We start from the raw sequence: 247,662 nt of genomic DNA, 5'->3' as shown, positions 1-247,662 counted from the left end.
CTGGTTTAACAAATTCGGGTTCCATTTCAGCGAATTCTGACTCAGTAAGTTTAGGGCAGAGGCCAGCAAACAATATTTTCAACAAATGTCCTGACGCAACCGGTGGGGGTACAAATTTCGGAACCACTCTCCGAACGCTACTAAATAAGGACTTTCGAAGGAGCACGGAGATGACATCACCACCCTTGAATTGTCTCTGCCCCACACTCTGTCAACATTGGCTTTGCCCTTTTTTGTTTAGCTGTGTCGCCTGAGGTCGCCAGATAACTTCTGTTCACCGTGTTGTGATAGGGGGAGAAAGGAACACCTTTTTTACAAACCAAAAAAAAAATTATTGGCAAAAATTAAGTAGAGTGATTTATAAGTCTTAAAAAGTAAAAACAAAGTAAATATACTGTAACTGTACAAAATGGCATGGAGACCACAAGACTTAGGGAAGCCCTCCGTTCTACACTGGCTTATGTATAGAGGTTCTCCAGCCCAGGGATGTTGGCTATACCTTTCATACTTAGTTTGTTTGTTTTGGAGGGGGTACCCAGCTATGAAACCGGGACCTCTTGCATACCTAATCTTACAATTCAGAAGTAAATGTCAAAATACTGAAACCTATGGTATTTATTCAAGAAACACATTAAGTCAGAAGGATGCCCATAGTATGTAGCGAGTTTATTAAATTTATATCGCAAAGAGAAATAATCAAAGTGACATCTTTAGCAACTCCCTGTGGCATTCCAAAGTGTATAAAAATATAATTGGATCAAGTGTGTAAACAGGTATTTCCTTTTATTTTTCTACAAAGGATTGCTTTAACATCTGACTGGCTTTCTGGACCACTTTTATTTTATTTTTTAATATATTTTTATTGATTTCAGAGAGGAAGGGAGAGGGAGAGAAAGATAGAAACATCAATGATGAGAGAGAATCATTGATAGGCTGCCTCCTGCAGGACCCAGGCACATGCCCTTGACCGGAATCAAACCCAGGACTCTTCAGTCCACAGGCCAACACTCTATCCACTGAGCCAAACCATCTAGGGCTGGACCACTTTTAATAAATGATGTAATGCTGCCCTTAAATAAAACTATATTTTGCAAATCTTCCATCTCATGACTTCTAAGTCCAACACTTATTGTTGTTGTTTTAAATCTCTTTACTTTCAGGTATTTCTTTTCCATTTCTTAATATCTGTGAATCACTTGTGTCCTATTTTTGTTTGAAATTTTAGGCTATTGGATTCAGTTTTCCTAAAGTGGCCTTTGGCTCTAACATTTTCGTCTTTTTTTTTTTTTTTATATATATATTTTATTGATTTTTTTACAGAGAGAAAGGGAGAGAGAGAGAGAGTTAGAAACATCGATGAGAGAGAAACATCAATCAGCTGCCTCCCGCACATGTCCCACTGGGGATGTGCCCGCAACCCAGGCACATGCCCTTGACTGGAATCGAACCCGGGACCCTTCAGTCCGCAGGCCGACGCTCTATCCACTGAGCCAAACCGGTTTCGGCAACATTTTCGTCTTTATGCTTTATGGCTTAGGAAATAATCTCACCATCCCTTTTGTCCAATCTCTAACATTTGGTAGATGGTCCCAAAGTAGTAATTTGATGACAACTTAGAAAATCAAAATGAGAGTTTCATCAGCTCAAATCCATTTTGAACCTTGGGAACAATGAAACTTCATTTCTCAGGTGACCCATATCTGCCAGGCTTATTTCAACCCTGATCATGCTTTGAATTATTTTGCATATCTACCAGAAGTGGGATTGCTGAATCATATGTAATTCTATTTTTAAATTTTTTAGGAGCATCCATACTGTTTTCCATAATGGCTGCACCGTTTTACATTCCCACCAGCAGTACACAAAAGTTCCAACTTCTCCACACCTTCTCCAACGTGTTATTTTCTGTCCTATTGATAGTAGCATCCTGATGGGTATGAGATAATATCCCATTGTGGTTTTGATTTGTATCTCCCTGGTGATTAGTGATGTGGAGCATCTTTTCCTCTGCTTATTGGCCACTTGTATATCTTCTTTAATAAATTGTCTATTAAAGCCCTTTGCCCATTTTTAAATTGTGTTTTTGTTGTTGAGTTGTAGGCGTTCCTTATATATTCTGAATATTAACCTCATAGCAGGTATATGATTTGCTATTATTTTTTCCCATTCTATAGGTTACCTTTTGACTCAGTTGATTATTTCTTTTGACATACAGGAGTTTTAAAAGTCTGCTGTAGTCCCATTTGTCTATTTTTTCTTTTGGTGTCATATTCATTATATCATTGCCAAATCCATTGTCCTGAAGCTTTCCCCCATATTTTTCTCTAGGAATTTAATAGTTTTAGGTTTTTAATTTATTTGAGTTAATTTTTGTATATGGCTCAAGGTAAGGGTGTAATTTCATTCTTTTGCATGTGGATACCCAGTTTTCCCAGCACCATGCGTTGAAGAGGACACCATGTGTCCTTCCCTATTGTGTGGTCTTGCACCCTTGTGAGAAATCATTTGCATGGTTCAGTGGTTGACTGTCTACCTATGAACCAGAAGGTCACAGTTAAATTCCTGGTCAGGGCACATGCACATGCCTGGGTTGCAGGCTACAGGCTTGATCCCCAGTAGGGAGTGTGCAGGAGGCAGCTGATCCATGAGTTTCTCTTATCATTGACTAGAGGCCTGGTGCACGAATTCGTGCATGGGTGGGGTACCTTGGGCGTGGCCTGTGGAGATCTGGCTCCAGCTCCTGCCCCCACCCTCACAGCTCCGCAGCCCCACTTGGCACCCTGCCTTGGCCTGGTGCCACCCCCTCACCTACTCCACCATCCCGCCTGCAGGATGATCAGTACGGGCTGGGCCCCCCTGCCAGGTTCCCTCAGTGCCTGGGAGCTGGGTGGCGGCCCTGCCCCCAACCGCTGCCACTGGTTGCCATCAGCAGGGTGATTAGTGGGGCGGTCAGACCCCCACTTGCACCAGCCTTGGCCTGGTGCCACTGCCTGCTCACCTGCTTCACCATCCTGCCGTGGTCCCAGTCTCACTGGGGCCCATTGGGGCTGTCAGTACCTCCACTGCCGCCCACTGCCAGCGCCAAGTCGCTGACACCCGCCATGTTCTGCACCGCTCCCTGGTGGTCAGCACATGCCATAGGGAGCAGTCGAACTCCTGGTGTCCTGGTCAAACTCCTGGCCAAACAACCGCCCAAGGGGACAATTTGCATATTAGGCTTTTATTATATAGAATGTTTCCTTTCTCTCCTTCACCCTTCCTCTCTGAAATCAATAAAAATATATTTTAAAAAAATCATTTAGCCATATATGCAAGGTTTATTTCAATTTACTCCTTTTTATTGCTGACAAGTATTCCATGATGGGTGTACCACAATTGCTTCATTCATTTACCTTTTGGAGGAATTTGAGTATTTCCAGTTTTTGGCAATTACAAATAAAGCCACTATACACTATAAACATTCACTTATACAGATTGTGTGAACATACATTTTCATTTCTCTTGGGTACATACCTAGGATTGAGATTTCTGAGTTGTACAGTGGGTCAATGTTTAATTTGACAAGAAACTGCCCAACTTTTTCTCCAAAGTGACTGTACATTTTGCACTTCCACCAACAATTTAGAAGAGTTCCAGTTATTCCTCATGCTTATAAAAACTTGGTATGGTCAGTTTTGTTTTCATTTTTAGCTGTTCTAGTAAATGTGTGGAAGTATCTCATTGTGGTTTTATTGGTTGACTTATCAGAAATTCAGTCATCTCATAATGGCACATTTACATTGCATTTTAATCTTGGGATTGCTAAATATTAAATGAAGAAACGAATCCTTCATTTTCCTGTAGACAAAGAGCCTCAACAAATGGAAGTGAGCTGACCTCCTTATACCACCAAGGGACACTGCTCTTCCCCCCCGCCCCTTGTAGTTCTGTTTCTGTGCTGTAAACATGTTTTCATCATTGTCCTCAGGACCCACAGGTAGTTCCTCTTTCACTCACCCCTTACTGGCATCCTGTTAGTGAATTCTTCTTGTGGCCTGAACCTGCTTCATTCTGCCATGTCATGGGCGCAGGCATTTCTGCTACAGCTTGCTTCAAAGCATGTACCTTTTGTTAAACCCAAATTGGTTGGAAAGAATGTGGAGACCAAAAGAAAAGCAATACAAAGCGGGGTAAGAGCATGTCAAAAGCATCAACCTCACATTGTTGAAGCAATGTTTTCCATACCCAAAAAGGAACCGTGATCTGACAAGAATGCATGTAGTTATGAAGACAATGCAAAAATCGAAATGTCCACCATAGCCGGTTTGGCTCAGTGGATAGAGCGTCAGCCTGCGGACTCAAGGGTCCCCCAGGTTTGATTCCAGTCAAGGGCATGTGCCTGGGTTGCGGGCACATCCCCAGTGGGGGGCGTGCACGGGGCGGCTGATCGATGTTTCTCTCTCATTGATGATTCTGGCTTTCTATCCCTCTCCCTTCCTCTCTGTAAAAAATCAATAAAATAGATATTTTTTAAAATCGAAATGTCCTAAAAACATTGTGTGTGCATGGTGCTGGGCACTTACTAAGCACACCAAAGGCTTAAAAATGTTATTCAGAAAGGTATGTAGAGTTCCTTAATTGGAAAGGACAAAATGATGTTGATTAATTCTGCCTAAAGCTAAAGGAACAATCGATTCTCAGGTCAAGATGACCTGAGATGACCTTGAAGTTGATTGTATTTTCCCCAGGGCTTGAGTTCTGAATCTTGCAGTTTCACTTTTTCCCCTGCAGGTGGCAGCCTTCATCACCAAAACTTCACACAGAGCTGACCCCGAGGAGAAAAACCCCTTATCTTTATTTATTTTTTCCATTGGCTCTATCGTTCACTCTACAAATATTTACTGAGCATCTCCTAGGTGCCCGAAACCAGGGAAACAGCAATGGGCAAGCACACACTGTCATTGCCTGCTTAGAATTTAAAAGTTTGCAACAGATCTGGAACTTAATTCAAAGGTGAGAGGACCTCCCCACACCCCCACAAAGACCTTTCATATGTATGTTCTAGTTAGGGTGGGCAAACTTTTTGACTCGAGGGCCACAATGGGTTCTTAAACTGGACCCGGAGGGCCGGAACAAAAGCATGGATGGAGTGTTTGTGTGAACTAATATAAATTCAAAGTAAACATCATTACATAAAAGGGTACGGTCTTTTCTTTTTTTAGTTTTATTCATGTCAAGCGGGCCGTAGTTTGCCCACGGCTGTGAGGCACAACCCCTAACTAGAGTCCTTACTCAAAAACAGAATGCCTTCTTGGGCAAAAATGACTCTGTAAAGGTCATTACTGAATATCAGTAACTTTTCAGGCTTACTTGCACTTAAAAGGAGGTTTCCAGCCTTGCCAGCATAGCATGGCTCAGTGGTTGAACTTTGACCTATGAGTCAGGAGGTCATGCTCAGGTTGTAGACTCCATCCTTGGTGTGGGGCATGCAGGAGGCAGCCAATCAACAACGATTCTCTCCCATCACTGATGTTTCTATCCCTCCCCCTCTCCCTTCCCTGAAATCAATAAGAATATTTTTTTTTAAATAAATAAGGAAGTGTTTTTTGTTTTTGTTTTTGTTTTTAAAGGAGGTTTTCATAAGCTCCACACTCAGAGAGTGTGGGAAGGCTAAGGCTATTGAAATCATCACCAATGTAGAAAGGGGGTGTTGAAGTGGGTGGACAGGAGGATTGAGGAATTATAGGCCAGAGTTAACTCTCAAAATGTCCCCCAAATTTGTAAGCCAAACATCTCCTTTTGAAAAAGTTACCCAAAATTTGAATATAAGACCAAGAGAAGACAGTACAATTCTTTCCAGGTCATCTAGGACATTGTTTAACAAGTCCACCCAAGAATTAATTTTCTAGCAGGGGTTGCCAAACTTTTTCTGTAACGGTCCAGATAGTAAATATTTTAGGTTTTAAGGCTGGCTTTATGCTCTCTGTCAGTTATTTAATTCTGTTGTCTTAGTACTCTGTCACTGTAGAGCTGTGTAGACAATATGTAAACAAGTGGGTGTGGCTGTGTTCCAAAATAACTTTATTAAAAATGCCAACAGCAGGGCCAGATTTGGCCCGTAGGCCAAAAATTACACTTTTGTTTGCCTACTCACTTATTGTTGACTAATGGCTCAGGTTTTTGACTGGTAGGTTCAAATTATTTCTCTCCAGTACAAAAAAGAACCCAGAAGCTTATAGTTTTTACTACGCTGTGGAGATTAACTAGTTTTATATATAAGTTTCCTACTTCTTCAAAGTGCTCTCTGAATCAGCTTTACCATCTTACTATTTTTCTCTTCAACAAGTTGAACAAATTTTTGACATGTGTTCATTCTCTATCTGAATGAGTCGTGTTTTGACTTTTGACACTGTTAATACTTTGGTTGTTTCCTGGTAATTAGCAATAAAGCCCATTAACTAAGAGCCCTACATTGTCATGGAAGGGAGTAAAGAGAGAAGGAACTTTCGAATTGCATGCCATTCGGTTGTCATACTCAGAGGACAGAAACCCCAGTGGTGGGGACAGCATACTTGTGCCTTTGACAAGAAATAAAAGGAAAAGCCCATATGATTTCCCCCAGAAGCCCCCTCCCCTCCGCCCGAATAGGCATAACACTTTGTATTTCAAAAAATGCACTATGGAATGAATCAGCCTATTCTGATTTCAGAGAGGGAGAGGGAGAGAGATGGGATCATCAATGATGAGAGAGAATCATTGATTGGCTGCCTCCTGCATGCCTCCTATTGGGGCTCAAGCTCACAACCTGGGCACATGCCCTTGACCGGAATTGAACCTGGGACCCTTCAGTCTGCAGGCCAACGCTCTATCCACTGAGCCAAACCGGCTAGGGCTAGAAGCACGTTTTTAAAACAATCTCATTCCTCCCTGATTTCCTGAGTAAACCCATTTCCCGAGACAAAGTTTTCCGGACATAGCTTCATTAGCTCCTTCTTCCCTTTTGGGTTTTCATTAGCTTTCTCTACTTCAACCCCCCTTCCTGCCCTCCACCCCCCCACCCCCCCGACACACACACACACACAAATGTATCTCCTTTATAATAACGGCACTGTTCTTTTTATTTCTTTTCATTAGTAAAATACACTCCCATTTTATGGGTAAAACCAGAGTCTGGGCTTCCCAAATCCTAAACCAGTGGTTCTCAACCTTCCTAATGCCGCGACCCTTTAATACAGTTCCTCATGTTGTGGTGACCCCCAATCATAAAATTATTTTCGTTGCTACTTCATAACTGTAATTTTGCTACTGTTATGAATCGTAATGTAAATATCTGATATGCAGGATGTATTTTCATTGTTCGCGATCAAGGCTTATGCAATTAACGAATCAGAGCCCACGTGGGATCTCAGCGGTGAAGTGAGCTTTACCGGCAGGTAGAAGCCAAAAGGAATAGAGATCGTCCTTCCACGGGCCTTGCTCGTGGCTCGGAAGGAAGCTCAGAACAACACACAAAAGAACGGGTTTAGGGCTGCTAACTTTGCGGCATTCACCCCCACTGTGCTCACATTTAAGAAGGCTACAACCTCTCAAACAAGATGCTGTCAAAGATGAATGATTTAGTTGCCTTTGATGTATAAAGTCCAGCCTAAAGCTTTGCTGAAAGATGTTCTACAAGAAGCAAAAACCTTCCGCCTAAATGGTTGTAAACTCAAGGTCTGCCCTCGTTAAAGTAAGCCTTTCCTGGGACAGAAACCTGCACCCCACCCCCCACCACCCCGCCCCGCCCCGCCCAATGACCTAATCCCTGCTCCAGCCACCTGCTGAGGTCAAAGCTGTGCTCACGGGGGTTAGGTCAAGGCCTGCCCCCAGAGGCCCTTGTACTCAGACCTCTGCCAGTTAAAATCCTGCTGAATAACTGAAGCTGTTACAAACTGCTCAGGTTAAGAACCCACTTGACGCACAATTACCCCAGCCTAGAGCCCTGACTGCGTCAGAAACTTGTTCTGCACGTGTTATGTTAGCCCCCAAATGTCAGTCTTCGTGCCTGCCTCTCAAAGTTTTCTGAAGAGCAAATTAACGTTGAGGGGTTATGGAGAGAAGAATTAATTACACCCTTCTCAGCCTTTCCAAATGTGAAGTCCACTGAGGAGTAGATGTATGGATCAGGCAGCTGGAGCTTTGAAGTCTCAGCTTTACTGATAAGGCTGATTGGAGAACAGAACAGAACAGGACTTCATGCTCAGTCACCCTCTGGATCATATTGATTCACCCAGTCACAGTCTGGGGGACTGCCGGCCTCCTCCACAGGGACAGACTCTCCGTAGCAGAGGAGGAAACGAGTATCCAAACGTCAGGCTGTGGTAAATGTTTCCCTCCACGTCCCGCGTGGTTCAGGGTTCAGGATCTGGAAGAGGAGCCGCACACAAAATGAAAGAGATAATTTGGGAATATTGGGGGCCAGGCGGGTAAGTTCAACTCCAGAGGAAAGACTTCCACTGGTGCTCAGGCCTCACCAAGCTTTTATTGGTATGGGATACACCCACAACCCTTAGGCAGGGAGGTTCCAGTGACACACAGACTATTTTATCAATAAGGATTTACATGACTAAAGGTGGGGAGGTTGCTTCAGCTGCCATTATCTGGATTAACAGAGGTGGTACACAGCTCTGACCTTTGCTAGGGCTTCAAAGGTCACCAGCCTTCCGGGTTCTCTGTCTACACCTCTCTGCTAGTGAAGACAATAGGCGGTTTCCCACATCAGGCCACAGCAAGAAATAAAAAAAGAGAAAGGGACTGGGTAACAGGCTCAGCATCTCTTCCCAAATCCACCAATCAAATGACTCCTCGTCCCATGAAAGGAAGAGGTCAGAAGTTTTCCTCCAGCAGTGTTTCTACTGAGGGGTGGAAGTTCCCTCTTCTCCATGGCACCTGGGTCACATGATGTGTTTGTCAGGATTCACTGCATTGTAAGCCAAACTCAAAGCAACTCAAGCAAAACAGGGAATGAACAGGAGTTCAGGGGCTGATCCTCTTCAGATAAAGCTGGATGCAGGGTTTTCATCAATGTCACCAAGCCTCTGCTTCTAAGCTCTGCGTCTGTCTGTGTTGCCTTTATTCTCGGGCTGACTCTTTCCAAGTAGTGGCAAAGATGCCCATAAGCTGCTGCAAGCTTCCATTCTACCAGTTTACAAACCCTAATGGGAATTTCTCCTTAATATTTTCAGCAAAATCCCATAATGGAGTTTCATTGGCCTATCTTGGGTCATGTGCCTTCTCTCTGGACAAATCACTGTGAATAAGAGAAGGCCATGCTCTGATTAGTCACGCCTGGGTCATGTGACCACCTCTGGTCCAGTTCCACCCAAACTGCATGAACCAAGGGGGCACTGGATTAGTCATTCCTCCAAGGAAAATTAAAATACTGTTATCACAGAATGTAGAAAATGGGTTCTAGCTTATGGCTAGTTCCTTCAAAAGGGCTTTGCAGGACAGTATCTAACCTCTCCAGTTCAGCCCAGCTCCACCCATTAACTTCCTATGAAGTGAGCATGCTATTCGCCCCCTTTCCTCAAATGTAAAATAAGGTATTTGTTTTATGGGATCTCTAAGGGTTTTTTATTCAACAGCATTCACTTATTAGGAATTTATTTAGCACCTATTATTTACCAGGCACTGTTCTGGGCACTTGAGATAAAGTAGTGGATAAAATAGACAAAATCTCCTTGCTCTCGTGGAACTTACATGTTAGTCAGGGAAGAGCCAAACAATAAACAAAATAAATAAGTCCTATGAAGAAAAACACAGATGAGACTGTTGGGTGGTCATGTGTTTAAACAGGTGGCCAGATTGGGCTTGTCTCTTTGGAGCTAGCTAGTCTCTGAGGGCTAGGCTCCGCCCTTTGGTAATGGGCTCAGCTGTTCGGGACTTGGTTAGGCTCTATGGGGTAGGCTCGGCTCTTCGGAGCTAGGTTCTGGCCTTCGGAAAAATAAAATAAATAAAAGTAAAATAAAATATATTTTGTGAAACAAAAATAAATAGGTGGTCAGAGCAGATGATGAGGTGAAGCACATGGTAAGAGCTCAATCTGTGGTATCTATTGTTCTCACTCTCATTACTATCCTCATTATCACTATTATTATTTTATTTTTAATTATTTTATTATACTTTGACATATTATTTAATGTTTTATTATTATTACTGGCATATTAAAAGCATTTGGTGACAGCCCCCCCTCCTTGGTGTCTCCAGCATTAAATATCCTCAGTTTAGCATATAAGGCCCTCTACAACAGATCCTAAACTGGTTTCCTGAGATGTAATTCATGTACCACAACATCCACCCTATCTATATATATATAATTGATTACAGAGAGGAAGGGAGAGGGAGAGAGAGATAGAAACATCAATGATGAGAAAGAATCATTGATTGTCTGCCTCCTGCATGATCCCTACTGGGGATCGAGCCCGAAACATGGGCATGTGCCCTTGACCAGAATCGAACCTGGGACCCTTCAGTCTGCAGGCTGACGCTCTATCCACTGAGCCAAACCGGCTAGGGCAACATTCACCTTTTTAAAGTGTACAGGTCAATGTTTTTTTTTTTGGAGTGTGTGTTTGTTTTTTTGTGTTTTTTTTTTAGTATATTTATAAGTTTGTGCAATCATCACCACTATCTAATTCCAGAACATTTTCATTACCCCAAGGAGAAATCCCATACCCATTAGCAGTCACATCCCATTCCCTTTCCTCCTGGTCCCTGGCAACCACTAATCTGCTTTCTGTCTCTATGGATTTGCCTATTCTGGGCATGTCATATAAATAGCATCATACAGTATGTGGTCTTTGGGGACTATTTTCTTTAATTTAGCATAATGTTTTCAAGGTTCATTGCTGTCCATGCATTTATCATAACTTCATCTCTTTTTATGGACTAGGACTTCCTAAACTATTTGCCTAATACTTCCTAAACTCTTTTTCCTAGCCCCATTTCTCATTATTCCTTATTCAGGCTCTAAGGTTGAGCTGCACTCGACTACTTGCTTTCTTGCAAACACTCTGCATTCATTGAGGTTCCACTTCTTCCTCTTGGAATGGTTATACCCCCTCTGCAGACCTCTGTCTGTTCATTCAGGCCTCTCACAAATGTCACCTCTTCATGAGATGCCTTGTGTTCTCTGGCCCCAATGGGTCCCATTCTCTTTCCCACACGCCTCTTTTATTTCACCCCTTAGTGCTTTTATTCTCTATGTATTTACTTAATTTGAACCCTCCTGCTATACTGTGATGGCCATGAAGGCACCAACTGCTTTTTTTGTCTCTGGCCCAAAGTGCTCCGCCAACTATTTGTTTATGTGCATGACATTAGTATAACCCAGTGGTTCTAGACGGGGGTGGTTTAATTCCCTAGGGGACTTTTGGCAATATCTGAGACATTATTGGTTGTCCCAAGTAGGAGGTGATGGCACGCACTGGCATCTAGTGGGTAGAGGCCAGGGACGCTGCTAAGCCCCTTTTGATGCACAGGACACCCCCCACAATGAAGAATAATCTGGCCCAAATGCCAGTAGTGCCAAGGTTGAGAAACCTTGCCATAAACTAATTTGTGCTCCTTTTGAATAGGTTAGCAAATAGAAATCAGAAGAGATCGGTGTACCAGTCTGGCAGAAAATCTCACTAGGGAATTCATGCCTCTTTTTTTTCCCTTTTCTTTTTTTAGGAGCTGGGGGTAACTCCAGTGCAAAAACTCTTTCCCAATGCCATCGAGGTGCCCTGGGAACACAGATGGTATTTTCACTACTTCTTCGCCACCGAGAGTGACAACTGACCTCCCAGGAATCCTTGAAGTGTTAAGAATGTAACTCTGTTAAGGGAGAAAACTCGTTAGGGCTTTTTAAGTCTAGCAAAATGTCCAAAGTGAATTGTGCTCCGGGGAGAGATCAGGGAAAAGTGGTTTGGTGTTTTTTTTCAAAGCACCCCCTCCTGGCTTCTCCACCATGGTGAAACTTTTCAACGCTGGCTCTGGAATAAATGATTCAAAGGGAACCTGAGGCCCTGTCTCCTCTCCTTTCCAAAAAGTGCAACGGAGCTTTGAGAAAGGATTCTGTGCACATTGTACTTTGGTGAGCAACTCATTTGCAGGAAGCTCATTTGCAAGAAACTCAAGTGACCCATATCACTTCACTGTGAAAACAGCAGCTCCATCAGAGCAGAGGTTACCAGCTTCAGAGTCACATTTTACGTTCCTGCTCATCTCATCCAACCGGTCCTTGTGAATGACACAGAAATTAGTAATACATGCCCTGGAAATGAAAGGCCGGAGCAATCTGAAGGAGCTGATGAGGCAAGGAAAGGGGTGGACATGCTATTTTAAAAAGTTTGTCCTTGGGGTAGAATTACCTGACAGCCTGGCTGGGATTTGACAGTGGTGTGTGTGCTCGAAAGAGCAACCTTTAACACAGCTGGCATAGACATAAATGCCAAGCAGAGGCTCCACAAGGCTCCGCCCCCTCTTCTGGGCGCTCTCCAATTGCTGTGGGCCATAAAAAAATAGCAAGGTGTGATTGCAAGCTCGGGATCACTCTATCTTCTACCCAGTAAAGGAACTTTTTTTGGTCTACATATTTGACAAAAGGCCACTCACTATGTGAAACGATTTATTCCATCCAATTTTGATGAAAACCCTTAAGGACAGAAACATATAGAGTACTTTGGCACATTGTAAACTGCAAAAGTGTTTAATGACAATAATTAGGATAACAGAATAAAACAGAATAAGGTGCTTTAAGTAGATGGTTGGCAGGACTTTAGGTACATTAATAAAAACAATAATTTAAAGAATTAGATGGGAACCCCAGGAATAACTACACTTCTGTTAAAAGTGAACTGGGCCAAAACCGGTTTGGCTCAGTGGATAGAGCGTCGGCCTGCGGACTGAAAGGTCCCAGGTTCGATTCCGGTCAAGGGCATGTACCTGGGTTGCGGGCACATCCCCAGTAGGAGATGTGCAGGAGGCAGCTGATCGATGTTTCTCTCTCATCGATGTTTCTAACTCTCTATCTCTCTCCCTTCCTCTCTGTAAAAAATCAATAAAATATATTTAAAAAAAAAAAAAAAAAAGTGAACTGGAAAAGGACCAATGCAGTATATATATAATGTTTTTTTAAATATATTTTTTATTGATTTTTTACAGAGAGGAAGGGAGAGAGACAGAGAGTCAGAAACATCGACAAGAGAGAAACATCAATCAGCTGCTTCCCTGCACATCTCCCACTGGGGATGTGCCCGCAACCCAGGCACATGCCCCTGACCAGAATCGAACTTGGGATTCCCTAGTCCGCAGGCCGACGCTCTATCCACTGAGCCGGTTTCGGCATATATATAATGTTTTTTATTGATTTCAGAGAGAGGAGGAGAGAGGGAGAGATAGAAATATCAATGATGAAAAAATCATCAATTGGCCCTAACCGGTTTGGCTCAGTGGATAGAGCATCAGACTGCAGACTGAAGGGTCCCAGGTTCGATTCTGGTCCAGGGCATGTACCTTGGTTGTAGGCACATCCCCAGTAGGGGGTGTGCAGGAGGCAGCTGATCGATGTTTCTCACTCATCGATGTTTCTAACTCTCTATTCTCTCCCTTCCTCTCTGTAGAAAATCAATAAAATATATTTTTTAAAAAAATCATCAATTGGTTGCCTCCTGCACACACCCTACTGGGGATGGAGCCCACAACTGGGGCATGTGCCCTAACAGGGAATCAAACCGTGAACCACACCAGCCAGACTATATTTATGTTTCAATAAAACTAAAAATCATTCCAAATTGGATCACTTGCATCTAATCTCAATTTTCTTTTATTTGTGAACCCCATTCATTCAATCATTCCTTTATTCAAAAAACATTACGTTTTATATTATTTAAGGTTCCTATTCAATTATTCTTTTATTCAACAAACATTTACGAAATACCCTACTGCATGCCAGGCAGGGATTGCATTAGATCTAATAATACAATGGCAAATGATCCTTGCCCTTGGAAAGCTTAGGATCTAGTGAAATATTCATTCATTCATTCATTCATTCATTCACTCACTCACTGTGTGCCCAAATGTCCAGATAATGGAGTTACATTCTAGTGGGTAGAAGGAAGACCAAGAGCTAAGGCCCAAGGTAGCTGTGAGCATGGCTGGAGCCTTCAGTGAAGGGGTCGTCCCATGACACCAAATGAAGTGTAAAAGCTAGATTATGGACAGCACCCCTAGGCATGGTATATAATCTGAATGTACATTCATACACACATACGAACCTGTTATTTGGTGAGCAAATCTCATTAAATTTAGTTATTATTCAACCTAAATAATTTCAGAAGAAGGTTGCTTAAATAATAGTAAAAAATCTGGAAAAGGATACTGTCATGTCAGTGGTGGGCTGAGAACTAACAAAAGAATAAGTAGGGGAGCTGCCTTTCTTGCCAAGGACTGTCCTCTGGACAAGAAGAGGTGGCGCTGTGAAGGAGAAAGGAAAAGGCGTCCATACCCTCTCAAGTCTTTGGTACTGCGCCACCTCTCCCGGCACCCAAGCCAGAGGTTGGGAGACCTGCAGGTGGATCCACAAGAAAATTAAGATTTGGGGCAACGAAATTTGGGGCCTGGAATTATTTATTCTCAATTTGGCAGAATCATCTACGAAGTCTGAAACACTTCTCTATAACATCTGCAGTGGCCGTGTCTGTATCTCTGTCACTACTTGCCCACACTCACGCCCCCTCTCCCATTCTAATAGGGACATACAACATTTTCTCGAATTTTCCTAAATACTATGCAAAACGGCTCTTCTTTCCAGATTGCCAGCCCTAGTGCTTCCAGTATATAAATTCTGAAGGTGTCACTAGGTTTGTGTACTTCAATTTCTTTAATGTATATACTATAGAATAATATTCATGACCTGATCCTAGCTTCTTTCAGGTTTTTCTTTAAAGGAATGGTGGCGTTATTTAAAACAATAGCCTTTAAAAGATATGCTTAAAACAGGGGAGAAAACTTTCAAACAGTCCACCTTAATTCTCAATAATTTAGGTCCCGCTTCTAGGGGAAATCCTCGAAGTCCTGGATACTAGGCAGTGAAGTAAAAAGCGACTACAACTCCCAGGAGACATTGCGTCCACACCCTCTGCGCACTCTCGACCTGGGTGATTGCGAAGGGCACCGAGCCCGAGGGGCGGGGCTTGGGCAAAGCCGCGAATAATGGGCGGGGATGTGGGCGGGCCCACAGAGGGGGGCGGTGCTCCCGGCGCGGCCCGGAACACGCTAGTGGAGCGGAAGATGGCGGCGGCAGCGGTGGCTGCAGCCGGGACCCCAGTTGGGCTGAGGCGGAGGTGCCGCCGGCTTTGACCTCGCTCTGGCTCCCGTGCGCGCGGCGGGGCGTGTGCGAGGCTCCGCGAGACGGGCACGGGCGGCGGCAGTGACCGCGCGCCGCCCTGAGGAGCGCCCGAGCGGCGGCGCGGCTGCGGCTGAAGAGAGAACCGGCTCCGGGCCTCCGCGTCCTCCTGCTTCTCGGGCCCCCCGCCTCCTTGGGGGGGCGGCGGCGGCGATGTTCTCGGTCCTCTCGTACGGGCGGCTGGTAGCCCGCGCCGTGCTCGGCGGCCTCTCGCAGACCGACCCCAGGGCCGGCGGCGGCGGCGGCGGCGGCAGCGGCGGCGACTACGGGCTGGTGACGGCCAGCTGCGGCTTTGGCAAGGACTTCCGTAAGGGCCTCCTCAAGAAGGGTGCGTGCTACGGGGACGACGCGTGCTTCGTGGCCCGGCACCGTTCAGCGGACGTACTTGGTGAGTCCCCCGGCCCGGCTCTCCCCCCCTCCCCCCCAGCCCGGAATCCGCCTTCTGGGGACTCCCCTGCTCGGGACTTCCCTCTTTTCTCTGGGCAGCGAGCGGAGCCCGAGAGCCAGTAGTAGCTCTCATGTCGGGAGCGCTTACGAGGTGCCAGGCGCCGTGCCAAGCGCTCCGAGGTGCGTTTTCCGCTTGGCCAACCCCCATTTTAGAGGCGAGGAAACTGAGGCGCAGAGCGGTCAAGCCACGAACTCAAGGTCATGCAGCCTGAGAATGGGACCGGTTTGTTCGAGTTCAGAGCCGCACGCTTAGTCACTTGGCTGTGCCAGCCCTGGACGACCTCGTCCCCTCCCCCCGCAGACACCTGCAGGCTCGTAACCTCGCTCCTGTGCCCTCCCTCCGCCCTCCCTCTGCGTGTCCCGGGAAACCTCTGCTGCTTCGAGTGATCCCGACGCCACGGCCCGGCCTGGGGCCGCTGGATCCCGAGCAGACAGACTGTCGTGAGCCCGGCAGCCCAGCCGCATTCTTTTGCCGCCTCGATTGCGACCAGATCTCCATCCTTTTTCCGAGCCTTCCCGAGTCTCTCAGTGGGGGCCCCCGGCCTGGCGAAAAAACACTCACAGTGCCTTACCCCAAACTGTCCTTGCCCACTTGAGGTCACCGAGGGTGGAGGAAGAGTCTCCTTGCCCCAAAATAGAATGGTCAGACCTTCTTCTAGACGGCAGCCAAGAAAGCCTGGAGAACTGGTTAAAGCCTTTGAGGCCACAGGTGCTTCCCAAGGCCTATTCCTGTTACACCTTTGGAGGTGGGAGACTAGGGCGAGAGCTTGCAGAAAGGGCTAAATAGAGATCACCAACTTTACCATAATGTACGTCTTTAAAGACCCTGTATATGCCATAGAATCCTATGCCATGACATGTCTTTTAATAAACCACTTTGAAATTGAAGGACATGCTGTCATTGAACTTGGGTTCAAATGTCACTTTGGTTTCACTTCTCAGGTGAGATTGAGTTTTTGATTACCTTAAACTTCATATGCTCAGGCAGAGTTTGGCATTGGAACAAATGGTCCTGTAACTTTTTATGACAATAATTACTTTTTAATTTGATCCCAGAATAACTGCCTATTATCTTTGCTTCTACTACATGTACTGTTTGTGAACATGGAACTGGAAAGGTTGCTCTCAATTTAATTTATAAATGGCCCCATTACCTGGGTTGAAAAAGTCATTTAATGTTTAAGCAACACTCTAGATGTTAACTTTTAAAAGAGGAAGACAGACTCCTTAGAAGGTTGAGGAGCTTGCAGATTGAAATGCTACAAATCTGACGTCAATTTGACCTTGATTCAGTATCTTTATTAAAAGGCTGTCAGTGGCTGTCTTTTTCCATTACATTTAGAAGTGCTTCACTCAATGAGCTTGTGACCTGTGCTGCTTTTTCAAATTGCAGTCATAGTGCAACAGGATAGGGGATAATGAGCCACAAAAGTTCCCCGTTATAGATTTGCTATGTGCTGGCTTTTGTGAAAGATTTGTGAAATTTTGCTCAAACCCATTCTGAAAAAAGTATCAACATAGCATCTTGGCAGAAACCTAGCCTAATTTGGTACTCAACTTTGCAACTTACTAGCCCTGTGATTCTGTGGTTTTGGGCAAAAGTCTCTCAGCTCATTTTCCTCATCTAGACTAAAGGATGAAGGGAGTGGACTCTCTGACCCTCAAGGAATTCTGACCATCAGATCGTATTTTGTTTTGCTTTGAAATGACGGCACCCTTTGTTATTTTGCACCTCAAATAGCAGATATTACTTCCTGTCTTATTCATATGGACACCTCCAGTAGATTTCTTCTGTGTTATATCTGGCTTTAAATCAGTGGTTCATAACTTCCGCTTGTGTATAGTCTCTCAGAATTTTTGAGTGCCCAAGGGCTCATTCAGGGAATTTACTGACTTCATGAAGTCCATCCATGTACTATCTAGAGGTCCAAGCATGGGTTCCAGATTTTAAACCACAGCTTTATATCCCTCCTGAAAGGAATGTGGCCAGGCTTCTTCAACTATATTTGACAAAGAGCTATTTTAAAAGTGTGTGTGTGTTCTGTGCAAATCAGGGGGAGACAGGTTCTCTAGGACTGTCCTGTTGTTTTGGAGCTCTTCTGGAAAGTCATCTTGGAAGCCACCTGAAACAACTTCTGTTGGCCTCATTTATCTGATCTTTGACTTACACAAACCAGTACTTATGATGGTGCCTTCTATCATCACAGGTCTGATGATCTCTTGCTGTGAAAGAGGTGATGAATCTCAGCAAGCCTTCAATACTGCTTTTTACTCTGGAAGTTGGAGTTTTAAACTGAATTGTATCAAAAGGTTATGTTGAATGATCATGCTATGTTGAACCTCAGTGTTTTGAACTTTCTAGTTCTATAGATAATTCATTTTGTTTGGATTGACACTGTTTATTGCTAAGTATCTGTGGAACTCACTGGTCATCTAGGGCTACTTGACTGTGGAATAAAAGCTGTTATTTTTTTTCTGTATAGAAGGGGAAAGCTGTTTTATTTCTTTAATTTAGAATTGATCTGTTCTATTAGTCATGCAGTGACTAAAGGTATTTGATGCTTTTCGGCATTTTTTAGAGTCCCACTGGATTTCTTTTAGGAAAAACCAACTATAATGGGTGTGGTGAGACATAGGAACCACTCCTATTCAATGGAAAGTTGGCCAAGGTGCTTTCTCTTTATTAGGTCCAACAGGAGTAAACCAGAACCAGCAGGAGCTGTTTGCACTTTTCTTTTTCCTTCTTCCCTGTAGTTAGTAGTTCTCTTACTCTATATAGTATGGATGCCTAAGTCCACAAAAATATCAGAACTGCCTAGTGTGTAATTGCGGGAGTTGCCTAGTGTGTAATTACTGGGCCTCCTACAGCCCTAAGCTATTTAAGAATAGAATTAAAGCCTGATGAGAGTTTAAGACTTAGTAACTGTGGAGTCCAGTTCTTTCATTTTACTGATGAAAAAACGGTGGCCTACAGAGGATCAAATGACTTTGCTGAGGTTACTCCGCTAGTTAATGGCAGAACTAGGGCTAGCACCAAGACTCCCCGTCCCAGCCCTTTCCGTAACAACACTGGTTAAGTTTTCTTGACAAGATATATGAATTCAAAACCAGTCTGACTTCAGCTATTGTTTATCCTTCTAATGCCTTTTCTACTTAAGGGTATGTGTGTGTGTTCGCAACTTCTTTATTCACTTTAGGACTCATAATTAAAATGCAACAAAAGCTCCTGCATACTAAACCACAGTTTACTGAAATCTCTTCTTTTAAAGAATGGCAGCATGGTCTGTGCCATGTAAATTCTGATCTTAGAATATTGAGTTGTAAAGTAGTTCTTTTTTAAAAATATGTTTTTATTGATTTCAGAGAGGAAGCGAGGGAGATAGAAACATCAATGAGTCACGGCTGCCTCTTGCATGCCCCCTACTGGGGATTGAGCCTGCAGCCGGGCATGTGCCCTTGACCAGAATCAAACCTGGGACCCTTCGATCCGCAGGCCGATGCTTTATCCATTGAGTCAAACTAGCTAAGGCTGTAAAGTAATTCTTATAAAAGTGTGGGATGTTGATTTAAGCTTGATTTAACTTGAAACCTTAAAAAAGAAAGAAAGACAGCAATTTCATATTTTAGCCTTTGGACTTGATTTGGATTGTGGCCAAGTGTTTTTGTGAGTAACGCCAGTCTTTATTTATTTATTTTTTTTATTGATTTTTTACAGAGAGGAAGGGAGAGGGATAGAGAGTTAGAAACATCGATGAGAGAGAAACATCGACCAGCTGCCTCCTGCACAGCCCCCACTGGGGATGTGCCCGCAACCCAAGGTACATGCCCTTGACTGGAATCGAACCCAGGACCCTTCAGTCTGCAGGCCGACGCTCTATCCACTGAGCCAAACAAGTCAGGGCTCACCAGTCTTAAAAGTAGTTGTTGGAGCCCTGACCGGTTTGGCTCAATGGATAGAGTGTCGGCCTGCGGACTCAAGGGTCCCGGGTTCGATTCCGGTCAAGGGCATATACCTTGGTTGCAGGCACATCCCCAGTGGGGGGTGTACAGGAGGCAGCTGATCGATGTTTCTCTCTCATTGATGTTTCTAGCTCTCTATCTCATTCCCTTCCTCTCTGTAAAAAAACAATAAAATATATATTTTTTAAAAAGTAGTTGTTGGAAGGTATAAGGATTACATGAACAATGTCAAGATCAAAATTTTATTTAGGAAATGAATAGATGTGGTAGAATTTGATGTTTTCCAACAGTCCATGATAATTTTAGTGTATTTGGTAGAACCTCCATATCTGAAAGTGAGTTGTCCTTTTAACAAAGTAGTCACCTTGGGAGAGTGTGTATGGCCACTAATTGTAGCCTTTTAAAAAGTCCTCTGTGGAATTTCCCTCAGCTAGATTTCAAACTGCATCAAGAAACCAGTCTTATTTTTTTTATATTTATAATTTTTTGAAAGTCAAATTTTAGCCTGATATACCTGTTGCCTGTAGACAGGATCCTGATTGAATTTTTAAAAATCAAGATAATAATTCACCTGCCATATCACTCAACTTTCAAAGTAAAAAATTCAGTGGCATTTCTTATATTCACAGGGTTGTACGACACCACCATTAACTTGTTTCAAAACATATTCATCACTCCAAAAGAAACTCCCTACCAATTAGGAGTCACTCCCTCAATTCCTGACAACAGAAAGTAGATTCTGATTCTAGGTTTGCCTATTTTGGACACTTCATATATATGGACTTATATAATATTTGATCTTGGTGTCTGGCATTTTCAGTTGGTATACTATTTTCAAGGTTCATCCACATTGTATGTATTAGTACTCCATTCCTTTTTATAGCTGAATAATATTCCATTGTATGGATATACCACATTTTGTTCACTCATCTATTAATGGATATGGGGTAATTTTCACTTTTTGGCTGTTGTGAATAGTGCTGCTACGACACATTCATGTATATGCTTTTGTGTGAATATATATTTTCCATTTTCTGGGGTATATACTTACAAATGGATCATTCTGGTCATATTGTAACTCTAACTTTATGAGGAATATAGTGTTTAATGCATTTTTATATAGTTCTAATATAATTATTTTCTACAAGGGAAATATATTTTAATGGCAACAATCAGATATGTAAGTTCCAAGACCAGCAGTGCTTTAAATATACCTGATTTTATAATAATCTATGTGATTATTCACATTCAGGAGAAAATTGTGGAATGTTAAGGAAATGTGAGAGTAATGAGCTTAGTAAAAGAACCTTTTAGGATTCATAGAGATAGCGGCGTTTTAAGAAGCCACTGATCAAAAAAAAGTTACTCACTAATTGTTGCCTGACTTTTCTGATCTGTCATTCTATAATAAATAAGGTTACAGACCTTATTTATTTATAAGGACAGAAGAACTTTGCTGTTTTTTATTGTATTTTATTTTATTTTAGTTAATCCTCACCTCGAGATCTTTTTTCATTGATTTTTTAAGAAAGAAGGGGGGGGGAGGAGAGAAATATCAATATGAGAGAGAGACATAGATTGGTTGTCTCCCACACACACCTGACCTGGGAGCCTGGGATCGAGCCTGCAACTGATGTAGGTGCCCTTGCCTGGGAATCGAACCCGAGACTCTTCAATCCGGGGGCTGACACTCTAACCACTGAGCAAAACCAGCCAATGCTGCTGTTATATTTTTTCTTTTATTTAAATATATATATTGATTTCAGAGAGGAAGGGAGGGGGGGAGATATAAACGTCAATGATGAGAGAGAATCGCTGATCGGCTGCCTCCTGCACACCCCACAATGGGGATCGAGCCGGCAAATTTGGGCATGTAACCTAACAGGGAATCATAGGTTGATGCTCAACCACTGAGCCATGCCGGCTGGGTTGCTGTTATTTTTTTTTTTAAATATATTTTATTGATTTTTTTTACAGAGGGGAAGGGAGAGGGATAGAGAGTTAGAAACATCAATGAGAGAGAAACATCAATGAGCTGCCTCTTGTATACCCCCTACTGGGGATGTGCCTGCAACCAAGGTACATGCCCTTGACCGGAATCAAACCTGGGACCCTTGAGTCCGCAGGCTGACGCTCTATCCACTGAGCCAAACCGGTTAGGGCTGTTATCTTTTTTAAAACTCCTGCTCCCTAATATTTTTTTCATTTTGCTGTGTAGATATATTGTACTTTTTTCATAGGTTTTTATAAGGCACATTATTTTTAAAGTCATTTCCTCATTTGTTATACTCTCAGAGCTACTTTTCCTTTGTTCACAATCTTTTTTCTTTTTTTATTAAATCTTCATACAAGGATATGTTGTTTTTTAATGTATATTTTATTGATTTTTTATAGAGAGGAAGGGAGAGGGATAGAGAGTTAGAAACATCAATCAGCTGCCTCCTGCACACCTCCTACTGGGGATGTGCCCGCAACCAAGGTACATGCCCTTGACTGGAATCGAACCTGGGACCTTTCAGTCTGCAGGCCGACTCTCTATCCATTGAGCCAAACCAGTTAGGGCACAAGGATATGTTTTTATTGGTTTTTAGAGAGAGGAGAGAAAGAGATATCAAGCCGACCAGGGATCAAACTGCAACCTTTTTGGTGGGTAGGATGACGTTCCAACCAAGTCAGCCACCTAGCTAGGACCACAGTGGTTTTTTTTTTTTAAGACACCATGCTGTGAATGAGATTTATCCCCATGGCAAGTTTTCTTTTCTTTAAAAAATTTTTTTTACAGTTTACATTCAATATTATTTTGTTTTTGTTTATAATCTTTAATCTAGAGATTCTCAAATTTAGTTTTAAATTTTCCTAAATTCCAGGTTCTCTCTCAATTTGTTAATATCCTTAAAGAATTCTAGATGAATCTTTTTTGTAGAGCAAGTTAATTTTTAAAGCATGACTTTTTATACTTTTCAGAAAATATATTTTTGTGAAAGGGTTAAAAATTGTAGCAGGCCCTAACGGTTTGGCTCAGTGGATAGAGTGTCAGCCTGCGGACTCAAGGGTCCCAGGTTCGATTCCAGTCAAGGACATGAACCTTGGTTGTAGGCACATCCCCAGTAGGGAGTGTGCTGCTGATCGATCGATGTTTCTCTCTCATCGATGTTTCTAACTCTCTATCCCTCTCCCTTCCTCTCTGTAAAAAATCAATAAAATATATATTTTTTTAAAAAGTTGTAGCAGAAGGTAGGAAGCAGATGTTATCAGTGGTGGTGGGACTACGGTTGGTTTTGGTGGCAGGGAGAGGACATGGATGGGAGGAGGTTGACCCCTGAACTTTAGCACTGCTTTTTTGAAACTGGGCAATACATAACCTGAATGGTTGCAACAGTATCCAAATGGAGTTTGTACTCCTGTTTGACTCAAGAGGCACTATATCAGGTTAGAGTATTTGACCTACAACTGTGTCCTTTGAATAAACGCTTATGTCAGATTCAAGCTAAATATCAAATTCATTTTACTTAGGTCCCTGTGCTTTTTAGAGGGGCCTCACCTGGGGCTTTAGATTCAGAATTTTCAGGAAAATGCTTTGGGAAAGTAAGTTAATATTTTCTTTTCAAATAAATTTGACATTTCAAACCAGAAATTCTAGCCAGTTGAAAAATGGAGTGCCTTGTGATTTTCCCTTTCAAAGTCTTATTTTAAGAATTGGGGGTGCTTGCTTCAGCAGCACATATATTAAAATTGGAACGATACAGAGAAGATTAGCATGGCCCCTGCGCAAGGATGATACACACACACAAGAATTGGGGCCCTGGATTATTTTTCATGTAGTTAGTAATAAAACTTAGTACTCTATCTTGTTTGGGAATTGTTCGATATTTTAAAAATCTGATAGTTTTCTATCTCCCCGAGATCCAGTTTTTTTCTATTACTAAACAATTCACAGAATTGCATCGTAAATCAAGACTTTTTGCAAAAGCTGACCCACTGCAGAGGGTGTGGGGCTGTTAACACACACTCATTTAAATGTAAGTTGGCAAGTGGCATAGCTCTTGCAATTTCATTTAAAAATTTAAAAAAGAAAAGATACTAAATGTTTTAGAATAAGATCCCAAACAGGATTTTGGATGGATTGAGGTGGGAGTTGGGGAGCAATAGTAGCTTTTTAAAATTTATTTTAATATATTTTTAAAAAATATATTTTATTGATTTTTTACAGAGAGGGAGGGAGAGAGATAGAGAGTTAGAAACATCGATGAGAGAGGAACATCGATCAGCTGCCTCCTGCACATCTCCTACTGGGGATGTGCCCGCAACCCAGGTACATTCCCTTGACCGGAATCGAACCTGGGACCTTTCAGTCCGCAGGCCGACGCTCTATCCACTGAGCCAAACCGGTTTTGGCTATTTTAATATATTTTTATTGATTTCAGAGAGGGAGAGGAGAGAAACATCAGTGATGAGAGAGAATCATTGATTGGCTGCCTCCTGCACGCCCCCTACTGGGAATTGAGCCAGCAACCCGGGCATATGCCCTTGACTGGGATCGAACCCAGGATTTTTCAGTCCACAGGCTGATGCTCTATCGACTGAGCCAAACCAGCTAGGGCAGTGGTTCTCAACCTTCTGGCCCTTTAAATACAGTTCCTCATGTTGTGACCCAACCATAAAATTATTTTCGTTGCTACTTCATAACTGTAATGTTGCTGCTGTTATGAATCGTAATGTAAATATCTGATATGCAGGATGGTCTTGGGCGACCCCTGTGAAAGGGTTGTTCGACCGCCAAAGGGGTCGCGACCCACAGGTTGAGAACCACTGAGCTAGGACTTACTTAATCTTTTAAGTATGAAATAACTGCTATTCTTCCCATTCAATCTGTTTGTTCCCTCATCTATAAAGTTGACTCATCCATAAGGTCAGTACAGCTAGTATCATATCTTGGACTTGAACCTAAATTCCCTGCCTGCATGTTTAGTGTTTTTAAATAAGTGGTTTTGCTTTCTGTGTATAAAAGTATAAAAAAGTAACACATGTTCAGGAAAGCACAATATAAAACATTTGTAACTCATAACTCAAGCTATAGGTGTGGTTTCCTCAGCCATTGTGTATATACAATTTTATGTATATACATTGTTAAATGAAGATTACACATTATGTGTTCTTCTCTATGATGTTATTTTATGTTGTGTAAATTTAGCATATTTCCATACTGATAAGCATAACTGCTTCATACTTCACTGCAGTATAATCCATTATTTATCTAACCAGTACTCTATTTTTAGATATTTAGATTATTTCCAATTTTCTGTCACAAGTAACACTAGAATAAACATGTCTGCATCTGAATATTTACTTAGGATAAGTTCCTCAAAGAGGCGTTCCTGAGTGTCAATGGCTATGAACATTTACAAGGCCTCTGATATAAATACTAGAATAGATCCCTCCAGAAAGATTATGCTAATTTATACTTTTCTAATTACTATGAAATTGCTCTCATCAATAAGCTTATTGTTGATCTTGAGTCTGTCATAGTTGACAATTTATAATTTGCTAGGTTCTTAATCAGTTGTTTTTGAGGTAAATAAGTTTGTTGCTGGTGAATAGTTCCAGAATTGATTGAGTTGTTGGTATGAATCCCAAGGACTACAAAATGACTGCAAAAACTTTGCCAGAGACTACAAGTGACTTACTACAAAGAATGCTTTCTGTTGAAGGATCCAGTACTATTTTGACTCAGACCAATTCCAACACATTTGTGCACTGATTCTTTTTTTACTCATTAACAGTCTATTTTGAAAAGAAAGGGAAATTTTTTCTTTTCATACTACTATGATTGTACATTTTGATCTTTCAAGGGTGCCATCATCCAGCAAGTTTTTTACTTAAGGATTAATTTGTGTTGTCATTTGAGATAGATGCAAATGGTTAGTGTGCTGAATGAAGCAAACAAGAAGTGCTGCTGTTTTCACATCAATGTTTGAATAAGAAAATAGATTTGAGCTATTTGCATAAGAGCTAGAAAACTGTTCGTGTCCTGAGGTTGACCACTAATTGTTAATATGGTCATTAGTGTTTCTATGAGATAAGAAAATCTAAACAGGGATGTCTTATGTGTGTGTTGTTTGAAAAAATCCACTTCTCTTGTTTCTTTAGCGGCAGCTTTGATCTTATCATTGATTTTCATGCTCATGTACTCTGAATTCACTGAAAAATCAATCAGCGGTCTTTGGATAACAAGGTTAGTTTGTTTTGTGAATACATTTTATACATACAAATTTATTTACAGGTAATTTGAATTTACTGAAGTCAATTAATACTGATCTATAACTTTTATCAAAATTTCAAATTGAAGAAAATGGTTAACCTGACTTTTTGTTACAGGCTTAAAGGAGAAAAGCTTTTCCATCTAAATCAGGAGGTTAAACAGGCTCCCTTTTCTTGGAGTGTGACTTAGAATCTCAGAATCTTAGATGTTAAAAAAAGGAACTCTTGAGAGAATTTGTCCTTCTGCCCCTTATTTCACAGATGAGAAAACTAAAGCTTAGAGAAGTGTTTTGGCCAGTCTTCAACAGCCAATAAGTGTCAAAGAAAGCAGGTAGTGCTGTCATCTCCAGACTGTTATTCAAGGTTCTTTCAATCAGGCCTTCTTTTGACTGTGAGAGGAGAGTCTTGTAGCCAGCTTTGACCCAGAGCACAATACTTTGTTGAACTCTAGGATTAGATAATGAGTTCATTCTCTTTTTGGAGTTCTTCATAATAGTTGGTATACCAGAGTATTGGTATTCTAACTTTTCAGTACAGTCAACTGAATTCATTGTTTACTGGTTGTTTCCTGCTAGTCTCTGACAGGTGCTGTGGAGAAGACCAAGAACAAAACAGATTTCAGCCCTGAAGTTTCATAGGCTGGTGGGAAAGGCACATATACACAGGAATAGTATAAAAGAATACACACACATTAGATTTTTGTGAAAGCATGGAGTCAGGCCTTAGGAGATGGGTAAATTGAGGCAATTGAGGAGGAGAATGGTAAGGCTGTCTGGTTTGAGGGGTCAGCAACAGCACAGAAGAAGATTCCCCAAACTGTAGATGTTTATAGCAAGAGAGTAGTTTGGACTGGGTGGGGTGGGGGTGGGAGGGCAGTTGAGAATTGATGTTAGAAAATATAGGTTGACCAAATTGTTGAAGGTCACAATCGTCATGTTAAGGAGTTGGGTGTCGTTTTGCTTTTTTGGTAGGAAGCTATAAACATTTATAGCTTTTATAAATGTTTTTTAAAAAACATTTATGCTTCTTTTGATTTGGGTTTGGTTTGGCTGTTTTGAAAAGAGCAGGTTCAGATGGTACAGAATTCAAAAGGTATTCAAAATTAAAAAGGGTGCACAGTAAAGTTTTCCTGTCACTGTGACCTCCTAGCTGCAAAGTTCTTATCCCAAAAGAACCAGTGTTATCAGTTTCTTGTGTACCTTCTAAAGAATGTTTTTATATATAAAAGTAAGTAAGTTTATATATATGGAAGTTATTTGACTAGAAGAGTAATATGGACATAGCAATCTTGTTTAAAAAAATGGTAGAGGATGTAATAGGAGAACAGGAGGCAAGAGACCAATCAGGAAGCTACTGAAATAGTCTTTGCTATAAAGGGCTTTAACTAGGGCAGTGAAAAGTAGTTGGCCTGCAGACATAGAATCAGCAGGACCAAGAGAGGGTGAAAGAGAAAGAGGAATTGAAGTTGATTTTGAGATTTTGAATTTGATAGCTTCCTTAAGGTTTCTAGCCTTGAGGTGTATGTGGGTTAGACTGCCATTAATTGGATTAGGAAATGCAAGAGAAGGATCAAGTTTGGGAATAGAAAACAGGGAATTTTTGGTTCAAGAGGCTTTCAGAGACAGAATCACCTGGCTTGAAGGACATTTGTGTCCAGTTGGCCTTTACTAAGTCCTGAATGTTCTAACAGTGAGTCATTAGAATCTCCTCTGCAGTTTGGTTTTCATATTTTGCTAAAAGGCCTGGGCCCACTCTGAGCATGCTGACTCAGAAAGTGGGGCTTGGGTTCCACAAGTAATCTCAATGTGCAGTAAGAATCGAAAACTGTTGTGCCAGTTACCAGGTTAACACCCAAGGATGAAAAGATGGTTAGCAGTGTGAAAGAAACTCAGTCCTGAAGGGGGTTACAATATGGAGAGGGAGAAAGAAAAAAGTCATGATAGAGGTGCTATGATTAATAGTGACCTAAGAAAATGGTTAGGCCTGTTTATATATTACTAGTTGTTATAAGATTTCCCATTTAAAATGAGAAATTTCTAAATCTGAACCATGGCACATAATAGGCAGTAGGCATTTAAGAGATATCTATCCTATATAATAAAAGAGAAACATGTAAATTAACCGTCCCTCCACTACACTCACCAGCCAATCAGCGAGTATGCAAATTAACCTCATCACTTCTGTGAAGACTGACAGCAGGTAGGAGGCAGCTCTCAGCACAGCCTGCTTGGCCGTCACTGTGGTGACCGGGGAACAGGCAAGTTTGGCCCGCAGGCAGCACCCAGCACGGCCTGCTTGGCAGTCACTGCGGTGTGGAGCAGGCAGGCCCTGCAGAGAGCAGAGAACCACAAGGAGCGGGCCTAAGCCGTCAGTAAGACATCCCCTGAGGGCTCCCAGATTGAAGAGGGTGCAGGTCAGGCTGAGGGACACACACGCCCCCATGCACGAATTTCGTGCACCGGGCCCCGTGTGTGTGTGTGTGTGTGTGTGTGTATGTATAAAAAAGCCTAAGCAACCGACTGTCCGACTGTCTGACCATCCAACCGTCTGACAGGTAGCTATGATGCACAGTGACCACCAGGTGGCAGATGTCCTGCTGCTGAGCTGTGGTGACTTGGCAGCTGTGGTTCTCGGGTGATGTACCCGGAACCAGAGAGGAGGGAGCCCAATTCCGGGGTGCGTCATCCGAGAACCACCCTCTCACAATCCAGGACCCCTCAGGGAATGTTGGAGAGTTGATTTTGGCTTGATCCCCGCAGGCCAGGCCAAGGGACTCCACCGGTGCACAAATCCCTGGGCCTCTAGTTTGTTAAATAAAATTACTTCAGAGTCGATTCTGGAGAAAGAAAACTAATTCATTTATTTAAAGTACAGGTGATTTTTTTTCTTGTGTATTTTGTGGATACAAATATATGTTCCCTAGTGCTTGAAAATGTTATTGTTGGCCCAGCCAGAGTGGCTTAGTGGTTAAGGGTCGATCTATGAACCAGGACATCAGGGTTTGATTCCCGGTCAGGCCATATGCCCGGGTTTGATCCCTAGTATGGAGTGTGTGGGAGACAGCCAGTCAGTGATTCTCTCACATCACTGATGTTTCTGTCTCTCTCTCTATCACCCTTCCTTTCTGAAATCAGTAAAAATATATTTAAAAAGCCCATCCAGCATGGCTCAGTAGTTGAGCATCGGCCTATGAACCAGGCAGACAATTACGGTTTGATTCCTGGTCAGGGCACATGTGTGGATTGCAAGGCTCGATCCCTAGTGTGGGGCATGCAGGAGGCAGCCAATCAATGATTCTCTCTTATCATTGATGTTTCTATCTTTCCCTCTCCCTTTCTCTCTGAAATGAAAATATATATATAAAAAAATTTTTAAAAATGTTATTGTTAAATGTTTAATGGAATATTGAATGGTGGTGGATGTGTGACTGGGAAAGATGAGTGGAGAACTCATCTTTTATACACTATCTGGTAGTGGGAATTATCTTTTGGTTGTGATCACAAACCAGTGCTTGTAAAGCTTGTAGCCTAAAAATACGGGTCAAATACTTTTTTCTGGTTGTTACAGGCTAGACTGCTCCAAATGCTGTTATTTGGACTTCTTAAAGACAGGCATAACTCATCCTATATAATAAAAGGCTAATATGCAAATCGACTGAACAGCAGAATGATCAGTTGCTATGACACGCACTGACCACCAGGGGGGCAGACACTCAATGCAGGAGCTTCCCCCCTGGTGGTCAGTGCACTCCCACAGGGGGAGCACTGCTCAGCCAGAAGCCGGTCTCATGGCTGGCGAGCACAGCGGTGGTGGCAGGAGCTCTCCTGCCTCCGCGGCAGCGCTAAGGATGTCTGACTCATGGCTTAGGCCTGCTCCCCGTGGGTTCCCCGAGGCCTCCTGGACTGCAAGAGGGCACAGGCTGGGCTGAGGGGACCCCCACGCCCAAGTGCATGAATTTTGTGCACTGGGCCTCTAGTTTATTACATATTAGCTGCCAGCTGAGCACTGTGGCAGGCTCTTTTAACACATTATTCAGTTCCTCACACCAACCTTGCGTTGCCCATGATATTATTCTCATTCATGGGTGAAAATACTGAGGGTTAGAGAGCTGCCCAAGGACACCTAGTCCTGGAGCTAGATTTTGAACCCAGATCTGACTCTTGCCAACAAGATGATGAGACCTGGGTTTTTAACTTCTTGAAGGAAAGATTTCAATCAAGAGACAAAGTGCAGCAAAGCAAGAGAGAATTTATTGGCCACAGCAAAAACACATTTAGAACAGTGAAACAAGGAAGGGCATAGAAGAAGCAACAGAAAAGCCTAGCCTGGGCTGCTTTGGCTCACTGGGAAGTCAGGGAAAAGGGGGCCGTGGAGGTTCAGGGGGTTAGCCTGGGATGAACTGCTACTGCCCACTGCTCCCCTGGTTGCAAGTCTGGTGGGGTTCCTTAGAGTGTAGGGGATACGTGCCTGTGGGGGAAGGAGAGAGGGAAGGGAATGGTATGGGCGTGCTCCCCTGGGACAGAGCTCAAGCTGGGTCCCTTATATTGAGGCTGTTTATTACAGGTGGGAATCTTAGGGGAGGTCTCAAGGGAGGGTCTCAGTGGAATATTCATCAGTTTCCAGGTGAGTTCTTTCAGGGTCACTGTCTCCACTGATTGGTCAGTGCTGGGGCAGGGGGTCCTGAGTCAGTGCAGCTAGTCCTAAGGTAGCCATTTGTCTGGCTTTGCTGTTTTTTGGGACCTGGAGCTGAAGTACAACTGAGGTCTAGATGTTATATTTAGGGAGGAAAATGTGTGTATGTGTGTGGGGGAGGGCTCGGAATCTCATGAGGTTACCTCTTGTTTTTCCAGTTTTGCCCTTTGCTAGGTACCCAGGGCTTTCCGCCCTGGTGACCTTCTGCATCTGATTCATTGTCCTTGCCCTGCTCAGGTTTAACTACCTATAACAACTCCAAAACTATCTGCTGTGCTTTTGCCCAATCTCTGTACACTACCTTTCAAGTCAAAAATGACCATTTTAAACTTTGTTTTACTGAGATGATTTTTGCTGAGTTTGAATACTACTTAGTTATTAGCTGTTCTTAGGCTAATAATTGAGCAAAGCCCCATAATTAAAGCAATGATGGCCTCATTGAGTCTTGTTGAACTAGTCTGTGGGCCACAAGGACTTTGGTGGCCTTAGGCCAGCCCTTTCCTTCTGGGGACCTCCTAAAAGCCTTAACTCCTGCAGTGCATTGTTTGAGCTGATTGCTAGTGAGAAGTTCCTGGCCATCTGTATATATAAAAGCCCAGCAACCATTACAGTGCAAAGACCAGAATGACTGGTCGCTATGACATGCACTGACCACCAGGGGGAGATGCTCAACGCAGGAGTTGCTCCCTGGTGGTCAGTAGACTCTCACAGCAGGAGCGCCGCTCAGCCAGAAGCCCGGCTCATGGCTGGCGAGCGCAGCGACAGTGGTGGGAGCTTCTCCTGCCTCTGTGGCAGCACTAAGGAGTGGCGAGCCAAGTGGTAAGGAGCGAGCAGGCAGGCAGTTAAGAGCGAGGGGTTCCAGATTGCTAGAGGGTGCCAGCCAGGCTGAGGGACACTCCCCCACCCCCATGCGCGAATTTCATGCATTGGGCCCCTAGTGGTGTAATAAGCATTTACCTGGAGGGCAGGTTTCTTTGCTCTTAAAGCTCTAACCTCACCTTTATTACTTGATTTGTACTGTATCCATATTAGTCACAATCATAGGTAACTGCCAGAAATGCCTGTCTCTTCAACCTCCTCCCCCAAACTCAAGTTTTTATAACTTGAATATTTTTCTGATTCTTTCAGCTAGTTGTAACCTGATCTTCCTTGCTTTTGTTTTTATTGATATATATGTACTTTGGTTTATTATAGCCATTTATCTTGAACCTCTCCAAACCCTCTTTCTGTACCACAATCACCAGCACTTGATTTTAAGTTCCTGTGGGCAGGAAATCTTTTATTATATGTAAATTTCTTAGCTGCCTTTTGCCACATGTCTTGCACATAGAAAGTGTTCAATAAAATATGTTGAGTAACTTTAATATTGAATTTAAGTGTATAATGTAGTTCCAACTGGATTTATAGTTTTTGTCATCCCTTCCATGAAGGTAACATGTACTCATTACTAAAAAAATGGGAAAGTGTGGAAAATAAAAAGATGGAGAAAAAATTACTTGTCCTTCTCTAGCTGGTGTTGCTAAGTGGTTGGAGCATCATCTGTACACTAAAAGGCCGTGGGTTCAGTTCCTGGTCAGGGTACATGCCCAGGTTGTGGGTTTGATTGGGGTGCATACAGGAGGCAACCAGTTAATGTTTCTCTCTCCCTTTCCCTCCTCTCTCTCTAAAATCAATTAAAAAATATCCATGGGTAAGGATTTAAAAAATTTACTTGTCCTACCACTCAAAGACCATTACTTAATTAAACAACATATGGGGGAACATAAGTAGTGTTTAGAAAGTAAGTGTTCACTAGGCTGGCTTATTCAAAGGAATTATGTTCTCATTAAAAAAAGAAAAAAGCCCTAACAGGTTTGGCTCAGTGGATAGAGCGTCGGCCTGCAGACTGAAAGGTCCCAGGTTCGACTCCGGTCAAGGGCATGTACCTTGGTTGCGGGCACATACCCAGTGGGGGGTGTGCAGGAGGCAGCTGATTGATGTTTCTCACTATCTCTCTCCCTTCTTCTCTATAAAAAAATCAATAAAATATATTAAAAGAAAAAGAAAAAAAAGCCCAGGCAGAATAGTGCATTGGCTGAGTATTGACCTATGAATCAGGAAGTCACAGTTTGATTCCCAGTCAGGGCACATCCCCGAGTTGCGGGCTCGATCCCCAGTTGGGGTTGTGTAGGAGGCAGCCAATCAATGACTCTTCATCATTGATGTTTTTATCTCTCTCTCCCTCTCCCTTCCTCTCTGAAATAAATAAAAATATATTTTAAAAAATAAAAAAAAGAGGGCCAGTGTAGGTCAGTTGGGTTGGTGGTGTCCTGTGCACCAAAAAGGTCACAGGTTCGATTCCCGGTTAGGGCACATGCCCACGTTGGTGGCTCCATCCCAAGTAGGGGGTATGCAGGAGACTGCCAATCAATGTTTTGCTCTCATATCAATGTATCCTTCTCTCCCTCTCCCTTCCTCTCTCTCTTAAAAAAAGTTCAATTAAAAAATAAATTTTTTTAAAAGGCATTTTGCCCTAGCCAGTTTGACTCAGTGGATAGAGTGTAGGTCTACGGACCAAAGAGTCCAGAGTTTGATTTCTGTCAAGGGCACATACCTTGGTTGCAGGCTCCTCCCTGGCCGGGGCTTGGTCAGGGCTCATGCAGGAGGCAACCAATCAGTGTGTTTCTCTCACATCGATGTTTCTGTCTTTCCCTCTCTCTTCCACTTTCTCTAAAAACCAATGGAAAAATATCCTGAAGTGAGGATTAAAAATAAAATTTTTTTAAAAAAAGGCATTTTTGAGCTGGGCTACATGTGACTCCTTTCTTGCTTGCTTTTTTTTTTTTTTTTTTTAATACTAGGTTAACCTTTAAGACCAGAATTCTAGATCTAATCTTATAAACAGGAAAATTTTCTCTTAGCTTAAAGGGCCAATACAAATAGGCACCCTTCAGATAGCTGGACTTAATTACTGTTACTTTCTTATTTCAATGTTAAGTTATCAGTGTTATATTACATTTCCTAATACCTAGAAACTAACCAACCTCAGCATTAATAGAAGCCCTTAATTCTGTATCACACTAAGGGCCCTTCCTCTACTGTTCATAGCTTACCATAAGTGTGGCTCCCAGATGATTTGTCTGTTGCTTCCTCCTGTCCTAAAAACATTGCTATTAGCATTTAGCATTTCAGGAAGGTACTGTTGCAGTTCAAAGGAGTGAAGTGACCTATTCTGTGACTTCACCTTCAACTCTGCAGTTTGTGTGGTAGGGAGGCAGTGATTCATACCCCAGTCTGTGAGATGCCCAAGGTCCCCAAGCCACAGTTGAGCCAAAACACATTATTCCACATTAAGTATTTGGTATTTAAACAGAAGAGCTAAAGTTAGAGGAAGAACATTTTTATTTTTAAAAGGTTGACTTTGAGTTTCTTTGCCTTCACTGTATCATTTCTTAATCCTCTTTACAGCATTTTCACTGCTTTTTAAGACAAAGCAACAGCCCAGAATATTCTGGAAATTACTATCTCTAGTTAATGAAGTATTGTAGACAGTAGGTATGACTGTGTGTATATATGCATATTCATTTTAACTTGATTAATTAAGTAATTTCATGTTTACTAAGCTAGAAAGGACTATTTTGTTTGGAATTCTAAAACATAAAATGAACTGTTCATATTTGAGTTTTGTTAACTCTCCTAGATAGTTCCCTTTCGTTTTTTGCAGAATTTTAGTTTTGCTTATAAGTTCCATTTATCATAGGGTCGAACCTTCCTTTCCATCCTTTCAGCTTTATTGCTTCAGCTTTTGACTTAACTGTTCTGCTTAGAGGTCTTGAGTTCTTGAGGTAGGGTTGGTTTCTGGAGAATGAGAAATGCAGATTTCATTGTTATTAATGCAGAGTATTGTTATTAATGCTTTGGGGAAACTTGTTGCAAAGGGAATATATCACTTGCTTGTTACAGCAGGAAGAACGTCATCTTCTAAAATAATAAAAGCATAATATGCTAATTAGACTAGACGTCCTTCTGGACTAAGCTGGGGCTGCAAGGGAAGCCCAGGTCCCAGGTGCCTGCTGGCGGCCAGAAAGAAGCTCGAGTCCTGGGTGCCAGAGGGAAGCTGGTGCCGGCAGCCAGGGAAAGAAGGCCTACTCTTGGATGAATTTCGTGCAGCGGGCCTCTAGTAATTTATATAATTTCACTTCTAGAGAACTGAAAAGACTGTTAGTCAAAGTAAATTGTACTTTTGTGAATAGCTCAATTGTTACATATATTTTTTCAATAATCCTGCTTTTTTGTTCCCTTTGGGATAATTATTTGCAGATACATTTCACAGTTCGAATCACAGGAGAGTGTTCTTAATGCCCAAATAGTTGAGGCTTCAGAAATGTTGATACAAATGTGATCTGTTACATTGGATAGAAATTGAATTTGTACTCTGATCTCATTTTTCTCTGGAGCAGTGGTTCTCAACCTTCCTAATGCCACGACCCTTTAATACAGTTCCTCATGTCATGTTGTGGTGACCCCAATTTCATTGTTACAAATTGAACGTAATTAAAGCATAGTGATTAATCACAAAAACAATATGTAACTATATATGTGTTTTCCGATGGTCTTAGGTGACCCCTGTGAAAGGGTTGTTCGACCCCCAAAGGGGTCGTGACCCACAGGTTGAGAACTGCTGCTCTAGAGGCTTCGAGTTTGTAATGCCTCTAGACCAGTGGTTCTCAACCTTCTGGCCCTTTAAATACAGTTCCTCATGTTGTGACCCAACCATAAAGTTATTTTCGTTGCTACTTCATAACTGTAATGTTGCTACTGTTATGAATCGTAATGTAAGTATCTGATATGCAGGATGGTCTTAGGCGACCCCTGTGAAAGGGTTGTTCGACCGCCAAAGCGGTCGTGACCCACAGGTTGAGAACCGCTGCTCTAGACAAATAAGGTTGACTTGGAGAACTCTAGATTATAGATTGAAGAAGAACCTCAGCATCTGAAAAGAAGCTGGCTGTAGCACTGCAATAAATACTGTCTAACCAGCTTCCTCATTAGATGAATAGTTGCTGCAGAAAGTGTAAAACCAGATCCTTAACCCTCTGAGTACAGAGGGTCTCATGCTACTTTTATAATTTAACTCTTGTGATCCAACCAGGTTCTTAGTTTCTCCTCTGGAGTTTCAATTCACTATCAAGTACCCATCCTAGTAGATAGATGTTTCACTGATGGAAAAATAATCCTGTAGAACCATCTTGCTTCATTAGGGGATGAAGATCCTGTAAAATGCCTTAAGACTATCAAAGATGCAAGGAATAAAGCTGTTACCTTAGGATAACACTTAATATTTGAAATTATGCCAGAGCCAAATTCTTCACTGATGCTTATACTAAAGTTGAAATTGAGTATTTATTCTTTGGGCATCACTTTTTTTCTGGAAAATGTTGGCTTTGTAACTAATTTCATGCCAATCTGAAGATCAGTGTAGTTGGAAAGGTTTTAAGAAGAATGGCAACATCATGGTGATAGCTGATAGAGTCCTGGAGAGACTCAGGCAGATGTTGGCTTCATTCAGTCTTTTAAGGAGAGCCTTTTGTAACTACACAGGTCACCATATATGCAATTGGAAAGATAGGATTAGTATTTTCATGCAATATTTTATTTATTTTTATTAAATCTTTATTGTTGAAAGTATTACATATGTCTGCTTTCTTCCCCCATTGATCCCCTCCAGTCCGCCCCCAGTAACTATAATCTTTAAAAATACATTTTTTTGCCGAAACCGGTTTGGCTCAGTGGATAGAGCGTGGGCCTGCGGACTGAAAGGTCCCGGGTTCGGTTCCAGTCAAGGGCATGTACCTGGGTTGCGGGCATATCCCCAGTAGGAGATGTACAGGAGGCGGCTGATCAATGTTTCTCTCTCATCGATGTTTCTAACTCTCTATCTCTCTCCCTTCCTCTCTGTAAAAAATCAATAAAATATATTTTAAAAAAAATAAAAAATAATACATTTTTACTAGAGGCCCAGTGCATGAATTTGTTCATGGTTGGGGTCTGGCTGGCCCGCCCTGATTGGGGTGAGGGGGGGCTGATCAGGGGCAGGCCAGCCGGGGGAGGGGCCAACTGGCCTGCCCCCGCCCCCTGGTCGAACTCCCCTTTGAGGGGACAATTTACATATTAGTCTTTTATTATATAGGATTGATTTCAGAGAGGAAGGGGGAGAGAGAGAGAGAAACATCAATGATGAGAGAGAATCATTGGTTGGCTGCCTCCTGCGCCACCCCAACTGGGAATTGAGCCCACAACCCAAGCATGTGCCCTGACTGGGAATTAAACCATGACCTCCTGGTTCATAGGTTGATGCTCAACTACTGAGCCACTAGGGTCGGGCTGTGACTATAATTTTTAAAATATACATATATCTTTATTGACTTCAAAGAGGAAAAGAGAGTGAGAAATATCAGCGATGAGATAGAATTGTTTGGCTGCCTCCTGCACGCTGCCCACTGGGGATTGAGCCTGTAACCCGGACATGGGAATTGAACTGTGACCTCCTGATTCGTAGGTTGATACTCAACCACTAAGCCACAATGGTCGGGCTGTAACTATAATTTTAAAATAATTTTTTTAAATGTTCTTCTTACAAAAAGATACATTCAAGTGATATATACATTTAAGTGAGATACACCAGAATTATTTGTTCTCCTCTCTTAACTCTTCACTTTAGAAAAACAGTCCATGGAAAACATAAAATATTATATAAAAATCATAAATATTTTCTAGTTGATTATTTCCCACTTCATAAAACTGCCATTTCTACATAAATGGTACAACTAAAGGAATCTTCTGTGCCCTTTAGTCTTCTCAGCCTTTTGCTCAGCCATTTCAGATATGTAACCATTATCTTAATCTAATAATGGTTTTAATTGGATTTTGGGTCAAAGGAAACACTTAAGCTAGACTGTGTGCTGACAGACTTATTAATGGAGACATAAGATGATTACAGCGAATTAAAGGAAATAGCTTCTATATTCAGTGCAAACTCTATCTTGGCATTCAAAGCCTTTCTAATTAACTCAGCCCACCTTTTCAGTTCTCTTCACCTCTAAACAAATTATATCATTCTGACAAACTGGATTACTTGGCCTTAATCAGTTATCATATCTGTGATTGTAATTTGATGTCTAGAGTAAGAATTCAGTTCACAAATGAGCTATTGGGCCAGGAATCCTCATTCCTAAAATAAGATCTTGAATTAACTCCTTGAATTTATTACCCTCTCTACTTTCCCAGAACAGCTCATCTGCCCCTCTGGTGTCAGTTCCGGATCTTTGTCAAAGATTGGCTTCAGATTGCCTTCCCAGCAGCAGGCACATAGTTCCTGATTTCATACAGAACATTTTCTCAAAAAAAATGCTCCACTGACACCTGAAACCAAGCACACCAGAGACAGAATTCAAAATCTGAAGACATTCCCACCCCCTTCCCAACTGGCAAATCAGTACTCAAATTCAGAAACCTACTGATAAAAAAAAAACCTATTGATAATAGAGCATAGGTATCTTTTGTATTTATTCCTTTGTATTTCCAGTGATTGTCTATTCTACTTTTCTCAATACCTGGAACCTAAAATTTTGCAGCTGACTCCTGACCTCTGATCTCTCCCAGCCCATTTTCTCCACTGCTGTCAGGATTATTTTCTAAAATATAGATTGGATTATATCACTGTATCCCAAACCTTGTCGGCTTATTATTTATAGCAGTGCTATACATATACTTTGGAAATAAACTGTAACTACATATATGATCCATGGGGGGGGGGGGGGAATCCTCACCCAAGGATATTTTTTCCATGGATTTCCAGTAGAAATATACTGTAACTACATATATGATCTTAAATATTCTAGTAGCCACATTTTTAAAAAGTAAAATTAGATATTCATTTCAATTTATTTAACCCAATATAAGTAAAATATTTCATCATGTTCAGTAAAAAATTATTACTAAGACATTTAACTTATTTATTTATTTACTTATTTTGGTATTATGTTTTTGGAATCCAGAGTGTATTTTACATTTAATAGCACGTCTCAATCCAAACTAACCACATTTCAAACTCAGTAGCCACGTGTGGCTAGTGGTTCCCGTGTTGGACAGCATAGGTCAATAGCATAAAGCTTAATGTTCTTCATCTGCAATATTGGGCCATCCACAATTTCACCTACTGCTCTCCATTTTTCAGCTTCTCCCCACTCACCCAGGCACCAGCTATACCTGATTGTCTGCCATACTTTTTCTTTTATTACCCTTCCCTGTCTGTGGAAGTCTCTCTCTCTTTTTTTAATCCTCACCCGAGGATATTTTTTCCATGGATTTTTTTTTTTTCTGAGAGAGTGGAAGGGAGGGAGAAGAGAGAAGGAGAGAGAGAGAAAGAGAGAGGGAGAGGGTGGGGGTGAGGGAGGGAGAGAGAGAGAGAGAAAGAGAAAGAGAAACATCAACACGAGAGACACATTGATTGGTTGCCTTCTGCACTCACCCTGACCAGGCCGGGAATTAAGCACAACCAAGGTTACTTGCCCTTGACTAGGGAATCAAACCTGAGACTCTTCTGTCCACGGGCTAACACTCTAACCATTGAGCAACCGGCCAAGGCAGCAATCTTCTCTTTTAACATTTGTTTTCTTTACCTCTAAATGAAATTTCCCTTTATATCTGGATTGATTACACTGTTTAAAAGGTGTCCTCTCTCCAGAGACATTGAAGCATGCAACAGACTGATGAATTTCAGAGGGAAGGGGGTGGGAGGCAGAAAGAGATTAACCAAAGAATGTATATGCACATATGCGTAACCCATGGACAGACAATAGTGCAGTAACAGTAAAGGCCTTGGGAGGGGGCAGAAGGGGAGGGGGTCAATGGGTGGGAGGAGGTAGTACATCTGTAATACTTTCAACAATAAAGATAAATTTAAAAATAAAACAAAATAAAATTAAAAAATAATAATAAAAATAAAAGGTGTCCTCTCTTTTTGTGGATTGAAGCTTTTGCTAATGTAAAAGAGGAAATATTCATTTCTTTGTAGAAATAATTGCCTAGTATGAATTAGGTTTCAGATGTACATGTGAAAGATTATTCTGGTTTTAGCCTGATTCTAATCCCAACTATGGTTCTTCATATTATATAAGTTGTTCTTTGTAAGTAAATTATATATGTATGCTAAGGCTTCCCTCCCTCCACCCCCACTCCCCCATAGCTTTATTGAAAAGTTTATATGGTTTTTTAATCTCTTTTTCCCCTAAAGAGATTTAGCCAATGGAATTTTGCCTGAGTTCTTTTTCCCATATAAAAGCAAACAGGTACCTGAAAGGTTGCACTCTATTCTGGGAGAAATCTGATTAATGTTGAAGGACTGTGTCAGGTCAGACTCTGTAACCTGCTCACAGATTATTTAGTGAGTGCCAGGATCAACTCTCAACATTATCTCAGATTTTAATGGTTTTCTTGTGAAGGGCACTTGTAGATGAAACCAGTTTGTATATAAAGTTAGTTGTGGCTCTTAGATCAGAAACTGGTAAGAAGAAATTCTTTCCTGGAGCAGGCAGTAGTTTGAAAGAATGAATGATTCATCAAATGGAGTTGCAAGAATTATAATTGCATTCTTGTTTTAACACAAATTGTTGCATTTGAACCCATGGTGAAATCTTACCCCTACTGATATAAGAATTCCTCAAAAGAAGTATCTTTTAAGTAAACTATCTTAAATTCTCTTGGGGAAGGAAATGGGGAAAATCTGCAATAGTGTCAACAATAAAAACTTTAAATAAAAAAGAAAAAAAATTATCTTATGAATTTCTAGGTATCCTTCCAACTGCTTGAAAAGCACAGGAAAAAAAGTGGTACTTCTTTATGGTAGGGTAGACCTGTCATCCTCCATGCTTCTCTTTCCCCTACCTCCGCTGCCCCCACGTCCCTCCCCATCCAGTTCACCTGTAAGTCCTTTTGTTTCACCAGATCCCAAATCCCTGCACTCTAACTGCACTGCCACCATTTCATAATGGAGTTGCTGAGACTCCTGACTCATCCCTTCTTTCCACTGTTGCTCTCCACAGCAGGCAGAAGGATATTTTTTTCTTACTATCCTTATTACTATTGAGACTTTTTTATTATACATTAATTAAAAATAAAACACAGATGCTATTGATTTTAATAATGTATTCTCTTTAACACATTATATGCCAAATATTATTTCAACATGTACTCAATATAGAAGTTAATGAGATAGTTGACCCTCTTATTTCATATCAAGTTTTCAAACTCCAGTGTGCATTTTATACTTAGAGAACATCTCAGTTTGGATCAGCCCCATTTCAAGGCTCACTGGCAACATGTGGTAGTGGCTGTTTTATTGGAAAGCTCAGCCCTGGACAGGATAGTGGTTTTCTCTTAGGGAGGAGGAAAGGGAATGGGATATATTCTTAAATTTGTTCTTTATTTTACAGTTATTGGCTAATTTTTGAAGTTAAAAGATTGCAGCTTTTGGTATTCTTAATGATTGCCAGCTGTGGATCGGTTGCATTGTTGTTAGCATCTGAACTCTTTTTTAAAAAAATCATTTTACGTTCTTATAAAATACAACAAAAATTAATAGCACAAATTTCTTCTATACAATAATAATCCTGCTGAAATTGTACTCTTGGCTGGTAGGCAAGGCTACTCTGTGGTAGCTCGCATGTTTATTCATAAATATATGAAAGATCAAATTCTAAGTTAGAGAATATGACTTAGAAGTATTAGAGTATATCAAACTTGAGCACTTTTTATTCTGAATTCCAGGGTAAATATGTTTACTGGTATGTAGTAAAATGAACTGTCAGGAGGAGATGGGTAGGAATTCCTGAAAAGTTGGTAAGAACATCCTTTAAATGTAATTTTTTTTTTTTTTTTTTTTTTAGGCGTTGCAGATGGTGTAGGAGGATGGAGAGACTATGGAGTTGATCCGTCTCAGTTCTCAGGGACTTTAATGCGGACATGTGAACGGTTAGTAAAAGAAGGACGGTTTGTCCCGAGTAATCCCATTGGAATCCTCACCACAAGCTACTGTGAGTTGCTGCAAAATAAAGTACCTTTACTTGGTAAGTCTATGTCCTATGTGTTTTCCTCTCTAAAGATGCCCAGGAAATGGTTAACAATAAAACCAAGAAATTAATCAGCCTACCTTTAAGCAGCGTTTGATAAAGAAGCTATTAAATACTTACTATTTACTTACAAAATACTACTGCTTGGAGAGAATGTAAATAGGTACAACCACTTTGGAAAACAATTTGGAATTGTAGAATACAGTTAAACATGAACAGATAGTATGCTCCAGCAGTTCCACTTCTAGGTCTATACCCTAGACTAGAGAAACTCTTACACATCCGTATATCAAAGAGTAGGCACAAGAATGTTTATAGTAGCATTATTTATAATAGCAGAAAATTGGGAACAACCTAGAAGTCCATTTATAGTAGAAAAACACACTTAGAAAAGGAATGATTTAAAGCTGCATGCAATACTCAGGAACAGCGCTGGCCAGTGTGGCTCAGTTGGTTGAGTGTTGTCCGATGCACCAAAAAGTTGGTGGTTCGATTCCTGGTCGGGGAGCATGCAGAAGGCAGCCATATTTCTCTCAATGTTTCTCTCTCCCTTCCCCTTCTCTAAAGTCAATAAAAACATATTTTTGAAAAGTAAAAATTGTTTAGGGATTCTAAAATATGATAAAAGAAGAAAGAAAAACAAGTGATTATATAATTCAGAATAGGGGTTCTTTCCAAGGGAGGAAGAAAGGAGTGAGGTCTGGCATGAAAAATTCAGTTGATTACCTGTAGGGAGTTCAGGTTGCAGATAGATACCCCAGACTAATAGCAGTTAGCTGAAATACCATGGCACAAAATAGATTCCTGTTAATCTTGTTATTAGAAACTGTCCAAATACCTAGTGCTCATTTAGTATACTAATGGAGCATCCTTTGGCCAAGCTTCTACATTTATTTGTTAAATGGTTTCCTGGAAACTTAACCAGTAACTTTCCCAGCCTTCTATGCAGAATTTCAGAAAGGGTGTTATTAATTTTATGCTAATTGCCAGCATCTTTCTGGTTACTAGAAGCCCCCCCCCTCCTCCCAGTCACCATCCGAATTTAAAATCAGCCTCTGTTCAGTGTTAATGGAGAGCTCTACATTGTAGAATTTTGCCTTCACTTTAAATCCTTAAGAACAGTTTCTTTTCATCATGCTGCCATCTTTTTTTTTTCTCTGTGCTGTGATTAACCAGCTTGTTTTATTTCTAACTGAAGAGAAATCTTGCCTTGAGGTTTCAATATACTGCTTTGTCTTAATTTGCTATTTTGGGCATGGAATTTGGAGCTTGCCTGGCATAGTGGAACATCCTAGATTCTCTTTCTAGTACCTCTCTATCAACATGCCATATGACTTTATGCAAACCTCTTAACCCCTGACCCTTGCTTCATATGTTGAATGGAGAGGGGTGTTGGGGGGGGGGGGGGGGGGCAACTTAAAGCTGCCTGCAGCACTCAGAAACATGTTGTTGAGGGAAAAGAGGACATTGCAGAATACCATCTAATAGTCTAACATCTAACAGAGATGAATCCTCTGCCCCCAACCCCATGCATTTATTGTGACTTGGAATAACCATTTACAGAATAGCAGCTATCCTATTTTTGCACTTTGAAAGCTTTCTTCTTGCTAACTTTTTTCCTTATCCTTACTTCCCTTTTTGTTTACCCTCATGTAATTGGGAGATCTTAATAAATTTAAGGACATATCAAAGGTTTTTTTCACATTGAATATTATAGTTTTTTCTCCTAAAAGACACATTGAAATAATCCTTGTTACCGTGTTTGACACATATGTACTTTTTTCTTACCTAATCTACAAATATCTAAGCTATTTGTAACTAAATTTAAGCATACTAGTATTTTGGCAGACAGACTGCTGAGTTTTACTAAACCTCATATAATTGCAAATAATGATAATTTACAAGATTAGGTAATCTTTTTTTTTTTTTAAATCAAGCAATTGCTACAAAGCCTATAACTATCAATATGGAGGGCAAGTTGATAGCAGTAACCACTTATTTCTTGAGACTATCTAATTGCTTTTAGATCTGGGTTGGCATCACAGGCTAATTGTTAGCATATATTTCCTCAGAAATCCTTAAAGTAGATTTAGGTCTTATGAAGCCAACATATCTTAAGAATTTGAGGTGTCATTCCTAATAAGCTTATTCTTTTCTCTGTTTATTACATTAAAGGCTTAGTTGTTTATAAAATAAGGGGCCAGGTGATAAAAACATTTCCATTTTAGCATGAGGGATTTACTTGGGTGCCTGTCTGGATTGGCCAGTCATCTGAGCACTCATTGCTGTTATTCTCAGCATCTTTTCCTCCTTGCCTACTTGTTCCTCTCCAAACACCTAAGCGTGATAAGCTCTTCTCTCAGTATTAGGTTGTTAGGGCCTGAGCCTTGTGCACACATCAGTAATTTGAAGAGGCAAAGGAGGAGTGTACACTCCATGCCCAGATGATTTTATAAGGCTAGGCTTGCCTTTGTTGGTACTGCTTTGCATATTAAAGCTCCTTGACTTCTGAGGACCATTTTGATCCTAACTCAGCGGGTTACAGCTACAACCATAGCAAAATGATAGTCTGGGTTTAATAAATCAACATGAGTCCTTACTGCAGCAAAAATTTTAAGGCTGTGCTACTCATCTGTCATCTTTTTCTCAGATTAATTCTATCAGCTTTCAGAAGATCTTTTTATCTTTTCTTTATTTTTCCCTTTGCTTCTCTCATTATAGAGTTTAGTGACCAAGAGACTGGAAGTGGGGGGTGGAGAACTGAGCAAGAACATGTGCCCCATGCTATTCATATTTTTGACAAGTGGCTATGGGGCAGAACATATTTTGTATGATGATTCTATTAATGATAAATGATTGGATTTTTCTGTGCATTGAGTTAAGAAAGAAGGGTAATTGGCTATCTTGGCTCTAATGTAAGCTGTGGAGTAGGTTATCTGACAGCACTTCCAGTTTGTTACAGTGCCTTTGTTTTTCTTTGACTTTAAATGGATAGAGACTAATAGATAGCTTAACATCGGAGTGTCAGGTTAGTACCCGTGCATATACTGTAGAAACAAAAAAATGGAATTTCTGAACATTATAATGAGGCTAATGCTTATATTTAAGTGTTTTTAAATTACTAAGTTATACATTTTCATTTAGAAAAAATTAATAGCAAAAATTAAATCAGTGATTATGCTTCCTGTTATTTTTCTGTGCATGTTTGTGCATAGTATAATGATAACAGGAATTGAATCTACTGTGTGCTCACAACAGTGCCATGAACTAGGTTCATAGGTACTTTTTTGTTGTTGTTAAATATTTTTATTGATTTTTAGAGAGAGTGAAGTAGAGAGGGAGAAAGAGAAACATCAATATTGGGAGCGGAACAACAAAGCGCAACATCCTGCATGCCCCCTACTGGGGATCTAACCCAAAACCCGGGCATGTACCCTGACCTGGAATCGAACTAGTAATTTTTTCGGCGCATGGGACGGCACCCAACCAAATGAACCACCCTAGCTAGGGCTCAGAGGTACATTTATTCACTGTTTTGTTAGGAAGAGACTGAGGCCTAGAGAGAATAAGTGGTTTGCCTGCCGGCAGTCACACAACCAAAAAGTGATGGCACACTGGGTTTTAACACAGCTAATTCCACACCCTGTTTGTTTTTGTTTTTTTATTTCATTTTGCTTAACAGTTTGGCCTTTGCCTACTATTGCTTTTTAAAAAAATAAATTTCAGCCCTAGCTGGTTTGGCTCAGTGGATAGAGCATTGGCCTGCGGACTCAGGGGTCCCGGGTTCGATTCTGGTCAAGGGCATGTACCTTGGTTGCAGGCACATGCCCAGTGGGGAGTGTGCAGGAGGCAGCTGATCGATGTTTCTGTCTCATCGATGTTTCTGACTCTCTGTCCCTCTCCCTTTCTGTAGAGAATAAATAAAATATATTAAAAAAAATAAAAAATAAATAAATTTCACTGTTTTTGATGTACAATTCTTTAAGTTTGGTATCACTTTTTTTTTTTTAAATATTTTATTGATTATTCACAGAGAGGAAGGGAGAGGGATAGAGAGTTAGAAACATTGATGAGAGGGAAACATCGATCAGCTGCCTCCTGCACATCCCCCCAATGGGGATGTGCCCGCAACCAAGGTACATGCCCCTGACCAGAATCGAACCTGGGACCCTTCAGTCCGCAGGCCGACGCTCTATCCACGGAGCCAAACCAGTCAGGGCCACTTTTTTTTTTATGAGACTGACGCGCTGCCTACTGCGCTAAGGAGGCAGCTACACTTTTTTTTTTTAAAGAAAGCTTCAATACTAGCTTGTAATCTGCTTGTTTGACTTAAGTCATCATCCTTCCTTTTCAAATATATTTCTCTAACACAATTTTAGTGGCTATTAAAAAGCTAACACTTGGGGGGTGGGGGGGGTAAGTGATCAACCAAAGGATTTGTGTGCATGCATATAAGCATAACCAATGGACATAGACAGTAGCGGGGAGATGGCATGTTCTGGGTGCAGGAGCAGCCGGGGAGAGGTCAACAGGGGGAAAAAGACATATGTAATACTTTCAACAATAAAGAATTTAAATTTTAAAAAAAGAAAGCTAACACTTACTGTGTATTATTATAAGTGTTTGACATGATTTAACTAATTTTATCCTCACAACGCTATGAGGTAATTACTGTTATCCCTATTTTCATGGATGTAGGCACTGAGGCACCAAGAGGTTAATTTGCCACAGGTCACACAGCTAGTAAGTAGCAGAGGTAGTATTCAGACACAGGCAGGCTGATTTACATAAGAGAATGCTCTTTAAGTATTATGTGACAGTGTATATAGCCTGCCATGGTACGGATGTACTATAATTTATTTAACCAGTCCCTTAATTTTAGATGTTGCAGTTGCTTCCAATTCTTCCTAATATTAAATGGTGTTTTGATACTTAAGTCTTATTTGCATCTCTAATTATTTTCTTAGAATAAATTCTTACCAGTGGATATGCACATTTTTAGGGCTATATTGCCCTTTAGAAAAGTTGTTTAGTTTTGCTCTCTCTCCACTATGGAATGAGAGTGACCATGTTTGATATACTCTTGATAACAGCATGGGTTACCTTCTTTTGATTCTTGTTAAACTAGTAGATGATCATTTTTTATATATTTCTTGGTGAACTGCTTATATTTCTATTTTGTCTTTTTTTCTTTAGATATAAGTTTAAATTTTAGTACTTGAAGTAATCTTACTAGTTGTAATTACAACCTTTCATTCTGGGGAAGGTCATGCGAGCTATGTGCTGCAAAGGTACATGGAAGCTTTTGCTCTCTACTTAGAATGTGGTCTCTTCCATCTGAACATTAGTAGTCTCTGTAAAGTGAACAGGTCAATTCCACAAGCCACCTGGGAAAATTAGTCTTGTTACTTCAGAGTGAATCAGTTCCAAATAAAAGTTCTTTGTGACCTCAACAGATGGGAATCTGGTTAAAAATTGTAGTTGCATGCCCTGTCTTAAATGCTAGTGAATTTTGTGGAGGCTTCCTCCCAGTGACTAATGAGAAATGTCAGGGAAATGTAGCATTCTCATTCTGGCATTTAAATATTAAAGCTTAATATCTCAACAACATGCTTTTGAGCATTTGGCATAGATAATAGCACTATTGAAATGAAATAATATGGCTAAATACCAGCCATTTTTATTGTTTTCTATCTCTGCAAATGGAAGAATTCAGATTATCAATGGCCCATGTACTATGTATCATAGAAATTCCTTTTTCTTTTCCACCATTTGGACCCTGATCAGGTTATTAATGACATTCGTTGGCGACATGGAGCATAACTAAGAAAGGTCCTTTTTAAGCAAAGGTTCAAATTATGGCATGTTGTTCTTTGAGGTAATATGATAAAAATATGTGTAAAAAGGCAACCTTGGAAGAGAAAATAAATGGAGACTATTTTTGTTTCTAGGTAGCAGTACTGCCTGCATCGTGGTGCTGGACAGAACTAGCCACCGGTTACACACAGCAAACCTGGGTGATTCAGGCTTTCTGGTTGTCAGGGGTGGCGAAGTTGTGCACCGATCAGATGAGCAGCAGCATTACTTCAACACTCCATTCCAGCTCTCAATTGCACCACCAGAAGCCGAAGGAGTCGTCTTGAGTGACAGGTAATCTCCCCTTTCACTCATTAAAGTGTTAACAGGGCGTGGCTTACTCACAGGTTCCCTCCCGTCCCCCTCAACCGCAGTGGCGATAGGCAATTTCCATTCCCAAATGAGAAAAAAAAGACATCGAGAATATTCTCATCAGGAGAACCTTTTAGTTTGACTTCGAAAGATACTTTGCATATATTTGATATTGCAGCCAAGTTAAATTCTAATAAACACCCAATAATTTGACCAGACTGAAAATGCTATTTCAAGCTTATAAAATATCAGTTTTTCATACCAAGATCTCATGGTATGTATAGTTGTGTTAAATTTTGCTGGAGAAATGAGTTATTGTTCATGCATGCCATTGTCTGTGCAAGATTTTGCATACGTTACTAGGGAAGAGTACAAACAGGCACCTGCTTTATTTATCAGAATAACTTCCTGATTCTCAGGGCCTCCTACTACATGTATCAAATAGAGCTTGCAGTCCAGGCAGTACCTGTCAGGACCAAGTTAGCTTACAGGAAATGGAATGAAAAGTGGTCTTGGATATGTTCTGTGATGACGCTGTTGAGGTGTTCTCTTTTTCTTCTGACACCTTCCCTCAGTTCTTTTTTTTTTAATCCTCACCCAAGGATATTTTTCCCATTGATTTTAGAGAGTAGAAGGGAGGGAGGGAGAGAGGGAAGGGGGAAGAGAGAAACATCAGTGTATGAGAAAGACACATCAGTGGGTTGCCTCCCGCACCACATGCGTCCTAACCAGGGCAGGGATCGAACTTGCAAACCAGGTACGTGCCCTTAATGGGGAATCGAACCTGGGATCCTTCCATGTGTAGGCCATTGCTGTTCTAACCACTGAGCGACACTGGCAGGACCCTCAGTTCATTTTTAAATTGGGAAGAGAAATTTTTGAGACAATCAGTACTTTTTTAAATCAACTTTTACAGTTTATCTTTTCTAAGATCAGAGTACAGACAAGGCTAAGACAATCTCCGATTTCACTGTCTATAACAACGTTGTAAGACCTAGGACAAACATTGTTGGTGATTCATAAATGTTGTTAACTGGGTGATAAAGCTTTTGTAAAAATTGAAGCATTCTAGCAGTATCTGTTGTCTCTACTTAATAGCTCTTATAAAACCAGATCTTAAGCCCTAACTAAGATAAAATGATTATTCTACCATCTTTTATTTCTTGTTAATCCTCACCTGACAATTTTTCCATTGATTTTTAGAGAGAGTAGAAGGAAGGGGGAGAGCCAGAGAGAGAGAAATATCAATGTGAGAGAGGCAACATCATTTGGTTGCCTCCCACATGTGCCCTTGACCAGAATCGAACCTGCAACCCTTCAGTCTGAGGGCTGACACTCTGTACACTGAGCCAAACTGGCTAGGGCATCACTACCATCTTTTAAACTGGAATGAGCATATTACATAATGAGGTGTTCAGCATTGCCCATCTAAAATCTATTATTGACTCCTAGAGAGAGGGAAGCATTTTTTACTTTCAGATTAAGACAGATTACCATAATTGGAAGAATATTTGATTATGGGCCCTTCTTCAGTGTAATACACATTAATATTAACCATATTGAAGTGAGCAGACCTTAGATCCCCCAAGGCCTTGGTAGATATTAAGTTCAGCTAACAGTTTTTGGAGAACAGTGTTTTAATTTTCCTTTATTTGATGCTTCTTGTTTTGGCTTCTGAGTGCTGCGCAGCCCTGCCGTATCTCACACACTATCTCTGGGACAGTCTGGTTAGGGCAGCACTTGGCCTGGCCTACCAGTAAGGTGAAGGTTTCTTCCCCTGGAGCCCAGAGACAGCTTATTAGCATGTGATTTCAGCTCGTGTTTCAGTGCAGTCAAAAGTTTCCAGCAGCACAGTATGTTCAATCAAAATGGGCAGAACTGCAGCTGGCAGAACACCAAGCTCATGGGTGGGAGTGTTGGGAGAAGAGGACAAATTGTCCAATGGTAGTGAGTCTCTCACAGGCAGAATAGCAAAGGACACTCCTGGGGAAAGAAAAACCTCAGCGTAAAATCGAGCTTCAGTGCCAACCTGGTCATTAATCTAAACTTGTAGAATCTGATTAGCTTCCAAAGACTGAGCAAATGTGAAGTGTCTTGTATTTTTTCTTTATTCCACAGAAGAAATCAACTTGATTTCCACCAGTTTTAGTCCCGTCTCCCTCACTTCCCCCTGTATCTTAGCTATTACTCCATCTTATCTATAAAATATTATTTTAACCTTGACTTAAGGGTCAAGGTTAAGTAGCTGTTGTTACAAAATATTTGTTGTATGAATGTATAAGTTAATTTGTTCCTTGAGAAAGCCCATCATAGAACTTTTAGATGTGCTGCTTCTTTCCTCTGAGGAGATGATGAACCAGAAATTTTCTCAGTTGCACTTTGTAGCATTTTCCAGCAGGCAGGGGTGGATTGTTAGTTTCTTGTGTTTTCTCTTCACAACTTTTATAACATGTTGCTTATACAGGTTTGGGTGTGTGTTTTTTTTCTGTCAAGCTTAGGGTGCCTCAGTCTGGCCCCACCCTTCTGGGTCAATGTATGCATTTTTTCCTGGCTCTTGTTCACTTACAAGTTAAAGCAGGTTATCGGGTATCTCTCACACCTTTTCCTCACCCTGGAGTCCTGGAAGCAGTGAGTCTGGACTTTGGAAGTGGCTGAGAATTGGCCTCTCAGGGGGCCATTAACTCTTTGAATATATGGTCTTTTCTGTTTTCTCCACACCTGGGTTTTTTTCCCCCCATTCTCTGCTTTCATTAGGTTTTGTCAGAGGAAAAAAATCTCCCATCTATATTTTTAAAAGTTTTATGCAAAAAGATGTAGTGCAAAGTCTACCTCCTACTCCTGCTGCCAGCCACACATTCTCTCCTCAGAGGCAGCCACTGTTATCTGTTTGTTTGTTTGTTTGTTTGTTTGTTAATATGTAATTATATATGTGTTTTTCTTTTTTTTTTAAAATATATTTTATTGATTTTTTACAGAGAGGAAGAGAGAGAGATAGAGAGTTAGAAACATCATGAGAGAGAAACATCGATCAGCTGCCTCCTGCACATCTCCCACTGGGGATATGCCCGCAACCCAGGTACATGCCCTTGACCGGAATCGAACCTGGGACCCTTCAGTCCGCAGGCCGACGCTCTATCCACTGAGCCAAACCGGTTTCGGCCACTGTTATCTGTTTCACTCTCTGTACCTTCCTCTCTTCATTAACAACATATCACAAAGGTTATTTTTGTGTGTTTTTTATTCCTCAATTTGGAGGGCCAGTTACTTTGTTTCTTCATTCATTTAGTCATTCAACAGATATTTATTGAAGATCTATGTACCAGGCACACTAATAAATACTTATGCATGTGGAGCACTTTGTAAGCCCTGGGAGATACACAGTCCTCACTCTACCAGAATAAGTGCCCTTTAGTAAAACTAACATAGAATTTCCAATAATGCACTAGTAATTACTAGTACTATATTATTGCATGTGTTTCCCATGAATGAATTCTTAGAGGATTTGCATGCTCTCATAGTTATTCCACTATAACACAACCCCCTGAGAGCCAGGTTCAAGTCTGCAGGGAACTGATGAGTGGACAATGAATAAGAGAGGATGGAATGTGGCTCTAAAGAATTAGGAAATAAAGACTCATTTGCACTAGGATTTTAGAGACATGCTAGCATCTGACTCAGAAAAGAACCCTTCCTCCTCTGAAATCACATATGACTAATCACCACACACTATTTTACTTGGTAGTTTCAGTTAAGCTTTTGAAATATTTATATAAGAGTGTTTAATTAATTGTTTTCAAGGTTAGGAATTTCAGAATGACTGGCTTTTATTATTGACTCCTAATATAAATTAGTTTTTCTTAAAGCATTATTACACTGTAACATAGTGCCTGTTGGAAACTTTGAATGGTATCTCTAAAGAGCTTTCTTAACTTTCCCTTACCCTTTCTGTGTCACAGCCCAGATGTTGCTGATAGCACATCTTTTGATGTCCAGTTAGGAGATATTATCCTGACAGCGACAGATGGACTCTTTGACAACATGCCTGATTATATGATCCTGCAGGAGCTAAAAAAGTTAAAGGTAATTAACTGAAAGGTTGGCCCTTGGAAACAGTGGCCCTCTCTGGGCAGTTAAATTTTCTCCATTCAATTGCATTATCTTTTTTTATAGTTTTGAAAAGGACTATTTTGTGAACATAGGAAATTAATAATAGTACCAGTTTTTCAATCAGTTGTAAGTGGAAATATTCACAAATGGAGAATTTAAAGGAAAAAGGCTTTTCACCAAGCTTTTAGTAGGGTGGTAAAGATAGAAAAAGTCCAGATAAGAAATTTCTTGTTTGCATTTTTCATTGTATTTTAATGGTATTTATTTAATAGTGTTACCTCCAGCGATCAGACTATCACTCCCCAGAGGGAAAATAAGGGGAAGAGATCAACCAAAGGACTTGTATGCATGCATATAAGCCAAACCAATGGACATGGCCAACAGGGGGATGAGAACATGTGAGAACATGAGTGCGGGGGGGGGGGGGGTTAATGGGGGGGATAAGGACACATTTGTAATACCTTAACTAATAAAAAATAAGAAATAAAATAAAACATTTCAACAGAAAAAAAAATAGTGTTACCTCCTGGTCCTTTTCTCATTTTAGTCTCATAACAAACCCAGCAGGTGTTGAGGCTGGGAAAGATAGGAAGTCATCATACCAGAGCCAGCCAAGATAGCAGTCAAGGGCATCAGGCAGTTAAGGGCCTTGATGTGATCTGAGCTGTCACCAGTAATAAAGCCATTCAGCTTTGACCCATACAGAGAATGGAAGAAAGTGAAAACCTGTGTTTCCATATTCTTCTGGCTTTGTAAACATTGTCACTCTGGGAAAAGTTAGCCTTTTCTCATGCTTTTATCGCTAACCACTGTAACTCTAAGTTTTTAAATCTTTTTTTTTTAATATATTTTATTGATTTTTCACAGAGAGGAAGGGAGAGGGATAGAGAGCTAGAAACATCGATGAGAGAGAAACATCGATTCAGCTGCCTCCCGCACACTCCCCACTGGGGACGTGCCCGCAACCAAGGTACATGCCCTTGACCGGAATCAAACCCAGGACCCTTCAGTCCACAGGCTGACGCTCTATCCATTGAGCCAAACCGGTTAGGGCAGTTTTTAAACCTTTTAAGCAATATTTTCCTCACCTGTAAATTGGGAGTACAAAAGGCCCTGTTTTATAGGGTTATGGTGAAAATTAACTGAGACCAGGAGTACAGAATCCTTAGTACCAGGCCTCATCTGTGGGGTTCAGTAAAGTCCTGGTGCTTACTGTAGTGGTACTATACCAGGGGTGGGCAAACTTTTTGACTCGAGGGCCACAATGGGTTCTTAAACTGGACCGGAGGGCCGGAACAAAAGCATGGATGGAGTGTTTGTGTGAACTAATATAAATTCAAAGTAAACATCATTACATAAAAGGGTACGGTCTTTTTTTTTTTTTTTTTAGTTTTATTCATTTCAAACGGGCCAGATCCAGCCCGCGGGCCGTAGTTTGCCCACGGCTGTACTATACTCTGTGGTGACAGGGTGGTGGGCAGAAATGACAGTCCCTATCCTCTGGAGCTTCTATTCTAGTGAAGGAAGGTAGATAATACAGAGAAAGAAAAAGATAATATACAGACAGGGTGGGGCAAAAGTAGATTTATAGTTATGAGTACGTGAAACAGTTTATTCTTGTATTATTTAATTGTATTATTACTATTATTATTTTATTATTATTTTGTTGTTGTTAATCCTCACCCAAGGATATTTTTCCATTGATTTTTAGGGAGAGTAGAGAGAGAGGGACAGAGAGAAACATCGATGTGAGAGAAACAAGTCGATTGGTTGCCTCCTGCACGAGTCCTGACCAGGGCCCAGGCTGGGAAGGACCCTGCAACCAAAGTATGTCCCCTTGACCCTTTAGTCCACAGGCCGACACTCTATCCACTGAGCCAAACCAGCTAGGGCTTGTATTATTTTGCATACGAACAACTGTAAATCTACTTTTGCCCCACCCTGTAATGTTTGTGGTAAATAAGAAGAAGCAGGGTAAAGAGATAGGGAATAGAGAGGGCTGCTGTTTTAGAAAGATTGATCAGGGAAGGCCTCTCACTGAGGTAACATTGTTTCCCATTCCATTTTACTGATGAAGTTGAAGTAGCAAGGGTAAGGGATTGGCTCAAGATTATACAGCTAAATAAGAATCTTCATCATGATATAAAATTCTAAAGGTATTTTCAGTAGGGAACCTGGCAGCTCTTAGAGAGCAAACTGGTGTTGGCCAGGAGCGCATTTATAAGCAAGGGAAAAAAATACTATTTTTTTTAATCCTCACCGAGGATATTTTTCCATTGATTTTTAGAGAGAGTGGGAGAGGGAAAGAGAGAGAGAAACATCGATCTGAGAGAAACACATCGATTGGTTGCCTCCTGCACATGCTCTGACCAGGGCCTGGGCCTGGGAGGAACCTGCAACCGAGGTACGAAGTACGTGCCCTTTACTGGAATTGAACCCGGAACCCTTCGGTTCGTAGGCCAATGCACTTATCCACTGAGCCAAACCGGCTAGGGCAGCAAGGAAAATTTTTTTTTTTTTAATATATTTTATTGATTTTTTACAGAGAGGAAGGGAGAGGGATAGAGAGTTAGAAACATCGATGAGAGAGAAACATCGACTAGCCGCCTCCTGCACACCCCCTACTGGAGATGTGCCCGCAACCGAGGTACATGCCCTTGACCGGAATCGAACCTGGGACCTTTCAGTCCGCAGGCCGATCGATGCTCTATCCACTGAGCCAAACCGGTTTGGCAGCAAGGAAATTTTTGAGGTCATCCCTAAAGTGCTATAAAAATTTGCCCGTTCAATCTCATCCTATTTTAGCAAAAATACCTTAAGAATTTCAAATGGGGGAAAAGGCAGAAGTAAAAACCCAAACCTCAGGGCCCAAGGCCACCTATCAAAAACTTTCTGATTCACATTGTATGCAGGCAGCACTGGTGGGCTCATTCATTTTAGTCAGGGTGCAATGTTGATTGTCTTCTCTAACTGGAATAAAATGTAAATGGTGGCCCTAACCGGTTTGGCTCAGTGGATAGAGTGTTGGCCTGTGGACTGAAAGGTCCCAGGTTCGATTCTGGTCAAGGGCATGTATCTTGTTTGCGGGCACATCCCCAGTAGGGGGTGTGCGGGAGGCAGCTGATCGATGTTTCTCTCTCATCAGTGTTTCTAACTCTCTATCCCTCTCCCTTCCTCTCTGTAAAAATCAATAAAATATATTTTTTTAAAAAAGTAAATGGTGGAAACTGATTGGATAAATGTTACTGTCTTAAACAGTGCTATTTGTAAGTATACTTGAATACAAAAATCATGTGAGACATTATGGTAAAAATAACTCCCTCATCCTTCATCTTAGAATTCAAATTATGAGAGTATACAACAGACGGCAAGAAGCATTGCTGAGCAAGCTCATGAGCTGGCCTATGACCCAAATTATATGTCACCTTTTGCACAGTTTGCATGTGACAACGGACTGAATGTGAGAGGTAAGCATTCTTTAGGAAGGTCATAGGGACAAGTAAGATGGGAACATTCTAAGCTGTGGGGTGAGGTAAACAAGAGCACTTGGGTGGGACTGTTGAGATGTCTTGTCTTAGCTGTGAGCGGTGGCTTTGAGCTAGGTCATTAGGCCTTAACACTGGAAGACAAGAGCAAGTGCATGTCATCATGTCTTCCTCACAGAGGACGCCCTTCAGAGCTGAACTTCATAGGCTACAGAGGCAACCGGAATCTGAAGCCCTTTATTGCCACCACTGCACTGCTTGGACCTCAGCCCAAGAGGCCTCCAAACTCTGCCTGGAAGGACTGGACATTCCCAGCAGTTTAACATTCTGCCCTTCATGGGTCTGACATTTCACTTCTCCCTTCCTCTGGCTTTGTGGGACTCGTTGACAGTATTTGCCTGCCAAATTGCCACAGCAGGTTTTGAAGAGGGAAGTAATGTTAACCTGTCCTTGCTTGAAGAGCCCTTCTATCTACTAAGTGATATGTAACTTTGGGAGCAGGCCAATAGCTCAGTCTTAGAGCTGGGATGATGTGTTGGTGGTAACATATCAGAACTAGTACAGTTGGTCAGTTTCTTGCTAGTATAATATTATGACATGTGAAGCATTTCTTAGCCTTCCAGGAAATATTAAAATAGGAAAAAGCACATGCCATAGCTGTTTGGCAAATTAGAATACAAGATTGTTCCTAATTTCAAAACAGTGGGTATGTTTGTCCAAATTAGGATTGTGGATAGAAACATGTAACTTTCTTGTCAGGCAGAATTTATCTTTTCTGTTTTTTTGTGTGTGTTTTTTTGTTTGTTTTTTTATTGTTTTTGTTGTTGTTGTTGTTGTTGTTGTTTTACCAAGCAACCTACATGGCTGCTGCTTCAGGCAGAATTTATCTTAACCAGATTTTCTTTATTGTGATTGCTATAAACAGGAGGTAGTGGCCATTTTATCAGAACTACTGTTTTAAAGAGCAGGGAAGGTTTTTTTAAGCGTCAGTTAAGTTACATGTAATTTCTTGGTTTTTTCATTCTTCTCTTTTATTAAAAAATATATTTTTATTGATTTCAGAGAGGAAGGGAGAGGGAGAGAGAGAGAGAGAAACATCAATAATGAAAGAGAATCACTGATTGGCTGCCTCCTGCACCCTCCACACCAAGGATCAAGCCCACAACCCGGGCATGTGCCCTGACCAGGAATCGAACTGTGACCTCCTGGTTCATAGGTTGACGCTCAACCACTAAGCCACACTGGCTGGGCTTTATTTCTCTTTATCAAATATTTTTTTCTTTCCTCTACTAAAATATATTGACAAATCAAACCTTCATGAATTGTAAGCATTTGTCTCCTAGAACTTTCTTAGGCTTACAGTTTTGATTGACTTTTCTTTTTAAGATACATGACCACATTTTCATTTTTGTTTTAGGTGGAAAGCCAGATGACATCACCGTCCTTCTTTCCATAGTGGCTGAGTATACAGACTGACACACCTAGGTGTCAATTTCTGCCTTTCCTTCCATCATCCCAAATTTTCCCCAGCCGTGTGTACTGATCCTGCTGGCAGGACCACGTTTCTTTGCCACTGATCTCAATGGCCAGTGATGTATGCCTTTTTGCCTGTCTTTTTGAGACCCCATTGAGATCTTTGTTAAGAACCACTACTGTCATTCACTAGCTCATATCTGCCAGCAACTTTGAAGAGAATCAAGATTTGAAGATTGGCCTTCACTTCTCATTGTCCTTTCCATGATGGGATGGGAGGTTTTCAAAGCTAAAATGGCTATTACTTTTCAAAAATGCTTGAAGTATTGAAGAAAATGAGTAATGTTGGTAAAGTGAATTCAAAATTACAGTGTGTAAAAGTCTAACACAAATTCTATGTTATGGTACATCTCCTAGAAACATATATTATTCATCAACAGAAATGTAGAAATGTTACACGTGTACTATACAGTCTTTGTTATGATGATTGGGTGTGGCTTTGTGTTTTCATTATAAACTCCTATTTTTCAGGGGCTTATAATTCTGCTCTAAAACATTGCTCTGAATTATGAAATCTTGATCCAGGAGCTTTTTTTCTTACAAATTGGAAGAAAATTTCAGTTTAATTCTATGGATGCAAACGTTTCATGTTTTTAAAAGATGCTTAATTGTGATCCTGTGATCAAAGTTTTGGCAGTTTATTGATTCATCCAAGTCACAGGCTGGTGGCCTGAACTGCAGGAGGAGTAGGGAGACTCTTTACCAAAATTTTAATGGGAATGTTACTCAAGATTGTAGAACTCCTCAAAGCCAAGGAATTTAATGTTATGGCTGAAATCCTCCCAGCTGTCTGACATGATGCCCCTGTGTGGGAGCTCTAGGCCCATCGGCCTAATGGGTTGAGAATGGACAGCTGTTATTTTGGATTTTGGGGGTCATGCTACTCATAGTCTCACTCAGACCCTTTAGTAGCCTTGCTTTCTTTAGAGCAGTGGTTCTCAACCTTCCTAACTCCGTGACTCTTTAATACAGTTCCTCATGTTGTGGTGACCCCCGACCATAAAATTATTTTTGTTGCTACTTCATAACTGTAATTTTGCTACTGTTATGAATCGTAATGTAAATATCTGATATGCTATATGTGTTTTCCGATGGTCGCGACCCACAGGTTGAGAACCGCTGCTATAGAGCATGCACCAAATTCAGGGGGTCCATGTGGAAGGAGCACTGTGGGCAGTAGCAGCAGTACAAGAGTCCATGAGGAAAACTAGAGATGATCTGACACTTGCATTTGCCCTACACAGAAATTTAGGGGTTTCTGAATCAAGCTTAATGTTTACAGTTTCCAAATAGCCATCTTGCAGTGTATAGTTTCCTTATAAAACTATCCCACATTCAGTTTTCCCATTATCTGCAAGTTCAAACTTATTTTTAAGGTTTGTGTATAAGTCAACTGCTGTAAAGATATATATTTTTGGGTCAGTCTTTTTTCTTCATTAACTTGGTGGTAGAAAAATATAGTTAGCAATCCTTAAATTAAAGCCATGTTTTATATATAAGTCAGGTAACATTGGTGTATAGATGAGAATGCAATTAAACCTGATGAGAATCTACTTGAGGAGAATATAGAAAGTCTCTTTCTCTAAAGGAGATACATACTTCCTGGTTTATTGCATTAAAATTTATGTTTGAGGTTACCTCAACTTGTTTTAAAAGATTTTGTTTTTGTGAATTTGTACTGTATATTTGAGTAACTGTCAAGCTTTTGTTTTATTTAAAATGGTTTAACATGTACCATGTACATGTCATTACTATATTTCAATGCATCATGCTTGTAACAGGCATTTCATTTATAATAAGAATGAGTTATTCATTTGTAAGCCGTTCAGTAATTTATCTACTATTCCTAAATTGGCATAATGTTAGATATCTATTTTGAATCACCTTTAATTACATGTCAGAATGCCTTAACTACCCTAACTTGACAAAACAGTTCTTTGGTAGATGAGATGGGGGGTGGAGGGAGACTGTTTAAGTAATGAGAACCCATTGTGCTGTGATAAAACACAGAAGCCAGAGTGGCAAGTGGCAGGGTATTTATTTTGCACAAACTATTTGCAGTCTCTGTGTATTTTAAAAAGTAAAGAAAGTTGCATCCAGAAGGGTTTTGTTGCAAGAAGTACATTTATACTTGGGCTGATGACATTAGTTCTTTTATTGGATTTCTAATTATTTCTGGTCAGAGGTACATAGCCTATGATCTGGATATATTTTGCATTAATTTTCCAATGCCTAGACTTGATTCCTGGTAGAGCAGTGCTGATTAAGTCACTGGCTTTGCTCTCATTTAACCCATCAAACACAATCTTTGTAAAGTTAGATTGGTGGTGTTTTAATACAACTTATTTTATCAACTTATCTTTCTTGAGAAATTATTGTTAGAAATTTACAATATGTTTGTTCCAGTGATGTTGAATTTAATGGGACAAGAATCGAGTTTCACCGTGGAACTAACTTTTGGACCTGGCCTGTAAATTTAGTAATACAAAATATTTTCTCTTTTCCCTGTCCTTTTTGTGTTATGCACTTAATTTTTTGGCTGCCAGTGGTCAGTTGGAGTGCTGCTTATCAAGTAACTCTCCTTCCATTCTCGGTGGTTAGAGGCTGTTGGACCCATGCTGGAATTTTCCAGTCACAGGACCCAAGTCTCTGTGGGGTATGACTGAAATATGCCACTTGGTGGGTCTGATTCTGAACTTGATGTGTGTGTTAATTGTATTTTAAATCAAGCAGTATAAAAAAGACACACACACACATTTGCCTCATGTAATGGACTTTTATAACAAAAGAGAATTTGGATTTCTAATTTACAAAAGGCAAATTATCTCTCTCTGGATGCACCAAAGACCAGTAAAGTTTATAGCTTTTCCATCTATATTTATAAAGCAATACTGTATTATAAAAAATCAATATTTTTATCACATGCTTGAAATTTTTATTTTGTTCTGTTTTAAAAAGTGCACTCTAAACATATCAGAACCTTATTTCTTCCTGTGAACTTAAGCTGCCTGCGCACAAAAAATATTTACTGAACGGATGTGCAGTAGAGCCCTAGGCTCTTAAAAAGTGAAAGAAGGAATGAAGGGGAAAACAAGTTATTTGTCCTAAATTACTGTACTGGCTTGACATGGTCGATGGGTACTAAATCACAAAAGAATCCATTCCAGGTGTGTATGTCTGGGGGTTGGGCTGTATCTAGATTAGCAACTAGATTTCAAGCTTTGCATGATGGGAGTGTCTCTCCTATCAGCTACATTTGTTTTGGATAGAACAGTAGCCTTCAGTACCACCTTCAGTACCACCATCCTACCACATCAAGTAACAAGGCAGGAATTGTGGGAATTTACTGAGTCCGTTTTTGAGAGTTTTGGAGATTGTAAACAAGATTGACTAGAACTATAAGTGTTTGTACTTTGGAATAAATTCTTGGTTCCTTGTCACCTTATACCAGCTATCTTTGGTAGAAGCTACAGCATCAAATTTCCCTGGAAACAATCACATTTTTGCATTTAACAAATTTTACAATATCAAACAAAAAAACGAAATCTGCTTATAAAACTGAAAATATGAAACAAAACATTTGAATTTTATTCATTAAAAAATATTTGTAAAATTGAACTTCTCAACTAAAAATTGGCAGTGTCAATGTCAAAATTTTAACGGTTAGCAGGTAGTTTGTGGCAAAGATGGCTAAATAATGAAGCAAGTTTGAATTTATATATACTAATGAGCTGCTTTTTTCTGTTGAGACTATCATTATTTGTCTTACCCAAAAGGCAATGACCTGAATTGGATGTCTGAAATATAACTTATGCAGGAATAGTTCTGTAAATACATTTAAATAAACTGTAAAGATATTTAATAAATATAGTATTTATACTAATCTGTGTACTCCTCTTAATTGAAATCGTAACTAAATAAGACACCAACCCTGACACTAAGTTTGTTGGTCTCTATCAAGTCCTCATTTCCAACCCTCTTAGTCAGCCTAGCAGTGACTCCGTACTTTGTAGCTATTATTTTGTCTTTTACTAGTTCTCTGCGTTAGCTCTTTTTCACCAGCTGGTTTACTACATCAGTTTATCTTCCTCAAAAATTCATCAAAATGGACTGATAACTCAATGTAAAATACACATGGTTTCCTAGCTGAGAAGGCTTTTGCATCTTCTACATGGTATGAAGTGAAAACACAGAAAAATCTGGTGTTGTTTAAATTTAGCATTCTGTATCTAAAATCCAAATTAAATACAGTTTAACAGTATAACTGTCTTTTACAGATTAGTGCAGCTGTTGTTTAAATTTAGCATTCTGTATCTAAAATCCAAATTAAATACAGTTTAACAGTATAACTGTCTTTTACAGATTAGTGCAGCATCCAGGCAATTACTGATGATGATGTCTCCGGGACCTAACCCCCCCTGCCCATTTCCAAGAGTGAGCCAAAAACTTTCATCCTCTGCAAGGAGATCTATAGTTGCCCATGGATCATGTGAAATTCAATGTTAGTCACTGGTGTAAGCATGAGATACAGAAATCTTTAGCCTACATGTGAAAGAATTGCTTGAAATTATGTGGGTATTGTCAGTTTCCACCAAAAGCCCATTTTCATTCACTGAGGAACATTTTGGATGAACCTGGGTTTTTATTAGGTTATTGTGGGTAGCTCTGACTCATTACTGAGCTACAAGAGCCAAGTTCATTCTGGTTTTAGTTAGAAGTCTGTTCACAGTTCTAAAGTTGACTGATCCACTCAGCCACCTTTGTTTATGAATTCCTCACAAAATCTCAAGTACAATTGCTTACCAGTTAACATTTCTTTGGGATTTGGTGGTTTCACAAAGACTTAATAATAAGATGTTACAGAAGTCTAGTTTGTCAGGTTATAATTGACTTTTAAACAGGTTTGGGGGAGGGAGAGGCTTACATCATCAGATATTACATAAGAATGCTTTTGTGCCAGATATTTTAGTCTGTGCAGGTAACAAGATTATTCTTAAAGGGGCAAAGAACAGAGACGCTCATTTTCCACCTCATCCCACTCCAAATCCAGGCTTTTTTGACAGTGGAGGTAAGTGCTCTATGTCAGATATACAGAAATAACTTTTTGGCATCACTTCCATTAAATTATTTTTTGCCTTACACTACAGAAAATTGCATCTGAAAATCAGGATAATTTAAAGCTATCACAAATAAGATTTTACAATATATAAAAAGTCTCCAAAGTGAGGGAGGTAGCGATGTACCAGGTATATCAGTTAATACAGCGGATTTTGTAGTCAAAGAAAACACGATAAGTTCAAGAGAAACATCAAAAGTGCTTTATTCAAAGTAATATCCATCGCTAGCTACACATTTCCCCCATCTTTCAGGTAATTTGTGGATACTGTCCCAATAGAACTTTTCTTGTTTTGAGGCAAACCATTCAGAGACACAATTTTCCACTTCTTTGTACGTTTTGAAGTGCTGCTCAGAAAGTGCGTGTGCCATTGATCAGAACAAGTGGTAATATGAAGGAGCAAAGTCTGGTGAATACAGCGGGTGGGTTAATACTTCCCAGGCAAGATATTTTAACATGTCTTTAACTGGTTTTGAAGTGTGTGCTGGTGCGTTATCATGAAGCAAAATTACTTTGCCGTGTCTTCTGGCATATTCTGGTTGTTTCACGATCAAAGCGTGGTTCAAATTGATTATTTGTTGTCGGTAGTAATCAGTATTAACAGTTTCACCTGGTTTTAGAAGCTCATAATACACCACACCTTCCTGATCCCACCAAACTCAGAGCATTGTCTTCTTTCCGAAGCGATTTGGCCTTGCAATCGATGTTGATGGTTGACCTGGATCAATCCATGATTTTGTGCATTTGCGATTCTCAAAATAAATCCACTTTTCATCGCCAGTCACAATTCGATGCAAAAAGACTTTCTTTTGTGCCGTTGAAGCAACATTTTACTGATGACTTTTCGGTTTTCCATTTGTCTTTCATTCAGTTGATGTAGCACCCATTTTCCTTCCTTTAAAATCTTTCCCACTGCTTGTAAACGATTGGAAATTGTTTGCTGAGCAATGTTTAATGTTTCTGCAAGTTGTTCTGAGTTTGACATGCATCTTCATCCAATAATGCTTGTAATTGTTGGTCTTCAAACTTTTTTGGTTGACTTGGATGTTCTTTGTCTTTCACATCGAAATGATCACTTTTAAAGCATTTCAACCAGCGTTCACAGTATCTTGAGGTGGAGCATGTTTACCATAAGCTTCCTGAAGTATATGATAACTTTCAGCAGCACTTTTCTTCACAATAAAGTAATGGATTAAAACTTCCCGCAAATGCTCTTTTTTTTGGCACGAAATTCGACATTTTTAAGCATAAAAATATCTGTGATGCTAATACCTTCAGAAAATTTGACGTATGAAGTTTTGAAGCTTGTCAATACAACAAAACAGGATACATATCAAATTGCATATATCAACATATGGGTAACTCCATCTATTGAAAAAAATCCACATTATTAACCGGTACAACTAGTATTTTTATTCTTGACTCCCTCCCCCAGGGATTTTGCTTAAAATCATAACAATATAAAAAGCAGTGACCAAAAACATCATGGCACTACACAAGAAAAGACTGCATAACTATGTCTGAAAGCACCAAAATTCAAATGTTTGCAATCAAATACAAAAATACCTATTAGTCACGAAACTCTACAAGCAGTATTGGTGCACTCCAAATGACTGCTGAAGAACGTTTAAATACCTTTATAGCCTAGCCAGCATGGCTCAGTGGTTGAGCATTGACCTACGAACCAGGAGGTTACAGTTCTATTCCCCATCAGGCACATGCCTGGACTGGGGGCTCTATCTGTGGGGCGTGCAGGAGGCAGCCGATCAATGATTCTCTCTCATCATTGATGTTTCTGTCTCTCTCTCTCCCCCTTCCTCTCTGAAATCAATGCAAATATATTTTAAAAATAAATAGCCCTAACCGATTTAGTTCAGTGGATAGAGCATCAGCCTGCGGACTGAAGGGTCCCAGGTTCGATTCCGGTCAAGGGCATGTACCTTGGTTGCAGGCACATCCGCAGTGGGGAGTGTGCAGGAGGCAGCTGATCGATGTTTCTCTCTCATTGATGTTTCTAACTCTCTATCCCTCTACCTTCCTCTCTATAAAAAATCAAAAAACATTCAAATAAAAAAATAAATACCTTTATAAAACTGGCAAAGAAAATGCTAAAAGCTCTAATGTGAACATGCAGTGAAGAACTCTAATGAGGGGTTCTGGCTATTAGGACTTGCACATCTTTGGGGGCGGGGCGCAAAAAATTCTAGTGAGCCTTTTTCCTGCACAGAAAACTTCTGCTTTCCAAGTCGTATAATGGATTTAAAGCAAATTACATATAGTTAACAAGCTATTTCTACATATGGTTGTGGTACGAGATGAAGATGTTTAGAAAAGCAGAAGTCCATCCTGCTTTTCAAGGGAGTCCAAGACAATATAGACTAAGTGTGAAATGTGTGACTCCCCTACCTGAGCCATTTAAACTAACACCAGGGTTGTAGGAGACAGAGGACAAAGGCAGATTCTGCAGGCAATTCTGCTTGACTCCCATCTTCTCCTTTCTCTCCTCCTGTGACAGAAGTGCACCCCTTTTCCCAGCTAATGCCCATCCTTTCCTCCCTACTGCCTCACAGCCTCCCCTCTACTGGATAGGAATATAAGCATTTTAAAATAATGTCTCTAATCCTTAAAATATATAAGAAGTCCCATCCTGTTCCTCCCCACCTTACCTCTGCTATAGTTGTCTACACTTGCTGTCTCCATTTTCTTATTCTCCTATTTAGTCCTATCTGAAAGCTCCTGACATCACCATTTCATAGAAACTCTTATTATGGTTACCAAAAATCTTCACATCCTTAAGCCAATGGCCATTTTCAGTCTTCATCCCACTTCCTACTTAGACACTTCCTTCTTGTACCTTCCTCATGCCATACTCTCCTGGTCGCTCTTAGACTTTTCAGCAACCTTTGCATCAGGGTTTCTCAACCTCAGCACGAGCTTCACCCTGTGCCATTGTTTCCCCCTGGCTGCTACTCTCTAACCACACTGGCCAGCCCTCAGTTCCTTAAAGCCACCATGTTTCCCCCATCACAGGGCTTTGCACACACCACACATCCACCCAACATCCCCCATCCAATTTTACTGTCCTAAAAAGTCTTTTATACAGCTTAAGATAGTGACTTTTAGAAACAGTATTTCTCCTCCTAGATTTCTAATTCTAAGAAACTCATATTCCCAAATCAATAATAGCAATAGCAAAACAGGCTTGAATAAAATATTAATGTAAATGTAAAATTGAAACTCATTATTTGAGATACTTCTGTTTCTAATAAATTGTGTTTATCCTCAGATTTCATAAAGTTTAATGTTAGCATTCTGTGAAGCTTATCATCAATCTAGTAAAATGTTGGTATTTTGATATGTTATTAACTGTGACTTTGCTATGAAGGAACTTGTGATGTTTTGGGGATAAAAGTTATATTGTATCACTATGAATAAATGATTTTCCAAACAGATTTGAAAAATGAAATGAGAAGAACATTTATTTTAGAAAACAAACTACAGACTAGCGTATTATTTGTATTCAAAGATATGTATGCTATACACGATCATAATTTATTCTTTAAAACAAGTGATCCAAATCCCTACTTGAATATACTATGTTAGAAATTACTCTGGTGAAGGGATTAAGCAAAACAACACAACCTCATAAAAAAAGAATTGTATTAACAGTCTATAAAATAAATCAGTCTTTTCTCCATCGCAGATTGGTTTCACCTCTCTACTGTCAAAAAGTAAGAAAATTTATTTATCTTCAGGATATTGAGGGTGGGCTGGAGCAGGGAGACTGCAAAAGGGTGACAGATAATGAGAATTCTTGACTGAGACATGGTTGTGTCTCAACATTTTTCTTTTACCTTCCTGAGAGATGGAGACCCTGGCTCTTCCTCTGTGTCACTATTCACTCTTTTCATTATAGGACTGCCAGAGTTTTCCAACGCAGAGATGTTTGAGAGAATCTCATCAGCATAAAGCTTTCTGGGTGCTACTTTTCTTGAGATAGACTCCATGCCCTTGCTATCTTTTTTACCAACCTTTGAATTTGAACATGGCAGATCTGACCTGAGGTATTAATATAAATTAAATGAATAAACTATTTACTTCGAGATAAAAAAATTTATACATATATATATATAAAAGCCTAAGCGACCATTACGACCAAATGACTGGAATGACTGGTCAACCAGTCACTATGATGCGCACTTACCACCAGGGGGCAGGCGCTCAATGCAGGAGCTACCCCCTGGTGGTCATTGCACTCCCATAGCCAACCTCCCGCGGCTGGCCAACCTCCCACAGCCCCTCCCTCCAGGTGCCCCCCCCCCCCATAGGCCCCGATTGGCGGGCCAGCCAGCCAACCTCCTGGGGTCCCTCCCCTGGGCCAGCCCCCCGATAGGCCTCGATCACCAGCCAGGCAGAGGGACCCCACCTGTGCACAAATTCGTGCACTGGGCCTCTAGTTTTTATATAACTAATGGAGCAATATGGGATGACAATGATACCACTGGTTTAGGGAATATACTGAAATAATATGGAACTGTTTTCAAAGTTAAGATTTACATATATGATTATTTAGAAATTCTCTCTACAGATTTGAATTTTTCTTAACCTACTGTGCATGACCTGAGGTATTAATAATTTGCTATTGTGAAATGATAACAGGACCAAGTTAAAAAAAGAGTCAAATAAATTACTATATATCTGTACAACGAAATGTATAGTCTTAAAAATCATGCTTCCAAGTCATGATATTGGGACATGTTCACAATATAATATTTTTAGGGTGAAAAACAGGACACAAAATTACATATGCTATATGATCTCAATCTTGTTTAAAAACACAAGTATATGCAAAATAAGTCTGAAAGGAAATATGGTGAGCCAAATGTTAACAGTGGCTATCTCTAGGTAGTGTAATTGTGGGTGATGGTTGTTTTTTCCTTTGTACTTTCGTTTATTTTCCAAATTTCCCATAGTAACTTTATGTTGTTTTTACAGTTGAAGCACCCTCACCAACACCGAAAGAAAATTATTAAGAGACCAAAGGGGAAAAAAAGGAAAGAAAAAAAATGGCTGTCCCTATGAGAAAGAGAGTTTTAGGTAGGAATAGACTTTCCTGTGCACCTTAACACCCTATCACTCCTGAAAAGCAACTATTACAAATGAAAATGAGTTTTGGGTAATAACAAAGATAAATTAGAGAGTCTTGGTAAATTCTGACCAGAAGAGGAAAAGCAAATATCCAGAGCAATAAGTGATATTTCTGTTACAGTGAAGTCTTCCTGATTCTGTCAAAATTTCTGATTGAATGTTTTACTCCTCGATTATTTCCTGAATTATTTCAGAGTAAATGGCAATGGCTTTTTCCCAGCCAATAAAGATGTTAAAACATGACCTTACCTTTTTCGTTTTTGTGACAGACACAATGATTGCGGAGAAGATGCTCTACTTGGCTCATCAGCTAATGTAGCCAAAACAAAGTTAGCTTCCAATAACATATGGTCAATATTTAAAGCCATAGGTCTAAAAAGGCAAAGTCAGAGCAAACATCACAATCATTTTCTGATGGACATTGGGAAAATATGAAAAAATTATATCTAATTCAGGAATAAAAAGAAACAGTAAAAGTAGAAGTCCTTTTAGTCTTCTCACTGATTAACACAGTACTAAGAGCTGAAATCATCAGATCTAATTTTATAAAATAGCTATCCAAACCCAATCTCATTTGAAAGTTCAGTGCTGGAGTATCATAGTTTCGCCCTAACCAGTTTGGCTGGGTTGATAGAGTGTTGGCCTGCGGACTAAAGGGTCCCAGGTTTGATTCTGGTCAAGGCCATGTACCTTGGTTGCAGGCACATCCCCAGTAGGGGGTGTGCAGGAGGCCACTGATCGATGTTTCTCTCTCATCCTCAACATCGATGTTTCTAACTATCCCTCTCCATTCCTCTCTGTAAAAAATCAATAAAATATATTTTAAAAAAATAAAGTATCACAGTTTCACAGAGATTTAAGCCATGTATTATTTTCTAATTAGGCAATTTATTCCTATCAAATTTATAAATGTTTTCACTCTGTTGAAGCATATATCTTTCTCAATCAAGTTACCAATTAAAAAATACTATGTTATGGCATCTTTCAAAACTTAGTTTGATAAGTATTGCTAGCGAGGTTAAGGAATTCCTGAGGTAACAATTAATTTCAAAGTGATTAAAATAGTTTTATTAACATATAACAAAAGAAAAAGAAACAAACTCAGAAAAGTTCCCTAAGGACCTACTTCCCAGGAAAATCAAAATGCATGGTTATAGGAGCATGTGTAGCTTCCGAAAATATCAGCATTCCCTGAAAGAAAAAGAAGAAAAATGAAATATTTCTTAAAAACTATCAGTGAAAATTTTAATTTTGTACAAATTTTTCTTTACCTTCAATTCTTTGCAGCAAAATGTTATTTCAGTGTCAACTCCAATTTGAAAGAACTCAAACTCATGTGGACCCACAAACATCTCACTGTATACAGAACTGTTCAAATCTGTTCAATATCGTAGGAAAATGAATAAAATTAGTTCTAGAGATATTTGTTAAGTTTGAATATAAAAATATAACCTACGTGGTAAGTTAAACATAGCCATAAACTCCGTGACATTCCTTCACTGAGAGAGGGGTTCTATGTCTACTTCCCCTCTCCTAGAATCTGGGTGGGTGGGCTCTCTGACTACTTTGACCAATAGGACATGATGAAGTGATTTGGTGCTGGTTTCTGGGCCCAGACCTTTAGCAACTAGTAGCCTCCCCATCTATCCTCTATCCACTTCCTCTATCCTGCAACACTTGCTCTTGGAACTTAGCCACCATGCTGACTTCATGCTTTCATATATGAAGAAGCCACATAATGTGCAAGGACTCTGGACAACAATCCAGCTGAGTTCCCAGCATCAATTACAAGCCATGTCAATGTCTGTTCAAATCCATTGCCTGTTTTTCACTTGTGTTTTCCAAAAAATTAGCTTCAATAAATATCTTTGATATACACTCTCAGAGAGAGAGGAGTGTATATACACAATATGAGATTACTTTTAATAGCTTCAAGGCATTTCATTACTTTCACACAACCCATCTCCTATTAGATCTGAAATATAGAAACAGGTATTAAAAGTGCTCATCTCTGGATAGTAGGATTTCAGATGACTTTTATATTAGTGCTTTTTAAAAATTATTTTCTTCAATGAACATAAATTATGTAAGTATAAGAACAAAGGATAAATGGTATACATTTTTTTAAAATATATATTCTATTGATTTCTTACAGAGAGGAAGGGAGAGGGATAGAGAGTCAGGAACATCGATGAGAGAGAGCCATCGATCAGCTGCCTCCTGCACACTCCCCACTGGGTATGTGCCCACAACCAAGGTACATGCCCTTGACCGGAATTGAACCCGGGACCCTTGAGTCCGCAGGCCGACTCTCTATCCACTGAGCCAAACCGGTCAGGGCGGTATACATTTTTTTAAAGGGCCAAACAATACCTTACAAATACATTAATCTCAAACAAGAAGGCTCATGTCACTCCAGGGTGTAAGCATAGAGTAAGTTCAATAATAGAATTAAATAATTGGGTTCCTAGTCAAACATAACTAGAACTACTCATTAGAAAGTTGTTCATAAGAGACTGTGTCTCCTGGTTATTAAATGGCCATCTTTATTCAGAGATGGTATTATGGAATATAAACCAGACCCCTTCTCTAGTCAAGTGTATATTTCCCAGATCATGCACTCCTGAGTGCCAAGAAAGAACGTAGAGGAGATTTGAGAGAAGCAATAATAGCACAAATGAGTTTGTGCCCTGTGCTCAGGTCACCAGGTACCACTTACTATGTGACACCAGCAAGTCACTTAGTTTTCTGTGCTTCATATTCTTCAGATGGAAAAGAGGGATCATAATAGTACCTACATCACAGAGTTGTTACAAAGATCAAATGAATTCAGAAATGAAAACCATTTAGAACAGAACCTGGCACAAACCAAACACTACAAAAGTCATCTGACACAACTTAATCCCTGGTTCTACTGGTTTTTCACTTTAAAATAATACAGTTCCTCCCTTTGTATTCTTTCTTTACTGCTATCACCAAAAAAAAGTATCCAAGGTCAAAGAGTCTCAAACAACTTGTGCCAAAAAGACCCCATAAATTTTCCTGATAACAAAACTCCTGGTTTGATAGTGCCTTAGTTTCTCCATTCCATCTAGATAACTCTTGGAAGAGCTGACTTAAGTATTCACATTTTCTGCCCTATACATTTGCTGCCTGGAATATCTTACATTTCCAATTCAAATATACTTTTTCTTATGTAGTCAAAGGTCATCTCAATTGGATTGCTGGCCTCTTAATTTTTCTTCATGCTAAACACAAAGTATAATAAAGGATGAGAAAAACTTTAAAATCTTAACTTTAAAATTTTCTCAGTAACCATTCTCCTAATTTTAAAACAACTGGAATTTCAAAGCTAAGCACTTAAATTACTGATTGTGTAAATATCCTGGATCTCTTAAACATTTTATTTTATTTTATTATTTTGTATCTTTTTATTGATTTCAGAGAGGAAGGAAGAGGGAGAGAGAGAGAGAAACATCCATGATGACAGAGAATCATGAATTGGCTGTCTACTGCAAGTCCCCCACGGGGGATCGAGCCCACAACTCGGGCATGTGCCTTGACCGGAATCGAAACTGGGACCTTTCAGTTCACAGGCCGACGCTCTATCCACTGAGCCAAACCGGCTAGGGCTCTCTTAAACATTTTAATGATCTTCTACATCTTACTGCTTTTTAAACAAAAATAAATATTATGCCACTGATATTTACTGCATGGTTAGTCATCAAGAAAACCACGAAGTGATATTACATTAAAGCACTATGACAGATATAATCCATACCCATTGATTCCTCAGTAGAACTCTTAATGCAAACTTCCAGTGGAGTAACTGCAAGAGTAACTTCCTCTTGACTCGATGTGAAAAGAACAATTGCCTCAGCAAGCACTCTGGGAAATGTAATAAAAAAATATTACATCCTTTGGAAAGTAAACAAACAGCTTTCTAATGGGATTCAAATCTTTTTTTAAAATATATTTTTATTGATTTCAGAGAGGAAGGGAGAGGGAGAGAGAGATAGAAACATCAATGATGAGAGAGAATCATTGATCAGCTGGCTGCCTCCCACATGTCTCCCCCGCCCTAGGGATCGAGCCCACAACCTGGGCATGTGCCCTTGACCAGAATCGAAACTGGGATCCTTCAGTCCGCAGGCCAAAGCTCTATCCACTGAGCCAAACCAGCTAGGGCGGGACTCAAATCTTTAATCTAGAAATAGGTTAGTTGGCCTAGATTTAGAAAAATTTATCCAAAATGTAAATTTTTCTTCCTTCTTTTATATGAGCTGCTATATTTTAGTATATTTTGAAACTGTAACTTCATTTAAAGGCCAAGAGAACAGTAAGATGCATTCTTAGTAAAGCATGTGAAAGCTGTAGGATAAACCAAACACTAGAATAAAATGATTTTAGTTCTTTTTTTTTATATATATATATATTTTATTGATTTTTTACAGAGAGGAAGGGAGAGAGATAGAGAGTCAGAAACATCGATGAGAGAGAAACATCGATCAGCCGCCTCCTGCACATCCCCCACTGGGGGTGTGCCCGCAACCCAGGTACATGCCCTTGACCGGAATCGAACCTGGGACCTTTCAGTCCGCAGGCAGGCGCTCTATCCACTGAGCCAAACCGGTTTGGCCCCCTTTGTTACTTGACCTGATTACTAATTATTACTTTCAAGGTTGTCTTGACATCCCAGTGCTTTTTCATTCTGTGCTCCCTTTTTAAAAACAGATTTATTAAGATATAATTAACCTACTACACAATTCACAGATTTCAAGTTGTTTGACTTGGATTTCCCCAATGATTAATAATTTTGAGCACCTTTTAAGTGCTTATTGGCCATTTTATATCATCTTTGGAAAAATGTCTATTCAAATCCTCCACCTGTTTTTTAGTTAGGTTATTTGCCTTTTTATTATTGCATTATAACTTCTGAGCTACTTTTGAAAGTGAGGTGTTATTTGATAAAAAAACAAACAGATTCTTAGAATTTTTGTAATGTTGGTATTAGTGTTTCTTGATGCCAAAATGTGAGGAACGCCTACCAAATTCATCTGGAAACATTTCCAGTGTTAAGGGGGAAGTTTTGTACAAGATACCAAACAACCTGATATATATTTAAAAAATGACATGAATGTGCAATTAGGGAAGAAAAATACCAATTGCTAATAAGTATATGAAAAGATACTCCAACTCCCTAGTAATGAAATAAGAACAACAAAGAACTCTAACAATACCATTTTCTACCTATTATGTTGGCAAAAATGTAAAAGATCATTCATATCTTTTACTTGGAAGGATTTTCCTACATGTTTGGTGGGAATGTAAATTGATACAAACTTTCCAGGTAGCAATTTGATAATATGTATGCACATTTAAAATTTGTAAGCCTTTGAGCCAGAAATTTGATTTCTAGGACTTGGCAGCCTAGAAGAGGCCCCAATAATGCCACCTCCTCTTTTTCAGGTCCTATATAAATCCCCCACCTTGAGTGTGGGCTGGACAGCTAAGATTCACTCCTAGCAAAGAGAAAATGGCAGAAGTATAAGAGAGCAATTCTGAGATTGGGTTATAAAAAGACCATGGCTTCCATCTTGGGAGACTTCCCCTCCTCCTCTCTGTCTGTCTCTCATCACCATGTAGTGAGGACAATCAGGCAGTCTAAGGAGAGGCTTGCCTGGTGAGGAACTGAGGCCTCCCAGCAACCATGTCAGTGAGGTTGGAAGTAACTCCCTCCACAGCCTTCAGAGAAGACCACTGTCCTGGCTGATGGCTTAACTTCAACCTTGGTGACCTTGAGCCAGATGCACCCAGCTAAGCCGCACTTACTAGTACAAAGTTAACAAATGTCTGTTTTTTTAAGGCTCCAAGATTTGGGGAAATTTTCTCCACAGCAACAGACAACTAACACATTACCCTATGTACTACTAGCAGCATTGTTTGTGATGGCAAAAAGTTGGAAACAACCTTTTTCACCAATACAGCAGTTCCCCTTATCCGAGGTTTCACTTTTCTGGATTACAGTTATCTCCAGTCAACTGTGATCTGAAAATATTAAATGGAAAGTTCCAGAAATAATTATAAGTTTTAAATTGCTTGCCATTCTGAGTAGCGTGATGAAATCTCATGCCATCCGGTGCCGTCCTGCCCAGGATGTGACTCATCCCTTTGTCCAGTGTCTCCACGTTGTATATGCTACCTACCCGTTAATCACTTAGTAGCTATCACAGTTATCATCAGCTAGCCTGTTGAAGTACTGCAGTGCTTATTTTACTTATTAATACCCCAAATCGCAAGAGTAGTGATGCTGACAATTCAGATATACCAAAGAGAAGCCAAAAAGTGCTTCCTTTAAGGGAAAAGATGAAAGTTCTCCTTAATAAGGAAAGAAAAAAAGTCATATGCTGAAGTTGCTAAGATCTATGGTAAGAACAAATCTTATACCTATGAAGTTGTAAAGAAGGAAAAGAAATTCCTGCTAGTCTTGCTGTTGCACCTCGAACTGCAAAAGTTACAGCCACAGTGGGTGTGGTAGTGCTTAGTTAAGATGGAAAAGGCATTGAATCTGTGGGTGGACGACATAGGCAGAAAACATGTTCTGACTGATGATAACATAATGCACCAGAAAGCACTGAGTCTATAGGAAGACCTGAGCAAGTCACCACATTCATATAACATTATTACAGTATATTGTTATAATTGTTCTATTTTATTAGTTATTGTTAATCTCTTACTGTGACTAATTTATAAGTTAAACTATCATAGGTCTGTATTCATAGGAAAAAAACAATATATGTAGGGTTGGTACTATCTGCAGTTTTAGGAATCAACTGTGGGGAGGGGAGACTATCGTATTGTAGGATAATGGATAAGTAAATTACCAATCAGTCATACAATGAAAAATTATATAGTCATTAAAAATAATAAGATAGATTTAGGTGAACTGACATAGAAACTGAAAAAAACAAGTTGCCAAACAAAAATAATAGTGGGACATTTTCTTTGAAAATACTATGTATAATATATTATAAAAAACTATGCATAATAAAGTATGTGATATAAATTTGAGAGGTGGGAAAAAGAGATCAAAATAATTATAGGGAGAATTACAGAGAGATTGGCTATAAATTTAACAAAATAGCTATAAAAAGGAGAGCTAGAATGATATACACCAAATTATTAATAGATATTATCATTGCCAGTGGAATAAAGGGCAGGTAGAGGAGAAAGATTTTCATTTTTTAATCTTTGCAATCTTCTATAAATTTTAGATGTATTTCGAGAACATGTATTTCTTTGGTAATTTAAAAAACAACAAGGATAAAATATATTTTGGCTTACAAAGTAACTAATGTTTAATGTTATGGCTTACCTGAAAAATTGAGTACATTGACTCATTCTCTAGAGGAAAAAAATGGAAATACTTAAGGATAAAATCAGTTCATATAAAAAATGTTGAAATTTTCTTATGCTGTGTGTTTTAAGACTCAGATAGAAGATACCATGTAAATGCAAAATATTAGAGAATATATTTTTCTCCTGATAACATTAGATGAAGAAAGCTACTAATGGAATATTTTTAGAATTTTCTTGGCCACTAAATTATTATTGCTACCGCTAGGCAATTACAGTAATTTTCAACCAGTGTGCCACAAGAATTTTTAAGACATGCAATACATGATTATTTAGTCAGGGGCACTGACCTCTTTTCCCTTAGATGGTCAAATTTTAAAAAATGACAGCAGTTCTCTCCCTCCCTCTCTGAAATCAATAAAAATATATTTTTTTAAAATGACAACAGCCTTTGCCAGTTTTGGCTCAGTGGACAGAGCTTCAGCCTGCGGACTGAAGGGTCCTCGGTTTGATTCGGGCAAGGGCACATGCCCGGGGTTGTGGGCTTGATCCTCGGTAGTGTGTGTGCAGGAGGCAGCCGATCAATGATTTTCTCTCATCATTGATGTTTCTATCTCCCTCTCCCTTTCTCTCTGAAATCAATAAAAATGCATCTTTAAAAAAATTACAACAGCCAACACAACAATAGTTGTCTGGCATGAATGAGTCAAAATTATACCTTTTTTGTTTGTTAAATCAGCAAAACATATATATTTTAAAAATATACTTTATTAAATTTTTACAGAGAGGAAGGAAGAGGGATAGAGAGTTAGAAACATCGATGGGAGCGAAATATCGATCAGCTGCCTCCTGCACACCTCCTACTGGGGATGTGCCCGAAACCAAGGTACATGCCCTTGACCAGAATCAAAACTGGGACCCTTCAGTCCGCAGGCCAATGTTCTATCCACTGAGCCAAACTGATCAGGGCAAAACATATATTTTTTGATGTGATTCAAACCAAAAACTAATACTCTAGTAATTAGTTTATGTGTGCTGTGGGATGAAAAAGGTTGAAAATCACTGATACACTATTATCTTTATCAAGATTTCCTCTTGATCCTATATGGTGATTTCTCCAAGTCCAGTGTTAGTTTTAAAACAAAAAAGTGACTTATTTAAAAGCTCTAGGACATTAATTCTTTACTCTGTAACCATACTATTTTCAGGAAAAGAATCAACAGAGAACTCATTACCTTGGCTGAATCATTAGTGTATTACTACACGTATTCTTTTCAAAAATAACTTGCAAAGGCTGACTTTCTTGAAAACACACATTGTGAGTCTTTTTAATACCTTCAAAAGAATAAACAACCTGTTAACTTTAAGTTCAAAATTAAAATATTAAGAAGTTTTTAAGTTTCACAGCCAAATTAAAATAATATAAAGTTATATTTAATATCTGGCAGGTGCACACAGCATGGAGAACCACTATTCCTTAATGAACGTGTTTATCGCTCCCTAGTGGACACCAGGCAATATGTCAGACCATCTCACCAAGCAGGCAATAAAGAATTCCCACATTCTTTTGAAATACAGATAATTTCTTAAATTGTGTGTAAAATAGTGATTGCCCACTACAGCTCAGCTATCTATTATTCAGTATCTGTCATCCAGGCCTGATATTTCTGAATGGGACCTTTGGAATATAAAACTGAACATCTAGCCTGTGAATTCTTTTCCTCTGAGAAAAATGTGTAGCAGTAATGGCTATGGCCCTAGATGCCAGGAACTGAGGTTTACATTTTACATATATTACCTCTGATCCACACAATATCCCTATAGGGCAGGTACTTAATCTCAGAAGAGGAAACAATAACTCAGTGAGGCTAAATGACTTTTCAAGGCTATGCTTTTTAAAAATATATATTTTTAAATTTATTCCAGAGAGGAATGAAGAGGGAGAGAGAGATAGAAACATCAATAATGAGAATCACTGATTGACTGCCTCCTGCACGCCCCATACCAGGGATCAAGTCTGCAACCCGGGCATGTGCCCTGACCTCCTGATTCATAGGTCGACACTCAGCCAGGCAAGTCTATATACCTTTTGAGCAAATACAGCAGGTCCTATAATAATGTTTTTCATTCAAAGTCATTTCATTATAACTTGATGAGATGCCATAGGAACTTAAATTTTGTTTATACCAACGAGCCTATGGTAAAATTGGTTTCAGTTATATGTTTTTTCACCTGCCAAAGACATTAAGTGGAACCTTAACTGTATAGTTAGAATTTGAATCTAAGTTGAAATATAGAGCCCATGCAATAAAATCCAGTGGGCTATAACTTTCTACAGCATAATAATGTTGCTGTGTGAATCAAAAGGACTTACTAAAGATAACATTTCTCAACTTATTTTTTTACTTAACTAGTAACAGCAACATTTAATAATTTCATAAATATTTACTGAGTACCTACTAACAAAAAAGATTTGGATCAATGTCATAAGTACAAGATTTTAAAAAATGTTTTTAATTGATCAATTTTTAAGAGAGAGAGGGAGAGAGATAGATTTGTTGTTACACTTATTTATGCATTAATTAGTTGATTCTTGTATGTGCCCTGACTAGGGATCGAACCCACAACCTTAACAAAGATTTTTTAAAGCATACAATTTTACCTACTAACTTCAAATAAGATACCAGCATTCATAATGGACATAATTAGAGCTAACACTTACAAATGTGCCAGGCATTCTTTTTATATTTATTGATTTGAGAGAGAGAGAGAGAGAAAGAGAGAGAGAGAGAGAGAGAGAGAGAGAGAGAGAGGCATTGATTTGTTGTCCCACTTATTTATGTATTCATTGGTTGATTCTTGTATGTTCCCTGACTGGGGATTCAACCCACAACCTTGGCACATCAGTACAACACACTAACCAACTGAGCTACCTGGCCAGGGCCCAGGCCTTCTTTTAAACAGTTTAGAACAATAACTTCCTAGAAAACTCATTGAATCTTCACAAAAACCCTAGGAAGCTGGTACTAACACTATCCCCAATTTATATACTGAGAAACTGAGACACAGGGATGTAAAATAATTTGCCCAAGGTCTCGGCAAGGAAGGGGCAGAGCAGGAGTTTTACCCCAGACCTTATGGCAGTGGTTCTCAACCTTCCTAATGCCGCGACCCTTTAATACAGTTCCTCATGTTGTGGTGGTCCCCAATTTCATTGTTACAAATTGAACATAATTAAAGCATAGTGATTACTCACAAAAACAATATATAATTATGTGTTTTCCGATGGTCGCCAAAGACCTTTCACAGGGTCGTTTGACCCCCAAGGGGGTCGCGACCCACAGGTTGAGAACCGCTGCCTTATGGCCTCCGGAGCCCATGCTGTTAATCACCAGGCTATACATACTCAAGCATGTAAAAGTCCTATGAGTACAACATTCGAATATTGACCACACAAAGCCGGCAGGCAGGAAATGTGTTTTATAGCTTGGTGTGGCAGAGAGAATGAGTGAAGGTTTTGCTTCTATTATTGTGGGGCAGGACTTAAATCCAGGCTCTACGACTTACTAGTTCTGTGACCTTGAGCCAGTTACCGTGCTTCTTCCAGCTTAGAGGGAAATATTATTTTGTTTGTTTGTTAATCCTCACCTGAGGATATTTTTCCATTGATTTTTTTAGGGATAGTGGAAGAGAGAGGGAAAGACAGAGAGAAACACATTGATTGATTGCCTCCTGCACAAGCCTTGACCAGGACAGGGGCTGGGGAGGAGCCTGCAACCAAGGTAAGTGCCCTTGACCAGAAGTGAACCCCAGACCCTTTGGTCTGCAGGCCAGTGCTCTATCCACTGAGATAAACTGGCTAGAGTAGGAATTATTCTTTTTTTGTTTTTACCAAGGAACACTGTTGTCAAGGCATTCTTACAGAATATCAAGCAGCCAATTAATTTGAGAACAACCAATTGTTTAAATTAAAAATTGGTTTATGCAGGCAAAGCTTGTGTCACTGACAAGAAATAATACCAATCATCTCACAATACTTCTACAGAGACAAATAAGATAATATTTTTCAAGTACTTCCAACTGCCCTACCATAAAACTACACAAATTCTAAGCAATAATGTAATGGGAACTCTTGACATGCAGTCTGAATATTCTAAAAATAAAAATATTAACAAGAAACACACAATACATTAGTTTTAATAATACCTACCATGTCTGCAGAATAACTGAATGACTACTTTGCACTTGTCAGATCTGGTGAATATTTTGCACACCTCTACATTTCTTTCGAGGGAATTCAGACATCTGAAGATGGGCAGAATTGACTGTAATACAAATATATTATGGAACAGCATATACTCAATATGATTGTTTACTTAGTTTAAAAATAAACAAAAGAAGAGTATGCATATTCATAAATGAATAGATTTGTCCTACCTGCCATTAAAACCAAGTATTAAGTACAGAATAGATGTTCTGTCTGATATACCAAATATTTCCAAAATATAAGAGACAACCAGGGCCACTTATATTTACCTTAATTCCCAATTTGCAATTTAAATTTGATTTTGTGCCATTATTCATATCTACTGAGGTTGACCATTGATAATGTTGGAAAAACACAGGAGAGAAGAGGACACATCCGTATGCTGAGCGACAAGAATTCACAGACCTTAAAGCAAGCTGGGGGAAAAAAAAAAGCTATTAAGGAGAAAAAATGTTCTTTAAATGATTAATTTAAAAAATTCTATTTTGTTTAATATAGCAATTAAATGTGTTCATATAAGGTTAACTGCATTATATGGCTATGAATTATATTATATGAACTGCATTTATACACTGTATATTAAATTTGCATATGCATACACATATGTATACATATCTATATTGAATATATATAGGTATTAAATCTAAAATTTTGCATGTTGAAATTGTAAAATTACAAATGCCTACAGGGCCTTAACTTTAATGTACAAAGTGGCAGAAGGCAATATAAAAGGGAGTAAAAAGAGTTCACAGTAAAATGGCGATCTCTTGCCTTTTCTAAGGGGAGAAACTGTTAGTCTCAACCAACTACTTCCACTTGGGAATACAGGCCCCAAACTGTCAGATCTTCTTGAGTTTTCAAGAGAAATAGGAAATTAAGATTTTTATGTGGACTCTCCCCATTTTTAACTGTTAAAAATAATTTCAATTTCTAAAAAATACAGTGCAATCCCCATAAAACACTTGTACAAGCCATATCTAGCCTCTTGACCACCAGTTTGTGACTTTTGATTTAAATTAATTGTGTTTATCTGCATGATTTAAAATTTTTCTATGCTCAAAATCAATGCTTTTCAATGGGTGTGCTGCAAGAATTTTTAAAACATGTAATACATGACTATTCAGGGGCACTGAACTCTTTTTCCTTAGATTGTCAAATTTAAAACAATGATAACAGCCAACACAATAGCCATCCAGTGTGAATGAATCAAAATTATACCTATTTTTTGTTAGATTAGCAAAAAATGTATTTTTGGTGTGCCGAAAAATTTTAGTAGTTTATGTGTACCATGAGATGAAAATGGTTGAAAATCGCTGTTCTAAATATATTTAGATATGTACAATAAATATGAACAGTGAAAAGGATAATTACAATTTCTGGATTTCCTAGTTAACATACAATCTGTACTGGAATCTTAAACTTCTTTTGTCTTAATAAATTAATGGTCTATGAGTTAACTTTCTTACTTACACCTTTTTCAGATGGGTCTAGCCACAGCTCGTCACTAATTCTTGACAGAGCTTGGATTGCTTTCCCAAAGACTACAGAGAAAAAGAAAGGTGCTGCTTATATTCTTTCTCTCAAACAAAAACAAATCATAGGTCTACTTCAGCATTCATGGGACTTAAATTCATAAAGAACAGTGTTTATGGACTAATACTACAAATTGCTTTAAGAAATACATTGGGGGGCGGTGGGAGCAGGGTGGAGAAGGTCAATGGTGGTGGGGGGGGAGGGAACCTCTGTAATACTTTCAACAATAATTTTTTAAAAAAGAAATACATTATAATACTATTGGCAAAATGCCAAGTTAATATTAAGAGCTCAATAAATTCAAAGAATGAGTATATGAAATAACATGCAACAAAATTCTTCCTTTCTGCATGTTTGCAGTGTTGCATGGAACTACTGTGGCAAGCCAATTTCTTCCCATACTAATGTATTTTAAAACTTGTATCTTCCCCTACCCCACCCTGGGAAAAGTGTAAAAACAAAGAATGGAGAGGATGGTTTGAAGGTTTTTAATAACTTGACTGGTAGCAAAGTCAAAGCAAGTCATGAGATAAATTAGAGGCTCTCAAGATGCATCTCTGATGTTTGAGGGTTGCATGAAAGATGCCAAATCTTCCCACCAAACATACTTAGATGTCCTTTCAGAAAGAGAGGCTATCCCTAGCCAGTTTGGCTCCGTGGATAGAGCCTCGGCCTACAGACTGAAGGGTCCCAGGTTCGATTCCGGTCAAGGGCATATGCCTAGGTTGTGGGCTCCATCCCCAGTGGGGGGCGTGCAGGAGGCAGACAATCAATGGTTCTCATCATTGATGTTTCTAGCTCTCTCTCCCTCTTCCTTCCTCTCTGAAATCAATAAAAATATATTGTAAAAAAAATAGGGCTGAATGAAAACTGGTATGACCTGGCATGACGCTTGCAATGTCCTCATGAGTTATTAATATGTAAAAAAAATGTGGCAAACAGATATGGAATGAAATGCTGCAAAATAAACATAGATGGCCATATCAATTTATGGAAAAGTACACAAAAGGGAAAACAATTCCAGAACATAAAATTAGATTATAAGGCTTAATCATAAGTATGTGAGCTGGGAGTGTGGACCTCAAACTGAGAAAGATTAGATGACTAGGGGGAAAGATAGATGCATTTGCCCCTTTTCCCCACTTCACATTCACTTTTTCCCGGAGCTGCCTAATGCAGATCTTTCATTCAGCCAATCAATATTTATTGTGGCACCTACAATGTTCCAAGCACAACCCCAGGGCAGTCGGGGTATAGGGAGGAACAAGACAGGAATAGTTCCTGCCCTCACAGTGTTTACAGTCCAACATAATTAAACAATCATGTAAATAATTGCTCATTAAGAATTGAGAATTTCCTGTTCAATACTGCTCCACAGAAGTCCTCAACACAGGGAAGCCAGCTGCATTGCAAGATGCCTTTCCATGATCATTTTTCAGGTTACAGTTTGTAGGGAAACCATTGCTTTTCCAAATACAGATTTTCTGGAGTCATTTACATGTTTAAAGTACCATCCTATATAATCAAAGGCTAATATGCAAACTGTCCCCTGGGGAGTTTGACCCACTGGGAGGTCAACGGCTCACTATGACGTGTGCTCACCACCAGGGGGCGGTCCCAGGCCCCAGTGGCCCTGATCACAGGCCAGGCCTAGGGACCCTTCCCGGGCATGAATCTCCAGCATCAGGCCTCCAGTTTATAATTGTCCCTGTACATTCCCATTTATTGAGCTCTTTATATGCATTTCCTTTCATCGCTACAACAAACATGCTATTTGTCATCTTACTGATGACGGGAAACTGAGCCCTAAGGTGATTTTGTCGCTTGTCCCAGGTCATAAATCAAATAAATGGTAGGATTGGGGCTGGGCAGAGGGGGATGAGGGGGGGGGGGGGGGAATGGGAGACATCTGTAGTGCTGTCAACAATAAAATACAATAAAAATGAAATTTAAAAAATAAATAAAAATGGTAGGCTCTAAAATGAAGAACTGGTTTGTTTTTCCCATGACACTCAAATACTTTGTCCAAGCATTACTTTTAGCCTCAACTCTGCCCCACAGTTCATCCCGATTTTGAGGCCCACACTCCCCATCTCTGCCCCGATGGTGCCGCTTCATTTCGTAGACACCTATGAAAATAAATATTAAGCAGAAATCAAAGCACATGGGCCTTCATCTTCGCCTCGGAAACTAACAGGGCCATGGGGGCCGGGGGCTGGTTGTGGCCAGACTTTGTGTCCTCAGCCCTTAGGCATAAGAGCAAAGGGTTAAGAATAAGATGATGGCGGAACGCTCCCCGGAACCCTCAGGCTTTCCCTCTTTATCTGTAGGAAGGGAAGAAAGGCCGCTCCACCTTTCACCTGGCTGCCGCTCATCCCGCACTTCAGCATGGCTGTGGGCCCTAACAAGCTGAGTCGCAAAGCGCCACCACTCGACGCCCCAGGTTCCCGGATGTTGCCCGCGCCTTCAGAAGCTTCGAGATCTCCTCCCTCCCTTCCACTTCCCCTCCATCCCCGGAAGTAGCTTCGCGTTACGGCGGGAAAGAGCCTAGGCGGGCCACCGTACCGCGGTCTCCTGTGGACCTCTGTTTTCATTGGTTGTGAGCGAAGTGGGCGGGCCTCCGAGGAGTCTGAGGAAGAGGGCGGCGGCGGTTGTGGTGACTGAGCGGAGCCCAGTGACAGGATGGTGAGGATGGCAACTGCGGCGACCGAGGCTTGGCTCGCGGCCGGGGTGCTGCGTCGTAGGGAGCGGCTGGGAGTCTCTGGGCGAGGGGCGAGACAATCCCGGAGGCCTGTGTGGGCGCGGTTCGGGCCGGGCCTGGGAAGGCCCGGGGGGGAGGGCCAGGGAGGTAAGGGAGCGGCCACTGCTGGGTGAAGCCGGCTCCGGCCTTGTACCCCCGCCCCAGGGGCCGGAGGACGTCCGAGGGGGAAGGAGGCCCCTCTCATCTGCGAGTCCTGTCGCGAGACCCACACGCCCGAGCGGGGAAAGGCCTTTGGGCCTGTGCTTCGGCCGTTCCCGAGAAATGGGGGCACGGTCCCCCTCCGTCTCCAGACGTTCCCCTATTTCTTCCCCGCTGGTTGGGGTGTACAAGTTATCCGCCCCCCCCCCCCCAACCCGATCTCCCCAGTTGGCGAAAGCTGGCTTCTCAGAAGCAAAACGGGAAGTAGCGAGCAGAATCCCTTACCCGGCTTGGTTTGCCATGTGGGGAAAGGGGATGCAAACGATCCCTTTCGCCCTGAAACAGCGTGCAGCTGCCATTGCGCCGTGGTAGGTTACGCGCTCCCTTCCAATTGCCGAAACGCCTTGTGTATTTAGGATGCTGCGACCTTTTAGAGAGTAGGATTCCTTAATGATCTGGGAACTCCTTGACATTTTTTGGAGAATGTGGAGGTCTTTCTGGGTAAAGGGCTAGTGTTTGGTGCTACGTGGGTAGTTCGGGGAGCTTTGCTTTAGTCTTTCGTCAGGTCGCCCCAACCTGCCACCAGGCCGGCCCGTCACCCTCTCACCCCGGCCGGTTGCTGCCCCTGAGACCGTCCTGCTGCTGGTGGGGCTCATGGCTGTGATCCGTTTCCTAAGGTGCTCTTGACGCCCTAAAACTGGAACTACCGGGGCAGAACAGTTTCAGAAGAGCGCTGATGACCTTGGTGTTGGTGTTGATGAGATTTAACTGTAGAGGAACTTTCCTTTCTGATGGGTATCCATTGCATTTTTAAGATTTATCACGATTCTGTGGCAAACATAGCTTTTGAGGTGGCGTATGGACATGACCAAGATTTATGGTATATGCTTCCTTATAAATGTGAAAAGCTTTCATCTTTTGATTTTTGCTTCTAAACCAGACTCCAGCTTAGAGCACATTTTACAGTGATTTTGAGACATTGATCCTTGGGAGAAGATGAAATTGCTTGACATGTATCAGTTTTTGTTGAGAGGTTAACACTTTTTTTTAGGGTAGTTGCACCAGCACATCATTTTTCATGTCAAATAGAAAGAACTGGGCGGAATTTAGCATTAGCCCATCTTTTATTTGGCAAAAGGGGACTAGAAACATTCAACACGCGGTAGTATCCAAGAGTCCACAGGCAGCAAATTCATTTTTATGTGGAGAGGAATGTGTTTGTTTTTATCATCGTTAGTTGGTGACTTCATCACTCGATAATGTATTTGTAGTGCTACTTTAGATCAGCTATACAAAATAATGACCCAAACTGCAGCATAATTTTACAACTAGAATTTTAACATAGTTAAGATCAATATACTTGAGGAATAGTGAGGCCATAAGAATGTAGAAAAGGTTAGCTTTCGTTAAAGCTACGACTGATTAATTTTCCAAATTGTCTTGTAAAATGCTAAGTAAACAGGAAATGAAAGGGTATGAGAGTCATGTGGAGAATAAGATTAGGAAAAAAATGGACAAGGCAAAAAATTTTAGAAGTATGTATGCATGCGCGTATGTGTCACGTTTAAAATATAGCAAATGGTTCTTTTGGTATTTTGAGCAAAGCTGATTTTTAACATTTTCTTTCATAACACTCAGAAATCATTAACAATTGTTTGCATATTCATTTGATATGAGTTTTTTTGGGTTTGTTTCTTTTTGTTGCTTTCTTTTAACATTGGTCATGTTTCACCCTTTTTTTTCATTCCCCCTGTCTGCAATCAACTTCTTCATTCCACTAAGGCTGGGCACAGAGTAAGTTTCTTCTCTTAGCTCCTCCTAATAATGGTGGTTGGGTGTCTGATTACTGGGATTTTCACCCTCTTATAGACTATCAAATAGGATATAGCCAAATTCCTATGCTTTGATTGGGTTGGTTCTTTATTTGAATTTAACAAGACTGCCATTTCCAGGACCTATTGCTGTCTTAAAAGACTATAATCTATGTCTAACCTGAACTGTCAAAGTGTGGGATTTGGGCAAGGACATTCCTCAAAGTCTGATATTTGTTATGTGACACTATTTCCCTTATAATTTTGTCACTTGCAGGAAACCAGAGTCCTAGTTAGGACCCTTACTAATTTTAAATAATTTCTGTGTGGTCATTCATACAGTTATAACTTTAGAATGCTGATATCTGGGCACAGGGGCATAATCCACAGTACATTATAGAATTTAGGTTATCAATCATTATAAAGTATCATTTCTTACTAATGTTCTTTTTAGTTCATTCAGATGGAACAACTCATTCACTATTAGTCCCAAACATTTTTTTAAAATATATGTATATATTTTAAAAATATGTATTGTTATTGGTCTCAGAGAGGAAGGGAGAGGGAGAAAGAGATAGTAACATCAGTGATGGGAGGGAATCATTGATTGGCTGTCTCTCGCTCGCCCCCAACTGGGGATCGAGCCCACAACCCGAGCAAGTGCCCTTGACTGGGACTGGAATCAAACCCCGGACCCTTCAGTCACCAGGCCGTTGCTCTATCCACTGAGCCAAACCAGCTAGGGCAGTCCCAAACATTTCAACCTGTTACAGACATATACCCTTTTATGGTTTGAGATTATTCTTTTTTTTTTTTTTTTTAATAAGGATATCTTTACCTTTTTTTCAAATGCCAGCTTCCCACATTAACTATGCACCTCAATACATATCTGAAGGGATCTCCCTCTAAAGATGAAGATTGTTGTTATATCTCTAGGTACTTTTGTATTCTTTACCAATGAAGGTCAAAACTTCATGGTGGTTTTAGTTTCACAGATGTTTTACCCATCTGGATTGAAACAATATAAGTCCTTGAGCAAATACCAGCTGAATCTAGTCTTTATAAAGAAACTTATTTAACAACTTCTTTTAAAATGCTCTAATTTTACTGCAGTTACTCTACATCCTGAATAGTTCCTTTCCTTTGTAATCATTTTGATATTTGTTGCAACATGAATCAAGCTTGTTTTAATAATTTTAATTTTGCACATTTTGTTTTTGATTAATTTCAGTTTACAAAGTCAGTGGTGACAAAACTTTTGTTTTATCTTATTTTAGATATTTAATGTTTTCTTTGATAATAAGAAATCATACCTTTTTAAAAAGCAGTTAAAGGGCATGTACATTTATGGATGGGACGTCTGTGTGGGAAAACATGCTGTCATAGAGTGAAGGTGCTTATACTAATCAACATGAAATTGTTGTCCTTTGGAGGGCAGATATTTTTAAACTAGAGGCACCGGTGGGGTTCCTGGGCCTGGCCTGCGGGGATTGGGCGAAACCGGCTCTCTGACATCCCCCAGGGGTCCCCATTGTAAGAGGGCGCAGGCCACGCCAAGAGACCCCACCAGTGCATGATCAGGGCCTGGGGAGGGACCACGGGAGGGCTCCAGGGCATGTCAGGTCTGCTTGCCCAGTTGGAGCGGCTGTCTCCTGGTGGTCAGTGCACGTCATAGCGACTGGTTGAATGGCAGAATGAACGTTGGACACTGAGCATATTAGGCCTTTATTATATAGGATAGGATGACCTTTTTTAATATATTCTTCTGTTAAGTGACTTAGTTAAATAATATTTACATGTAAACTCATTAATATATTACAGGATTGAGATTTTTATTTTTTATATTAAAGTTTGCAACTCTAAACCACTTCCTACTAAATTCATCACTTATTTAACTGACTCCTTTTTTTAATGCTCTAATGCACATGAAAGATTGTGAAAATGTTATTTTAAGTTTGGAAACTAAACTAAGGACACGTAGGCAATTTAATCTAGACAATTACTATATGACAGGATTTCTAATGAAAGAGAAGATAAAGATTATTATTATCTCTAGGTACTTTTGTATTGAAAAATACACATTTGTCCTATTGAAACTTTGTGAAACATAGGCTGTTTTTATTCCTCTGTAATGTGTAGCTAATAGTTTTAAGTAGCAAATATTGTAAATTTTGGCTATTATTCCTCCAAATAGTTGTCAGGCTAGTAAACATAATTATAGAATTAATTTTTTTATCATTACTTTTTTTTTTTTTAATCCTCACCCTGGGATATGTTTGGAGAAAGTAAAGGAGAGAGGGAGGAAAGGAGGAAAAAACATCAATGTGAGAGAGAAACATCCATGTGAGAGAGACATTGATCGGTTGCCTCCAACCTGGGATCAAACTGGCAACCTAGGTATGTGTCCTGACTGGGAATCAAACCTACAACCTTCTCGTGTACTGAATGGCACTCCAACTAAATGAGCCACCTGGCCAGGGCTCTACCATTTCATTTTTTTTTTTTTTTTTAATACATTTTATTGATTTTTTACAGAGAGGAAGGGAGAGAGATAGAGAGTCAGAAACATCGATGAGAGAGAAACATCGATCAGCTGCCTCCTGCACATCTCCTACTGGGGATATGCCCGCAACCCAGGTACATGCCCCTGACCGGAATCGAACCCGGGACCTTTCAGTCCGCAGGCCGACGCTCTATCCACTGAGCCAAACCGGTTTTGGCTCTACCATTTCATTTTTAACAGTTCTCTTTATTAATGTTCCTGGAATCAATCCATGAGATTTTAAGAACAGAGTACATTATCATGTGTGATATGTGTGTTTGTTTAAATGGTTATGATAAGGAAATGTATGAATAACTTCTGCTCCTTTGTGTTCTGGAATCTCTGATTAGTTTAATTTAAAAGGGGGTTATTGGAAGAGAGTATCTTGTTTTGACATAATGTTTAACATTACACCTTGTCTCACCTTGACACTTTAAAGTTGGTGTTGGTATTAGGAGACCTGCACATCCCACACCGGTGCAACAGTTTGCCAGCTAAGTTCAAAAAGCTGCTGGTACCAGGAAAGATTCAGCACATTCTCTGCACTGGAAACCTTTGCACCAAAGAGAGTTATGACTATCTCAAGACTCTGGCCGGTGATGTTCATATTGTGAGAGGAGACTTCGATGAGGTGATGTATTTCCCTTTCTTTCACAATATTTCCTTTTCTTGATTTTCACATATAAAGCTTTATCCTTTAGACTAGTTTCTCAACTATTAAGGTCTCTTTTCCCCCAAAATATAAAATTACTACACATACCCCTCCTTCCTGTTGGAAAATCACTGAATTTTAGATTGCTCAATAAACATATTGAGTACTTGTTCTAACTAAATTGATACGGAGTAAAAGTAGTTTTGTCACTATTTTTTGGAGTATTATCATTTAGTTTATAAAGTTTTTGTTATGAACTTCTTACCACCACGATCACCTCTACTACCGTGTTCCAAGGACCATATCACTTTCCTATATTCCAACTTCCTCATTCTACCCTCCCTCCGTCCACAGTTTGTTCTCCAAGTAGCAGAGTGATCCTTTCTAAGTGAAGATCACATCACTGATCTGTTGAAGAGCCTACCATGGCTCTCTGTCACCAGGTTAACTATAAAGTACTGGCAGGAGGAAGTTTTGAGGAAGTCATAGAATTGTTTTATATCTTGATTGTGGTGGTGCTTACATGACTATATGCATTTGTCAAAACACCTTGAATTATATACTAAGAAGGATAATTTTACTCTATGTAGATTATACCTCAGTACACCTGACTTTAAAAAAGAAAAAAAAAAAAGTTAGAAATTCTGGGGTTCCAACTTTGCCCATTAATTAACAATGAGATTTTAGGCACATTATATCCTCTTTCTGGTCTTAGTTTCCTTCTGTGTAAATAGATTGGAATAGATGATTTTTAAAACCCCTGCCAGTACTAACATTGTATGATTTTAAATTAAAAATCTGAGTCTGAAAATTTTTTTATTTCTGGGAATATAAACTGTTTCAAAAATTATTTAACTTTATTGTTGCTTTTTAATGGGACTCTTTATATCAAACTGAATGACCATAGTGTTGTTGTTTTTTAGTGGATTTTTGAAAGTTTGGGTAAACTAGAGCTTGCACAGAGGTGAAAGACAGGAATGAGAAGGAAAGAGGCAAACTTCTTGTCAATAATTAGAATATAGGTCTGCTTTGTTAAAAACATTAGTGGTTCTGTTTGTGTTATACTAAAAATAGTTTTAGCCCTAGCCGGTTTGGCTCAGTAGAGCATTGACCATGGACCAAAGGGTCCCGGGTTTGATTCAGGTCAAGGGCTTGTACCTTGGTTGCAGGCTCCTCCCTAGCTCCAGCCCTGGTCAGGGGGCGTGCAGGAGGCAACCAATCGATGTATTTCTCTCACATCGATGTTTCTGTCTTTCCCTTTCTCTTCCACTCTCTCTAAAAGATCAATGAGAAAATATCCTCGGGTGAGGATTAACAAAAAATAACAGTTTCAGTAGCAAGAATTCAAAATTTTTGCTACAAATTTGCTCAAGTCACAATCCCTGAAGCCATGCTACCAAACCCTGGTAGCTCAACCACTTATTAATGTGTGACTTTGGCCGAAACCGGTTTGGCTCAGTGGATAGAGCATCGGCCTGTGGACTGAAGGGTCCCGGGTTCGATTCCGGTCAAGGGCATGTACCTGGGTTGCAGGCACATCCCCTGTGGGAGATGTGCAGGAGGCAGCTGATCGATGTTTCTCTCTCATCGATGTTTCTAACTCTCTATCTCTCTCCCTTCCTCTCTGTAAAAAATCAATAAAATATATTTTAAAAAAAAAATATGTGTGACTTTGGGCAGGTTATTTTAACCTCTCCATGCCTCCGTTTTTTTCATCCATAAAATGGGGGTCAGAATAGAATCTACCTCTTAGGATTATTTTTCCTTAAATATATTTTTATTGATTTCAGAGAGGAAGGGAGGAGGAGAGAGAGATAGCTAGCTTCTTGCATGCCCCACACTGGGGATGTAGCCCTCAACCTGGGCCTATGCCCCCACCAGGAATGGAACCGTGATCTCCTGGTTCATAGGTCGATGCTCAACCACTGAGCCATGACCACCAGGTTTAGGATTGTTTGTAAGCATTAGGTAGGTTGATATTTATAAAGTCCTTAGAATAGTGCCTGTTTCATACTAAGTACTATGTATTTTAAATTATTTTAAGTCATCATCTATATAACTTAAAGCCTGGGGTACAGGCCATATGCCTAGGATTCTTAGGGAGAGGAAACCCAGAAATTTGATGGGATAATCATTTTCTACAGCATGCCCAAAAGAATCTATATTCTATAAAAATAAACACAAGGTATTGCATGAGACATTTCAGTTATGTGCATAGTTGCAGCCTTAGAGACTAAGAAGAAATCATATTTAATAGTGTTGGTTGTGGAGCAAAACATCCATATGAGACTGAATATTTAAAAGCAGGTTGTTTTTTAAACATGAGTATGTTTATTTCTTATTTTAGAATCTGAATTATCCAGAACAGAAAGTTGTGACTGTTGGGCAGTTCAAAATTGGTTTGATCCATGGACATCAAGTTATTCCATGGGGAGATATGGCCAGCTTAGCCCTGTTGCAGAGGCAGTTTGATGTGGACATTCTTATCTCAGGACACACACACAAATTTGAAGCATTTGAGCATGAAAATAAATTCTACATTAACCCAGGTTCCGCCACTGGAGCATATAATGCCTTGGAAACGTGAGTAATATGTAATTTGGGAATTTGGGGGTTTTATAAACTTAATAATTGCATGTGTGACATTTCATAAAAGAGAAATGCAACCATTTAAATATAGCCTTTCTGGCCATCTTCTTTTGGTGGTTATTCTTTTTAATATGTAACAACCAGACTTCTCCTTGAATCCAAATTGTCATATTAAATTTATAGTGCTGTGGTTTTTTAGTACAAAACACTGACATTACTTATATCTCCTTCCAGAAACATTATTCCTTCATTTGTGTTGATGGATATCCAGGCTTCTACAGTTGTCACTTATGTGTATCAGCTAATCGGAGATGATGTGAAAGTAGAACGAATCGAATACAAAAAATCATAAAGCCAGGCCTGTCTTGATTTTTTCTGTTGTTGTTGTTTCTTATTAATTCCCCTGTTCAAATCAAGTAATGAAACAATTAAGAGCCACAAAATTGTATCACTTTTATAATATTTTGCAGTAAAATGTATCGTCTTCTGTTAATACAACGTCTAAGCTTCTTGTAAACTATAAGAATTTATTTAGTTTAAGTATATGATTTCTATGAAAAAATGTCCCCACACAGTAAATGGTTACATGTTAAGAAAAACTTATCATTGTAAATACCTTCAGAGTTGATATTTAGAACTTTATTATAAAAGTAGTGCATGAGGGAAAAGAATCTGGACTTTCTTGTATACATTTTTCTCTTCTCCAGTAATAAAGTTACCTTTCATTTATACTTTCTTGATAATCTGTTTTAATTTTTAAAAACCATAAAAATGAGAGACCAAATGAAACTGTGGACAAGCATTAAAGTGATGAGATGACTTTTTAGAGCTCTCTCATTTCTTAGAATATTCTGGGTCATAATGTTGGACTCTGATTTCATTTTCTAAATAATATGCCATATGGACATATTAAATCAGGAGAGGTCCTTCAAACTGTTGCTTTAAATTGCCCTATTTTTCAAGTTTTAACAAAAAAAAAATTTTTAACACTAATGTTTAGAAGGGAAACAACCTAGAATGAATATGTAATGTAAAGAATCCTCTCATTAGTACCACCACCCCCAACTTAATCTAGTTTGAGAGGCCAAGTGTTTGTGTAGCAATTTTCATAAAATAGGGCAAACTGACATTTCCATTTTTAAGTTGTATTCAAGCAGCAAATATTTATTAAGCATCATCTTTGCAATCCAGGGTGTTATCTCTATTAAATGCTATGCCATATTAGGATATTTCAAGACTTTTCCTCAGCCAAATCAAGAAAATATTTGTCAGATATTTTAATGTTGCTGTTTTAGGACTTATTGTAAACACAGAGAGAATTATACAATGTAGTTGTCAGATTTAAAGAAAAAATAATTCAGTTTTTAAGTGACAAATATTTTAATTGTATCTAGCTAGAAATAAAAGCATATATTTACACAGGGACTTTATTACACAAATATCATTGGAACATGGAACTACATCAAACCAATTACATGGTTTAAACATTTCTGAACAAACCAAAATTACTTAATGACTTAATGGTGAATAACAGTATCAGTTCACAACCCCTACCCCTACCCCTACCTTTGGCACATTATCAATACATAAGACAAGATTGTCAAGTTAACATCAGATGTTCTCCCTGTTCTTCAATTGACATTGATTGCATACACTTACTTAGAAAATCTTCCTTTATTTCTTCATTGGCGTATGATTCAAAATCATTTGTAGAAACTGAAGACAAAAGAAAAAGAGTTTGTAATGTCTATTTTGGAAACAAAATTGTATTTCACCCTAAAAATTGAGATTTGTATATAAGAACAACCTTCAAAATGACCTACGTTATTAATAAACCTTTAGCAAAAACAGATAGCTTACATTTTCAAAACTGAACTCCCCTTTCCCCCAAATCTCTTACTTTTAAAAATCAGATACTCAATACTGCTCGGCCAGAAGGTCACAGTTGGATTCTGGTCAGGGTATATGCCTGGGTTGCATGCTCAATCCATAGTGTGGAGCTTGCAGGAGGTAGCCAATTATGATTCTCATCATTGATGTTTCTATCTTTCTCTTCCTCTCCCTTCCTCTCAATTCAATAAAAATTTATTATTTTAAAACCTTAAAAAATAAAAGATACCCAGTGCTGTATTCTAGCCAAGTTACTGTACAGCAAATTCTGTTACTAAGTTCTATTTTTCCTTTGCTTTGTAACTTTATTTTTTTTGTTAACACTATTACAGATGTTCCCATTCTTCCCCTGCCTTAGTCTACCTCCAGCCAGCGCCCTTTGTTTTTTAAAATATATTGGCAGGAAAGAAATTAGTTTCAGCATTCCCCATTTTAAGTTCCTTCTTATCTCTCTTCTCTTGGGGACCACAGGGACCTTTCCCCTGCCTGGGGTTTTCTCCAGCTGTTCTTTTTGGAACCAGGCTTACCTTTATCTCTACGGTTTTCCTCAATTCTTGGATAGGCATAGTGTGGTATTTACAGCAGAGCTGAGTGGCACTGTCACATTGTGGTAGTAACTAGGAAATGACGTAACTTCCACTTAATCCTTTCCATTTTATCAATTCTGAGGAATACTTCTGAGCATTTGGTCTTTCTTCCTCTTTTGTCTTTTTCATTTTGTGCTATTCCGTAATTGTAGAAGGATCCTTTATGCTGATCCTTCCCAAGTCTAGATTTGTCTGAGTTGCTCTGTCACCTGCTTGGCTTGCTTCCACTGATTTGTTGAGTAGTGTTAAAATGGTATTGGTGATAATAGCCTTCTGTAAACTATTTGATGCTATACAAACTATGTTATCCTTCCGAAAATGGCACTACCTCATAAAACAAATGCTATAGCTTGGAAAAAGTCATGTTTTTGTGAATTTGAGTTCTGATATGATAAATTCCGTTAAGTCTCTAACCTTGATATTATACCTTTTTAAAAATATATTTTTTTATTGATTTCAGAGAAGAAGGAAGAGGGAGAGAGAGAGAGAGAGAGAAACATCAAAGATGAGAGAATCGATTGGCTGCCTCCTGCACGCCCCACACTGGGAACTGAGCCCTAAACCCGGGCATGTGCCCCGACCGGGAATCAAACCATGACCTGGTTCATAGGTGGATACTCAACCACTGAGCCATGCCAGCTGGGTAACATTATATCTTAATTTATAATTAGAAATACCTTGAATCTTACTACTCTGAGCAGTGTGTTCTTTTAAATGAAAGCAGAAATATATTTCATGTTTAGTTTTATTAGGAGCAATACAAGCAAATCACATTCTAAATTTTCAGTGGCTAGCCTTAATCTATATTGGGTTTAATGATTTTTTATACATGAGATCTTTAAAAATGCATATTTTTCAAATTCTACATTTACCTGATTGCATGAACAGTCTGCCTGGTTTTCTAAAAATCTTCAGCGACTTACATCTTGTTTTAGACACATATCCAGTTTTTAAACTATAAGAAAGAAAAGCATCTTAATAGCAACCAGCAAAGTGAACAGCTGCCTAATGATTGTGGAAGGCTACACAAATTCTCTATTAAGCTGCCAGCATCACCAAAGAGACCCTTTCAGCCCCTGACTTATTAATGTGACTTATTAATCCTGAAATGCAAAGCTAACTATTTTGCAGGTTGAATAATTAGGCTTCTTATCTCATTTTCCCTTTTTGTTTATAGTATTCCCCTGTGCAGAAGCGACCATATGCTTCTCCTTTTGGAAGTGTTTGCATTATTTTGAATTTGAGTATGAATCACTGAAAAGGGCAGTCTTCCATATCTCTAGCTGGTCAAGAAATGTTGACAATTCCACCAAATAAGTTCTAAAAGATGTGGCATATCACAGTCAGCTCAGTAAAGAGACCATAAGATAACATCCTTTTTTGCTTTTTGTCCAGCTGCTTCTGAACTTAGCAAAGTCAACATAATAGGGAACACAAGTTTTAACATCATTTAGCTACCCTTCAAATAAAATTGGGGTACATTTTCCTCCTTTTAAACAATAAGAAGCAGACCTTCCTTTGTTTCTCATGGGTCGCCAAAGGGAATGCTGTATGATCATTTCTGGTGCAGATGCGGCTGCGATGTTGGAAGGCACTGAGTCCCCTCTCTCCAGTTGGTGTCGCCATGTAGTACAGGGGTGATGCTGCTTCTGGGAGTGACGAGAACTGAGGTGGCTCCTGTGATGAGTGAGGACACCTGTCATATAAATCACTTCAGTTAGAGGGCCCTCTCAATTCTTGTGACAACTAGTAAGAAACTAATTGCAGGTGCGCCTGCCTGGCTTGTGAGAGTTGTGCTGGATCATAGGCGTGTACTGCCTCTAAATTAACACCCTCAGATAGTTCCCATTACAGACCTTAGCAGTGCTGCGCAGGTAATGCCTCTGGCCTAGGGTGAGGTCTGGATGCCAAAAGACAGAACAAGATTTGTAGGCTTTTATCTGAAAGGATGACTGTTTAGCAGGGTGTACCATCTGTACGTTTTACTTAAGCAAATTCAACTATGTTAATTTGGCCAAGGAGAGAGAGAAAGAAATGGCCATTTAAATAGTACAAGTGACTCTGCTTGCCATTTCCATTCAAGTGATTCAGATGCCCAATGAGGTTTGAGGGCCACTGCCCTAGAAGAGTAAGCAAAATATGAATCCGCTGTTACGTCAGTGAGTCTTTTGCGGGGTGTATGTGTGTGCATGTGTGTGTGTGGTGCATTTTTTTTATTTTTTATTGACTTTATTGGGGTGACATTGGTTAATAAAATTATATAGGTTTCAGGTGTACAATTCTATAACACATCATCTGTTTATTGTTTTGTGTGTTCACCACCCCAGTCAGTGAGTCTTAATTCCCATGTACCTCTCAGTGAGTGTGGGCATCTCACTTCTATATAAAGTAGCATCTAAAAGCAACCCAATTACTCTACTTATTTTAACTAAAAAAACAGTCCTTTCTAGAACCATAAGGATAACTGAGTTGGACAAATGGAGGGATAGTCTGATGGGCTCTGATATAAGTAACTTTGACTAATATTTTCACTGTACTTCCTGATTTTAGAAGTTAAAATGCAAGAGCACTACATATGCGCATGCACACACACACACACACACACACAGGATTTACTGAACTGGATAGGTAATAATCCAGAAGAAATTCAAAAGGTTGGCCTGAAAACTTCACCAGTTGGCACTCATCTTTAGTAAGCCTAATTTGTGTTGCTCTGGAAAGACTACCCTGCCAGCTTTGATCTTTAATGGGTAATACAGGACAATAGCTGTGTTAAAGGTTTACTGCCATTTTCTTTACTTGCTTGTTTCTAATTTTGTAGTCTTTGAAAAAAATCTTTATGAGGTGGGTTTCCATCTCTAGAATGGAACTTTCCTCAAGTGCCTTCGTGTTTGAGGCATTGAGTTTCCTGCATAAAGGTACATCAAATCTGAAGGTCATATGATAAGAAATCCTAAATAATAAAGAGCTAATATGCAAATGGTCATCACACCCTCACACCATCAAGCCATAATGGCTCAGACTCTCAACACGGGAGAGAGGAATGGGGACCAGCCAGGCACAAATGAGCTCACAAGAGAGGAATGGGGACCATCCAGGCACAAATGAGCTCGTGAGAAAGGAATGGAGACCAGCCAGACTGCAGCCTGGGAGAGGGACAAGCCGCCTGCCCCGTGGTCCCCTGTGACTGCGGCTGGCCCAGGCAAAGCCGGTCTGGGTCCTGGGTGCCTGTGGCTGGCCAGAGGGAGGGAAGTCCAAGTCCTGGGTGCCTGCAACCGGCTGGAGGAGGGAACCTTGGGTCCCAGGTGCGGGGTGAGGCAGAGGTGGTTAGGGATGATCAGACCAGCAGGGGAATAGTTAGGGGCGATCAGGCAGGCAGATGTGGTTAGGGGCGATCAGGCAGGCACGCAGGCAGGCGAGCAGTTAGGAGCCAGCAGTCCTGGATTGTGAGAGGCAATCAGACATCCTCCGAGAGGTCCCGGATTGGAGAAGGTGCAGGCCGGGCTGAGGGACCCCCCCACCCCCACTCCGTGCATGAATTTTGTGCACCAGGCCTCTAGTCTGTAATAAAATTCTTGTATTCACTCATGGTTGACCCAACAGACCATATATATATATATATATATATATATATATATATATATTCCTACACAATATGCTGGGTGTGCCTTGTCTTCTGCAGTACCTTACCCTCTAAGTCAGCAATTTCCAACCAGTGTGCCAAAAGAATTTTTAAAACATGCAATATCTGATTATTTATTTGAGGGCACTGGCCCCTTTTCTTTTTTTAAATTTTTATTTATTTATGAGAGAGAGAGAGAGAGAGAAAGAGAGAGAGAGAGATTTGTCATTCCACTTATTTATGTATTCATTGGTTGATTCTTGTATGTGCCCTAACAGGGTCAAACCTGTAACCTTGGCATATCGGGACAATGCTCTAACCAACTGAGTTACCCTGCCAGAGCCTGACCTCTTTTCCCTTAGATTGTCAAATTGTAAAAGTGACAATAGCCAACACAAAAATAGCAGCCAGGTGTGAATGAATCAAAACTATACCTTTTTTTGTCAGATCAGCAAAAAATACATTTTTTGGTGTGCTGCAGAATTTTAATAGTTTGTGTCTGTCATGAGATATAAAAGGTTGAAAATCACTTATCTAAGTAGCTTGTCTATATATATATATATATATCCCATTGGCTAATCAGGGCGATATGCAAATTAACTGCCAGCCAAGATGGCGGCTGGCAGCCAGGCAGCAAGAAACTAACATGAAGCTTGCTTGCTTCAGTGACGGAGGATACCAACGTTCCCCACCTGCCGCTGCAGGCCTCTGAGCTGCAACTCTAAGCAACTATGTAACAAATATAGAAGCTAAACAAAACCCCAGAAACCTGCTTTAGTCCGCGGGGCTTCAGCCAGCAGAATCGCAACATTGTAAGCAAAGGCCAGAAACCTACTTTCAGCAGCGGAGGCCTAAGAGCTGGAGCCAAGCCTCAAAGCTAAAGCTGGCCCAGAATTTTAAAAAAAAGAGAAAAAAAGGAGTGGCTGGGAGCTTCAGTCACCCGCAGCCTGAAAACAGCCCACAGCCCCTCACCCACACTGGCCAGGCACCCCAGTGGGGACCCCCACCCTGAAGGGTGTGTGACCAGCTGCAAACAGCCATCATCCCCTCACCCAGACTGGCCAGGCACCCCAGTGGGGACCCCCACCCTGATCCAGGACACCCTTCAGGGCAAACCAGCCAGCACCCACCCGTGCACCAGGCCTCTACCCTATACAGTAAAAAGGTAATATGCCTCCCAGCACCGGGATCAGCGGAGCCGCGAGGCCTCCCAGCACCGGGATCAGTGTGACAGGGGGCAGCGCCCAAACCCCCTGATGGCCCTGCGGCCCTGTGTGTGACAGAGGGCGGGGCCACAACCTCCCTATCCACCCTGCTCTGTTCGTGACAGGGGAAGGCGCCCCAACCCCCTGATCAGCCCTGCTCTGTGCCTGATAGGGGGGGCTCCCCAACCCCCTGATCGCCCTGTGGCTCTGTGTGTGACAGGGTGCGGCGCCCCAACCCCCTGATCGGCCCTGCTCTGTGTGTGACGGTGCGGCGCCCCAACCGCCCCCCCCCCCCCCACGGGCCCTGCTCTGTGTGTGACGGGGTAGAGCCATAACCTCCCCATCGGCCCTGCCCTGAGTGTGAGAGTGGCGGCTCCCCAACCCCCTGATCGGCCCTGCTCTGTGGGTGATAGAGGGTGGCGCCCCAACCCCCTGATGGGCCCTGCTCTGTGCGTGACAGGGGGCAGCACCCCAACCCCCTGATGGGCCCTGCTCTGTGAGTGACAGGGGGCAGTGCCCCAACCCCCTGATGGGCCCTGCTCTGTGCGTGACAGGGGGCAGCGCCCCAACCCCCTGATGGGCCCTGCTCTGTGCGTGACAGGGGGCAGCACCCCAACCCCCCTGATGGGCCCTGCTCTGTGAGTGACAGGGGGCAGTGCCCCAACCCCCTGATTGGCCCTGCTCTGTGCGTGACAGGGGGTGGCGCCACAACCTCCCCATCGACCCTGCCTTGAGTGTGACAGGGGACAGTTCCCCAACCCCCCAATTGGCCCTACCCTGACGTGACTGAGGGTGGCATCACAACCTCCCAATCGCCCTGCTCTGTGCATGACGGGGGGGCGCCCCAACTCCCCAATCGGCCCTGCTCTGAGCCCGACCAGGGGCTGCACCTAGGGATTGGGCCTGCCCTCTGCCACCGGGAGCAGGCCTAAGCCAGCAGGTCGTTATCTCCTGAGGAGTCCCAGACTGCGAGAGGGCACAGGCCGGGCTGAGGGACCCTCCCTCCCCCCCCGAGTGCACAAATTTTTGTGCACCGGGCCTCTAGTATATATATAAAAGCCTAAGAGACCATTCAACTGTCTGACCACTAGCTATGACATGCAATGACCACCAGGGGGCAGACGCTCAGACCAGTAGCTATGACACACACTGACTGCCCAGGGCAGACGCTCACTGCAGGAGCTGCTGAGCTGCAGTAACTTCGAAGCTATGGTTCTCGGGTGACGCACCCAGAACCAGAGAGGAGGGAGCCTGATTCCAGGGTGCATCACTCGAGAACTGCCCTCTTTCAATCTGGGACCCCTTGGGGGATGTCAGAGCCAGCTGCAGCCTAATCCCTGCAGGCTGGGCCGAGGGACCCCACCGGTGCATGCCGGGCCTCTGGTCTTCAATAAAAAGTTCAGCTCTGAATACAAAGATTATTGGTATTTAAATAAAGTATTGGTAGGTAGTTAGCATACCTTTAGAAAGGACACATCTGTCATTGATTTAGTGATGTGAATTGTTTGAATTTGAGGAGTTTTCCATAACTCTTGTAGCTTGGCTATGTGTAAGTTCATTTTGTGTCCATCTTTGATTCCATCTGTAGGCAAGGACATTATTATGTGAATTTCATGAGAAAGATCAGTTCAACAAATTAATTATTAAGGTCTATGTATTTACATGTGTCAGTGATTATTCTGGAGAAGTAGCATGGGCTGTTAAAAATTTTTTAATTGCTTTTAGGCAGAGGAAGAGAGAAAGAAAGAGAAACATGGATGTGAGAGAGAAACCTGTTGATGGACACTTGGATTGTTTCCAGTTTTGGACTATTACAAATTTAGCTGGCAGAACAGATTTTAAGTTAAAAGTTTTTATTTAGTAAAGTGAATTAAATAAGCACAGTTTTGTTTTAATGTTATTGATAACAAAGGCCACGATAATTTTATATATTAAACTTTAAATTTAGTTATTTTTTTAAGATTTGGGCAAACCAGATATGGCATACTGAAAGACTAACTAGTTTACCAACAAATAGAAAATCATCTGGAAATTGTTATTATGACCCTTAAATCATCATTTGGAAACTGTAATAATAAAATACTAATTCAACATTTCAAGTATATTATTGTTATTATTTTAACATATTTTTATTGATTTCAGAGAGGAAGGGAGAGGGAGAGAGAGAGAGAAACATCAATGATGAGAATCATTGATTGGCTGCCTCCTGCATGCCCTCTGCTGGGGATCAAACCTGCAACCCCGGGCATGTGCCCTTGATTAAAATCAAACCTGGGACCCTTTGGTCTGCAGGCCGATGCTCTATCCACTGAGCCAAACCAGCTAGGGCTCAAGTTTATTATTTTAAATCCTTTCTCAAGTCGTAAGTATGGGCTAATTCTCTAAGAGTATATCTTTTGTGTCCCTGCTAATAAATATTTCTAAGATGCATATCATAGCCTGATCTAAAATTTAATTGCTCAAAAGCTTGGTAGCATTTTGTTACAGAAAATCAAACATTTAAAAATAATAGTTATAAAAATAATAGTTAAACTCAACAACAAACAACCTAACTGAAAAATGCGCAAAGGACTTGGATAGATTTTGGATGTCTCCAAAGAAGACACACAAATTGTCAATTAGTACATGAAAAAATGCTCACTATCACTAATCATTAGGGAAGTCAAAATCAAAACCATAGTGAGATACCCATAAGGATGCCTATCATAAAAAAAAAAAAAATCCAAACAAAAGTAAGTGTTAGCTAGGATGTGGATAAATTGGAACCATGTGCATTGCTGGTGGGAATGTAAAATGTGCAGCTGCTATGGAAACAGTGTGGCAGTTCTTCAAAATATTAAACATAGCATGGCCATATGAATCAGCAATTCCACTTGGAAACCACATTATGTATATACATTTATAAGTGTGTCTGTGCATTTTTATATCTATATACTTGCAGGTATGTATGTTTTTCCTAGGTAACTGTTAGGACTATAAAATTTCCAAGGAAGAGCAAAGTGAATCCAGGTTTATATATCATTGAATTGAAATTGCTCCCTCCCCAAAATTTGTGAGACACCTTTGTCGCTCTATCCTTCACTCCAAGGGAGAGGAAAACAGCAGCATTAAGAAATATTTTGTTCTTTGAGTTTGTTCAGTTTAAAATTTTTCCTTCAATCGGTGCTCTCTTCTTCTCAACCAACATCAGCTATAAACACAGTTCTCAAATTCATTGCTATTTTGAAAGACTATTTTTAAAATGCTTGATGTAAGATATCTTCATGGGAGACAAAGTACCTGCTGATTGTTCTCTCAAAAATCTTAAAGTCTAAGATCACCAAGGAGGCTAATAAAATCTATTTTTAAACCTCCTTTGTGTGAGAGTTATAGCAAAACTGACTTCTCTGAACCATGTTATTTATAGGTATTATCTGATTTATGTGCTCTACTCACCAGTACCTTTGGAATTCTGGTAATAAGAATGTCCAGCTGATCTGTTTAAAAAAAAAAAAAAGGATGTAATTAGTAGGTAGTAACAACAAATAACTGACAGCTTTATAAACATTAAAGAAGGTATTTTAAATGAAAAAAGGACAGTATTGCATATGCTTTATACTTTTCATGCTTCCATCAGACAGAATGTCTTGCAAATTTTCTTCTGTCATTCTGGTTATATCTGAATGGCTCCAGACTTATTTAAAGTGAGTTATCTGATATTTTCTTTACCATATTATTAGACAGGACTTACTTTAAGGCAAGTTTGGCCTAGTTTTATAGCCTCCTAATCTAATTCCGACATTGAGTTTAATAAAGTAGTTTGGGCTTCTAGTCCTACCCATAGTATTTTCTTGTTCTCTTTATTTTTAATAAAATAATTTGGCTATGGAAAAGACTATCTTGTTTTTTATTGTATGTAATTAAGATGTTCTAGAATCCTAGATTTGGAATGTATCTAATTTTGTATAGGTTCTTTTTTTCCTCAAATTGAGACAAAACACCCTTCCTTCCTTCTTCCTTCCTTCTTCCAATTTATTCAATGAACACGAGTTCATTCATCTCCTGATATACTAGGATCCAGTACTTCACTAAGCACTGAGAGGAACAGAAAAGAAACACAAGACCCCATCTCATCTTTTCTTTTTTAATATATTTTATTGATTTTCCCACAGAGAGGAAGGGAGAGGGACAGAGAGCTAGAAACATCGATGAGAGAGAAACATCGATCAGCTGCCTCCTGCACACTCCCCACTGGGGATGTGCCCGCAACCAAGGTACATGCCCTTGGCAGGAATCGAACCTGGGACCCGAGTCCGCAGGCCGACGCTCTATCCGCTGAGCCAAACCCGTCAGGGCCCCATCTAATCTTTAAGAAGTCTTCAATCCACCACATATTTTTTTTTAAAAAAGGCCATGGCTGCAGCAGAAGCCATGGCTGTGAGCTGCTTTGGCAAACAGCCAGCCGCTCTCTGTTTTAGGGAATAACTGATGAAAAGGATGAGGAGGTTAGTGACTTCAGCAGTGACTTCAGCAACTGTCTTCAGCATCAGGAAATGAGAGTAAAAACTTGCCAAAAATAAAATAGGTTTATGAAGAAACGAACTTCTGTGTGAAGAAAACGTCAAGTACTTCTAATATTCATAGTCATCTGTTTCATGGACTATTATGAATCCCCACTTGACATAACGGTGGCTAATGTCACACACGGGGAACTGATTTATTGACTCGGGAGCCCTCGATTGAACAAGGACTCTTGTCCCCGCAGTCTCCCCTCTCCCCCACCCGGGTTTACGTAGAGTCCGGTGGCCAGGCCGCTTTTCCAGCCGGCTCCCCAGCGCCCCCTCGGGGCAGAAAGATGCAAGCAGGTGACTGTCGCAGTCACCGCGTTGTCATTGCCCCAAACCCTCCTCAGAAACCCTTCCTTTGAACAGCGCGTCGGCTTCCATGTTTCCCATCCCGGCCACAACAAAGGTTCTCCCCGCATCTCTCTTCAGTGCTTTGGGGGCCAGTCGATTGGAGCAGCCAGCTCCCAACCCCTCTCCACAAGGGGGATCATGACCGGGCCGGTGTCCATCCTCCCTAACCCCCCAGGGCCCCGCAGCCTCACCCGCCTCCGCCACCCTCGGTCCTGGCCACTGCCGGAGGCTCTGCGGAAGGGCTGCAGTCCGTCCAGGCGGACACCGGACCCTGGCCGAGCATCTCCTCCCGGTGCAGGGACCGCGAGCTGTGTGCGGGGAAAGCTTTCCCTCTTCCCCTCCCGGGTCAGCACGCTTGCGTCAGGTCGGGCGGGATGGGGGCGAAGAGGCGGATGCCGGATTCTAGCCCCCTCCGGGGCGTTCCGGACACGGCCCGAATAGCTTCGGGAGAGCGGGGAGGGCAGATCCACGATCCCGGAGTTAAATTGGGGAGGAGCGGGAATTCTTCAGTTGACTACGCGTTTGCATCTTTTTGTGGAACGGTTGCGTCACGGAAAGGAAATAAGACATGCCCTCCACCACCGGAGGTGCCTTCCACCTCAGTATTCCAGACCCTCGGCAAATTTGCAAATCTCGAATGTCACCATCTGTGCCAAACATCAGTACGCAAACCAAGGACCCACGCGCCCCGCGCAGGAATGCCGAGTGCTAGCCGTTATCTGTAAACAGTTATCACCAAGGCAACCAGGCTTCGCCAGCCTCACCACCAAGGGTTTGGACCAACAACCTCAGCGCGTGCGCACACAACATCCCTCCTTTCCCAGGGTTTTCTTAGGACGCGTTTCGCACGGGATTTGGCCTGCGGGATGCTCCGTACTCGGAGGTGTGGCATGTAAACAGAACTTGGGTTGTGATTGGTTCGCACCCCGTTCCCGGAACTGAGGGCGTCGCGCGAAGGCTGAAGGGAGTGTGGCGGCCGCTCTTGGGGAGTGCTGCGCGGCGGGCGGCTCCGGGATCTCGGGAGCTGACATGCCTCGGTATGCGCAGCTGGTCATGGGCCCCGCAGGCAGCGGGAAGGTGAGGATTTGGCGGAAGAAGGAGGGGAGAGTAGAAGCTCGTGGGAGGCAGGGAGGTTCGGGTCCAGAGGAGGGGACCGGCGGGTGTTTGTATTGGGGACCCTGAGACCCTGGGCAGCTCCCTTCTGCAGTCTGGGCTTCGGTACCCTGTTCGTTGTTGTTTTGAAAGGAGAGGAGTGATAGTTGCTAATACTTATTTGTATACTTAAGCCCCAGATACTGCGCTGAACACCTCATTTGTTTCCACAACAACCCTCTAAAATAAGCCCTTTTAATCCGGCTGTTACAGACAAGGGAAATGAGACACAAAGGTTCTTTGCTCGGGATCACAGCTAGTAAGTAGCGGCTGGAATCCAGTTTTTTAACATATATTTTTATTGACTTCAGAGAGGGAGAGACAAAAACATCAATGATGAGAGAGAAAATCTTGGATCGGCTGCCTCCTGCACCCCCCTCCCGCCCCCAACTGGGGATGGAGCCTGCAAGCTGGCCACGTGCCCCAACCAGGAATCAAACCATGACCTTCTGGTTCATAGGTCGATGTTTAACCGCTGAGCCACACCAGCCGGGCTGGAACCCAGTGTTGTCTCATCCGGCCCTGTCTAGCTCCCAGGGATCGGTGAAGGCCTAGTTTTGTCCCTAGCAGACACTGCCCAGGGCGTAGCGTCCTTCTGGGGGTGCAGGAGGTAACATTACATTGCTGTTGATCTGACCCCTTGAGCCCTGTGACATTACAGAGTACTTACTGCGCCACCATGGTCCAGCACTGCGAAGCCCTCAATCGGTCTGTCCAGGTCGTGAACCTTGATCCTGCAGCGGAACACTTCAACTACTCCGTAATGGCTGGTGAGTCCTGAGCACAGCTTTCCCCTCCTTCAGGAAAATTAAGGGGTTGAGGAGGCCGGGAGTGCTGGCTGCTCGGCATAGAAGCTGAAATATTATTACTACAGTCTGGTCCCCTGGTTAAATGGTGAGCAGTATGAGGCTGAATGTCATTTGATGACATCCATTTATGTTCAACAGTATCCTTTCTTGTCGTCTCTTAGTACTAAATTCAAGTAAGTAGGTGCCTTCCTCCCTACCCCCTTCCCTTCTGTACTTTCCATGCTTAGTGCTGCTACGGTGAATCTGGTTTACTGCTCATCATACTCTGAGTGAGCCCCCTCAATGTTTGTTTGTTTTTTTAACTCTTAATTTATTCAAGTGTCTGTGGAACAAGACATACGAATCGTACTTTCGTGTACCTTTTAGTCAGGGAGATAAGCAATAAGCAGCATGCTACAGATTGAGATAAAGACTGCCAGTAGGCTGATTAGAGGGAATAACTAGAGGAGATTGCTTTAGGTAGTGTAGTCAGGGATGGTGTCTTGGGAGGAGAGGATATTTGGGCCCAGACCTAAAGATGGCAATATGCTCATCAAGCTGGGGAAAGAAAGGCTTTCTAAAATGAGAGTACATCAAGGTCAATACAGAGCCTTAGAGATGGAAAAGGGTTTGATTTACTCCAGAAAAATCAAAGATTTTGATGAGTTGGAGCATAATGAGTGAAAGAAAGAAGTGGGTAGGAGCTAGTAGGAGATGAGAAGTTTTGGTTATATCCTGTGTGTGTGGTTTTTTTAAACTTATTTTTATTAATTGTAATTCATCTGGTGGGTCCAACAGAATTTGTTTCAACACTTTTTAAAATATATATATTTTATTGATTTTTTACAGAGAGGAAGGGAGAGAGGGATAGAGAGCTAGAAACATCGATGAGAGAGAAACATGGGTAAGCCGCCTCCTGCACACTCCCTACTGGGAATGTGCCCGCAACCAAAGATACATGCCCTTGACTGGAATCGAACCTGGGACCCTTGAGTCCGCAGGCTGACGCTCTATCCACTGAGCCAAACCCGTCAGGGCTCAACACTTTTGTTTTTGTTAATCCTCACCCAAGGATATTTTTTCCAGTGATTTTTAGAGAGAATGGAAGGGTGGGGGAGAGACAAAGAGAGTGAAACATCGATGTGAGAGAGATACATCGATTGGTTGCCTCCCACATGTACCCCAACCAGGGCCAGGGTTAAGCCTGCAACTGAGGCACATGCCCTTGACCGGAATCAAACCCAGGATTCCTCAGTCTGCAGGCCGACGCTTTATCCACTGAGCCAAACCAGCCAGGACTATACAGTTTTCTTATTCTGTTTGGGCTGCTATAACAAAATGCCATAGGTGGAGACTTACAAAAAATGGAAATGTATTTCTCACACTTCTGGAGGCTGGAAGTCCAAGATCAGGATGCCTGCACAGTCAGATTCTGGTGAAGACCCAGTTATATTCTGTAGGCTGCCATCTTCTCCCTGTGTCCTCACATAAGGGGATGAGGGACCTCCTTAGGGGCCTCTTTTATAAGATCCCTCATGACCTAATTACCTCCTAAAGTCCCCAACTCCTAATATCATTGCCTTGGGCTTTAGGTTTTGAACATAGGAATTTTGGAAGGACACAAGTATTGAATCTCTAGCACTTGCCAGCAATGGAATGCCATTAGAGGGTGTTAAGCAGGGGAGAGGGCTGGCATCTGATTTATGTTTTTAAAGATAACTGGCTGCCAAAACCGGTTTGACTCAGTGGATAGAGCGTCGGCCTGCGGACTGAAAGGTCCCAGGTTCGATTCCGGTCAAGGGCATGTGCCTGGGTTGCGGGCACATCCCCAGTAGGAGATGTGCAGGAGGCGGCTGATCGATGTTTCTCTCCCATCGATGTTTCTAACTCTCTATCTCTCTCCCTTCCTCTCTGTAAAAAATCAATAAAATATATTAAACAAACAAAAAAAAAAGATAACTGGCTCTCAGATGACAAATGGACTCTAGAGGGTCAAGAGTAGAAGCAGGGACCAGCAGTGCAGCTATCATAGTTGTCCCAACTTGGCGTCAGATGTTATCCCTGGGAAAGTACATGGGAAGATATTATCCACATACATGGGGCTGTGAGTGAGTCACAGTTCTCTGGGAACAGAGAAGCTAGGTTTGAACACAAAAATAAAAACCTACCGTAGATAGTTAAAAATACTGATTTCCAAAAATTAGTAATAATAGAACCAGGCATATACCAGAAATCTTTGAGCTGCTGCTATAGGTGATGTAGCTATGCTATCTCATATAGTCCTCATCTTTCTACACTAGGATATATGATTTGTACCCCATCTGTAAATATGGAAAGTGAGGCATAGGAGGGTTAGGTAGCTTCCTTGGGCTCATTGTGTTAAGAAACAGTAATTGGTTTTCTTGGTTTGTTTGTTTTGTTTACTGGTTATAGGATACTTAGTGTATATTCACATGGTTCAAAATGCAAAAGGTACAAAAGAGTAAATGTCTCTCCCAGCTCTGTGTCCCAGCAGTCGGCTGCCCTCCTAGGAGGCAGCCAGTATTGCCACTTTCTGGGGTGTGTTTATCCATAGAGAATCTATGCATATAAAATCAAAGATGCATATTATTATGTACATATTGTAAGTCTCTGTCTTTTAAAAAAAAAAACCACAAACGATGGATTCTTACCTGGACTTCTGTACCTTACACTTTTCACTTAACAGTGTAACTAGGAGATTGGGTCATCATCAAATACGTAAAGAGCTTTTCCTTTTTTATGGCTGCATAGGATTCTATTGTCTGGCTATACAATAATTACTTCCCACAGACACTGCTATAGGGAATAACCATGTACAGAAAATAATCTCATATGTGTGAGTTTTTATGTAATGGTTAATTATCCCTTGTGAGGAGGACAGTTTTCAAATGGATGTGCTTCTGTTCCGGGGCCTGCCCATCCTTTTCAGACATCCGGGAACTGATCGAGGTGGATGACGTGATGGAGGATGATTCTCTGCGGTTTGGTCCCAATGGAGGATTGGTGTTTTGCATGGAGTACTTTGCCAATAATTTTGACTGGCTAGAGAGCTGTCTTGGCCACGTAGAAGATGACTACATCCTTTTTGACTGTCCAGGTGGGTGAGCCATTTGAATGTGTCATTTTCCTCGAAGTCATGCTGGGTCTGTCCTCAGTAGGAGAAAGTGCAGTGAGCATTTGTCATTCTGAATTATACAGATTGCAGTAAGGTACAAAGCTCTTATTCATCAGCTCTAATCATTCATTGAGTTTACTGAGTGCTTAACTTTGTACACTGAGAATACCATAGAGAACCAGGGAGCCATGGTCTCTGCCCTGGTGGAGCTCATAGTCAAGTGGCAGTGCTAGACAGTATAAACAAAAATCACCAAATGTTACTTAATATTCCTTTGTGACAGGAATAGCATAGAGCAGCGGTCACCAACCGGTGGTCCGTGAGGTCCGAAAGGTTGGCGACTGCTGGCATAGACCATCACACAGCAGGGGGGTTAGAGGAGGCTTTGATCCAGTGGCCTGTGGGCTGGGCCATAGCCCGAAGGTGAGGGAGACTGGTCCATGCAAAAGTCACAGCATGTTGTAGGCCTACGGGCAGGAAGGAAGGAGGTGGGTTTGAGGCACCAAAAAGGCTGTTGGGGCTGAAGCACACAGTGCACAAAGGGAAATGTGAAGTGAGGCTGGTAGGGGAGAGAGAAACGCATATGATTTGTTAAGCCAAAGTGTGAATTTTAGACTTGAGCTTAACTGAGCTTTGATCATATGTGGCTCTCACTTTTTCCCTTTGCTTTTAATTGAACATACACACACCCACAGAAAAGTTCAGATGTCATAAGTGTTCAGTTTGATGAATATTCCTAAACTGCAATGCCTTTGTAGCACTCACTTTTTTATTTTTCCTTTTATTGAATTTATTGGGTGACACTGGTTAACAAAATTGTAGCGCTTGCTTTTGATGGGCAAAAACTAAAAAGTATGATGAACCTCATGATTTTGTGATTGCTTCAAGAGGCTAGAAGACTCCTTAAAATGGAATATATTACTACCAGGGCTTGACTTCCTTTTTTTTAATTTTTTAAAATATATTTTTATTGATTTCAGAGAGGAAGGGAGAGGAAAAGAGAGAAAGAGAGAAACATCAATGATGAGAGAGAATCATTGATCGGCTGCCTCCTGCATGCCCCTACTAGGGATTGAGCCCTCAACCCGGGCGTGTGCCCTGACTGGGAATTGAACCGTGACCTCCTGGTTCATAGGTCGATGCTCAACCACTGTGCCACTCCAGCAGGGCAGTTTGTTTGTTTTTTTAACCATCTTATGGGTAAATTTTTTTTGTATTTTTTAACATTTTCTGATTGTAATAGTCTTGCAATTTTCTTCATGTAGGTCAGATCGAGTTGTATACGCATCTGCCTGTGATGAAACAACTGGTCCAGCAGCTAGAACAGTGGGAGTTCCGAGTCTGTGGAGTTTTTCTCGTCGATTCACAGTTTATGGTGGAGTCTTTTAAGGTTTGAGGATAAATCTGTTGTTGATATTTCAGTCATGGGTGCAAGCAGATGGCAGTCTCCTTTAATCATTGTGTGATTCCGGACATTTCACAAACTATACTCTAGAGTTACTTTGTATCCCTTATAAAATTATTATAATAATGTATTTTCACTTCAGATGGTAAATTATGATATTATATGGAGAACTACTTACTGAGAAAAATGAGGCAGATGCATATTATGTATGTGCATTTTTAATTTTCTGAGGGCTATTTGTCTAGTTTATGAACTGTCTAAAACTTTATTTCTCATTAATAGCGCTTAAGGAATTTTTTATGGGAAAGAAGGTTAAAGATATGGTCTAAATTGAGATTTGTGACCACCACAGATTAAATCTACACCTTTTTTCTCCTCACCTTCGGAAACCAAGGGTCAGCCCTCTGATTAGTGGACTGTCCTTTCTTTAGGATCAGTGTTTCTTTGATTGAGGCCAGTTCTGCTCCAGTGAGGCACAGAAGCCTCTCTTTCATTCAGAGACCAGGGAACTTTGTTGGCACCTGTTGATTTATCTTCCCTTTCCTCTTTCCTTCTTCAGTTTATTTCTGGCATCTTGGCGGCCCTGAGCGCTATGATCTCTCTAGAAATTCCACAAGTTAACATCATGACGAAAATGGACCTGCTGAGTAAGAAAGCTAAGAAGGAAATTGAGAAGTGAGTTCATGGCCTCCACTACAATCAGATCTCAATTGCAGCGATGAATCTTCTTTATTTACATGTGAGGTTCTGTCTGTCTGTAAATTGGATTTCTTCTTCCTTTTATTCATCAGTCTCTTTCTCACTTTTAAAGGTTTCTAGATCCAGACATGTATTCTTTATTAGATGATTCCACAAGTGACTTAAGAAGCAAAAAATTCAAAAAATTGACTAAAGCTGTATGTGGACTGGTAAGCTGGTTAAATTTTTGTTGTTGTTGTTGTTTTTTGTTATTCATCGATGTCCAGTCAGTGGCCAACATTACGGAAGCACAATCCAGTCCTACTTGCAATGGGGAGGTGGTGGTGACAGGCTGTGGGCTGGCCAGTCAGCAGTTTAATTTTTTTTTTCATCTCCCCCCCCCCCCCCCGTTTAATTTAGAAGCAGTTATTGGTGATAGCCAGTAAATTAACTGACATGTCCATTATCCCAAGCCATTTTGGGAATTCAGAACTGTCTGTGCCCTGTTGAAATTTCCAGTGGTTGCTGAATTCAGATAAATGCCTATGAAACAGTATCTAGTTATGTAGTAAGTTGAGTGTTCTGGTAAGTCAAACCAGAAAAATGAATATTGATTTTCCGTTTTGTCTCTGTCTATCAAATGATAAATGGTTATAAACCTCAAATATATAAGTTGAAAATTAAGCATGTTGCAGAGTTTCAGAATGACCCTTTCTGAAATCTCCAACTTATAGATTGACGACTACAGCATGGTTCGATTTTTGCCTTACGATCAGTCAGATGAAGAAAGCATGAACATTGTATTACAGCATATTGATTTTGCCATTCAGTATGGAGAAGACTTGGAATTTAAAGAACCAAAGGTAATTCCTGGTTTAGGGTATTTATTGGCTTTTAGTAAAAATGTTTGCCGGCAATCCTTGATCTCCTGTGTAATCCAGAAACTCAAATTAATTTTTGTCTTAGTGGTGGCAGTAACCTGGGCTTCTCTGGGTGATTCCTGAAATTGACTCCTGAGCTCAAAGAGCAATATCAGTTTTACTCTATTTTTTATTGAGACACTATTACTGATTTATGTTTCTTAGTACTCAGAGCTTGGGATAGATGCAAAAAGGAGGTAAAATCCAATTGAATTTGGGCTGTCCTCACATAGGTCAATAGAAAGACTAACGATACTTTTCAGTAGGGTATTAGCACAGTAAGATAGCTGAGAACTGGTGTAAGAAATGCTTCTAGCCCTGGCTTCTGTGACTCAGTGTGTTGGAATGTGGTCCCATGCATGGAAGGGTCATGGATTTAATTCCCAGTCAGGGCACGTACCTGAGTTGCAGGTTTTAATTCCCTGTCAGTGTGCATATGGGAGGCAACTGATCAATGTTTCTCTCTGTCTCTCTCTCTCTCTTCCTCTGTCTTTCCCCCTCCCTCCGTCCCTACCTTTCTTCCTCTTTCCCCCTCTCTAAATCAATGAAAATGACTTCAGGTGAGGATTAAAAAAAAGAAGAAGAAATTCGCTTCTAATGAGATATAAACACTTTAAATATACTTTCAGTCATGCCTTTTGTTACTATTAACTATTACCTATGTGCAGCACCAGGAGCCAGCACTGAGTGTTAGCTCCTTACAGAGCATTACCTGGAAAATACGTAAACACATACTATGTCTAACTGAGGGGAGACCAATGTATTTTCTCTTTTGTGTTTCCTTTGTGTCAGGAACATGAAGATGAGTCGTCTTCTATGTTGGATGAATATTTTCAAGAACATCAGAATGAATAAAGAGTTTATTAACATGTAAATGTATATGTGCAAAGAGCTTGTGGCTGAACCGGCAAAATATTTTTCTCAAAGGATGCAATACTAAAAAGCTGCTTATTTTAATGAAAAAAATAATACTTGGCTCTTTATCAACAGCACACCAGAGTCAAGTTCTTGGTTATTCTGAAACTGCTGCTGTTTAAAGTGGAATCTTTTAGTGTTATATTTTTACTAAGCATCAGTTTAGATTTTAAAAGTTGAAATTGAAATTAATTCACATAGATTTGTATATAATGTAAATTAGCACCTGTGGTACAGTTAGGACCAGCCTACCTTTATTTTTTCTGTTTGGTTTTGTTATTTTTGAAGGTTTTTTTGGAGGAGCAGGAATTATTGTAACAAAATATGTATATCCAAAGGTGAAAATCTGTAGGATATAGGTAAAACCATTGTTTATATGTATTCCAAATTTCTACATTGAAAATGTATTATTTGTATAATTAAAAAATGAAAAGTGACTAATTTTTAAAGATACGTATGTATATAAATAAAAGAAACAGCATTAATCTTTCATTACACTCTTGTTCTCCATTCATAATTTGAAGTAACAGCCAGGCAAAATTTTTGAATTTGTAAAATTTCCCAAGTAGGAGATGCCAGACACTGGGAATAAAATGGGAGCTTGACAAAACCTTATTCTTTTCTTCTTCTTCTTCTTTTTTTAATCCTTATTCTTTGGAGCTGACGTGCTGGGTCCTTGAGATTAACCATAAACAGGGAAGCCTCTGATAAAGAATGGGAAGAAGAAACAGTAATGAAAGGGAAAGTGATAACAGGCTACTTTGGGCTCATTGTCAAAGAAGGCGCCTCCTATTTGACAGGAGACCAAAATGAGAAGTCAGTGTGGGAACCAGGAGCAAAGTGTTCTAGTCTGGGGAACTGGCAGAAGAAATGGGCCAAAGCAGGAATGAACTTGTCTTTTAACATGAGGTGCTTTCTAGTAATTTTAAAATTCCTGAGCCTCAGAAGTTCTCAGCACATTACATGCAATTCATTCATCCTCACAAAACTGAATTAAGTACTGTTATCTCCATTTACAGGTGAGGAAACTGATAAGCTAGATTAATTAACTAGCCCAAAATTACAGAGCCTGGTAAGTGTAGGAGCTGGAATTCAAATCCAGAGTCCATTTTCTCAGTCATTACACAAAGAATTGCAGTACAGAGTAACCCACAAATCCCTTACCAATGGGCTCTCCATTTTTAAAACCAGTAGGTTCATTCATTCCCTTAGCAAAAATTTATTAATGCTTATGTATCATCACATTTTTTTTTTAGACAGGGATACACAGCAGTGAACAAAACAGACAAAAATCCCTGCCTTTTTGTTCACATGGATGGGGAGATAAATACCAAAAGTAGTTAAGAGGGAAGACTATGAACTAGGAGTTCATGGTTCGAATCACGTCAGGGCACCTGCCTGGGTTGCGGGCTGATCCCCAGTGCGGGGCGTGCAGGAAGCAGACAATCCATGATTCTCATTGATGTTTTTATCTCTCCTTCTCCTTTCCTCTCTGAAGTCTATTTTGAAAGTATTAAAAAATAAAATAAAATAGTGTGACCCAGGTAATGCTTCACAGGGATTTGTAACCCCAAGACCCATCGCCAGCTCCAGGCCTCACGCATGCGTGACACTCAGCCTCTACTTAGGGCTGGCGCGCCCCCTGGCGCCCCTTCGGATTCCCGCAGCCCCAGCAGCCAGCGGCGGAACTTCAAGGCCGGAAGCGCAAATCGTCCCCTCGCCCTCCTCTTCCGGTTCACTTCCGCCTACCCCGCCCAAGCGCCGGACCGGAAGCTCCTCTCACTAACCCGATTCTCCTCATTGAGTTGAAACTCGGGAGACGTCAAGATGCCGGTAAGGAGCCCGAGTCAGGGGTGTGAGGTGATGGCGAGAATTGGGGAGAGCGGTGAGAAATGTGCGTGCGCCGAGAGAAGCGGGCCAAGCCCGTTGGAGAGGAAGCAGGGTCCAGAGCGGGGGAGAGGGGAGGGAGCCAGTTCCTGTAGGATTGGGAACCGGCGAGTGTCGGTCAGGGGTACGAGAGAGGCTGCCTCGGCCCTCTGGCCCCTTCTCTCCAGTGCCGACCCCACCTTTGCCCTTTCTGTACCCCACCCCCACCCCCCACCCCCGACACTGGCTGGGTCCCCAAAGCCTCATGGAGCCACTAAGTCAAGGGGAGGCACTTTTTATTTTTCGTTTTTCTAGTCCAGGGTCCGGCTTCTCCTTTTTTCTGAATCCCACTTCCTTCTCCAACCCAGGGGACGGGTCCCTTCCGCTTCCTGTCCTCTGTCAGACCCCACTTCCTCCCCTGGGGCCACCACCCCTGCCCTGTTGGTTTAGGGCCCCCGGGGCAAACGCAAGGGCCGAGCCTGGTTTCCACACGTTTCAGGTTTATTGTGCATTCGAATAGGAGTAAAATTAGTGGTGGTCTGGTTTCTCTTAATTTCTGATAGCCAATCTGTGGGGTAGATTTATCGCCGTTGTGGTAGGCCTCCATTTTGCAGATTAGGGAAAAGGAAGTTTTCAACAACATGGGATTATTCAAACAACAAACATTACTGAGCACCTGCGTGCTAAGCACGGTTACAGCAGTGACTAGGGCAGCAAATCCCGGTTCTTACGGAGTTTACATTCTAATAGGGAAGCGGACAGGAAACAAATAAATGCAAATAAAATGAGATAATTTCTGATAGTGCCAAATGCTATGAAGAACATAGATGGGGAACAAGACAGTGGTTGTAGTAGCTGGTGAAGGGGATGGTGGAGGCTGCTTTAGATGAAGCATACCTGTGATTAAAAAAAAAAAGGCGCAAGCCATAGTTATCGGTACAAATATTGTGAATTCCATAGCGACCATTTGATTCCTGATGTGTTCCAGGCAGGCCCTGAGCTACACACTTTATATAAATTATCCCATTTAATCCTCACAGTGATCCTATGAAGTAGATTGTTTTTTAAAAAAAAAAAAAAAATTTTTTTTTAATTTATTGATTTCAGAGAGGGAGAGAGAGATAGAAACATCAATGATGAGAGAGAATCATTGATCGGCTGCCTCCTGCACGCCCCCTACTGGGGATCAAGCCTGCAACCTGGGCATGTGCCCTTGGCCGGAATCGAACCTGGGACCCTTCAGTCTGGAGGCCCATAGCGAGTCTGTGGGGTAGATTTATCTGAGCCAAACCGTCTAGGGCAGATATGTTATTCTTTTATCATTTTTCAGAGGAGGAACCTGAGGCTGAGAGAAGTTAAGTAATTTACCCAAGGTTGCACTCTAGTGCAAATGCCTTGGTAAGCCAGGTTTTAAGCCAGTACTCTACAAGCCCTGCGCTCATTCCAGTTGGACACCGAGCACTTATTTAATATCTTGATATTACTCAATTAATATCTGTCTTCTCCATTAGCCCGAAAGTTCTTCAAGGATGGAGACCATACTGGTCTTGCATACTTGTAAATGACCAAGCCTTGCCTTCAGAAGGTGCTTAGTAATCAGTTGGTGAATGAATGAATACGTGAATGGGGCCCGTGTTGTCTTACAAAAAGCCAGACATTTTGTAAAAGGCAGAACTAGGAATCATATACATATTGCTCTCATAAATGAGTTTACCCCCTTCATCCTTTAACTCACACCTCCCCAATGAAGGTGGTATATTTTCCTCAATATACAAATTTGGAAACAGATTAAGAAAAGTGATGTTTTGGTCAAAGATATAAAGCTAGGAAGTGGCAGAACAGAAAAACCAGTGCTTGGGTTCTGGCTTAACCACAGCTGATGGGTGGGTACTCCTGCTTTATATAATGTTTGCCTATTTCTGCAGTGTAACTATTCCCACCAGTTGCCAGTGTGATGTCACTGAATGTAAAATGGAAAGAGATGCACAGTAGCACCCCATTCATTATGTACTGGTAGTGCTATTTCTGCCATCAAGATACAAAAGACATAAATAACTTTAAGATCATGGGCAACAGTAAAATAATTTTTAAAAATAAGGAGTAATGCATTTTGAATCTTTATTACCGTTTGTTTTTAATATAATTTATTGCAAATTTATATAATTTAATTTTTGAAAATTCCTAAAAAGGTAACAGTTGGTTTTCATGAGCCAGTAAGAGCCAGCTTTGCATATTGCTGCCACCCTCCCCTCTGCCACACGCCCTAGTTCATCTTTGGGTGGGTTACTCTTTTTTTTCCTTTGGAGAAATGTACTTGTTTGCCTTGCTGACATTTGTTCTTCTGTTTCTGTATTCTTATCCGGCTTGCCACGACAGGCTTACCACTCTTCTCTCATGGACCCCGACACCAAACTCATTGGAAACATGGCACTGTTGCCCATCAGAAGTCAGTTCAAAGGACCTGCCCCTAGAGAGAGTAAGTCGAAACCCCTTTCCATTATTTTCAGATGTTGGTGTGAAGCATCTAGCAACCCTCTGACATTAAGTCAGGGAAATTCTTGGCTCAGTCCTCTGTCTCTGGTTGCTGTTGTATTTTCTATTTGTTTGGTGGACATTGCTTTTTAGGCCTTTCAAGATTATGGGTATATGTTGCATCTAATAGGAAACTATCTTTGCTGCTAATTTCTCCAGGATATTTTGTTGAGGGAAGAGAGAAAATGTTGACACTTAAATCTTGACACTGTTTCTGTTATGACTGTCAGTTCTTACAAACTAATCTAATGCTGCTACTTCCATGTCCCCACCCCTTCTCTGTTATCAAGCTGGGGGGAAAAATTTTTTTTTTTAATTTCATTTTCGATCCTTATCTGAGGATATTTTTCCACTGATTTTTAGAGAGAGTGGTCTTACCAGGGCCCAGGCCGGTGAGGAGCCTACAACCACTGAGCCACTAAGCCAATCCAACTAGGGCAAAACAAAACATTTTAATCTCTTTTCCTTCTATTTCCTTTTTCCATTGCTCAAGAGTTTCAATTTTTAGCAATACCTCAATCTTAAATATATATATGTATATATTTTTTTCTAAGATTTTTAAATTGACTTTTAGAGAGACAGGAAGGGAAAGGGAGAGAGAGAGAAAAAAAAACATCAATGTGACAGTGAAACACAAGCCAGGAAAGTGCCCCAACCAGAATCTAACTGGCAACCTTTTTGTGCATGGGACAACACTCAACCAAGTGAGCCACACCAGCCAGGGCTCAATCTTATATGTTAAAAGATGTGTCCTAAAAAACATTACTAATTCTGAATTTTATATCTGCTTTCTTTCTTGGTACTCACATTCCTCCTGCACCCCGAACCATTTTTTACTGTTCAGAAGCTCCATTCTTTTTAGACACTATCTGAGACTCTTCAGACACATTCTGAGATAATCTGCCAACAGTATGATGTGTATTATATTAGACATGGTTTCCCTGCACCCAGAAGGGGTCTGCACTGAGTTCCATTCATGGTTTCCAAGGCCATGGTTTTAATTAATAATTTTGTACTGAGGCCCTCTCCGTCGTCCTGCCAGACTGTTAGACTTGACCTTTTAAAATTTAATTGCAAGCTCAATAAACTTAATAAATCTGGTGAGTCACTATAGTCTTTACTTGATTTTGAAATGAAATAAAAGGAACAGATGGGGAAAAGAAAGCAGACCAAAGAGAAGAAAAATGACGTAAAAGAATTACAGTGCAGAGAAAAAATAGCCAATGTTGGCTTAGATTCCTTGAGAAGAACCCTTTCAGATCGGCACAAAACACCATATGGTGTGTCAAAAGATGCAATTGACCAAGGAGTTAATCTGATTACCACCCTTACAGTTCTTTGAAGATTTCTACAGATAAGGAATGACCTGTTACTGTTCCCCAGAGGACTGGATTCAAACCAAATTGGAATTATGGATGAATGTAAGCTTATGCTGGGAGTTAAATAACTCTTAGCATTAATCTAATTATTTACAAGTATCTTTTGAACACCTTTTATGTGCCAAATACCCTCCGAGGTTCTGAACCTTGTAGCCTCCCCACCACCTATGGTGACATTTAAAAGAACTAGCTGGTTTTTATAAACACTGTTGAAACCTTTGAGGAAGTTTTCTTTTTTACAGATAAGAAAATAGATTGCAAGGAATACACATCTAGAGTTCAAATTCTATTGAAATTCTTTAGCAGAGAAATGAGCAGGAATAATGACTGCTGATTTACAGAGTATTAAAACTTCAGGATTATTTTGCATTTCTGCTGTGTGAGAGGGATAGCAGGCATGGGCGAGAGATAAAAATAACTGTTTCTGTGTTGCTGAAACCAGCTGCTGGATACCAAGACCCTGGGATTGTAACCTTTTTAAAATAAAAAAAAGGAAAACAAAAAATTGCCAAAAAAATTGTAATGAGATTTGTCTTTGTCACAACAGTATTTCTGGCTTTTTTCAGTTTCTAGCACCTAGAACAGCTTGTGCAAATATATTTGAAGTCATAGTATAAACAGAAAGATGTCCATGGGAACCCCAATGGGTTTCTAAATGACAGTTAAGAGGTGTGTTGTTTTTTCTGAAACTCGTATGTACATTCAAATAAAATTATATTGAATGCTTTTTAAGTCATTTTATTAAAGTTAGTCTATGTCTCAGTCTGTTTTGAGAGATGTCTGGAACGATGTTCACCAAGTGTTAATAGTAGTTATTCCTTGGAAGTGAGATTAGGGTGACAATTAAAAATTCTTTGGGCCCTACCCGGTTTGGCTCAGTGGATAGAGCGCCAGCCTGTGGACTGAAAAGTCCCAGGTTCGATTCCGGAAAGGGCACATGCCTGGGTTGCTGGCTCAATCCCCAGTAGGGGGCGTGCAGGAGGCAGCCAATCAATAATTCTCTCTCATCATTCATGTTTCTGTCTCTCCCTCTCCCTTCCTCTCTGAAATCAATAAAAATATATATTTTTTAAAAATTGTTTGGTATTGATTAATCTTTCTAATAGTATGTATAGTTTTTATAAAAACAATAAAGCTATAAGAATAAATTATGTATTTCTCTAGAAATTGTCTAAAGACTTTATATTTCAGTAGCCTCGTTTTATTTTATTCAACTCCAAAACTTCTGTTCATTAATCTTGGATAACTTTTTTTTATTATAGCTTTTCTAGATGTTATGTTTTGCATTAAGCTAATGCTCTCTGCCCCCTCCCCTTGTATCTTGCTTAGCAAAAGACACAGATATTGTGGATGAAGCCATCTATTACTTCAAGGCCAATGTCTTCTTCAAAAACTATGAAATTAAGGTAAAGTATACAGCTTTTAATATTTAGGTAATTTTCTGATGGGAAAAAGATCTGGCTGGCAGTCTGGTTGCTCTAAATAAAATGAGATTATATGATTTTAAAAATCCAGAATAGTACTTAATGTTAAGCTTTATGTCAATATTAATTTCTTATTTTTCTTCCAAAGTCTACACCACAGGTTGGCAAATGACAGCCAAAGGGCCAAATCTGGCCCACCACCTCTTTTTGTAAAAAAAGTTTTATTGAAACACAGCTATACAAATTTGTTTATATTTTGTCTATGGCTGCTTTCATGCCACAATAGTTGAGTTGAGTAGTTGTAATAAAAACTGCAAAGCCTGAAATATTTATTATCTGGTCTTTGTTTCTTTATCCTACATTAACTAAGTACCTACTATGTACCAATCTATAATTAAAAATCCTATATGCTGTGTTATTTTTTATACACTTCTGTATCCTGGACCTGAAATGGAGAAATAAACTTCAATGACCCTGACCCTTCCTTCAAGCACCCTTTCTCCCCTTCTCTTAGTTCTTGGTAGGAATCAGGTCGAGGTGAAGGTGGTAGAGAAGGAGAGAGGGAAATAGAAAAAAAATTTCTGAGCTTCCGCTATGAGCAAGTTACAAGAAATGTCAACACATTTTATGGATAATATTCTAGAATATGAAACTTTAACTTCCTGCCAAACTTTGGCTTTTTGGAATCAAACAGGGTCTGAAATCTTTATTTGTAGATTCTTGGCTTACAAATTGTAGTCTAAATATTCTGTGTTATTAGCGGAGTGTTTTCTGTATCTAATGCATGGTCTTAATGTGTTTTATTTGTAATAGGTGTAAATAAATAAAATTCTGCCACATTTCATTCTCGCTTGAATATCACATGATCTGAAATATAGGAAACTATAGTTGTTGGTTTTATTTTTTATAGTTTGTTTTTTAAACTATAAATCTGTGTAAACTTTTTTAAAAGTATATCTTTATTTATTTCAGAGAGGAAGGGAGAGAGAAATATCAATGATTAGAGAGAATCATTGGTCAGCTATCTCCTGCATGCCCCACACTATAGGGGTTGAGCCCGCAACCCGGGCATGTCCCCTGAATGGGAATTGAACCGCGACCTCCTGATTCACAGGTTGATGCTCAACCATTGAGCCACAGTGGTGGGGCAAATCTGTGTAAACTTTGACCTGAAGTACGTGCCACATTGGATCCACACCCATTCACCTTTTCCACATTTTCCTTTAGGTTAAGAGTTGGGCTTACAGAGCTCTTCAAGAACAAGTCACACGTGAAATATTGTTTCCTCTTGTAGAGTCATGAATGTTTCTGTTCTCGGCAGAGATCCTAAAATGAAAGGGTTTTTTAAAATTAGCGAACCATATGGTGCACCTCAGCTTTCCTGGCAGCTCTGTGAACTCAGCTTCCTACACAGAGTGAGGGGCTGTTGGCACAGTTCCTCGGGAACCCAAGGGCAAGAGGAACGGAGGACAACAGGAGCAGCTCAGGGCAGACAGAAAGGGGGCTTCAGAAGATTGCATTTGGGGAATGGGAATTTTAATGTATTTTTATTGATTTCAGAGAGGAAGGGAAAGGGAGAGAAAGATAGAAGCATCAATGATGAGAGAGAATCATTGATTGGCCGCCTCCTGTATGTCCCCCACTGGGCATCAAGCCCACAACCCAGGCATGTGCCCTTGTCTGGAATCGAACCCAGGACCCTTCAGTCCACAGGCCGACGCTCTATCCACTGAGCCAAACCAGCTAGGGCTGGAGAATGGGAATTTTTGATGCTATAGTAACTATACTTTCGCAGTTTTCAGTTGGTAATCAGAAGACAAAGATGTGAATTCATTTGTTGCACATAATTGTTAAGCTTTGTTCAGGACTGTTTTTAAGTTTTGTTTTCCCCTCTGTAGAATGAAGCTGATAGAACCTTGATATACATAACTCTCTACATTTCTGAGTGTCTAAAGAAACTCCAAAAGGTAATTAAACTTGCATGATCATCTGTCAGGAAAACAAACTACTGATAGGTATTTGGACTCGATGAGACTTTAAGGGCAAATAGAACATATTTCCTCTTAGAGCATGGACTTGAAAGAAAAATCTGAATGTAGATCTCTAAACTTACAGTGTAGTTAACTAATCAGAGGATACGGCTTTGCATGTATTTTCCTAAGACAGAAATCTTGAGCAAAAAAAATCCTTTTTAAGCCTTTGGCTCCTAGGTTCTTTTTTTTTAAAATGTATTTTATTGATTTTTTACAGAGAGGAAGGGAGAGGGACAGAGAGTCAGAAACATCGATGAGAAACATGGATCAGCCGCCTCCTGCACACCCCCCACTGAGGATGTGCCTGCAACCATGGCACATGCCCTTGACTGGAATCGAACCCGGGACCCTTCAGTATGCAGGCCGACGCTCTATCCACTGAGCCAAACCAGTCAGGGCAGAGGTTTTTTTTTTTTTTTTAAGTATATTTTTATTGATTTCAGAGAGGATAGGAGAGGGAGAGAGAGGTAGAAATATCATTGATGAGAGAGAATCACTGATCAGCTGCCTTCTGCATGCTCCCTAGTGGGGATCGAGCCCGCAACCTGGGCATGTGCCCTTGACTGGAATCAAACCTGGGATCCTTCAGTTTGCAGACTGATGCTCTATCCACAGAGCCAAACCAGCTAGGGCTGGCTCAGAGGTTCTTAACTTGGGAGTCCAAGGATAGACAGGGGTCCATTAACCTGAGTGGGAAAAGATTCCATCTTTCTTTTCACTAACCTGTTACTGAAATTTAGCATTTACTTTCATTATTAATGTGGACAACAACCCACAGTTGTTTTAGCAATATTTGTGACTTTTTCTCCAATAGAAACTACAGTATTTTGCATTTAGAGTGGAAGATTTTTTGCAACGTTGTTTACACATCACTACTTCAGAATTTAGTTAGTAGGGCTATGGCAAGATCTTGTATTTAGTGGATGAATAAAGAAGCACATGTATGACTATAACAAATTTTTTGATATTATAGTTATTGCATTTCAGTATAATTGGTTTCTTTTATAATTCTATGTATTATATTTTAATTATTTAAAACATTATTCTGAGAAGGGGCCCACAGGTAAAGCCTATGGGCAAAAGGTCACCAAAAATATTAACCCCGGCCAAAGCTACTTAAACTAAAAAATTGCAATTGTATATTATTATCCTTTTCCCTGTAAAATATATGTGTACAAATAATTTTTTTTTTAGTGCAATTCCAAAAGCCAAGGTGAGAAAGAAATGTATACACTGGGAATCACTAATTTTCCCATTCCCGGAGAGCCTGGTTTTCCACTTAACGCAATTTATGCCAAACCTGCGAACAAACAGGAAGACGGTAAGGACAGTATCTCCACTTCTCTCTATATGGCACAAGGTTTTCTCCATTTGACTTTTTACCCCCCTTCTCTTCTTGCCTTGATTGCTGTACAATTGAGAGTGGAATCATTAGCACATACATTCTCTTACTAGCCACTCTCAAGAGATTCTTGATAGCAATATAACATGTAGAGAATCTTTTGGATCAAAATGAATATAGTTATAAAGCCTTTTATTTTTTATTTTATTTTAAAAATATATTTTATTGATTTATTTTTTACTGAGAGGAAGGGAGAAGGATAGAGAGTTAGAAACATCGATGAGAGAGAAACATCGATCAGCTGCCTCTTGCACACTCCCCACTGGGTATGTGCCCGCAACTAAGGTACATGCCCTTGACCGGAATCGAACCTGGGACCCTTCAGTCCGCAGGCCGACGCTCCATCCACTGAGCCAAACCGGCCAGGGCTATATAGCCTTTTAGACTGTCATTTCTATTTCTTATCCTGTTTGAATGTACAGAAATAAATTGCAAAGGTCAGTGTCCAAATCAGCCACGAGCACATTTGTGATACAGTTTTTTGTGTTGTTCTGCCTGCTCCTTATTTTAGAAGTGATGAGGGCCTATTTGCAGCAGCTAAGGCAAGAGACTGGACTGAGACTTTGCGAGAAAGTTTTTGACCCTCAGAATGATAAACCCAGCAAGGTAAGACCCGCTTCTTTGCCTATTTAGTTGATAACTCACTTTTTATCCTATAGTCTCCATTAAACAAAACACACTAAGATCTTTCATTGCAAGAAAACCTTTAGTTTCCAAACTGCCGTGTTGTTAAATTTTGAATATGTGCCTTGTACATGGTAGGAGTTCACAGTGAATCAGAGTGCATAATGATTACATATAATTAAAATTTTTGGTTGTCTGGTCTTATATCAGGACAGATTTTTTTGGCATGAGATATCTTGAATCTATTACCTCTATTTTGTCTTCGTAATTTTGAGTAACCTGTAAGTCACTAAATAAAAAATAAATTTTACATTTTTACATGTGCTTTCAAGGAATGTGTATAACATAAGGGCTGCCAGACTAACATAAACTTTAATATTAAATAAATTCATTTTCTGGCTTTACCTTGAACTTGCATTGTAATTTCACTGCCACTGTGCGTTCTGTTTTGTCCCCTCGTGTTAGTGGTGGACTTGCTTTGTGAAGAGACAGTTCATGAACAAGAGCCTCTCAGGACCTGGACAGTAACGAGAGCTGGGCAGACACTGTTTCCACAGCGTGGGCAGCATTTTACTGCAAGATGTACACAGTTCTTTGCCTTTATTTCATAAAGTTTTATACAGAAGAGAGAAGAGAACATGTCTTTACTTGAAAAGTTCATTATTAAGAATTTGGGGGGGGAGAACAAATTGTCAAAGGGTGATTTGAAATTTTCTGCAGTATTAAGCTGGTGCTTAATAAGTAATAATAAAGGAATTTCTCACATTGTGTCAGAAAAACATTCTTCCTTTGCCGTTCACTTAACATTTTTTGTAGATAATATTCATCCTCTTAAAGTGTACAGTTCAGTAGTTTTTAGTATATGTGCAAAGTTTTGCAACCATCACTACTAATTCCAGAAAATTTTCACCACCCCCAAACGATGTACTCTTTTTTTTTTTAATATATTTTATTGATTTTTCACAGAGAGGAAGGGAGAGAGATAGAGAGTTAGAAACATCGATGAGAGAGAAACATCGATCAGCTGCCTCCTGCACATCTCCCACTGTGGATGTGCCCGCAACCCAGGTACATGCCCTTGACCGGAATCGAACCTGGGACCCTTCAGTCCGCAGGCCGACGCTCTATCCACTGAGCCAAACTGGTTTCGGCAACGATGTACTCTTTAGCAGTCACACCACCTCTCGTCCCCTATTCCTCTCCATCCCCTTCCTCCTAGTCCCTGGCAACCACTGACCTATTTTTCTGTCTCTTTGGATTTGCCTATTCTGGACATTTCACTTCAGTGGGGTCATATAACATGTGGCCTTTGTGTCTGGTTTCTTTCACTTAGAACCGTGGTCAGCAAACCGGCTCGCAAGCCACATGCGGCTCTTTGGCCCCTTGAGTGTGGCTTTTCCACAAAATACTACGTGCGGGCGCGCAGGTACAATGCATTGAAACTTCGTGGCCCATGCACAGAAGTCGGTATTTTGTGGAAGAGCCACACTCAAGGGGCCAAGGAGCCACATGTGGCTCGCAAGCCGCAGTTTGCCGACCACTGACAGAACAAGGCTTTCAGGATTTGTCCATGTTATAACTTTGTTCTCTTCCCATTTACCATTTCAACCATTTTTAAGTGTACAGTTCACTGGCATTAATTACATTCCATTCACAATATTGTGCAACCATCATCTCTATTTATTTTTAAATATGTTCTTACTGATTTCAGAAAGGGAGAGGGAGACAGAAACAACAATGATGAAAGAGAATCATCCATTGGCTGCCTCCTGCATGCTTCTTACTGGAATTGAGCCAGCAAGCCAGGCATGTGCCCTGACCAGGACTCTAACCATAACCTCATGGTTCATAGGTCGACGCTCAACCATTGAGCCACACTTGCCAAGCCTTCATCTCTATTTATTTACAAAACTTTTTCATTACCCCAAATGGAAACTGACCATTACCTGGTAAACTCTAATCTTCTTTCAATTTCTGAATTTGCCAGTACCTAGCACCTCATATTATTGGAATCAAACAAGCTTTGTCCTTTTGTGTCTGGGTTCTTAGCATAATATCTTCAGGCTACATCTGTGTTGTAGCAGATAACAGACTGAAGAATCCATTGTCTGAATAGACTACATTTTGTTTGTCCAGTTTCTGGACATCGGGGTTGTTGTACTTTTTGGTGGTTATGAAAATGTTGCCAAGAACATTCATGTACACATTTTTGTGTGGACATGTTTCCATTTCTCTTGGTTGTATACCTACAAGTGGAATTGCTGAGTCATACGGTAACTATGTTTAACTTTCCGAAGAACTGCCAGACTTTTTTCCACAATGGCTGTGAGGGTTCTAATTTCTCCACAGCCTCACCAACGCTTATTTGGCTATAACATCCTAGTGGGTTTGAAGCAGTATCTCATTATAGTTTTTATTTGTATTTCCCTAGTGACTAATGTTGACCATGTTTTCATGTGGATATCGGCCATTTGTATATCTTTTTTTGAGAAATGTTTATTCAAATCCTTTGCCCATTTTTAACTTGAATTATACTAGACCCTTGTCAGATATGTTTGCAGAAATGTTTTCCCATACTGTTCTGGTTTTTCTCTTTCTTGATTATGTCCTTTGAAGTACAGATGTTTTTAATTTTGGTGAAGTCCCATTTGTTTATTTTTTCTTCGGCCACTTGTGTTTTTGGTGTCATATCTAAGAAACCATGCCTAATCCAAAGTGTTGATTTATGCATATTTTATAAGCATTTTATACTTTTAGTTCTTATATTTAGGTCTCTGACCTATTTTGAGTTAATTTTCATATCTATAATAATAAAAGCGTAATATGCTAATTAGACTGGACGTCCTTCCGGACGAAGCCAGGGCTGTGAGGGAAGCCGGGTCCCGAGTGCCTCCCGGCAGCCAGAGGGAAGCTGCTGCCAGCAGCCAGGGGAAGGAAGGCCTGCTCTTGCACAAATTTTGTGCATCGGGCTTCTAGTATGATGTAAGTAGGAGTCCAGCTTTATTCTTTTGCATGTGGCTACCCACTTGTCCCAGCACCATTTGTTGGAAAGACTATTTCCCTTTTAAATTATCTTGGCCCCCTTGTCAAAAATCAGTTAACTATAAATGTATGTGTTTATTTCTGGACTCTCTTATCCATCCTTATGTGACATTCACTTTTATAGCTGGCAGATTTTTAGCATTTATGAAGTTTTCATTATTTGGCTGACAGAAGTAGCTATTATGTGGGTTCTTCCAAAAACATATGAAACCACGTATTTCCTGGTATGTTAAAGTTATAAATGAGATATTTCAGGAAGTGCCTTGAGTCCTTTGGACATAAAGTTACTGACTGCTATATTTATCACACCTTTATGTGTTTGCCTTTTATTTTAAGAGGCTGTTGTGCCCTGGCTGGTTTGGCTCAGCAGTTAGAGCACCATCCCCAGGACCAAAGGGTCAAGTCTGGTCAAGGGCACGTTCCTCTGTTGCAGGTTTGATCCCCAGCCCGGTCAGGAGGCAGCCAATGGATGTGTCTTTCTCAACATTGATGTGTCTCTTCCACCCCTTCCCCCACTTCTCTCCCTTCCACTCTCTCTAAAAATCAATGGAAAAAATATCCTTGGGTGAGGATTAAAAAAAAAAAAGGCAGTTGTTTCAGGATCAATATTAAGATAGTGTTTGGCCACAAACACAGGGTGCCTTAGAGGTTTTGTTTTTCTTTTGAATCTGGAAGTAGTCCCTGCATGTTCAGGGCAGTCATATAAGGGTGCCATCGGGGACCCGTAATAGGCACCTCCTATTTTCCTGCTTCACCCTCCTTTGCATTTGGCTCTCATCCTCATCGTGTCTAGACCAGTGGTTCTCAACCTTCTGGTCCTTTAAATACAGTTCCTCATGTTATGACCCAACCATAAAATTATTTTCGTTGCTACTTCATAACTGTAATGTTGCTACTGTTATGAATCGTAATGGAAATATCTGATATGCAGGATGGTCTTAGGCGACCCCTGTGAAAGGGTCGTTTGACCACCAAAGGGATCGCGACCCACAGGTTGGGAACCGCTTGTCTAGACGCTCCTGCATCCCTGGGCTTGGCAGGAAGAAGGGGTACACTAGCTGAGAGCCCAAAAACTTGCACTTGTGTCTCCTTGGCTTCCAGCTACAAAGGAAGATTTTAATTGAGCCTCTATGACTCTGATTATCTGTGTTGTGCTACGAAGGACAAAGGGAAGCACTATAGGATCAGAGCAAAGTTTAAAGTTGTATTAAAACTAGAGTTTACCCTGATGCTCAGCCAACTAGAGTATTGCCATTTTGGCTTTATGGGTTAATACGTAGTTTTAATGTATGAGTTAAATACTCTTGAGCAGCAGTCGCCAACCTTTCGGACCTCACCGACCACCGGTTGGCGACCACTGCTCTTGAGCATCTGTTCACTGAAAATCTGAATTATGAACTAAGTACCATGTTTTACATACAGTTTGGGAATGTCAAAACATACTTTAGATACAAGCAAGACAATCTTGAAATCAAAAGTGGTGGGTTTTTATAATTTAAACTAGTGGCCCAGTGCACAGATTTGTGCACATTGAAAGGAAATTAATTAGAAGAAATATTTTAATATCGCTATTCGTCATTTCCCTATTGTCAACGATGCTGGCTTCTTTCGGCTTCAAAGGTACGTTATACCAATACTTGGTCTTCAGACATATTCTGTCGTTGCCGCCACTTTCTTTCAGCTTCAGAATGTCAACAAAACAACCAAATTCACGATCGACAATGACAGATCGAAACACACGTGTGATTGGCGCCAGCGAGAGCTTTATATATATCACGCATGCGCCAGTCAACATTTATTTTTTATTTTATTTTTTTTTAAATGTATTTTATTGATTTTTTACAGAGAGGAAGGGAGAGAGAGAGTTAGAAACATCGATGGGAGAGAAACATCGATCAGCCGCCTCCCGCACATCTCCCACTGGGGATGTGCCCGCAACCCAGGTACATGCCCCTGACCGGAATCGAACCTGGGACCCTTCAGTCCGCAGGCCGACGCTCTATCCACTGAGCCAAACCGGTTTCGGCAACATTTATTTTTAAATTGCCAGTGTGCGTCATATGTACCAGCTGGTCGGTTGGTCGGACAGAAGGATGGACGGTCAGTCACTTAGCCTTTTATATATATAGACTAGAGGCCCGGTGCACTGATTTGTGCACTGGTGGGGTCCCTTGGCTTGGCCTGCAGGGATCGGGCCAAAACCAGCAATCCAACATCCCCTGAGGGACGTAGTAGTACGCGAAGTGGCAGGCGGCCAGGGAGGAGCCCGAGCTCAGGCCGGGCGCCATGCTCCTCCCACTCATCCTGGCCCTGCTGTGCCTGCCACCACCGCTGCTTGGTAGGCTCGCTGCTGCTCCGCTGCAGTCTCCATGCGCCCATCCTATGGCAATATCGGGGCGCCCATGACCAAGAAGCAGCCGTGGGCTCACGCCCAGTCAGTCCTGATGCTGGTCCCAGTCCAGATGGGGGAGGGGCACACAGGGGAAGTGTTTGCAGGAGAGGCTCCAGCCAACACAGCTGTGCTTGCCAGACGTAAGCCCGGCATCTGGCGCTGGTTGGTCAGCTGGCGGACTCCTGCTATGGGAGCACACTGACCACCAGGGGGCAGCTCCTGCGTTGAGTGTCTGCCCCCTGCTGGACAGTGTGCATCATAGTGAATGGTTAACCGGTCGCTTAGGGTTTTATATATATAGACTAGAAGCCCATTGCACAAAGATTTGCGCAATAGGCCTTCCTTTCCCTGGCTGCCGGCACCAGTTTTCCTCGGGCACCCGGGACCCAGGCCTTTGGTCCAGCCGCAGCGGAAAAGCCAAGCCTCAAGGCTTCTCTGCTGCAGCCGCAGCAAGGTTTGGCTTCTCCGCTGCGGTCAGTCTTCACTCCGGCCGGAGCCTTCAGTCTTCGCTTCATGCCTGCATGCAAATTGACTGCCATCTTTGTTGGGTTAATTTGCATACTCATCCTGATTGGCTGGTGGGCGTAGTGGAGTGATACCAATTTACATCACTCTTATTAGTGTAGATTATTATCTAAAATCAAATTCTGGCGGTTTGGGTTGGAACTTCTGTTACAGACTCTCAGATATGTCAGAAAGGACGAAAGAAAGCTGCCACCGTGATCCATAAAGAATAAAGGTTTGTTCCTGAAAAACATGTTTTTAATTGTGGAACCTTTGTGATAGAAATCAACTCTCTGTGGTGCATGTCCTATTAGTGCCAGCAGGGGGAGCATGGACACTAAGCCAAAAGCCTGGCTCCTAGAATATTTCTCCTTGGTGCTGCATAATGTAGGTGTTTTGTTTTTTAATGCACTTGAGAGGACAGTTTCCAAAGGATTTAGAATAAGTTATGCAAGAAGTATAACAATGGATTTAAAAGAACAGCTTTAATCAACATGTAATGCTGACATTAAAAGAAGACTGTTACAGCCCTAGCTGGTTTGGCTCAGTGGATAGAGCATTGGCCTGCGGACTGAAGGGTCCTGGGTTTGATTCTGATCAAGGGCACATGCTGAGTTGCAGGCTCGATCCCCAGTAGGGGGTGTTCAGGAGGCAGCTGATCAATAATTCTCTGTCATCATTGATATTTCAGTCCCTCTCCCTCTTTGAAATCAATAAAAACATTTTTTTTAAAGTATAACTTTTTTTTTAATATATTTTATTGATTTTTTACAGAGAGGAAGAGAGAGAGATAGAGAGTCAGAAACATCGATGAGAGAGAAACATCGACCAGCCGCCTCCTGCACATCTCCCACCGGGGATGTGCCCGCAACCCAGGTACATGCCCTTGACCGGAATCGAACCTGGGACCTTTCAGTCCGCAGGCCGATGCTCTATCCACTGAGCCAAACCGGTTTCGGCTAAAAAGTATAACTTTTTTAAAAAATCTAATATTTGGCTCAAAACTACCACACTCATTTATTAATTCTGTTTTTTTTTTCTTTTTAAGATGTTTTAAATTGATTGTTAGAGAAGAAGAAAGAGAGAGAGAGAAACATTTATTTGCTGCCTCCTGCATGCCCTCTACCGGGGAATGAGCCGCAACCCGGGCATGTGCCCTGACTGGGAACAAAACCACAACCCTTCATACACGGGATGACATCCAACCAACTGAGCCACATCAGCCAGGGCACAAGGTACGACCTTTTAGGGAAGGCAATTTAGTAATAATCATAAGACTTATTTTGATTTGTTTTAGGGTTTTTCTTTTTTTTTTCTAATTTTGTAACATTTTAAAATGCTCATTCTCTTTGATCCAGCAACTCCAGTTCAAGCATTGTTGAATACTGAAACACACACACACCTGGAAATAATTTAGTCATTTTTTAAAAAATATATTTTATTGATTTTTCACAGAGAGGAAGGGAGAGAGATAGAAAGTTAGAAACATCGATGAGAGAGAAACATCGATCAGCTGCCTCCTCTCCTGCACATCTCCCACTGGGTATGTGCCCGCAACCCAGGTACATGCCCTTGACCGGAATCGAACCCGGGACCCTTCAGTCCGCAGGCCGACGCTCTATCCACTGAGCAAACCGGTTTCGGCTAATTTAGTCATTTTTTAATAGAGAATTGGATAAATAAGTTATGGTACATCCATAAAAGCCGTTATAAAAAAATAAGGAGCTCTATCTGTCCTGTCATGGAAAGATGCCTTATAAAAAAAAGTTGAGGACTTTCAATATGATTCCATCCTTGTTTACTTAATTAATTGTATGTACTCCAGGGAATACTGGGAGCTTATGCATCAAACTGGTAACAGTGATTTTCTTAGGGCAGGAACAAAGACTGTTCTGAGTCATATGTACTATCATTCAGTAAGATATATGTGATCTTCATAACCAGGGGGAAAATGTTTTTTACAAAAGATAGAAAGTAACATTTTAGGAAAAAAAATTATTAGCTAATAACAGGCTGAGGACCAGAGTCACCTTGTTCCTTGTTCATTTTTCTTAAAGCATCCTGTTTATATTTATCATTTTAGTATGCCACTCATTACTGTCATGTGTTGAAAGATTACAGTCCAGGGAAATACTCAAACAAGATTGATGAGAACTGTTTTATTCTGCATTTTCCTTTTCTCTGCAATTACCAGTACTGAAAACTTTCATAAAAAGTTTGGAGCTGTGTCCAGAAAAGGAAGGACTATTACACGAAAAGCCATTTGGTTTGTTTCCCCTTCATTTTGTTTATAGAAGTTTGGAAGACCATTCCATTAGGAGAGTGTAATGTTAGGGCCGCATCTGTTCTGTGTTGATTTTGAGATAAAACATCCATCATGATTTTCCACTTTGCTTTAACACTGCAGCTCTGATTTATAGGTTTGATCTGGCAGTTGTACTAAACACTTTGCAGTCTTAATTCTATTTAACCCTTGTAAGAGCCTTTGTGGCAGATCTAAGTACTTTTCCCCTTTTCTAGGTGAAGGAAGCTGGTGTGCGATATCACTTGCTATAATATAATTAATATCACACACCTGGAAGCTGGCAGAAATGGCAACTAAAGCCAAGTCCTTCTGAATTTAGGGGCTGGCCCTCTCAGCCATTATAAGATGGTCACTTTGCTACATGGATATTTGTAGTTACACATTCAGGCAACAAGATCAGGAGGTTGTATTGTTCCTTGTGCTGTGCCAGCTGTTGAAAGGATGTTCAAGAAATGTACATGTGAACTCTGCTGTGCGGAACTTTCCCATCTGATGAGAAGTATATACATCAAGACAGAAACCAAGAAACATGGAAAGATGGACATGACTGCCCAGCCCTGGAGAAGCCCAGAGAAAGGGCAGGCTGTGATTGCTGAAGTCAGTTGGGGAAGATTTAGGGAAGATGACACTCTGAGCTCATCCGAACAAGTGAGCCAAATTAGGCAGGCTACATGGGCAAGGGGTAAATTGGGCTATGATCAAGCCTGGCATGAAGGAAACCTTAGGGCAAGGAATCTGGTGGGGAAGAAGCTGCCCTCGCAAGAGGTACTTAATGCCCCATAATTTTTGAGAGTAAGGGTCAGGCTAAGAATTTAAAACTATTTTATTGGCCCTAGCCAGTTTGGCTCACTGGATTGAGTGTCGGCCTGGGGACTGAACAGTCCCAGGTTCGATTCCGGTCAAGGGCATGTACCTTGGTTGCGGGCACATCCCCAGTAGGGGGTGTGCAGGAGGCAGCTGATCGATGTTTCTCTCTCATTGATGTTTCTAACTCTCTATCCCTCTCCCTTCCTCTCTGTAAAAAATCAGTAAAATATATATTTTTTAAAAAAACTATTTTATTGGCAATCCAAAGGACTTGATAGATTGTCCACACTCAGACACAACTCTGCTTTTACCCACCACTATGAGAACTGTTTGCCTGAGCAAACATCACTTTTCCTGCTCATTGCACAGTTTCTGTACTTGACTGTCAAGTGCTTTTAAAAAAAGTTTTCCTGAGATACAATTCACATACCATACACATTTAAAGTGTACAATTTGATTTTTTAGCCTACTACATTATTATTTTTTTTAAAAATATATTTTATTGATTTTTTACAGAGAGGAAGGGAGAGAGATAGAGAGTTAGAAACATCGATGAGACAGAAACATCGATCAGCCGCCTCCTGCACATCTCCTACTGGGGATGTGCCTGCAACCCAGCTACATGCCCTTGACCGGAATCGAACCTGGGACCTTTCAGTCAGCAGGCCGACGCTCTATCCACTGAGCCAAACCAGTTTCGGCTACTACATTATTTTTATAATGAATTTCATTTTAACTATCTTAAGTGTACAATCTAGTGGCATTAATTAGAATTATGGTGTGCAACCATCACCATTATCTAATTCTAAAATTTTTTCATCACCCCAAACAGAAACTGTACCCTAAGAGTATCTCCCCGTTCCTCCTCCCCCAGCCCCTGGGAACCTCTAATCTACTTTCTGTCTCTGGATTTCTAGATACTTCATATAAGGAGAATCATACCATTATTTGTCCTCTTGTGACTGGCTTCTTTCACTTAACTTAATGTTTTAAGTGTTCATTCATGTTGTAACATGTATCAGAACTTCATTCCTTTTGATGGCTGAATAATATTCCATTGTAGGACATACCACATTTTGTTTATCCCTTCATCTGTTCATGGGCTGTTTTTGCCTTTTGGCCATCGTGAATAATATTGTAATGAACTTTGGTGTACAAGTATCTGTTCCAGTTCCTGCTTCTCGCGGTGTTTTAAAGAAATCATTTGCCATTGTATCTCAAGACCCTGTAAGACTTTTTCCTGAATCACTATCTGGCTGTCTTATTGCCATTTAAATTGGGCAATGCATCATTGTAGCCCCTGTGCCTGCATACAGTAGGCACTCAAGTATATATTGAATGAATGAAGATTTTGAAAGCCAAGACAGTAAATGTAAATACCTAGTAAATGTTCACTGACTTAAATTTTCTTTAAAAAAATATTTTTATTTATTTCACAAAGGAAGAGAGAGGGAGATAGAAACATCAATGATGAGAAAACCATTGATCAGCTGCCTCCTGCACACCCCACACTGGTATCGAGCCCGCACCCCTAGTATGCTCCCTGACTGGGAATTGAACCGTGACCTCCTGGTTCATAGGTCAACGCTCAACCACTGAGCCACGCTGGCTGGGCAACATTTAGATTTTCAAGCGGAGAGGCAAGAAGATAAAATCAGGATTTTTATAAGTTTGCATTAGTTACAATGCATCAGATGTTTTGGAGGGTAGATAAATGGGAGGGAAGAATCAGCGAAGAATCAATCTAAGAAGTTAATCAGAATAAGAGGTTGATCAGTAAAACCTGGGACTCGGAGAAAGGAATTTCTTCGTGTTGTTACTAGTATTAAAGTCTCCAGAAAACTTTATTTTATGGCAGTTGACCTCTGACTGGGGCAAGCCCTCTTGGTTTTGCATTTGTGGTTGAATGAGTTAGTTGCCATCGCCTTAGTTGTCTGACCATCTCATAAACAAAATGTCAGGACTTAGAACTCCAGAATACATTTTACTGCAGAGAGGGAAAATCACTTGGAAAGATGGCCGTATGTATTTTCTCCAGTTGTTCTGGCAAATTCTTTGTTCTGAAGTTCCTTTCCACTGAAAGGAAGGCTATCACTGCCAGAAGACACTTAAGAGATGTTAAGTAATGTTTCCCTTAGAGTAATTTACAAGTGTTGTGTTTTTCCCCTTGGTACAAAAGACAGATCTAAGAAAAATGTCTAATGCAGCTGGGAAAGATTTTCATTCTTAGGAGGCTGCTGGGCGTTCAGAAATGAACTTAAGTGGAGCAGAAAATTTACATTAATAAATTGTTCCTTTGCAGTGGTTCTCAACCTTCTGGCTCTTTAAATATAGCTCCTCATGTTGTGACCCAACCATAAAATTATTTTCGTTGTTACTTCATAACTGTAATGTTGCTACTGTTATGAATTGTAATGTAAATATATTTTACATCCTGATATGCAGGATGGTTTTAGGCCAGCCGTGGGCAAACTACGGCCCGCAGGCTGGATCCGCCCCGTTTGAAATGAATAAAACTATTTAAAAAAAGACCGTACCCTTTTATGTAATGATGTTTACTTTGAATTTATATTAGTTCACACAAACACTCCATCCATGCTTTTGTTCCGGCCCTCTGGTCCAGTTTAAGAACCCCACCCCTGTCTTAGGCGACCTCTGTGAAAGGGTCGTTCGACCGCCAAAGGGGTCTCGACCCACAGGTTGAGAACCGCTGCTTTAAAGTATCTGATTCAGTACCCCAAGGTATCCGGTGTCCACGTCATTTCGCATCTGTTAAAGTGGCTAACCTAAAGGTCCACAGCCAGCTGTCTACTCGTCAATCACAGGCCTCATTTCTTCGCCCAGGAAAGGAAGAATGAATGTGAGATAATTTCTAATGTCCGCTCCAGTTCCAAAGTTATCATTTCAGAAGATGATTCCATGAGAAAAAGGAAGCCTTGTCCCCCGGCTATATCTGTGTGTCTTGAGTTGCTATACATGTATCGCTATCTGTCCTTTGAATAACATTCAAGTCAGTATGATCTGACTTACATTATATTAAGGGAATTTAACCTTGGAATCCATTCTACTTGGAGGCAATTGATTTTAAAGAGGATTGTAAAAAAAAATTCCGGAGAAGGTAGATTCTCCTTTGTCTCTTTATTTTTTCTCTATAAACCTGCTTAAGTCCACAATTTATGTTGTACATTCTATGAGTTTTGACAAACATATAATGAAGGACATGTGTCCACCATTATAGTATCAGATAATTTCACTGCCATAAAAATCACCTGTGTTCCATCTAGTCCTTCCTCCTCCCTAACACCTGGCAACCACTGACCTTTTTACTGTTTCATCTTTTCCAGGATGTCATATAGTTAGAATCTTACAGTATGTAGTCTTTTACTTTGGCTTCTTTCAGTGCATTTAAGTTCCTTCCATTTCTATATGACAAATCTGTCTGTAGTGCTAATTGAACATTAATATGCAAAGACAATCAGTTTTAACAGTTATTGGCAAACTTGCAAAATTTAAGGACCAAAGCCAGAAACTATATTATTTTCTTTTTTAAAAAATATATTTTATTGATTTTTTATGGAGAGGAAGGGAGAGAGATAGAGAGTCAGAAACATCGATGAGAGAGAAACATCGATCAGCTGCCTCCTGCACATCTCCTACTAGGGATGTGCCCGAAACCCAGGTACAGGCCCTTGACCAGAATCGAACCTGGGACCCTTCAATCCACAGGCCAACGCTCTACCCACTGAGCCAAACCGGATTCGGCAATTTTTCTTGCTAATCCAATATGTAGGATAAAAGTCTTTCTTAAATACATTAATATAATTAAAAATATTAATGCATTATCTTTTTGTATTGTAATATCAGTTTTATTTTTCATTAAAATTGTACTGGCATCATTATTTCGATGAAGTTTAATAAAATAATATTTCACTGTCTGATTTTTCCCAGGCCATTATTAGTCATTTCAGGATTATTACTGAAAGTAGGTTTTTTTGTTTGTTTGTTTTGTAAAAGTGAGGGGTGGCCAAGAGAATGACAAGTCACAGACTGGTGGAAAATATTTGCAAAACACGAAGCTGATAAATCAGACAAACACTGTTACCCAAAATATACAAAGAACCCTTAAAACTCAATAGGTAAGACCATAATCCGATTGAAAGACCAGAAAAGGCTCTCAACAGAAACCTCACCAAAGAAGGCAGCTACACAGGTGGACCAGGGAATTGCAAATTAAAACAACACATATTAGGATGGCTAAAGCTCAACCTCGCCTTGATTCACTCTGAACTAGTGATTCATTTCATTGGCCAAAAGCAAGCCCTTCTCCACCCAAGTGAAGCCCGGCCCCCGCAGGTCCGCTTAACTGTCCAGAGGAGGGGGCGTGGTGCCCTCAGCCCGGTGCGCCTGCGTTACTCACAGCAGTTAGGACTGTCCCTGGCGCCTGATTAAAATATTTAAATACAGCTGTTAAGGATCACACATAACCTACGATATTAATGTTTATTTATCATAAATGTTTAGACATTATTATGAATTTCTGAGACACACAAATTCCTCCCGAATTCATTTCAATTGAGCATGTATTTACTACACTCAGGTGCCTTTTATCCCCAGCGCACTGTAAGTCCCCACTAAAGGGTGCAACTTAGCATAATGACGCGGCTTTCGCTAAAACAAAGCAAACCGAAACCCAAATCATTCCACCTGAAAGGGGGCGGGGAAGAAACCGAGGTATTTATTCAGGCAACTTCAGTAGTTGCCTATTTTCCTGGGGGCGGTGCCACTGGTGGACCCGATGGACCCAGCCGCGACCGCCATTTTGGGGTCTTCCCTAAGGATCTCCTACCGGCTTTTCGTGCCGCAGCCACCGCTCCCCGCGGCCTTGCCGGGCAGGATGAATGTGATAGACCACGTGCGAGACATGGCGGCCGCGGGGCTGCACTCCAACGTGCGGCTCCTCAGCAGCTTGTTACTTACAATGAGTAATAACAACCCGTGAGTGGAGGCGGGGAGCGGCCGGGGGCTGAGGAGAAAGCGGCGCCCGTTGGGGAGCGGGGGCTGAGGGGGCCTCGGGACTGCGGGAAGGAGGGCCTCCTCGCGCGGGGCCGACTGAGGAGCGCCGGCGGCGGTCACTGGGACGAACTCCCTGCGGGGAACGTGTCGAGTGTCGGCGGCGGCGGCGGCTTCCAGAAATGCCAGGCGGGGGCTCTGAGGGCGACCCTGGCGAGGGTGCCCGGGAAAGTTGAGGGCGTAGGGGTTTCCTGAGGTACCTGCTGCCGGGCACGGCGACTGTCACGTCGCCGGGCGGGTTCCTCTCTTCCCAGCTCCTTCCCGAAGAACGTTTTCTCCTTCGGCGAAGCGCAGAGGCCCCGCGTCTCCTGCTTTCGTACCGTCGGCCCGCGTTTGGGACGGGCTTTCCCCCCGGAGGGTGTGAGCAGGGCTCGCTTCCTCGCCCCGGCAAACCCCTGGGAATGGAGACACCCCGGGAGGAGGGAGGGGCCCCTTTTCTGTGGTCAGAGCTGCCCGGTATTGAGTCTTAACGACGGCAGAGGCGCAGGGCTCTCTGCAGCCTTGAGGGCTTCAATGTCTTCATTTTAAGGTCCTTCCCGGGGCCAGCGAGGCCAGACACCCCCTCCCCAGCGCCCTCTCACGGCCCCGGCTCTCTGCGCTCCCGCCTCCCTCCCCGCCTGTTTTTTCCGACACTGAACACGTCCTCAGCTCAGGGCTTTTGCATTTGTCTTTCTGCTCGGAGTTCTTCCCGTAGACCCGCCTCCTCGCACAGGTTTCAGCACAGTATCCCTTCCCAAGAATTCTCAGCTCCTCAGTTGTTCCTTCACCCTTACTGTCTATCCCTTTGCCCTGTTTTATAGTCTGCCCATCACTTTACTTTTAAAAAACGGAGATATAATTGACATGTAACATTTATATTTTAATTTCAGGTGCACAGCGTAATAATTCTGTATCTGTTGTGGTAGGAGCACCACAATAAGTCTAGTTAACATCCATCACTACATGTAGTTACAGGTGGGGTTTTGTTTTGTTTTTTGTTTTTTCTGGTGAGAACTTTGAAGATCTGTATTCCACGTCACCCTGTTAAAGAACACATCTCTTAACTCCTAAGGAAGTCGGCCCTGTGCCTCCGTACAGAAAGCACGCAGACATTTACTGCACGTGCTGAAGGAGTGCATACAACCTTAAGGAGGTGAAATACCCTGTAAGTTCTCACGTCTAGGAAGTGGAGGAGCCATAATGTCTGGATTTTGGTCCTTTTGACTCTGAGGGTCTCCATTCTGACCAGGACAGCCTGCTATCTCTAAATGGCATTATAATTAGACAAGAGGCCCCGTGCCCGAATTCGTGCGTGGGGGGGGCCTTTCCAGCCCCATCAGTGTGTGGGCGGCTGTCCAGGGGGAGGGGCCGGGGCAGTTGGTGGGGCAGCTCCGCCTCCTGGTCGAACTCTGGTTGAACTCCTGGTCCAGGCGACAGTTTGCATATCATCACTCTTTTATTATGTAGGATTTTCTACTCAGGGTGGACCCATTTGCATCTGGCCTGCTCGTGATGCTGTATAGGGCAGAGAAGAAAGGCCGTTGGATGCTTCCAGTGCAGCTGCTCTCCCAGTTCATTCCCATCAGGGTGCTAACCCATCATTTTGCCACTGCCCCCTTAGTGTTGACAGGGAGGAGCCCTGGTGTGCCAGCCTTCTGTGCTTATTCTGGAGCCTTTCACTGGTTCTGAGTGATTTGTCAAGGAACAGTTTCCACCGTTGGGAATTTGTGCAGGAGGTAGTCATTGTCCTTGGTTCTTGAAGATGGTACAAGGTAGTTAGAAGCAGTCTGATCCTCTGACTAGACTTCTTCATATTAGGTTAAACTGGCAGTTAACTAGTTTCCAGAGGCATTTAGATTCTGACCTTTGTCATTTATATTTTCAAATTTCTTACTGAATTGACAATACAATACAGTAAAAAAAAAAAAATTCGAACAAAGCAGAAAGGGTCTGCAGATAAGTACCTGTCCCTGAGTCTTGAACCTCACCCCACCATTTCCCTTCTCCAGAGGCAAACAACATTAAGTTTCTCACATATCATTCCAGAGATAACGTAAGTAGGCATGTATGTTATATAAATATAATATACATAAGTATCTAAATGCTTCCTGAGTATAGTAACTTTTCTGTCCAATCTTATTTCTCATTAAATACACTGTCCTTAAGTCCCTGAGACTTAAGATAAAAATTCTCCAAGTGCTTATAAAGTTTACTTTTGTGTATAAAATAAAAAACCTTTATCAAATAAGACTAACCCTCTTTCTATCCCACTCTATTTCATTAGCTTATCCTCTTCTATTTCCATATTTCAGTATTTCTATTTTCTTAAGGATTTGAAGAGTTTTCAGTTCCCTACAAACCTCTTTTCAGTACTTTCCTAAAAAGGATTCAACTGATGAACTTTCTCTTCTAAGTTTTCAACCCTTCTTTGGTAATACTATTTAAATCATTGTGATTGTTCTTCTTTGTCTTATCCTAAAAATTGATGTTAATATAAGAGAGAATGGATATCAAACTGTTAAATTAAGTCTTGGGTTAAAGGAGAGGAGGAAAAGGTATATTACATTTCTCTTTGTACACCTTTGTAGAGTTATACAAAGAGATTTAAAGATATCATTGCTTTTATAGTAAGTAAAGGAAATATTTAAGGCAGTTTTCTAGATGTGTTGACCATATTAATGTAGAGTACGCCTCATCCCTCTAATTTTAGGAACTAGCACTTAAAGGCACATTTATTTTTTTGGAAACTCATTACATAAGGCTGTGTGCTAGGCTGGGACACTAAGAAGGGACACTAAGGGCAGGCATGTATTTTCTAACATTTCAAAAACAACCCATGTAGGGGGTATCCTTTCTTTGTTTTCTAGTGAGTTATTCTCCCCATCTCAGAAGTACCAGCTTTTGGTGTATCATGCAGATTCTCTCTTTCATGATAAGGAATATCGGAATGCTGTGAGCAAGTATACCATGGCTTTACAGCAGAAGAAAGCCTTAAGTAAAACTTCAAAAGTGAGACCTTCAACTGGCAATTCTACATCCACTCCACAGAGTCAGGTAATTGGAAATACAAAGTGTGATTTTGGTGGGGGAGGGCTGGGTGCGAGAGAGACTGAAAGAATTTATAAGACTGATGTGGAAGATGTAAAATAAAATGTAATTTTAAAGGGGACTTGACTGGAGAAACAAAGATGAAAAACCACTTAGATGAAAGAATGCATCCAACCAAGCAGTTAGGGCTAAAAGCAAAAATCACTCTGGATGAATTCAAAAAATGGAATTAACTATGAATTTTCTGGGTTCTAACCAACGTCATGCATTGTTCCTCTCTTTCATACAAACAGAACTTAAAATCTAGTGTTTTTATAATGTTAATGAAAATATAACTTTAAAATGTAACTCAAATTTTACGACTGTGAATATCTGGGGAAATGTATGGGAAATCTGAAAATTCCTGCCAATTTTTGATAGTTGCTTAAGAATTAGTTAAATAAATGAAGGGGGGTTATAATTTTACCATTTGGTGGAGCCATCCCATTGCTAGAAATTAACCATATAGTAGACTCACAAAAGATTTATAAGATATATAATTAAGGTTGCTTATTGCAGAATTGTTTATAATGGTAAACGGAAGCAAAAGTGTTCATTAGTTAGGACTAGTTAAATTATAGTTTAGCTATAAGATGCAATATGATGGAACTATTAAATGAAAAATGAGATAAATGTATGTGCTAATTTGGAAAGCCTGTATATATTAGTAAAGAAAAGTTTTGAAGCAGTGTGTTCAGTACTCCCTGTTTGTGTGTGTGTTTGTTGTTAATCCTCACCTGAGGATATATTTTTTCCATTGATTTTAGAGAGAGTGGAAGGGAGGGTGAGAGACAGAGAGAAACATCTATGTGAGAGAGACACATCGATTGGTTGCCTCCCACACACACCCTGGACCTGACTGGGGCCAGGGACCGAACTTGCAACCCAGGTATGTGCCCTTGACCAGGAATTGAACCCGAGACCCTTCAGTGCATGGACCTGTGTTCCAACCACTGAGCTACACCAGCCAGAGCAATTAACACATTTTCAAGGTTGATCCATGTTATAGAATTAATCAGTTCTTCATTCCTTTTTTTCCCAAATAATATTTCATTTTATGGTTATACCATATTTTAACTATTGGACATTTGGATTGTTTCCATTTTTTGCTTATAATTAACTAGAGGCCTGGTGCACGAATCCGTGCATGAGTAGGGTCCCTTGGCCTGGCCAGTGATCGGGGCTGATCAGGGCCGGCTGGCCAGGGGGAGGGACTGTGGGAGGTTGGCTGGCCACGGGAGGTTGGCTGTGGGAGCGCACTGACCACCAAGGGGGCAGCTCCTGCGTTGGTCAGTGTGTGTCATAGCTACTGACTGGTCATCTGGTCATAACGGTCACTTAGGCTTTTATATATATATATATATATATATATATATATATATATATATATATATATATGCTGTTATGAACATTTGTGTGTAGGCTTTTACTTGGATATATGTTTTCAGTTCTCTTGGCTGTATATATAGGAGCAGAATTGCTGGGCGATAGATATTATGGTAACCCTATGTTTAAGATTATGAAGAAGTACCATAATGTTTAATATTTTGAAGAGATGTTTTCATTTCCTCTTAGTGTCTTCCATCTGAAATTGAAGTGAAATACAAAATGGCTGAATGTTACACAATGCTAAAACAAGATAAAGATGCCATTGCTATACTTGATGGGATCCCTTCAAGACAAAGAACCCCCAAAGTAAGTTGAATTAACAATTTGTTACATCATTTTCAACTCCCCATTCCTTCCACCACTCTTCCTTCATGTTTTCACTATACATTAGAGCAGTGATTCTCAACCTTGGCTGCACTTTAGAATCACCTGGGAATCTTTTTAAAATCCTGATTTCTGGGCCTCATCCTCTGGAATTCTGTTTCTTTGTTATGGGGTGGGGCCACAACATTAGTAACAAAGAAACAATTTCCGGAGGATGAGGCCCAGAAATCAGGATTTTAAAAAGATTCCCAGGTGATTCTAATGTGCAGCCGAGGTTGAGAACCACTGCATTAGGGAGTCCATCTGAACATTTCACTCTTGCCTCTCTCTGGTTTTCACTTTGTTCCCTTGTTAGAGAGTTAAGAGTTCAGAGAGGTAGAAGAGTGCCTTTCTTCTGAGACCCTGAAAATTCAGCTGATGAAAATGGTAGCTGGAGAATACAAGTGCTTATTCTTTGTTTTTCTTACTATAGAAAAGAATGAATTGCAATACACTTCCAGGTGGCAACACTACTGTTTTAGAACCTTATTTTTTTGCAATGTGAATGATTTTATTAATCCCTTCATTTTCAAAATCAAGTCTACAAGACCCTTTTGTACTTATTTGTGTGTGGGGTATGTATTTGTATTTGATTTCACAACATATTGTAGTGAATAGAACATTTTCAACTGAAATCAGAAGATCTGGCGTCTTGTCTGAGTTTTGGGCATACAAGCTGTAGTGTGTATTTGGGCAAATTCCAATCTGAACCTTATTTTTCCCCCTTATTTATAAAATGAGGATAATACTTTTTCTGCTAACTTTTGGAAAAACTATGTTTATGTATGTGAGGATACTCTTTAAAGTACTGTTCTGTACGGAGTATTATATTGGACATCTTTGATTACGGGTTTTTGGGTGTGTGTTTTTTTTTTAAGCCCAGTTTAGAAAAATAATGCAAATCCTTGCTCTTAGATTGAATTCATGTCAATATTTAATTTCTACCATATTCTTTCATGTCACCTGTCTCCCTCACTTCATGAAAAACTTTTGTGTAACTTGTGTAACTATTAAGTGAAGGATTTTATCTGTAAGATGCCTGTTTTCATCCTACTGTCCTTAAAAGAAGAGGAATCTAATCAGTAAGGACCTAGTGTATTTAGTTAGTGTTTTTTCACCTAAATGTTGCTAAGTTTTAAAAGTAACCAATCAAACTTGATGAGAATATGTTTAAGCATCTCTTCATAATGAGAATGTATTTACGATTTTGAGTTTTTATAATTAAGCTATTTCCCCAGTATATTTTATGGTGGTGGCTGCTATTAAAAACATTTGGAAGCATGTTACAGACTACTCTGTCTTAAAATAAGCTTGAATGCTTATATATTAACTTGTGTTCTGGTACCCTATGAAAGACTTACCTGAAGAATAATTTTTTCATATATGAAGAATATCTTTTGAAAGATGCTGTTTTCGTTATAAACTTTGAATTATACCTGTTCATTATCTTACTGGAAATGCACCATTATTTCCTCCTTAATGACTTCAAGGAGTTTGGGGACAATGAGTAATGACAAAGAAGCTCAGTTTTGTAGTATCCAGCGCTTTGGTGTTTACTGCTATCATTTTAAGAGGGACTAGAGGAATCTGCATTTATTAGGAGTACATATTCTTCATTCTGTAGAGCTGTTATAGCCAGGAGCAAACAAAGATGTGTGCCTCAAACATAAACCTATAATATTTACAGTTTTTCTTTCTTGTCCGTTAGGGAGTTAACTGGCTTCTCAGTCTGTGTACAGGACAAGGAAGTGAGTCAAAATACGTCTAAATGAACGTCTGTTAATGTATGGTAAACACCGCCACACATTCCTTCACATTTTAAAGGAAAATTCCAGTGTGAGATTATTATATCTTGGTAAATCTTTGACTTTTAAGAGCAAACATATAACATGTAATTTCTCAGTTTTTAGAAAACGATTACTGCTGTGTTTATAACTGGTAGAATGTGACTTTGTGATGTTACCAAGTAAGTATCTGCTTTAAAAATAGTTGATTTTCTCACTAGGTAGTACTCAAAACTTATTCTTTTGAAGTGCCAGGTAGTTTAAAGGGAATTTTAATATTTGTTGGCCCATCAGTCATGATTTGTTAATAATAAGCAGTCAAGAAAGGTTTTTAAATTTAAACCTCTTTTTAAGTATAGACACTAATACTGGAGTTTTCCTTTAAGTACCTTCTTTTGCATTTCAATATAGCCTAAAATGGAAAAATCTGAGGCCAAATAAAAAATAGTTTTATTTCTAGTATTTTATTATTTCATTGTTTGAATCAGTATGGATTTATGCCATACTAGATTGTTTTATATACTGTAAGTACATAATTGGAACAGATGTTTTTCATCTTCAGACCCATTCTTTTGAGTAAATATCTGGAGTACGAAGCTACAGATTGAAGAGATTGGGATTGGCTTTTTTACTCTTGTACCCTCATGTTGACTGCTTCCTTAGGTTAATGATCTGGCAAACTCTGTGTTGTGTTATGATCTATTAATTTTAAATTGGAATATAAAGTTTTGCAGAGTTACATATTTGAATTGTGTTATTTAAATAGTATAACTAATCTCTGGATCATTGTTTTTTTAAAGGTCAGAGTTTGATTTTTGTAACATAACTTTGATGAGTCAGACAGTACCTATTGGTCAAAGCTTTAAGCATGAGAAAGGCTAGAGTCTAGCTAGCTGCTAGACTAATTGTCAGAGAGAAGACAAGCATTGTGCTTTTGGGTCTGTCATTTCCTTTTTGGGGAAAATTCATCTTAAGTAGCTATGTTAAGAATTCCTCACTTCTGTGGCTTGATGTTAATTGCATTTAAAAAATGTAAACTTGAGCACTTCTAGAATAGTTCATCTTCTGTCTTAAGACCAAGAAAGCATCAAGGTAATTAGAATTCTGTAACATTTCTCAAATGAATGTTACTCCCATTTCCAGAGGCAGCATCTTTGGTCCAAATACTATTGGACCTTTTGGTTGGGTAAGTGAAAGGATTTTCCTTTTAGAAATGGGAGGACATAGGAAAAGCAAAGGTGGTAATTTTCAGTTTGGTTTGATGAATGGAGTTGATCTTTGTTTATTTCTATGGAGCTGTGGATAGATTTTCTAGTAAAAAATAAAGTAGTAGCTAGTAATAAAAATCAGGACCTAAATTGATGGTGAAATATTTTCTTTGCAATATACACTTAATCTTATTGTCTTCTGTTTTTATTTATTACAGATAAACATGATGCTGGCAAATTTGTATAAGAAGGCTGGTCAGGAGCGCCCTTCAGTCACCAGCTATAAGGAAGTGCTGAGGCAGTGCCCATTAGCCCTTGATGCCATTCTAGGTACGGATCATTCTCTGCCATAGAGTGTTTACTCTCTAATGTAGTAGTTCTCAATCTTGGCGGTATACTAGAATAGTTTTATTTTTCCAAAAGTTTCATCTGTAGATGGTGATTTAATAGATTACCGTTGTCATGTATTTCACTGATCAAGAAATAATAAATTATGTTTGTTCTGTCATATGCATCTTGATTCGAATAGGACAGAGTTGCCTTTAGCCCATGGAAAGGGTAACCTGTTGGTTATTACATTGTAGAAGATAGATGCTATGCCTCACTTTCTTTTTCCTGCTTTCTGTTGGGTTAGGTTTGCTGTCCCTATCTGTAAAAGGTGCAGAGGTGGCATCAATGACAATGAATGTCATCCAGACCGTGCCTAACTTGGACTGGCTGTCTGTGTGGATCAAAGCATATGCTTTTGTGCATACTGGTGACAACTCAAGAGCAATCAATACCATCTGGTGAGAGCCACAAAATTACTAAGTGTTCTTGAAGCCCTTTCCTTGTAAGGAGGTCTGATATATCTAAATTAGCAAAACAGAAAAATTAGGTGCTTATCTCTTGGTGTTGCAGCCAGTTGTCCCTGGGCTTTGTTAGTCTCTTAATGTACCATATGGTCCCAAATGTAATAATCTCTGCTGAGCACCTGTTAATTGTAAACTTGGACCGAGTTTAGCTCTGTACTTGCAAAAGTAGTAACCCTTGCAAAGCAAACTGCCTTTGTGTATCATGCTTGATTGAACCTGGAAGACATCTTTTTGCATGCCCAGAAGCATAGTTACTGCAGCATCTGATCTGGATTGCGTCCCTAGGACTGGGATTTTCTTTCTAGCCAGGTAAAGTCCAAGGACAAGAGACTGGGATTTGTGTTAATGCTGTCATTTGGTTGAGTATCAAGTAGCTGTCATTTGTGAATAATATATTTTTTAAAAAATATATTTTATTGAGTTTTTACAGAGAGGAAGGGAGAGAGATAGTTAGAAACATCGATGAGAGAGAAGCATCGATTAGCTGCCTCCTGCACACTCCCTACTGGGGATGTGCCCGCAACCAAGGTACACGCCCTTGACGGGAATCGAACCTGGGACCCTTCAGTCCGCAGGCTGACACTCTATCCACTGAGCCAAACCGGTCAGGGCTGCATTTAATTTTTATGTCTAGATAATACAATTTCATTATTTTTAAATTGTATATTTTAACTTTTAGGTATAACTTTTTTTTTTAAATCATAAGCTTAGAATAAGGAAATCTAGTGGACAGTTTGTTTTTAAAGTTTATTTTGAAAAATTTCATACATACACAAAAGAAAATAGTACCTATATGCCCGTCACCCAGACTTAACAACCAAGAGGATTTATAGCAGGTTTTAAGGTTCACTGTTTAATATCTTAAAGTTCACTAGAGAAAAAGTCATTATTACGAGATAACGTGGATCTACTGGGAAGCTTAGCAGATCTGTACTTCAGAGCTGGAGACAATAAAAACTCTGTCCTCAAATTTGAACAAGCACAGATGTTGGATCCTTATCTAATAAAAGGTAAGTAATTCTTGGGGCAGGGCAGAAGTGACAATAGAGGGGCAGATCAGGAAAGATTGAAAATGTAGCATGATCTTCTGATTCCAGTTATCATGGACATAGTTTGTAAAATTTGTTACAGTTGCTATTTACCTTTTGGTCCTGACGTGTCTCCAACACTTGGGTAATTTCATGTGAGCAGTTGTTTTTGCTTCATTCAAATGTCATCTCACCACAGATCATTATTTAGTTTTTTTTTTTCGTTTGCAAGGAGTTAGAGCCTCTCCTTATGATCATAGGCTCTCCTTAAGATTTATAGATTTATGATGTGCCTGACTGAGAGTTTGGATGGCATCCCCAGAACCGTAATGTCTTTTTAGGAGATTTATTTTACTCTGTCCTTAGTATAGTTAAAAGAGAATAAATGAACAGATGTTAAGAAAAGGATGAGGTAAATGAAGGAAGTAATTAGGAGTGAACAACAACAAAAATTATTGATCTGAAAGGAGATGCAGTTGAAGGAGTAAGCTACAGGCACTTCTAAAGGATGACTGTGAGGTGACTGTCAGTAAGTGAAGGGTGTGTGCTCAGGAATAGCAGTAGGAAATAAAGTCAAATAGAAGGGCTGAGGTCTGCTTGTAAAGACCCCAAAAAGGCCATCAGAATGACCTTGTTACAATAAACAGTCTTGTAGACATGTAAGCCACAAGAATGACAGAGCAGTGAGAGGAAAGATGAATTTGTTAAGGTCTCCCTCTTGCCCAGTGCTTATTTCTCTTCTCCAAGCTACCCATGACCATAATGAAAATGGTGTTTTAGAAATACTAATCTGGTAGTAGTCAGCAGCCTGGAGTTGGAAGCTCAGACCAGAGTCGGGGCCAGCAGGGAATGTTGCAGTAATCTTGGCTTGAGACACATTTTCCTGGGAATCTGAAGGGATAGTAAGAAATGGAGGGGAATAGTGTTAAGAGACGAGTGACAAGAATGGAGAGCCCTTTTTATAGAACATGAGAGAATGAAGTGTGTGTGTGTGTGTGTGTGTAGGGATGATTTTACATGAATTAGACTCCAGAAAGAACTAATGCTTTTTCTGGAATAGGCTAACATTTTTTCAAGACCAACTGGCATATTAAGTGTGTGCCTAGACCTCTTGGAAGAGAGAACTTACTTGATACCTTTTTTGGGCCTTTCTGGTTGAGTTAGGATGGCTGTAGTTCACACCACAGGATATAGGGACAAACAGTTCCTGAAAATAACAGACTTTTAAATTGGGAGGTAGGTCCTACTCCTTTCCTTTTTCTTTAGTTTGTATGTGTTTTTTCTTTTTTAAAATATATTTTTATTGATTTCAGACAGGAAAAGAGAGGGGTAGAGAGATAGAAAGATCAGGGATGAGAGAGAATCATTGATAGGTTGCCTCCTCCACACCCGACATGGGGGATCGAGCCCACAATCCGGGAATGTGCCCTGACCGGAAATTGAACTGTGACCTCCTGATTCATAGGTCGACACTCAACCACTGAGCTATCCCGGCTGGGCTGTTGTTTTTAGTTTTTATAAATCCTTTTGTTGGGAACTGGGAATGCTGATGGAAGGAGCTCATGATGGTGGAAAGGGCTCAAATCCTAAGGAGCTGGGGCCTCAGTGTGGGCTCTGAGGATGGTGCTACCTTTTATAAGGGAGTTTAAAGAGCCTCTTCCTTTCTAGGAATGGATGTATATGGCTACCTCCTGGCACGAGAAGGGCGGCTGGAGGATGTGGAGAATCTTGGCTGCCGCCTTTTCAATATTTCTGATCAGCATGCAGAACCCTGGGTGGTCTCTGGGTATGTTTATGCGCTCCCCCTTCCTCCACCCCCCCCCCCCACCCCCCCCAGTTTCCAGCAGAGTCTTTGGGAACGTGTAGTTCTTGAATAGGCTATAGCTTGAAAACACAGGTTTAAGAGATAATAAGACTTGGATTCGAAAAACCAGCGGCGCTTAAATCTCTGTTCTTCGGGAAACAAGGACAATACCGCTGTTTCATGGGGTAGGTATTAACTGAGATAGTGAATGCATCATGCTCAGCACAGGAGCTGCTGTTTTGTTATTGACCTGGCTTTATAAATTCTCTGAATGTCTCTGATCTGATAACATATCCAGATCATCAGGTTCTCCTTCCATATCAAGATTTCTCCTTTAAAAATAAATGTTTAGTAGATATTTTTGTTTCGTTCTTTCACTGATAGATTAAGTGAGGTTTGTAATAAGAATCATGGAGAGGGCCTTCTATGAAGTTTCTTTACATAGGCATACCTTGGAGATACTGCAGGTTCCACGCCAACTAACTCAATAAAGCGAGTTTTATAGTATTTTTATTTGTGGAAGATCTTGCCTTCATTTTGCAAAAAAACACAACACTTGTGAAGAACAACAAAGAGCAATAAAATGTGGTATGCCTGTAATGTTCTCTAAGGTAACTTTTGTTTGTTTTTTCTCCAGGTGTCATAGCTTCTATAGCAAACGCTACTCTCGGGCCCTCTATTTAGGAGCAAAGGCCATTCAGCTGAACAGTAATAGTGTCCAAGCTTTGCTACTTAAGGGAGCAGCACTCAGGAACATGGGCAGAGTCCAAGAAGCAATAATCCACTTTCGGGAGGCTATACGGCTTGCACCTTGTCGCTTAGACTGTTATGAAGGTAAGATAAAAATCATAGATGACAGTGTGAATCTGTAGGTGTAGCAACAGCACTCAGATGGAAGACTTTGTTAGGCTGGCAGTTCCCAAACTTGGTTGTACTTTGGAATCCACTGGGGGAACTTTTAAAAGTCCTGATGCCAGGTTACTCTAATACAGCGGTTCTCAGCCTGTGGGTCACGACCCCTTTGGCGGTCGAACAACCCTTTCACAGGGGTCGCCTAACACCATCCTGCATATCAGATATTTACATGACGATTCATAACAGTAGCAACATTACAGTTATGAAGTAGCAATGAAAATAATTTTATGGTTGGGTCACAACATGAGGAACTGTATTTAAAGGGCCAGAAGGTTGAGAACCACTGCTCTAATATCATGTAAATTAGAATATTTGGTGGTGGGAGATAGGTATCAGTGTTTTTTTTGAAGATTCCAAATATTGCTAATGTGCAGACAAGTTTGGGAATCACTGCATTAGGCACTTTAAATTTAAGGGCTTTTGCTGGACTTTTCACTTCATACTTTCAGAATCCATTTCTCTTTGTTTTGTTTTGTTTTTTGGTGATGGAGTAAGTAGTTGAGGTTAATTTTTTGGTCCTTTTTTTGGGTTCTCAAACATGGACAACTCGTTAGTGTAAATCTCTCTGTGCCAGCAGTGTGCTGAATCACTTGGTTATTATAGGTCTTCAGTCTTTTTCACAGTTGCCTTACATTGGGCCAGGAATATTACCCATAGCAGTGGTCGGCAAACTCATTAGTCAACAGAGCCAAATATCAACAGTACAACGATTGAAATTTCTTTTGAGAGCCAGATTTTTTAAACTTAAACTATATAGGTAGGTACATTGTTACTAACTTAATTAGGGTACTCCTAGGCTTGGGAAGAGCCACACTCAAGGGGCCAAAGAGCCGCATGTGGCTCGCGAGCCGCAGTTTGCCGACCACTGACCCATAGGGTAATCCATATTCATATGATGGTGGTGTTGTGGGAATTGGTAGGTTCATTGTGACTCCAGAGTGGGCTTGATCAGGGTCAAACTTTGTTTTGTTATGTACTATTTTAAGTTCATGTGAACTGACCCTAGGAGTTCAAAGGAGTTGTGCCAGCTTCTGCAATATTTGGTGACTCAGTCACAGACTTTTTGAAATAGCTCTTACAAAATGCAGTTCCTCCAAAGCATATTTTTATATAAAAGAATTTAAAAATAAACCCAAGAGTATAAGGAGTCATTTGCTGTTAACAGGAAGATGAGTTCAAATTTGAAAAATAAAATTTGGAAGTGGGGGTAAAAAAACAAATTTTCCTGTGTGGATTACTACCCCAATAAAATTAACAAATAAAATGTAAAATAAATAAAAACAAATCTGCTTAGTCAGTCAGAGCTATACCTATGGTGGATTTGTTCTTAAAGAAACCTCAGCAGACCAAGCTTTTGGTTTCAAATTAAATTCTTAATCCTGAGCTATAATGTCCCTACCTCTCAGCAGCTTTTATCATGCTAATTCCTTTGTGCTGTGTGCCTGACTCACCTGAACCCAGGAATGCAGTTGAAGAGCTTGGACACAGGCTGGGAAGAGTTGTTGGGGGCAGAGGTTGTTCCCCAGCTGGCTGGCCAGTGAGGCTTCAAGGGCTGCCTTCACTCAAGTTACCATTTGGAGATTGGATCAGGGTGACTGGTCATACCCTCTGGTGCTTGCAGCCTCCAGTCTAGCTTCTTTTACTGGTAGGGGCATTCTTTCCATTTACTTCTGACATTCCAATGGGGCTTTTGCAGGGAAGTATAACTTCTCAAGTAGTTGCAGACTACTGTATTCTGACTCTAACACGTTGCCCTTAAGAGTTAGGTAATTTCTGGTTAAGTACCATAGTGTGTGGTGGAATGTGCTAGGGTGGAGGAGTATGCAGAGAGAATTAGCCGGGGATTGTGTGGGTTTGGGGTTTAAGCTGTTTTGATGAGTGCTTTGTGCCAAAAAATACTTCCTCTGTTTTCCTCAACTTCTTGAAGAGTTGACTGTATTTGAAGTGTCCCCATAGGACATCTATCTTGCTGTGGGTATGAAAAGAGGCAGAAGCTGCTAATCTTGGTATATTCAGTCCATCTGATGAAGCTCTTTCCATCTAGTTTAGGGAAGTCCTCAGCAAATGCTTTTGGGGACTGTGTTTCAAATGAAAAAGTCTTCTTTTCTCCTTGGGTTGCTCCCAAGGGCCTTTAGTTTGTAGAACTGGACATTCACTTTTTTTATAGGAGCTTAAAACTAGGACATTAAAGGTGATTGAACACAGTGGAAATTAATAGCTTGTTAAGAGACAGGGAAACCTGGTTTTGTTAGAAACATCTGTGACTGTTTCAGCTAATGATTAGTGTCATATTTGTTTCTCTAACATTCAGCTGGGCTGCATACATGCTTCAGTTTACTTAGCCGTGTTTGTTACCTTCCTAACTGAAGGTGCCTTCGAAGTGCAGGCTTTTTCCATATTTGTGAAGTGCTCTGGGGACGAGTACTTTTTTTAAAAAATATATTTTATTAGTTTTTTACAGGGAGGAAGGGAGAGAGATAGAGAGCTAGAAACATCGATGAGAGAGAAACATTGATCAGCTGCCTCCTGCACACCCCTTCTGGGGATGTGCCTGCAACCAAGGTACATGCCCTTGACCGGAATCGAACCTGGGACCTTTCAGTCTGCAGGCCGACGCTCTATCCACTGAGCCAAACTGGTTATGGCAGGGACGAGCACTCTTTACTCCATCAACATAACGTCCAGTCTAATCTCACCATCAAAGTTTTCTCCTTGCCCTAACCGGTTTGGCTCAGTGATAGAGCATCGGCCTGTGGACTGAAGGGTCCCAGGTTCTGTTCCGGTCAAGGGGATGTACCTTGGTTGCAGGCACATCCCCAGTAGGAGGTGTGCAGGAGGCAGCTGATCGATGTTTCTAACTCTCTATCCCTCTCTCTTCCTGTCTGTAAAAAAACAATAAAATATAGTTTAAAAAAAGTTTTCTCCTGGCCTGCCCCTGGTCTGAAACTTTGAAGGTTTATTATTTGGAAGGCTGTCAGAGTGGAAGCATGGCTTAGAATGGTAATGTGGTTGAGCTTTTTATGTTTTATATTTTTCAGGTCTCATCGAATGTTACTTAGCCTCAAACAGTATTCGTGAAGCAATGGTAATGGCTAACAATGTTTACAAAACTCTAGGAGCAAATGCACAGACTCTTACCCTTTTAGCCACTGTTTGTCTCGAAGACCCAGTGACACAGGAAAAAGCCAAAACTTTATTAGATAAAGCCCTGAACCAAAGGCCGGATTACATTAAGGCTGTGGTGAAAAAAGCAGAACTACTTAGTAAGTGTATTTTCTTTACTTCCCTGTTCATCATTCATTGTATAAAATCTTATCTCAGTTGATTTCCCCAGTTCAGCTGGTGACAGGTGATCAAATAAGTGTGTTCCTTTTGTAGTAGATCTGAGCCCAGATGAATTGGTTTAGCACAACCAAATGTAGCTGGCTTGGATCTGCTTGAATCGGCAGTGACTGACTCTTGTAGAGCTATATTTGGTTGTTACTTGTTCAGCTCACTTTGATCCAGTTTTAGTTGGGCTGAATATAACTGGTTTGCACCGACTCAAGCTGTTTTGACTCATCTGGATTCTCTTAACGATTTCCCTTTTAGCCTTGTTTATTTTTTATTTTATTTATTTTTTAATCCTCACTCGAGGACTTGTTTTTATTGATTTGAGAGAGAGAGAGAGAGAGAGAGAGAGAGAGAGAGAGAGAGAGAAAAAAAGAGATACTGAGAGATCATTTGCCTCCTGAATGGGCCTACTAGGACTTGAACCTGAAACCTGGTATGTGCCCTGACCAGGAATCAAGCTGCTACCTTTTTCTTTTTCTTTTTTAATATGTTTTTATTGATTTCGAGAGGAAGGGAGAGAGAGAGAGAGAGAGTAACATCAGTGATGAGAGAGAATCATTGATCGGCTGCCTTCTACACACCCCACACTGGGGATTGAGCTCACAACCTGGGCATATGCCACCAGGAATTGAACGGTGATCTCTTGGCTCAACCACAGCCACACTGCCTGGGCAAACTGCCACCTTTTGGTGCAGGGGATAGCACTCCAACCAACTGAGCCACACCTGTCAGGGCTAGCCTTTTTTCTTTTTTTAGTTCCGATTTATGATGAACTCCTGGATTTGGGCTAATAGTACCTTTAAAAAAAAATCAGAACCCAAACTGCAGATTTCCTAATGGAATAGGAATTCAGATGAGCTTGTTCTTATTTCCTGCCACACCACTTTTTTCTTGAGGACATCTACAAGTAGATTGTTGGGTGGTGATCAGTGTTGTGGTTTTTGTGTATAAGACTTAAGATGGGGCCCTAGCCGGTTTGGCTCAGTGGATAGAACATCAGCCCTCTGACTGAAGGGTTCCAGTTTCGATTCTGGTCAAGGGCATGTACCTTGGTTGCAGGTTCCCCGGCCCTGCTTGGGGGTGCGTGTAGGAGGCAACCAATCAATGTCTCTCTCTCTCTCTCTCTCTCTCTTCCTTCCACTCTTTTTAAAAATCAATGGAGCCGAAACCGGTTTGGCTCAGTGTATAGAGCGTCAGCCTGCGGACTGAGGGGTCCCGGGTTCGATTCCGTTCAGGGGCATGTACCTGGGTTGCAGGCACATCCCCAGTGGGAGATGTGCAGGAGGCAGCTGATCGATGTTTCTCTCATCGATGTTTCTAACTATCTCTCTCCCTTCCTTCCTTTAAAAAGTCAATAAAATATATTTTTAAAAAAAATCAATGGAAAAATACCTTTGGGTGAGGATTAATAAACAACAAGAACAACAACTTGAGATGGGAATGTATTTTCAAAATGTTGGGTAAGTAGGAAAATGAGGGTCTTTTTTTTTTTTTTCAGGCAGAGAGCAGAAATACGAAGATGGGATTGCTTTGCTGAGGAACGCACTAGCTAATCAGAGTGACTGTGTCCTGCATCGGATCCTAGGAGATTTCCTTGTAGCTGTCAATGAGTATCAGGAAGCAATGGACCAGTATAGTATAGCACTAAGGTAGGCACTTAGCCTCCTGGGGGGAAGTTTGATGAGGGGTAGAGAAGGCAGGGAACTATGTCACAGAAATTCTGAAACACACACACACATTGTGCCCACGGTTGCAAACAGTAATAATAGAGGTGGAATTTGTGAATTCATGACTTCAAAAAAATTTTTTAAAGTATATTAACATTAAACAATGGTTTCACTCATAATCAGCTCACACCACTATAATTTCTGTTTTCATTTGTGTAAATCATCTTCCTGGCCTTGACCACACATATACATATTTTTATAGGGTTATATGTAGTATATATTTTATATTCTGCTTTTTCAAATCAAAGTATTATGAGTACTTTCCCATGTTTTTACCTACTGTAGTAGTTAAGAACTTAAGCTCTGAAGTTTGGTTACTTAACTTTCACCACCTGTTATCTTGGGCAAGTTACTAACAAATTTCCTTGTCTATATCTATCTACCGTACTAGGTATTAAATGATTAAATGAGGATTAAATTATTATTCCATGTAAAGCTCTTAGCACTGTGCCTGGTACGTAGTAAATACTAAATAAATAGAGGTATTCTTACTGCTTAGTACAGAAGTGATTTCTTTGAGGGTTGTCTGTGTGTCTTTAAGGTCATGGTAAGGCCTGTCTTTAATTGAGTCTGATCACATTCATTTACTTATTCAGCAGTTGAGCACCACTCCTGTGCCTGGCATCTCAGTAACCACTGGGGATGCTGCAGTTCCAGTTGCTCTCAGTCTCAGACGTGCAGACTGATGGATACCACGTGCTAAGTGCTTTCATAGCAGTCTCTAGACGGCAAGGTGGGAGTACAGAGGGTGGGGAAGCCCTGGATGTGGGTGAGAGCTGTATGGAAGGTTTTAGAGAAGAGGAGATGATACAAATCAATCTACAGGTATATTAGTAGGAACAGGATTCCCTCATGGGTTTTGTCTGCTTTTTGGAAGCCCGGAAGCAAGTGAGAAAATAAAATGCCAGACTTTTATTAGAGGTGGGATTTGTTAGAGGGTGGACACCTGCTGGCTTGGGTGATGGTCACAAAGAAAAGAGGAAAGATTGCTTAGGAGCCAAGTAAATAAATGTTCTTGAGCTTCTGAACTTTGGGGGCTTTTGCACGTGTAATGGCTCATAGCTATTAAACTTGAATGCTCAGATAGGGGTTGCTTTGGGTCCTGGGGTCTAACCTAGGAGTTGACAAATCTGTTCCATGGTAAGCATGATTTTGGTTAACTCCTGCAGTGCTGATACGTTTAATTATAAGAACATGGAACAATTTTATTCACAGGAAAATAAGTATTTTTTGTAACCTTGTAGCTTAAAAACCCAATACAGTTAAAGTACATTTGAATTTTTCTATTAATGGGTGTTTACTACTTTTTTATTTGTGTTATCTGATAGCTTCCTCTAGCATAGTGCTAGGGGTAATGTGTGAAAAGGTTTAAGACATCAATGAAGAAAAACTCCAATTGAGGATTCTAAAAATTAGGACAAGATGCCTTTTTTCACTTCTAGTGGTGGACTCCCTTGATCCTGCCTGTGGAACTGGAGTTGTTTGGAGAGGCCAGGCGTTAGCAGTTTCTCTGTGACTGGGTGGTCATTTCACTGGTGAGCCAGGAGATGACACCTCAGCCAGCAAGAAGCAAGGCAGAGATTCAGGCCTCTCCTTTGTTTTGTTGTCCCCTAGTTTGGACCCCAATGACCAGAAGTCTCTAGAGGGGATGCAGAAGATGGAGAAGGAGGAGAGTCCCACGGATGCCACTCAGGAGGAGGATGTGGACGACATGGAAGGGAGTGGGGAAGAAGGGGACCTGGAGGGCAGCGACAGTGAGGCGGCCCAGTGGGCTGACCAGGAGCAGTGGTTCGGCATGCAGTGAGGCAGGCAGCAGCTCCGTGGCCACACTGGCCTGCCCTGCTCTGAGCACTTCCGTGGACTGAAAGAACCGTAGGAGCCCGCTCTCTGGGAGGACAATGATTCAGCATGTGATTGCAGCAGGGGTTTCTGCCCCCCTGGCTCCATATTTCTAGTAGTGACTTCATTTTTTAAAACTGAGCCTGACCAACCTTCCATATAAATCCATCCTTCCCTGCTCCAGCCAGGGAGGACTGAGTGAGCCTTCTGGGAGGCCCACAGATATGCTGAGACTTCTGGGACAGTACTTTTTATATAACTACTCAATCTGAAGGCTCGAGGACTAGACAGTGTTTTGTGTATGATGATGTGGGTGGGTTTGAAAAGAGTGACCTGTCACCCAGAGCAAGAGTGTCAACTGAGTAGGACAGCTACACAGGTTGGCCCTTTCAGAGAGGGTTTCTGTCCCAGAAATCATCATCCTAGTAACCTTGCTTCCTTCTGCAATGTTAGTAATGCCTTAAGCTGACAGTTGCTATTTTGCAGAACAATTTTCCTACTTGCTAATCTGGTAACATGCCTATGAACCTGGGCCAGATCTGAGAAAGAGGTGTGACCTAGAGCATGAACACCTGGGGTAATTAACTAATAAAACTTTTCTATACAGTAATGGTGTTGGGTTGATCAGAATGGAAGCCCATTAGAGATTCTTCTCTTTTTCTCTCCCCCTCCCTCCTCCCTCCCTCCCTCTTTCCCTTCCTCCCTTCCTCTCTTCCTCCTTCCCTCTCACAATGCATTGTTTCAGTCCTAAAATTATTTGCCATAAATAGACTCCCTTTCTTACCAGAGTGTTGGAGCCAGTAGGATTGGGAACCTCAGGTAACACTGAGCTGGTTCACCCATTTGCATTTTCTTACTGGTGAATTTCCCTGGGGAGAGTCTTTGGCCAGATTTTAGACTGTTTCTGTCTGGCTGTCGGGAGCTCTGAGGTTGGTGTCTGGTTTCAGCATTTGCTGTGGGGTGAGCAGAGGGGTCATTCCCTCATACTCCTTATTTAAGAGGTGATGCTTTTTTGACAGTATAGGTAACCACGAAGTGGGGTTGGGGGTGGCACAGCTAACCTCAAATTCTCATTAAAACAAACTTGGTCAAAGGTGGTGTAAAATATGAATTTGATGTAAAAGGAAAGTTCTGTTCTAAAGTGTATAGTAGTTTAGGAGCTCAGAACATCTGATAACTGTAATTTTAAGTGGACAAAAAGTTACTGTTAAAGTATCTTTCAGTATGAGAACCAGTGCCTGGGCAGCATCATTTGATGGAGCAGTTTCTAAAGAGCCCAGCAGGCAGTGGGGCCATTGCAGGTGATCGTGTGGCCTGGAGAAGACGCTGCTCATTGGCCTTAGTGCTCACTCCGGGATGCAGCTTCATGTCCTTCCTCAGCTTGCCTCGAGCAGCCATTATCATCAGTGCATTGGGAGAAAAGGTGGAACCTCTTTGCCATTCCCCTGACTGGGGGAGAGAACCCAGCCCCATTCTCTTGATCTTATTTTTGCTTGTCAGTCTCATCACCATGACCCCTGAGATTCCCTCGGGTTCAGGATGTACCTTAGTGCCCAGGCCCTGTGCATACCTTCCATCAGTACCCTTGAGTTCTCCCTTTTCCTGGGCTGGCCCTCTCTGCTCTGCTGGGAGGTCCTGGATCAGTCTGCCTTCCAAGCCCCTCCATCCCAGCATCATCCAGGGTTAGATCCTTAAGGTCCCTCCCACCTGCAGCTCCAGTGTTTCTACCCTGACAGGTTCCAGGTGGAAGAGGCAAATGAAGCTACATCTTTAGAGCACCTGACATAGAATTGGGAATACTCTTAGTCCACATCAAAGAATGGAAAGAGTTTGACCTGGAGAGTGCTGAAGATCTCAACTGGTACTACTACCACTATCACTTATTCTCACAAACAGAAAAACTTTATGTAGGCAGGGAGCTGGGACAGAATCAGGCTGCCCAGCTCTGGCTGTTCCACTGAACCACCTGCTAGGAGACCAAGCAACCTGATAAGGAGTGGCCTCCCAGGTGCCTTCTGGTGCCTTAGAGTTTCACACAGCCAATATGGGGATGTTTTAACTGATTCCTATCATTCTCCTCCCTTCCCCCCTATTGTTTGTAGCACAGGTGTGGAATCAGACTGACGGGGTTCTAAAAGTCCCAGCTCTCCCACTGTCATCGATGTGGGTCAGGCTGGGTAGTTAGCTTCCATGGCCTGGGCTCCCACATCTGCGTGGGGTCTGAGGACTGAATAAAGTATGGAGTTCAGCATGATGCCTGTTGTGAATGTCATCACCATAAGGATAAATACTAGATTTCGGATTCTTCCCTGGGGGAATTGGAGACGGGGCTGAAGCCTTGTCCTTTTCTCTCTGCGGTCCTTCAGCTGTGCAGAGAGGCAGGGTCCTAAAGAATGGTGCTCCCTGCCCTCCAGCTTGGTCTTTCATACTCTGATTCTGAACCCACTCAGTGTGCCAAAGACCTAGCAGACGTCCCCACAGGGCTAATGTCGGAGCTTTCCTTGCCAGCCTTAGATTGGGGGCCACAGCCCTGCCTTTGAATTCTTCCTCAGAGGATGAGGCGAACTATTTTCCAAATCCACTTTCTAAACTTGATCATGCTTTTCAATGATGCATATTTCCAGGCCCAGTACCAAATCTTAATCCAAATCCAGGGCCTGGGCTCAGGAGTCTGCATCTTTTAACACTCCTACCCTGACTTCCTTTTCTAATACAGGTATTTCCTGGTCCAAATATTAAGAAACCTAAGAGTGGGTTGGAGGGTCCCAGAAGCTGCGAGCCTGACTTCAAAGGGCTCCTGGAGGCCTCACTGCAGCTCCCTGTGGGTGGGAACAACTCCCATGACCAGTCTCGGGCCCATGCCCAGGCCAGCTCGGCCAGCTCCAAAGCTGCAAAACTGCCTGCTGCCCAGGACCGAATTCTCTGCTAACAGGCAGTGAAACCTGACTCAACAAATCTTCACCTTGGCCTTTGGGGGCAGGGGTCACATCAGGCCCGCCAGGAATACCTGGCATTGGGAGGGCCTGTAGAGGTAAGTGCCCTAGTAAGGTTTTCCACTTTCTTCAGGAGCCTCCCTACATAGGGCAGCAGGAGGGGCACGAAGGGTAGGCTTCTGTCTTCTGACCTGGCCCTGCTGCACCTGGGCTGCCACTAGTTGGGACCAACGTGTGTGGTGTTTTCCCAGATTGCGGTGGAAGATTTCACTTGTTGCCGCACAGAACATGTCCTGTATTTCAGAAATCACACAGTGGCATCAACACTGGGAATAAGCCTAAAGCCCTCAGTCAGCCTCCTTAGCAGCCATTAAAAAAACAGTTTTAAAATAGAGCACCCTCGTGCGTTGCTGGTGGTACTGTGAATGATACAGCCGCTGTGGGAAACAGTCTGGCAGTTCTTAAAAATTTTGAACAATTGCCATATGATCTAGCAATACCCAAAGGAATTGAAGCAGGGTCTTGAACAGGTATCTGCACACCCATGTTCATGGCTGCAGCATTCGTAATAGCCAAAGATGGGAGCAACCCAAGGGTCCATTGTTGGATGGATGGATGAATGGGTAAACAAGCTGCAACATCCATACAATGGAATGTGATTTAGTCTTCAAAAGGAAGGAAATCCTGTCATGCTACATACAGCAGGGATGAAAATTAAAAGAACATCATGCTAAGTGAAATAAGCCTGTTACAGAAGGACAAATATTGTATGATTCCACTTGTATATGAGATTCCTGGAGGAATCAAATTGATAGACATGCAGAAGGGGCTGGAGGGAGGGGAAATAAATGGGGAGTTAGTGTTTATGGGGCAGTTTCCATTTGGAATGTTGAAAAGTTCTGGAGATGGGTGATGGTGTTGACACAACAATGTGAATATGTAATTCCACTGAGTTGCACTTAAAAATGGTTAAGATGGTAAATTTTGTTATATATATTTTAAAAACCTTAAGACAGTAAAGAAATGGCCTGTAATTCTGCCATCCAAATAACCCAGTTAACACAAGTATTTGTTATATATATTATATAAATTGTTGAAAAACAAAATTCAACTGAGTGAATTTAAAGATCTAATAGGCTTTATTAAAGCAATTCATGAATCGGGCAGCATCTCATCCAGAAGGGCACTCGGAAGGGCTGTGCAAAATAGAAGTTTTTTTTTTTTTTTTTTAATATATTTTATTGATTTTTGACAGAGAGGAAGGGAGAGAGATAGTTAGAAACATCAATGAGAGAGAAACATCGATCAGCTGCCTCCTGCACATCCCCCACTGGGGATATGCCCGCAACCCAGGCACATGCCCCTGACCGGAATCGAACCCGGGACCCTTCAGTCCGCAGGCCGACACTCTATCCACTGAGCCAAACTGGTTTCGGCAAAATAGAAGGTTTTTATAGGCAGAAGGAGTAAAGGGGCTACTGACAAAAGAAAAGGAAGGATTATTTTGCAGGCTGGGACATCTTTCTATGGGGGAAGAGAAGGTGAGAGTTTTATCATGCAGATTGCTGGTGCTTAACCAGAAAATTCCAGACTGGTTAAGTTTATGATTCTGGGCCCAGGCCGGTGTGGTAAAGTGATTGAGTGTGGACTTAAGAACCAGGAGGTAACAGTTCAATTTCCGGTTGAGGCACATGCCCCCCAGTGGGAGGAGGGGGAAGTGCAGGAGGCAGCTGATCAATGATTCTCGATGTTTCTCTCCCTCTGAAATAAAAATATATTTTAAAAAAAGATTTTGATTCTAGGAGAGGTTAAAAGCAGATCAGGTATTAAATCTAGGTTTAGTGTCATAGGCTTTTAGCATGAGTGATGCCATTTTGTCCCTCTTTTTTCACTTAGCAAAATGAACACATGGTTTAAAAAATTCAGAGAGAGGTATAACATTTAAAATATATCTACTTCCCAATCTCTACTGAATCCCTGTCTCTACAAAATAAGTTTCTGTACTATCTTTAGAAAAATGGTATTGAGCTTTTAACTAGCGCTATGTATATATAAAGTATACCAGAGTGATCATGCTGTACACACAGCGGTGTCAATGTGCTCTTCCTTGTTTGTTCTGACAATTTCACAGAATCGCATTCTGTGGATGGCACAGTTTCTGTAACCCATCTGCTTTGGTGAGCATTTGTTTTGTTTATTTGATCAGTAGTTTGCACTGTCACAAACATGTTTGCATAATATTCCAAAGACATGCAGAGGTCAATTCTTTATAGTGAAATTTCTGGGTTTCAGAGTATGTGCTTTGAGGTTTCTGTGAGCTTGCTCTCCAAAAAAGATGGGAGCACCTATTTCCCACAGCCTTGCCAATACTGGTGTCACCAGCATTCTTGTTTCCCCCCAGTCTTAGATGTGATACTCGATCATTTTGATTTGCTTAAGCTGCTATTTCTTGAGCATTCATCTGGGTCAGGCAACGAGGCAAGCCCTTTGCCTATGTTATCACAACCTTAGCCTCACACCCTGAAACATGGGTGGAATTAGACCCATTTAATAGATGAGCAAACTGAGTCTCAGATATGTTGGCTGTTTTCGTCTGTCTGGGATTTTTTTCCCCCTGGAGCTTCAGTATGTTCTTAACTGTGATCTCTACACAATTTTATAGGCTGTTAGAGGGAAAATAGCCGACTTAAGCACACGTCTGTGCTCTTCAAATCCAGCACACAGGCTTGTGGTTTTAAAGGCTGCCAAACTGTGTGGCAAGGGCAGCACCATCAGGACACAGCTCTCACTGGCCATTTAAATCTCCCGGTGTTTGTCACTTTATAAATAACCCTCTGGTGACTTGTGCTCACAGCCCTTTCCTTCTTTGGGTAAATTCCCAGGAGGAGGATTTCTGAGTGAAAGGGTATAATGATCTTTTTTGGAACTTCCAAGGGAGCTGGCCAGTCCTTTCTCTGCAGTAAATCTGTAAGCCCAGGCTGCCCTGTGGCCTCCACCGGCTACCCCAGTGAAGTGGGACTGAAACTCCCACTTCACTTCCTCTTGCTGGAGCTGTGGGCTTGTGGACTCTGCCTTCACTTTCTTGGGCCTTTGGAATTTGGGGTCCCTTCCCCCATAGGACGGCCCTTGTCTCTGGGTTGGGGAGTGTTTTCTGGACTGAGATGGGATCTTGCCTGCTTCAGGGGAGGGGGAATGCTGGCTGCTTGTATCCTCTCCTGTTTTCATTCTTCAGGAGGACTCCCACTTTCCCAGTAGGAGGATTGAGCCTCTCAGAGGGATGGCCTCTCTCCACCACCAGATGGAAGCCTCAGGTCCATGGTTTGTCGCTGCCTGTGTGCTTGTGGGCAGCTCCCTTAGCTTGTCTGTGCCTCCATGTTCCTTTGGAAAAGTACTCAGACAGCCGGGTCCCCTTTCCCTGTTGTCCGGTTATGGGGGCTTTGTGGGAGGGATGTTAGCACTCAAGCTGTGGGGTTGTGGGGTATAGGAGGGGAGTGGCCCTCCCAGGTCTACATCTTGTCCCTTTTAGAGTCATGAGCCTTGCTTTCTGGCCCATGGGCTGGGCCCCCTTTGGTGCTGGATCAACAGATTTGCCCTGAGCCCCTCTCAGTGCCAGGAAAATTATTTGTTAATTTTTGGATCATCTTTCACCCATGACTTCTTCCCACTTGGCCTGTCACCCATCTCCCTTATCAGTCCCTTGGGGCAGTGGGGATTTTGTCCAGGAATTGAGTGGGAATGGCAGCAATCAGGGATCTGTCCTGAGAGAGGCCTCTGCCCTCCAACTTTGGTGGTGCCCGGACTAAATCCCCATCCTGGATGGGCTGAAACAAGCTAAGCTGACTGACTCCCAAGGCCCCCACAGGCTCAGGCTGAGCCTGACAGTGTGTGATAGGAAGGGACGGAGATGACCCTTATGCGCTGTCCCCACCTGGAGCTTTTTCTGGACTGTTGGGCATATACTCAAGCCATCCATGTGTTGACCAGGAGGGCATCTTCCATCAGCTAAGGGAAGGCCAGCGGGAGCCACCTTGGAGGTCAAGGTCGTGTAGAGACCCCTGAGGAGATCCAGGAGGGTGGCTTTCCTACACAATAATTCTCCAGTGTACCAGGGCCCACACGAAGCTTGTTTCGAGGCCAGAGAAGTAGTTCTTTTATTTTTTAATAAAAATGTAAAATTTGTGAAATATAGCATGCATATAAAAGTATATGAGAACGTATATAGTGTTTGAAAAGTCACATAAAATGCACCTATACACTCAACCATGACAAGAAATAGAATGTTTCCACAATCCCAGAAATCTGCTGTGTGCTCAAACCTGATCACATCCTATTTCCTCTCTTCCCACCCTCCTCTGCCCCTACCCTGCCAGAGGCAACCATTATTCTGAATTTTGTTTTTAGACTTTATTTTCTGACCCTGGATTCTTTTTTTTTTTTTTTTTAATATGTATTTTTATTCAGAGAGGAAGGAGAGGGAGAGAGAGAAACATCAGTGATGAGAGAGATTCGCCTCCTGCACACCCCACACTGGGGATTGAGCCCACAACCCAGGCATGTGCCCTGACCAGGAATTGAACCGTGACCTCCTGGTTCATAGGTCGACTCTCAACCACTGAGTCACGACCGGTTGGACTGACCCTGGATTCTGTGAACCTTGTGCAAATGGTGAGCTCATTTTGTTCACCTGTAAAATAATACTGTTCTATTTTTAGTTTAACCATGTTTTTTTTATCCTAAACACTTTTGTTTGCTTGTTCTTGAACTTAATGTACAGTCTTGTTGCCTGTACTTCAGTATATCTTTTGCTTATTTAAGAAATTGATTCATATTAATGTTGCTATAACTCATTCATTTTTTAGTAATAGACATTCTTTTTAGAGTAGTTGTACATTTACAGAAAAATTGAGTGGATAGTACAGAGTTCCATATACCCTGCCCACAGTACATTAGTATGGTATATTTCTTACAATGAATGACCAAGATTGATACATTAATATAAGTCCATAGTTTATTCAAATTTCCTTCTTTTATTTATTTATTTTATTTTTTTTAATTAAATCTTTATTGTTCAGATTATTACATTTGTTCCTCTTTTTTCCCCCCATAACTCCCCTCCTCCCAGTTCCCGCCCCACCCTCCGCCCTCACTCCCCACCCACTGTACTCATCCATAGGTGCACGATTTTTGTCCAGTCTCTTTCCGCATCTCCCACACCCCTTTCCCCCCCAAGAATATTTCTTGCCATTCCCTTCTGGCCTGCAAAGTTTCTGTTGAGAAATCAGCTGACAGTCGTATGGGTATTCCCTTGTAGGTAACTGGGTTTCTTTCTCTTGCTGCTTTTAAGATTCTCTCTTTGTCTTTTGCTCTTGGCATTTTAATTATGATGTGTCTTGGTGTGGTCCTCTTTGGATTCCTTTTGTTTGGGGTTCTCTGTGCTTCCTGGACCTGTAAGTCTATTTCTTTCACCAGGTGGGGGAAGTTTTCAATATCTTGCTCTCTCTCATCTTCTGGCACCCCTATAATTCTGATGTTGGTACGCTTGAAGCTGTCCCAGAGGCTCCTTACACTATCTTCGTATTTTCGGATTCTTTTTTCATTTTGTTTTTCCAGTTGGGTGTTTTTTGCTTCTTCGCGTTTCAAATCTTTGACTTGATTCTTGCGCTCCTCTGGTCTGCTGTTGGGTGTCTGTATAATATTCTTTATTTCAGTCAGTGTATGTTTAATTTCTAGTTGGTTCTTTATCACAACATTGAGGGTCTCATTAGATTTCTTGAGGATCTCACTACATTTATTGGCGGTCTCACCAATCTTTTCGAGGGCCTTATTAAGTTTATAGGCAGCTTCTAGACAGTTCTTGAGAGACCTTAAAAGTGTGGTTTTGAGCTCTATATCTTCCATTTCTGACATTTGCGTCCTGTTTCTTTGTCTCCGCATTTTTTTATCTTTTCTTGGTGCACCCCCTAGTGGTCTTTGTGTGCAGTCTTGTTGTAGTTAAGCCTTGATTGTTGTCGGCAATACCAGGGGTGATTTGACCTCCAGGCTAACTGGCAATGAGAGTCAGCTGTGTCTGCAGTGGGAGAGCTTCTGTGCTGGATCTCTAGGGCGGTGCTAATCTAGCCTTTGCCTGAGGCTATCTGGCAAATGGCTCTGCGCAGGGCTTGGGCGGGGCGGGTCCCTGGGAATCTACAAGGCGGGCGGAGCAAGCAGTTATGGCTGCTCTCAGTTCCGTCCCTAGGGGCTCTGCCTCTCAGAGTCCCAGCAACCACTGCAAACCTCGGAGAGAAAGCTGCCTTCGAGTTCCGACCGAAGCCAGACAGTCCCGCTTCTCCAGTTTGAGTCTGGATCCCTAGAGACTCGCTCGGATCTGGAGCTCAGAGTCTGAAACTCCCTCCCGATTGAAAACAACAACCGCGCCCTCGCCGCCAGCCCGCTCCGCGCGCACTCCGCACCTGAGTATTTCACTTCAGCACTGCGCCTCCTCTGAGTCTGGGTATGATATTCTCTTTCCTCCTAGTTGTAGAATTTCCACTCAGCCAGCCTTCCTATGGTTCTGGATGATGTCCGTTCTGTCCTTTAGTTATATCTCTGAAGTGGTTGTTCGAGGCAGCAATCTCCGGCGTTAACCTATGCCGCCATCTTGGTTTCTCAAATTTCCTTCTTTTTTTAAAAAAATATATTTTATTGATTTTTTTACAGAGAGGAAGGGAGAGGGATAGAGAGTTAGAAACATCAATGACAGAGAAACATCGATCAGCTGCCTCCTGCACACTCCCCACTGGGTATGTGCCCACAACCAAGGGACATGCCCTTGACCGGAATCGAACCTGGGACCCTTGAGTCCACAGGCTGACGCTCTATCCACTGAGCCAAACCAGTCAGGGCTTCCTTCTTTTTTACCTAATGTTCTTTATCTGTCCCGAATCCCATCCAGGACAGCACATTACTTTTAGTCAGTTTGTCTCCGAAGGATTCTTATGGCTGTGAAAGTTTCTCAGACTTTCCTTGTTTTTGATGACCTTGACAATTTTGAGGAGGGTTGGTGAGGTGTTTTTTGGGCTACTTTATTTATTTATGTATTTATTATTCAATAACATATGTTTACTCCTTTTTTTTGTTTTTTAAATACATATATTTTGGCCCTGACTGGTTTGGCTCAGTGGATAGAGCATTGGCCTGTGGACCGAAAGGTCCCAGGTTCGATTCCAGTCAAGGGCATGTACCTTGGTTGCGGGCACATCCCCAGTAGGGGGTGTGCAGGAGGCAGCTGTTCAATGTTTCTCTCTCATCAATGTTTCTAACTCTCTATCCCTCTACCTTCCTCTCTGTAAAAAAATTAATAAAATATATTAAAAAAAAATAAATACATATATTTTGTATTTCAGAGAGGAAGGAAGAGGGAGAAAGAAATATCAATGATGAGAGAATCATTGATTGGCTGCCTCCTGCACACCCCACACTGGAATCAAACTTAGGACGCTCTATCCACTGAGCCAAACTGGTTAGGGCTACTTTGTTTTAATAAGAAATTATATATATACGCTGTAACAAGAGTTGTGATAATTTCCACCAGGTTTTATTCATGGAGTTGATGTACCTTATCACTCTTGCTACTGTCAATGGCTTCTTTTTGTTTTTTTATTTTTGCTGTTTTTTTAAAAAATCTTTATTGTTGAAAGTATTAAATAAGTTCCTTTTATTCTCCCATTAACCCCTTATAGCCTGATCCTGCCCCCTGCCCCAGGCCTCTACCCCCCTATTGTCTGTGTCCATGGGTTGTACATATATGCTTACAAGCTCTTTAATTGATCTCTTGCCACCCACTCACCCACCCCCACCTCCCCTCTGGAATTCAACAGTCTGTTCCATGCTTCTGTGTCTCTGGATCTATTTTGTTCAACAGTTTATTTTGTTCATTGGCTACAGCATATGAGTGAAATCATGTGATACTTGTCTTTCTCTGACTGGCTTATTTCGCTTAGATTAATACTCTCCAAGCCCCTCCATGCTGTCTCAAAGGGTAAGAGATCTTTTTACTGCTGCATAGTATTCCATGGTGTAAGTGTACCATAGCTTTTTAAAAATATATATATATTTATTGATTTCAGAGAGGAAGAGAGAGGGAGAGAGCTATAGAAACATCAATGTTGAGAGAAGAGAGAATCATCGACTGACTGCCTCCTGCATGTTGCCCAGTGGGGATTGAGCCCACAACCCAGGCATGTGCTTTTGATCAGAATCAAACCCAGGACCTTTCAGTTCGCAGGCTGACGCTCTATCCACTGAGCCAAACCAGCTAGGGCTACCACAGGTTTTTTATCTACTTGTCTACTGATAGGCACTTGGACTGTTTCCAGATCTTAGCTATTGTAAATTGTGCTGCTATGAAGATAGGAGTGCATACATTCTTCCTGATCAGAGTTTCGGGTTTCTTAGGGATATGTTCCTAGAAGTGGGATCATTGGGTCAAATGGCAGTTCCATATTAAATTTTTTGAGGAAATTTTATACTGTTTTCCATAATGGCTGCAGCATTCTGCATTCCCACCAGCAGTGTACTAGGGTTCCCTTTTCTCCACATCCTCACCAGCACTTGTCATTTGTTGAATTGGTGATGTTAGCCACTCTGACAGGTGTGAGGTGATACCTCATTGTTGTTTTAATTTGCATTTCTCTGATGACCAGTGACTTTGAGCATTTTTTTATATGTCTCTTGGCCATCTATATGTCCACTTTGGAGAAGTGCCTATTTAGGTCCTTTGCCCGTTTTTTAGTTAGATGGTTTGTCTTCCTTTTTTTAAGTTGTATGAGTTCCTTATATATTTTGTTTATTAACCCAAATATGTTCTCCCTACAGTGGCTCCCTTTTCATTTGTTGATGGTTTCTTTTGCTGTGCAGATGCTTTTTATTTTGATGAAGTTCCATTTGTTTATTTTCTCCTTAGTTACCTTTGCCCTAGGAGATGTATCCGCAAACATATTACTATGAGAGATTTCTGAGATTATGCTGCCTATGGTTACTTCTATGGTCTCACGTCTTACATTTAAGTCTTTTATCCATTTTGAGTTTATTCTTGTGTATGATATAAGTTGGTAGTCTAGCTTCATTTTTTTGCATGTATCTGTCCAATTTTCCCAACACCATTTATTGAAGAGACTGTCTTGGCTCCATTGTATGCTCTTGCCTCCTTTGTCAAATATTAATTGAACGTAATGGCTTGGGTTGATTTTTGGGGTCTCTATTCTGTTCCATTGATCTATATGCCTGTTCTTGTGCCAGTACCAGGCTGTTTTGATTACAGTGGCTTTGAAATATAACTTGATATCTGGTATTGTGATTCCTCCTACTTTGTTGTTCTTTCTTAAGATTGCTGCGGCTATTCAGGGTCTTTTTAGTTCCATATAAATTTTTGGAGTATTTGTTCTAGGTCTGTGAAATATGCTGTTGGTATTTTAATAGGGATTGCATTGAATCTGTAGATTGCCTTGGGTAGTATGGATATTTTAATTATGTTAATTCTACCAATCCATGAACATGGTATATTCTTCCACTTGTTTATATCTTCCTCTATCTCTTTTTTTTTTCAATATCCTATAGTTTTCCGAGTACAAGTCTTTTACCTCCTTGGTTAAGTTTATTCCTAATTATCTCACTTTTTTGTTGTTGTTATTGCAAAGGTAAATGGGATTGTTTAGTTTTTCTTTCTGAGAATTCATTATTGGTGTCCATTGATTTTTGGGTGTTGATTTTGTATCCTGCTACCTTGCCAAATTCATTTATTAAATCTAGTAATTTTTTAATGGAGTCTTAAGGGTTTTCTATGTACAATATCATGTCATCTGTGAATAATGAGAGTTTTACTTCCTCCTTTCTAATTTGGATGCCTTTTATTTCTTCTTCTTGTCTGATCACTGTGACTAGGCCTTCCAGTACTATGTTGAACAAGAATGGTGAAAGCAGACACCCCTGTCTTGTTCCAGTTCTTAGGGGAAATGGTTTTAGTTTTTGCCCATTGAATATGATGTTCGCTGTAGGTTTGTCATATATGGTCTTTATTATTATGTTGAGATATGATCCCTCTATTCCCACTTTGATGAGTGTTTTATAAAAAATGGTTGTTGGGTTTTGTCTAAGGCATTTTCTGTTTCTATTGATATGATCATGTGATTTTTGTTTTTCAATTTGTTTATGTGATGTATCATGTTTATTGATTTGCAAATATTGTACCAGTGTTGCATCCCCAGAATAAATCCCACTTGGTCATGGTGTATGATCTTTTTAATATATTGCTGGATCCAATTTGCTAATTTGTTGAGGATTTGAGCATCTATGTTTATCAGGGACATTGGTCTGTAATTCTCTTTCTTTGTAGTGTCTTTATCTGATTTTGGAATTAGGGTAATGCTGGCCTCATAAAAAGAGCTTGGAAGTGTTCCTTCTTCTTAGATTTTTTTGGAATAGTTTGAGGAGTATAGGTGTTAGTTCTTTGAATGTTTGGTAAAAACTCCCCTGTGAAACCATCTGGACCAGGGCTTTAGTTGCTGGGAGTTTTTTGTTTTTTGTTTTTTTTTTTAATTGATTCAGAGAGGAAGGGCGAAGAAGAGAGATAGAAACATCAATGATGAGAGAGAATCATTGATCGGTTGCCTCCTGCACTTGATCCTACTGGGGATCAAGCCCGCAACCTGAGCATGTGCTCTTGACCAGAATTGAACCCGGGACCCTTCAGTCTGCAGGTCGACGCTCTATCCACTGAGCCAAACCAGCTAGAGCTGCTGCGAGTTTTTTGATTACTGCTTCTATTTCATCAGTTGTTATTGGCCTCTTCAGGTTTTCTTATTCTTCCTGATTCATTTTTAGGAGATTGTATTTTTCTAGGAATTTGTCCGTTTCATCCACATCATCCAGCTTGTTGGCAAATAGTTGTTCATAGTATTTTCTTATAATTCTTTGTGTTTCTGTAGAGAGGAAGAGAGAGAAACATCAATGATGAAGAGAATCATTGATCAGCTGCCTCTTGCATGCCCCACACTGGAGATGGAGCCTGAAACTCGGGCATCAAGCCATGACCTCCTGAATTCTGGATTGATGTTCAGCCATTGAGCCACGCTGCCCGTGTGTCTTATTTATTTTTCACTGCTATATGATATTCCACTTACAGCTATAACTCGCATCTTGGTAATTCTGCCATTGATGGACCCTTAAGTTGTTTCTAATTTTTTATTTCAAATGCTGCTGCTTTATATATTTTTGTATGTCTTCTAGTATGCATAAGCACACATTTTTGTAGGGTCATACTCAGAGGAGGAATTAATGGGTGTAGGGTTTGTGTGTGCTCAATTTTACCAGATGTTGTAAGAAGTTGTACAAATTTGTATGTATGCCTGAAGTTCTTTTTTCTACTTCTTCACCGGCATTTGATCTTATCAAATCTTAATTTTCTCCAGCACAGTGGGTGTGAGATAACATAGTGATTTCAATTTACATTTATGTTTTATAACAAGATTGAGCATCATTTCATATGTTTAGGAGCTATTTATGCTTCCTTTTATGTGAAATTCCTTTTCCTTGCCCTCTTTTTTGTTGAGTTATTATTCACAGTTCTTTATATACTCTAGATATAATTCAGAATATGAGTTGCAAATATATTCTTCCAGTTTGTGGCTTGTTTTTCCATTCTCATATCTTTTTGAACAGAGGCTTTCATTTTAATGTAGTTGAATTTATCAACCTTTTCCTTATTTCAAGTTAAACATATTCTCCCAATATGTACGAGATAGGGATCCAGTTTTATTGATTTTTAAAATTTTACATTTAAATATGCATTAACTGCTGGTTATTGAAAAATTACTTGCTTTCCCACTGAGATGTGACGCCAGCTGGGAGTCCCAGATGAGTGCTTGTTTCTGAGTTCTTTCTTTCCCACCAGCGGTCAGTGTCTCTATCCCAAACCCACTGTCTACATTATGACAGCTTTATGAAAATTTTTGATATTTGGGAGAGCAAGACCCTATGACTTTAACAGTGCTTTGGCTATTCTTAGCTCTTTGTACTTCCATAAAATTGTTACTTTCAGATGGTCTAATACATTTTTTTAAGTTAGATTCACAATTTACAAAAGGGCATATGGTAAAATTTCCCCATCCTGCCTTTCTTCTCTCAGTTCTCTCCTCAGAAGCAGTCAGACTTAACTAGTTTCTTGTGCATTGTTCCAGAGATAACCTGAAATTGCATAGTTTTGTGTGTATATTACCACACCCCTTTTTGTAGTTGCACAGTTCATCAGCAGAGTTTATGTAAAATCTGTTTTCAATGAAATCTTTCTTTTCGTTTTTTTTTTTTTTTAATTTTTTACAGAGAGGAAGGGAGAGGGACAGAGAGTGAGAAACATCGATTCAGCTGCCTCCTGCACACTTCCCACTGGGGATGTGCCCGCAACCAAGGTACATGCCCTTGATTGGAATCGAACCTGGGACCCTTCAGTCCACAGGCCGACGCTCTACCGGTCAGGGCTGAAATCTGTTTCTTAACAGATTTTGATTTATTACATATCCAAAAGATATAAATGTTAAACTTCATACATTTTTAGTCCATTTTAGTTTCCAAAATACAAAATATTTATTTATTTATTTATTTACTTATTTATAATCCTCACCTGAGGATATGTTTTTATTGATTTTTTTGAGAGAAACATCCATGTGAGAGAAACATTGACCGGCAGCTTCCCGTACATGTCCCGCCTGGGGATTGACCCTAAACCGAGTTATCTGCCCTGACCTGGACCCAAACCTGCCATCTTTCAATATACAGGACGACACTCCAACCAACTGAGCCACCCAACCAGGGCACAAAATACCTTTCATAACTTCTACTAATTTTGATGGAAAAGCAACCAATCTCAACATCCTGACACTTCCTGGCTGTCTGCTGGACCTGTTTGTGTCTCTTCCTGAATCACGTCACGTGAGAAGCACAGACTGCTTTTCTAAAGGAGAACATCTGGGTCACACTTGAGTCAGGAATAACATATTTACTACATTCTTACAATGTACTTTCTTACAATGCTGTTATAGGCAATAGCATTTGAGGTTGTCTGTCATCTAGTGTCCTATTTGTTCCTTTAGCTTTCTTTCATTTTTTTCCTTCTGCGGCTTTGTTAGTCTTGCCTCTGATTACACACCGACCAGTGTGTCTGCATCTGAAGCTAGGCAGGGTCTATCTCCTCCCACTCCTCAGATCACTTACATTGTTTCCCTCCGGCCTTCCAGAATTTCCCTTCGTATGAGCCTGCTGATGAACTCTTGGTTTGTCTGAAATTATCTTTATTTTGCCTTGACTCTTTAAATACTGTATATTTTCTCCAGGTTTGGAATTCTAGATTGCCAGTAATTTCGTTCAGCACATTTTGCTATTTTCTGGTCTCCACCGGTTGTTGTGAAGTCAGCAGTGACCTGTCACCCTTTAAAAGTAATGCCTTTTTGCCCTAGCTGATTTGGCTCAGTGGTTACAGCATCATCCCGCAGACTAAAGGGTTGTGGTTCAGTTTTGGTCAAGGGAACGTACCTCAGTTGCAGGCTCAATCCTGGCCCTGGTCAGGGTACCCTGTGCGGGAAGCAACCAATCAATGTGTCTCTCTTACATCGATGTTTCTCTCTGTCTCTCCCCTTGCCTTGCACTCTCTCTGAAGATCAATGGAAAAAATATCCTTGGGTGAAGATTAAAAAAAAAAAGTAGTGTCTTTTTTATTCCCCTCTGTTACTTTTAAGATTTTTCTCTTTGTTTTTGTTTTTCCATAGTCCAGTATACTATGTCTAGGGCTGATTTTTTTTTTATATAGTTTTCTTCTTTGTGATTTGTTGGGATTCTTGCATCTGTGTATTGCTCTCTTGTCAGTTTAAGAAAATTCTCAGCCACTAATTGCTTCGAATAATAGCCTTCTCATTCTCTTGTCTTCTGAAACTATGATAAAATGTATGTTTTGTCAGCTTTCTCAGTCTACTGTCTTCTTCAGCTTTCCTTTTTTCAAGACCCCCATGGATAAGGGGGGACTACTATAAGCATGGATGTTTTATGACCTCTCATACTTCCACTATGTGAAGTCTGGGTGGGTCTGTAATGTGAACGTCTGCTGGCTCTCACTCAGGTGCCTTGTTTTCTTGTGTACCTGGTTAACCTTTATTGCGTGCTGCTTTGAAAAATAAGTGTGTGGATCTCCCAACACATAAAATGAAGGTGCTGTCCTCTAGAAGGTTTACATTTATCTGCCTGGTGCTTAGGGGTTTCCCAGACCACCCCTGGGGTAGAGTTTGGGCTGACAATTCTGTTGCCAGTGTTTACGCTCTCTCCAGGGTGGGTATGTTTTCCTGATTCTGCTCAGCACCAAGGCAATGCTGCCTACAGGCTTCCCAGTGTTGGGGAGGGGAGGGCAGGTGCGTGCTGGTTAGCTCTTCCCTGTAGTAGTAGTCTTTCAGGGTCACAGCCTGATGTCCTAGGAGACTTCCCACTTCAGGTGGGCCCTGGATTTTTATTTTGCCTTTTGTGCTCTGTGAGCTCTCAAAACCTTGCTTGTTTTCACAGCTTAGTTTACTAAGAGAAAAGTGACCTTGATTCTCTCTTGCATTCTCTTAGATTTTGGCCTGCATATGTACCATTTTGTAGTTCTTTGATGCTTCTATGAGGATTTAAAAAAAATATTTATCCCAGCATTTTAAAATAAACTTTGAACTTTAGAATATTTTTAGACTTACGGAAATATTGAGCAGATCATACAGAAGGTTCCCATATACTCTAGACTCAGTTTTCTCTTTTATTAACATTTTACAGCTACGGTACCTTAGTCACATTTTTATACATCATTACAGGTCAATATTTATACATTATTACTTACCAAGCCCATAGTTTATTCAGATTTCTTTAATTTTTGCTTCTTTCTGTTCCAGGACCCCATCCAGTATAGTGTTACATCAGTCACTGCGTGTCCTTAGGCTCCTCTTGGCTGTGAGTTGCTGATTTTCCTTGTTTTTGATGACTCGTCGGTTGTTAAGGAATGTGTCAGGTATTTTGCAGAATGTCTTTTCAGATTTGTCAGATATTTGCCTTTGATTAAACTGTGGTTATATGCTTTGGGGGAGAGGAAGATCACAGGTAAGATGTCATTCTTTTCACTTCCGACTATGGGACGTGCTCTCTAGATGACCTCTCTTGGCTGAGGTAGTGCTGTCAGGTTTCTGCACTGTGGGTTACTTTCCCCGTCCACACTGCATGTACAGCTCACACTTAAGGAATAGGGAGTTATGTGTCCCTTGAGGGCAGAGGATTTATGTAGAACTCTTGTATGGGACATTTCTAGTCTCATTTATGTACACTATGGACTCACAGAAGTGTATTTTATACTTTGGATTATAGTCCAATGCCACTTTCTCAGATTGCTCCAACTTTGGCCATTAAGAGCTTTTTCATTTGGCTTCTGTGTCTCTTTGACATGACCCCATCAATGATTGTTTTGATTTTTGAGCGCTTCCTTACTCATTGGCACCAGTGTTCTGCAGGCACGTGCTGTTTTCTGCCCCAGCCCTAGAACCAGCCATTTCTCCAGGGAGGCTTGATTCCTTTTATTGGAGAATGGTGTTAGAAACCCGAAACTACTAGGGCCCTTTGCTCTCACCCTCAGTTGACAGTGCAAGGAATACAGGCAGTCCTCGGGTTACGTCGGACTTGATGAATGCCGTTTCGTGGTTATGTCGCCATCTCCCGTTTATTTATTAAAAAAAAAAGTTCTGTCATTTCGACGAATGTACATGTTTTTTATTATTTATTTACCACAAGGTCAGGAATTGTTATTCTTTTACAATTTTTTTACTGTTTCACTTCATTACTGCTGTGTATGTGCTCCATTTGAGTGACGTAGGTGCTTATGTAGGTGGGTTCCAACTTACGGCAAAAATCGAGTTACATCGCACCATAGGAACAGATTTCTGACGTAACCCGAGGACTGCCTGTACATATTTATATACATGTAACTAGAAATAGTCCTGTGTGGAATCATCTATATCAAGCTAAATATGAGTTCATCCTGGTGTCTCCAACTGTAACTCATTACTGCTTGGATCATTCTAGCCTTCTCCCCTTGCTTATTTGTAATTTCCCACTCTAACAGTGAGAAACCTGGTGCCCACCATCTGCCATCTGTATCACAGAGTTTTCAGTTATTCTCAGCAAGCACTGATTACTAGACACTTAACTTTCTCCTTTTTAAAGCGAATAATAGAATATTATACACTGATCTGCACTTGAGTCTTTTACTGGGCAGACAATATACACTAGACACCGGTTTACACAGATCTACCTTGTTTTTGAGGACTATATAATATTCAAGTGCTTGATCAGAGGTTATGGATGTTCAAAAATATCATTTTGTCAAATTGCCCTCCAGAGATTGGGCCAATTTATATTCTCACCATCAGCACAAGTACTTGTTTTCCTAATGCCAGCTGCAAAGGGGAGAGATCAATATCAAAGTTTGATCTTTGCCAATCATATGTGAAGGGAATATGCTCTTTGTCATGCACAACAAATCTCTTTTCCTAACTCTACAGAGGTACAGTCTATTCTGGAATTTTTACATTTCTATATGAAATTTTTACATTTTTATATAGTCTTCCAGGATTTTGTTCCATGCCTAGAAAGGCTTTTCTTCTTCCATGTTTTCTCCTGGTACTTTCACGCCTTGCTTTTTAAATCTCAGGCATACAAACAGGCACAATGAACACCTATAGACATAGCAACGAAGCATTACTGAGAGGTGAAGCCCTGACCACCTGCCCTCCTCCCACCTCCCTTCCTCCTGGAACTAACCACTATCCTATCACCTCCCCTATAGCTGGTGTCTTTGAAGTTGTTACTGATGGGTTTGCTACTAGTCCACTCGGAGCTGAGGAGTTTGCACTGGAAATGTAAATCCACCTGTGGCCGAGCTTAGCTGACAGATGTGCTAAGGCCAGATGAGCTATTACATGGCCCTCTTGTTTTGCGTATTTTGAAGTTGATACACGCCACACATGGTTTCACTGTGCAGGGAGATTTATCTCTGTTTATTCTTTTTCGTTGCTGCAGAGTGTGATTTCAATGTGCCTCAAATGTACTTTACCAACAGCAGCAAGAAAATGGTTATTTAGGTTGTTTCCAATACTTTTCTTCTATAAACATCTTGATAACAGTGTGAAAAATCCTCAGGTAGGAGTGGACCTGCTGCTGGGTTGTATATGAAGAGCAGCTGTAAATTCACCCAGTTGTTCTGCAATGTGAGGGCCCATTCTCCACACCTTAGGTAAGATGTCAGTTCCCCTTCTCCCCCGAATTAAACTTTCCTAAGAACCAGATGTTCCTTCTAATGGATCCGATATATGACAGTTGCTTTTTTGTTTACTCCTAGGCATTTTCCCTCGTCTGATGGCTATGACTCTCCAGAACAGTGCTAGGTAGTGGGCAGTGGTGGATGGTGAGTAATTCTGGTGTTTCAGTACTTCTGGCTTATTTTTCATGTTATAAAATGGGAGTTATAATCTGGATGTTAAATTTAATCAAATGGTTGTTCCATATCTGTAGAGTTGATAGGGCTTGTATTTATTAGCTTTGTAGAATCATCCAACTATTCTTACATTCCTGATTCCTTTTGCTTTTTTAAGTGACAAAAAAATCTTAGGAAATTTATAACATAGAGAAAAGCCCCATGCATATCCACCTCTGGCAGATAAGCACTAAATAACCACCAAATGAATGAATTTCAGGACTTCCTTCAGTCCTATTTTAGTTCTATTTTCTATATTAACAATAGGAAGGTAGAATCTGAACAGTGTTAGAATCATCTCTCCACTGCTACATAGTCTCTAAGCTGCCGACTTCTAAATTGTTAATTATCTCTGAAAATTCCACTGATGGGAGAGAGTAGAGCCAGGGCAGGAATATTTTATAAATCTTATCACACGAGCAGACCTTCTACCATTCTGCTCTCCAATAACTTACCCCCCTTCCTTTTATCCACACGAGGGCAAAACTGCTCAGGGCTGCAGGCCCTCAATGCACATCACCCGCCCCTCTCACAGAACAATCAGCACCACGCTGTGAACTTGTAGGATAGATTTATTTACCTGAAACCACGTCTGTGCAATGCCTGTTACCAGCACAGAAATAAACTGATCTCTATTTACAGTCTAAAGTCAAACATGCGTTGTGATAAATTGACATTTAGCATTTTATTAAGATAAATGCATCACGATATTTGTATTGCACCAACATCTGTCTACTGCTTCTGATTTCATTAAATAAGTTACACTTAATACAGCGCAAAAAAGCTGTTTGCACACTCAAAATTTAACAAGTTATGAACTGGAGGCCTACATTTTAACCATTCAACACCTGTAGTGTTCTCAATAAATTTATAAATAAGCAAAACTGTACAGGGCCAATTAAAAAGTAGCATGTTTCAATGACACTGTAGAGAAATCTGGCTACTTACAACTGAAGGCATGCATTACAACTGAATATTGAATATCGTACATTTATATAAGGTATGACATTTTGGACAGAGAAGCATGGAGACTTGGCTGATGGTGTCTAAGTTCTTGGATAAGGTTTCAGAACCCATTCTTCTTGTAACAAAGAAACAAATTTCCTGGAGAGGCTTTCTGATTCATTAAGCTAAATTGTACATTTGTAATTATTACTTTGATTTAAAAGCTAAAAATCTCACTGGTAATACACATTTCCTCTACATAACACGCAATGAGTTGGGGGCTTTTTTCCTACTTTTCTCCCCCTGCCTCCCAACTTCAATCATGCAGAGGGCTGGTAGATGTGTTGCTAAAAACGCACATGCACGCAACCGAACACCCTTACATTTCTGCAAAATGGCTTAGGAAGCGGTTACTCCAGCATTGCTGAAAAGGAAAGAAAGAGGAAATCAGCTTTATGAAACATGGGGAGGAAATGTTAGAATAACTACTTAAGACTAAGATTAATAGTGATAGATGAAAAGAGACTATTCAGCTTGATCTTTTTAAGATTTTAAGATCAGCGTTTCTGATAACTGTCCCTGAGTCACTGCCCACACAGGGTAGCATCTGGAAACACTGGCTTGGCAATGTAAATCCCTGGTGTCATCTGCCTACATAGCAAAGCTCCCTGGCTCACAGGAGAATCCCACCAGGCAGATGCTTAATCGCTTCAGGTGTAACAGGGGTGAGATGGGCAAGAGCAGGACAGTTTTCAGTTAGCAGTGCAGGGATATGAAGCAGAAGTGAGCAGTGTGGCACTCAGCGCCAAGCCTCTAGCTTCCTCCTCCCCATCCTTCCCCAGGGGCAGGCCCAGCTCTGCCCGTTCCCAGGACAAAATCCTGTACCTCAGCTGCTTATCACCATTCCCTTCCAAGAAAGAGGCCCGGTGGTTTTGACATAATTTGGTGGTTAAATTGAAAAGGCAATGGCCAACTTAGCTCGGTAGATGCAGCAGGCTCTGGGCTGTGGGTAGGCGCTTGGCAGACACTGCGCTATCGCTTGTGGCCTCATACTGCTGAGGGATGCCTACCACAGACATCCAGGGGGCAAAGGCCCCAGCTTGAGGGTGATGTGGTAGCAGCTGCTTGTGAGGGAGACTGGCAGTTGCCTTGCTTGTCTGTGAGCTCACGCTCTCCTGATAGTATTAATAATGAATGTATTATCTGTATTTTAAATGCAGAACGAGCTGCTGGAGTGGTGCCCCAGGGACGGGATTGTCATCTTCTGGGCAAAGCTGTATCCGAAAGGCCAGGTGAGCATGGAGTGCTAAAAAGCAGAACACTCTAATGGGATGGGCCACAGGCCCATAGGGAAAGTGTTTCAGGCAGGAGCTGCCTGGCAACACCTGCACGGTGGGGCTGAGGAGGATGCTGCCCCAACCAGTTACTGATGGCGGCAAAAGCACTGCCTTCCTGTTCGGTGAGGAGGGGACTGGGTGGCTGCCGCTCACTGCAGGATGGAAATCTGAGGCCATGGGTGTGCCCACAGAAAGACAATTGCTGAGGAGGCCTGCTGTGGAGCAGACACAGGGACTCAGCTGTCTGGGTTGAAGGAAGTGGGTGCCTAAACCACCTCCGTGGGCTGGATAGGCCTGAAGCTGAGAAACTACCAGGCAACACCAGCCCAGGGCCATCTGGGGCTGTGCATGTCTCCCATAGCAGCCCACAGCATTCAACTTATTTTGTAAAGGCCACTAAATCAAGGAACTGAGTCAGTGAAAGTTGACTGGTTAGTTTGGTTTCCATTGAATAACACACCACCGAACAAACTCAGACATCCTGTTTTGGTTTGTAGCCAAGACATACTCCTGGCATTTGATCCACTCGGCCCTTTTCTTTTTACCACTCATGATGCTAAAATGGGCAAAACTACCCCCTACATTATTTGCCAAGCAAACCAACCTCCCTTTTCTCTGAGAAAGGACTCTGCATTCAGTCAGTCTCCACCAAGCACTTGACCTCCTGACACTCAGACCTCTGGATTTGGCAGCAGCACCTCCTCATCCTGCCTGATACCTGCTAACTTTCCCCCCAAACGGCCAGCCCTTGTATCACATCTTCTGGTCCAGCAACCAGGGCCCAAACACCTTCACAAGAACACTCAGGGCCTCACAGGGAGGAAGCTGCCAACCCACCGAACACAAGGTGCTTCCTAGGCCTCCTTCACCCTGGCTGATAAGGCTGGTTGACTGCTGCCAAGCAGAGCCCTGCCCTAATGACTGTGCTTGAATGTACCCTGCAGAGAGAAGACAAGTCTCAGCTGCAAAGGATGTGGACCCAGAAGATGAAGAAAAGTGGTCTATTTAAGAGGAACCTACGGATACGTGAGTTCACTGATTCAGTTACTTGCTTTCACTAGCTTTTTAATGAACCAAACTTCTGGGATGAGTCCTTGCAGCTAACAAAGATCAAAAGAATCACGATTTTTTGTGAACCTTCTCTCAGCACTAGCAAAGGCACAGCTCCCTCACAAAGCCTCGGTCTCACCAAATCAGAATGGGCCTCTCTTCCTCCAGGCCCTCCCCAAACCAGTATCTGGCTATGCCACTATCTGAGGCCGCTGGCACGGGTAGCACACATATGCCCCCTGCTCTCAGGGACAGCCACAGAGCACAGCAGTGCCTGACACATGGGGCTTATTCACTAGTGTCACACAGCTAGCTCACTTGGTGGTAGTCATCTTCAGGTTAAAGCATCTGAATTCCAGGGAATACTCACGTTAGTTGATGGATGTTGGAAGGCATTGGAGGAAAACACCACAGTTAGGGCTGTTAATGACTTATACACTGTTGGTAAGACTGATCTGGAACATGCATCATAGTACGGTGGTGGTGGTTAGTGCCACATTCAAATAAAAATAGTTCTATACAATATGTTCATTTGGTCATGTGCTATTTACAGATTTTACAAAACACATACACGCACATATACATACACACATTTGCCCTTATGTTCTCTACACCAGGCCAGCAGAAACTTGCATAAAATGAATCACAGATGACAGTGCCTATACATTAAAAAATAAAATTCTTACAACTACCTATGCAGCAGAACAGGATCCTTCTTCCCCGTGAGTACAGTAAAACTAAAGGTCTGAGCTAAGAACTTAAGAGAAAGTTGATAGTTCAAGCTAGGCCACTTAAGAGTTAAAAACAAGGCAGTTATTTTTCTGTCCATTTAAAATGTTTTATTTTTTAAACTAGATTGTGAAGTGCCGCTGAAATAGGCAATGTTGGCAAAACAATGTCTGTTACAATAAAATACACTAGACATTTAAATAAATAACCTTAAAAACTATGTGAGGGGACACGAACCCAATCAAATCTGGAGCAATGTTTTCTGCACAAGCGAGAACAGGCATACCTCTTGTTAAGACTGACGTAAACAGAACCATCGAAAGAAATCCTACAGGAGAAGCAGCCGAGCAGTGTGGGATCAGGGCCAAGAGTGAGGAGGGGTGGAGGTGAACCAGGAGGTGAGGGGGTGGCAAACCAAAAATACTGACTGAGGTAGCAGTACTCTGCCCAGTGCAGAAAAACTGGCTTATGGATAAAAATTAGACTGTGATCTCAGATTGAATCCAGATGATCATGCAAAAGACACAATACATGCTATATCATTTTAGAAAAAACCACACACATTCATTTCCTAAAATCTGCTGCCAATTATTTGCTGACAATGTCTGCTGGCTCAACGTTTTGTTTTTTTTATACAAGGATGAGTATTAAACAGAACACTGTACATGCTTTGTCATCTACAAAAAAATATTTGCATAAAATAGTGTTAGTTCTCTGTACATGTCAATGGACACTTTAATTATGTGTATAAAAAAGGAAAATCTTGCCCCACTGGAGTCAGAAAAAGCAAAACAAAATCTAGAGTATGAAACCTCCTTCACCAGCCAATATGTTCATGTGAAAATTCAGCAGAAATAGACAGTTGCTTTAAACAATAAAAAAAATTAATTGATTAAGTTAAACATCTTCTTTATGTAAAACTGTCAGTCAAGACCAGAACATATCACTAAAGTTAGTGTCTGTGCTATACACCCAGATCACCAGGGGCATTGCGAACAGCACAAATGGCCAGGAAATCCCATCGGTGCATGCTGAGAATGAGCAGGGTTTGGTGGCAGGCTGCACACACTCTTTACCAGGTTCCAGGTAGTTGCGGGCCACAAACTTAAGTGTCTCGTCCATTAGAATCACAGGCAAGGACATTTTCAGCACCATCAGCCACTGGGTCAAATTCAGTGGTGTGATCTGGAAGATAAGCTGAAACACAGAAGCCTTGTCAAGCCCCCAGCCTTGCTGAAGAGGCAGCCAGTCCCCAGCCGGGGTCCCACCACTACTTACTGGCAAGGGTTCCACATAGAGGATTAGGAAGTGGAGTGACATGGACAGGCAGATGGAGCCCACGAGCCAGATGTTCTCCCAAGGGGGCATCCTCAGCAGGGACTGGTTTTCAGATAAGCTAGACAAGGAGAGAGGTAAACAGGCCCAGGTCACAAGTGACAGATGTTCAGAAATACGTTTCAATAAGTAGCAGCTAACTTGGCATTACCCACTGACCTAATTCTACTGACTACAGTTTCTACTGTAGCAAAGTTAAGGAAGAATGTCCAGATGTAGGACAAACTTCCAATTTTAAATCTAGGCTTTGGTCTCAAAGCTGCTCAATTGCCCTCAACACTTAGGCTATTTCTGAAATTTCCATTTTTGTCACTGGCTTAATTGGATGAGACCATTTGTTGCAATGCTAAAGGGGAAAAGCTCCTTCCTTCCCTGTGGACACTGGCATACAGGCGTCCTCCCCTGTCTCTTAAAGACACATGGCTAAGCCTCCCACTACCTCCTGGAGATGACGGCTCTTACGCGTTGGAAGCAGGTGCCGCTTGTTCTCCTTTCTTTTTGGGAAGGAAGAGCTTTCCTGTGATCCTCAATCAACGATGACACACATACACACAATCCCACAGCGCCCTGCTGTCAGAGCTTTCGCCCAGCTTGCTGAGAAGATTCACTGACCTGTTGAGGGCGTTACACATCTCTATGGTTACTAGAACAGAGAGTGCCATTGTCATCGGGTACGGGGATTCAAAGATTGCACAATCCACACCTTCAAAATCTGGGTTGTCCTCTTTACACTGTAGGAAATGACTCTGCAACAAAAGCCCAATGATCAGCCAAGTATATTTCCTAAGTCCATGCACCAATTCCTTAAGTCCAAAACACAGAGCCACACAAGACCTCACCCTATTTTCCAGAGAAGCTAGATCCTTCAGAATAATCTTTAATGCAACTGCAGATTGTTTGAGCCTTAAGATTATCTGACAGGCGCCCAAACCACAGAAAGCTTAACATTGTTTGGGCTTATAACACTCTCCACCTAAGGCACAGAAAGGAAGATGGCTACATACCAGCTGGTAGAAGGACACTCTTGGACCGCCGTCAGCAGCAACGAACCACCATGCAGCAGCACCCACAGTAGCAGCGCCAACATAACCTGGGAACAAATATCACGACAATGACACACACGGGGTTTGCAGCCTGCAGCATTCACTGTAGCTGCTGCCTCGTAAGCCATTCACCGGGACAGATGAAAGACAAGGTATGTCAACAATAACTGAAACACCTGTGCAAAAGCAGCTGGACCGAGGCTTCTGCAAGGAGACGGGTCTGTGGTACAGAAGAACCAGGCAGCCAGAGTTTGTGAGGAACTGGTTCTACTGGTTTGGTAGTAGGACCTTTACCATATAGCCATGCCCTTCTCTAGTCCACAGCCAATACACAGTAAGGCTGCAGTTATGTGTTCTACAAAAAAGGCTACACAGTGTAGTAGGACCAGATTACACCATCCATGACTTTTAGGCAAACTGATACCATCAGCTGTACACTAATTTATATTAATTTGCTCCATCAAAAGCCTGGCAGGATCGTTATGTGGAAAGGCTATTAGAGCACTCAGTGCATAACACTGAGTAAGGAACGGGGCAATACCTGAAAGCGATTCTGGGAACCACTCCCCTATTACTTTTTAATTCAGCAAAGTTTGTTACACAGAAGCAACAAGGGGTAGTGGAAAACACAGGGCCTTGAGAATAAGAGAATGTTCCACTGTGGTAGCATCCACAAAAGATATAAGCGCACCCACCCTTTTACCCACCTAGTACATCAGTGCAGCAAGGAGCTGGTGCCCAGAGATAAGGCAGCTAGCTATACATGTACTGATGCAGGTATTACCCAGCATAGGAAGAAATACAGGACAAAGTTCAGCACACAGGGCTGTGTAGCGTGCCATCACTTGAGAAAATAAAGACAAAATCTATTTGCCACAGCTCCTCTGGAAGGGCACCTGAGAAACTGTTACCACTAGAAGGGAAATGACTGACCAAGAGCCTGCCCACTTTATGGCAGGGTGTGCTTTTTGAATTTTAAGTCACCTTTCTATGGAGCCCTAGGGAAGTTGTTTCACCTCTTTGGGACTCCCTTTCCAAACCTATGAAATGGGGAAGAGAACCAGCACTTGGGTCAGGAGGATGAAGTCTAAAGAGGTGACATTTGGAGAAGAGTCTGACCTGTGGCCAAGCTCCATGCATTTACCAACCACTGCTGATGGGCACACAGGTTGGTCCCTTTTCTCAATGAGGGAAAAGGGTCTTCATTCTTCTTATCTTAGTGATGTAAGGCCTGAGTCGTCCCTGTATCCCTTTGTCCATAGGTTAAATCTGAAAACCTCACAAGGATGAAGACGCTAAAACAGGGATTAACTTTACTGTAAATTGAGTAGCAAAATGTGCTTTTAAGGGATGAATTTACAAAATTTTGGCTCACAAACATTTTGTTTATAAATCAACAATGTAAAACTACTCACAGCCAATAGCCAGGTAACGGAAAAAGAGCCACCCACTGATCAGTGGTTCCTTTGGGTTCCGGGGTGGTTTATTCATGATGTCCAGATCAGGAGGGTTGAACCCCAATGCAGTGGCAGGCAGGCCGTCTGTCACCAGATTGACCCAGAGGAGCTGGACAGGAATCAAAGCCTCAGGAAATCCAAGGGCTGCTGTCAGGAAGATACTGTTTCCACCCAAGGAAAAAAGAAAGATCCCAAATTATTTTTGGTCACTACTCAAATAGTATCACCATGCCCTACTCCTCCATAAAAATTAATGGACAGCAACAATAACTTTTTTGGGGGCAATCATAAAACATTTATTATACCCAATTTCAAATTACAGTTAACTTTTAGAAGGCCAAGAATTTTAGGTTATTTTATGTAGTTAATTTAAACCCATTTCTATGTGAAGGGCGGCCAGACAGGCCCCGCTTCCTTCATCTTGACAGGACCTCCCTCCCACCACATGCTCAGAGACCAAGGCTGCTGCCATAGGAAGAACAAATCTGGAAAACCAGCTACAATTTTAGATAAAGGAACACAAGTGATTTGTCTTATGGACCTACCAGACAACTTCCCCCACGTTTGATGAGATGAGGTAGCGGATGAACTGCTTCATGTTGTTGTAAATTGCCCGCCCCTCCTCCACAGCTGCCACGATGGTGGAGAAGTTGTCATCGGCCAGGATCATCTCGGAGGCAGTTTTAGCCACTGCGGTGCCAGAGCCCATGGCAATGCCGATCTCGGCTTTCTTCAGAGCAGGAGCATCATTCACACCATCTCCAGTCTGAAAGGGAATCCGACATCACTAAGTACTTCCCCTGTGACTGAAGACACTTATTCAGAAGGTACTGTTAGGTCGTAAACTATTCTAGAATCTTCCCTGCATGCAACACATAGCATGCCAACTACTGGTCAACAGAATCCTAGAGAGCCCAGATCATGACAAAAACCAAGGAATTCCAAGTCTGGGAATTATTACTAAAAATTTAATGGTCAAAATTTGTACATGTCCAAAAATACTCACCATAGCTGTAATCTCATCAAGAGACTGAAGGAATTCTACGATTTTAGACTTGTGGGAAGGCTCAACTCGAGCGAAACAGCGGGCATTCAAGCAGGCATCTCTCTGTTCTGACAGACTGAGCTCGTCAAACTCCCGACCTGTAAAAGCCTTTAACGTCACATCCTCGTCCTGCGTAAAGATGCCAATGCGACGACAGATGGCCACAGCGGTGCCCTTGTTGTCCCCTGTGATCATGATGACCCGGATGCCTGCCTGCCGGCACAGCTTCACAGAAGAGGCCACTTCAATTCTTGGAGGGTCCAGCATGCCCACACAGCCAACGAAAGTCAAATTGGTCTGCACAAAAGAATCACCTTATCTTGAAACAGGAAGATCTGTTTTTTCCCCTAGTGAGAAACAGGGCTCCTTATACATTACAGAGCAAAGGTTTCTTCTGCATTTTCTTATGCTAACGCCTGTACCTTTGACTCTTATCTAAGATTAATATTCACACTCTAGAGATATAAATCCAATGAAGAATAGTATTAATTCCAATTAATAGGAAACGATTAAATACATCGCTACATTCTTATCAAACCATTCCTTAACTTTCACAACAATATTCTGAAACAAGGGGAAAAACATTCTGCAGAATCAGCATTGCGATTTTGGCTACTTTAGTATCAAAGCTTGTTCCTTTCATTCAATGTACCAGAAAGTAGGAGTCCTCAACCTGGATATTTTGACCTTTCGCTAACTAATGAATGTTTTTATTAAAAAGGCATGCTCTCCCTCCAAGGAGCATGCCCTTGCCCCTCTCCTTCCCAAGTAAAAAAACATTCCCAATTTTTTTAATATCTTAATTTACATGTGAGTTGCGAAATAGGTTTTACAAGTTTGTTATCAAGTCTTGATAATTCTACTTTGTAAGTAAAAGACTTGTATTAAATTGTTAACTATATATGTTTGAAGCAGCAACCTAAATTATAATAGTGATGTATTTGGCCGGCAGAAAAATAACCACACCTCTTACTTGGCAAGACTCATTTGACCTTTTACCAAAGGAGTGCTGTTTAAACACAATGAATGTGCAGGGTGTGGGTGAAGAAACTTTTCATTAGCTAACCTCATATTTAATAAAGTTGGCAGAGTCCTCAAGCTTCATTTCTTCTCTTCTCAGTGGGTTGTCATGAGTGGCCAGAGCCAGGCATCGCAGTGTGTCGCTGCCACTACCCCAATCCCGAATGACAGACATGATCTTCTGCTTAACTCCAGGGGTCATAGGTACTTTTGTACTTCCAACTCGAATGTGGGTGCACCTGTCAATGACACCTTCAGGAGCACCCTGGAAATACGTTACAGATTTAGGTCAACAATTTTATTTACTGGCTCATCTGGGATCCTAATCCTAGCAAGAACATCTCAATTGCAATCTGCTGTACTTGCCTTCACAAACATTTTGCTCATTGACGTCCGGCTTGGCTTGTTTGGTGTACAATAAACCGACATTGATTTTCTATCGCGTGAAAACTCTAGAGTAAATTCTTTTTTCATCAACTGTTTAATGACCTATGAAGAAAACATATATAAAATACTATTGGATAATGATTTCTGTAAATTTTTCACTTGTTCAACAAATATTCATTCAGCACCCATTATGTGACAGGCACTGGGGACAGATAGAAAATTGATGTTTTTCTCTCGCCCCCTTCTCTAAAATCAATTAAATAAAATTTAAAAAGTAAAAAATAATTAGTTTGCATCTTTCTTTTCTTGTCATATCCAGGTCAGGTTTTGGTATCAAATGAGATGAGAAGCGTTTCCTTATACTTTTTCTCAAAGTTAGTATTTCTTAAGTGTCTGACAGAATTTGGGCTGGAGAATTTGGGAGGGTTTATTTTGAATTATATTTAACAGGTTCAGGATTATTTCATTTTTCTTGTGCCAGTTTTAGACAGTTGTGTTCATTCACAGCACTGTGGAAAAAGGCAGACCTTATGGGCACAGATGGTTGCATGTGGAAATTATCTATTGATTATACTTTTATTTTCTTCAGTCAGACCATTTTACCTGAAAGTGAATATGGGAAAGAAGATATTGCAAGTTTGAGGATGTAAGAGAGATAATTACTTGCCTACAATAAGAGAGTAAATATGTGGTATAAGCGATGGGCAGCATGAATAATATACCAAGTTCTAACACTGACCGAGTTGCAGGCATTTGCTCGTTCTACTTTAGAAAGACCCTTCAATTCAGTATCAAATACATTCATCTTCTCTACCAGGCAAGTGAGAGCAGTCTCTGTAGCTTCTCCAACTTTTTCATACGCACCCTTTGCCTGTATTGGTAAAAGACATAGAAAGTACAAAAAGGGAAAGTAGTAAACAATTTGTCTTTAATACAATGGGATTTAATACAATGGAAATTTTTCCACATGAGGACAACCTGTCCTCCACTACATCATTATTCTGTGGGCCACTTTCATCCTACTCGGGAGCACATGTTCCAGATAATTAAAAATATAATTCAAAGCAAAGGTGTGCATCTTATCTTATTCTATTAATTAGGTTTTTCATTTCCCTGAACGATAAGAAGCCACTAGTTACAGTATTAACTCATATAAAGTTTTCAAATAGTATTTGTAATTCCATGTCATTACTTTTCTACAGAGTTTATATTCTGTTTCCAATGGCTTGCCTTTTAGAAACCAAAGGATTTATCTATTTAGAATTCAAAAGAAAGGAAAAAAGGTTTTCTGATATAGTTATCAAAACAACCCTTTAAACCTCAGCTTGTCCTCAGGATAGAACACTACCATCTTAAAAAGCGAGATCAACACCCTATACGTTCAGGAAAACATTTTCTAGCCTCGGTTTTATTCATTTATAGCACCAAACTATTAACAGATGAGAACATCATGTACACAAAAACTCTTGGTTAAGTAACTGCAATGCTCAGTCACAGGACATATGAAAGGCTCTCAGCTTTCTTTGGCTCAGTCATGCTGACTCTGATAGAGATAGAATCTTGAATGGAAAGGGAAATAAAATCAGGAACCCTTACTTTCGAAAGGGAGGAAGGAAGGCTGGATTTTCATCCACCCACCCCACCCTTGACTAGGAACAGTCAGGTCTAGTTTCTCATTTCTGAGGAGCCTTACCTCATTGTAATCCAAAGCAGAGTCATTACAAAGGGCACAAATTGTTGCCAGTTCTACAAGACCATCATATTGATGACATTTCACTGGTTTATCATCTTTATACCTGTCAAAAGAAAAAACACTCCTAGAGCACAGTGTAGTTATCTCTGTTGACCTTTATTTTCTTAGTTCATGAAATTCCTCCACCATTGGTACCAATAAAGAACAAACAAACCCCACTTAAAAATTTAGGCTTCAAATGGGAGCTCAATAAGATAAAATAAATAGGTCATTGGCTTCTAACTTGTGTTTTCTCTTTCAAAGTGTACAAAAATTGCCCTAGCCGGGTAGCTCAGTTGGTTAGAGCATCGTCCCGATATACCAAGGCTGTGGGTTCAATCCCTAGTCAGGGCAAATAACAAGAAGCAACCAATGAGTGTGTAAAATCAATGTGTTTTTTTCTCTCTTTCTCTGAAATAAAAATAACAAAAACTGGGCAAAGATATTTTTTTAAGTGTACAAAAATGTTCTACTCTAATAACTGATGCCACGAGCCACATTCAAAAAGTGTCAACTTTTCTAGACATACTGCAAGTCTATAAAAGTACCAAACTGGCATAAAGTATCCTTTAACTGATAGGAGGGTTTACTCACACTTCTCCAATAGGTGCATATGTTGATCCACTTATGGTAAATTCATTCAGGGAACAAGTATCACCTTCAACTTTGTCCAGAATGAACATCTATAGAAAGAAAAAAAGCACTAAGTATTTAAAAGGTACAAAAAATCTTTAAGAAAGCAATTTTAATGAAACTAACTGAACATCAGAAGTATTGTCCCTTATTCCAACTAGAGACCGTTTAAGATGGCCTCCCTCACCCATCTAACAATCTGAGAAACAGCATACTGAGGTGCTGAATAAAAAAATAGTAAGCAGCAGTGACACCAAAGACACCCCACATGAAACCTGAGTTACAAGGACCATGGGTCAGCAGGGCTCTAGAACGCTCAGAATTCCAAATGGCTGGCTGAGAAGGTGTGTATTAGGTAATCTTGCCTTAGAGCTAAGAACAAAAGCTTGTGAAGAAAACACATTTCAGAGTTGCATCAACATTCCCTGAGTAAAGTAAGACAAATTGTTTCTCTGCTTCTTTCCACTTATTTTTATTATGGTAATAGCTCATTTTCCATGAAGCTGCATAACTATATGTGTACAGTAAGGAGCCTGCAGAGCTGAATGAACTTATGTTACCAAGACAATACAGACAGAAGCATGCTTAGGAAGAATTCTTAATCGTATAGATTAGTAAGGTGACAAAGGCTAGTTTCTTTTTCCTGAAAATGTTTTACTGCTTTTTAGAAACAGGGGAAGGGAGAAGGGGAGAGAAAGAAAAACATTGAACATCAATTGGCTGCTGCCTACATGGCCCCTCACCAGGGATAGAGCCTGAAACCTGGGCATGTGCCAACAGGGAATCGAACCAGCAACCTTTAGGTTCATGGACAACGCCCAACCAACTGAGCCACACCAGCCAGGGCCAAAAGCTAGTTTCTTAAAGTTGAGGTTTTAAAAATTTGCTTTCAGAAGCCCAGTTTGGAAGACTAAGATTCAGATATGTTTTCATTGCAGACTTAAACTGTACAACCTCTAAAAAAAAAGGGGGTGAGCGGGGACAAAAACACACAAAGTGATACTTCAACTATATCATGCCAAAATATCTCTGAAATATGAACAAGAATATGATCAAACCAGTTCCAATAAGGAACTGTAAACTCACTGAAAAGAGAATCATGTCATGCTTTTTATGTATGTATGTTAATCCTCACATGCGGATATTTTTCCCTATTGATTTTTAGAGTGCAAAGGAGGGAGGGAGGGAGGGGAGAAACATCAATGTGAGACACAGTGATTGGTTGCCTCCCACCCTGACAGGGCCAGGGATCCAGTCTGCAACCCAGGTATGTGCCCTTGACTGCGAATTGAACCCATGACGTGTTGATTTAAAAAAAAATTTTTTTTGCCTTACAAGATTTGCTTGTTATGTAGCACATTCAAATTTCAAAAAACTTCATTTCAAAAATATATTAAGAATTAAATCAACCTTGGAACTGAACTAAAACCATGAGTAAAACATACAAATCAAAAGAATATAATTAGAGTTAAATCTGTGAGGACTCCTGATAAAAGGCTTTAGTTCAAACACATATCAGCATTTCAAATGAGGAAGATTCATTTCCAAGGTCACATGCAGCAAGGTCAAAAATTTTTTTAAGCAGATAAACACCTAAAAAAGGCTCTTTCCGAAGATGTTTGACATTTTATAGAATAGGAAACAAAAGACCAAACTGGCTAAAGGATGTGCTCAAGGTTACACAATTATTGAGTGGAAGAGAGAGGATCAGTCTTTCCTATAAGACTCATCAGTATTAAAAGTTGTGTGACCCTCAGACATGTCACAGCTTCTCAGAGCCTTAGTTTTCTTTTTTTAAAATATATTTTTATTCTTTCCAGAGAGGAAGGGAGAGGGATAGAAACATCAATGATGAGAGAGAATCATTGATTGGCTGCCTCCTGCATGCCCCCCACTGGGGATCAAGCCCACAACCTGGGCATGTGCCCTTGACCAGAATTGAAGATCAGTTTGCAGGCCAACGCTCTATCCACTGAGCTAACTCGGCTAGGGCAGTTTTCTAACCTCTTGAACGAATTCCCATGATTCAAATCAAGTCACAAGTGAAAAATACAGTAAATGCACTAAGCAACAGCAAAGCATGTTGGCAGTACTATTATTAAACACTGCCATTTCTTTAACGATACTGTTTATAAAAAGTGAAACTCTGGGTCTATACCAGTCCAAAATGGTCTAAGACATTCAGAATTCTGCTGCCATTAACTCAATCTAAATGCCCTTTGGTATTTTAGATTTTAAGCAAGTAAACCGTTTAGGAACTGCATGATGAAAGAATTCCTAAGTCAAGGGTAGTTATGCAATCCACTGCAAGAAACCTCCTTATAGAATACTGATTAGCGCCAGTTTTTTGTGCTGAGGTAGAACAGAACAAAGAGGCAGGCTGTTTCTTTAATAGAAGAAAACATTTTAAATCAAATCACTTAAGGGAAAATAAAAGCACCAAAAAAAATTTGTTATGGACTCTATTTTATACTTAGTTTGAAATCTGATTTGCTGCCAAAACTTTAAAACCAAAAAAATTTAAAAGTTACAACTGCACACTGCTTACTTTTATGGATAGAAAGGTCTATTATGAGGAATCTAAAGCTTTCAGGCTCAGTTTAAAGTTTGCTGGGGGGAATACTAAACAGGTACATGAAATTTCTCTCCCCCAAATAATCAGCGTTTAGCCAACTTGCTTTTGGCCTATTTGTCCAAACTTTTCTGGTTCCAAGGAATGAGAACTTAGGTAGCTCAAACTCTGCATCTACTAGGGAAACCCCAAACTAGGACATCTCAATCTGTTTTAAACACCTGCCCATTCATTCTAAATCTGGGTTTGGACTTCAGAAAGAGTTGTGGATATCTTTCTAAAAATCATCATCAATTTAAATTTGGAGCGGGCTCGATGCCCAGTAGGGGGCATGCAGGAGGCAGCCGGACCATGACTCTCTCTCATCATGGATGTTTCTCTCGCTCTCTCTCCCTCTCTGAAATCAATAAAAATATTAAAAAAAATAAATAAATTTGGCAAGATAAAGATTCAGAGGGTTTAACTGTATTAAAACAAAAACAATTTCCAATACTAACGAAACATTTTTCAAAACCTGGACATAAGACCAAGAGGATGACCACATGTCCTTCCTTTCAGTGTCACTCAGAGGCATTACCTAACGGGCCCACTCAAAGATTCCTTGTTCTAGAAAAATTAACAGTGTTTCACTAAGCTATATATTAATTAAGGCCTCATATTATGTAAAGTTGTAGATTTGTGGCCTGTAGGAAATATAACCTAGTAGTTTTATTGCCCCATAGAATATTAACCAGTTTTTATAATCCAACATAGCAATTCTATTCTATTTTATTTTTATTTTTATTTATTTTTTAAATATATTTTATTGATTTTTTACAGAGAGGAAGGGAGAGAGATAGAGAGTTAGAAACATCGATGAGAGAGAAACATCGATCAGCTGCCTCCTGCACATCTCCTACTGGGGATGTGCCCGCAACCCAGGTACATGCCCTTGACCGGAATCGAACCTGGGACCTTTCAGTCCGCAGGCCGACGCTCTATCCACTGAGCCAAACCGGTTTCGGCCGCAATTCTATTCTAATCTTGAGCACTTCCTCAAATGCTCTTGGTAAATCGTTTGGCCATCTTACTGATTCCTTCATTAATTTAACGAGACAGAATCTTTGACATGTGTCCACTAAATATTTGTCTTTTGGAAAATTATACTTTCACTTCTACAAAATTGTTTTTTTGTTTTGTTTTGTTTTTTTTCAGGTGATCATCATAGCCAGGTTCTTTTTTTACAAAATTATTTACATAAAATTTATGAGGACTGAATTATATGAAAGTATTTCATTCAGCCATATCATTATATTTCTTTAGTTCTTATTTTCCTAAGAGCAGGTTTGAACAATTTTTTTACCTAAGTGATGGTGAGACAACCTAAAAAATGAAGGATAAAAGAGAACAAAGACAATGAAAGGCAGTTATTTACTTCTTAAGAATAAAACCTGTCTCATTCAATGTGTGATGGAAATATCAATTAGAATTTTAAGTAGTTAGCCCTAACAGGCTTGGCTCAGTGGATAGAGCATCAGCCTGTGGACTGAAGGTCCCGGGTTTGATTCCGGCCAAGGGCACGTGCCTGGGTTGCGGCTCGATCCCCAGTGGGGGTGTGTGCAGGAGGCAGCCAATCAATGATTCTCATCATTGATGTTTCTCTCTCTCCTTCTCTCTTCCTCTCTAAAATCAATAAATATATATATTTTTAAAAGAATTTTAAGTAGGTAGGTAACTAGCTACTTTATAGAATGCTCTTCTTTGAAGCTTATCTGTTAACATACATATACTTAAGGACAGAGGAGCAGGGAAATAAATTGACATTTAGACTGCCTATAGTTATTTCTTTAATACAAGTACATCAGCCATACAGATATATCCTTTATTTCATGAAATAGTTTTAGAAATTAAATGATTAATTTCCTCTGAAGTATTAGAAATCACCTTGGGCTCACATAACCCAATCTGTTTAAAGCACATAAAAAGGTATCAAGTTATAAAGATTTGATGGCACGGGGGACATATTCTTAGGATGAATAAACAATAACAGGAAAGGTTCTTAAATTACTGCCACTTACCCTGCAGACTGACATCTGGTTTGTTGTAAGTGTACCAGTCTTGTCTGAGCAGATCACAGAAGTACAGCCAAGGGTTTCCACGGAAGGGAGGCTTCGAACAATGGCATTTTTCTTTGCCATTCTGCGAGTTCCGAGGGCCAGGCAGGTGGTGATGACAGCAGGCAAGCCTTCAGGAATGGCTGCTACAGCCAGGGCCACCGCAATTTTAAAGTAGTAAATAGCACCTCTGATCCAGGAGCCTCCGTGAACTGGGTCATTGAAGTGCCCAATGTTTATCATCCAAACTGCGATGCAAATAAGGGAGATGACTTTGGAAAGCTGTTCCCCAAACTCATCTAGTTTTTGCTGGAGTGGTGTTCTCTCCTGTTCCGTTGCCACCATTTCATCCCGGATCTTGCCAATTTCAGTGAAAACTCCAGTTGCCACCACCACTCCCATGGCTTTGCCAGCAGCAATGTTTGTACCCTAGGACAGAAACAGAGGAGAATTGGGTTACAATATTAACAACATTCCCAACTTAAATGCTGACTAGTAAACTCAGATTTGTGTGGATCTTGACTAGAGAACCAGCCATCCAACTTTGGTAATGAGCAGTAACTCATGCAGGCAGCGTGATACATTTCTCCCTGATGCTCATTTCATGTGGTACCTTCTCCCCAGAGCAGCTCTACACGGACCCACCTGGATCTCTATTCACAACACTGAACCTGGCTTGCAGACTAGCTCTGGACTGGAGCAGGGCTCTAACCACTCTGAGTTCTCAATTATTTCAAACTCCATATAGTTCTAAACCCTTAGCATTCTCCACCTCTGGCTCCAACTCAACCACCCCTACGTTCACCACCAATTATAAGGGCAACCATTACCATGCCTACCTTGAAAACTTCCACTCCACACTGGCATTCCAAAATCAGTGAACTCAAGTATGAGAGCTGTCTCCCCACCCCACTAAATTCCTAGTGTTGGAATGATACAGCTCCATTATTTTCATTGTAACTTGAGAGTACTTTACTTACTTTGGGTGTTTAAGCTCCCATACGAACACACAAAAGCCCACCACTTGAAATAGTATTTCAAATTCCACACAAACTCTATAAATTTCCCAACTTTTTATTTTGGAAAAAAATATATATTTTTTTCTTTTTAAGAAAGAGTGAAGGGCGGGGCAGACAGAAAGAGAGAAACATCAATGTGAGAGAGACACAGCGATTGGCTGCTTCCCTTACATCCCGACCAGGGCTGGGGATAGAGCCTACAACCAAGGTACATGCCCCTAACTGGAATTGAACCCAGGGCCCTTCAGTCCGAGGGCCAATGCTCTATCCACTAAGCCAACCTGACTAGGGCTATTTTGAAAATATTTAGCAGAAAAACTGAACTAATACAATGAACAGCCATTTGACTTTTCACCCAGACTCACTCATTATTAATGGTTGCCACATTTGTTTCTCTCTAAACACACACCTTTTTATTGTGAATTCATACAGATACCATCATATCATCTTTAAAAACATCCTTTTTATTGTCTTTTCCAAATAAATCTACTTTTCTACTAGGTTTAAAGATAGAGAGTATAAAGATATCTGACCTGATCTTTTAATTTTAATTCTCAAAAACTTGCCAGTTTAGTTCTGGCTGGTGTGGCTCAGTTGGTGAGTGTCATCCCGTGCACCGAAGGGTGGCAGGTTCAATTCCTGGTCTGGGCACATAACCAGGTTGTGGGTTCAATTCCTGGTCAGGGCGCATATGGGAAGTAACCAATAGATAGATGTCTCTCTCCCTCCCTTACTCTCTCTCTAGAATAAATAAAAAACATATTCTCAGGTGAGAATTGAAAAAAGTCTTGCCAATTAAAACAAGACACATATAGGTCACATATCCCACCATTACATAGTCTTGATTTTATTCTGACAGCTAAGATTGACCACAGACTGTGATTATGCTTTGGAATAATAGCCAACAATTTCTAAACTATGACCACTGAAGTAGGCAGTGGGAAAAAAATAACATCAGCAGACTTAAAACTCTGAGAATGTCTTAAAAATAAACAAACAAACAAAAAAGACCCAAAGAAACGAATGAAAAAATTGATAAAGTACTTACAGAAAAGAGCATGTTCTTCTTATCTTGGTTGACAGCCCGTGGGTCAGGGACGGGGTCAGTGTGCTTGATGACAGAGACAGATTCACCTAAGCATGTGCAGACACAGAGGGATGGTTAGATCTGTACAATCCACGCCTGGAACCTGGGAACCCTCACCCACTCCTGACATTGCCTCTCTCAAGAAAAGGGATAAAAGGCCCAATTCATTCAAATGAGGTAAACTAGTAAAATTTAGTAATAGAAATTAATTTCAGAGCAATGTCAGGATTAAAATATATATCATTTCAAAATAAAGGAAGTGAATTTTGAAGTAAAATCCCAGCCAATGACCTTTATTTTCTGGAGTAACTATATACACACACTCCAATACCTTTTTTTTTTTAAAGGTGAAAGTATATTTACTTTTAGTGGATTGAACAAACTGTGCATACATTATGAATAATGAGGATCATCCACTGGGAAACCTATTGTTGTTCAGTAATGTCAGAAAAGGGAAAACACTTTTTTAGAAATATTTGCATGTACTAAACCAGAGTGTTGTATTTCAATAAAATAAAGCTGAAAAATAGCAATCAGCAGTTGCAATAAAAAAGCACATGGTAGCCCTCGGCAGTGTGCTCAGTGGTTAGAATGTCAGCCCACACACCAAAGGGTCGTGGGTTCAATTCCCAGTAGGGGACACGTACTTGGATTGTAGGTTCAAACCCCAATGGGGTTGGGGCATGTGCAGGAGGCAACCAGTAGATGTGTCTCTCTCCCCATCCCGCCCTCCTTTCCACTCTCTCTAAAAATCAATGGGAAAAATATCCTGGGGTGAGGATTAAAAAAAAAAAGCACAAATGTCTTGCTGAATTTGGTTTCAGCTTTACTTAATAGTACTTACAAAATATATAATCAGGTTCCATTTAAGTGAAATATATCTCCAATTGTTCATTCAAATGTCAGGTATTAAACTTCATATCAATATTTGATTAAAAAAAAAAAATCTGATTCCTCAACCTAGCCTAAAACTATAGTGTAAGTATTCAACAAAAAATTACATTCAAGAAAGTATGATGTTTTAAAATGGTAATTATTTCTGTAGGCACACCATGAGAACTTCATAGATACAACCTAATTTCCCAACATTTTATGGCTTAATCAGCTTCTAGCTTGTTGCTGCTAATAGAAGTTTTAGTAGTTCAGCTATTCATAAAGAAACAAAAAGTACAGAACCCAGGTTACTTACATCACCACCTCTATGACATCAGTTGCTTTTCAAAACTGATCATCAGATAAAACTTGATAATCTTTGGATTTTATATTTATTCTCTATTTAATTCAGGTTAGCATTGTGTTTAAGTTAATCTTCTAACCACCTCACTTCCGGTTAATATGCCCTCCACCCTCCTCTGTGCCTTTAGCAAACAAAAATGGGAAAATGTTCAAAACAATCCCAAATCTAAGTGTGCAAACTAGGCTGTAAAACATTCACTATTTTGGGGGTGCTAACTTCTGTTAATTATTTGATTATTGTAAAGTATGTTAGATGCTAGATTAGCATTCATAGAATGAAAAAAAAATTATAGTTCTAGAGCCCTTTTTATCAGCCTGGAAAAAGAAGACTAAATAAATAATTGAGCCCTAGCTAATTTGGCTCAATGGATAAAGCGTCGGCCTTCGGACCAAAGGGTCTTGGGTTCAATTACAATCAAGGGCATGTACCTTGGTTGCAGGCTCCTCCCTGGCCTGGGTTGAGGCCCATGCAGGAGGCAACCAATCGATGTGTTTCTTACATCGATGTTTCTCTCTCTTTCCTTCTCTCCCCAACTCTCCCTAAAAATCAATGGAAAAAATATCCTCAGGTGAGGATTAACAACAAAAAAATAAAAGTAATTGAACCACTTTCCACAAAACAGACAACACTTCTACTGTAAGATTAACCTCTTTTAATGAGATAATTTGTAACCTTTTAAAAACAATAAAAACATTATGGTGATTTTTGGTGAAAACTAATTTTTTTATAAAATTTAAAGATAGAGGCCTTATAAGATGAAAGCCAAGTTAGTTGTTTTGTTTTGTTTTTTAAATCATACCTTTAAGCCCCATATACTGGCAACAAGTCTAACAGATAAAGCTTTAAGAAATAAATAGCTTAATGAGAATTAAGATAGGATATCATAAAGGAAGAGTGGGGCAAGAGTTGACGCTATTAGCATGGTATCCAAGAGAAGCATCAGAAATTCAATGGCCTTCTAATACATGACACTTACCTGTGAGAATTGACTGATCAACTCTTAAAGTAGTAGATTTGATGGAAGTTAACCTTATATCAGCAGGAACTTTGTCACCAACTAATTGGGGAGAAAAAAAGCAGCTAAAATAAACAATCTTTGCAATCATGTTACATAGAGATAAATGTCTCTAAACGCAAATTTTTAAAGGAAATAGCCTGTATACAACACAAATATATAAAAATCTGTTAAAATAAGCAAGATAGTTTACTTATCCTGGGGTAAATAAAAACATTTACTGATAAATATAAGATCTGAATTACACAAGAAGAAAAGAATAAACAGTGCCCAGAACTGTGTTCAAAATACTGGACTGCACATCAGTACCAAAGCAACTGAACAATAAAAATAAATGCACAACAGCTTTCCCTGAGTTTCTGAAAGGTAACTAAGGTAGTTTTGGAGGTCTTACACTAGGACAGTAAAAAAATTAGAATAAGTAAGTACAGTAGCCTCTAGACCTGCATATGGTACTTTAAAGTCCAATATTCATTTTCCAGATTTATCCCACACACTGATTGTAACTGTCACTGGTTATATGCAATCTGCCAAAATAGCCATTCTGTCCAAGAAGATTTATTGCATTTGTTAAACCTTAAACTTAGTTGTCCCGTTTACTACACATCCCCACCCCCACTCCTGCATTTCAGAGCTTTTACATTCAGGGAGAGTATAATTTGCTTTTTAAACTCCAGTTCATAAAACAACCCTAGGGCCCAGGTAAGAAATGTGGTCACAAGGCAGACCAAGACTGCCAACATATAATCTCAAGAGGCAAAGATCATCTTTGCATTTGACTGCAGGGGCACATTAAGTTCAGGTAAAATTACTGCTGGAAATGCTTATGCAACAAATAGCAATATTCAAACTGAATAAGCCAGAACCTTTCATTTTAATATACTTCTGTTCATGCTATAAAAAACTAACCATATCCTAAACCTCAGTGACCGTTAACAGCTAAAATGCCCCATCAAGATGAAAATTTTAAACCAACATAAACATTTTTTTGTTATTTCTTGTTATCATAATTAATTTTATCCTGTATGACTCTGAACATGAAAAGAGTTCAATGATGAGCGTATGATCCTAAATGGAAAATTTACTTGAAAAATGTTCCTTTGAAATCTGTGGAAATTTACATCACAATCTTATGTAAACAATTTCATATGAGAGCCCTAGCTCTTATTCTCATAAATCTGTCACATTTAAGGCCGGCAAATCTAATATTCAAATTGAGGATAAACAACAACAGGACCCAAAAGTACAAGATAGTACTTTGTTTCAGTGGAAGCTCAAAGAATTTGAAATGGATGGAAAATGTAGTTTTAAGGCAATAAATCCCAAGGTTAAATTTCTATTTTGGGTAACTCAGTCAACATATTAAGCTATTAGTTTAAGGTGGATTCAACATTATATACTAGGTGTACTAGTTAATAATGTGGATTTTTTTCAATGGATGGGAGTTACACATATGTTGATATATATGCGATTTGATATGCTATTTTGTTGTATTGACAGCAAGCTTCAAAACTTCAAATGTAAAATTTGCTGAAGGTGTTAATTCATTACTTTATTGTGAAAAGTTATCGTATACTTCGGGAAGCTTATGGTGAACATGCTCCATCTCAAGATACTTGTGAACGCTGGTTTAAACGCTTTAAAAGTGATGATTTTGATGTGAAAGACAACGTCCAGGTGAACCGAAAAAGTTTGAAGACCAACAATTACAAGCATTATTGGATGAAAATGCGTGTCAAACTCAAACAACTTGAAGATTAAACATTGCTCAGCAAACAATTTCCAATCATATACAAGCAATGGGAAAGATTTTAAAGGAAGGAAAATGGGTGCCACATCAACTGAACGAAAGACAATTGGAAAAAGTCATCAGTAAAATGTTGCTTCAACGGCAACGAAAGAGTCTTTTTTTCATCGAATTGTGACTGGTGATAAAAAGTGGATTTATTTTGAGAATCCCAAATGCACAAAATCATGGGTTGATCCAGGTCAACCATCAACATCAACTGCAAGGCCAAATCACTTCAGAAAGAAGACAATGCTGTGTTTGGTGGGATCAGGAAGGTGTGGTGTATTATGAGCTTCTAAATCTAAAACCAGGTGAAACTGTTAATACTGATTGCTACCGACAACAAATAATCAATTTGAACCCACGCTTTGATTGTGAAACAACCAGAATGTGCCAGAAGACAGGGCAAAGTAATTTTGCTTCATGATGACGCACCATCACACACACTTCAAAACCAGTTAAAGACATGTTAAAAGATCTTGCCTAAGAAGTATTAACCCACCCGCTGCATTCACCAGACCTTGCTCCTTCAGATTACCACTTGTTCCTATCGATGGCACATGCACTTTCTAAACAGCATTTCAAAACTTACGAAGAAGTGGAAAACTGGGTCTCTGAATGGTTTGCCTCAAAACAAGAAAAGTTCTATTGGGGTGGTATCCACAAATTACCTGAAAGATGGGGGAAATGTGTAGCTAGCAATGGACATTACTTTGAATAAAGCACTTTTGATGTTTCTCTTGAAATTATCGTGTTTTCTTTGATTACAAAATCTGCCATTATTAACCGGTACAAATAGTAGATGCAGCATTAAAAATTATACTTACACTGGTATTATAAAGAAACCAACTAATCTTCCTCTATAGGTCCATTTTAAAAATATATATTTTTATTGATTTCAGAGAGGAACGGAGAGGGGGGGGAGAGAGAGAAGCATCAATGATGAGAGAGTATCACTGATCAGCTGCCTCCAGCACGCCCCATACTGGGGATCGAGCCCACAACCCGGGCATATGTCCTGACTGGGGATCCAACTGCAACCTCCTGGTTCATAGGTCGAAGCTCAACCGCTGAGCCACGCTGGCCAGGCCTCTATAGGTCCATTTTAATAGCATGAAGGCTGTCTCTTTGTTGCACAGAAATTACATTGATACACATTTAATTGTTGGCCAAATATCAGGAATGCCTCAAATGTCAAATGCTAGTGAAACAAATGACCTAGGAAGCCCTTAAAAAACTAACCTCGCCGAAACCGGTTTGGCTCAGTGGATAGAGTGTCGGCCTGCGGACTGAAAGGTCCCAGGTTCGATTCCGGTCAAGGGCATGTACTTGGGTTGCGGGCACATCCCCAGTAAGAGATGTGCAGGAGGCAGCTGGTCGATGTTTCTCTCTCATCGATGTTTCTAACTCTCTATCTCTCTCCCTTCCTCTCTGTAAAAACTCAATAAAATATATTTTAAAAAAACACACAAAACTAACCTCTATGCTTCTTCCATCCTACAACAGCCATTCTAAATGGGAGGCAATATTTAAGAATTAAAAGAAAAAGATGATCTGGAGGCCTTTTATAAACTACAGAACCTCAAGACCTGCTCTTCAAGAGTCTAGTTCAATGCATTTTGTGCGAGGTCCAAGAATCCACATTATAAAAAGTTTTCCAAACACTATAAAATTAATATAAGAAAACAAAATCAAGTAAAACTGGGGTCATAGATCCTATGAAAGGCTTGTTTAGAACAACCTTTACTATGTGCTGTTTTTCATGTGCCAACTATTCCAGTTCTAGGACAAGAAGACCCAAAGCACCCAACACTTGGACAATGTATACCTTACAGTTTTATTTACATTTCTCATTCTGTTGGAAACAGATCTCTTTGTGGACAGGTACTAAAGAATCATAAATCCAAACTGGTCATAGAAACCTGTAATATTCTAGTATTCTCTTAGCTGGAAAAACCCCCATATCATCTTGACCAGCCCATGTCCTCATTTTAGATGAGAAATTAAAGTTAAGAAGTAAAAGGAGTCTTGCCTAAGGAGCATCAATTAATGAAAGACTTTCTTTAACTTGCTGTGTAACTCTGCTTCATGATTTTGTAAGAGTCTATTTAGGTTTGAATCTATCAGGAAGTAGGTTCTCTACGGAAGTAAAAGATCCATGAAAGTAAAGATTCAACGAATACTTTCCAAATTAAGGCATAATTTTCCTTTGTCTGCAGGCTTCTGTGAATTTCAGACAGAGGGTTTTGTGCATGAGTAGGCAGTGCTGTTCTGATGATTATATCCAGTGCTATTTCCCCGATGGGGCAAGTCAATGTCCTTAGGGCAAGTGGTAGTGGAAAATTCTTACTCTTGCCAAGGAGATGTTCTGCAATATTTTCCTCCAGAACCTTCCTTCTCTGTCTCTTGGGTTCAACAGTGTAATAAAATAATAAATTCTGTTACAAGCCTTCCATTTGTTTAACATTTGACACTTTTCAAACTCAGCTCTTGGCTTCTTAAGTCCTTAGATCTTTAACCTGCTATCACAATAGAGAGAGAACCACTTTGGACAAAATCTTCAATGTATACTTTATGCTAGGTTACCAAGAATGCAAGTAAAAGTTAAAGGAAATTATTACTTGGACACATTCTAGAATTGAACACAAACTTTATCTTAAAATCTAGGAAGGAGTGTTTATAAGCCATGATACTTAAACCTTGTTTATAACTATGTCGAAAATAAATACTAATGTTTGTTAAAATCAGTAGAAAAGGCCTTTTTATAAATTGGCTTTATGTAAGAAAAAAATCTAATTTATTTGTTAGCAAATTCCAAAGTTATTCAAATCTTTTCTAAAAGAAAACTATATATAAGATTAGAAATTACCTTCTAAATACCACCATTGTTTTTTAGTTTAAACGGGTCCCAGAAAAGTAAAGTCATAATAGAATTAACCTAAAATACTTAAACATTTAACTATGACTCAAACATTTTCACGGTTTCCAATGTGAGCCACAAATTTTGCAGGCACGCAGAATGAATGAAATCCTTTACTTGAGAAGCCCTACTTGCTTACTTGAAACTATTTCGGCCGAAACCGGTTTGGCTCAGTGGATAGAGCGTCGGCCTGCGGACTGAAAGGTCCTGGGTTCGATTCCGGTCAAGGGCATGTACCTTGGTTGCGGGCACATCCCCAGTGGGAGATGTGCAGGAGGCAGCTGATCGATGTTTCTCTCTCATTGATGTTTCTAACTCTCTATCTCTCTCCCTTCCTCTCTGTAAAAAATCAATAAAATATATTTAAAAAAAAAACAAAAACAAACAAACAAAAAAACTATTTCCAGGCCTCAACATGAGCAGGGAAGGAACATTACAAATTGCCATAGTATATTAAGTTTCCTCCCAATCTAGGTTTTTTGTGGGGATTGGAGGGGCACTATCTATGATGAGACTCATTTTTTAAAAAACCCACAATGTGCCCTAACCAGTTTTGCTCAGTGGATAGAGCATCGGCCTGCGGACTCAAGGGTCCCAGGTTCGATTCTGGTCAAGGGCATGCACCTTGGTTGCGGGCACATCCCCAGTAGGGAGTGTGCAGGAAGCAGCTGATGGATGTTTCTCTCTCATCAATGTTTCTGACTCTCTATCCTTCTCCCTTCCTCTCTGTAAAAAATCAATAAAATATATTTAAAAAAAACAAAACCCCACAATGTGATATCATAATCTTGTTTAAAATCGTTCAATAGCTTCTTCTTAATTACTATACTTAAAATAAAAATAAAGTGCTACTAAAATTGGCATGGGCCCTGAGCAAGGATGGCACGCAAATTCGTGAAGTGTTCTATATTTTGTTAAAGAAAATTTAAAAAAGCCCTAGCCGGCTTGGCTCAGTGGATAGAGCGTCAGCCTGCGGACTCAAGGGTCCCAGGTTCGATTCTGGCCAAGGGCACATGCCCGGGTTGTGGGCTCAGTTCCCAGTGGGGGGTGTGCAGGAGGCAGCCGATCAGTGATTCTCTCTCATCGTTGATGTTTCTATTTCTCTCTCCTTCTCCCTTCCTCTCTGAAATCAATGAAGAAATATATTAAAAAAAAAAAATTTTTTTTAAAGAAATATTTAGTATCTTGACCTGCTCAGTTTCTGAACTGGGCCGGTTCAACCCCTTTTGAAGCGACCTGTTGGTCCCCTTCTCATTATATTGGTGCTGAACTTAGTGTGGACACCCAATCGGCATAGCGCACCGTAACCCAGAACTCCTGGGCTCAAGCGCTCTTCCTGCCTCAGCTTCCCCCCGCCCCCACCCCAACGCTGGGACTACAGACATGTGCCAACATGCCTGGTTGAAGTTTATTATCTTAACCATGGTTTATAACAACAATCGTGACTCAACTGCAGCTTACTTCTTTAATACTCTCCCTTCTCCTCTAAGCTTCAAGCATAATGTTCTTCAGTTCCTCAGAGTTCTGAGTCTTCACATACCTCTTCTCCAAATAGCAAAGCTTTCCATGTATTTCAAGGTTGGTATCCCTTATAATGTGCCCTCAGAGAGGAGTCCTGTCCTTTCCTTTGTGAACATTCAGCACACTGCATGTCTTCCCCACTAGACCAAAAGCTCCACGAAGGCAGTCATCAGTCATCACTGACTTCCTAGCCCCCAGCACTGTGCTGGCACACAATGGATGCCAAATAAAATATTTGTCACCTTAGCTGGTTTGGGCTTAGTGGATAAAGCGTTGGCCTGCGGACTAAAGGGGTACCGGATTCTATTCCGGTCAAAGGCACATGCCGGGGTGGCAGCTCGATCCCCAGTAGGGGGCATGCAGGAGGCAGCCAATCAATGATTCTCTCTGATCATTGATGTTTCTATCTCTCTCTCCCTCTCACTTCCTCTCTGAAATCAATAAAAATATATTAAAATATATATTTTGTCAATTAATGAAGTACATACTCGCAAATATTATTTCTTTAAATAAACAAGCATCAGAGACTTGTGCTAATGATCAATTTGAAGAATGTCACAAAGCCAAAGGACCTGTATGCATGCATATAAGCCTAACCAATGGATACAGACAACAGGGGGGTGAGGGCATGAGTCAGGGGGTAGGGGGGCAATGGGGGAATAAGGACACATATGTAATACCTTAATCAATAAAGAAGAAAAAAAAAGAATGTCACAAAGCTAGGAATAGTGAAAAAAATTTAGGAGCCAAAGAGATTTCAGACTCAGTTTAGCTGAATGAGGTTTAATAGTGATCGCTGCTAAAATTATATATTTAGACTAAAAAGGATTAGAGAGAGATGTAGGGAGAAAGAGCAGATGTGAGAAAGCCTCTGGCAACCTTAACTGCCCTTCCAGCTAAAGCCCAAGAAGTATCCTTAGGCTGTAAGAACAGAAGAAAAGTGTCCAGAATATCAACCAGACTCTATTTACATCACTGCATTCAAGTCTGGGCACCAAAGAAAGCCATCAAAATAGTAAAGGGTTTGAAAATAATTACATGAAAAACTGAAAGAGCTATTAAGACTAACTTGGAAATAAAGGGTGATGAATTTGCCTCCAACTAACAATAAGCCATCAGACTTCCATGTGGCTGCAAATTGAAAAACTAATGTATTAAACAGACAAGAAGCCCTGACCGGTTTGGCTCAGTGGATAGAGCGTCGGCCTGCGGACCAAAGGGTCCTGGGTTCGATTCCGGTCAAGGGCATGTACCTTGGTTGTGGGCATATCCCCAGTGGGGGGTGTGCAGGAGGCAGCTGATCGATGTTTCTCTCTCATCGAGGTTTCTGACTCTCTATCCCTCTCCCTTTCTCTCTATAAAAAATCAATAAAATATATTTAAAAAACAGCAACAACAAAAAACACAGACAAGTATATTTTAGTTCCTTATATGGACTATCCTATATAATAAAAGCCTAATATGCAAATCGACCGAATGGCAGAACGACCAGTGTAACAACCAGTCACTATGATGCACACTGACCACCAGGGGGAAGACACTCAATGTAGGAGCTGCCCCCAGCTCGCAGGCCCTGGGCCAGCCAAGGTGGGTGTCAGCAGGGGCCCCCCATTTGCCCCACTGGTCACCCCACAAATTGGCTCTGGTCTCCAGCCAGGCTTAGGGACCCTACCCATGCATGAATTTCATGCATTGGGTCTCTAGTTTTATAATAAATATGAATAAAAATGGCATAGCTGGTCCTAAGTAGGCAAGTTACCAGTTACTAAGGTGTAAGATAACCACTCATTAGATGCTGTAGAGGCAACCCATCAATCACTAAGCAGGGTTAGAGTATTGAACATCTGGTATATCCACCAATGTAATTTCTTTATTACAAAAGTAAAGCATACTTTTAAAAGGTGAAAACGCAGCCATCACTCCCCTCATCCAATAAACATCAAACTGATAATATTGATCTTCCAGACCTTTCTCTACAGATAACACTTATTAAAACATCATTGAAGCCCTAGCCAGTTTGGCTCAGTGGATAGAGCATCCGCCTGTGGACTGAGGGGTCCTGGGTTTGATTCCCAGTCAAGGGCACATGCCCAGGTTGCCAGCTTGATCCCCAATGTGGGGAGTGCAGGAGGCAGCCGATCAATAATTCTCTCCCATCACTGATGTTTCTCTCTCTCTCTCTTCCTCTCTGAAATGAATAAAAATATATATTTTTAAAAATCATTGAAATAAAAATCACAGTATATATTAATGTAAAAACCCTTTTACATTATTATATACTTATCTGTCTCATTCTTTTTAATGGTTGCACAGTAATAATACCCACTAAAATTTGGAGAATGCTTATTCTATACCAACTGCTGCTCCAAGAGCTTTATAGGTTACTCTTAATCTTCACAACTTCAAAGGTGTTATCTTTATTCCCAGTTTACACTAGAGGAAAACAAAGCACAGAAAACAAACTTGTTCAAGGTCAGTGTTTCATAGTTCATAGCCATACTACAGACTAGTCACCACTTTCATGACCATCTAAGTGTTTATAATTTTTATTATTATGCTATATGGTGACCATCCCTGGGCACTTACATTACTTCTGGAGAATAGATTCATAGGAGCAGAATTTTCCTACAAGTGTATACTTCCACGAAATTTCTATCCCTGTCATTTACCCATATTTTCCATCCTGTATTTTTCTTTTTTTTTAAATATATTTTATTGATTTTTTACAGAGAGGTAGGGAGATGGATAGAGAGTTAGAAACATCGATGAGAGAGAAACATGGATCAGCTGCCTCCTGCACATCCCCCACTGGGGATGTGCCCGCAACCAAGGTACATGCCCTTGACTGGAATCGAACCTGGGACCCTTGAGTCCGCAGGCTGATGCTCTACCCACTGAGCCAAACCAGTTAGGGCCTGTATTTTTCTGAGCACTGCTACCATCAAGCACTTTATTTTTCAAAATTCTCTTATCTTCAAAATAAAGGTTTTACATTTTTACAATCAAATCTGGTGTCTTGGTGCTTTTATGTAACACTTAGGAAACGTGTTCCCTATATATATATCACATGGTTTCTTCTAATTTTTCCAAAATGTTAATCATAGTGTCAAGGATGAAAGGGTTGGCACTTAACTGGTGCTGTAACCACCACTGAGTCATGGGGAGTGGGGAGGAGGGGATTACAGGAAATTAGGAAATGCCGGCTGCATGAAATTCAGGTTACGTTTTAAGATCAACTGGTCCATCATGATCTCATGGTCGGGGAGACCTTCCCGAGTTCCTCATGGTACTTAATGTCTTAGCTACGCTGATAGTGCTGAATGAAGATCTCAAAACTCTTTGCTTCTGATATAGCCACACTGATTTCTGTTTTAGACCATTGGCTCTTCAGCTCATATACAAGTTCTTAAGAACTTACATCTCTTTGTAAAACAGAGATATAACTTACAGGAATGACTAAATAATGATTTCTCTATCATTTAGATACAGGTGTTGCAGTTCTACATCTCTAACAAGTCCTGTTCTTCCATCCTTCTCATTGTGAAACAACTCCATATGGGGAAAAGGCAAGAGAACCTGCTCACCACCTCCTTTGGCCATATACCTTTGCTTCTACTTTTCATCAATGTGTATCATTTCAGGAACTGGTAAAAACTGTTTAGTGTTTTCAGCAACATGATGTAAATCACTTAACCAGACTATAGTTTACTTAATTACACTGTTTAACCTGTACTTCATTTCCCACAATTTTATTGAGATATAAATTAACCGCAATAGTTTACTGAACAAAAATAAATACAGAGGCAGAGCAGCATTGAACAGACTGTCAAACTACAGCGGGAAAGCCGGGGAGGGTTGGGAGGTAGGGGGGTGGTAAGAGATCAACCGAAGGATTTGTATGCATGCATATAAGCATAACCAATGGACACAAGACACTGGGGGGTAGGGGAGGCCGGGGGAATGTCAAGGAGGAGGGGGGAAAAAAGGAAACATATGTAATACTCTTTGTAATACTTTAAGCAATAAAAAAAAATAGCTATGGTATACAACACGACTTGACATATGTATATATTGCAAAATGATTATAGCTGGTCCTCAAAAATAAGTTTTTTTTCAACATCGTTTTGTTGCAACGTTGATGGGGGGAGGGGGAGGAGTCAATCCGCGGCCGGGGCCACTGTCTATGTGGAGTTTACACGTTCTCCCCTTGTCTGCAGCGATTTTCTCCAGGTCCTCCGATTTCCTCCCACATCCCAAAGATGTACACATTAGGTGAATTGGCCTATCTAAACTGTCCCAGTCTGAAAAGATGTGAGGACACCCTGAGATAGAAGAGCCTCCTGTCAAAAATTGGTTCTCTCCTTTGCACCCCGAGAACCTAAAATGAAGTGAGTGGGTTGGAAAATAATGATCATTTGTTTTTATGAATTTTTCTTAAATGTATTCTATACTACAGCTCACATTTATTTCAATGTTTCATACTAGAAGTGTTCTTGGGCCTTTATTTAGAAGTTTGGTGATTTTAAAAAAAGTTTTTATTAATTTCAAAGAGAGAAAGGGAGAGGGAAAGAAGGAAAGAAACATCAATGATGAGAATTACTGCATGGCCCCTACTGGGGCTTGAGCTTGCAACCGGGCATGCAGGAGGCAACCAATTGATGCATTTCTCTCATATCAATATTTCTGTCTTTCCCTCTCTCTTCCACTCTCTATCTTGGGTGAGGATTAAAAAAAAAAAAAAAAAAAAAAAAAAGAAGTGGAATTGCTGGATCATATGGTATACTTCATTTTTAAAAACCAAACAGAATCCTAGGGAGAAAGGCAATGAAACTCGTAAAATTGCATATAAGATTTTGAATGTGTCTCGGAGTTTATATATTTCATTAATTCTCAAAGGAACTGTGATCAGACAGAAAGACAAATAATTAAGAGCTACTTCTCTAGAGCTTTGCCTTCTCAAAATATGGTCCACTTTGGGAACTTGGTATAAATCCAGATATTCAGACCCCACTCAAGACTTACAGAATCAAAATCTACACTTTAACAAATCCCCGTGCACATAAAGTTAGAGAACAAGTGCTTTAGGTAGCTGGCCAAAATTGAAGGCCTGTTTTTGTTAGTTTGTTGTAAAAACAGCCCTTGAGCCCAGCTGGTGTGGTTCAGTGGATTGAGTGTCATCCCATGGACCGAGAGGTCCAGGGTTTGATTCCCAGTAAGGGCACATGTTCGGGTTGCGGGCTAGATCCCTAGTAGGGCGCATGCAGGAGGCAGACGGTCAATGATTCTCTCTCATCACTGATGTTTGTTTCTCTCTCTCCCTCCCTCTCCCTTCCTCTCTTAAATCAATAAAAATTTTTAAAAAAAGGTTGTGCCATTCGTAGCACTAGCCAGTTTGGCTCAGTGGATAGAAAGTTGGCCTGTGGATTGAAGGGTCCTTGCGTTGATTCCAGTCAAAGTCCCGTACCTCAGTTGCAGGCTCCTCCCTAAACGGGGCCTCGTGCAGGAGGCAACCAATCAACATGACTCTCTCACATCGATATTTCTCTTTGTCTTTCCCTCTCTCCTGCACTCTCTCTAAAAATAAATGGAAAAAATCCTTGGGTGAGGATTAACCAAAAATAAATAAATTAATTAATTAATTTAAAAAAGAAAAGTAGATTATGCCATTCCTATCACTTACATAATCTTAAACTAGGATTCCCTCCAGAGTATACAACAGGACAGAAGTCATCTGAGGATATTTATGTACTTGTGCTATTCGTCAACTCTGGGTTACCAAGATACATGAAGTTTGTTTCAAACAGTCCTTAAAACAGTGGCTTTGAGAAGTCAATAAATAATCCCCTACCCCTGGGGCATATACTGAAACCTCCAAAATTCTAAATTTAACACTTTATGATATCATAAGCTTGATTTACTTTGATAACATTAGCAGATAATACAGAAAGTTTAAAAACACTGATGTTTGTTTCTCAAAAAATTACACCCGATTTTACTACTATGGTTTCCATCCATCCAGACAAACATTTCCCTAGAATTAAGATAACAAAACTACTGTGGCTTCAGAAAACAAAAATGTGGGTAACTTTCTCCATATTTTTATTTGCCAAATCAATTTTATTTGGCTCCTATATTCTAGATACTTCTAAGGTTTTACCTAAGCATCTGCTATGCATGCTTACACAATGTCTCCTTAGAAAGGTTATTAGCTAGTATAGCAATCTAAAATTTCATTTCCCTACATCTCCTCCTCAAAACACCACTTAGTCCAGTCTAGCCTTCAGAAAGTTCAGCAGAACCCAGAACCATCTTACCGTGTCTTCCTAAAGCTTGCAAAAAGGACTTTATTACCTAAAGTTAGGAGATGATCTTTACATCCAAAAATTACCATAAAAAGATCTCTTTCTGAAAGTATTAAAATAGCAGCTCCAAACTTGCTTTCATCTTCAAAACAGTTCACAATATTCTCGTGTTTCAATCCATCACAGAGAACATGCCACACTTAATTTCATAATTTAAATAAAAGTATAAAAGTTACCATGTCTAAAAGCACAATTCAAGCTATTTATCCAGGCTACGTAGAGTAAAACTGACAAGAAATAATTTAGATCTACATTTAGAATTGAAGTTCATTTCTATAGTTTCACAAAACTGAATTATTGAGCTAAACACCAAATTGCAGGGTCAGATTACTAATCCTAAGAAAAGCAGAAGTTAATAAACCTCAACATGTATAGTCTTAAAGTCTTCATAAAATAAACACCTCACAATAGGTTTTTCCAAAATGTTCCATATAATTCACTGTAAGTGCCTCAGGTTTGGGAATCTTACCCAATTCAATGATCCACCAGGCCTACTAATCCAGCAAAACTGTCATTTCTAATTTGGATATAAAAATACAGTCACCACAAAACATCACCAAAACAGACCAAATAAGAGTACACTGACAACTTAAAAATTAAAATTATGACCAGGTTTCTTCAACATGATAAAGGGTGTCTATGAAACCCATAGACAACACCACATTTCGTGGTAGAAGACTGAATGCTTTCCTCTACAGTCAGGAACAAGATAAGGATGTCTACTCTTGCCACTTTTATTCAACACTAGAGGCCCGGTGCATGGATTTGTCCAGGGCATGTCTGGTCCATCTCACCCAGTCCCAATCGGGGCGATGGGGGCCGTCTTGCCCAGTCCCGATCAGGGCCAATAGCGGCCAGCCAGCCGGGGAGGGACCATGGGAGGCTGGCCAGCTGGGGAGAGACCGCAGGAGGGTGCCAGGGCGTTTCCGGCCTGTCTCGTCCAGTCCCGATTAGCCAGACCCCAGCAGCAAGCTAACCTACCGGTCGGATGTCTGCCCCCCACAGTGCACCCCCCTCCCCCCCCAGTGCACATCATAGCAACCGGTCGAATGAACAATTGGACGCTTAGCATATTAGGCTTTTATTATATAGGATTCTAAATTTTGGAGATTTTAGCGAAGGCAATTAGGCAAGAAAAAGAGAGAAAAGGCATCCTGATTAGAAAGATATAAAAAATGTTTGCACATGACATGAACTTCTATATAGAAAATCTTAAGGAACCCCTAAAAAGCTATTAAAAACTAGTAAGGGTCAAGGCAAGACTGCAAGGTATAAGATTAATATAAAAAAAATCAATTGTATTTCTGTGTACTAGCAAAGAACAATTTGAAAATGAAAATAAAAAACAAATTCAATTACAAAAGGTTCCCCCCAAAAAACAACAAAATACTTAGGAAAAAACTTAACAAAAAGAAATACAAGCCCTAACGGGTTTGGCTCAGTCGCTAGTGTCGGCCTGTGGATTCAAGGGTCCCAGGTTCGATTCCGGTCAAGGGCATGTACCTTGGTTGCAGGCACATCTCCAGTAGGAGGTGTGCAGGAGGCAGCTGATTGATGTTTCTCTCCCATCGATGTTTCTAACTATCCCTTTCCCTTCCTCTCTGTAAAAGATCAATAGGATATATTTTTAAAAAAAGAAAAAAGAAATACAAGACACTTGTACACTTGAAAACAGTAGTGTACTCCTTATGCTATACTTTACATCTGTGATTATTTTGTAATTGCCAATTTGTACTTTATAGTAAATATATAAGCTTCATATAAGGGATATAAACTCATCTTTCAATATTAAGCTCACTGGTTTTTTGTATATTAAAAGAAAGGGAGTGGTTGCCAGAAGCTGAAGGAAATGGGTAAAGGGAAATTACTATTTAACGGGGACAGAGCTGCAGTTTGGGAAGATGAGAAAGTTCTGGAGATGAATGGTGGTGATGGCTGCACAATAATGTGAATTTATTTAATGCCATGGAACCGGTATACTTAAAGATGGTTACAATGATAATTTTTACTATGTATATTCTACCACAGTATAAACAAATAAAATAAGGCATACTTCATAAGATGGAAATCTTAGGTCACAGATATGAACACTATGCATTGGGAATGGAATTTCACAGTGGGCAACAAAAATCAGGTAGACCAGGGTTATCATCAAGCTTTACCACTATGTGATCTGTATATTGGGCACATTAATACATTATACAAAATTTGCCTCCCCTCCCCAAAAAGGCCAGAGAAGTTTGGTGGTATTGAAAAATGAATAAGAAGCCTATATAGCAGTTAATGCCCAGGGAGTGGCATTAATATGAAATCATGGAAACAAGCAGGAATTACACAATGCATGGTCTTTTAGAGAAAAGAATTTTGTATGTGAGGTGCAATAGGAGGCCACTGGAAGGTTTAGCAGGTTAATAAGTTACATGACCTTTAGAAAACCACTCTGGCTGCTGTGTGGAGAACAACTGAAAAACAACAAAGGAAGCCAGAGCCAAGTTAGAACACAATGGCAGTGTCAGTGTGAGGTGATGGTGAGACTGAGGAAACAGAAGTTCACAAATTTGGGTGTGTTTTGGAGACAAAATCAACTCGTCTTAGAGACAGAGAGTAAGAGAAAAGAATCAAGATGACTCCTAAGTTTCTCTCAGCTAGCTAGGTGGTTAGAATGACTTATTGAGATGGGAAAGAAATATTTGAATCACCACTGTTTAATAGAAGCTGGCCTTGTTTATTTCTTCAAAAGGGAAGATGGCTTGAGGATCAAGGTTACACTTTCCTCTGACGCTGTTTACCACTACATATCGACATTTCTGTACTTCATTTCCCATTAACCTGTACTTCATTTCCCATAATTTTATTGAGATATAAATTACTGATGCAAACTAAAGATAGATGCTTTGGGGGTAATTTCTCTAAGTTTTCAAATAGACTCACTACACTGAAATCCTCTAACTGCCATAAGAATTCTTTTTTTTTTTTTTTAAATATATTTTATTGATTTTTTACGGAGAGGAAGAGAGAGGGATAGAGAGTTAGAAACATTGATGAGAGAGAAACATCAATCAGCTGCCTCCAGCACACCTCCTACTGGGGATGTACCCGCAACCAAGGTACATGCCCTTGACCGGAATCGAACCTGGGACCTTTCAGTCCGCAGGCCGATGCTCTATCCACTGAGCCAAACCGGTAGGGCATAAAAATTCTTAAATATTCTTAACTTGAGAGGCTGAAAAGTACATTACCAGATTAAGCTGGAGAAATGGAAAACATACAAAGTCAAACAATCCTGTACAAGTATTTAGGCAATGATATCTGCAACTTAACACAAAACATATATGCTTTTAAAAGACAAGCTATCTTCTTCCAATGTTTCCTTGCTCAGTTACTAGCACCATCACCCTCCAGTCACGTAAACTAGAAATTTGGCCAGTATCTTTGATTCTACATTCTACCCCCATATCCATTCAGTTATCAAAACTTGTTGCTTTGCATCTAAATCTGAGGCTCGCTTTTCAACCTATACTTAATCATAATTCCATGATAGATTGGGTGTTAATAATTTGGGTTGAGACTGGTAAAAAAAATTTTTTTTTTAAATATATTTTATTGATTTTTTACAGAGAGGAAGGGAGAGAGATAGAGAGTTAGAAACATCGATGAGCGAGAAACATCGATCAGCTGCCTCCTGCACATCTCCCACTGGGGATGTGCCCGCAACCCAGGTACATGCCCTTGACCGGAATCGAACCTGGGACCTTTCAGTCCGCAGGCCGACGCTCTATCCACTGAGCCAAACCGGTTTCGGCTGGTAAAAACTTTTAAAGAGTGCCTCAGAGGATTCTGATGTGCCTTCCTGTATAAGAACTACTTTGCATAGGCTCAAAATCTTCCCATTATTCTTTTAAAAAATATTTTCTATTGATTTCAGAAAGGAAGGGAGAGGCCCACAACCCTGGCCCATTAGGATGACGCTCCAACCAACTGAACTACCTGGCCAGGGCCATTCTGACCTACTTTCTATATTACTTCCAGAATTCCTCTATTTATATTTTTGCTATAAAATTCATTGCGACTCCAGCCGGCGTGGCTCAGTGATAGAGCGTAGATCTATGAACTAGGAGATCATGGTTTGATTCCTGATCAGGGCACATGCCCAGGCTGCAGGAGGCAGTCGACCAATGATTCTCTCTCATCATTGATGTTTCTACCTCTCTCTCTCTCTCCCTCTCTGAAATCAATAAAAATAAATATTTTTTATTTATTAAAAAAAATATATATATATATACATATATATATATATATATCCAGTGACAAATGGTAAAATTTGAGTAAGGTCTGAAGATTAGATGATAGTATTTTATCAATTTCCTGACTTTGACAATTTTACTGGACTCATATTAGAGAAAGCCCTTGATTTTAAAAAATAAACACTCAAGCCCTGGCCAGTGTAGCTCAGTTGGTTGAGGGCTGTCCCCAGCACCAAGAGGTCACATGCATAGGTCTGGTGTGAGAGGCAACTGATCAATGTTTCTCTTGAACATCCCTCCCTCTCTCAAAATTAATTTTTTAAATATTTAAAAATAATAATAAACACTCAAATATTTAGGAGTAAAGGGGCATTGAGCCTGCAACTTATTCATTTATACACACTGCAAACCCAAGTATCAACATGTTGGAATACAGGCAACACTGTTCTTTTTTTGGAATAAGAATGACAAAAATTATAGGTAAGAGAATATGACAAGGCAATTTCCTTTTTAGAGGCCAAAACTGTACAGCACAGGGCCAACTGAGATGCAGCTTGTTGAATTATTCATTGAAATGAGTAAGACAATAAGGACAAAGCACACCTTCCCCACAATCAGTGTAAAAGTGTTACAATGAGACCATTCACAAAAAGAAACCAGTAACAAGTATTCTGAACTCAGAAGGTTGTGAAAAACCATGATTTGAATAATCCAATGTGATGACTGCAACAAAATGACTAGACCAGTGGTCAGCAAACTCATTAGTCAACAGAACCAAATATCAACAGTACAACGATTGAAATTTCTTTTGAGAGCCAAATTTTTTAAACTTAAACTATATAGGTAGGTACATTGTTATTAACTTAATTGGGGTACTCCTAAACTGGCCTTTGCTAAAAACGTCCTCAATCTGAGGGGTTGACCTCAGCGACCCCACTTCTTTAAAATAGACTCACCCAGGCCGAAAATCGACTTCTGTACATGGGCCACGAAGTTTCAATCGCACTGTACGTGCACGCCCGCACGTGGTATTTTGTGGAAGAGCCTCACTCAAGGGGCCAAAGAGCCGCATGTGGCTCGTGAGCCGTGGTTTGCCGACCAATGGACTCGACTATTCTGACTGGTTCCAGGGGCATTCTGGGTTGTCTGACAACATGGCGCTGATCTAGAGCAGCAGTCACCAACCGGTGGTGCGGGGACCATTGGTGTCCGTGAGGTCCGAAAGGTTGGCAACCTCTGATTTAAGTAAACCTTTGGAACAGCAGTCGCCAACTGGTGGTCCACCGACCACTGATGGTCCATGAGGTCCTAAAGGTTGGCGACCGCTGATCTAGAGCAATGAGGAAACAGACTCCTTGGAGATCTGTGGAGAGTTCTGGCCTTGCAGTGGATTCATAGCCCAGGCTAAGAACCCTGGCTCAGTGAAATGGAAAAGTATTTTTAATAAGAACTTTTAGAGTCATGAAATTACCCTGAACTATCAACTTGCAGGTATGACAACATTTATGCCAAGAAACAAAAAATTAGTAGCCATTAACTAGAATGCTAACAAACTGCAACACTAATTGTCAAATCAAAATTAAGTTCATTATCTCAATAGCACTAGTGAGCTACAATATATCAAAAGTAATAAGCACAAACAATTCAAACACCTTGTTCAAAAATATCAATAACATGAAGGGCAGTGCCAAACACTTCAAAATTTTATAGAAAACCTTTTTTTTTTGGATGGCGCTAAAACCGATACATATGAACATAATTTTTAAAACACTTAACTAGGAGCCTTGAGAAAAAGAATGCATCCAGATATACAATCTAGAATAAAAACCAAAAAAAACCCAAACTCACCAGCAATTTCTACAATATCACCAGGAACTATGTCTTTAGCTTTAATCCGTTGTACACTCTTTCTGTCCTGTCTATACACTTTACCCATTTCAGGCTCATACTCCTTAAGGGCTTCAATTGCATTTTCTGCATTTCTTTCCTGTAAAAGAGAAAACAAGATAAAAGTAGTGAACACATGCCTACCACTGCAAGTATTTCTAACCCAAAGAATCAAATTTTATAGAGTTCTAAACTTAAAAGACACAAGAGAAGTACATTAATGACAGTTGTAGTAAACAATTCACATTTTAGGTGACAAATGCTAGGCCCTTATGAGTTTGTATTAAAGATGAGCCTAGTGGGCATGGCTCAATGACTGAGAGTCACCCTATGAACCAGGAAGTCACGGTTTGATTCCCCATCAGTGAGGTTGTGAACTCGAATCCCAGAGTTGGGCATCATCAATGATGTTTTTCTCTCCCTGTCCTTTCCTGAGATCAATAAAAATATATATTTTTAAAAGATGAAAAAATAAGCCCCTAAAGGTAAGGGAATAAAATCATAATGTAGAAAATGATTCTGTTCCTAAGCACAGCTGAGACACAGACCTCACCTCCAGCCACACACACCTATACCATTTAAATCAATCCTGTCTCACATGAAAGGTGATGATCTGGGGTTTGACTGCCTAGGTTCAATCCAGACTTTTCCACTTAACAGCTACATGCATGTCAAACTCGCAGCCATGCCTGTATGGCCTTTTATTTAAACAAGGAATGCAGCCTGCCAGCCGCGAGTTTGACATGCTTGAGCTACACGATTGTGGGTAATTTACACAACACACAGTTTTACTGCCTTCAACGCCAGGACACTTACAGTACCTACTTTAAGGGTTGTGTGGATTTACAAGCTATATGTAGAATGCTTAGACCAGGAGTGGGCAACCCCTGGCACGCGTGCCAAACATGGCACGCCAATAACTTTTTTTTTTTAATATATTTTACTGATTTTTTACAGAGAGGAAAGGAGAGGGATAGAGTGTTAGAAACATAGATGAGAGAGAAACATGGATCAGCTGCCTCCTGCACACTCCCCACTAGGTATGTGCCCGCAACCAATGTACATGCCCTTGGCCGGAATTGAACCTGGGACCCTTGAGTCCGCAGGCCAACGCTCTATCCACTGAGCCAAACTGGTCAGGGCGGCACGCCAGTAACTTTTGCTGGCACTCGAAACCCTCTTATAATCTTCCATTTACAATTTTTTTCTTAATATCGACTTTTTTATTTTTCAGATAAATTCAGTGTAGGGGCATCTTAGATAAATAATTTTACATAACAAGTTATCTTAAAGACCATAGAAATGGATTGACGAGAGAGGGGAAGAGCAATTTCTATGCCTCTGCCTCAACTCTCCCTGCTTTCCTAGATCTGACCAGTGTTTTGGTTTCATCCACATACGCTTGTGAATCTTTGTTCTCAGTGATGAATTTTGTTAAGTCTCGTAATAGGAGTAGCGTGACGGATGAAAGTAGTAGCTTGTGCATCTCTCTGAAGGTCACGAAATATAAACCTGATGTAAAATCTGTCATCAGTGATGCAGCAGCAAAAGTCCCACTGATAATATCAAACGGAGCCATAAAGTCTTCTGTCGGACTATCAGTGTACATTAAAAAATAAATGTATTTTTCATCATCATATACTGTGTTTTTGTCGCTCGAATGAATTTTATTATTTCTTCAAGGTTCTTCACGTACATACACCTTAAGAGATATCAAGTAGGCGTAACATGTTCTCAAAAAATTAGGGTTGACACGCAGAATTTTGAGTCAGAGATTTTGCTGCTTTTGGCATGCACTCGCAAAAAGGTTGCCCACCCCTGGCTTAGACTGTGATTTGGCACATAGTAAATTCTACAGGTGGTAAATTAATAAAATTGTTATGCCTCATATATTCTAAGAAATCTCTCTCCAGTGGCAAAAGCCAATAAATGGTTGGGATTTCATTATAGCACTGCCAGTTGCATACCATATTTACCATATTATTTATGAACATATCAAGACTTAGTCACAGTTTTTCTTTCCTAATTTCAAGATGAAAGATGTAGAATAAAAAGGAGTCATGTGTGTGTATGTGTGTGTGGGGAAACTACAGGAAAGTTCCTTTAAGGGGCAAAAAATAAAAAATAAAAGAGTAAACCCTGTGTGCCAAATTTGTCTTCTCTCCTTTTGGAGAATAAGTAACTCAAAGTTAAGGAGCAAGCTGATAAAGTGCATGCCCAGTTGAGGTTGTTGGATGGACAAAGGAGAGGATTCTTTTCTTTTCTCTCACATTTTGGTCCTCCAACTTCAAGTTCTTCAATTTAACCTTTACTTGGATAGAATTTATGCTCAATCCTATGCAATCTTATTTTTTACCTTACTGTAAGAATTATGTTCTATTGTGAAAATCCTTAAACCTAAGAATTTAGATGACACAACACTGAAAGCTAATGTGTCTTACTTTCTGATGAATGCATCTGTGATAAAGTACAGAACTATATACAACTAGAGGCCTGATGCATGAAATGCGTGCAAGGGGCTCAGCCCTCGCACCCCAGCTGCCTTGGGGCCCTTTGGCCCCGCCCCCCACCCACTGGTCATTCTGCCTTCTGGTCTAATTAACATATTAGCTCTTTATTATATAGGATTATATCTGTAATTATAACTTTCCTTACTTCCAGAAGGTAAGAGCCCTCAAGTATTGCCTATACCAGTGATGGTGAACCTTTTGAGCTCGGCGTGTCAGCATTTTGAAAAACCCTAACTTAACACATTGTATGCGGGAAACGTGTTTACACGTTTTACGTATTTATACGTTCTACCAGTGTAGTAGAGCGCGGGACACATATTAATCCATTTTTTATAGACTAGCGGTAGAATGCGGGTAACGTATAAATACGTAAACTAAAGTTATCGTAATTTTACTGAACGTTGCCATTTGCGCAAAAAATTAGCAAAAATGGCCCGCGCCACCTGTTAGCGCGCAATAAAAACTACCCGCAAACAATGTGTTAACTCTGGTGCCGTGTCACATATAGAAATTTTTTGATATTTGCAACCATAGTAAAACAATATTTTTGATATTTACTTTATATATTTAAATGCCTTTTAACAAAGAAAAATCAACCAAAAAAATGAGTTCGCATGTCACCTGACACGCGTGTCATAGGTTCGCCATCACTGGCCTATATCATTCTGTATACTATGCAAATGTGATTAAGATATAAGAATGTTAGTCTTTTTTTAAACTGCTATAAAATTTTACTTTGGAATTCGTATCAGCGTGTGCTCAGATTCAAATTTCAGATACTCTATGTACCTTGGGTTATGTCAGACATTGATCAATGTATGTCGTTTCATGGTTACGTTGCCATCTCCCACTTATTTATAAAAAAATAAGTTCCATCATTTCAACATATGTACATATGTGCTTTATGTTTTTGATTATTTACCACAAGTAAAAAGGTCAGGAATTGTTATCTTCCTTTTAAATTTTTTTTACTGTTTCACTTCATTACTGCTGTGTGTGTGCTCCATGTGAGTGACGTAGGTGCTTATGTAGGTGGGTTCCAACTTTCGGCAAAAATCGAGTTACATTACACTGTAGGAATGGATCTCTGACGTAGCCCAAGGACCTACTGTGCTACCTATATGGCCTTTGATAAGTCACTTAATCACTATGAGCTTCAATGGTACATCTGTCAAATGGGAGTATCATCTGCCTTACAAGATCACTGTAAGGATGAAATGGGAATGTACATAAAGTATCTACCACATAACTGGAATAAATTAACTAAAAATACATACTACTAGCTTGAGAAAGACCATCTAATGCTGTGTATTGTTTCTTTTGCCTAAATTATTCACAAGAGGATCATTTGTACTTAAATATAAACAATGTTTTTTGGGGGGATCAAAGTAAGGAATATAGTACAATTAAAATTTTCTAAGTAGGCCATCTTTCTATATGAGCCCAACACATAAAGATTATTGTGTTTATTAACACAAATCAGAAGTTTACCCTTTTTTGTTGTTGTTGATTGTTAGAGTGGAAGGGAGAGAGGCAGACAAACTGAAACATCGGTGAGAGAGACACATCAATTTGGTTGCCTCCTGCATGCACCCAGGGCTGGGGATCAAGCCTGCAACCGAGGTACACGCCCTTGGCCAGAATCGAGCCTGGTACCCTTCAGTCTGCAGGCCTATGCTCTATCCACTGAGCCAAACCAGCTAGGGCAGAAGTTTACACTTTAATAACTGATGCACTATTTTATTTAGTCCTCAAAGGGATGACTATATCCATCAAAAACCTAAAAGAGCAATACTTAAAATAAATTTGAAGTATTAGTTTCAGAGTCTTAAAAATATATATATATAAACTATCAAACAGATCAGCAAACAGTCCTAGAAAAGTTAAAGTCCTCAAACTAGATATGTGCAGAACAACACTTATGTGAGTTGGGAGGGTGGAGGGATGGGGGAAAGAAATCCCATTTTGTTTCTGAAATAAAATTAGCTTCCATTCTTTGACTATGTAAGGCTTGGGTGACTGGCTGAAAACAGCCAGGAATATGCTCTGAAAGAAAAACAGTTTAAGATTTAAACAATTTGCCCTAGCCAGTCTAGCTCAGAGCTTGCGGACTGAACGGTCCCAGGTTCGATTCCAGACAAGGGAATGTACCTCAGTTGCAAGCTTGATCCCAAGTTTTTCACAGAAAGCAGCTAGGAAATACAAAGACAAATACTGGTTCTTAAATTTTCTGGTTTTTGCCCTAGCCAGTTTGGCTTAGAGGATAGAGCGTCGGCCTGTGCACTGAAGGGTCCCAGGTTCGATTCCGGTCAAGGGCATGTACCTTGGTTGTGGGCACATCCCGAGAAGGGGATATGCAGGAGGCAGCCGATCGATGTTTCTAACTCTCTTTCCCTCTCCCTTCCTCTCTGTAAGTGGCTTCTCTCATCCATTGTTCTTAACTCTATGCTATCATGAAGAATGAACAATTCATATAAGCATGAGCAAAGTATATATGCGCGAGAGATCTAAAATTTTGCCATTAAATAAACTAATGAACAAATGAAAACACATGTAGACATTTCGGAAGTATTTTTAGTCAACACATCAGGAAAAAACAGATAACAGAAAGATTAATGGAGTTTAAGTCACAGAAATTACTAAAACTTAGTAGTGGAGGATTTTGTGCTTACCTGCCAGACACCCACAATGGCATTGGCTACTAATATAAGTAAAATTACAAAGGGTTCTACAAAGGCTGTAACTGTTTCTTCACCTTCTTCAAACCAAGCCAAAACCTAAAAGAGAAATCACATGTGATGTGTTAGAATTGTAATGTGTTTTTAGGCTTAGTGCCACTTTATAACAAAAGTGGCTGGCACTAATGGAATTACAACACACAAAATCTCTCTTTTCATCCCTAGAAACCAATAGTGGTGAAATGTAATGACATAAAAGACGGCTTATGTCTTATCCAAAATAATTATTGAGAATCGAAAGCATACAACTTCTTAACAATACCCTTAAGAGCTAATTTATTTTTTCATGTAATAATTGTTTTAAAACCCAAATAAAACACTTAGGAAAATAAACCCATTCATTTTATATGTACACTAGAGGCCCGGTGCATGAAATTCGTGAACTGGAGAAGGGGGCGGAGGGAAGATCCCCTCAGCCCGGCCTGCGTCCTCTTGCAGTCCGGGACCCCTCGCTCCTTACTGCTCCTTAGCGCTGCTGCGGAGGCAGGAGAGGCTCCCACCACTGCCGCTGCACTCACCAGCCATGGGCCCGGCTCTGGCCGAGTGGTGCTCGGACTGACCACCAGGGGGCAGCTCCTGCATTGAGTGTCTGCCCCCTGGTGGTCAGTGTGCATCATAGCAACCAGTCGTTCTGGTTGTTCCGCTGTAATCGACGCTTAGGCTTTTATTTTTTAATTTTTTAATATATTTTAATTTTTTACAGAGAGGAAGGGAGAGGGATAGAGAGTTAGAAACATCGATCAGCTGCCTCCTGCATGGCCCCTACTGGGGATGTGCCCGCAACCAAGGTACATGCCCTTGACTGGAATCGAACCTGGGACCCTTCAGTCCACAGACCAACGCTCTATCCACTGAGTCAAACCAGTTAGGGCTTAGGCTTTTACTATATACTAGAGGCCCGGTGCACGAAATTCGTGCACTGGGGTGGGGTGGGGTTCCCTCAGTCCAGCCAGCCCCTCTCACAGTCCGGGAGCCCTCAGTGGATGTCCTACTGATGGCCACTGTCTGGCAGCAGAGGCTCAAAGCAGGTGTCCTGTGTGTGTGTGTCTGCTGGGGGCCTGCCCCCAGCCACACCATAGAGGCTTGGAGCAGGAGGCCCTCTGTGTTGATCTCTCAGGCTCCTGGCCTCCACTGCATGTTGTACTCTCCCTTGAGCTATGGCCAGGATGGGGGTGCTGTTTGCAAGCCGGGCTTTCCTGCTCCCGGATTGCCATGGCGACCGGGGAGCAGGCCCAGCTGGGAGCTGCCCTCAGACCAGGCTTGCTTTCCTGCTCCTGGATCACCATGGCAACTGGGGAGCAGGCAAAGTTTGGGGCTGCCTGCAGGCTGGGCTTGCTTTCCTGCTCCCGGATCAGGCGCAGCTGGGGGCTGCCTACAGGCTGCACTTTTCTACTTACCGATGGCCGGGTCACCACAGCAACCCAGGGCCCAGCAGCACTTTCCTGCTCTCCAATAGTTATAGGGTCCCGGCTGGGGGCGGGGCTTATGCCCCGCTGCCCAGGGCTGCACACGGGGCCCGGATGGCAGCTCCGTGCTGTCCCGCCCTGCCTGTAGTATAGGATAGAGGCCTGGTGCACGGGTGGGGGCCGGCTGGTTTGCCCTGAAGGGTGTGCCGCTTGGGTGCCTGGCCAGCCTAGATGACGGGCTGATGGCTGTTTGCAGCTGGTCACATCCCCTTCAGGGTGGGGGTCCCCACTGGGGTGGCCTGGCCAGTCTGGGTGAGGGCCTGAAAACCGTTTTCAGGCTGGAGGGCAACTTAAGCCCCCAGCCTCTCCTTTTTTTCTTTTTTCTTTTTTTATTCTGGGATTTATTTACCTTCTATAGCTGTCACTGGAGCTTAGAGCCAGCTCCAGCTGAGGGCTGAAAGCAGGTTTTTGGGTCTGTTTGGGTTCTATAATTGAAACTCTGTTGCCATCACTGCAGCTCTAAGCTCTGAGGCCGAAGCTGGCTGAAAGCAGGTATCTGGGTTGTTTTTAGCTTCTATAATTAAAAGTCTGTTGCCATCACTACAGCTCTAAGCTGAGGCCGAAGCTGGCTGAAAGCAGGTCTCTGGAGCTTGTTTAGCTTCTACAATTGCAACATAGTTGCTTAGAGTGCAGCTCAGAGGCTGGCAGCGGCAGGCGGGGAACGTTGGCTTCCTCCATCACTGGAGCGAGCAAGCCTCCTGTTCGCTTCAGCTGCCTGGCTGCTGGCCGCCATCTTGGTTGGCAGTTAATTTGCATATCACCCTGATTAGCCAATGGGAAGGGTATCAGGGTTATGGTCAATTTGCATGTTTCTCTTTTATTAGATAGGACTAGAGGCCCAATGCATGAAATTCGTGCAAGAGTAGGCCTTCCTTTCCCCGGCTGCCAGCACTGGCTTCCCTCTGGCACCCAGGACCCGGGCTTCCCTTACAGCCCCTGCTTCGTCCGAAAGGACATCCTGTCTAATTAGCCTATTATGCTTTTATTATTATAGATTATATAGACTAGAGGCCCAGTGCATGATATTAGTGCACTGGTAGGGTCCCTAGTGGCTGCTGGCTGCTGGCCAGGGCCTCCCTCCCTTCCCCTGGTCAGCCCCGCGCCTGGTCAAACTCCCGGCCGAGGGGACAAATTGCATACTACACTTTTATTATATAGGATATTCAGAAGGGAAACTTACACTTAATTTTGTTAAGGTAAAGGCAAATGACTGTAAAAAAAAAATCAATAAAATATATTAAAAAAAAAAAACATTGACTCGCACACTACTATTATAGAGAAAGGGCCAATAGCAATATTAAATATTTTATATTTTAATTTTATAATACTATATTATATAGACTAGTTTGACATGTAATTTTTTGTAGTAACGCAATTACTGCACAAATCTTTCTTCTAATTAATTTCCTTTCAATGTGCACGAATCCATGCACCAGGCCACTAGTATCAAATAATATCCTTGGCATAAATCCATAATAAAAATAACTTGATCACTGACTCCAAGTTTTTCCCCATTGGTATTACTGAAGGTTGTCTCAGAATTATTGCAAGGTTGTCCCATAATCAGGAATATATTTTGAAGGTTATCCTCCATATGACATCTAGTATAGCAGCACAGCATTTCAGGAATGACATAAGTCTAAAAATATTACAACTGGACACAGAACACTGCGCCAAGAAAAACGATAAGAGAATTAATTTCTTGCTAACACAACCATAACTTTTATTAAGGTCCAAAAGCTATAAGAGAGCCATGGTATACTTCATAGTTGAAAAACACTAAGGTGATTAAGAGAGAATCCAACACAATGAATACTACTAAAATTTTTGGCCAGTTGGTGTGTCTCAGTGTTGATCATCAACCTGTGAACCAGGTGGTCACAGTTCGATACCCAATCAGGGTACATGCGGGCTCGATCCCTAGTAGGGAGCATGCAGGAGGCAGCTGATCAGTAATTCTCTCTCATCATTGATATTTCTATCTCTCTCTCCCTTTCTCTCTGAAATTAATAAAAATGTATTTTAAAAAATAAAAATAATATTAAAATTTTAACAAGACATTTCTGTGAAAAACTGCCAATCCAGGAGAGATGTTAAACATATCTAATGATTCTATCTGGTAGCTAAGGATTACCTTTGTTTTTTAAAACTGCTTAAAATGTTCCCATATTTCACAATAAAATCTTTCCTTTAAAAGATTTAGTAAGCAATAAAAGCACCATTTTTGATACTTGTAATATTGTCAGATATCATTTAGGGCAATAATAAAGCCACTGGACTGCGTACTTAGTGGAATACTATAAAGTGAGCTTTTATACAAATAGCTATCAGAAAGATGACTAAAGGCAAGAGCCAACATGAATTTTGCCAAGTAAAAGAAGGTAATGACAAATTAACAAGAAATACCAATTAGGGCAGGAAAAAAACCCCAGTAGACACCAGGACCAGGTAGATGTCAATCACAACTGACAGCTAATGAACCAGGGCAGGAAGAAAACCAAAATAATTATTAATGTTGCTGTAAGCTTTCAACAGGACATTCCTGGTGTTAAAGCCAGGCCTAATGCCAAAGTGAAATCTTCTCTAGGAAGTTGTAAATTTTGATAGATGCAAGATCACAGCTGCTTTAATACTAGCCTTCTAAACATTTGCCAAGGATAGTATATGAGAAATAAGAAACTTAATTAGCTCTTGGGAGAGAAAAACTACTCAACTTGAAGAGTAACTACGACCTTTCCAAAAGGTCAGTGAAGCATTAGCAACTGTAAGATAAGCTTCACACCTTGTTAAAGCGGATATGAACTTCCCTCTTGGCAGCTAGGCCTAGAGGAACAAACTCAGAGCACTATCTCATAACAGTTGGAGAAAGGAAAAGACTAAGGCAAGCAGTGATAGATCAGAGCAAACCTCCACTTTTCAAGAAATGTAGTTTCTTTGCACAAGTGGTATTCATCAATAATATAATATAATAATCCTAACCTGTACAATGCAGTACTCTTTCCTTCCACCATATCACTTTAAATGTTTATGTGTAAGAAACACAGGCATTTACAGTTCTTTAAAAGTTCTGCAGATATACTAATTACTGCTTCATAAGAAACTAGTGGGCAAATAAATCTCTTAGGTAGAAGGATGGTGCTGATATTAAAAATTGACAACCAACAATTTTCTGAGTACTTTGAAAAATGCCTATTTTAAAACCACAAATAACCCAAAGAATTAAATACTACAGTCCAAAATGAAAATAAACTGTATTTCATTAACTGGTAAGAATCAATCCAGTCTATCATGTTCAAATCACATTGTACAATCCTTCATGGTTTTGTTCTATTGAAAAGAAAACCTCTCTTGTGTAAGTGGTGTTGACAAATAAGGCTCCATAAAATGAGGAAGAAGGCAGAGAAAAGGAGATATTGGATGAGTGACACATTACTGAAATGCAAGATGCCTCATTAGCATAATAGTACAGCCAGTTCATTATGATTTTCCAGAAGTTATAAAAAAATGTATTTATGCCCTAACCGGTTTGGCTCAGTGGACAGAGCGTCGGCTTGCAGACTGAAAGGTCCCGGGTTTGATTCCGGTCAAGGGCATGTACCTTGGTTGTGGACACATCCCCAGTAGAGGGTGTGCAGGAGGCAGTTGATCGATGTTTCTCTCTCATCGATGTTTCTAACTCTCTATCCCTCTCCCTTCCTCTCTATAAAAATCAATAAAAATATATTGGGAAAAAAAGTGTTATTTCATAAATACACACACACACACACACAGGAGGGAGGGGGAAATGTTTACGGAAATTATTGAGAATAGATTGGCCCGGCTGGTGTGGCTCAGTGGTTGAGCCTTGACCTAAGAACCAGGAGGTCACAGTTCTACTCCAGGTCAGGGCACATGGCTGGGTTGCGGGCTCAATCCTCAGTAGGGGGCATGCAGGAGGCAGCCGATCAATGATTCTCTCTCATTGATGTGTCTCTCTCTCTCTCTCTCTCTGCTTCTCCCTTCCTCTCTGAAATCAATAAAAAATTTTTTTAAAAAAGAGCCCTATCTGGCTTGGCTCAGTGTAAAGAGAGTTGGCCTGTGGACTGAAGGGTCCCGGGTTTGATTCTGGTCATGGGCACATGCCAGGGTTGTGGGCTTGAACCCCAGTAGGGGGCGTGCAGGAGGCAGCAGATCAATGATTCTCTCTCAACATTGATGTTTCTATCTCTCACCTCTTCCTTTCTCTCTGAAATCAATAAAAAATATATTTTAAAAAAAGAGAGAGAATAGGTTGAACATAAAAAATTATGTTTGTATTGCCTTTTGTTCACTGTTGTATCCCCAAGGGTCTAAAAGATCTCTTATACACAGTTGATGCTCACTATGTATTTATTAAATAAATGCACAAATGAATTTAACAAAACTTCATACAATCTCTAAGGTATACTAGTAAGACTCTTAAGTGGCAGTGTAACTTAAATATTAAGAGCAAAAAGATAACCAACTTCAACAGCATCAAAGAAAAGTGGAAGAAAAGGCTACTGCAGTATAATTTTAGGCATAAAGAGTTTCTTGTTCCCTTTGCTTTGCACTGTTTAAATACAGAAACATTACCCGTCTTCTGGGGCTTACATTATCCAGCAAGTTCAATTTCAAACTTGCTAATCCTATTCAAAGTAACCACTTGCTAATGAACATTCAGCTACAATGTAAACTGCTTCAATAGGGTAAGATGGTATCTTTTAATGGTTATCTGTAAGACTGATGTTTGTATAGCACAATAACCTCTAAGACAGGGGTTCTCAACCTTCCTAATGCCGCGACCCTTTAATACAGTTCCTCATGTTGTGGTGACCCCCAACCATAAAATTATTTTCGTTGCTACTTCGTAACTGTAACTTTGCTACTGTTATGAATTGTCATGTAAATATCTGAAATGCAGGATGTATTTTCATTGTTACAAATTGAACATAATTAAAGCATAGTGATTAATCACAAAAACAATATGTAATTATATATGTGTTTTCCGAATGTCTTAGGCGACTCCTGTGAAAGGGTCATTCATCCCCAAAGGGGTCACGACCCACAGGTTGAGAACCGCTGCTCAAGAGAAGAGCCAAATGATTCTCTCTCATCATTGATGTTTCTCTCCCTCTCCCTTCCTCTCTGAAATCAATAAAAAAAATAAAACAACACTGTTCAAGTCTTCTTGAAGACTTAAAAGCTAGAGATTTTTTTTAATGCCTAAGGAAAATCCCTTTATTGTACTTCAGCACAAATTTGCTGTGTGAATAGTTACCAAATCTACCTAAATTACATAAAGTCCTATGTTTAAAAAAATTAAAAATCAATTTTAAGATTAAAAAAACGTATAAATTAGGTTACATTCTCTTTTGATGCCGACACAAACCTTCTGAAAACACTCAATGTTTTCAGATTTGAGACTATAATCTTCTTCAAAACAGCAAAAAAATACATACATATTCACCTTTCATATTTTAAAGAAGGTTTTAAATATGTTAAACCAGTAAACTGCTCATTTTACCTTTTTAAAAATAAGAAATTAAAAGAAAACAACACCCCACACTGGGTATTGAGCCCGCAACCCAGGCATGTGCCCTGACTGGGAATTAAACTGTCACTCTGGGTTCATAGGTCAATGTTCAACCACAGAGCCACACTGGCTGGGCTCAAACACTTCTTAAATATAGTTCAGAGAAAACCAAAGTATAAGGATCTCACATATTTTGAAAACGCTACTAACACTAACTCATCCAAATACATATTAGTTATAGCAAATGCAATAATCTAGGCTCTAAAGGGAATTAAGAATACCTTTAGCCCAGCTAGCGCGGCTGGTGTGGCAGAGTGTTTGAGTGCTGACCTATGAACGAGGAGGTTATGGTTCAATTCCCAGTCAGGGTACATGCCCAGGTTGCAGGCTAGATCCCCAATGCGGGGTGTTGCAGGAGGTAGCCAATCAGTGATCTCTCTCATCATTGATGTTTCTACCTCTCTCCCTGGGGGTGGGGGTGGGGGGGTCCCTTTAAAGGGTCCAGTAGGAAGAAAAGACAATTATTGAAATATAAGTGAAAAGTTGAGAAGTGCCTTGGCCTAAGAAAGTTCTATTAGCATTTTGGGGTTGATCTAAGTAGCTGAGGTGGGGAAATGGAGGTAGAAGGTAGTAAAACTTATGCAAATTGTGTTACCATAGAGGACTTTATGATTCAGACAGATGAGAAATATATGGCCCTCATGCTCACCTCCTTCAGGTATTTCTCAAACATCACCTTCTTAGAGACCTCTCCTCCTGACCACCCTATTTGAAAATTGTACACCCCTCCCCATATTTCCTTATTCTACTATCCCCACCACTTAATTTTTCTTTCTTTTTTTTTAAAAAATATATTTTATTGATGTTTCACAGAGAGGAAGGGAGAGGGATAGAGAGCTGGAAACATCGATGAGAGAGAAACATCAATCAGCTGCCTCCTGCACATCTCCCACTGGGGATGTGCCTGCAACCAAGGTACATGCCCTTGACCGGAATCGAACCTGGGACCCTTCAGTCCGCAGGCCGACACTCTATCCACCGAGCCAAACCGGTTTCGGCCACTTAATTTTTCACAGCACTATCACCATCCAACAAATTCATGAATACATAAATCTGTGGAACAGCAAACCAATGTTCCTCTCTCTCCAATCAAAAAATAATAATTATTTTTAATTACAGAATTTCTGATGTTATTTCATATACAATGGAAGATATATCACTTCTTCCACTCTAAGTGACCTCTAAAATAAATTATTTTGATGAATTAGAAGCTGATTAAACTATCTCTTCAGGTTACAAGTGTAAAACATTAATACAGTTTCCTACTTTCTGCCACAGCAAAATATTAACTATGGTTAACAGTTTACTACCTAGTTTGATATTTGAAATAAATCACTAAAACCTAATATTTCTTTTTAACTTGAGTAGAACCTGATTATCATATATATATAGAACTACCTATTCCTTTCTCCAAAAGAACACAAATATTCTTCCAGTTTTTCCCATTAAATAGAAATAAACTGACAACCACAAAGTTCTTTTGAGTGATAAAGAAATGTGGAATGAAAAGGTCAAGTTCGATGCAGCAGTAGTGCCAACTGCACCTGAAGAAAATCAACAAACAGGTTTTATATCTGCAATTTCTTAATCAAACAAATCAAAGCAAGTAACAGTACTTTCTAAACACATTACTTTTCTGTATAGCAACCCACAAAACAAAAATGTAACATAGTCCATTTCCTGAGCAATAACTCCAAGTAGTTACCCAAAAGTAACTCAAATCTCAATTTCAAAACACAACTCTACAAGCTACAAAAACCCAACATCCTACAACAAAGTTAAAGGATTTATTTAAAAACCCATTTGAAAATGCCAGAAACTATAAACTACTTACTTCAAAGCAAACATAACACACATTAATTAAAAATGTTAATAGTCACTCAAATTGGCCAATCAAGAGATCCTATACAACCCAAATAGTCAATAGCTTGCTTACTGAAAATAATGCCACTGATGTTACAACAGTGCTTTAAGTTATGCATACAGAATAACTCATTAGAAATTTATTTTATCTCTGGTTTGTATACACCAGTTAACTTCTAAGAGGTGTCGGATGACCTTACTGAACCCTAGTATTTTCACTAACAAAGCTGAGACTATCTCAGAATTATGTAGCCAGCCAATTTAAATATTACACTAGCCCAAATATATAAATTTTTTTCCCCATGACAATATATTAAAACTAGTTAAACAGATCTATTCTTTTATCTTAATTGGTTAAAGTAGCAACCACCTGGGGGAGGGGGAGTTTCAGGGGTTAAATTAAGAATGGGCATGCAATAAATATGGATGATTAACTCAGGATGTTGAATGGTTTGATATACCACTCTTAATTTCATTTAGTGAAAACCACTGAGAAGAGATCTGATTAATGGCTACACATCACTTGGTTAATGTGGCATGATGTATTATCATTAAAGTCTCAATGGCAGAATTTGTGCACAGAATTACTCCAAAAAAAGTTCAGCCCAGCTGGCATGGCTCAGTGGCTGAGCGTGGACCTATGAATCAGGTCACCGGTGTGGGCTTGATCCCCAGTGGGGGACATGCAGACGGCAATCAATGATTCTCTCTCATCAATATTTCTGTTTCTCCCTCTCCCTTCCTCTATGAAATCAATAAAAATATATTAAAAAAAAAAAGTTCACCTTTTTCCAATTTTTCCCCTTCACCTAAATTAATGCCCACTATTTTCTTTATTTAGTTCTCAAAATAGCCCGTTATTGTATGGTTGTCATAAAGACTAAGGTAGATCTCTGGGGCTCGCATACATACAAACATACAAAAATGAAATCCTGAAGCTGTGTAAATTTTTCAAAGACTGGGTGAATTTGACTTCCCAACATAGTTTTTGTAAGAACAAAATACTGTAAGTTAAGGACAAAAAGTATCTCATGCTGCTAGGATTAGAAACATCTGTGTTCTATTCATGACCATTTTTAGGAAAACTAACAAGTTCACTGTTCAATTTAAAAAAAGGCAATAAAAAATTATTATTGAACAGAAAAAAATATTAATAACCTAGAAATAACCTCACCAACCCCCATCACCTTTCTTCTGCTGTAGTCCTTTGCATTTCGCCAGTTTCTTAGCAACCATACAGGACTCAAGCACATGCAGAACAAGAAAAAACACTATGGTTTGTTTTTTTTTTCTTTTAAAATCTAGAACCAACTGTACTGAACATTGTTCTCTTAACCTAGGAGTCACTCAAGACAAGGGTCCAATTTAGATAAATATGCCACCCTAAAGGTCAGTGACCAAATTTGGTCAACAGTGGTGCCATCACTGCCGTCATCATTCTTGTCACTGTCAATAACAACTGTCACCTTGCCATTACCAGGACGGGAGACAACTGGTATATTCCTTTTGTAAGTTCTATTTACAGACTATAAAGAGCTCACATCATCTCAGTATGACCTTACACAATGGAAGAACCCCAAACACAAAAGGCCTTCCAATAAAGAACTTTCTGATATTAAAAGCTGATAAGTCACAAGAACTTAAGAGACCCTGCCACCTTCGAGAATAATTTCTAACTGCACTGTAACTGTCGGGAGGCATCTATTTTCTGTTTACAAATGGCTTCGTATGTTTTGCTTGTAATTTAAAAATACAGAGGGTTAAAAAAAAAATCATGAAGATACTGCTTAAACCTCCAAACATAATCTTCTCACCCAACAGACATCATTTATTTCCTGGTTTTTCATTTATGGAATATTCTCAACATTTTGGAGAGAAAATAAATTGGTTTATACTTACAAAAGATATACATGCTGCCAGCAATAAAATTCTAACTAGTAAGTCTTCAAACTGCTCAATCACAAGTTCCAGCAAGGTTTTTCCTGTTAGAAACAAACATCACATTTGTTGTAAATGTCATCTTAACATCAGCACACAAAGGAGGGGGGAGAAATTTTCAGGTTACTTACCTTCTTCAGCCGGTAACTCTGTAGAATGTAGAAATTCGCCAGGCAACGTTTGGGGGGAGGGGAGGAAACAACAGAAAAAAAAATAACACATTTTAGCCTTGTCTTTTTAAAAGGAATTGCTCAAAATGATCACTTTTTGAAAGATGTACCTAGATATATATACATTCAACCATTTTCAACGGAAACCATAGTAAAATGGTACCCCGGGAAAATAGGCAATACTTGCTGTAACCAATGGCCTTAGGTCTACCCCAAAGCGTAAAATCTCATCCCCCTAAACAGGAATCCTGAAACAGGAGTCATTTCAGCTCTGTCATCGCTTCTGCCAGATGTGTGACTCCGGGGAGGACGAGCGCGGCCGGGCATTCTCACTACAGCGACGCCTCGGAAAGCGGCCGGAGCGAGAACATGTCTCGCGGGGCTCAGCCCGGCTGCAGGAGGCTCGTCCTTCCCCCGCGGGGCCGGCGGCCGCCGGTGACAGCCTGCGCGTCGGGCTGCGTGCGGGGAGGGCCAGGGCTCGACCCGCGAGGAGGTCGCAGGAGGCGCAGACCCGACCCCCGCGCCCCCCACCTGCAGCCCTGCTCCCGCGAGCCGGCGCGCGGGCTCAAGCCGCCGCCTGCACCCTCGGCGGGCGCGGAGCCGAGACCCACGAGGTGGGGCCCGGTCAGCCATTTTCCCTGGCGCTCGAGTCCGCGCCCGGCCGCGCGGGGCCCGTGCAGCCCCGGCCACCTACCGTTGGAGCCCCATCTCTCCTTGAGCTTCTTGACCTGCTCCAGGCTCAGCCCCGTGCTCTCGTTGACGCCGAAGTGAGCCAGCACCTCCTCCACGGTCTTTGTGTGCGCGTTCTCCATAGCTGCGGGGGCCCGGCCGGCCTCGCCTCCCGTCCCCGCGGCCTCCTCGCCTCCGCCTCGCACTCGGACCGCGGCCTCGTGCCACCCCGGGCGCCCAGGCGCGGACTGGCGTCTCGCCCTCCTCCTCCTCCTCCGGCCGCTTCCGCCTCGCGGGGCGCTGAATCACCCCGCACCCCTCCCGCAGGCGACCGCCCCTCCGGCTGCCCGGCCTCGCCGGCGCCCGCGTCGGGCTCAGCTGGGCGGCGGGGGCCTCGCGGCCCTCCCTCTCCGCAGAAGAGAGGGCCTCCCTCGCCCTCAACCGCCCGCCCGGAGCGCAGGCCGCGGCCCCCGAGCCCCCTCCCCGCTCTCCTGAGGTGATTCGAGGCCCCGCCCGGACCGGAGGAGGGGGCGCCTGGCCGACCCCTGAGAGCGGAACGGACTGAGGGCAGCGAGCCGATGGGGTGGTGCGCAGCGCGCTCGCCCGGTCTCCTCAGCTCCGCACCCCCGACAGCGGCGGAGGAAACTGCGGCGGAGGAGAAGGAGGTGGCGTCGGGGACGGCTCCGCGGCGGCTGCTCTAATAGCATTTATCCGCCGCTGCCTCCCCTCTCGCCGCTGCCGCGGCATGTGGACGCCGCTCATTGGCCGAGAGGGCCCAGCGCGGCGCGGGCGGCACGGCCCCGCCCCTCCCCCCGCTCCCTCCCTCCTGCGCGACTCGCGCCCACGCCGCCACGCAGGCCCCGCCCCCTCCGCGCCCCGCCCCCCGGAACCCGGATCCAGGCCGCCGCGCGCCGCGCGCCCTGCGGCCGGCGGCCGGACTCCGGTCTCCTCCGGCTGGCGCTCGACCTCCATCCACCCAAAGAGCTAGAACCCAGGACGATGGGGGCTCACGGTGGGCTCCTTACACTCGCTTCCCCGAGGGAACCGCCTGCCCTTCAGGGTCGGCCTCGTGCCGGGTGGCGGCCGGGGAACCCGGGAACTCGGTCCGCTTCCGAAGCGCGCTCGGGCTGGTGTCCTTGGCGCGTCCCCTCGCCCTTCACCTCCAGGGCTGCACTGTGCACCCTGACGTCTCCCTCGGAGCCGTCTCCTGCCGCAGGAGCCGAGGGAGGAATGCCGCAGCGCCCTTCCCACGCGGCCCAAACCTCATCTGTCGCCTCGGGAACCCCGCATCCCAGGTCCCCAGCCGGGGGCTCCACCGCCCGCGGAACCCTTCCCCAGCGGGTTCTGTGCCCTGAGGGAATCCCACGGGGGCCGGGGGGGGGGGGGGGGGAGGTTTTACTTTATTTTTTAATAGCCCACATGGCCTTTGATGCACGTCTGCATAGAAGACACAGGTTATGCTACTGTTAGCTGCTAAATATCAGCGAGATTTGTGCTATAAGGTGCTTCACTTGGGCATTTAAAACAAGGCAATTTTCTAGACTCCCACTTTCTCCAATAGGCGAAAAGGGGACTTGACTTCAAAGCCTATTCTTAAGCCCCTGAAATCTCTACAAAACCTAGGTAACAGCAAGATAAAGGGAATTTTGCAATATAAAGAAGTTAGACTACTTTACAGGGACCTTTGCAGTTGCATTCATGAACCAAGGATGAACATGTTGGCATCACGAAGAGCAGCCTTCTTAAGGGAGTGTGTCGCAGAATGAAGCGTTTAGTCCACGTTTGTGTCTGGCGATCGTGTATCATCCACAGGAGCAAAAATCACCTCAGCTGTCCCAGACGGCTCAGCATCAGGGCTTAAGGTAAATGCCTTCAACAGATGCAAATCATAGTGCATTACCCAGTGAAAAAATCAGGCACGTCATTGCATTTAATTATTTCCAAGGAGTGGAGGAGGCTGGCATGCAGTTTTGATTGATACTTGGACAAGGACCAACAGAACCCTACATGAAACAAACAAACGTCTAGCGCAGGGCAATGCACTCAGAGAGGCAAGGTGGAAACTGGTTAGGTCACAGATTGTAGCCTCCCTCCAGGAGGGACAGCGGCTGCATGGTGGGGGTGTGGTAATGGAGGGCTGGTGCTTCTTTTCCCTCCAAGATCAGGTCTACCTACACCCTTTCTTTCCAATTCTCCTGCCTCATCTCGTCCATTTCAGCATCAATGGAAGAACTGCGGGCAGGAAGGTTGTAAACCTTTCTCAGCCTGGAAATTGGGCCTTTGGTTGTGGGTCTCTATTCCAGGACTAAGCATCCCTGGTGTGATTATGAGCTTCAGGGGGTTTCTGACCTCAGCTTTTTATGCTCGTCCCCAGATGTTCAAGTGCCTGGTCCCATCTCATTCAGATCTCAGCTTGCCTGCCACCTCAGAGGTGTTTTGGCTGATGCAAGTGGCTACCCTCCCCAGTCACCCTCGCTATCACATTATTGTTTTATTTCTTCTCTTTTTATATATTTTTGTTTAGGTGCCTGTCTCCCCCTACAGGGATATGAGTTTTGTGAGAACAGGGGCTTGTCCATCTTGTCCAACCTCAGGATGCAGTACAGTCCCTGGTATATGCTGAGCATTTATTGAACACCTACTCTTTGAGTGAAAGAGTCTCACCATCCCTGAACTATCAGTGATCTGCAAAGGCCTTGCCTCCATTTGCTGAACTCAAGCTCATTGATTTCCAATTTGTGAAATCAACAGGAGGGCCTCTGAACTACTTGTCTCCTGGGAATGACTGTGAAGGTTAGACAGACTTCGAACCAACAAAGACAGATCTAGGGAGCATTATAGGTTTCTCAGAAACAAGTAATGTGTATGTTCACATTGGTAACTGTTAGCACATCATCATCACCCTCCTGTTCTTTGCAGTATCTATTTACTGGAGGTTGGAATACTCCCTTAAACTGAAAAGTGGGATTTTTAGCCTGAGGTAGCCCCTTTCTACATCACATACCAATTATATCACCCATTGGTGTCTCTGAAACATGTTGCTTATAAGTTGCCAAAATTGAGCATAAACCCAGCCTCTGAAAGGCAGAAAGGTGTAGTTACTCTTATGTAGAAAGAAATAGATGCTCAATTTATTTTATGAATGACATGTTTCTTATTTACAAGGTTAACCAAAGTAAGAATGGGTTTTTAGAAATACTCCATTTTTCATCAAGGATTGCAATTACATTCTATTGAGGACAGGGAGAGGAAAAAGAAACTGATTCAGGAAGATGCATGACTTGATCAAAGAACCTCAAAGGAAGTGGTAAAGGAGGACATTAGTTGGCAAGAGGCAGGCTAGTTTAAAAAGCTAGGCACACAGGGGGGGAAAAAAAGGCCCAGTATGAAGAGTGACTTTGCGAAAGAGACCAGAGCCAGCTTCCCAACCCTTTATAGTCCTCCTGTAAAGCGATGGAGATTGCAAAAGGCAGCCTGTTCCATATTTGGACAGCTCTCATCATCAAAGCCAGCTCATTCTGGGCTGAATCCACCTCCCACTAGTTCTCCTATACATTGGTTCCTATTTAGCACTGGAACAACTCTGAATAAGTTTAATTCCTCCTCTGTGTAAGATCCCTTTGAGTATTTCAAGGTATCTATTGTGCTTTATAAAAGTCTTTTTTCGGCTAAAAAGAACAGCGTGGGTTCTGAGCTGTTCCTCCTAAGCAGGAGTCTGCAAGCCCTCAGCATCCTTGTCCAGTCCTGGAGACACCGGATACTGAACACAAAAGTCTGGGCATGGTCTCACACTGTCCACCTTTGTTCTGGATGCTTTCCCCTCACATTGTTGATTTGTGTCAACAATCAACTGAAAACTGAGTTCTGCAGTCATGTTAACTCTTCCCATTGTGCCCTTGAACTGTTGATTTTTTTTTTTTTTAACCCAGGCACTGAACTCTTGACTATAGTGGGATGTTCTCATGTTCATTTTGGCCCATCTTTGCTGTCTGTTTTCTTTTCAGAGTCCTCCTCTTCAAGTGATGTGTAGCTGGATGTCCCAGCTTGCATTTAAATGTGACAAGCGGACTTGTGACTTTTTTGTCCTTATCCAATATAACTTCTAGAAATTCATTCCAGATCAGAAAATAATCAATCAATTGGATTTAGTCGTTCAACTGCTCTAAGTCAACTTGACTATAGGTCCCAAAGTGAGCAAAGTGAAAATCGGGTAAGGAATTCTCCTACTGCCTTATCTCCCATAACACTTTATCACACAGCATTAGAACAGACTATTCTTTTGGCTGAACACCTGATGTAGTCAGCTTGACTTAAGGATCATGTTATACGAAAATACATTCCTTGTTATATAAATTAAAGTCTCTTAAGGTGCCTTAGCTGGTTTGACTCAGTGGATAGAGCATCAGCCTGTGGACTGAAGGGTCCTGGGTTCGATTCTGGTCAAGGGCACATGCCCAGGTTGCAGGCTCCATCCCCAGTGGGGGATTCTCTTTCATCATTGATGTTTCTACCTCTCTCTCCCTCTCTGAAATCAATAAAAGTATATTAAAAATAAATAAATAAATAAAGTCTCTTAAGGTGATGATGGGATGTTAATCCACTACACTGTTAGCTAGCCCACGTTTCTCTACTGGTCTATAAGAACTGAATGATAGCCCTAACCTGTTTGGCTCAGTGGATAGAGCGTCAGCCTGCGGACTCAAGGGTCCCAGGTTCGATTCCGGTCAAGGGCATGTACCTTGGTTGCGGGCACATACCCAGTAGGGAGTGTGCAGGAGGCAGCTGATCGATGTTTCTCTCTCATCAATGTTTCTAACTATCCCTCACCCTTCCTCTCTATAAAAAATCAATAAAATATATTAAAAAAAAAACAACACTGAAGGATAGGACTCTCAGACGCGTTGCTAAGATCCAGGTATATTCTTTACAGTAGTCTCCAAGTCCACATCCCAGGCATCATCTCACAGAAATGTGTGCAGTTTGGCACGGCTCAAGTTGCCAGTGCCGAGGGACCACCACCTTTTCTGCATGTCCACAAACTGTAGCTCTCACATCTGAAAAGTTTCCAAACTTAATAGACTATCTTTTCCAGAATTTGCCTCCCTGCTTCCATTAATAAGTCTTTGGATGGCTCAATGTCAAAAAGCCAACTGACTTATGCTTATAAAAAAAAGAGGCTTATTGCAATGAGACTCCAAACTGAGAACAGCTTTGTCCAGGAGCTCAAAGTCCCTGAGAACCTCCATCTGGGCTCTGCTGCTTACCATAGCTTGTTGCTCTCGGGCGGGCTCTCTCCAGGTGATGGCAGACATGGCCCCCGGCATCTCCAACTTACAATTCGCCAAGGTTAGCAACTTCCATAGAGGGAAAGGCCTAATATTTTCGCAGGGTCATGTGCTTTCCTCTGAAGCGTGCGCTGGGGTCAGCCCCACCTGATTCACATGGACCGAGTGGGGAAGAAGTGGTTCCCAGGAGCAGCATCAGCTGGTGGGCCTGGGCCACACCTCCAGCGTTCTCACTCAGTAGGTCTGGGATGGAGCCTAAGCATCTGCATGTCTAACACAATCCCAAGTGATGTTAACCTGCTAGTTCAGGACCCATATCCAGGAAAACAAGGCCCCAAAGGAAAACCCTGGTGCCAGGACCGGGGGGGAGGGGAATAAACGTTGGGTTGGCCAAACAAAAGATGTCCACCACGCTGAGGGAAAGTCCGAGAGCTGTACCTTGGCTCAGGCTGTTCCTGCCGCTCGGATCTGCCTGGCGAGCCCCTTATCATCCTACAGGTGAAGGCTCAAATCCCACCCCATTTGCGAAGCCTTCCCTGGGAAAGCCTGTTCCATCACTCCCTTCCTCGCCACCAGAAATCAGTCGCTAGGTCTGTGTCCCACACAGCTGTTTTGTATATCGCTCGGCTGTAATACGGTAACTCAGGTTTGCCTTCTTCTCTGGCTGATCCTTTCCAGCCTGCTTTTCATATCCCTCCTACCCTCCACTCCACTTTGAAGTGTGCAGTGGCCCAGTACCTAGGACTTGCCATTCTTACCCACCTACAATTGATCTTCCCTTAGCCCACGGCTTTAAACACCACCGAAATATCAATACATGTTCATAAGTCCAGACTCCTATACCCGGCTGTCCACCTGACCGTGCCACGTAACTGGGACATGGACTCACATATGAAAACGACAGGCAGAGGGCGGGGTGGTACGATGGTTACCTTCCTCTGAGAAGTGAGCCATGAATAATGGCAGCCGTTTGCACATTCAGAGCTGAGAAGAGCATTGGGGGCAGAAGGAAAACAAAGGGGCAAACATATGAATAGTTCTCTTTCTTTCCCAGCACATGTCACCTAGGTCACTTGTTCATTGTCTGACTTCTTCCACCAGATTCTAAACTCCAGGAGAACAGGAATCATCCCCGCTTAGAAGGTGCACAATCATGAATGAATAGCTGGCCAGTATTTGCTCTCAGGACTGAGTTTCCCTTGTTTACGTTGCGTCCCCGGTGCCTAGCGCAGTGTGGGGCATGTAGCAGGTGCTTAGGACATATCCACCAAATTAATGAATGAGGTCTTCTGCTTCCTTTGCAACTACCGCTCTGGAAAAATGAATGTTGCCACTAAAAAACACACCACCAAAAACTAAAGAAACCCATGCAGCAGTGCCAAACAAAGTCCTGCGGGATGGTTTTCAAAACCATAGCTCCCCGATGGGATAATGTAGTTTAAATATAGCAGCTATTTTTCTCACCAGTCGGTTTGTTCTTTGGTTTTCGTGGAAAGATGTCAAAAGTTCTCTCCCACCTCCCTCCTTCTCCCCATCCCCCCTCTGGACCAAGGTGCTCTCGGACCTTAAACAGCAAAATGCTTAAAATGCAGGGGGACAGGGCCTCCTGAGCCTGACAGGCAACGGAATAGTGATTAAAGGCTATTTTAATTTTAAAGGATGAGTTACTGACTCTCCCTTCCCCACTGGGTGCCAGGGTGCTGCTCCAGCCCTGGTGGCAGCACAGTGAGCAGGTAGAGTTTCCTTCGGGCAGACATTCAAGGGCTGTGAATGCAGGGGATAGGGTTGCAGTGAGCAAATTCCTAGAATAGGATCTTTGTTCCCAAGCTGGCCAGCTCGCTCCCTTGATGTCCCACAATAGAAAAAATGGGGGAGGGGGGTAACCGGGGTGTGGAGGCTTGTTTAGGTCTCCTACTGTGATCCCGCAGTAGTTACCTGATAGTTCACAAAAGGTCCCAGGAGTTGGCTGCCCTCCCAAGTCACCTTGTGATTCTCTCCTGATTTTGGAGACAGGAGGAAGGGGGACACTTGTGTCCTGCGGGAAGCATGTCTGACAAGCCTGATCCCTTCCATCTGGGAGGTGGCCTCATGAGCCCCATCTGGCCCCAGCTTAGCCACCCGCTCCTGCTCCTCTCCAGCCTGCTCAGCCTTCATCTTCTCTTCATCTGCTCAGCTCCCAGCTTCTCTCAGTTGCAAGACTCCCCTCTCTTCCTAGCCCTTGCCTTCTTTTCTGCAGTCCCCTTGGCTCCTTTCTCCACCCCTCTGTAGACGTGGGGTTGACTGGAAGTTCTCTCACACAGGCCCGGTGGGACAGCCCTGTTCATTCACCCAGTCCTCCCACACCACCCAGATCAGGTCTCATTGGGAGACAGATCCACCCTTTGTAAGCTCCTGTCCTGTGTCTCACATGCCAGAGTTCAGAGGAACAAGACAACAGCCTCCCCTTCTCTCAGCCGCTTCCCATCTCAAACCCAAGCCTTCCACATTAGCCTTCAAGCTTAACATTCGAATCACCTCTGGTGGGTCCATTCTGCATAGGTGGGGGATGGGTGGAGTACAAAGAAGCAGAGTCTTGGCTGGAGATGTTTGCAAACATTAGACGTTTCTCTTCCATGACTCATCAGAGGAGAGCCAGTCCTCCCTCTTCCTGGAATGCAGCAAACCCATGGCCAGCTCCCACCCCCAAAATAACGCAACCCACACCGAGCTTTGTCCTCAAAAATCACATTTCCCCCAAAGATCTGACATGGCTACTTGGGGAGGGGAACATTTGGAGGCCTCAGAACAGCTTCTCAGAACATTCTCTGGAAAGAGAGAGGCGCCTGCAGAAACAGCAAAGAATGTGCATGTGTTGTTAGGATGGGTCTTTTCAGGAAAAGTGCTTTCGTCACCCTACTCATTCTCCCAACTTTTCTACTCAGCGACTTCCTAATAGAAAACCTGGGCTAGACAACCTTTGGCTCGTCCACAAGGCTTCATGTCAGTGGTCATGACAGGGTTCTGGGGGGTGGGAGGTGGGGAGGAAGGCTGATACAGATAAAAAGGAAGAAACAGGAGACATCGTTTATTAAACGTGTACTCCCCAGCAGGCAATGTGCTAGGAACTTTTCACGTGTTGTCTCACTCCATCCTCAGGACAAGCCTGTCTGGTAGGTGTCATTATCATGCCTATTTTCCCAGGTACTGAAAGCTGATTCTCACAGAGGCTAAGTCATCTGCTAAAGTCACACAATTAGAAATCACTGCTCAACAAAGCGTGGAGAACAGAGTATTTGTAAGGAGAAGAATGAGATTGGATCCATTCCTCACACTATGAAATGCAAGAAATTTCATGTGGGAAAGAGTTAAACATTAGGGGGGAAAATCAGTAAAATAATTAAAAGAAGCAACGAATGCATACATGTTGGGAAAGGAGATACATTTCTGAGTACTTCAGAGAAAAAAAATGTTTCAGATCAAGAAACATTTTTTGTTTAGATAACAATGTTACAAAACAAATGGAGTTTTGGAAACAAACTAGATGATTCCTGAAAAACCTCTAATGCAAGGAAATCTGTGATTCTATGACATGCACATCCATCTGGACTACAGCAAGCACCTCCCAGGCCTTGTCCTTGGACCAGGTTAATTTCCTGGTCCCGGATCAGTCCCTCCTCGCACTGCCATAAGGGGACAGGGTCATCCTGAGTCCCACAGCAGAACTGTAGCCTCCCCGGGGTGGGGAAGGGACAGCTGTTTAATTCACTGCACACTGAGCTGAGAAAGAGGCAAAACAGAAAGTTCCATCCACTGAAAACTGCACCAGGAGGCTTCCGCCAGCAGAATGCGGTGACCTGAGCTGGAATTTGGCCAGGACAACGGGATTAACTTCCCAAGCGCTGGCCAAAATGGGCCTCAGGATTTTTATTTTTATTCGTTTTCCATTACAACTGCACGGCAACGTAAACCAGCCCCAAAACAATACGAGCCACCGAGAGTCATTTTCCCTTGAGGGGTGGCATCTCAACCTCACACATCTTGCTGACCTTATCTTACCCGAGTTTTAAATTGAGAGTTTGATTGCTCACTTCCCCCACAATGATAATAGGAGAAAGGCATTCTAAGATGGTCCAATTAAAACAGTATGCACACAGCCCAGCTGGTGTGGCTCAGTGGTTGAGTGTCAACCCCTGAACCAAGAGCTCACCGGTTCGATTCCCAGTCAGGGCACATGCCCGGGTTGCTGGCTCAATCCCCTGTAGGGGCATGCAGAAGGCAGTGATCCATGTTCCTCTCTCATTGATGTTTCTTTCTCTCTACCCTTCTTCCTTTCTCTTTCTAAAATCAATAAAGACATATTAAAAATAATTAACTAGACTTAAAACAACAAGAAGAAAAAAAAACAGTATGCACAGAAAAGCACAGGAAATAAAGCAAGAGATGCCCATAGTTAGCGGGAATAAAAACTTGAGAAGTCAGTGGAAATCTAAGAAAAGAGAGGCTAGCTTGCCCAGTCCACCAAAATCAGGCCCCAGGAATCCTTCACAAGTGCCAGCACTGTGTGTGGAGCACAACAAGACGGTGTGGAGCACCCCCTGCCTTCTGGGGTTTGGACGCGCTAGAATAGCAGAAGGGGGCCTTTTGAAACATGGCCCAAAATTGCGAGTAGAGCCAAAGACTCGATTCGGATGTCAAAACACATCAGAATTATGCGAAGAGGCCAAAGAAACATCTTACTGTCCAGTCCTTGGGCCACACTTCTACTTTCTCCACTTCCCAGACCTGCGGAGGTTGGAACTAAGTCCCCTCTGCCCCGATGCAGGCACAACCTGAAAGAACTGAATGTCCAATAACCTGAGCCAAAGATCCTAGGTGGAGGTGAGGAGGGGGAGTAACGGGGGGGGGGGGGGCACAGAAGGGAGATCCCCAAGTTCTCCTGTGACAGTAAGAGGAGACCCACCCAAAGTGAACACACGCTGTCCTAACTGGCAATTCGGGCTGAGCCTAAAGCCAGGAGGTCTGTGCAAATTCCTCCAGACTCCAAGGGGGCTCAGAGACTCCCCATCTAGCTCCTTCTCATGGCCTAGGGCTCCAGGCAGAAGGGGGCTACGTGACCTGGTGGAGATGACAGTGCATTCCTGTCTAGCTCCAAGGATAGCAGGACTCTTCAGAGAGAGGGAGGTCCCTGTCAGAAAGCTCCCTAGGTGGGAGGAGGGAGGGAGACTCCTGCAGCCTCAGCCAGGGGAGGGGGCTCCTGAGAAAGGGGGTTTCTTCTGGTTCCCACTCCTCTTTCACCTCCTGAGAACAAAAGGAATTGAGGTTTCTTGGGAGGAGAAAGCAGAGGTCATGGGCCTTCTGGCTATAGCTCAGCTACTTCCTGAATAAAACTATACTGCCCCCAGAACGATCTGAGATTGCAGATTGAGCTTCCGGTTGTCTGAAGGAAAACCTTGAACTCTGGCCTCCCCTCTGAGGCGGGGCAATGCTGAGGGAACTGCACAGTGTGGCTGGGGATGAGGGCGGAGGGGTGGGGGGCAAAATGGGTACACAAGACCAAAGTTCTACTGGATATGTTAAATATGAAAGAATTTTCCCTCGCTGATGCATCCCTACTTTATCTGGGTCTAGGCTGTAACCCGCAATCAGCAGAGAGGGTGAGAGTGAGAGAGACATGCCAGCAGGAATGGCAAACTGAAATCTGTGACAGTTACAGATCTGCAACTAATAAATGCGTGAAAGAAAAGGTCAACCCCGCCAGTAATCAAGGACTTGGAAATCAAAGGGACACACTTTTTACTGACTTAACTGGATGGTTGTTAAAGAACAAGCTGGTGGCAATGCATGCTGGCTTTCTGGAAAGCCGCTTGGTAATAAGTGGCAAGACTTTTAAAACGATGACTCAGTCATTTCACTTCTAGGAAAAGATTCTAAAGGAATAACAAGATATGTGAACACAGATGGTTTTATGCAAAGATGATCATTGCTTCATTACAGTAGCAAAAAAAAAAAAAAAAAAAAAAAAAAAAAAGGAGGGGGACAATTTAAATGTTCAAGAGAGAATGGGCAGCCCTAGCTGGTTTGGCTCCGTGGATAGAGTGTCAGCCTATGGACTGCTGAAAGGTCCCAAGTTCAATTCCGGACAAGGGCACATGCCTGGGTTGCAGGCTCAATCCCTAGTGGGGGGCGTGCAGGAGACGGCCGATCAATGATTGTCTCTCATCATTGATGTTTTTTTCTCTCTCTCCCTTCCTCTCTGAAATCAATAAAAAAAATATTTTTTTAAAAAAAGAGAGAATGGGCAATCAAGATAGATCTATATTGGAGGATATTATCTAGTCATTAATTATGGCCACTGCTATAGGTGACTTAAGAATGTGTGAAATCCCGTGGGAATTTTAAGCCGTTATTAGCTGGGACAAGTTCCTTCACCTCTGTAAGGCCTCATTCTCCTTACCTGTAAAATGAATTTATCAGTTTCCAGTTAAGTGTGATCATTTAACCCTGACCAGGGTTCCCGGCTTATTATAAGACTTAATCAATGTCAGCAATGATTATCTCATAATAGGCATGTATGGTTTTTTAATAAGAAAAAGAATCCTCATTCATGTTATTTAAAATTATATTTCAGAAGAATCTTTGATGAAATGGAACACAAAAAAATAACATATTAAATATAAAAGCAGAATACAAACAACACATGTGCTTCTAACCCCACTTTTGCAAACCCACACACATATACACAAATACATGCGTCCATTTCAAAAACATTTAAAGAAACCCTTGCCAGTTTGGCTCAGTGGACAGAGCGTCAGTCTGAGGTTCGATTCCAGTCAAGGCCACGTACCTCCCTTGCAGCATCCCGACTCCGGTTGGAGCGCGTGCAGGGGACAACCAATCCATGTCTCTCTCTCGTATTGATCGTCCTCTCTCTCTGTCTCTCCCTTCTGCTCTCTCTAAAAATCAATGGAAAAATATCCTCAGGTGAGGATTAACAAAAAAAAACAATAAACAAAAACACTTAAAGGAGCAACATCAAAATATTACCAGTAGTTAAATTTCGGATTACGTGTGATTTGTGTTTTCCCCTTTATACATTGGTGGTGTATTTTCAAAGGTTTGTACAATAAGCACTTTAGTTTTTAAAAAAGCAAACATTTTTGGAAGATTGCGAATCTGCTGTGGGAAGGACACAGAAGGGAAAACTCTGACCTCCAGCTGTGAGCAGCCCCTCAGTTGGTGTCATGCTCTACCGAAAGCCGAGAGTCACCCCCGCAGGCCAGGGTGTCCTGTGAAATATATAGACCAGGGTCAGACCGGCTCATGAGGCACAGTGGCCTCCGCAGACCTTCCCAGGGGGTGGGCACTCTGCCACCCACCGGGGCCTGTATCATAATGAGATAATGTCTGTGAAAGCACTTTGCCAAAGAGAAAACCCTGTCCAGATAGGTGATTCTGGGGCTGATTCTAGAGAAAGGAGGCTCTCAGAGTACATTCCAGTCAGGAATTTCACACTCTGCCTCCTCCTCCAAGCGC

At 41.1% G+C, this 247,662-nt stretch overlaps 8 protein-coding genes, 1 non-coding gene and 1 pseudogene across 38 annotated transcripts; 7 read left to right on the top strand and 3 right to left on the bottom strand.

The window, feature by feature from the left end:
* The first annotated feature begins 15,249 nt into the window (after positions 1-15,249).
* Positions 15,250-61,050, top strand: PPTC7 (protein phosphatase targeting COQ7). Of its 2 annotated transcripts, XM_036353464.1 has the most exons (6): positions 15,251-15,797; positions 41,692-41,871; positions 47,826-48,024; positions 51,999-52,122; positions 55,487-55,616; positions 57,052-61,050. In XM_036353464.1, the coding sequence occupies exons 1-6, from the start codon at positions 15,563-15,565 to the stop codon at positions 57,108-57,110; spliced, it is 927 nt and encodes a 308-aa protein (XP_036209357.1). In that variant the 5' UTR covers positions 15,251-15,562; the 3' UTR covers positions 57,111-61,050. The 2 variants fall into 2 exon arrangements, with proteins under 2 accessions (XP_036209358.1, XP_036209357.1); XM_036353465.1 differs by lacking the exon at positions 55,487-55,616 and having other exon boundaries at positions 15,250-15,797.
* On the top strand, positions 23,519-23,631 carry LOC118678667 (annotated as a pseudogene).
* Positions 61,051-65,854: 4,804 nt separating the features above from the next.
* RAD9B (RAD9 checkpoint clamp component B) lies at positions 65,855-83,085 on the bottom strand. Its single transcript, XM_036353475.1, has 10 exons — positions 82,941-83,085; positions 80,525-80,595; positions 79,324-79,470; positions 78,998-79,112; positions 76,023-76,122; positions 71,213-71,319; positions 68,703-68,809; positions 68,558-68,622; positions 67,681-67,803; positions 65,855-66,342 (listed from the first exon to the last, which is right to left on the bottom strand). The coding sequence occupies exons 1-10, from the start codon at positions 82,975-82,977 to the stop codon at positions 66,120-66,122; spliced, it is 1,095 nt and encodes a 364-aa protein (XP_036209368.1). The 5' UTR covers positions 82,978-83,085; the 3' UTR covers positions 65,855-66,119.
* Positions 83,086-83,120: 35 nt separating this feature from the next.
* On the top strand, positions 83,121-91,811 carry VPS29 (VPS29 retromer complex component). Of its 4 annotated transcripts, none has more exons than XM_036353469.1 (5): positions 83,131-83,272; positions 85,269-85,280; positions 88,279-88,470; positions 90,839-91,074; positions 91,315-91,811. In XM_036353469.1, the coding sequence occupies exons 1-5, from the start codon at positions 83,270-83,272 to the stop codon at positions 91,430-91,432; spliced, it is 561 nt and encodes a 186-aa protein (XP_036209362.1). In that variant the 5' UTR covers positions 83,131-83,269; the 3' UTR covers positions 91,433-91,811. The 4 variants fall into 4 exon arrangements, with proteins under 4 accessions (XP_036209364.1, XP_036209362.1, XP_036209361.1 ...); XM_036353468.1 differs by lacking the exon at positions 83,131-83,272 and adding an exon at positions 83,737-84,366 and having other exon boundaries at positions 88,295-88,470; XM_036353470.1 differs by lacking the exon at positions 83,131-83,272 and adding an exon at positions 83,738-84,366.
* A 273-nt stretch (positions 91,812-92,084) lies between these two features.
* Positions 92,085-103,623, bottom strand: FAM216A (family with sequence similarity 216 member A). The gene is given in 7 exon segments (XM_036353476.1): positions 92,085-92,796; positions 94,430-94,512; positions 95,070-95,253; positions 95,335-95,465; positions 99,846-99,966; positions 101,820-101,860; positions 103,471-103,623. Coding segments are annotated over 7 exon segments (768 nt in total). The 5' UTR covers positions 103,563-103,623; the 3' UTR covers positions 92,085-92,680.
* A 565-nt stretch (positions 103,624-104,188) lies between these two features.
* Positions 104,189-112,770, top strand: GPN3 (GPN-loop GTPase 3). 2 transcript variants are annotated; one of them, XM_036353467.1, is made up of 8 exons: positions 104,189-104,316; positions 105,093-105,201; positions 108,170-108,337; positions 109,621-109,745; positions 110,320-110,435; positions 110,572-110,668; positions 111,173-111,301; positions 112,151-112,770. In XM_036353467.1, the coding sequence occupies exons 2-8, from the start codon at positions 105,111-105,113 to the stop codon at positions 112,211-112,213; spliced, it is 789 nt and encodes a 262-aa protein (XP_036209360.1). In that variant the 5' UTR covers positions 104,189-104,316; positions 105,093-105,110; the 3' UTR covers positions 112,214-112,770. The 2 variants fall into 2 exon arrangements, with proteins under 2 accessions (XP_036209360.1, XP_036209359.1); XM_036353466.1 differs by having other exon boundaries at positions 104,199-104,356.
* Positions 112,771-113,953: 1,183 nt separating this feature from the next.
* ARPC3 (actin related protein 2/3 complex subunit 3) lies at positions 113,954-124,312 on the top strand. Of its 2 annotated transcripts, XM_036353473.1 has the most exons (8): positions 114,028-114,106; positions 116,516-116,615; positions 118,006-118,092; positions 119,380-119,456; positions 121,373-121,441; positions 122,702-122,828; positions 123,421-123,515; positions 123,999-124,312. In XM_036353473.1, exons 3-8 carry the CDS (start codon positions 118,083-118,085, stop codon positions 124,059-124,061), a joined length of 441 nt encoding a protein of 146 aa, XP_036209366.1. In that variant the 5' UTR covers positions 114,028-114,106; positions 116,516-116,615; positions 118,006-118,082; the 3' UTR covers positions 124,062-124,312. The 2 variants fall into 2 exon arrangements, with proteins under 2 accessions (XP_036209365.1, XP_036209366.1); XM_036353472.1 differs by lacking the exon at positions 118,006-118,092 and having other exon boundaries at positions 113,954-114,106.
* A 13,045-nt stretch (positions 124,313-137,357) lies between these two features.
* Positions 137,358-209,239, top strand: ANAPC7 (anaphase promoting complex subunit 7). Of its 23 annotated transcripts, XR_004974780.1 has the most exons (18): positions 137,358-137,578; positions 140,500-140,686; positions 142,295-142,414; positions 145,682-145,793; positions 146,098-146,251; positions 147,185-147,327; positions 149,014-149,131; positions 149,787-149,983; positions 153,103-153,327; positions 154,896-155,046; positions 174,833-174,890; positions 177,006-177,219; positions 177,325-177,390; positions 179,625-179,696; positions 180,686-180,767; positions 183,834-184,050; positions 188,397-188,453; positions 208,909-209,239. XR_004974780.1 is itself a non-coding variant. In XM_036353462.1 (11 exons), exons 1-11 carry the CDS (start codon positions 137,379-137,381, stop codon positions 158,749-158,751), a joined length of 1,659 nt encoding a protein of 552 aa, XP_036209355.1. In that variant the 5' UTR covers positions 137,361-137,378; the 3' UTR covers positions 158,752-159,217. The 23 variants fall into 23 exon arrangements, 3 of the variants coding, with proteins under 3 accessions (XP_036209355.1, XP_036209356.1, XP_036209353.1); XR_004974781.1 differs by lacking the exon at positions 183,834-184,050; XR_004974775.1 differs by having other exon boundaries at positions 179,625-180,767.
* Positions 178,014-235,590, bottom strand: ATP2A2 (ATPase sarcoplasmic/endoplasmic reticulum Ca2+ transporting 2). Of its 2 annotated transcripts, none has more exons than XR_004974772.1 (21): positions 234,891-235,590; positions 234,158-234,175; positions 233,988-234,070; positions 223,101-223,205; positions 217,880-218,018; positions 199,157-199,237; positions 196,905-196,990; positions 194,802-195,266; positions 190,134-190,222; positions 189,501-189,603; positions 188,547-188,678; positions 187,787-187,909; positions 187,467-187,685; positions 186,362-186,697; positions 185,901-186,121; positions 185,314-185,516; positions 183,860-183,945; positions 183,468-183,601; positions 182,799-182,916; positions 181,162-182,717; positions 178,014-178,828 (listed from the first exon to the last, which is right to left on the bottom strand). XR_004974772.1 is itself a non-coding variant. In XM_036353458.1 (21 exons), the coding sequence occupies exons 1-21, from the start codon at positions 235,006-235,008 to the stop codon at positions 178,815-178,817; spliced, it is 2,994 nt and encodes a 997-aa protein (XP_036209351.1). In that variant the 5' UTR covers positions 235,009-235,588; the 3' UTR covers positions 178,014-178,814. The 2 variants fall into 2 exon arrangements, 1 of the variants encoding a protein (XP_036209351.1); XM_036353458.1 differs by having other exon boundaries at positions 182,597-182,717; positions 234,891-235,588.
* Positions 204,711-204,818, top strand: LOC118678683. Its single transcript, XR_004974971.1, has one exon. It is a non-coding gene; the product is annotated as a U6 spliceosomal RNA (small nuclear RNA).
* Positions 235,591-247,662: the final 12,072 nt, after the last annotated feature.

This window comes from Myotis myotis, unplaced genomic scaffold (assembly GCF_014108235.1).
Source record: "Myotis myotis isolate mMyoMyo1 unplaced genomic scaffold, mMyoMyo1.p scaffold_m19_p_20, whole genome shotgun sequence".
Classification (NCBI taxonomy): Eukaryota; Metazoa; Chordata; class Mammalia; order Chiroptera; family Vespertilionidae; genus Myotis; species Myotis myotis.
Note: the sequence above shows the minus strand (reverse complement) of the source record. Positions and strands in the feature narration are given on the sequence as shown.

Coding starts and splice junctions, on each gene's coding strand:
- PPTC7 (XM_036353464.1), top strand. CDS start 15,563: ATGTTCTCGGTCCTCTCGTACGGGCGGCTGGTAGCCCGCGCCGTGCTC. Junction 48,025..51,998: donor GGAGTCGTCTTGAGTGACAG/GTAATCTCCCCT, acceptor TCTGTGTCACAG/CCCAGATGTTGCTGATAGCA. Junction 55,617..57,051: donor CAACGGACTGAATGTGAGAG/GTAAGCATTCTT, acceptor TTTTTGTTTTAG/GTGGAAAGCCAGATGACATC.
- GPN3 (XM_036353466.1), top strand. CDS start 104,309: ATGCCTCGGTATGCGCAGCTGGTCATGGGCCCCGCAGGCAGCGGGAAG. Junction 109,746..110,319: donor TTATGGTGGAGTCTTTTAAG/GTTTGAGGATAA, acceptor TTCCTTCTTCAG/TTTATTTCTGGCATCTTGGC. Junction 110,669..111,172: donor CTAAAGCTGTATGTGGACTG/GTAAGCTGGTTA, acceptor TCCAACTTATAG/ATTGACGACTACAGCATGGT.
- ARPC3 (XM_036353472.1), top strand. Junction 116,616..119,379: donor AGGACCTGCCCCTAGAGAGA/GTAAGTCGAAAC, acceptor TATCTTGCTTAG/CAAAAGACACAGATATTGTG. Junction 122,829..123,420: donor TGCGAACAAACAGGAAGACG/GTAAGGACAGTA, acceptor TCCTTATTTTAG/AAGTGATGAGGGCCTATTTG.
- VPS29 (XM_036353468.1), top strand. CDS start 84,345: ATGGACATGACCAAGATTTATG. Junction 88,471..90,838: donor TGAGAGGAGACTTCGATGAG/GTGATGTATTTC, acceptor TTCTTATTTTAG/AATCTGAATTATCCAGAACA. Junction 91,075..91,314: donor GCATATAATGCCTTGGAAAC/GTGAGTAATATG, acceptor ATCTCCTTCCAG/AAACATTATTCCTTCATTTG.
- ANAPC7 (XM_036353460.1), top strand. CDS start 137,379: ATGGACCCAGCCGCGACCGCCATTTTGGGGTCTTCCCTAAGGATCTCC. Junction 145,794..146,097: donor AGCCCTTGATGCCATTCTAG/GTACGGATCATT, acceptor CTGTTGGGTTAG/GTTTGCTGTCCCTATCTGTA. Junction 155,047..156,738: donor CAGTATAGTATAGCACTAAG/GTAGGCACTTAG, acceptor GTTGTCCCCTAG/TTTGGACCCCAATGACCAGA.
- RAD9B (XM_036353475.1), bottom strand. CDS start 82,977: ATGCTGAAGTGCGGGATGAGCGGCAGCCAGGTGAAAG. Junction 68,623..68,702: donor TTTGCTGCAAAGAATTGAAG/GTAAAGAAAAAT, acceptor TTTTTCTTTCAG/GGAATGCTGATATTTTCGGA. Junction 67,804..68,557: donor CATTTTGATTTTCCTGGGAA/GTAGGTCCTTAG, acceptor TTGCCTTTTTAG/ACCTATGGCTTTAAATATTG.
- ATP2A2 (XM_036353458.1), bottom strand. CDS start 235,008: ATGGAGAACGCGCACACAAAGACCGTGGAGGAGGTGCTGGCTCACTTC. Junction 223,206..233,987: donor TGGCAGCATGTATATCTTTT/GTAAGTATAAAC, acceptor TTTCTCTTTTAG/GTTTTGGCTTGGTTTGAAGA. Junction 199,238..217,879: donor TGATATTGTAGAAATTGCTG/GTGAGTTTGGGT, acceptor CTCCCCAATTAG/TTGGTGACAAAGTTCCTGCT.